The sequence below is a fragment of the Pyrus communis genome, chromosome 5, assembly GCF_041283825.1.
Source record: "Pyrus communis isolate YQ-2024b chromosome 5, ASM4128382v1, whole genome shotgun sequence".
Taxonomy (NCBI): domain Eukaryota; kingdom Viridiplantae; phylum Streptophyta; class Magnoliopsida; order Rosales; family Rosaceae; genus Pyrus; species Pyrus communis.
This window is the reverse complement of record NC_142569.1, coordinates 30118818-30406317: the sequence shown is the minus strand read 5'-3', so window position 1 is coordinate 30406317 and position 287500 is coordinate 30118818. Positions and strand designations below refer to the sequence as shown.

The 287500-nt window shown below is 37.5% G+C and overlaps 20 protein-coding genes, 1 long non-coding RNA gene and 3 pseudogenes across 34 annotated transcripts; 16 read left to right on the top strand and 8 right to left on the bottom strand.

Moving 5' to 3' along the window:
• Positions 1-30723: 30723 nt before the first annotated feature.
• Positions 30724-32714, top strand: LOC137725000 (MADS-box transcription factor 27-like). Its single transcript, XM_088693457.1, has 7 exons — positions 30724-30732; positions 31071-31132; positions 31600-31697; positions 31810-31853; positions 31986-32069; positions 32272-32424; positions 32571-32714. The coding sequence occupies exons 1-7, from the start codon at positions 30724-30726 to the stop codon at positions 32712-32714; spliced, it is 594 nt and encodes a 197-aa protein (XP_088549583.1).
• A 12541-nt stretch (positions 32715-45255) lies between these two features.
• Positions 45256-54433, top strand: LOC137721022 (MADS-box transcription factor 23-like). Its single transcript, XM_068460149.2, has 8 exons — positions 45256-45471; positions 45740-45931; positions 48026-48104; positions 53018-53079; positions 53550-53649; positions 53759-53800; positions 53898-53981; positions 54181-54433. Exons 2-8 carry the CDS (start codon positions 45750-45752, stop codon positions 54322-54324), a joined length of 693 nt encoding a protein of 230 aa, XP_068316250.2. The 5' UTR covers positions 45256-45471; positions 45740-45749; the 3' UTR covers positions 54325-54433.
• Positions 54434-65146: 10713 nt separating this feature from the next.
• On the top strand, positions 65147-69249 carry LOC137725002 (uncharacterized; annotated as a pseudogene). The gene is made up of 5 exons (XR_015962088.1): positions 65147-66049; positions 67530-67616; positions 68397-68654; positions 68766-69051; positions 69136-69249. The product of XR_015962088.1 is annotated as an uncharacterized LOC137725002 (transcript).
• A 10226-nt stretch (positions 69250-79475) lies between these two features.
• Positions 79476-83015, top strand: LOC137725640 (heat shock 70 kDa protein, mitochondrial). The gene is made up of 6 exons (XM_068464395.2): positions 79476-79675; positions 80195-80259; positions 80354-80432; positions 80525-81091; positions 81171-81791; positions 82071-83015. Exons 1-6 carry the CDS (start codon positions 79601-79603, stop codon positions 82692-82694), a joined length of 2031 nt encoding a protein of 676 aa, XP_068320496.2. The 5' UTR covers positions 79476-79600; the 3' UTR covers positions 82695-83015.
• Positions 83016-91931: 8916 nt separating this feature from the next.
• LOC137725952 (uncharacterized) lies at positions 91932-100443 on the top strand. 3 transcript variants are annotated; one of them, XR_011067565.2, is made up of 9 exons: positions 91932-92628; positions 93611-93736; positions 93835-94032; positions 95679-95906; positions 96077-97201; positions 97686-97973; positions 98396-98858; positions 99044-100073; positions 100168-100443. XR_011067565.2 is itself a non-coding variant. In XM_068464799.2 (8 exons), the coding sequence occupies exons 1-8, from the start codon at positions 92089-92091 to the stop codon at positions 99898-99900; spliced, it is 3825 nt and encodes a 1274-aa protein (XP_068320900.2). In that variant the 5' UTR covers positions 91937-92088; the 3' UTR covers positions 99901-100443. The 3 variants fall into 3 exon arrangements, 1 of the variants encoding a protein (XP_068320900.2); XR_015963080.1 differs by having other exon boundaries at positions 91952-92628; positions 100172-100443; XM_068464799.2 differs by having other exon boundaries at positions 91937-92628; positions 99044-100443.
• A 2129-nt stretch (positions 100444-102572) lies between these two features.
• LOC137725430 (transcription factor GTE7) lies at positions 102573-105447 on the bottom strand. The gene is made up of 4 exons (XM_068464103.2): positions 103761-105447; positions 103433-103649; positions 103094-103303; positions 102573-102981 (listed from the first exon to the last, which is right to left on the bottom strand). The coding sequence occupies exons 1-3, from the start codon at positions 105195-105197 to the stop codon at positions 103245-103247; spliced, it is 1713 nt and encodes a 570-aa protein (XP_068320204.2). The 5' UTR covers positions 105198-105447; the 3' UTR covers positions 102573-102981; positions 103094-103244.
• Positions 105448-117854: 12407 nt separating this feature from the next.
• LOC148697120 (uncharacterized) lies at positions 117855-118469 on the top strand. Its single transcript, XM_088693456.1, has one exon. The coding sequence runs from the start codon at positions 117855-117857 to the stop codon at positions 118467-118469; it is 615 nt and encodes a 204-aa protein (XP_088549582.1).
• A 7463-nt stretch (positions 118470-125932) lies between these two features.
• LOC137725620 (DNA-directed RNA polymerase subunit 10-like protein) lies at positions 125933-128309 on the top strand. Its single transcript, XM_068464373.2, has 4 exons — positions 125933-126107; positions 126237-126295; positions 127800-127894; positions 128032-128309. The coding sequence occupies exons 1-4, from the start codon at positions 126072-126074 to the stop codon at positions 128055-128057; spliced, it is 216 nt and encodes a 71-aa protein (XP_068320474.1). The 5' UTR covers positions 125933-126071; the 3' UTR covers positions 128058-128309.
• A 6186-nt stretch (positions 128310-134495) lies between these two features.
• On the bottom strand, positions 134496-136076 carry LOC137725003 (uncharacterized). The gene has a single exon (XM_068463622.2). It carries the CDS (start codon positions 135975-135977, stop codon positions 134589-134591), a length of 1389 nt encoding a protein of 462 aa, XP_068319723.2. The 5' UTR covers positions 135978-136076; the 3' UTR covers positions 134496-134588.
• A 5053-nt stretch (positions 136077-141129) lies between these two features.
• Positions 141130-141816, bottom strand: LOC148697119 (uncharacterized). The gene is made up of 2 exons (XM_088693455.1): positions 141693-141816; positions 141130-141536 (listed from the first exon to the last, which is right to left on the bottom strand). Exons 1-2 carry the CDS (start codon positions 141814-141816, stop codon positions 141130-141132), a joined length of 531 nt encoding a protein of 176 aa, XP_088549581.1.
• A 5186-nt stretch (positions 141817-147002) lies between these two features.
• Positions 147003-154785, top strand: FAAH (fatty acid amide hydrolase). The gene is made up of 20 exons (XM_068463795.2): positions 147003-147585; positions 147709-147818; positions 147950-148010; positions 148134-148324; positions 148399-148528; positions 148633-148710; positions 148788-148935; positions 149291-149403; positions 149495-149570; positions 149964-150035; positions 150236-150287; positions 150686-150766; positions 150842-150925; positions 151048-151151; positions 151380-151472; positions 152206-152274; positions 152907-152971; positions 153273-153334; positions 154166-154261; positions 154395-154785. Exons 1-20 carry the CDS (start codon positions 147507-147509, stop codon positions 154452-154454), a joined length of 1824 nt encoding a protein of 607 aa, XP_068319896.2. The 5' UTR covers positions 147003-147506; the 3' UTR covers positions 154455-154785.
• Positions 154786-155013: 228 nt separating this feature from the next.
• Positions 155014-160730, bottom strand: LOC137725196 (phosphoglycerate mutase-like protein 1). 3 transcript variants are annotated; one of them, XM_068463796.2, is made up of 10 exons: positions 160552-160730; positions 158173-158234; positions 157919-158026; positions 157687-157766; positions 156597-156759; positions 156234-156308; positions 155988-156076; positions 155649-155768; positions 155476-155520; positions 155014-155393 (listed from the first exon to the last, which is right to left on the bottom strand). In XM_068463796.2, the coding sequence occupies exons 2-10, from the start codon at positions 158230-158232 to the stop codon at positions 155276-155278; spliced, it is 858 nt and encodes a 285-aa protein (XP_068319897.2). In that variant the 5' UTR covers positions 158233-158234; positions 160552-160730; the 3' UTR covers positions 155014-155275. The 3 variants fall into 3 exon arrangements, with proteins under 3 accessions (XP_068319897.2, XP_068319898.2, XP_088551019.1); XM_068463797.2 differs by having other exon boundaries at positions 158173-158240; positions 160552-160717; XM_088694893.1 differs by lacking the exon at positions 160552-160730 and adding an exon at positions 158418-158472 and having other exon boundaries at positions 158173-158240.
• Positions 160731-170651: 9921 nt separating this feature from the next.
• On the top strand, positions 170652-172074 carry LOC148697118 (protein trichome birefringence-like 12 pseudogene; annotated as a pseudogene).
• Positions 172075-175826: 3752 nt separating this feature from the next.
• Positions 175827-186684, top strand: LOC148697117 (peptide methionine sulfoxide reductase B2, chloroplastic-like; annotated as a pseudogene).
• On the bottom strand, positions 183079-185117 carry LOC137728233 (uncharacterized). The gene is made up of 2 exons (XM_088694892.1): positions 183753-185117; positions 183079-183426 (listed from the first exon to the last, which is right to left on the bottom strand). Exons 1-2 carry the CDS (start codon positions 184885-184887, stop codon positions 183398-183400), a joined length of 1164 nt encoding a protein of 387 aa, XP_088551018.1. The 5' UTR covers positions 184888-185117; the 3' UTR covers positions 183079-183397.
• Positions 186685-191008: 4324 nt separating the features above from the next.
• Positions 191009-192189, bottom strand: LOC137724560 (L10-interacting MYB domain-containing protein-like). Its single transcript, XM_088693302.1, has 2 exons — positions 191799-192189; positions 191009-191723 (listed from the first exon to the last, which is right to left on the bottom strand). Exons 1-2 carry the CDS (start codon positions 192129-192131, stop codon positions 191148-191150), a joined length of 909 nt encoding a protein of 302 aa, XP_088549428.1. The 5' UTR covers positions 192132-192189; the 3' UTR covers positions 191009-191147.
• Positions 192190-193548: 1359 nt separating this feature from the next.
• LOC148697116 (NAC domain-containing protein 30-like) lies at positions 193549-194343 on the top strand. The gene is made up of 2 exons (XM_088693454.1): positions 193549-193708; positions 194042-194343. Exons 1-2 carry the CDS (start codon positions 193549-193551, stop codon positions 194341-194343), a joined length of 462 nt encoding a protein of 153 aa, XP_088549580.1.
• A 2125-nt stretch (positions 194344-196468) lies between these two features.
• Positions 196469-207971, top strand: LOC137725282 (K(+) efflux antiporter 3, chloroplastic). Of its 2 annotated transcripts, XM_088694890.1 has the most exons (20): positions 196488-196587; positions 196694-196822; positions 197259-197642; positions 197742-197843; positions 198803-198883; positions 199636-199737; positions 200569-200646; positions 201877-201945; positions 202120-202170; positions 202799-202912; positions 202992-203093; positions 203181-203315; positions 203799-203980; positions 204084-204219; positions 204546-204617; positions 204765-204866; positions 205585-205746; positions 206529-206618; positions 206721-206879; positions 207376-207971. In XM_088694890.1, exons 2-20 carry the CDS (start codon positions 196787-196789, stop codon positions 207652-207654), a joined length of 2436 nt encoding a protein of 811 aa, XP_088551016.1. In that variant the 5' UTR covers positions 196488-196587; positions 196694-196786; the 3' UTR covers positions 207655-207971. The 2 variants fall into 2 exon arrangements, with proteins under 2 accessions (XP_068320018.2, XP_088551016.1); XM_068463917.2 differs by having other exon boundaries at positions 196469-196822.
• Positions 207972-219506: 11535 nt separating this feature from the next.
• Positions 219507-223392, top strand: LOC137726416 (putative disease resistance protein RGA3). The gene has a single exon (XM_068465343.2). The coding sequence runs from the start codon at positions 219669-219671 to the stop codon at positions 223197-223199; it is 3531 nt and encodes a 1176-aa protein (XP_068321444.2). The 5' UTR covers positions 219507-219668; the 3' UTR covers positions 223200-223392.
• A 2060-nt stretch (positions 223393-225452) lies between these two features.
• On the bottom strand, positions 225453-232700 carry LOC137720902 (uncharacterized). 6 transcript variants are annotated; one of them, XR_015963077.1, is made up of 12 exons: positions 230698-232700; positions 230472-230599; positions 230358-230382; positions 230159-230209; positions 229679-230018; positions 229459-229534; positions 229128-229222; positions 228798-229035; positions 227441-227551; positions 226929-227037; positions 226006-226111; positions 225453-225640 (listed from the first exon to the last, which is right to left on the bottom strand). It is a non-coding gene; the product is annotated as an uncharacterized LOC137720902 (long non-coding RNA). The 6 variants fall into 6 exon arrangements; XR_015963076.1 differs by having other exon boundaries at positions 226006-227037; positions 229679-229767; positions 229901-230018; XR_015963074.1 differs by having other exon boundaries at positions 226006-227037.
• A 1897-nt stretch (positions 232701-234597) lies between these two features.
• Positions 234598-244538, top strand: LOC137725613 (putative sphingolipid transporter spinster homolog 2). 3 transcript variants are annotated; one of them, XM_068464361.2, is made up of 16 exons: positions 234598-234937; positions 235441-235572; positions 236322-236423; positions 237026-237130; positions 237286-237361; positions 238234-238308; positions 238495-238597; positions 238674-238754; positions 239505-239580; positions 241795-241892; positions 242095-242171; positions 242314-242427; positions 242598-242717; positions 242916-243044; positions 243173-243251; positions 244098-244538. In XM_068464361.2, exons 1-16 carry the CDS (start codon positions 234825-234827, stop codon positions 244232-244234), a joined length of 1617 nt encoding a protein of 538 aa, XP_068320462.2. In that variant the 5' UTR covers positions 234598-234824; the 3' UTR covers positions 244235-244538. The 3 variants fall into 3 exon arrangements, with proteins under 3 accessions (XP_068320462.2, XP_068320464.2, XP_088551015.1); XM_068464363.2 differs by lacking the exon at positions 238234-238308 and having other exon boundaries at positions 234620-234937; XM_088694889.1 differs by lacking the exons at positions 234598-234937; positions 235441-235572 and adding an exon at positions 235681-235747 and having other exon boundaries at positions 235852-236423.
• Positions 244539-247341: 2803 nt separating this feature from the next.
• LOC137726525 (soluble inorganic pyrophosphatase 6, chloroplastic) lies at positions 247342-256633 on the bottom strand. The gene is made up of 6 exons (XM_068465459.2): positions 256200-256633; positions 255574-255734; positions 255123-255223; positions 254840-255021; positions 254452-254550; positions 247342-247672 (listed from the first exon to the last, which is right to left on the bottom strand). The coding sequence occupies exons 1-6, from the start codon at positions 256461-256463 to the stop codon at positions 247580-247582; spliced, it is 900 nt and encodes a 299-aa protein (XP_068321560.2). The 5' UTR covers positions 256464-256633; the 3' UTR covers positions 247342-247579.
• A 264-nt stretch (positions 256634-256897) lies between these two features.
• Positions 256898-259402, top strand: LOC137726896 (uncharacterized). The gene is made up of 3 exons (XM_068465847.2): positions 256898-257291; positions 257961-258120; positions 258913-259402. Exons 1-3 carry the CDS (start codon positions 257106-257108, stop codon positions 259098-259100), a joined length of 534 nt encoding a protein of 177 aa, XP_068321948.2. The 5' UTR covers positions 256898-257105; the 3' UTR covers positions 259101-259402.
• Positions 259403-271899: 12497 nt separating this feature from the next.
• Positions 271900-280444, top strand: LOC137725385 (Ankyrin repeat family protein with DHHC zinc finger domain-containing protein). Its single transcript, XM_068464047.2, has 13 exons — positions 271900-272351; positions 272634-272774; positions 273942-274054; positions 274786-274865; positions 276381-276544; positions 277067-277205; positions 277297-277396; positions 277790-277847; positions 278652-278729; positions 278856-278954; positions 279065-279143; positions 279225-279373; positions 279826-280444. Exons 1-13 carry the CDS (start codon positions 272118-272120, stop codon positions 280009-280011), a joined length of 1620 nt encoding a protein of 539 aa, XP_068320148.2. The 5' UTR covers positions 271900-272117; the 3' UTR covers positions 280012-280444.
• Positions 280445-287500: the final 7056 nt, after the last annotated feature.

Sequence of the window (287500 nt, the reverse complement as noted above, 5' to 3'; positions counted from 1 at the left end):
CTTAGATTCCTAGTATTCATGAAGTTATTTAGATATCTAGTGAGAATGGTGGAGCTACATCTTCTTTAGTGAGTAACTCTGAGAGGTTAAGTTCAAGTCCAGGGTATCTTTAAAGTCAAGATAATGTAATGTAGGGTACATTAGGCTATACTCTTTCCACAACAAATGATACAACTCTTTTGCTTCATGTCTTCAGTCCAGAGTAGCTTCAGGTGATACTTCCATTCTCTCTACCTTTATCTTCATCTGTTACAGAACATACAAACATATTTGGTTCTGTGCATCACAATTCTAGGATTCAAACAAGGTTACAAACAGGTGCAATTTCAAGAAAAAATTATGCAGCCTATTTAGCAACTTTTCCTGAGATTGCTTCTTTAGTTATTTTTGATGATTTCTCGAGTGGTTTCTCATTCTTAGCTGATGTCACTAATATCGAGGAGCCTAAGACTTTTAAAACTGCTAGTGTTAAAACAAGATGGCAAAGAGCCATGCAAGATGAGTTTGATGCCTTAAAAGCACAAGGAACTTGGTGTTTATTTCCTCCTCTTGTTGACAGAAGCATTATTTGAAGCAAATAGGTATACAAGATTAAGAAGAACCTTGATGGATCAATTTCTAGGTATAAAGCAAGGCTAGTTACACAAGGGTATAGCCAAGAGCAAGGCTTGGACTACTCTGAAATGTTTAGTCTTGTGGTGAGACACACCACTATGAGAATGATTCTTGCTTTGGTAGTTCAATTTGGTTAGAATTTGAGGCAGTTAGACATTAAAAATGCCTTCTTACATGGAGACTTAGAAGAAGAAGTTTATATGAAGTAGCCTCAGGGGTTCATTGATTCAAAACATCCAAACTATGTCTGCAAGTTAATCGAGTCCCTTTATGGCCTGAAACAAGCACCAAGAACTTGGAATTCAAAGTTCACTAGTTACCCACCTACTTTGGGATTTGTTACATCATTATCAAATACAAATCTGTTTGTGATGGAAGATAATGGGGATGTTATTATACTCCTATTATATGTTGATGATATAATTATGACTGGTTCCATTGCTTCAAAGATTCAATCAGTGATTACAAGCCTTGCTGCAGTTTTTGATCTTAAAGATACGAGAAAACTCACCTATTTTCTTAGTCTCCATATCCAATACAATCAAGATGGATCTATATTAATCAATCAGTCTAAGTATGCATAGGATTTGTTGAAAAAGGTTGGTATGGAACATTGTAAACCTACATCTGCACCTTCCAAACTTCATACTCAGTTGCTTGTGTCTAAAGGCATAACAATGACAGACCCTACTCTCTATAGAAGCTTGGTGGGTGCTTTACAGTACTTAACGTTCTCTAGGCCTGATATTGCATACTCAGTGAATATGGTGTGTCAGTTCATGATTTGCACTTTCATTTGGTCAAGCGAATTCTAAGGTATTTACAAGGTACTATTACATGTGGTTTGAAATACACAAAGGGTGAAGATATGTCAATCACAACCTATTCAGATTCAGACTGGGCAGCAGACATCAATATTAGGAAGTGAATAACTAGATATGTGGTGTACTTTGGATCAGATCATTACTCAGAGATGTGCATCAATTTCTTCCCTCACCTCCTTATCTTCACTGTGACAACTTGTCAACTCTTGCTATTTGTTCAAATCCTATTTTTCTTTCAAAAATCAAACATCTTGACACTGATTATCACTTTGTAAGGGAGAAAGTACAAAAAGGTGATATGCGTAACTAAAGGACTACATAGTCCTGTATTTGTAAAGCATTGTCACAACTTAAGCTTGGGTTCATAATCTGCAAACTCTAGTACTGTAGTTCAGGGGTTGTTCACTTGCAGAATAACATTGAATAATTGTGTTTTTAGTTCCAAACTCTACTAGTAGTATCCTAGCACAATTTGAGGGGGGCATATTAACCAATTGACACTTGTCAATTGTCTATTGGTTATAATTACCATCACTCAATTAGTTAATACTGTTAGAGAGTAAGTTACAAAGTGTAATACTGTAATAATCCATGTATTGTGGATACTATATAACACATTGTAAGGGCTTGTAATAATTCAAGGTGTGAAATATAAAATGTTCTGAAATTCCTTCCTCTCTCTCTCTGTGTCTGTCTCCCCTTCTTTGTAACTCAATTTCTTAGTGTTACGAATTCTTGCGGTCTCATTTGGTTTTATAAACGAAATGGACCAAAAAAAAAAAAAAAAAAAATTCCAACGGAACCAAACCAACCAGAGCAATTTATATTCAAAAATAAAATCCTAAACTGCTTTACACGCTATGAGCAGAATTGGTTTATACCAAAAGATAGATTAATTAATAACAATTTTGAAAAATTTTAATTAAACTAGCCTAGTCGAAAATGAAACTCAAAAGGTAGATTCAATCAAGCTTGATGATACTAAATCAATAACGTCCTACATCAGATATAAATGTAAAAGGACAAGAAAGAAAACATAAAGGAAGCTCAATTAATCACCTCATGACATTTTAGGTAAGACACAGTGTACTTTCTTTTACAATTATAGCATTACATAATAGGGATCAATCTTATTCATTAAGAGAAGGTTTATAGTATCCCTTTCAGTCCAACATACGTAAAAAACTGTCATGCCCCAAAAACGGGCACATAACATTGCCACGCTCTATCAGTAACGTAATACTATAGTGCTAAAATCTAGCACTACATTCCTAATAGAATGTAAGGCTATTTGAGGGGAAGTAAGATCATTTATTTTTAAGCAGTATGGAAGCGGAAATCATTTTGGTAAAACGAAGAATAAAAGGGTAACTAAATTTGGATAATTTCTTTTTGTCATTAAAGACGAAGTTTACAATTTACAACAAAACCAACTGTTAGGTACGATTTGGAAAGTACAAACCGCTAAGTTTGGCTACAAAAGATTCCTTCAAGATGGTGGGAATCAAGGATATGTACAAAAAAAACCAGTGGAAAGTCAATGAGCGACTGAGAAGTTGACAAGTAACAAATAACGCTTGTCCCGACTTTAGTCCAGATCGTCTATTTGCAGGTGCATCGGTCCTGTAATAAAGTAGGGGTGAGCATCACAAACGTTCATCTCTCCCCCTTAAGAAATCCACCCCAGCTAGGTTTGAAAATAGTACACGACACTACATATACTATAAGAAAATGATTGATGCACAACAAAAGCTTTGTTAGTTTTGAAAATAGATTGTATGCTCACACAATTTCCACTTAAAAGGAAAATAGGGATCCCAATAAATCACTACATGCCGGATGACCGGTCTAATGACCAACTACCCCCTTATCTGGACTAACTCCGAACAAACATACTTATGGTAAGGTGTAGCGAGAGTGTCCTTTAATGCCCTACTCTCAGATATCCTTGTACCTCTCTTAGAAATGTAGCGGTACTAATCCCTTCGTAGTAGCCCCTCTGGGTTTAAGGGATCGAAACCCAAGGCAGTCGTTATACCCTCTTCACTCTCAAGTCATCACTTTAATTTGTAGCATAAAACAACATACATATCATGATATAAAACAAAACCATTTTCCTCCTGCTTCTACCACAACAAAATCTATGTAGCTTTCACATGCATTCATATATTTACATATACATACATGCACAAAATTTCATAACTAGGGTAAGTGAGGATCCCTCTACCAGGTCTCCAAACCAAGCAAGCAATATTCCTCACCAATACCTCGATTAAACGCAAGCATTGCGAGTGGAGTCCCTTGTTCAACAATTACAATAAGTCACTATATGTCCATATATAATGACAAAACTTTATTCCCATAACAACAACTATTTTCACAGTTCAATCTCTCGTATGAAACCAGCGGCTTTGAGGTTTGTTTTCCCATAAATTCAACAAATCTGTCAAGCCAAAACATAATCCATCAATAGTACAACTCACTTCTTTCATACAAACGTCCTTTAAAGACCAAATTTAATGAATTTTGAGTCAAACATCAAATTTCTCTAAATCTCATCCATATGAAACTTGTACAAAATCCCAGAAATCTGACCATATGTAAATCTTTACCTTAATGTCTCAGAAATTGTTGTCCAGTTATCAAATAGGCTTCAAGGCCATCAAATCGTGCAAGAACAAGCTTGAATTGAAAATTTAAACCTAATTAGTCATAAGCCCAATCTGAACAAATTATTCAAACCTAAATAATAATTCCTCAAAATTTACCTTAGAACATTGAGTTTGATTCACTGAACATGTAGGCGGAAACCGTTCCTCAATCAGAATCCCGGATTGAAAGTTACGAATTTCAAAAGATTAATAGAAATTTTCTTCTCTGCAAAGGCTTAACATGCATGCTTGCATGTAACCATGTATCTCACCACATGGTCCAACCCGTGCGCCAGTTGGTAACCAAAACCAAAGGAATGAAGTCCCTATTTATAGGGGAAAAGGCGGCCACCAATGTAATTCGATTGGATGGTGTGACGGCAAGGATAAAACCAATGGAGCTATCTAGTTCTTCAACAAGCTCCTGCTAGGTTTGGGAGAAACTTATTCCATGCATGCAACACGTATTGAAATGGTCTGTAGCTTAGTCATCAACGTGCCATGCAAAGTTGACAACAAGGCTTCTTGATAATTCTTATAAATTAGCAGCATGGTGGAGCTTATCAATATATAACCATGAATAACCTACTAGGTTCTCTTGCGAAAGGTGGCTGTCAAATTGATCTACACGTGGCTAATTCCATCACTTGTGGTTGCCATGTGTCCTTTATTCATTGGTCCAACATGTAAATCACCTTAAAAATTCATTCGAGCTCTGAAAAATAATCCGAAAGATATTACAAACTCGTAATGATGTCCACTTTCATCTTTTTACTTCAAAATAATCTTTGAACTCAAGTAAAATTATCACCCATTTAAAATGAACTATAAATTATAAAATTTAAAAACACTCCAAAATTCATAACAACACTTTCTAAACATTTTAAAATTTCGGGGTCTCACAAAAACACTCACAAGAAGTCCAGCATATAGTTATCAATTTCCAAACAGAACTTTGAATCATGATCAATTCCAAAACTTAAATGTTATGCGTAATGTAAAAACATCATGCTTATAGATGTATGTGCGTAAAATAATTCAGACAATGGCATCCCTATGTCTAGATAAAGGTCATTTTGGGATTGCTTCTGTAGGGAGAACTAACGCTCATAATGTTAAAAGAATCCAACCCCAGCTCATTAAACATCCTACACAAATCTAGAGAATTCTAGCACCAAAGTCGGTGCATCATGCATGCATATCAATATGCTAGACAATTCTAGCATTATTATCTTATTCAGTCGGTTAGGTTTGTTGCAATTACAAAAATCTAGAATCACCACAACTTGTGGCTAAGATGAAAAGAACCTAATGCAACCGACTTAGCAAGTCGCGGCTGTGCTTTTGTATAAGTAGGTGAGGTGCTAAGAAAAGCATGTAAGAAACCAAGTAATCAAGCAAATAGGAAACCAAGAGAGAGCTACGTAAGAGAGTGAGTAGTCTTGTGAAGAGTGTCAGTGGTCTAGTGTATGTCTCTAGAAGTGAGAGAGTGTTATAGCTTCTAAAGTACGTTTTTGAGAGTGTGTTGTAATATTTCATGAGTGTGATACAAGTAATTTGTTTACTTGTTTTGTCTCTCCAACACTTGTGTTAGAGTTAGGTACTCTAATTTTTCTCAACACATAAATGCTTTTTCTAGAAGACAAGTTCAAATGACCCAAAAGCACTACCAGGTTTTTTTGCGAAATGATGATGGTAGCGCTCGTAGTTAGCAGAAAGCACTTTTAGCCGTTCCATAAGCTTTCCCAGACTATAAATGTTAGTACTAACTCCTTTCCACATCGCCACTGATTACTATCTGAATGGATTGTCACTGTATTACTCTAGTCTCTAGCAACATAACCTGATAAGAAAACATAACCATACACAACAAATACATATTCCTAATACAATGCAGCAAAATCTACAAACCCAAAACTTTACAATCGTTTAATCCTAATACGCAGCAGGAAAATATACAAACACAAAACTTTGCACCGTTCAAGTAATAACTCTGAAAAGCTTTAGAAACTCTAATAATCAGTACTAGCCCAAACCCTAAAACATAAACCACAATCCTTGTGGGAAATATAATAATAAATAACTTGCATCCAATTAAATGTGCTATTACTTATTAGAAAATACAAATTCAATACCTTTACACTAATTTCAATCAAATCTAATGCAATGCATCCACCGCACTCTGATCGAACAAAAATCGCTACGCCGAATCATCCGAGCCACAAACCTACTGCCCATGTACAGAAAGAAATGCAAGAAAATACGTAAATATCAAAAACCATCACCAAACTAGAGGAAATACTTTCAGTAGATACACATTACAGGAATACAGTCACTGCACAGACGTGAGTTTACATATATATATATATATATATATATATATCTGTGTGTGTGTGTGTGTGTGTGTGTGTGTGTGTGTGTGTGTTTATCGTCTTCACCTGAGCGTGAAAAGGAAGCCATGGAAAACCCATCGGCGGTTCTGAATTCTTCGATAACGGGAAACCTGTGAATATTAAGAAAGCTTCAATGAATATGTTATTGAGAAATTACACAGAATGTAGAGGAAGAAGCAAGAGAGATCGAAAGAGAGAGAAAGATGTACTGATTCCCTGATTCTTTTATTTTGATTACAATTTCAGTTATATATTCTCACTTTCCTTATTTGCTAATCTTCCACCTCCTTATCTCAACCATAATTCTAACAGCTTTTAACTACTGCTAACAGTTCATCTGTTTAATCTATTGACAAGTGTCATTTAGTTTGACCCAAAATTGGCATTGAGTTTTGAGGAGAATGAGGTGTGACGACCCGTCCCAAATAAATATATATTTTCTCTCCGAATGTGTGAAAATGACGATTATGTCCTCGTTGGCTTGGTGACGTGGACGTATGTATATAGTTTTAAATTATTTTTCCTGCTAACGTGATCAAATTGTACTCGACGACACAGTTAGGGCCGAATCGGGTTCGTAGCAAAAATGTTACTAAGGAATAAGTGAAATTTGGATTGGTTTCTTTTTAGTTGGACTCAATTGTTTGAGCCCTAAACATTGTAGCCCAACTAGGGCTTGAGAGCCTTTTATTTTTGACTTATCCCATAACATACACACACATACACACGTGCCAAACCCTTCCTCCTCTCCTTCTTTCTCGAACATTTTCTCTCGTCCGTACAACCATAGACCAATTGTGCAAAAAACCCTCCAAACCTCACAAATCGACCTTTCTAAGACCATCATCACTCTTCTCTTGACTCCACAAGACTGGTGGTACCATTGGTTTGAAGAAAGGGCGTCGGGAACCCGAGAACTCGCAAGCTCCAGTGGGGAAGAAGTTACTTCGACGTGATCATCGAGATTTTTTATGGTTTTAAGGTCCAAAAAGGGTCCTAACCAACTATATTGGGACCCTAGGTTAGTTTTGAAGTGACTTGGACGTCAGAATAGGCTAGTTCGTAGAGTTGCAGACCTTGTTGGAATTTCGAAGGATTTTCCGACTATTTTTCATCGGTTTTAGGACTTCAAATAGGTAAGATTATGTTCTCCTTGCTGAGAGCTTCAAATCCATATAAGATTTGTGGAATTTGGTTGAAAAATGAATGTGAAAATAAAGTTTTAAATTTTTCCATAATCTGGCGTTGCAGACGGCGGCGGTTACCGTTGAGTCACCGAAGAAGGAAGGGGAATATTGCGTAAACTTTGACGGAAAATACTGATGGCGTCAGGTAATTTTAATGGAATATTCTAGGAATTTGACGAAATATTCCCTAACGCCGTTAGGAATTTGACGAAATATTCCCTAACGTCGTGTCTTGGCTGACGAGTGAGGGCGCATAAGGCACCATAAATTTTTTCTAAAAATATAGGGATGCTCGTGGTGTTGAGTAAGCCACGACAGTATATTCAAACACCCCAATTGAGCAACGTATGAAAAGTTTATGTGCTTAAAATTAACGTTAAATTAGTTGTTTCGCATATAGGTGAGACGTTTCCGCAGGACGAGTGTAGCCAGGCGAGACTCGAGGGTTACGACCCTACTACATACCAGTGAGTGGGCTTTTGGTTTTCTATATATACGTATATATGTTTTCCAATTTCCTATAAATGGTTTTAAATGGATTTACGTTTTTAAATACCATGTCAATTGCATTACATTTTAGTAATGCATTAGTAGATATGCATACTATTGCATGATGCTGCAGACGCCCATGTAAGCTTCAGGTTAGTGCATATTAATGATAGTAATTGCAGTGTGTATGGTTATGTTTAGATGCATTTAGTGCTCATTATCCTGCACCCCGATGTTAGTGCTTCGCCCGAGGCCAGGGCCTAGCCTTCACATGATTGTTCACCTCCCGCACCACACGCTCACCTTGAATCCAAGGCAAGTGCCAGCTTGTCTTACAGACCACATTAGGTGGTTTCGACTCATATGTGACTTGATACTTCGCACAACCTTCACGTGATCGTAGCACTTGAGGGTATTTATTTACACTTAGCCTGTCGAACAGACCACATTAGGTGGTTCTAACTCATGTGCAGGAATTGGTAGATGAGCTATAGGCTTAGCCGTATAGGTCACGTTAGGTGACTCCAGCTGACATATTAGTTTACATTGAATTATTTCACATGGCTTACTTATTTCATTGCTAAGATACTTGACATGGCATATACTTGGTTTTCACTACTCTTGGGCATGATTTCTACATATGTATGTATCACTATTTTCTGGGAAATTATACGGGTTTTACAATGAGGGGTTATTATTTTGGAAAGAGAAATGGTTTTAAAAAGCTTTGTTTTTTGCCCATTCATGTTTTGTGTTTTGGGCCCCTCTAGTTTCTAGTTAGACATTCATGTCGGTGGCTTTTGAGGACTCTGCGGCAGTTTTGACAGACTTCAATTAACGTAGGAACTTTACTTCAAGTCCTGTATAATTAATACTTAGCCTGCTGGATTGCACTTAGGTTACCTATGCTCTGAATATGCGTATCTACAGTTTAAATACCTTTACTCACACATATATTTGTCTAGTGTAAGTTAGCTAGTTTGGTTTTTGTTCACCCACATTTACATAATATTATCACTTCTGTATTGCACACATGGCTAGGTCACCCTCACGTAACGGCCAACATTCCTCAATTCTGGTTAGGGTGTGTCATGAGGGGGTTTATATAGGGGTGTGGCCGGCCCCCTTAGGAGAGGAAGGACCGGCCATTTGGATGATTTTGTGGGTTGGGTTCTTGATTTGTGGTTAATTAGGTAATTAATTAGCTAATTAATATAATAAAAGAGGAATGACTTGGAGGTTACTTTGTGGAGAAGATATGATGAAGATGGATGAAATATGTTATAAATAAATACCTATTTTGGGCATTTTTGACTTGATTGAGGGAGGACTGTCCACTGCTCATGCGTAGGAATTCCAGTGTTCCATGAGGGTAATTTTGTCCTTTTAACCCCAAAATCCACACCTCGCCTCTTGATTATATTTGGCTCCACAAATGCCTCCACACCTGTTAGGCTGCTCGTAGAAAAGGGCAACAGGTGTAGAGATTTTCTTGCTTTGGGAAACATATGATTGTTTCCTATTTTGATGTAGATTCCATCTTTAATAGGAAATTAGATCCTTCTAGGAAAGGGAAATAAATTTCTCTCAAAGCCTATTTAAGTCCACCTTAAGTGGATTATTAAATCAACTTTGGAGAGCGATTTATTCTACCCTACAAAAGAGAGAGAGAGAGAGAGAGAGCTTAGAGGTTATTTGTTCCTTATCCTCTAGCAATCTTGTACATCTTACTCGTGCAAATGATCGTCTTTCGTTGCTTGTTCGTCTTCTCATTGCTTCTAGGTATGAAACAATTAATTTTCTTGTCTTCATAATTTTTGGGAGACTCGAGGCTTGAAATTTGGCTCAACGGGAGTCAAGGAGGCTTGAAAAATGTGGCTGAAAAGGCACGACATAGTGGTTGTCGTGGATTGACCATGGGATGGTGCCTAGGTGCTGCGGTCCTATGTGCCTAGGCCATGAGGAGAAAGGTGGCGTGGGGGCGCTAGCACCCTATTGGCTGGATTAGGCTGTGAGGCCTTTGGGTCGAGAAGAAAAAAGGGAGAAAGGGGAGCTAGCACGGGTTAGGCTCCATGGGCTGCTGATTTCGGGTCGTAGGGTCAGATTTTTTTTTTTTTTTTTTTTTTTAAGCCGTGCTCGGGCCCATGCTTGAGGGAAGAGAGGAGGGCCGCAAAGCTTGGGCCGCCTAGTTGGGCCGAAGGCTGCCCTTCCTTTTTTTTTTTTTTTTTTTTGGGGCCGTGTGGCCTGTTTGTGCCGAGAGTTACTTTTCCCCTGTTTTCTGTGCATCCACATAACGAATCTTCATTGCATCTTTGTAGAATTTCTTTAAGCATGTCTTCCTCGAACTACAAGAATGATGATGGTTTGCCGCCATTGTATCGTCAAGGTGGGTCTTTAAGCAAGGTTGGTTACTTCAAGGTTGCTCACTTCAAATTAGCTCCGATGACTTGTTTAGAGACTTCCTCGAGGAATATTAGCATGCCATTCCGTCAAGAGTGCGTGTGAAGCGTGTTAAGGATGGTAGCAGCTGTGAGCCATATGATGGGGCTCGGAGAGCCATCAAGTTCCACCCCTACTATTTTGTGTTGGGTTTTACTTTTCCTATGCCTCTTTTCTTCCAAGAAGTGCTCTGCTCCATAAGATGTGCCCCCCCCCCAATGTTCTCCGAATGCGGTCCATGTGATGGTGGGATTCCACAATCTAAGCTAATTCTTTGTCTTCCTCTGCTTTTGTAGATTCATAGTTTGGCTCAATTCCTAGGACTTCTCTGAACATGAAGAAAGTGCATGTTGCTCTAGGTATCCTCTTTGAGTACAGTGAATGGCGTTGTCTACTTAGTCCTATTCGTAGGGAAAAAGGTAGGTTGTCCCCGAGAGAAGAGATAAAACGAATCAAGGCGGAGGCGTTGGGTCGTCCTATCATTGTGGTGGAGCCTACTACAAATGAAAGTAGGAAAAAAAAGGCTTTCCCTGTCTACTGAGAATAAGCCAAAGATTTTTTCCGCTGCTCGCGGGGGTTCACCAGCTGCTCAAGAGACGTTTGCTAAAAAGAAGCTGAAGACTTCTGTCACTGCTTGCGAAGATTCACTAGTTGCTCCCAAGCTTGTGATTAACTTGACTTCTTCCAAGGGCGAGAAAGAGAAGGTTGCTAGATCTATATAGGTGGCATCTGCCGTTCTAAAGGCTACTAGTTTGATTGCTGATAAGATTGCATAGCGTAGAAGTTCCTTCGTGCCTTCAGTGCTAAAATTTATGCCAAATTATCTGTCTAAGGCTAAGTCTGGTTTACCTTTAGAGAGGCTTGCTACTATGAAGAGTGACAAGGTACCCATGCCTGCTAAAATGGCGTTAAAACCCATTCCCTCTGCTACTAAGACTAATTCGTCTGCTGAGAAGAAGAACAATACTTGTGCAAACAGTAGTGAGAAATCCACCAAGTCTGTTTCTGGAGAAGTTGTTGAGATTTGTGCACTTTTGAAACCATATCTGCTTGAGGACATGGATGTATGTGCCAAGTTTGTTGATGGCATCAAAGGGGTTGTTGGCCTAAGTTCCTTTGCAAAGCGTACAACTGAGTATAGGAGGACTGCTCTACTGGCCATGATGCAAAAAACGACGATTATGGCAGCCGAGTTAATGCTTCTTGATCAAGAGGATACCAAGGCTGCCAATAAGGTGGCAAGAACTGTGACAGCCAAAGGTTACTCATCAGCCGAGAAAGTCAAGAAATTAGAATCTAAGCTTGCTTCTTTGAAGGGGTCTAATATATATACCCCCCCCCCCCCCCCCGCCCAATTTCTCTGCAGCTTAAGACCGCTCGTCAAGAGATCGTGGTTTTGAAGACTAGGCTTGACGTGATCCAAGTAAAGTATGAAAATGCATAGAAGGAGATCGAGTGTTACATACCTCAGATTCAAAATCTTGAGCATGCCATCTCTGAATTCCGCTATGTTACTTATGCAAATGATGAAAAACTAATCACTTCTTACAACTAAGTGATCTACTACAAGAAGGTTGTTGATAGGGTTAAGGTTCAAGTGTTGGAACTCCAAGGTGCTTTGAAGATCAACGACAATCTGAAGAAAGAAGTGGAGAAGATGCAGCGAGTTCGTGCTTGTTTACTCAAGGAGAATGAGTAGTTGAAGGGTGAGAAGGCTAGGTTCGAGGCTTTGCTTACTCAGAGTCAAGCTGATTTTTACAAGCTAGGTTATGTAGATTATCTCTTTGAGTAGCTGTTTGATTTTGAGTTTTCTAGTAAAGACTTCGAGACCTCCTTTATTTCTTCGGAAGACTTACTCGCCTTACTTTTGAGTCTTCTATTAGTGAAGTAGTCGGAGAGGTTGGTGCCCAGGTTGGGGCAGCTGGGGGTGAAGCACTAGATGGTGCCGCTACTGAGGGTTTTGCAACTGCTGAAGGTGTGGTGACTAAGTAGTCTTCTAAGTAGCCCTTAGGATTTTCTTTGTTTTTCCTTGTTGCTTTTGCTTTACTTTAACTTCTTCGGTCTTTGCTAGTTGTTTATCAATTTTGCTAGAAAATTTAATAAACTTGTTTCCTTCGTTTTTCTCCATCTTTGCTTTTTTTGTTCATGCCCTAACCTTTAGACTTTAGAGACTAGTGGCAGGCGTGTTGTTTTTCTACAAGTAGACAAGCCTACGTAGTCGTAGGTGTTGGTGTAGAACTTTGCATAGTGATAAGGTTGGCAGCTAGATGCCTTACTTACAGAAACAGACAAGTCCACGTAACCACTAGGCTGTTAACCTTGGCTTTCTCTAATTCCATAGGTTGCGTAGCAAGTATCACAACATTTTAGAACTTCGTGTAGGTTGTTCCGCGCTCGGCAGTGGTGAAGCTTATCGACTACGTAGCATGTTAGTAGTGGATAAGGCTTCGTATATGCACACTAGCTTGTTTAACCTTTCACAAGAATGTGCAGTTGTATAAGTCTATCGTGGCTTTACTGCTCGAAGGGCAAGCCGTATGCAGTATTCCGGAAATAGTAGGCTACCTTATTGCACTTGATAGCAGCTTTAAGGTTCCAGGGCAGCCGTCTATAGGTCGTTCTGCGTTCTGCGTTCTATGCCTCTTCCATCTCTAGGGCCACATTCCCCTCGAATTAGGCCAAGAGACCCAAAATCCTTTAGTTAGCTAAGCCTTAAGAAAACCATTGTGGCTGCTTTTAGGAATCCTGGCGCAAGCCATCGTGCATCTAGTTATACTAGAGCAACCCAGCTCATCCATGTCTGGATATTCAGAGTATAGAGTTTATCTTCCCGTTTTAGAAAATAGAACCATGTGGATGTCAAGGAATTAGTTTACCCTCTCGCACTAAAGAGCATGGTTGGTCCTTCGAGGGGTGCAATTCATGTAATGAGTCCCTAAGAAGGGCACGATCTTCTTTTGAAGTGCATGAGAGATAAGTTGTTGTAGACATGTAGTCGAGCCAAGTTGTGAATTACTTCTGAATTCCTTATTGAAAAACGAGTGAAATGAACGAAATACTTGTGGCCATCTGCTTACTATTTTGCTCAATGCTTGGCAGTAGAGTGCTGATGCTTAGCATGATGATGTTGGGAGGAATGATTGCTTCCGAACCAAATGCCAAAGAGAAAAGAGTCTCATCGGTTGCTCGTCTTTTGGTGGTGCAATATGCCCATAGACATCTGGGGAATTCGTCTGGCCATTTTCCTTTCTTGTCAATGAGGGATTTCTTAAAGCAGTCGAGGATCGTTTTGTTGGATGTTTCGGCCTGCCCATTGCCTTAAAGATATCTCATCATCGACATGTGTTGCTTGATACCATACTTTTGGAAGAACTTCGCCAAATCTTTTCCCATGAATTGCGGGCCGTTGTCGATGACAATGGACTGAGGGATGCCAAATTGGCAAATGATGTTCTTTCATATGAAACGCTTTATGTCCATCTGAGTTGTGATTGTTATGGCCTCCGCTTCTACCCATTTGGTGAAGTAATCGATTACAGCGATCATCATGCCTCTACCCCCAATAGCAGGTGGCATAGGTCCTACCAGGTCGATTGTCTATTGCATGAACGACCAATGACTCGTATGTGGGTGTAGTTCGCTAGCAGGCAGCGTTAGTACCGGCTTATAGCGTTGGTAGCAGTGGTACTTTTGTACTAACTCCTTAGCATCTTGGTGCATGGTAAGCCAGTAGTAGGGTAGGTCAGTAGTAGCCTGCATTAATAGCCTTCTACGCTAAAAATCGACCTTCTCAGTGATTTCCACAAACGCCTACGTGGATTGAGCTTAAAACCTTCAAGTTATCAAGAGGCACTAGGCAGGGAAAATGTGGTCTGATGTAGGATTTTCGAATGAGAATGTTGATCCATATGTAGTAGCGTGCTACCTTTATTTGGAGCATTCTAGATTCCAACTTTTTCGTGGGAAGTGCGCTGTTGATCAGGTAGTCTATAATAGAACTTTGCCAGTTAGGAGTTATACTAACCTATGACACCTCTGCTGCCGGCTCTGCCTCTTTGCTTGGCTTGTCTAGATAATCCACCGGAATCGAGCGTTTGACTTGGTGGTTGAGGGCGGAGCCTAAGCCAGCTAGTGCATCCGAGTGTACATTGTTTTCCCAAGGAATTTGAGTGAGAGTGTAAGTCTGAAATACCTTAAGTTGTTTGCGTACCTTCTCTAGGTATTGCGTCATCCTTGGATGTTTTGTCGTGTACCCCTCAGTAGTCTGGCTAGTGATTAGCTGGGAATCGGAATGAATTACAAGCTTATACACCACCACGTCTTTTGCCATTCGGAGGTCTGCTAGTAGGGCCTTATACTCTGCTTCGTTGTTAGATGCTTTGAAGCCTAGAGTGATCGCCTTCTCAAGCATTGAACCGTCTGGGATGGTTCCTGAGCCTTTATAGTTGGATGCGTCGTCGATATGCAAATGCCAGAAGCCTTCGTTGGGGGAAATAGGCGGGCTAAAGTGTGCTCGGCTGCTTTCAGGGTGTCGTTGGGCAGCTCTGTTGAGTCGCGTAGGATAGGCGTGAATTCTGCTATAAAGTCTGCCAAGGCTTGGGCCTTTATCGTCGTGCAGGGTCGGAAAACTAAACTATATTGGCAAATTTTCAACGTCCATTTCATCACTCGTTGATAAGTGTTTGGACCATGTAAGATTGATCGTAGAAGATATTGAGTCATGACAATGACTATATGAGCTTGAAAGTTTGGTCTGAGCTTCCGAGCCGCAACAACTAGCGCAAAAATTAATTTTTCGATCTTTAGATATCTTGTTTCCACATCAAGAAGAGCTTTAGATGTGTAGAATACCGACAGTTGGGCCCTCAGCTCTTCTCGTATGAGGGCAGAGCTCACTACTACTTCTGAGACTGCCAAGTTGATGTATAAGTCATCTGCTACTTCCGGCTTGGATAGTAAATGAGGTGCTGCAAGATACTTCTTCAGGTCTTGGAAAGCTCTTTCGCATTCTGCATCCTATTTATCTCGTTATGCCCTCTTGATGGCCTTGAAAAAGGGCTTGTATCGATCTATGGACTGCAAGAGAAAATGGTTAAGGGCGGCTACTCGTCTAGTCAAGCTTTGGATCTCCTTCAAGGTAGTGGGAGATTTCATCTCTAAGATTGCTCAGATTTGCTTGGGATGTGCTTCGATTCCTCGTTGGGTTTCTAGGTACCCTAAGAATGTGCTTGAAGATACTCCGAATGTGAATTTGGTGGGGTTGAGCTTCATCTTGCATTTTCTAAGAATGTTGAAAGTTTTTGCTAGGTTACCGATGTGGTTTGACTGCTGTTTGGCCTTCACCATGATGTCATTGATATAGACTTCCATGGTTACCTAATTTGCTTCTTGAATATCATGTTTACTAACCTTTGGTAAGTGGCTCCCATGTTCTTGAGGCCAAAAGGCATGCCTTTGTAGCAGTGGTTGCCTCCCTCGATCACAAAAGCGGTTTTCTCCTTGTCGAGTTTGTACATGGCTAGTTGGTTACAGTCGGAGTATGCGTCCAAGATGCTGAGCAACTAGTTCCTAGAAGTTGAATCTACCAATATATAGATCTAGGGAAACGGATAAGGATCTTTTCGGCATGCTTTGTTGAGGTCGGTGTAGTCTACGTAAACCCTTAATTTGTCATTTTCTTTCTTCACGACTAGCACGACGTTGGTAAGCCATGTTGAGTTTTCTACCTTTTCTATGAATCCAGCCTCCAGTAGCTTGTCAATTTCTGCCTCGATTATCACTACTCACTCAGGTGTGAAATGTCTTCTCTTTTGGATCACTGGTTTAGCAGTGGGGTCAACGTGCAGCTTGTGGCAAACTATATCGGGTTCGATGTCAGGCATGTCGGAATGTGACCATGCAAAGACGTCTCAGTTTTCCCTAAAGAAAGCCGTAAGTTCTTCCTTCTCAGTTGTGCTTTAGACGTGAGCTGATTTTAGTCGTCTTTTCCAGCTACTAGAGATTAAGAATGATGTCTTTAGCATCCTCTTTGGGTTTCCATCCTATCTCTTCTGCTTGGGTGCCATCTTTTCGATCCGCTTGCTGTAACTGTTATTTGGTAGCTTCTTCGTTCCTTTGGACCTTGGAAACCTCTACGGGGGTAAAGGTTCTCATTTTTAATTCCTTCAACACTTGCACAGTGCATCGTCAAGATATGGCCTCGTCAGACTTGATCTCTCTGACTCCTCCTTTCGGGATGCGAAATCGGATCTTTTGATACTTGACAAAAGTGACAGCATCTAGCTTGATCAACCAAGGTCTCCCAAGAATCCTATTGTAAGGAGATGGGTTGCTTACGATCGTGAATGTCTGCTTTGAGACAATTGGTGATGTTTTCACATTAAGTGTGATGTGGCCAATGGCAGTCAAGGTGTACCCGTTGAATCCGGTAAGTACCTCTACTTAACGTATGATTGTGTTTTCCATGCCCATTTTCGGAATGACTGAGAGTTAAAGTAGATTTACTGTACTTCCAGTGTCAACCATAGCATGGGCTAGTTGGACAGATACTACTAGTGCGTCGTCGTATGAAAAATTGACGTATTCTGCATCTTGCTCAGTGAAGCCAATGATGAGTCCAGGTTGAGTGTCGACTGCTTAGACTTATGAAACTAGTAGAGCTTGCTAGATTTCTCTCTTTTTGGAGTTATTGGTGGCCCCCAAGTGCTCGGATTCAGTGAAGATGCCATTGATTCGAATCGTCTTGGTTGACGGCTTTTCATCATCGTTTGCGTTCCTTCTAAGCTTCACAACTGGCTTGTCCAAGTATCTATCGACCTTGCCTTCCTTCACGAGCTTCTCCAGGTAGTTCTTCCATGTATAGTAGTCGTCGGTTGTGTGATCGGGACCTCGATGGAATGCGCAGTATTTGGTGTGATCTAACTTGGAAGTATCTCCCTTTGATTGTTTTGGCAACTTCAACCATGGCTCGTTCTTGATGTCGCGAAGGATTTGGTGGATCGGAATTAAGAACTTAGAGTAGTTCTTAGTCGTCAAACCTTCTTTGGTCGTGGGTCGGTCCCTACATTTGGCCTCCTGCCTGCTTTTGCTGGACTGCTTTCCATCCTCCTTCTTTTGAGCCACTGCCAACACTTCTTGAGGCTAGTCAGGTGCCTTGTCTACTCGTTGAGCCTCATCCCAAAGTGCATGTTTCTCTGCTAAAGTGAAAGAGTTTGCTAGAGTTAGTTATTTTTTCATGATCAGCTCTCCGAACAGTGAGTGGTCTGCTGGGAGTCCTTTTTGGAAGGCTGCACTTGCTATCGAGTTGTCACATCTGATGATCTTCACCTTCTCTGCTTTGAACCTCTTCACGTAGTCGCGGAATAACTCCTTTGTGTTTTTCTTCATGTTGAACAAGTGGTAGGATTTTTTCTTGATTAAGTGACAGGATAAGTATTCTTTGGTGAAAACCAAGGAAAGATCATCAAAAATCTAGATGGATCATGGTGGCAAGGTGTGAAACCAATCTTACGCTTTGCACATAAGGGGATCGTTTTTCCGGTAAAGGACCATCGTGCTTTAATAGTGCTTCAAGTGCCTCTTCGGATATCTATCTCCTTTGAAAGATGTGAAATGTGGCATGCTAAACTTACATGGAGGCTCTGTCTGCTCGATGTCGTCCGTGAAGGGTGACCTGTTCATGTTAGTCATGTCCCGTCGTAGTGCTTTATCGGCCACTTCATTGCGTTGGAAATCACGCAATCGCTCGTTTGAAAACCTTTCTACCTCTTCCTGAATTTGCCTTTTTGGGGGTAACGGAGCACTCGGTTGCCCCCATTCTTGACCTGCTGGTCTAGGTTGCTCTTCTACGTGCTCGCCCTGTCCATGACCCAACAACAGTGCATGTGGTCCGTTCCTGGCAGGTGAGAGAATTCTTCACAGGCTTCCGGTCAAACTTGAGCCGAATTGAGTGACTGCTTCTCTCCGTCAGTTGTGTTGCCTGCTCCTATATGATGTGGAAAATGCCCATTGCAGGCCTAGCCGCGAATGAACGCTTCGTCTGGAAGGTTTCTCATATTGGTTATTGGCGTGTGGCCCTAACCGTGAGTGTATACTCGTCCATGGGCCTAGTCGAGTGCACACTCCTCTGCACGCTAAAAAGGGAGTATACGCTATCTCGAGGACCCAATCGGGAATGTACACTGCCCAAACGCTCTGGAAAAGTATTGTTAGCCATTATGATTAGAAAGGCTTAGAATGAATGCGCCTCCTTGAGCAGTGGAAGGGTGGTAGACTCTAGGCACGAGATTTGAGTTGGGAAATGTCAAATCCGCGAATAAGTGTGGTGAAAATGCCCCCAGCTCAATTGTAGGTCCTGAAATTTGAAGCCGGGATGGTTGAACTAATCTTGGGCCGACTTGGGCTGCTTGGGAAATCACGGGAGCAGACTGGGCCATTAGAGTTGGCTACTCAGCGTGTGGCGCATGCAGGTGCGAGGCTTAGGCCCTTGAAGGTTGAAGTGGCACGGCACGAGCCGTGGTTGTAGTGCCATAAACCTTGTCATGGGTAGCCACTGTGGTGGTTGCCACGGTGGTGCGTCATGGGGGTGCCGCTCCACTTATCTCTATGTTGACCTTGTAGATCACAACGGTCTTAATCCTTAAACGTTAGAATTTTCGTTCACTACCATTGTACTTTTCTTTTACGTTTTACCAAAGGATTTTTAGGAATAAAAATTCCTAGAATAAGAACGTACAAAAAATCTACAAAAAGGCAAAGAAACAAGAAACCTTAGATGCGAGAGTCTTCTACGAGTGTGTGACTCAACTCTCAATGAAAGCACCAATTTGTGGATGCAAATTTCTTCCTCCTTGTTCTTGGACAAAATTGCACCTACAAAACAAATAACATCGCATCTTAGGTCAAGGTCAAGAGCCTCACGCGCCCACGATGTATTTGGGTAGGGAGGCGCTTTGGCCGAAGAACCTCCGATGCCAAAGTTAGAATTTTGAGGGAAAAGTATTTGGAGAACTTAGAGAATTGGAATTGAGTTTTGAAGAGAATGAGGGGGTTCATATAGGAGTGTGGCCGGCCCCCTAGGGAGAGGAAGGACCGGCAACTTGGATGATTTTGTGGGTTAGGTTCTTGATTTGTGGTTATTTAGCTAATTAATGGAATAATTAATTAATTAATTAACTAATTAATATAATTAAAGAGGAATGATTTAGGGGTTACCTTGTGGAGAAAATATGATGAGGATGGATGAAATAGGTTATACATAAATACCTATTTTGGGCACTTTTAACTTGATTGAGGGATGATTGTCCACTACTCGCGCGTAGGAATTCCGGTGTTCCTTGAGGGTAATTGTCCTTTTAACCCAAAAATCCACGTGTCACCTCTATTTTTTGCTCCACAATACCCATGTTTATATATACATACACACAATAGTATAATTTATATTTTAATACTTTTACTCCCACAAATTATGGATTTCTATTTAAAATCTCATTAATATAAACAACTATAAATTTCAATTTTTAATTTAAAAAATATAGTAACATACATAGAAATAAAGTGTTACATTAATTTCAAGGTTTTGTCAAAAATTGAAAACTAACAAGGCTTAGGTCAAAGAATATTGAGAGTTAGAGACCGTATCCAAAGTGTGTGTGTGTGTATCTCACACACACACACGCGAGGAGACATCTCTAGATGAATTTCTAACTGAATCGGAAGATATCTAGCAATATCACAATTAGCTGCCCTCTGAAAGAAGCTTCAAAACCCAAATTTCTTTTTATAACTGAGTTTCAGATCGAGCTGCATTTCATCAATTTTGATTTCGCGTCGCTCACCTGTGGCGTGAAGCTCCATGAAATTTGACAAATTGTACGGAATCACATGCAAATCCTGGCATTAATAAGTTGCAAAAACAAGTGTGCGCTCCTCCTCCTTTCGATCCTTGTTAATTGGAATCTAGTTCAAGTGCTATAGAAACCTCTTGAATTGATTAAAAAAAAAAAAAAAAAGAAATTCATCGATCGTATATATACAAAACTCTATGAAATATGGTTGAGTTCAAATTAAAAATAGGGAGTTTTAACGAAATACTCCAGTTACAGTTCACTTTTAACGAAAAACCACAATTTTACTTTTTCCTAGTACTATTCACTACATCTTTATTTGTCATTTTTCATTAAAATTAAAGTTTTTTTGGACTTTTCATTAGTTTTCTTTTAAAAATATAGTTATTGTTTTGTTTGTTTGTGTGTGTGTATAGAGTAGTTTGACTGAAGTGTTCATAGAAGCCAGAAGAAATAATAAATCATATCCCAAGATGTAACAATACATTAGAATATGGTCCGCTCTAGTTCATATCCTCACCGGTGATTTGTACGGATATTTGGTTCTGCGTTATTATACAAAATGGTCCTTAAGATTTGTATGATCAATAGAAATGGTCCTGAGATTGTCCACCATCCATGATTTTGTTCATTCCGTTAAAAATGATTTTGGGCAATTTTCAAAGCTTTGTAACTCAATCGTTTCTTAACCAAATTCGACCCATAATATATCGAAATGAAGATAGGAAAATGTAGAATAAGATTATACCTATTTGGAAGCCCAATCGTTGCCGGAAATGGCCGAAAAATAGCCTAAAATGTGACTGGTCCATGGGAAAACTTGTCGGAAACTGGGTAAACTTTAAACGTTCATGACTTCTTCAATACTCAACCAAGTGATTCAAAAATGAAAATAATAATTCTTGACGAGACGAAGAGAATGGTAACTTTATCAAAGGCTGACTCGCAGTGGTTTGGTCGGACAACGGCTCGAAATTGGCTAACCATTTTCAAGTTAGCCACTTTCGAGCAGTTTTCCAGCCACACCACAGATAAGTAGCAGTAAATAAAGATACTATTCTCTTCGTCTCATTGAGAAGTATGATTTTCGTTTTTAAATCACTCAATTTCATTGAGTATTGAAGAAGTTATGAACGTTTAAAGTTTACCCAGTTTCCGGCGACTTTTTCAGTTTTTCCACGGACCAGTCACCTTTCAGGTTATTTTCCGGCTGTCTCTGTCAATCATTGGGCTTCCAAATAGGTATAATCTTGTTCTACACTATCTTATCTTCATTTTGATATATTATGGGTCGAATTTGGCTAAGAATTGATTGAGTTACAAAGTTTTGAAAATTGCCCAAAGAATTTTTAACGGAATGACCAAAATCATGGATGGTGGACAATCTCAGGGACCATTTCTATTGATTTTCAATCTCAGAGACTATTTTTATTGATCATGCAAATCTCAAGGATCATTTTGTATAATAACCCTTTGGTTCTGAAGGGTGGCGACTTCAGCTCCGCTGCTTGTCGTTCTTACCTGTTCTTAAGTACCGAGTCTATCCTTTGTGCCTATGGTTTGGTCCTGCTTTAGGTGTTCTGGCATTTGGCCAGCGACCTCGATCCTTTTGTATCTTCTACGTGATTTGTAGAAGTCAAATCCTAGGTTTGTAAAACAAATCATTTTTAAACATACTTAAACAAAAGGTCGTGTGTTCTCCCAAAAGTAAAAAAAAATAAAAAAATAAAAAAAACAAAAGGCTGTGTGAACGGGAAATTATATATTACAAAAAGTCTTCACCACTGCCACATATATCAATTTCACATACGTCAGAGTATTTGAACAGTACAGAGACAAAGCGTGAATACTTACGAGAAGATTAATTCTTAATTTGGTTCTATCTTCCTCCTCCTATTATTCTTATATTATAACTTAACTCATGTGCGGTTCAGCCTTTATATGTAAAAATGTGTTAATCAGTATGGCATTAAATAATTCAATTAGAAGTGTATTGAAGCTTGAATCTTACATAAGTTAGTAGTTTTCACGTCTCATTAATACGTTGTACTTATCAACCACTAATATATATGAAATTAATTAACGAAAAATGAAATAATCAACAATGACAACATCCAAACTCACATATGGATGTATACATATAATGTTGTTATAATCTAAACTTATCTCTTTAGAGTCCTACATTATTTTTTTTTCTTTAATAATAATTAAAATAATATAAAAACAGCATGTATCTTCAAATTTACAAGATTCTAAATAAATATTATAAACTCAATTCAAAACATAATTTAGTGTGAATCGGTGATAAGCTAGACAAATCAATTCAAGGGATCATATATATAATCTAACACATCAACATCGGGAACAATAATCATCTAGTTACAATGTCAAATAAATGAAATTACTTATATATGCATCATCACTTAAGAATAGCTAAAAATGATTTCATGCTTAAAATTAGTTGAAACCAACGCTAGCCTTTGCTTGAACTATTATTCAAAAGAAGAAAAAAAGAGTTGAACATAAGAAACCCATATTTACGAGATTCTCTCCCGCTGGTCAACAGACCTTTGTTTGATTCAAAAGACGAAATGTTAGCCTCATAAAGCGAGTAGAGTGGTCTCTACTCTAGCGAGTGGGTGGTGCTGTTAAGCCATTAAACCACTAGGCGGTTTCCCTCCACAGTCCATACCGCGTTTTGTTGTCAAATAAACTGCGTTTCTACTTGTACAGAAATGACTCTGTGCCTTTCCATATAAAGCATTATAATTATAATTATATGTACATACATCTAAGGAAATTAAGGAAAGAGGGGAGCTGCTACTGTTTTCTCTATAGCTTTGTTTCTTCCACGTAAGCTCTCTACAGTTTATTATACACCTTACTTTTTTGAGGAAAAAATCGAAAGGGAAAAATGACTTCTCTTTTGGGATAAATATGATCTTTGTTCTTTTGGAATTTCTTGGTTCTTGTTGACGATTTCCTTCTGCTTCATATTACTGTTATTTTTGGCATATGCTTTTGGTCTTGGTTGCTTTAGGTTTTGATTACCAATTTAGGCAAATTGGACAATTTTCTTGAACATGAGTAACTAATTTCGCTATGTATCTACCGATCTAATAGAGAAGAACATATGGGGAGAGGAAGGATTGTGATTAGAAGGATTGACAATTCGACGAGCAGGCAAGTGACCTTCTCGAAAAGAAGAAATGGGTTGCTTAAGAAGGCTAAGGAGCTATCAATCCTTTGTGATGCTGAGGTTGGATTAATTGTCTTCTCTAGCACTGGCAGGCTTTACGATTATGCTAGCACCAGGTTAGATCTCTTTCTCTCTCTCTCTCTCTCTCTCTCTCTCTCTATCAATGAATCAATCAATCAATCTATATATGTGTGTATATTGCCTGTGAACTTTTTGTTGGGTTGAGGTTGTAGTGGAACTAGAGCTACTTGTTCGATATATATATATAGACACACAATATATATGGTGCATGTTCTAGCAAAAGATTTGATATTGTACTAATTCAGAATACACATATCAGCTATTGAGTCCCATTAATCTTCTTTGGAGCGAAACATTGTTCTCATGTGAAGATTTTTGCTTGCCCGAAGGTGTTATTATTGCATAAAATACTTAACTTTTTTATGAATCTATATATAGCATGTGGAATTAACCGAAGATGTTATTTGGGTATTTGGTTGCCTCCTGTCTTGTGGTCATGGATTGTGTAGAACCTTTCCTTGTCTATATGCATAGAAATTCAGAAGGACATTATACCTGATTAGAAATTGCTTTTAAAAAACTTCCAAACGAAAAAAAAAAAGTTACAGATAAACATATGAATGTTATTAACCTAAGAAAACTATGAAGAACAATGGATTGCAAAATTGATGAGAAGGAAGAAGACGAGAGAGATTCAAAGAGAGAAGAGAAAGAGAAGGAGATTGTATTAATTGCTCTCAGAAAGTATTACAGTGTATATCAAATGAAGGACCTATCACCTCTTATATATCCACAAATGCTAATTACAACAATACCCTTCTAACCACATTAACTAACTCATTCACTAGATGATGCCATATGGCATTTCTGTTATATCAGTTATTACTCCCCCCTCAAACCGAACTTGGAATGTCCAAGTGAAGTTTGAATCAGTCAGGCATTGGAGATTGATCTGAAATAGCAAGAGCAAGATGTCTGCAGTGCTTCACAAACATTGGACTATGCAACACTTTGGTGAATACATCAGCAATCTGATCGTCAATAGGAATACATTGAACAATTAAATCACCCATTTGTATCTTTTCTCTGACAAAATGATAGTTTGTATCAAGGTGCTTAATCTTTGAGTGAAAAACTGGATTCGAGCTTAAAGCTAAAGCACTTAAATTGTCACAGTGAAGTAATGGAGGAACCAAGATTCTCTGGTGCATGTCTTTGAGTAGAGATCGAATCCAGAACAGGTCTGCTGCAGAATGTGCTAGAGCTTTGTATTCAGCCTCTATGGGACTTCGAGAGACTGTTGATTGCTTCTTAGGTTGCCATGAAATTGGATTATCTTCCAAGTAAATAACAAATCCAGTTATTGACCTTCGGGTATTTATGTCTGCTACCCAATCAGAATCTGAATAGGCAATCAAATTGAAATCCAAGCTCTTCTTGTAGTGCAGACCATAATCAATTGTCCATTTCAAGTATCTTAAGATTCTTTTGACAAGTTGCATGTGGAGATCAGTTAGGGAAGTCATAAACTAACAGACCATGTTAACAGCATGAGCAAGATCTGGTTTAGTAAAAGTCAAATACTAGAGAGCCCCTACTAGACTTCGATAATGACTTGGATCAGAGATGGCAGTACCTTCTTGTTCAAGTAGCTGTGCATGTGGCTTTGATGGTGTGGGTGTGGGCTTACATGTCTCCATTACTGCCTTCTTTAGTAGTTATTTTGCATATTTTGATTGATGTATAAACAATAACCCATCATCTTTATGTTGTATGTGCAGTCCCAAAAAAAAAGATAATCTTCTCATATCTTTGAGATCAAAGATTTTTGCCATATCACTTATCACTGCTTGAATCTTTGTAGGATTGGAACCAGTGATTATAATGTCGTCTACACAAAGCAATAGTAGAACAATATCTCCTTCATCTTCTTTAACAAAAAAACTCATATCAGATAGAGAAGTTGTGAATCCAAGAGATGGAAGATAACTTATAAACTTTGAGTTTCAGGCTCTTGGAGCTTGCTTCAAGTCATAGAGAGACTTAATGAGTTTACACACATAACTTGGACAAGAAGAATCCACAAAACCTTGAGGCCGCTACATATAGACTTCCTCCTCGACATCACCATGTAAAAAGGCATTTTTAATGTCCAGTTGTCTCAAATTCCAACCATACTGTGCAGCTAAAGCTAGAATAAGTCGTACCAAAGTATGTCTTGCCATAGGACTGAAAGTCTTTAAGTAATCTAGCCTTTGTTCTTGAGTGTAACCCTAAGCTACCAACCTAGCCTTGTATCTTGATATTGACCCGTCATGAATTTTCTTTATTTTATATACACATTTGCTGCCTACAATAGTATTGTGAGATGGAGGTGGAACTAGAACCCATGTACCTTGAGCCTTTAATGCATTATACTTTTCTTGCATAGCTAGTTGCCATTCAAGTTTACAAGATGCTACCCTAAAATTCTTAGGTTCTTCAACTTCTGTTATATCAGCTACAAATGAAAAACCACCAAAACATGCACCAGTAGTTGTACCAGAATCTGATTCATTAGAACAAGGGTCTAGAAGTTGTAAGGAACTTAACTCAGGTAAATCAGCAAGATAAGCTACATAATTCTTTCGTGAAATGGCACCTGTTTGTAATTTAGTTTGAATCACATGATGTGTTGGTTGTTGCACATGTAACATATGTGTACCAATACTAGAAAAGCTTTCAAAGAAAGGTAATATTACCTGGAGTTGAGTAGTATCGAGGACAGGAAGCAAAGGAGGTGGAGTTGGTGTATCACTAGTAGCAAAGTAAGAAAGATCAGTTGTTGTTGTTGATAAAGCTTCACCAATCTGATTATGTGGAGTATTACTAACATGAGTGCTAGAATTAGAAACTGATGTCCCAACATGATGAATTATAGATAACTGACCATTCTCAGATTGAGTCCTTGTATTACTCATAGGAATAGAAAATGGTATAATCACAAAACTAGGTTGAACTACTACCTTCTCAGAGTCATCACCTCTGTGAAAGAATCCCAATTTTGCAGGAAACATTTATTCTTCAAAAATGACATGCCTTGATATAATACTTCTTAGACTATTGATCATAACATATAATCCCTTTATACCCCATTGCATAACCTAAGAAGATACACATTTTTTACTTAAACTACAGTTTATGATTGTTATAAGGCTTGATCCATGGAAACACAACTGGTCCAAATATTCTCAAAGACTACAACTCATGCACCTTGTTTTATAACAACAAATAAGGAAAACTAAAGGACAAGGTCTTACAAGGCATTTTATTAATCAAGAAGACTGCATGAGCACAAGCAAAATACCAAACTCACTGCTTAAACCAAAAGCATTTAATAAAGTGAGAGCAGTGTCCACATGTCTATGTTTCCTCTCAGAAATACCATTATGTTGAGGTGTGTAAGGACAGGAAATAAACTACATAATACCTTTTGCAGCCAAAAATGATGTAAATCTCTTGCTAGTGTATTCATCTCCACCATCTGTTTGGAATCCTTTAATTGATATCCCAAACTGAGTGTAAATGAAACTATAGAATTTGACAAAAATTGCATACACATCAGATCTGTTGCACATGGGAAATATCCAAGTAAATCTGGTATAGTCATCAATAAACAATACATAGAATCTAAATCCTTCCACAGATTTTACAGGAGTTGAACCCCAAACATCAGTATGAACTTTCTCAAAAGGAACCAAACATTTATCATTTCTAATAGGAAATGGTATCCTAGACATTTTTCCTCTAATACAAGAAATACAAGTAGTACATGTATCATCTAACTTGTGTACAACCTTAGACTGTTGCAACATTGAAGCCATGGTATCATAAGTAGGGTGCCCCAACCTTTGATGCCAAATATTTGACTTCACCACTGTCCCTAAGTAAGCCACTGGATCCTTTGTAACAGACTCTAACCCTCGAGAAGCGTTAACCACTAAAATCTGAAATAGCTCTTCTGGTTTAATCTTTCCGTGATACATCACCTCCCTTGTCTTCTTGTCTTGCACAAAAAATTCACATTCATCACATATAAACCAGCTATTATTATCTGCACATAGTTGTTTCACTGAAATGAGACTTCTTGCAATATTTGGAACATGAAGAACTTTACTGAGAACAAGATAATGATTATCAGTGCGAATTGCAGTGGAACCAATATGTTGAATTGGTAAGCTTGAACCATTACCAAGGGTTATATTATCAAAACCTTGATAAGGAGCCACTTGATTTAATGCAGTTATATTTGCAGTCATATGGTGTGAAGCGCCCGAATCCACAATCCACGAATCCTTAGGAAGAATTTGGGATGTTTGTTGTGCATTCATGGCAAATAAAGATGATGGTGGTGGTTGACCTTGAAATGTATAATTGCCTCTATGAAAGCAATCAAGCGCAGAGTGCGCCCTTTTTCCACATATCTGACATTCTACAATAAAACTAGTTGTTGCATTACTTGTGTTTCTGTGAAAACAGTTTACTGCATTATGTCCCCTTTTATTACAAATCTGACATTCAATGACAACATTTTTTTTTCTTACTTCTGTATTGCCTGATCATGATCCAGTACCATTATGAACTTGTCTTGACCCTGCAGAATTATGAAACCCTCTTCCTCTAAGGTTGTTACCACTTTTATAGTTGTTGCTATTATTCCTGTATTGACCACCATTTCTAGACCTGTAACCCACATTGTAGTTCTGAGACTTGAATCTTGGCTGATGTCCAGAACTAGACTGACCCACAAAACCAGCCATACGAGTGATCTTGATCTTGATGTCCATTTTGATGAGAATTATTAAATGTACCCTGTGGTTGTTGAACAATAGTACCTTATGTAATAGCAAGTATATGATCATGACTTTGAGAATTCGATGAAGATGCACCATTTGAAGATCCATTACCATACATGATAGACCCCAAACTAGTATTCTGGCCAGATTGAGAACCTTGAACAAAAAGAGCAGCCATATTTTGAGATACTAGATTCATTTCTCCTTCAATCTCTTTTTTAGTACCAAGCAATTGTGCACGAAATTCTCTTAAAGTGATTGAAGATTCCTTTGCCAAGATAATAGTTCTAATAACACCATCTTCCTTAGGCAAACCTGCCAACCCAGCAATGATAATGTCATTGTCAGAAACTGTCTCTTCTACAGCCATCAACTGATCTCTAATATGCTTCAATCGCAACAAGTATTTATCAATGTTATCTGTACTTTCTGAATTGTATGCAACTAGGTTTTCAAATGATTAACTCTGGATTTCAAAATATAAGCATAACGTTCAAGAAGATTCAACCATGCTTCAAAAGCAATCCTACATCCTAGGACATATTCCATTGCCTCATCTGTTGGTATAGCAAGCAACAAACTGGTAGTAAACTCTCATTCAAGAAATTCTGCAGTAATCTCCTTGGTAATACCAGTGTTTGCACTCACTGCATACTTGATGGACACCCAATTGTACCATCAAAATGACCAAATAGTTTGTACCCTTTAAGAACCAACTGAAATTGAAATGCCCATTTGGCGAAATTGTCATCTCTGAGTTTTATAGTCAACATACCCAACAAATTCTCAATCTTGAATGAAGAAGACACCATTGAAATATACTCAACCAATCACAAATCGAAGTAACAACACCAAATACGAAGACTGACACACCAAGAACAAATATAATTCTCTCCAAGATTCACAGAGAAACACCCAAACAAGGAGACTGATACTCCAAGAAAAGACACAATTCTTTCCAAGATTCACAGAACAATACTTCTACTTAGGAGAATAACACTCCAAGATCTACATAAAACACTTCGACTCAAGAGAATGACACTCCAAGATTCACATAAAACACTTCGACTCAAGAGAATAACATTCCAAGGTCCACAAAAAGACTAACACTTTCTTCATCAAACCCACAAACTATAAGTCCCATCATATTCACAAATTCTAGAGAATGATACTATAAGAAAAGATACAGAAAGAATGATACTTTCAGAAATCATCATATCACAATTCTATCCAGAAATCAAGAACCCCAAAATCTTTGATTCAAACAAACCATGAAATCAAGAACAAACACACACCACAGCTTCAGAGAATAAGCAGCATACAAAATCGAGAATCGAGAAACAAAAACGAATTAATTGAATCACCAAACAAGCATCACTAGATCGCCAAAACAGCACCGAACTCCAGATGTCCAATCGTCATGCAACCCAGATTCCCAATCTTCGAGCAACATCCAAACCAGCGGAAGACTTCACCAGAATCGAAAATGACGATGAACCAATTTCGGCAATGATACCATATTAACCGAAGAAAACTATAAAGAACAATGGATTGCAGAATTGATAAGAAGGAAGAAGATGAGAGAGATTCAAAGAAAGAAGAGAAAGAGAGAGAGAGATTGTATTAATTGCTCTCAGAAAGTATTACAATGTATATCAAATGAATAACCTATCACCTCTTATATATCCACAAATGCTATATATCCACAAATGCTAATTACAACAATACCCTTCTAACCACATTAACTAACTCATTCACTAGATAATGCCACATGGCATTTCTGTTATATCAATTATTAAATGCTTCTCACATTGTGCTATTGCTGTACATATATATAGGTAGATGCATGCTTCTACTTAATTACTTAGACGTCTTAATTAAATATATATATATATATATATATATATATATGTGTGTGTGTGTGTGCATGGCTGGTAACACATCCTTCAAGTGTGGAGGATAATATGCATGGCTGGTAACACATCCTTCAAGTTTTTCTTTAGTGTGGAGGATAATATGCATGGCTGGTAACACATCCTTCAATTTCAATAAAGGGTAAGTTATCGGTGTTCTTGCTATTTCACAGTAAAATTACGTAGATACCTGCTCTCAACAACTTTGTACCATTAGTAGTAACCAAGTAGCTTAAATAAGTGAAAAGGCAACCTTTAGCGCAGACATAAGATGGACGTTTGGTATCAAACAAGGGATAATAATACTCACGAATGATAAAAGTAAGAGCGCACACTGAAAAATACGAGATATACCTGCGTGGCCCCAAAAACAATTCAAATCTGCCTATATGGGATACACATGCATGGCCATGAGCTACAGAACTTTGAGAATTACCCCAATTTGTCTATATGCATGTTTTTGTTTTTGTGTGTTTGTTCAAAAGCATGCAAGGAGATATATTTCCAAAAAAATATTAAAGATAAAATAAAATATGCATGCTTCGGATTCTTGATATGTGATTTTACAATGGCTAACATTTTCTAGTGCTCCTATAAATGCTCATTTGGTGAATTCATATTTCATGCATGACAACATTTATTGTATTTGTACTTAACAGCTTTGGCAAAGGGAGGTAGCAAGCTTGAGGCAGCAAGTGCGGTACTTGGAAGAATGCCACAGGTACAATCATTGCTTTCTATTGAATCTTCAACATAGCCTAGCAATTTGATTCAAGTACCAAAACATAACAATGCATATTTCATGTTGCTTATTCAAAAGGCTACCAAATTAATCAATGTTCATCCAAATACCAACCCAGAAAACCTTTTCAATAACTGAGGTCCCCAGTGAAGCATAACAACACATTGTCCTAAACCTAAATGATTTGGGTGTTCCCTTCCTCCTTAAGCGATTTTGCCAGAGACCAAGCTTTTACACCAACAAAAATGCAAAATCTGTTCACAATATTATCCTGATACCGTTACCTAAATATTGCTTAAACACCTAAGGTTTTCCCATGAAATGTGAGATAATGATTTATTGGGAAAAACATGGTATCTCATACACCACAAAGTAACATTTAGTAAATATAAACTAGTTTGTGAGAACGATTAGAGTATACCCCACACCTTCTATAAATTATGCAGGCAGTTAATGGGGGAAGAACTTTCTGGTTTAAGTGCCAAAGATCTACAGAATTTGGAAAGCCAGATTGAGATGAGTTTGAAAAGTGTCCGAACAAAAAAGGTATCAAAAGCCTTAGCCTTGATTATAGTCTCAGTTAATAATTTATGCTCTCTTCTTTATATAGCACATACATGGCACTTATTTTGGTTTTATTTTTCCTTCTATTTTGCAAAACCAGATATTTGACGATGAAATAAAAGAATTGAACCAGAAGGTCGCAGTTGATTAATGTTAATTCATTTTATTAGTTTTTTTTTTTTTTTGGGGGGGGGGGGGGGGGGTGTGGTGTGGGGTGGTTTGTGGGGTTAATTATACTTACTAACGTTGTTTTTCACTTTATTTTCAGGCAAATTTCATACATCAAGAGAATATAGAACTGTATAAGAAGCTAGACCTCATAGGTAAAGAGAATGAGGAACTGCAAAAAAAGGTATTGTCCATACATGAAGCTCTAGTTTTCTATTTAACACATATCATAATTCATCAAAAGGGCGAAGAGAAACAACAGGTAAAGGGAAACTGAAAGGAAGCAAATGAGCTTAAAACATAAAGCCATTATGTTAGTTATACTCATCAGCGAACACGAAGATGTCTTCTCTTGCAAACACTAACACAAAATATTCTAATCTCAGGTTTATGAACCAAGGGATATGAATGGGGGAAGCAAAACTTCCCAACCTCCATATAGCATCAGTAATGCATATGATTTGCATGCACCCATCCATCTGCAGCTAAGCCAGCCACAAATTCAAACTCAGCCTGGGCCTCCGCCTCAGAACAACGAAGTACCAGCAAAAGCAATCAAATTAGGGTATCTCTTAAAGACTGTTAACATATTATAGATTCCAATGGACAAAACCCCAAAAACAAATAATAAGAAAAGCTCACTATTTTGATTATGCTATTAACATCTCTTCAAATTCTGCGACAGATTACAACTGCATTAGCAAAGTTGTTTCACAGCTGTGGATGGCTATGTCATAATGCAGAAACTTGCACCACAGTGAAAGCCAATCTGTTAAGAGTGAAATGTCATACTTACAGCAAACGGATCCAACCAACAGCTTTGGCATGAAGTGTTCTGTCAAACAAACTTTAGGATTTCTGTAGTTAGTAGTAAATTTATGCAATAATGGGTAACAATTTTGTGTCTCAGGACCAACTTTTATCTGTATTAAAAATGTGTTGTGACCAATCAGAGAACAATTGTCAATTGTTATACCTAATTTCTGCAACATCCTAATTTTGAGCTGTAAATCACAAAAATTACTGAGAAGTAGAGCACCCAAAACTACATAAAATTGCTCTGCACATTATAGGAGATCTGAGATATCACGATGAGAGTATGTGCACTATGTTCACATTTTATATCACTATCACACAGATAGTACAGATAAACACAAGTAGGCATGGGCAAATGTGTTATTCAGCACAATGCCCAGCACAAATAGTAGACACATTTACTTTGATTTATTAATTGAAAATTAGGCACACAATGAGACAAACCAGAATCTTCGTAATGTTAGTTGCATTAATAGTGCTTGCAGGCATCTATGATGTACTCTGAGATATAGGACAACTCACTACTGTCGTTAAAGCTGCTCAATGTGATTTCAATCCAGAAAGGAAACATCCAAATAGTAGATTTCTGGCTCAATAATTTTTGCCACATTGAAACTATTCCTTATTAGCCACTGCACTTGTCTAGAACAGGCCTCCTGAAAGATTTTATAAGATTTTTTACTAGAAAATCTTCAACTATATCCTCTGTTTATAAAACCAATTTGTGGTTGATATGTATTAACTTTCTGGTTTACTTGTATCATGATAAAAAAAACACAACCAGTACATATTTAATAACTCCGAAGGCAATCAGTAGATGTTTAATAAACTAGAAGGTGATCATGCTAATACTTCAAAAAGTATAACACTCTTCTCAAAATTTACGCCTACTTCCAAGACACTTTTTCGAGGTCCAGAATTTCATGAAGGAATGACACTCACTCCTGCCATTCTATATATGGTATACCTAAAAGATAAAATGAACAAGACAGCGGCAAGCATAAGAAAAGCTCTGTGCTTAATCTTCTAAAAGGTGGCCCAGGATTTTAGTTTCTAGATATGCTATCCAATTTTCTTTACCTCCATTTCTCTTGAAATGTAATGCACATATGCTATCTTGCTTGGTCTGAAGAGTCTTTTGAATATTTTTTTTCTTTTTTTTTTTTGGTTAATAAACTGGGCACTGCACAAGTACAAGGTAAACAATATAAAACTTAGACCCTAGAGCTATGAGTCCTCCAGATACTACCTTGAGCCCTCCAAATACTATGTTCTTGGATTAATGATCAGTTTTCGATAATTTTGAATACCAATATAGAAAGGTGACTTAAATAGTTCATGGGAGAAATTGAGTCATCTGAGAGATATTTTATTCATTATATTCTTTGTTCTTTTATAAATTCAGTTGCTTTAATTTAAATTATTCGATGGTTGGAAAATGAAGGGATATTGAGCAGCATACAAATGAACAATTTGGAGGCATATTGATTCTAACAATTGATTGCAGAGTTTATAAGGTTGAGGGGTAGGTCTGGTTGGGCAGTTCTAGCACAGTTTCCTTACTTTGTGTGTGAAGTACTTCGACGGGAAGTTCCAGCCCATTTTCCTTATTAGGTTGAGGTACTAGATGTAGCTTTTCGACGGGAAAATATGCCAAATATTAAAATAATAAATATTGAGATCCTATTTCTAAACACCTCTTCTTCCAAACTCTAGTCTGTACTTAAAAACGTGAGATCCTATAGCTAATATGCTAATCAGGTATACAGATCCGTATATATACCTACATGTATGCACACGGACGCGCGCACATATATAATGGATAAAATAATATTGTATCATACTGTGCTTTCGTTATTTATATACAGATGCAAAGCTTAGATCTGTATACTTCAGTTTGCCTATATTTCACCACAAACGAACCACAAACCAGGTCACAAATGTTGCGGTTTGTTTAGTTCGGTTCGTGGCTTAATATGCATATATTACCCAATGAAAAATTCATAAAATGTGTTGGGCTTTTAACATGCTGAACAACATAACTTGGTAACACCTCACTCACTGAGAAAGCTAATAAGGTGAGATCTTCTGACAAGAATTCAGAGATTTCTTATTGATAGAGACTTGGATAGGTAGTTAACCAAACTTGGAGTAGAGTTGTTTATAGAAACTAAGAGATGCTCCTCGATCGCCTGACTTTACGAATTCAAAGTTGTTTAACACAAACTGAGAGATGTCACCGATTGTTAATCACAGAGCTATTTAACACAAACTGAGAGATATACTTGAAGAAGTTATGATGATCAGTTGTAACAAAATTAGGGTGGTCAGTTGTATTCTCAAAAGTGAGAAAGTTTTGCGTAGAGCAAAAAATTACGCAGAATATATTTGTGTGTTCAGTTGAAGTTCATGTTGTTGCAGGACCTCACGTCGTACTACCATAGAATCTGACCGGTGGACAAATATTCTAATGCTAGCCGTGTCATATACTGACCTTTTCCCACACGTTGCTATCTGTTAATGTAGGAAGATTGAGAAAGATAGCTAGGGTTTCAAGAATTAGAGAGAAAGAGAGATCGAAGAAGAAGAGTGAGAGAGAAACTTAGAGAGAGAAGTTTTGCATTAATCTGTTATGACTTCATTTCTTACTGTAAAAGCTATTACATTGATGTATATATAGAGAACCAAGTCTCTAGCTAACTAACTAACTTAGGTCTACCATCTTATGACAAGTGGCATGATCCTAACCATTCTTTATACTCTTACATCCCACCGCAAACTCATGTCTTGGAGGAACCAAGCATGAGGTTGAAGCAATGAGAGTGAAATAAAGGAGCACTGAGACCTTTAGTTAGTATATCTGCAAATTATTCCCGAGAAGAAACAAATTGAACCAGTAATGTCTTCTTAGCAACTCGTTCACGGACAAAGTGCACATCGATCTCAATATGTTTTGTACGTTGATGCTGGACAGGGTTAAACGATAATGCAATAGCAAAAAGATTATCATAGAAAAGCACAGGAGCATCACGAGGTTTTAACATGCATGAACTGTAACAATTGCTGAATCTAGTCAAGCTCAGCAGCTGTGGTTTACATAGCTCTATACACAGCCTCTGTAGATGACCTGGAAATCATGTTTTGCTTCTTAAAGGACCATGAAATAGGATTATTGCCTAAAAAGAAAACCATGCCAGTAGTTGACCGTTGATCATTAGGGTCCCCAGCCCAGTTGGCATCACTAAAAGCCTTTAATGACAATTCAACCCAAGTATAAAAAGACCAACTGATAAGGTACCCTTGAAATATCGTAGAATACATTTCACTGTTGTGAAATGAGACACCATTAAAGACTGCAGAAATTGGCAGACTTGATGAACTGAGAAAGCAATATCAGGCCGAGTGAAAGTGAGATACTGTAAAACGGCAATGATGCTTCTGTACACTGTTGGATTGTTGTATGGAATACCATCATCCTTTAATAGTCTACTGTAAGGAAGACAAGGAGTGTCACAGGCCATGCAATCATCATTTCAACCTTTTCCAATAAATCTTGGATATACTTTGACTGTCACAAGAATAAGCCTTGATCAGTTTTGGTAATTTGGATCCCCATAAAGTAATGCAGCTCTCCCAAGTCCTTGATATCAAATTCAGTTGTCAAAGATTGAATGACCTACTGAATAGTTAAAGTAGAATTCCCAGAGATAATAATATCATCCACATATAGTAATAGGATGATAATATCACTTCCAACAATTTTAACAAACAAGGAAGAATCAGAATATGTAGACTGAAATCCCAGAGATGGAAGAAAACCTGTGAACCTCTCATTCCAGGCTCGAGGAGCCTGTTTTAATCCATATAAGGACTTGTGAAGTCTACAAACTAGCTCAGGATGAGAGTGGTCTTCAAAACCTTGAGGTTGAGCCATGTATACCTCTTCATTTAACACTCCATGCAAGAATGCATTCTTTACATCCAACTGCCTCAAGGGCCAATTAAAGTGTGCTACCAAAGCTAGAACTAATCTCACAGTGGTTGGCTTAACCACGGGACTAAAAGTCTCCTCATAATCCAAACTAGGTTCTTGATTAAACCCCTTAGCAACTAAGCGAGCCTTATGTCGAGCAATAAAACCATTGGAGTTCATTTTGAGTTTGAACACCCATTTGTAACCCACCAGATTCTTGTTAGGTGGCAAATGAACTAGACTCTATGTGTGTTGATGGTGAAGTGCATTCAGCTCTTCTTTCATAACATTTAACCAAACTAGGGTTTTCAAAGTAGACTTATAGGTAGCAGGTTCCACTTGAGCTAAATCAACACCACTAGAATCATGAAGCTTGCTGAGTAGTACTTTCTTTTTTATGATCTCAACCTTACTTCTGGTTTGCATAGGATGTAGATTAAGTGGTGTTATAGGCAAGACCACTTGAAGGAGATCCAGACTAAACTTAGGATCCACAGGGAGTAATGGTGAAGAACTTGCAAGTGCAGTAATGGACGGAGATGCAACATTCTCTGGTGATGACAGTGTGTTAGGGAATGGTTCTAATACAGAAGGAGAAGGAATGGATGAAGGAGATAGTGGAACTGATGCTAAAGAGATGACACCATTTAATGACATAGACGGTGATGGTGAGAGTGAGAGTGTAATTGGAGCTGAACTAATGTGTTGTTCATATCAGGTATAGGATATGAAGGTAAAGACTAAGGGGAAAATACCTGAACATGTGTGGATGTAGGTTTCACAGTCAAATGAGGATATGGGAATCTAGACTCATTAAAGACAACATGTTGAGATACATAAGTTCTACCCATTAAGACATCAAAACATATAAAACCCTTGTACTTTGAGGCATACCCAAGGAAAACACATTCTGTGGTTTTAGGGTGTAGCTTTGTTTTGATGTAAGGTATCAATAATGGAAAGCAAGAACAACCAAAAACTCGAAGATGAGTTAAGGTAAGGGGCTCCAAATAGAGCCTCAAAAGGTGAACAATTCTTCAAGATAGGGTTTGGCATACGATTTATAAGATACACAACTACTTGACAAGCAAAAGACTAGAAATGAGAGGGTAATTTGGTAGATTGTAAGAGTGTGACAATGGTTTCAATAATGTGCCTGTGTTTCCTCTCAGCCAAGCAGTTTTGTTCTGGGTATGTGGGCAAGACTTTTGATGTGTAATGCCTTTACTATGAAGGAAATATTGAAGTTTAGCATTGCTATACTCTCCACCACCATCAGTTTGTAATGTTTTGATAGACAACGAGAATTGAGTTTGGACAAAAGAATAAAAACCAACAAAGGTTTCAAAAAAGTCTAACTTGTTGACAAGGGGAAACAACCAACAATATCGAGTGCACTTATCAATAAAAGTCACATAATATTTATAGCCATCAATAGAATTACATGGAGAAGGACCCTAAAGGTCATTGTGTATAGTTGCAAAAGGAATTACAGATTTATGATCACTAGGCTGAAAAGGCAGTTTAGTAAACTTGCCCTCTAAGCAACCATGACATATCAATGGAACATTATCCTTTGTACAAGATATGGAAGACTTATGCAACATTATTTTGGCTATATTATTAGTAGGATGGCCTAACCTACTATGCCAGAGATTAGAACTAACAAGCTGACCAAGAAATGCAAAAGCTTTGGAAATGCCTGGATTGGGTAATGAGTGATGACAGACGGGTGAAGAGATAGGATAGAGTCCGTTACTGCATAGGCCTTTGTATAATATCCTCCCTGTGGCCTTGTCCTGAATCCAGAAACAATACGCATCAAATATTAACCAACAGTTGTTATCAAGACAGATTTTGGGAACGGATAACAAGTTTCTTGAAAGTCTAGGCACATAAAGAACATAATTGAGTTTTATTGGATACAAAGGTGTTTGAATAATGGAGCTACCAATGTGAGATATTTGCAAAACTTCACCATTTGCAATTTGTACAATCTCATTTTTGGGATAAGGAGAAGCCAGTGAGAAGTTACTGAGATCTGCTGTCATATGATTTGTAGCACCCGAGTCAGTGATCCAAATCTGTGGTTGATGATGAGATGTAGAAGCTGGGGATGATTGAGAAATGACTGTGTGCATAGCTTGCATATGAGACTGAGGTGAAAATGTTGGTGTAGAAGGAGCATATGCAGGCGTAGTTGATGTAGAATGATGTAGACCACCAAAATTAGGCCCTTGGTCATTGAAGAAGCAATGCGAGGTAGTGTGATTTGTTTTACCACATATGTTACAACCTTGCCTATCCATTGGTGTTGAGTTACAAAATGGAGTCGTGTGACCAAATGTATTACACAATTGACAAGGAACATGTGGTGTGGTATGAGGACCAAAGTACTGTTGTGGAAAAGGACCAAGAACACCAGGGTTTGAATTAGGAAAAGTAGTGTGAGACTGCTGTCGAGGATTAGGATTAGGATACCTATATCCTTGATTAAATTTGCCTTTGCCCTTCTTGTTGGTAAAAGATCAATACCCTCTTGAATAACCAGAATAACCATTATTAAAACCATTATTGAGACTTGAGAAACCAAGACCTGAACCTCCAGATCGAGGTTGAGCTGGGGGAGATTTAGGACCATAATTGTTAGCAATCATGGCAGTGAGAATCTATGAGTTCACATTGTTATCAACAATCAGCTCCCCAATAAGTAGTTTCACCTTAAACTCCTTGAGGGAAATAACATTTTCATGACCTCTTATAACACTGCGAAAGGTATTATATTCAGGAGGTAAGCCGTTAAGGGCAAGTATAACAATATCCTCATCTACAAAAGTGACCCCAGCAGCAGACAAATAATCCCTAGCTTCCTTAATACGTTGCAGATATTGAGACATCGAATCCGAACCCTTTCAAATAGTCTAAAGATTCGACTTGAGTTGAAATATATTAGTCCAAGAGACAGCCGAAAATTGTTCCTTTAATCGAGTCCACATATCACAGGCACTGGTGCTACCAATGGCACATGAAATCGCTACTGGAGACAAAGTAGCAGTGATCAACTGCATGAAAGCACGATCGTGCATCTTCCAAACAATATAATCTTCATTCTCAGATGGAGAAGAACAATTTGCAGCAGCAAGAGGAACAATTTGCAACAGCAAGACCAGAACTATCAGAATTAGCAGAACCAGTAACATATTGAGGAGGACAAACACGCGATCCAACAACAAAACCCAAAATTTCATGGCCCTCAAGTAACAATTGCATTTGAAATTGCCAATTCAAGTAATTAGAATCATCAAGCTTCACATTCACAGATGTAGAGATTGTAGAAATAAGACTAGTGATCAGAGATTCTAAAATTTGTAATTGCGATGCAGTCACCATAGTTGCAGTAGCAAAATGAGAGGATTTGTAATAGAGGAAAAATTACAAACACCTGGTGTGCACAAGAAGATCAAGAATGGTAGAAATCCGAGAAGTTGCAGATGAAGAAGAGTACCAGAATTCTTAGAGAATTAGCCAGAATCACTGGCAGAGAAGATAAGTAAAAGCAGCCAGAGGATCGGAGATTGCAGCTTGAGCATCAATGGCGAGTGATACCATGTTAATGTAGGAAGATTGAGAAAGATAGCTACAGTTTCAAGAACTAGAAAGAAAGAGAGATCAAAGAAGAAGAGTGAGAGAGAAGTATTGCATTAATCTGTTATGATTTCATTTCTTAATGTAGAAGCTATTACATTGATGTATATATAGAGAACCAAGTCTCTAGCTAACTAACTAACTTAGGTCTACCATCTTATGACAAGTGGCATGATCCTAACCATTCTTTATACTCTTACATCCTCCCGCAAACTCATGTCTTGAAGGAACCAAGCATGAGGTTGAAGCAATGAGAGTGAAATAAAGGAGCATTGAGACCTTTAGTTAGTATATCTACAAATTGTTCCCGAGAGGAAGCAAACTGAACCAGTAGTGTCTTCTTAGCAACTTGTTCATGGACAAAGTGCACATCGATCTCAATATGCTTTGTACGTTGATAAAGGACAGCGTTAAACGACAATGCAATGCAGAAAGATTATCACAGAAAAGCATAGGAGCATCACGAGGTTTAACATGCATGAACTATAACAATTGCTGAATCTAGTCAAGCTCAGCAGCTGTGGTTTACATAGCTCTATACACAGCCTCTGTAGATGACCTGGAAATCATGTTTTGCTTCTTGAAGGACCATGAAATAGGATTATTGCCTAAAAAGAAAACCATGCCAGTAATTGACCGTCGATCATTAGAGTCCCCAGCCCAATCGGCATCACTAAAACCATGCCTTCAGTTGACCGTCTTACACTATCTTCATGCACTTGAAATTATTTCTTTGAGATAATCTTCCACTGTAAGTACAATAATCCTCCACACGGCCATAAGTAACCTTATATTCCAAATAAAAGTTCCCCTTTTGTCCAAATATACCCCATGCAAACCAATTGCGACTTAAATGCAATTCCACGATCACATCGCCATTCATAAATCCAATCCTATCAACAGCTGCCAAGTGACTTTGAGCAAACAAACAACATTCACCAAAATGACAATGATTATAACATGCCACGTGAATCTGTCAACCAAACTGAACTGATCAAATCCACATGTCCACATGCCAAACATCCCAAATCAGTTTCAACTGTGCTGCTTGCTTCCAAGTTGGAGATATAGTTTGTATTCCATTTATCTTGTACAAGAATATGTCAAAGATATTCATTACCAAAAATAATTATTATGATTAAAAATCAAAATATTATCCTTTCATAATAATAAAGTTATCTTGAAAATTCTCTATCCAACAGTTTAGAATTCCACTCACTTCACGGTCTCGATCGCTCGGACCGATGACGCAAAATTAGGTACAAACACATACTCATGCGCATTATGCAGCATGCATCTTCAAAATCCAACTATGCGCGCGCGCACACACATATATATATATACACACACAACAACTAATCTTCAAATTGACTTCAGACTTCCAAAGATTCAGATAATATTGGATGATATATCTGCTAGGTTTTGTTACCATTTGAGCTTGAAGTAGGGATGGGCAATGATTATGGTAAGCGAGTAACCGCGATTATTTATCCATAATTGTTTGAGTTCTTACCTGCATAATCTTTTACCCTTTTTTGCCCCGTTTTCTTTTTCTTAAACAAGTTGAAAGTTTTCAATTTTTCAATTAAATTTTTTATGAATTTGAATTTTTAGCATTCTCTCATCCGACAACGAGTCGCTCCTCAAGTTTTCAATTTTCGTTTTTAAAATTTAGAAATAATATAAATGGTTAAATTGGCACCTGTTTGTACTCGTGAGTATACCCAAATTCACCCATTTATATTTTACGAATAAACGGTTATACCCATAATCTTAACCGTTATGTTTAAATGAGCAAATAACCGTGGTTACCTATATCCGCGGATATTTTGTCCATCCCTAGCTCCAAGTTTTAACTAAATAAAGCCTAATTAAGTAACTATATTTACCAAGCAAACACGCCAATTAGGTAAAAATGAACCGTTAAGTCAAACTCAAATAACCAAAACAACCTATTAAAAATAATAATTTGTAAACCCAAAATGAAAGCAGCTTATTAAAAACAAATAATTCTAAACACAACTTAAACTATATGAATCCATGTGTATGACATATTCACCTTAGTGGATGCCTCCGATTTTACTCGCACTCAATCAAAAGAGCGTGAGACAAACAATTTTTACATATAAATACATGTGCTAGTTTAAGAAAATACATATTCATATATGTTAGAAATTGCTTTCTTTTTTTTATATGTATTTTATACAATAAGAACGTATAATAACTTTTTTGAGAATGATAACAATTCGTAAAGGTATGGGCAATAATTGAACTAGCATGAGGTCATTGGTTGCCCATGACCTCAACTTTTAGTTCCTATGTTTATTTATTTGTGCATTTGTATTTGACCTCTATAAATAGTTATGAAAAACTAAATTACAACTTTCTCATTCTTCTAATTCTATTTTCTTCTATCATCTTTATCTTTCTTTTCTCTTATTTTTGTGTGCAACTCTATTGTGTGCACCAAATGCTCGATAAAATGCCTCGGTTTACAAGTCTTGACAGTCTTAACCATTACTCGACAATTTCTACTGTTGTCGCCGACAAACCTGTATAGATCATAGTAGTAGTTGCCGTACATTGACCTAAACTTTCAGCAAATGTCAATAGCAATTGACAGGTGCCCACTGGGTGCTTGACGAAATGGTCCAATGAAGTTTATTTTTGGTCAGAATTCTAACACATGATTTGAAAATTTTGGCTTCGCCACTATATATGGGATATGACTTAAAGGGATAAAAAGCAGCCAAATAAAGAGGGAAAAAATTAACAAGAAATAAAACGTTGGTAATTTGGTGAATCCCTTTTTTCACTCTTTCACCTCACAAAATCTAAACAAATCCATCTTTCCTTGTTTATCTCCACGATCAAACAAATACAATTGGAATCAATTATCTGAATAATCAAATAATACTTCAACAACATAAATATAATAGTAATAAGTGATTTGATTAATATATTATACCTTTTTTTTAATTCAATATATTGTACCTGAAATGGTAAATAAATTACACACAAAAAAGGGTTTCACCATGGAATCCCTCGTTCATCGATGTGGGTTTCGTACTCTCAAGTTAAAACAAAAATATGAAGTATTTCTCAAATTTGACCATGTTTTACCCTTCTGTTATTTTTTCTTTTCTTTTGTTTATTATATAGATAGATGTATAGATAAATACTTATTCCGCTTTTGAAGGTAAGTTTGACGAAAGTGTTCATAGAAGCCAGAAGAAATAATAAATCAAATCCTAAGATTGTAACAATACATTAGAATATGGTGAAGAAATAATAAATCAAATCCTAAGATTGTAACAATACATTAGAATATGGTCCGCTCTAGTTCATATCCTCTTCATTGATGGCCTCTCATGTCCTCACCGATGATTTGTACGGATATTTGGTTCTTAAGGGTGGCGACTTCAGCTCCGCTGCTTGTCCTTCTTACCTGTTCTTAAGTACCGAGTCTATCCTTTGTGCCCATCGTTTGGTCTTGCTTTAGGGGTTCTGGCATTTGGCCAGTGACCTCGATCCTTTTGTATATTCTACGTGATTTGTAGAAGTCAAATCCTAGATTTGTAAAACAAATCATTTTTAAGCATACTTAAACAAAAGGTAGTGTGAACGAGAAATTATATATTACAAAAAGGCTTCACCACCGCACATATATCAATTTCATAAGGAACAAATAGTACATGAGAGTATTTGAATAGTACAGAGACAAAGTGTGAACACTGACGACAAGATTCTTAATTAGGTTCTATCTCCCCCCTCCTATTATTCTTGTATTATAACTTAACTCATGTGCGATTCAACCTTTATATGTTCAAATGTGTTGGTGAGTATGGCATTAAATAATTCAATTAGAAGCGTATTCAAGCTTGAATCTTACATAAGTTGGTAGTTTTCACGCCTTATTAGTCCATGGTACCTGTCAACCACTAGTATATGTGAAATTAATTAACGAAAAATGAAATAATTAAAAGTGACAACATCTAAACTCACACATGGACGTATACATATAGTGTTGTTATAATCTAAACTAATCTCTTCAAATTCCAACATTATTCTTTTTCTTTAATAATAACTTTAATAATAACTAGAATAATATAAAGACAGGCTGTATCTTCAAATTTGCGAGATTCTATGTGTTTGTGTGTGTATATATATATAATCAAACACATCAACATCGGAAACAATAATCATCTAGTTATAATGTCAGATAAACAAAATTACTTATATACATGCATCATCACTTAAGAATAGCTAAAAATGATTTCATGCTTAAAATAAGTTGATACCAACGCTAGTCTTCGCTTGAACTATCATTCAAAAGAAGAAAAAAAAAAGTTAAACATAAGAAACCCATATGTACATATAGCCTATTAAGCGTGCAAACTTTCTTTAAGTTGGTACATATATAGTAAACATAGAGATCAAAATAAACTTTTCCTTTGCATCTCTATTCAAATCCTCTTTCATTATATGGTTGTCAGTTATCAATCGTCTACATAGAATTCATATAAATCAACAACTGACCAACAACCACACACAAAATCTAAATGAACAAGTCATTACCAATAAAAAGATAAGAAATCCAATCACAACAGTAGAATTAATATTAATTTTAGCAAAATAATTTTCGCACAAAATATTTATTTGTGTTTCTTAAATTTCTTTATGAGATTTTTTTTTTTTTGCCGGAAAGCAGACCAATGAGGATTGAGAAGGCCAAACCTCACTTCCCAAAATGGAAGAGAGCGCCCTTGGTTTCCCAAACAAAACGTGTCAATCATCTATTCTCCTTCTCCATTCTGATCTCCTTTTTGTAACGTGAGCATCTCCTCCGATTCTCTCACGCTGGTCAACAGACCTTTGTTCGATTCAAGTTCAACAGATGAAATGTTGGCCTCACAAAGCGAGTAGAGTGGTCTCTACTCTAGCGAGTGGGTATCGCAGCCATTAAACCACTAGGCGGTTTCCCTCCGCAGTACCACGTTTTGTCATATAAACTGGGTTTCGACTTGTACGGAAAATGACTCTGTGGCTTTCCATAAAGCATTTATAAGTTATAAATATAGGTACATACATCTGAGGAAATTAAGGAAATAGGGGAGCTGCTACTGTTTTCTCTATAGCTTGTTTCTTCCATGTAAGCTCTCTACAGTTTATTATAAACCTTGCTCTTTTGAGGGAAAAATCGAAAGGGAAAAAAGACTTCTCTTTCGGGATAAATATGATCTCTGTTCTTTTGGATTTTTTTGGTTCTAGTTGATGATCTCCTTTTGCTTCATATTACTGTTATTTCAGGCATGCTTTTGGTCTTGTTTGCTTTAGGTTTTGATTACCAATTTAGGCAAATTGGACAATTTTCTTGAACATGAGTAACTAATTTCTCTATTTATCTACCGATCTAATAGAGAAGAAGGTATGGGGAGAGGAAAGATTGTGATTAGAAGGATTGACAATTCGACGAGCAGGCAAGTGACCTTCTCGAAGAGAAGAAATGGGTTGCTTAAGAAGGCTAAGGAGCTATCAATCCTTTGTGATGCTGAGGTTGGATTGATTGTCTTCTCTAGCACCGGCAGGCTTTACGATTATGCCAGCACTAGGTTAGATCTCTCTCTCTCTCTCTCTCTCTCTCTCTCTCAATCTATCTATATATGTGTGTATATTGCCTGTGAACTTTTTGTTGGGTTGAGTTTGCGGTGGAACAAGAGCTACTTGTTCGATATATATATATATATAGACACACAATATATATGCTGCATGTTCTAGCAAAAGATTTGAGGTAGACTTGTTATATTGTATTAATTCAGAAAACACATATCAGCTATTGCGTCCCTTCAATCTTCTTTGGAGCGAAACATTGTTCTCATGTGAAGATTTTTGCTTGCCCGAAGATGTTATTATTGCATAAAATACTTAACTTTTTTATGAATCTATATATAGCATGTGGAATTAACCGAAGATGTTATTGGGGTATTTGGTTGCCTCCTGTCTTGTGGTCATGGATTGTGTAGAAACTTTCCTTGTCTATATGCACAGAAAGACATTATACCTGATAAGAAATTGCTTTTAAAAAACCTCCTAACGAAAAAAAAAGTTACAAATGGACATATATGAATGCTTCTCACGTTGTGCTCTACATATATATATATAGGATTCAACTATGATATATATTGGTAAGAGCTGATTATTTACATATAATGATAAATAGAGACAGAATGGAGCTAATGCATGATCAAAAAGTACATTGAATTTAGTTACGAAGATGGGTTTCTGAGGCATGAATGATGAGAATTTGTAAATAGGTAGATACATGCTTCTCCTTAATTACTTAGACATCTTAATTAAGATATGTGTGTGTGTGTGTGTGTGTGTGTGTGTGTGTGTGTGTGTGTGTGTGTGTGTGTGTGTGTGTGTGTGTGTGTGTGTTGTCTCCTCAATTGCTTTGTTTGTCCACATGAGGACACAGCTCTTAAAAAGACAAAGTTCTTAGACAAAGTTTACTTGATCGTACCTCCTTCAACTGGCATCACCTCCATGTTGCACTTCTTCAAAGTTTGAATGAGAAGTTTGTAGTTAGTTTGACAATTCTCGTTAAAAACAAGTCATCTATGAATATCACATTTCTTTAGGGCCTAAACTGAGGAACAATGTGCAGACTCGAGCTTTAGGAAATGCCCTTTTCTTGGTATATACAAAGGAGGATGCATGATGGGGAAGGCGAAGTTTTTAGATGTTAGAATTCTCTACCTACAAGTTCTCACTCAATTGCATAAGCATATATATATAGGGAGCAGTTCTGTGGCGACATAAAAAAGACATAAATTTTGAGACCGTTAGATTTGTACACTTTTAATGGTTGAATTGTAATCTTATTAGTCCATTAAATTTCTTTTATTCAAATAATTATGGATTGGGTTTTTTACAATTGTCCAAGACATGTTTTCATATTTTGAAAATGCTGCATTATAGCTTCATTATCAGTGGAAGAGAAAATATTGCTCTCAATACAAACCACCATGATATCACTCAACCATTGATCTCTTAAGCAATAGACTTTTCACAATATTTATAGCGACATAGGCTCTCTCCACTGAACCAGTAGCAACGTCATAGAATGAAAGTCAATGTGGGATGGTAGGAGTTTGGGCGTTATGGATTGAGTTTGGTGGGATTGGAATTTGAAAATTGGTTGACTTTGGGCAGGGTCAGCTGACTCCCCCTCCTCACCCAGGATATAGGAAGACTTCCTTTTCTTTTGTTTTTCTTTTTAACCAAGTGCAAGGGAGATTCCAACATGAGGCCTCTTCTATTGTTGGGGAGAAAAATATCTCTAAACCAAAAGCTACTAATTAGTTATGAAGGTGAATGCAAATCAAGGCCAATAGAGATCATCATATAAGCAACTAAAATGACCGAATGACCAAAATATGTAACAACATGAAAAAGCATTGCCAGATTGTTTAGTAATCAAAAGGGACTTGTAGTATTTGCCCCTCCCACCGTATTATCTTTATAGAAAAGCGGGTTTACAAATTTCCACAAGCCCGTTTAAAACAAATGTTAACAAGGATTACAAGTATATCCCCTATATGCTTGATAAACTAACGACCATAACGCTATGAATTTACTAAAAAATATTCACAAGATACCTGATTGTTGCATCTAATTACCATACACTATGAATTTCTTATCAGCATGAAATCAGTTATCGATCGTTTGAACAAACAGAGAGATGAGCACCATCAACTGTTGAATCCTGCTTCAGAACTCAAGGTAACCACTCAACAAAAACAACTCCAGTCTTCTTTATGCTGAATACCTGCAATTATACTGTATGCAGACATTATATATATGATTCTGTCAAATATGATAGGATTTTTACCACCTGTAAAAGTGGGATAAAAACACTTAAAAATACTTGCAAGAATACAAGGTAATCATAGTATAGTCGACTCTAGCAAGGTTGTTCTCTACATGAATTGAATGAATAATTTATGTAAAAATCAAGTCTTAATTAATTATTTGAAAACAAAGTTTGGAAAAGGTTGATTTTATGACCTAAAATATTAAAAATGAATTTAATTAAAAATATTAAAGAAACCGGCAAGAGCAAAAACAACATAAAAGAAAATAGTTTTTGAAAATCAAATTGAGAAAACACTAGGGTTCCGCCATCACCTTAACAGTCCTACATAGTTTTATCAATTACTTATGAATTACACATGCAACTTTGAAGGTTAGGTTTTCCTAATGCATATTCTTGTCATGATATTCAAGCAAGAACGTATATCTAACATGCAATTCGTCTGTGATATTCAGATCAAATATAAACATGCAAGACTTATTAAGTTTTGTGAAAATCCTTTGAAAAACCATGCAACCCCTAAGACGTGATATCCTAAGTGAAATTACTATTATTAACCACAACAAGCAATACTCAATCCTCCGGTGATATTCTAACCGAATTGCATCCAATTAATTATTTAAACATCCTAATAGTAAGTAAGCATTAAGATATATAGACAATTTAAAAACGGTGATTAATAATTCAAAGTATACATAAATATTGTCATAAGCAATTAAATAAAGACTACATAGTCATGCTATGGCTCATGACCTAACCCTAGAAAAATAAATTAGTTACGAATAATCATAAAACAAAAGGAATTTTATTGAAATAGAAAGAGGATAGAAAACACTTTGTAAATAAACTTGAATTGTCAAAAGCCCTCTAAATCAAGTTCTCCAAAATAGTGTGTAGAGAACCCTAATGGCCAAATATCCTTAGTTATACTATTACAAGATAAAATCCTACCTAGAAAAGGTCTTAGAATGAAACTAGAAAACATACTAAAATAATAAACTAGCAAATAAAAGGTTTTCTATTTAAGTCAATTTCGGAATGCAAAGAAAATCAGACTTTGACCGACCACATCAACTCTAATTTGGTCCCAAAAAGTCTCTTTTGAAAGTTGAAGACGTCCCCGACAAATTCTTAGAGGAAACCTTCCTCAAAATATGTCATCTTGACCTTCAAAATACCCAAAATGTCAAAAAACGTCAATCCAGAAAAGATGCACCCTAGGCCTTCTTTTCTTCGCCACGGTCAAACGGCTTAGAGTTAAATTCTGGAATTATGGCACAATCATCATGAAAGACTCACATATCTAGTCTAGAATTCCTTCGTTTGACTAATTTTTTGATCAAAGTAGATTTGCATGTACTACAATTGAAATATATAATGAAACATCAAAATCTCACCAAAACTAAACAAGAATAGGGGAAAATATATAGTATAAAATCGACTTATCAAGTACCCCCAAACTTAGCCTTTAACTTGTCATCAAGCAAATCAAGACTCAAAAGAAAAATAAAATCTAACAAACTAGTAACTTAAACAAAAAATAACTAAGAAACAAAAACTTTTTCCTTCAAGTTGCCAGCCATAGAAAACCTTAAAAATCAGAATGTATTTTCAAAAGTTCCAACTAATCCCAATAGTTTTTGAAAATCAAATTGAGAAAACACTAGGGTTCTACCGTCACTTCAATAGTCCTACATAGTTTTGTCAATTACTTATGAATTACATAGACAACTTTGAAGGTTAGGTTTTCCTAATGCATATTCTCCTATTGATATTCAAGCAAGAACGTATATCTAACATGCAATCCGTTGGTGATACTCAAATCAAATATGAACATACAAAACTCATCATTAAGTTTTGTGAAAACCCTTTGAAAAATCATGCAACCCCTAAGACATGATATTCATCCTAAGTGAAATTACAATTATTAACCACAAGAAGCAATACTCAATCCTCGATGATATTCCAACTGAATTGCATCCATCTACTTATCTAAACATCCTAATAGCATCTAAACATTAAGATAGAGACAGTTTAAACACGGTGATTAATAATTCAAAGTATGCATGAATATTATCATAAGCAATTAAATAAAGACTACATAGTCATGCTAGGCTCGTGGCCTAACCCTAGAAAAAGAAATTAGTTACAAATAATCATATAAAAAAGGAATTTTATTGAAATAGAAAAAGGATAGAAAACACCTTGTAAATAAACTTGAATTGTCAAAAGCCCTCAAAACCGAGTTCTCCAGAATAATGTGTAGAGAACACTAATGGCTAAATAGCGTTATTTATACTATTACAAGATAAAATCCTACCTAGAAAAGGTTTTAGAATAAAACTAGGAAATATAATAAAATAATAAACTAGCAAATAAAAAGGTTTTCTATTTAAAGTCAAATTAGGATTGTAGAGAACATCTAACTTTTGACCGACCATATCAACTCTAATTTGGACCCGGAAGGTCTCTTTTGAAAGATGAAGATGTCCCCACCAAAATATGTCATTTTGACCTTCAAAATACCTAAATTGTCAAAAAAAAGGTCAATCTGGATAATATACGCGCTAGGCCTTCTTTTCTTCGCCACGGTCAAACAGCTTGGAATTAAATGCTAGAATTATGATACAATCTTCATGAAAGACTCACAAATCTACTCGAATTGGAATTACTCCAAAATTCCTTCATTTGGCTACTTTTTGCTCAAAGTTGATTCGCATGTACTATAATTGAAATATATAACAAAACATCAAAATCTCACTAAAACATACCAAGAATAGGAGAAAATATATAGTATAAAATCTACTCATCAAAACACTAAGCAATAAGCCTCTTGGACAATGATACTTTCATATATGTTTATACGCAAGCATACCACTTGTTTAATTACGTAGTTCTATGGTTTTACCTATGTATAGTAACAAACATTAATTAGCAACCATAATCCGTCCCGAGCAATGTTGGATTACATCCTTTCGGAGAGATTATAGAAAAGCAAACATAGAAATAGAGAGAAAGTAGTCTTCCTTAGTAATAGAGAGAAAGTAGTCTTCCTTAGTCACAAATTTAACTGTATGGAAAAGTACATGATAGGATTAGTCTAGATAGTTTGAAATAGCATTATGGACGACGGGCATGCCCCATGTAATGAAAAAACTTTAGCGTAGGATTGCAGTACGAGGGAAGGGAATATTTCAATTTTCATAGTTATTGGTAACATATGGTTTTTGGGAAATGTAAATCAAGACCTCCCGCGAGATTCCTCGAGTGATGGGAAGAAAAATTGAAGAAACAAGTGCAAAATGAAAATCATTGAGCTGAACCCAGATGGCGTGGGCAAGCAATTTTCGTTTGTGAAATCCATGAATAACGATGGAGACAAAAAGGTGGCATAGTTGTATCCTAGGGTTTCAGTAAAATGTGGGAGCTACTAGAGTTTACCAAACAACTTTGCCGTACTTCTGAACAGCTCAATATAGGGTAAATATTGTCGTCATTTTTTCTTTAGTGTGGAAGATAATATGCATGGCAATTAACACATCCTTCAATTTCAATAAGGGGTAAGTTATCGCTAATGTTCTTGCTGTTTCACAATAGAATTACGTAGATACCTGCTCTCGACAACTTTGTACCAATACTAGTCACCGAGTAGCTTAAATAAGTGAAAAGGCAACCTTCAGAGCAGACATAAGATGCACGTTTGGTATCAAACAAGGGATAATAATACTCACGAATGATAAAAGTAAGAGCGCATGATGAAAAAATTGAGATATACCTGCATGGCCCCAAAAACAATTCATATCTGCCTATATGGGATACACTTGCATGGCCATAAGCTAGAGAACTTTGAGAATTAATCCAATCTGTCTATATGCATGTTTTTGTTTGTGTCTGTGTGTTTGAAAGCATTCCATCAAGCGCATGTCTGTGTAAACATGCAAGGAGAAATGTTTCCTAAAAGGGTCATTTTAGTTCTAGTTCCTAATCAATCTAATTATTAGATTGAAACCTTGTTTGTTTAAATATTATGATTGAGGTCCTTAACATTGTTTAATAAATTTAACTCATGTATCTATGCATTTAATGTCCCACAAATTATGAAATTTAAACAAAGTCAAATAATATTTTTAAAATATAATAAATACTTAAAAATAAATATTACAGTAATATTGTTCATCGCAAAATTATAGCAAGAAAATATTGTACCCACATAATTATTAACATATTTAAAAAATAACTATTGATATATTTTAAGACATAAAATAAATACATATAATTAACATGGGTATATTTAGCAAAATTAAAAACGGGTACAAATAAATTTAAAAATATGGGTACAAATACAATAAAACTTTAAAAAATTTGGGCACAAAAAGAAATTAATATATGGGTACAAATTAAAATTGAAAAGAAAATTGGTACAAATTAAAAAAGGGTACAAACTAAAAATAAAAATATATAATAAAAAAATTTAGCCATAAATATAAATATATCAAATGTAACATTTCTAACACTAAATGAATATATTTAGAAATAAAAAAATATATTTTATTATTGAAATAATTAATGACGTTTATTAAAACCTAAGGACCTTGATCAAAAATTGAAAAAGAATAAGGTTTTAATCAATAGAGTAGCAAAAAAGAGATGAGAACCTAATTTCTCATTCCTAAAAATATTACGGATAAAATAAAATATACACGCTTCAGATTCTTGATGTGTGATTGTACAATGGCTAACATTTTCTAGTGCTCCTATAAATGCTCATTTAGTGAGTTCATATTTCATGCATGACAACATTTATTGTATTTGTACTTAATAGTTTTGGCAAAGGGAGGTAGCAAGCTTGAGGCAACAATTGCAGTACTTGGAAGAATGCCACAGGTACAATAATTGCTTTATATTGAATCTTCAACATAGCCTAACAATTTGATTCAAGTACCAAAACATAACAATGCATATTTCATGTTGCTTATTCAAAAGGCTATCAAACTAATCACGGTTCATCCAAATACCAACCCAGAAAACCTTTTCAATAACTGAGGTCCCCAGTGAAGCCTAACAACACATTGTCCTACTCCTAAATGATTTGGGTGTTCCCTATGCTTCCTCCTTAAGCGATTTTGCCAAAGACCAAGCTTTTAAACCAACTAAAATGCAAAATCTCTTCACAATATCCTGATACTGTTACTTAAATATTGCTAAAACACTTGAGGTTTTCCCATGAAATGTGAGATAGTGCTTTATTGGGAAAAACATGGTATCTCATACACCACAAAGTAACATTTAGTAAATATGAATTAGTTTGTGAGAACAATTAGAGTATACCCCCACACCTTCTGTAAATTATGCAGGCAGTTAATGGGGGAAGAGCTTTCTGGTTTGAGTGCCAAAGATCTACAGAATTTAGAATGCCAGCTGGAGATGAGTTTGAAAGGTGTCCGGACAAAAAAGGTATCAAAAGCCTTAGCCCTGATTATAGTCTTAGTTAATAATTTCATGCTCCCTTCTTTATATAGCACATGCATGGCACTCATCTTGGTTTTTTTTTTCTATTCTGCAGATCCAGATATTTGATGATGAAATAAAAGAATTGAACCAGAAGGTAAACTGGCTGAGATTTTCCCCAGTTGATTAATGTTAATTCATTTTATTGGGGGTTAATTGATACTTATTAATGTTGTTTTTTACTTTATTTTTAGGCAAATTTCATACATCAAGAGAATATAGAACTGTATAAGAAGCTCGACCTCATAGGTAAGGAGAATGAGGAACTGCAAAAGAAGGTATTGTTTATACATTAAGCTCTGCTTTTCTATTTAACACATTATAATTCATCAAAAGGGTGGAGAAATGCAATGGTAAAGGGAAAGTGAGAGGAACCAAGTGAGCTTAAAACATAAAACCATTCTGTTAATTATACTCATCAGCGACTGTGAAGATGTCTTCTCTAGCAAACACTAACACAGAATATTTTAATCTCAGGTTTATGAAGCAAGGGATATGATTGGAGGAAACAAAACTTCCCAGCCTCCATATGGCATCAGTAATGCATATGATTTGCATGCACCCATCCATCTGCAGCTAAGCCAGCCACATATTCAAACTCAGCCTGGGCCTCCGCCTTAGAACAATGAAGTACCAGCAAAAGCAATCAAATTAGGGTATCTCCTAAAGACTGTTAACATATTATTTGCATACCATATTCACTCCAAAGGACAAAACCCCAAAAATAAATAGTAAGAAAAACTCACTATTTTGATTATGCTATGAACATCTCTTCAAATTCTGCAACAGATTACAACTGCATTAGCAAAGTTGTTTCACAGTTGTGGATGGCTATGTCATAATGCAGAAACGTGTATCACAGTGAAAGCCAATCTTCTAAGAGTGAAATGTCATAATGCAGAAACTTGCTATCTTCATGCACTTGAAATTATTTCTTTGAGATAATCTTCCACTGTAAGTACAATAATCCTCCACGTGGCCATAAGTAATGCCTTATATTCCAAATAAAAGGCCCCCTTTTGTCCAGATATAACCATGCAAACCAATTGCGACTTAATTGCAATTCCACGATCACATCGCCGTTCATAAATCCAATCCTATCAACAGCTTCCAAGTGAATTTGAGCAAACAAACAACATTCACCAAAATGATAATGATTATAACATGCCACGTGAATCTGTCAACCAAACTGAACTGATCAAATCCATCCCAAATCAGTTTGCTTCCGAGTTGGAGATATAGTTTGTATTCCATTTATCTTGTACAAGAAAATGTCAAAGATATTCATTACCAAAAATAATTATTATGATTAAAAACCATAATCTTATCTTTTCATAATAACAAAGTTATCTTAAAAGCTCTCAATCCAACGGTTTAGAATTCCGCTCATTCTATGGTCTCGGTCGCTCAGGCCGATGATGCAAAATCAGGTACAAACACATACTCATGCGCATTGTGCAGCATACAGCTTCAAAATCCAACTATGCATATATCTACAACTAATCTTCAAAAGATTCAGATAATATTGGATGATATATCTGCTAGGTTTTGTTACCATTTGAACTCGAAGTAGGGATGGGCAACGATTATGGTGGGCGAGTAACCACAGTTATTTATTCATAACTATTTGAGTTCTTATCCGCATAATCGTTTACCCTTTTTTTGCCCATTTTCTTTTTCTTGAACAAGTTGAAAGTTAAAAAATGAATTGTCACCATTTTCTTTCTGATAATTGAAGGCTGTTAATGTTATAAAGTACATTTAACATGCATTTCTCTATTCTAATCCTTTAAGTCCTCACATCACCCTAGAAATTTATATAAAAGTAAACGAACGATATTTTTAGCTATTAACAATGAAGGTAATATAATATATTTTTTAAGTATCACGAAATTAGCTAAACTCGTTGTGAAACTCAACCCGCACAACTTATTTACGAGTAGCAGCAGATCAACAAGAAAGACCAATCCTTTTTGGATATAAACCAATGGCAAGGCAGATCATTCTGGCTTCACTTTTAAGTTTAACATTGCAAATCCTAATCCCAACTTTGGTGGCTGCGGAAAAAATATATGCAAGAAAGAAACCATAGTCTAATTTTTTTTTTTTTTTTTCAGTACATCAATATTTTTATTCTAAGGGAAGAGGGAGTTCAGCTAAACCAAACAATGAACAGCTTAATTTGGTATTGAATTGGCCATTAATGAGATTCGAACCTAAGACCTCTCACTTTCAAATAAAAAGGAATACCACCAGATCATTGTACTGAGTGACAACAGAAGAACTATTAGTTTACGAAGAACTAACTCCACCCACTTTCAAAATTTCCAGGTCCAAACAATTAGAAATTTGTGATGACAAAAACAATTTTTTTTTCTCAATTCTTCCTCTTCCGCGTGCGTCTGGTAAGATTATGCCTTTGAATTTTTAGCATTCTCTCATCCGACAACGCTCCTCAAATTTTCAATTTTTGTTTTTAAAATTTATAAATAATATAAACGGTTATGTATATAACCATTTATTTGTAAATGGTTAAATTTAACGTTACAAATAAATGGTTATTTACATAACTGTAATCGTTAAATTTAAATAAGCGAATAATCGCGGATATTTTGTCCATCCCTCCAAGATTTAACTAAATAAAGCCTAAGTAACTATATTTACCAAGCAACCACGCCAATTAAGTAAAAATGGACTGTTAAGTCAAACTCAAATAACCAAAACAACCTATTAAAAATAATAATTGGTAAACCCAAAACGAAAGCAGCTCATTAAAAACAAATAATTCTAAACACAAACTTAAACTATATGAATCCATGTCTATGACATATTTACCTTAGTGGATGCCTCCGATTTTACTTGCACTCATCAAAAGAGCGTGAGACAAACAACATATAAATACAAGTGCTAGTTTAAGAAATTACATATTCATATATGTTAGAAATTGCTTCTTCTTTTCTTTTCTTTTTTTTATGTATTTTATACAATAAGAACGTATAATGACTTTTTTAGATTGATAATAACAATTCGTAAGGTATGGGCAGGAACTGAACTAGCATGGGGTCATTGGTTGCCCATGACCTCAACTTTTTAGTTCCTATGTATATTTATTTTTGTATTTGTATTTGACCCCTGTAAACAGTTATGACAAATTAAATTACAACTTTCTCATTCTTCTAATTCTATTTTCTTCTATCATCTTTGTCTTTCTTTTCTCTTATTTTTGTTTACGACTCTATTATGTGCACCAAGTGCTTGATAAAATACCTCAATTTACAAGTCTTGATAGTCATAACCATTACTCGACAATTTCTACCACTGTCATCGACACCTGTATAGGTCATAGTAGTAGTCGTCGTACATTGACCTAAACTTTCAACAAATGTCGATAGCAATTGACATGTACCCACTAGGTGATTGACGAAATGGTCCAATGAAGTTCTTTTTTTGTCAAAATCCTGACGCATGATTTGAAAATTTTGGCTTTGCCACTATATATGGGATATGGCTTCATAGCAAAGGGATAAAAATTAGCCAAATAAAGAGGGAAAAAATTAACAAGAAATAAAACGTTGGTAATTTGGTGAATCCCTCTTTTCATTCTTTCACCTCACAAAATCTAAACAACAAATCCATCTTTCCTTGTTTATCTCCACGATCAAACAAATACAATTGGAATCAATCACATGAATAATTGAATAATACTTGAACAACATAAATATAATAATAATAAGTGATTTGATTGTTGCAGTCCTATTGGAATATGAATGTGATTGTGTAAATCCTAACATATCTAAGAATATCTTTTATATTCCCCTTGGTAGTTAATATCCTATTAGAGTTGTAATTCTAAAAGGGTAAGGAATTAACCTTCCCTACTACTATAAATAAATGCACAATGGGATGGAATAACACACACCCACAATTACACATATCTATCTTCTTCTCTCTATGCCGCACCTTCTCTCTCTATATGGCATCCATAATTGTTCAGTAAATTATGCCTACAACACATTATCAACATGCTCTTGACACTACACTAAAGAGAGTTTGATCTTCAATCAGGGGAGTACTACGTTTTAATCATTCTATTTATGATTAATTTATTATTTTATTGAATTGATCTACATGTTATTGATTCAATTTAATTTTTTCTGTGGTGAATGTGATACAATTCATTGGAGATGCAATTCCGGCTTTATGAAAATGATCTTCTACAAATTCAAAGGCTTTTTTTTTTTTTTGCCAATCAGGTATGCTTAAAATAAAGTAAGATATTTGAAACGACCTTGAAGCATGAAAACATTCCCCATGATGCATGAACCCCCTACATTTATATTTACCTTCCGATATATATATATATATATTGTATATGTTTATATATTTGTCAATATGTATATTTGTTTCATGCATCGCACAATTATATTTGCTATGTGGAATATGTGAGTCAATGTATACAAAATATATTAGAAGCATATTTAGGGTTACATAAACCCTAGGGGATTTCAAGAAAAAAACAAACAAAAAAAAAAAGGGAAAATTTGGACATGGTGCGGCACACCCACCGCACCACCCTCGTGGTACAACCTCAGCAACAGCCCTCTGGGCTTTGCTGCAACCACACAGACATCCAGGCCTTCGGCCTGATTGACTGGCATGGGCCTGAAGCCTTCATGGGCCCTGTCTGTCAAAACCAACCCACGACAAGCTTTGCTTGCTAAGTTCTTGTCTAGGCTTGAAGACCTGCTCACTCCAGTGCTAGCCCATATGATTGGGCTTGGTCCCCGCTGCCCAAATATGACGCCAGCCACATGGTCAACCCACAAGCCAGCTTTCGCTGGACCTTGACCCGTACCCCCTTAAAGCCCAAACCAGTAGCTTGGGCTGCTGTTCTTTTCCCCCACCTAGGCCCGTGGCATGCAATCCACTCCTAAGGCCTTTAAGGCCTTGCCTACTTACGGCACCTAGCCCAAATATTTTTGGGGGCTATATTTTCGACCCAATAATATTATTTTAATATTATTTAGCTTTTACAATCGACCCCGTATGGCCCGATTTATTGAATTAATTAAAATTGACATGTAGTTCATTAATCTGATAATGAATCCGAATTTATTGACCTGGAGATCACTTTTGGACATTAACGATTTAATAATTTATTTTTATACTTTGAACCGTTGACATACTTTCATAGTAACGAAGCTCTCACACTTAAGTTCTCGAAGAAACTCAAATCCACTACACTTAGTTGTATATTGCATTCTGTGTTCTTACAGGAACCTCTCTTTTATGAACTCAACATTCATAAACTAAATTAAACCTGTAGTTTCAAATTTAGGGCCTTTAAAATCCGAAGTATTCATAAAACAATACACCTATGAAAACCCGACGTTTTTCATGAAAACCATGTCTTAGAACTCGATTGTTTTAACTTTGATGCTTATGAACGATTTCCCTTATTTGGACGTTTCTAATAGAAACCACTTAATGTGGGGTACAAGACGTGAATCTCCACTTGACTATCAAGAAGCTGAGAAACCATTGAAGCCAACAATGGCAAAGAAGAGCTGAATAAGCCTCCGCCATGATCTTCATTCGAAGACTTGTGCCCGAAGCATTACAAATGGAAAATACCTCCCAAATGAGGATTCCATGGTTCTTTGGCTCGCTTCTATGAGCTGTTTAATCATGAAAGGCATTGCCTGAAGCACACTATGATTACGTCCATGAATGAGTATGATTCTGAAGTTTATAAATCCGATCAAATTTTGACTGGAGAATACTTTTCTCGTCCTTCTATGTTTCTAACTCGCCCCCGAAGCAACAGTGTAGAAAGTGGAAAATTACCAAATTATTGGATCTGATTATTACCACAAACATATAGTATAATCAGGGCCTGCCAAGGTGCGGCATCATGCCTGAAGCGTGATCCTTGGCACCTAAGACCTAAAACTTGAACATATTGTACCTGAAATGGTAGATAAATTACACACAAAAAAGGGTTTCACCATGCAAAATCCCTCGTTCATCGATGTGGGTATTGTACTCTCAACTTAAAACAAAAATGCGAAGTATTTCTCAAATTTGACCATGATTTCCCTTCTGCTATTTTTTTCTTTTCTTTTGTTTATTGTATAAATATTATAGATAAATACTTATTCAGCTTTTGAAGGTAGTTTTTCAGTTGGAGAGGCGGAACTTTCCCGGAAATTGTACGTTATGTGCAGAACGTGTGTTGTGTCATCTTTCTTGTTCTCTCCGCCATTTTATCTCCCAAAATATTCCATAATCTCGCGAGTCTTGACTAAAACAAAAAGGGTCCATAAACAAGCAGATAATACGTTACAATCTTCATTTGGAATTGTTCAACAGCGTGTGCCTGCTCTAAAACTTTCTGGGTCTTCTGTATCCCGCCGTTTTTTAATGGATTATGCTGCCTCTCATTTGGTGCGATGCTGGATTGCTAGCATCCTAATGAGGTAAAAAGTGTTAAGGATACGTATGTACATATAATAGTTAGTTAATATGTAGAGATATAATTCAATATTTGTTAATTTGTTGAGATGTGTAGTTATTTAGTTGGAGAGTGGTTAACAGTGACATGTGTAAATAAGTTATATACATACAACTATCTTGTAATTTTATCAATTGTAATGGAAAGTTATTCTTTTACAAACATGGTATCACTCGTATTTGTCTAACGACTCGATCATCTTTCCTTCGTTGCTACGCTTTTTGCGACTCTTCCTTGCTAAGCTACCATCTCTCTGAAGCTTCTTGCATCTGAAAACCTAATTTCTTCTGTAATTTTCCATGGCGACCTCGGCTTCTCCCTCTTTTGACTCTGGTTCTCACATTCATCATCCTCCGATCATCGATTCCAGCTCTAATTTCTCTAGCACCTCTCACGCTACTTCCATCACGATCCAGAATATTGGATCTCTGGTGCCAATCAAACTGACCACGATGAATTACTTGACCTGGCGTGCCTTATTCACCCCCTTTTTCAATCAGTACAATCTTACAGGCATCGTTGATGGCTCGGTTTCTTCACCACCTCAATTTCTCACTAACGCAATTGGATCTTGCGCTATGAATCCAACATATGTTACCTAGTTTGAGAATGATCAGAATCTTCTCAGTTGGATCAATTCAACACTCTTTGATTCACTAATTCCTTGCACTATTGGAGTCACCTCTTCCCGAGAACTATGGGCAAAACTAGAATCAAGGCTTGCGACTGCTTCTCAATCGCATATTCATAAACTCAGATCTCGTCTTAGAAGTCTGACTAAGGAAGATTCCTTAGCTGCATGATTCCTTCAACAAATTGAAGTGATTGTTGATGTTCTTGCCAATGCCGGAGCTTCGATTACAGACTCCGAGCTAATTTTTGTCGTTCTTTATAGACTTGCACCTGAATATGACTCTTTTGTTGACGCGATTCAGTTTTGCCTGGGTTCCACAATAATTGATGAACTTCATGGCCTTCTTCTTAGTAAGGAGATTCAATTGACAAATTGGAAGAAAACATCTTCATCTTCGCCATTTCAGGCCTTCAATTCCTCTGCTGGTCTTCTTCCTACGCCTCATTCTCAAGCTCTTATGGCGGCTCACGATTTCAATTCTCAAAGCCGCAGTCCCGATCGCACCAATTTTCCAACTCGAGGTTTCGTCCCTAATTCTCAAAATTTTCAAGGTCGCGGTAATTTTCGACCTAAAAAGTTTCAACAAAATTCCAATCGCCAAGGCTATCAAAGGTATAATCACGGTGGTAGCTCCAATTTCTTCTCCTCTGGCAAGAAGATTCCCTGTCAAATTTGTATACAATTTGGTCATGAAGCATTTGCTTATCTTCAGCGAATGAATCCGAATTTTTCTGGTCATTCCTCTCCTTCTGCTATGGTTGCCAATACAGCTTCTTTTTCTCCAACTTGGCCTGTGGACTCTGGTGCCAGCACTCACATGACAAATTCGTATAACAATTTCCAGAATCCAGAACCTTATACAGGCCCTGAGCAAGTTTTTATTGGCGATGGCAAAGGTTTGCCAATTCTTCACTCTGGATCTTCTCAATTACCTACTTCTCATTACAATTTTCAGCTTCAAAATGTGTTACATGTTCCTGCATTGAAACACAATTTGCTTTCTGCCAATCAATTTCTCATTGATAATTGGTGTTCTATGCATCTTTATCCTTTTCACTTCACTATGAAAGATCTTTCTTCACGAATATGCTCTTTAAAGGACCTGTGCAAAATGGTTTCTATCCGTTTCAACCTCTCAACTCTGATTTGGTGGTTAATCCTCATCATGTATTTGCTGCTTCTATCAATGCTTCCAGGGACGTCTGGCATCAACGCTTAGGTCACCCCTCTACTAAGATCCTCCATAAGTTGAAATATGAGTCTTGTATTTCTGTTTCTAGTAATGCTCCTACTACTTTCTGTAATGGTTGTGCATTAAGCAAAAGTTCTAGGCTCCCATTTGTTACTATGCCAAGTCGGACAAGCAAACCTTTAAAACTACTTGACACAGATGTTTAGGGGTCAACTTCTGTATCTTCTGTACTTCATCACAAGTATTATGTCATCTTTGTGGATGATTTTACCAAATATTGTTGGTTCTTTCCTTTGCAGTACAAGTCTAATGTTTTAAGTATCTTTGTGAAGTTCAAAGGTCATGTTGAGAATCTGTTGTGCACAAAAATTATCACTCTACGTTCTGTTTCTGGTGGTGAATATTTGAGTTCTCAGTTTTCTAATTTTCTTGTTGCGCATGGCATTCACCATCAACTAAGTTGTCCTCATACCCCGGAACAAAATGGTTGCTCTGAGCGTAAACATCGCCATTTAGTGGAGACTGCCAGGACATTATTGACTGTTTCTCAAGTTCCTCACATCTATTGGGATCATGCTTTTGCTACTGCAGTTTACTTGATCAATAGAATACCTACTGCATCCAAGGCTTTTCCATGAGAATTTCTATTCAACAGAACCCCTTCTTATCACACATTGAAAATATTTGGTTGTAGCTGCTTCCCTTGGTTGCAGCTTTATTCTACATCAAATTTGGATCCTAAAAGCAAACATTGCACCTTTCTGGGTTACAGTCTCAACCACAAGGGCTATAAATGTCTTGATCTCACCTCCCAACGGATTTATGTCTCCAGGCATGTCATCTTCGAGGAGTCCAGTTTTCCCTTTCACAAGCGGGTCTCTGCAGCATCATTCCCATCATCCACTGTTACTCCCAATCCCTCTATTCCATCTCAATTAACGTTTCCTACCATCACAGTCAACCCACGTCCCTCTCCTCAAGAGCTTCCTCCAGTTTCCTAGCCCCCACAACCACATCCATCTACCATCCCCTCCACCTCTTCTCCCAACAGTGCCTCTCCATCCCCTCCACAACCACATCTATCTTCACATCTTCCCACCAACATTCACCCTATGCAAACCCGATCTAAATCCGGCATTTACAAACCCAAGGCCTTAACTGCAACCAAACATCATCTACCATCTCATCTCTTTCATGACTTTGTTCCTATTACATATCTTCAGGCCTCTAAATATCTTCACTGGGTTAAAGCTATGCAAGGTGAGTTTCTTGCACTGAAACAAACTGGAACCTGGTCTTTGGTTCCTTCATCTCACTCTACCAATGTAGTAGGATGCAAGTGGGTTTTTCAAATCAAAAGAAAACCCGATAGTACCATTGACATGCACAAGGCACGTCTCATTGCAAAAGGTTTTCACCAGCAAGAAGGATTAGACTATACAGAAACCTTTAGTCCAGTTGCTAAACCGATCACCATTCGAATTCTCCTCACTTTGGCAGCTCAAAATGACTGGTTTCTTAATTAACTTGATGTAAGCAATGTCTTCCTGCATGGTAATCTCTCTGAACAGGTGTTTATGCAACAGCCACCTGGTTTTGAAGACTCTACTCATCCTAATCACATATGTCATCTTCACAAGTCTCTCTATGGCCTCAAACAAGCTCCCCGAGCTTGGTATGAAAAACTTCATGGAGCACTAACCTCTTTGGGATTCACTGGTTCTCAATCAAATCACTCTTTATTTGTCAAGACTAATCCAATGGTGTTTATCTTAGTTTATGTTGATGACATCATTGTCACTGGGCCATCTGCTTCAGCCTGTCAACAAGTTATCACTCGACTTAATTATATGTTCCCTATCAAGGATCTCGATGCGTTACACTATTTCCTTGGCATTGAGGTGAAAAGATCCTCCAAGGGTATTTAAATATCCCAAACCAAATACATACTGGATTTGTTGAAGAAAGCTCACATGGATGGGGCCAAACCTTGTGCCACTCCTTTAAGTACATTAAAGATGGATCATACCTCCCCGTTACTGGACAATGTTGCAAACTATTGATCTCTCGTGGGAGCCCTTCAATACTTAACCTGGACCCGGCCTGATCTTTCTTTTGTTGTGAATTTAGTCTGCCAATATATGCATAGTCCCCGTCACTCTCACTTTCAAGCTGTCAAGTGCATATTTCGGTACCTTAAGGGCTCTATTAATCTGGGTTTATGGTTTCTCAAGAGTTCCTTTACTCCAACACTCACAGCATTCTTAGATGCTGATTTGGCAGGTTGTCCTCTTGACTGAAAGTCCACTGGCGGTTTCTGCATTTTTCTTGGCTCTTCTCTTATCAGCTGGATCACCAAAAAGCAACCTACTGTTACTCGTTCCTCCATTGAAGCAGAGTATGAATCTCTTGCCAATATTGCTGCATAAATTACTTGGATATGCAAGCTTTTAGTGGATATTGCTTATAAATCACCTTCTGTTCCACAACTGTGGTGTGATAATATTTCTGCTCTCTCTAGCCAAAAATCCATTGTTCCATGCTCGTACCAAGCATGTTGAGCTTGATTACCATTACATTCAAGATATTTGTATTAGGGCTCTTGCTAAGGACCGATTTCACACTCTCCGACACAAACTCTCTCTTCGAACTCCTCTACTCAGTTTGAGGGGGGATGTTAAGGATACGTATGTACATACAATAGTTAGTTAATACTTAGAGATATAATTCAATATTTGTTAATTTGTTAAGATGTGTAGTTAGTTAGTTGGAGAGTGGTTGACAGTGACATGTGTAGATAAGTTGTATATATACAACTATCTTGTAATTTTATGAATTGTAATGGAAAGTTATTCTTTTCCAAACAAAAAGATTATTCATTTCCCTAATTTTCCATCTGGGTTGTTTGTTTATATTGTTTGGGGTGACTTAAATAATAGTTGTCGTGTATTTTCAATGATTGATGATTTGGGGATGATTTGAATATATGGGTTGTCCAAGTTTGATTAGTAATATTGATTTCTGGTGCTATTGGATCTAAAGAGCATTTCCTGTATTGATTTGACTTGCAACATATTTGCCATTTGTAATATAATTGGAAGCCTACAATGTTTTGTTGGACCTGAAAATGATTGATTAGAGGTTTTATATGATTGGTGGGAATGTGGATTCAGGATTTTTCTGCTTATAATTAACTTTGATATAATTGTGGACTTGTATTGATAGTATTGGGTTGATTATATTGTAAAAGCTATACAATTATAGAGCTACATGAAGAGGAACCCGTCACCAACAAAGAGGCGGAGGAAATGGACAGAGAGCCCTCTGAGGAGGCTCCTCTCCGGGAGCTCCACTCCTACCAGAGTCATTTTGGGGGGATGGTGAGAAAGAAAGCCTATATCTTTGATGGTTCTGGAAAGTTTTACAATAAGGAATGGGATCTGACAGAAGGTAGAAGCAATGAGTTCTGTTGGTACCATGTTGAACTTCCAAAAGGACATCAGAAGCTTTCTCAGTCTACCCAATACCTCATTGGCGTTCTTTGCCCACCCTTGAAACTCCTCTCTTGTCAGCAATAAACAATTTTGTGGGTATGTTGATGGGGCTCTTGTCTTCAGAGTCAACTCTCATGACCCTCCCTCTAGTGATTTCACATTTAGAATTACCGCAAGAATTACTAAGAATTCAGTGATCACTGTAAGTTTGGGCCGCGTTCCCAGATTGGGTTTCTCACCGGTGGGTCAATCTCTTCTCTCAGAGATTCCTAGTGTGGAGAGTCCCTCGTATCATAGAGGAGAGCAGAGGGAAAGGAAAGGGATTGTCATAAGGGTGCATGTTCTTGAGTTCTTATTGACAATGAATCACTCTGAGGAAGACAATAATCTTGTGCCAAAATCTGTCTCAAATCTTGTAGTTCATATTGTTGACACACATGTGGATCACCTCCAAGATGTTGTGACTAAACTTGAGATAGAGTTGGATTCCGTTGAGCTTCAGATGGATAAAGGTGAGTTTCATCTACTATGTTTAAGTACCTCCAATAGATTTCATTTTAACGCATTCTTCTGTCTATTCATTGTTTATCCCAACGCATATTGTTTTTCTAACAAATTTCTAGTCAATTTTGTTACCCAAAAAAAAAAAAATTCTAGTCAATTTTTTTTTTTTCATCTTGTGTGCAAAAAATGTTATAAAACTTACAAGTTTCATATTTCATTCCTCTTATTTCTAATCAGTACTGTTGTTCTCTATTATAAGCAATTCTAATTTCAGTTGATTTGGGATACCTTCAGTAACTGGTGGGACGTACTTCGTTGTTCTTTTAGTTAACTGATGCAATCTTGAACTGCTAAGATATATATATTCCTTAGACACCATTTTAAACTGCTAATGTTTTCAGTAATTGTATTATCTCCCATTTGTAATTAGGACTTTGACTTCGTGTAACAAACCACTGAGGAAAGGTTAAAAAAGAATGGACATTAGGAATTGGTGAAATTCCATATACAATAACTAACACTTCTATCCTTTGTTTTTTTTTTTTTTTTTTTATCTGTTAATGTAGTTGCTTAAAAATGACTGATTAGAATGTATCATAGATTCATACAGTTCATAAAAGAAAAACAACAAAAGAGGGTCATCTTGTGAATATAGCATTTAAGAATAGGAAAACGAACAAACTCAGAAATCTTCAAACAAAAATAACCAAGATAAATAACACTAAGAATTAACATGGTTTGGCTATATGTGCCTTCTTCCACAGAGCTGCAACAACAATCTTCACCATATCAATAATGAGTACAACGGAATAGGATTAAGATTTGACAAAAAACCTGAAAGAACAAGAACAAGAAATACACTCTTGATTTCTTTTCTTTTCTCTCACACACACTTTACCCTTCTCTCACAACTCCTTGGTGGTATACAACAAACGATTTTGCTCCTAATTTAAAATTAGTGCAATAGCCCTTTATTTAAACATAATAAAGGTCGCCTTCAATAAGGATTACTAATCCTAGTTGGAATTTGGTTCCAATTGAGAAACCAACTCCACTTGGAAAGCAACTTCAACTAGGTAAACAATTTAAACTGGCTAAACAACTTCAACCGGGAAAACAACTCCAATTGGAAAACAACTTCAATTAGGTAAACAATTTAATCCTCCAAGACTATAATTCCTAATGAACTTGGGACAACTCATCATGGGCTGGAAAAACCCAACAAGTCAGTCATATATCATCCCATTTCTGTAGTATATCAATATAGCATGATGTTTATAAGTGCCATGCATGTTAACAAAGAGTTTATGATCAAATCCAAATTCCACCAGCATGTAGTACCATGCATATCCTTCAAATAATGTACATAGTTAACGCTATAATAAAATAATAAAATTATATTAAAGAAGCAGACTTCTAAAGTCTTCTATGTATATTTAGAACTTTATTTGATCAAATAATATGCATTGGTGTTCTGATTTGTAACAGGTGGGTTTGCTTTAAAGAAACAAATGTTGGATGACAGGAGATTTCCCAAAATGCATCTAAATCTACAGCGGCTCCTACAGGTAGTTTGTCAATCCATCATTTTCTTAATATGTGGAACAAAGAGGAACCAAGTAAAGCATTATTGCATATTTTGAGAGGTTATTTCTCCTTTACAATGGCAAACAACCCAATCAAAGAAACTAGTGCACTACAAACTTCTTCCATTTGGATGTTTTATGCTCCTAATGTTTTGGGGCATCCCGACAATTATAAACCTGCTAATCTGATGCCCACCCCACTTTATATTGTGCTGGAATGGTATTTCCTACCAATCCATGCCATTCTTCGTAGTATACTGACAAAGTGAGAGGTGTAGCCCCAATAACACTTGTTTTATGTTTGTTGGCTTTTCCTTTTTCTAAAGTATGTATGTCCGTAGTTTGAGTTTTCACCCTATTCGCCAAGGAATATTTTGGTTGCTTCCGATGGGTTGCTTATTAGGACAAGGGTGACTGTATATTGCTCTTTCATTCTTTCACTGGAGCCAATTCCATGAGTTTAAAATGCTTAATTGCACAAAATCGAGTGCAGTGACGTTCTAGGATTCATATAGCTGACCCTGCTTAGTGGGATAAGGCTTTGTTGTTGTTGTTGTTTGATTGTTTTTCCATCAGCAATTTTGGAGACTAGGCCTAATAGCACATAAACATCTTAGTTTGTAGACATGTGTCATATCATACATGCTCCTTGATTGTTTAGAAGAATGTTAACGGGGTAGAAATTGTAACTCCTAACTGATGTAAATTCTCATTCTAGGAATGACCATATGGGATAAACCTTTTTGATTGTCCTTTAAATTTTACTGACCTCATGGGGAGCAACTTTTTCCTTATGTTAGAGAAAGATGTTCCTCAAAGCAATGGTTTTCAAGTGAAGCTATTGCCTCACTTAAAGAGATGATCGGACGGTTAAGGAGGCTAAATTAGAATGTAGGCTTTATAGCAAATCGTGTCACGACAATACAGGCTGGTCTAGACACCTGGCAAGCAGAGCAGATAAACAGGAAATTGTATTATCTCTATTTCCTCTCTATAATATTTCTTCCTTTATCCATCATTACTGGAGGTAAAGTTGTTTGTTAGCATAAATTTTCATTGGCAGGTTTTTGTGAGGCATCCTTATATGTTCCACTGTGAGCACGAAGCATTTGACAACAAACCCTTGTATCCCTTGCAGTGTTTAGCATGAATGTGGGGGCAATTCCATGGACGAGACAAAAAGACCCAACGTCGAAAGATGGTTTCCGTAATGTCATGTTACTATGTGTAGCTATGCTTCTTCTGGCACTTCTCTGCTTCAACTTTCCTGTTCTTTATACCCGAATAGCTGTTTGGCACAGAAGAAGAGTCATGAAGAGGAGCTGGTCCCTCAACAGGAAGTCATTCCTAAAGAGAAACCATGGAATTGGAATTCAAGAAATAAGGGGCTACCTCCGCATTTGAGGAATGCATCTAGATTTACAGTATGTCCTTTCACATTCTTTCTTGTTTTGTATTGCTTTCTAAGTTCATGGGCAATAATATCGTTCTACTTTGCCCTGGATCAGAGATTTTGGTTGAGCACTTACGGACAACTAAGGGAAAAAGGTAGAGGTTTCTCATTGGAGACTAGCCTATTCTTTTGATGGTTTTGTTTCTTTACCTGGTTTATAGTTCCCCCATTTTTTTACCTTGGAGGTCATCTTGTAAAATGTATTCTCTTGTATCATATGTTTAATATTGTTGCAGATGGTTTCTGTACGATGTACACTCAAAAAATTTAACAACTTCTTTTCAACTGTCTCATTATAATAAACAAAATGCTCATTTCAATTACAGTGAGGATCTGGCCTTTTTCTTTCTATTTCCTCCTTTCATTCCTTTTGCTACCTCTTTCCCCATCTATCCTTCCCGTTCTAACCAATCCATTATACCTTATGGGCGTCCATCTTCTTCGACCTCTTTTGATCCAGTCTGTAGTCAGCTTTCAACGCATTTTGATGCATTCCTTCAAGGGGTGTGTAGAGTTTCGAGGGTTACGCCAGCTCAGGTGTTTATAACACCACTTTCTTCGCTCTCTGTGTCTTTGTTGGCAATGTTGTTCGTGGTAATCGCACAGACTTCTTTCAAGTTTGGGCCGAGGCCGGTGCATCGTTCGTGGCTGGGCGATGAGGTATCACTTCATTTCATCTTTGCGGTGCTACTTGGTGGGAGTTGTGGCATCAATTGGGAAATCGAATTCGGTTAATCGAGAAGAACTGTTGCGACGGTGGGAGGAATCTAGAACGTTCTGGTGCTTTGTATCAAACTTTGGGCTCTTGGTTGGGCTTTTTTAAGTTAGCTTGGGTGGCCTTTTTTGTTTTGTTAATATTTTTTTGTAGGCCTTTGTCTTATAAATTACTTTTGCAATAAAATTTCTTCCTTTCTATAGAAAGGATTTATCAAAAAAAAAACTAACTGTTATCAGCTTGATTTCCACTGATGCTTGCTGATTTTTCAACAAATTTTAGATGTTTGTGTCGAACCCCATCTGATCTCCCAACTATCCTCTTGCATGCAAACTAATGAAACCCAAATCAAGAAACAACCATTAAAACCATGTCCCAAATATTTAGTAAGCGAAAAAAAAATTAAACTTTTGTGTTTTCGAAGAAGAGAATTGAATGTATGAAAATAAGTTTTATGGGCAATTCAAAAAGGAAACTATTATTACCACTCCAAAAATCTCATTCTACACTCCTCATAAATATATTTTTCTTTCTAATTATAGACAGTTTGGAGTGCCAAATGGGGTTTTTGGAGTGTTAATATCAATTCCCTTAAAAAAAATGTCATTTTACTTTTCTAAGTGCATTTTTACATTTTTTTTTTTTAATGTCCTTACTTTTTTGCATTGGTAATGGATGAGTTAATGAGACATATTTAAGATGATATTTTTTGGTGTATACTTTCCACATATAATATAGTGTTGATAGATGAAAGTAGGAGGGAGTAAATGTGAAACTTAACCTTTGGCAGGAAGTATTGGAAACTAAAGGTCTTCGCCTAAGTTGGTCAAAAACAAAGTCTATAGAGTGCAAGTTCACTGGGAATAGAGGTCCAAATGAGGGCGAGGGGTGAAGATCAGGAAGTACCAAAAAGTGATCGCTTTCGTTATCTTAGATCTATCCAACAAAAGAATGAACAATTGGGTGAAGATCTTAACCATAGAATACAAGCTGGATGGATGAAGTAGATGAGTGTATTGAGTGTGTTGTGTGACCTATGTATGCCACTAAAACTCAAGAAAAAATTTTATTGGACAACAATAAGACTAGTAATGCTTTTATGGCACAGATGTTGGTTGGTCAAGCATTAAAACGTGCAAAAAAAATGATTGTAATGGAGATGAGAATATTTTGTTGGATGTGTAGACACACAAAAAAATATATGATTAAGAACAAGGATATCTAAGGTAAAGTAGGAGTGGCTACAACTAAAGACAAGATAAGAAAAAAAATTGGTTAAGATGGTTTAAATATGTGAACCGAAGACCTATAGATTTTCGGGTTAGAAAATGCAATTATGAGACATAGGTTGGATGCAAAATGGGCAGAGGAAGACCTAGGAAGAGTTAGAAAGAGACTCTAAGAAAGGACATGGAGTACTTGGAGGTAACAGAATAATTAAAGGTGGTAACCGAGCACAATGACGTTCTAATATTCATACGATCGACACCACTTAGCCAGATAAGACTTTATTATTATTGTTGTTGTTTGGAGTGTATGGAATCTTTTATGGATTGTTAATAATAGCTTTCCATATGTTTTGCAAATCAAAATATCAACAATATGTTGTTGGGTACTCTCCATGTCTATTCAATTTCTTTCATTTTATTTTAATTGCTAATATTTTCTATGTACGTATTTATATGACTACCCAACAAAAAGTAGATGTATTCCTTTTGATTTAGTATACATTTTTTTGCCATTTAGTACTACGGTCTAATGATATTTCTCTTTACTTGTAAATGAGAGGTATTAGATTCAATTCTTGCTAGGCGAATTTGAATCACATTCATGCTAGCCCATTTTGAGGCTAAGCTCAGCCTCCCCTCTTAACATAGATAACATCGTTTGTTAAAAAAAAAAAAAAAAAAAACATATGGAGATTTGTTGACAACAGGTTCATCTTTCAATCCTAATCTATGTGTGCCTACATGGAAAAAGACTTGGGTTGCCCTTGGAGATGTCCCACCAAAAGTAAAGCTCTCCAATTTGCAACGATATTCTGCTTACTAGAGTTAATCTCACTAGAAGACATATCGGGGATGACTACTATGTACAATTTAGATTTCGCATGTGTTCTGAGATGTCGCCTCCCCTTGGTCACCCACCAAAAGGATTGAATTTATAGAATATCGACTACACTCTCTTTTTAGCCTCCGGCCTTAACAACATGAACTTTGACCTCCATCCAAAAGAATAGAATTTACAGTATATCTAACATGCAATCCATTTGAGGGCTAGGAACGTGGTCTTGTGGACAGGGAAGTGTGAGAGACAATGTATTATTGATGAGGTCTATATGTTGGTTGTAGGATTTTATTCAAGCCTCTCACTCCATCGCTGGGCCTAGAAATATCCACAGAGGAAGGGGGGATGCAACCTGCTCGATGAAAGCATTGGCTACCAGAGAATGGGCTGCTTGGCGGTCGAGAGGGTTATACAAAATATCTTAGTTGAGTCTTGTCACGCCTCAATCCCGATATCATCCAATCACCAAGATGTGTATGTGATGGCCGACACCTGAGGGTAACAAAAGCCAATCTAGCATGCTTATGCTAAGAATATGTAAAACATGTATGCAAATTTTTTTTGCGAAATAAAGTAAACATAATTAAAAATGCATAACTTAAACAGAACATTGGTAAGGTACTGATCATTGATAGTTACAACATAAGAAATGCGTGAAATGTTCAAAGCATACAACTAATCAAGATTATCAGCAGAAGGAATATTATAGAAAAAGTGTGGTTACAAAGAAAAGGTCCTACCCAGAGAAAAGGACTCGAAACTACCAGTACGGGAATGCCTCAATGTTAGAATCATACGCCTTGTTTCTAAGTCCTGAAGGGGGTGCCAAAACAAAGGGTGAGTGGACCAGAGTTTAAAATAATAATAAGTAAAACCAATTTTCTTTTTGAACATACTAACCCTCCATTTTGAAAGCACCGTATAATACTACATGGTAGGTTTTTTTTTTAAACTCTAGCATGCCATGAAAACGTTCATAAATAAAATAACCATGTATTTAAATAGTGGCATCATAATCGTCCAAAGGCAAATCCGTAATGTGCTCGTAAATGATAAAGCAGTGTACTTAAAATAGGGGTATCATAGTCGACCAAAGGCAAAACCATCACCTAAGGGTGAAGATGTACGACACTAGGTTACGCTAGTGAAGAAAACATAATACATATTGCACCGACACTAGTCGTGGCTAGTAAAGCTGTCTGACACTGGTTTCTCCAGTGAAGCTGGGAGTATATCATAAATATCCTATACGCGTAACATATCACACTGAATCCATCACTTGAAGGTGAAGTTGTACGACACTAGGTTGCGCCGGTGAAGAAATATGGTAAACCCCATCACCCAAAGGTGAAACTGTATGAAACTGGGTTGCGCTAGTGAAGAAAACATCCTGAAGTACCTCAATAAACGAAAACTGAGTCATATGGTCGTAGACAGGGACATACTCGTGTTGTGTGTATGTGTTGTATGATTACCCACTAAGTAAGCACATAAAACATAAACCACATCTCTCATAACACATCATCGGAGCTCAATCTCGAAACATCATATCATAAGATCTCAATAGTTCTAAGCATCATATCATAAAATCATGAGAGTATTCTAGCTCAAAACATCATCACCATAATCATATTCATAAATATTTCAATAAACGTAAATTCAATAAAGTAGAACATTTTCATAAAGCAATAAATTCAATAATCATAATCGTTTCATAAAACTTATATTCAATAAATCATAAATATTTCATAAATTGTAAATTCAAGAATTCGTAAATGTATCATAAAACCTAAATAATTCATGAAACCATGTTTTTCACGAATGCAAGCCTAGTATTTTAATAAAATCATGCAATTTGAGAAAAGGGCCCACTCACAGATATTTCACCACTGAAAAGCCACTCATGTTAGGGAGGATAGGGTCACCACTAACCAATGCACCTAAGCACATAAAAGAACCATTTAGTAAAACATTACTAAAACGATTGAATTTGGGAAAATGGATGGCGAATTCAGAATCAACGCATCGAAAGTCAACGCAAGGAATATTACAAATCCAATTCAAGGCGGGTCGAGTCAACGGTAAACGGTTCAGGATCCGATTTAGATCCAGGTTTTGGATCATGGGTCGGGTCAACGCAGTTTGAGCTAGCAGGTTGCACAACAACCACCAAATTTTCTGAGTCTCGTTCATCCTCAAATCTCAACTAAAACTAGCAATCCAATATATCAAATTGAAGCCCAAGGAATAAGGAAGATTATTATTCCTATCTCGTGGCCAGAGTTGGCTAGAAAATGGCAGCAACTCACGGCATCCCTTGCCAAAAAACTGGGTTCATTACTCTAGCTATTCATGTGCAATTCTGCCATTCAAAATAAATTAACCTAGATTAAAATCGAACCACAAGGTCGAAAATGAAGTGATTTTAAGTATCCCGAGGCTTACCCTAATCTGGAAGACAAGGAATCTTGCCGGAGTTCCTCCTTTGCGTTGTAGCTTGGTGGTTTGTGCGTCTCCATTCAAGTTCCAAGGATACAGGAGAGGGTTGATGCTTGGTGACATGGTTTTCTGCCATGGAAAAATGGCAATGATTGTGTGGTCTCCTCGGATTTATAGAGGAAAGAGAGAGTTTGGGAGTGAAAAGAGAACGAGAGAGCTAAGGGAGAGAATGAAAGTCACGAAAGGGAGAGAGAAAGCCCACATATGGTGGTGGTGGTTTGCGGTGGTCACCAAAGAGGATGGCGAGTTAGTGGCCTTTTGGGCTTCGGCTCAACAAGGAAAAAGAAGAAGTTCGAGAGAGTGAGAGAGATAGTGAGGGGAGAGAGTTCGAGAAAGTCCAATAGTATTGGGGGAGAGAGAGACACGGGAAAGTGGGGCGCGGGCCCCACGGGCCATAAAAACCCACCAGAAAATTATTAAAATAATACAAATATCCAACCATAATATCTAGAATAGTGAATTAACTACTTTGCCCCTCAACTTCGTAATTCCGTAAAATGTTTATCGTAACTCTGAATTCGCCCACATGTTTGTAGTGACAAATACCACCATAATATACTAAAAGTATGGGTCAAAAGTGTCACTACACGATGGTCAACAAAAGTCAATTATGAAATCCGGTTCCTAGATTTCACTATTGCAAACTACGTATTTGTATTAAGGGGATTTTATATTATTTTTGGGAATTTAAATTAAATTTAGATTTTAATTAAACTAATTACGAAGTTTGAATTTTGGTCAATAACCATTAAAAATTTGTGGACTTACGGGGTCACCCTAAGTATAATTGGATTGAGCTCGACTCTAAGAACATGTAGGCGAAAACTATTCGTGAATCGGAGTTGAAACAAAGGAATTAGAGACATTTTAATTGTTATTAAAAAAAAAAGGAGAAAAAAGACTGGAGGTTGCCAAATAGCAGCAGGAGAGAGAGGGAAAATGAGAAAAACGGGAGAGAAGAAGGGGGAGAGTGCCTAATCAGAAGGAAAGGAAAAAAGGGAGGAAAATGAGGGAAATGAGGGAAGAGAGAATGTGGGGAACTCGAACCCCCCTTCGGTCTATTTCCCTTTTTCAACCCAACCAGACCAAGTCCTATTCATCACCTCCGATGATTTTTCATCGGTTTTTCCAGCGAACCACGTTATCTAACCACCTAGAAAATATTCCGCAACCTTCCCTCTACCAATCTCACCCAAAATTTGACAAAATTTGGCTCAAGTTCACAAAGAACCGCACAGGTGGGTATGGTGGTACCACGCTAGCGATCGGGCATTTTCGAATGCAATCACATCGATCTCTACCACCATTAGACTCTCCTTGAGGCCAGGAACAAAGCCCAAACAACCTTGGAGGCGGCGGAGCACCGGAGAAGTCGAATCGAAGCCACCCATTTCTAGGGTTTCCGGTTGGTTCATGGCAATTTGAGGCTTCTCCCAGGCAAATTGTGCTTACTCACAGGTATGAAACTTGCTCCACTTATCAAGATCTACATTTTTGTGAAATTTGGTAATTTTTTAAAATAGTTGAATTTTCTAACGAGTCGGGGCGGCCAGCGGCGCATGGGCCGAGACCCTACTTGACCATCCTAGGCTAATTTTGATTCCCTTATTCCATATTTGACATCCATTTAGTGAAATTTTGATGTTTTAATATAGTTTCGTAGTTGGCCACCACGGGGTCATTATAGGAATTGACAATCCGACCGTTGGATTGGCACCAAACTTAAATATGTAATAGTATGTAATATTTGAGGACCATAGGAACTGATGGATTGGGAATCCGACATATGGATCTTCCCAAATTGAAATTCTAAATTTGTAAAATCAAACGTTGATGGCAACCTAATTCTAGCAATTGGCAGAGATCCGACTGTTGGATCATTCTAAAATTTTAGAATATTATTCTAGAAGAATAATGAGACCCTTGGGAAATTATGGATCGGAAATCTATGGGCGGATGTTTCAGATTGACTTGTATAGGGTTGTGGACCCCACAATTGACAGAGACTTGACTTTTGGTCAATATGTTATAAGTTGATCTTAAATATTAAAATTAGTATTACTAGAGACCGTGTAGGGCTTAGTGGGCCTATATTGGTTAGTAAGTTATCCAAGATAATATATACATTGGTTTGTGTATGGGACGTCATATTGTGATATATATATATATATATATATATATATATATATGTGTGTGTGTGTGTGTGTGTGTGTGTATGTATTTATCTTATTAATAATGTGAATGATAAGTATGATAAATGTTATGACAATGTGATCCTAGAATCCTATGGAAGTATTCTGTGGAACTTATATGTTTGTGTGACATATTAGTGGTGGCTATGACAAGTTAATGGTGTAGGTGACTATGTTGTAACTCATAAGGGTTAAGTTGTGGGTAGGTTGTGTGTTGAAATTACTGCACCATGTAGCAGTGGTACATGGATGGTCCTGCTTGGTATATTCGCGTTGGGGGACCATACGCATTCTAGGAGTGATCATGCTTGGTATATCCGTGTTGGGTGAACAATGCCTATGTTATTAGACTATGCATATGGTTCTGCTTGGTATATCCGCGTTGGGGGACCATACGCATTCCAGGAGTGATCATGTTTGGTATATCCGTGTTGGTTGATCACTACATAGAGTTATAGTATACAATCTTACTTCGTATATCCACGTTGCGGGATTGTTAGGGGTGATCATGCTTGGTATATCTGCGTTGGGTGATCACAGCCTATGTTATTAGACTATGCATATGGTTTTGTTTGGTATATCTGTGTAGGGGGACCATATGCATTTTAGGAGTGATCATGCTTGGTATATCCGCATTGGGTGATCACTGCCTATGTTATTAGACTACGCATATGGTTCTGCTTGGTATATCCGCATTAGGGGACCATACGCATTCTAAGAGTGATCATGCTTAGTATATCCTCATTGGTTGATCACTACGTAGAGTTATAGGATCCAGTCCTGCTTGGTATATCTGCATGGGGGGACTGTTGGGGGCGATCATGTTTGGTATATCCGCGTTGGGTGATCACTGCCTATATTATTAGACTATGCATATGGTTCTGCTTGGTATATCTGCGTAAGGGGACCATACGCATTCTAGGAGTGATCATGCTTGGTATATCCACGTAGAGCTATAGGATACAGTTCTGCTTGGTATATCCGTGTTAGGGGTGATCATGGTTAGTATATCCGCGTTGGGTGATCACTGGCTATGTTATTAGACTATGCCTATGGTTTTGCTTGGTATATCCGCGTTGGGGGACCATACACATACTAGGAGTGATGAGGATTGGTTGTACTTGGAACATTTCGGTAAGTAACATATTTTAGTTGGATTCCATTGAGTGGTCTGAAATCCTTGTTCTTGCTCATTTTCATAAGGTTAGTATGACCCTAGATTCGAGTGAATGGGAGTAACCATAGTAGAGCTTGTGAATATAAATGGAATTCACCGTGTTATTGCTTATAATCCAAGTGGGGATTTATGTAGAATTCTTTAATTAAATTCGTGAAATGATATGTTATTTCATTGATTAATTAATGTAGTTAGACGTTAATATTCTGCATCTTTGATTTATGGATTTGATTTATTGAGGTGATTGTGGAGTGTTGTTGGATATGATTGTTATTATTATGAATAGATTAGCAGATTAATGTGGCATGAGAATAATATTGTGCTTCATTGGTTCTTTGATGTGTTATATGTTGTGGATTGAGGTATCATGATGAAAACATAGTGATTTATATGATAGATGGAAAGGAAATCTTGAATGTCATGTGGGTTTGTTATGTAGCTCTAGACCTAGTAATCTCAGGCTTGTCAAGTTCTAATAAATGATTGAGAAATGCTATGCTTTTCTGCTTGAACGTATTGTGATAAACACCGGAGTGTAGTGAAAGGATGAACTACAAATGGCTTGATCCCTATTTAGGGTACGTAGGCCATCTAACGGGGAGGTTAGATGTAGCCATAAAGTATATGCAAAATTATTACGCAGTTGGATCTCGAGTTGTGTTTTGCCCATATCCTAGAGGCAGGGTATGATAGAGATACGGGTATTTGGTGACATCACATATCGATCCTGGACGTATGTCGGGATCAAGGCATGACATCAACACTCTTGCTTCTAAGGCATTTCGATCATTTCACACTTTTAATATTAAAATCTGTAAAATTAGGGACGGGTCCTAACAAGTCTGATTCACTTCAGATCATTACGACTTTGAAGTAACAATTCACCAACTTTCCTCAATTAGAGTCTACTATTGTTGCTTTTAAAAATAAAAATAAAAAAATTATTCACTGAAGCTTTATGATTTGGAATGTTATTATCGTAAAGACATGTCATATCTTGAGAACAAGTGCAGTACAAAAATGAACACCGTAGTGGGACGTAAACTTGTCTTAATAAAAAAAAAAAAATTCAAGTTCTTGATTGAATTGTATTTTTAAGTTTCATTTAATATTGGTTGATCATGTTATGTGCATTCGTTCAATTGTATATTTACTTGCATAATAATTCTTGAACTTTCTACATGATTTATATAACAATGGAACCCTAATTTTTCGAACAATTACACAAAATTCATTTGGACTATGAAGAATAAGATTCTAATTTAAATGCGAAGCACACTAATGTCAACTAAGTTGGTTGGAAATCTAAAAGCACATCTAGTTGGAAAATCCGGATTGCAGGTCCAGAAAGCTTCCTTTTCCCATTCCCACTAAAGTATGCAGTCACATGACCAAAGGCAAAGTCGGATCAGACTTCCTCCTTGGCCACGTAAGCAACCATTTTTCTTTTTTTTCTTTGTTTTTTTCTAGTACATTAAGATTTTTACATTAAAAAATAGTAATTTAGTAAAATTATCTAATGAATAATTTAATTTGATTTCAAATTCGTCATTTACAAAATTTCAATAAAAAACCACTCTCCTTCAACTAAAAAGAAATAACACGTAGTACTGGATGGCACACGTAGCAAACATATTAACCAAATCACTTAACCGAGTCATTTCGCCAATAAAAACCACAAATGACAAAAACGCCTCAACGGCACCGTTTCATGTAAGTTGAGGATCCAGAACCTTCCACACGCATCCTCCGCTCATTTTCCGCCTCATAAAGCAACACTCGCTTCCCAACAAAATCCTTAAACCCTAACTCAAAACCCTCTCTCGTGTTTTATCGACCTCTCCATCTCTCTCTCTTGTTCTAGCCAGCCATGGCCACTGCCGCCTTGCTCCGCTCGATGCGCCGACGTGATGTCGCATCGTCTCCTCTCTGCGCCTACCGATCCGTACGTCTCTTTACATTTTCTTAGATTCCTTTTTTAAGTTACCAATTCGATCATATCTATGTTTGATCTTTTTTTTGGCTGGAATATTTGAGATTTTCAGCTTCACGTATAATTTCTTGATTTGATGGTGTGTTTGTTTGTTGTAATTCGATAGAATTGAACGAGTAAAAGATTTATAATTCAATATCTGATCTTGTGGGGCTTCTGATGTATTATTTTGTCGGTTTGATTGGGTAATGATAGTTACCTATTCCTAATCTGTTATATACGGCGGTGGCGTATTGTCGTTTTTGTTGTTAATTCAGATTACAATCGTTTGATAGAGCTTTGTGTTTTTTTCTTTTATCTTGCATAAACTACTGCAATTCCCCTGTTGCAGTTTGCCTTTTTATTCTGATTATTGGAGCTAATTGATGAAATGGGTTGGATTAGGAAGCTTAGTTATAAATATAGATGATTTGAAGTTCGGTTTAATAGTTCTATATCGCGGTGGTTAGTTACGTATATATGTTTTTGCAGTTGAACAGCGCATCTATGTCATCCCATCTTGCTCAAAAATGGGCAAGCTTGGCAAGACCTTTCAGGTATTTTGGTCATTCCCTAGTTCATTACATTACTAGTCATTTTGTTTTCGTACTTTGGATTTTGTTTTTAATTGTATCTTTGTAATATGAATAGTTCCAAACCTGCTGGAAATGATGTTATTGGCATTGACTTGGGTACAACCAACTCATGCGTGGCCGTGATGGAAGGAAAGGTATGGGTTTTTTACAAGTTCCTTTTTAATGTTACTATTTTTTAAACTTTTTGCGCACGTGGTTTATGTCTGATTGTGTGAAATTGTTATAGAACCCTAAAGTGATTGAGAATTCCGAAGGAGCTCGAACCACACCATCAGTAGTTGCTTTCAACCAGAAAGGAGAACTATTGGTTGGTACTCCAGCAAAACGTCAAGCTGTTACCAACCCCACAAACACAGTTTTTGGAACCAAGCGTCTGATTGGTAGACGCTTTGAGGATCCTCAAACTCAAAAAGAAATGAAGATGGTTCCATACAAGATAGTAAAGGCTCCAAATGGAGATGCTTGGGTTGAAGTCAACGGACAGAAGTACTCCCCAAGCCAAATTGGAGCCTTTGTTCTAACAAAGATGAAAGAGACTGCAGAGGCTTACCTTGGAAAGAGTGTCTCAAAAGCTGTGATTACAGTTCCAGCTTATTTCAATGATGCACAGAGACAAGCAACCAAGGATGCTGGCAGAATTGCAGGTCTAGATGTGCAGAGAATCATCAATGAGCCAACTGCTGCTGCACTTTCTTATGGAATGAACAACAAGGAAGGGCTCATAGCAGTGTTTGATCTTGGTGGGGGAACATTTGATGTATCCATTCTCGAGATATCCAATGGTGTTTTTGAGGTTTGCTACTCCCATTAACTTGAATCTTTTTATTTTCCTTCATTTTGGACAATATTGTCAACAACTTTGTCTTATCTAGGTGAAAGCAACAAATGGCGACACATTCTTGGGAGGAGAGGATTTTGACAATGCTTTGTTGGACTTCTTGGTGAGTGAATTCAAGAGGACGGAGGGTATTGATTTGTCAAAGGATAGGCTCGCCTTGCAGAGGCTTAGGGAGGCAGCTGAGAAGGCTAAGATTGAACTTTCATCAACATCTCAAACTGAGATAAACCTTCCCTTCATCACAGCTGATTCTTCGGGTGCTAAACATCTGAACATCACATTGACTAGATCCAAATTTGAAAGTCTGGTCAATCACTTGATTGAGAGGACAAAGGCCCCGTGTAAGAACTGTTTGAAGGACGCTAATACATCCATTAAGGATGTGGATGAGGTTCTGCTTGTTGGAGGGATGACTCGTGTTCCCAAAGTGCAAGAGGTCGTTACAGAAATATTTGGAAAGAGCCCAAGCAAAGGAGTGAACCCTGATGAGGCTGTTGCTATGGGAGCTGCCATCCAAGGCGGTATCCTTCGTGGTGATGTTAAGGAGTTGCTTCTTTTGGATGTTACTCCTTTATCACTAGGTATTGAAACATTAGGTGGAATATTCACCAGGCTGATCAGTCGCAACACAACAATTCCAACCAAGAAGAGTCAGGTCAGTCGTTAGAGCCAGACATATTTCAGATTACATTGACTAGGTGCGTTGTGTCAAAGGGCAATTTTTGGAGGAAGCATTTTATTTGTTAATATCTTCTAGTTAGAGTTAATTGCATCTTTTCTAATTAGAATTAATACGGCTGGATTGGTGTCATGTGTTTTAACCTTGTCTCCGTCGGCCTTGGAGTTTCATCTGACTAAATATTATGGCCAAGTGTTGGATTCTTTCCTTTTGTTGTGCATCTTGTGTTCCTAATTTGTATTTGTATCATTGCAGGTGTTTTCTACTGCAGCTGACAACCAAACCCAAGTGGGTATCAAGGTGCTACAAGGAGAGCGTGAGATGGCTTCTGACAACAAGATGCTGGGAGAGTTTGAACTCGTAGGAATTCCTCCAGCACCAAGAGGCCTGCCTCAGATTGAAGTCACCTTTGATATTGATGCCAACGGTATTGTCACTGTTTCTGCCAAGGACAAGGCCACCAACAAAGAGCAGCAGATTACTATCCGCTCATCTGGGGGCCTTAGCGACGAGGAGATTGAAAAGATGGTGAAGGAAGCGGAGCTGCATGCTCAGAAGGATCAGGAGAGGAAAGCATTGATTGACGTCAGAAATAGTGCAGATACAACCATCTACAGTATTGAGAAGAGCTTGAACGAGTATCGTGACAAGGTTCCAAGTGAAGTTGCCAAAGAAATTGAGGATGCGGTAGCAGATTTGAGGAAGGCAATGGGAGAGGACAATGCCGATGAAATCAAGGCCAAGCTTGAAGCTGCAAACAAAGCTGTTTCTAAGATTGGGGAACACATGTCAAAGGGTTCTGGTGGCGACTCTTCTGGTGGATCACAGGGTGGAGGAGACCAAGCTCCTGAGGCAGATTACGAAGAAGTGAAGAAGTGAGGTGGCTGAAGCTGGTAACTTGGCATTTTACTTACGAGTGGTTTCTGATTCACTGTCGAGGAAGTAGTTCTTGAATTTTTACAGGCTCGTAAGACGTCATTTATGTGGGTTTTTTGTATCTAATTGCTGGGAGTTTTAAAATGTAATAGGATAGCCATAATCTAGTTTGCCCGTAAGTAGGCTTATTAATTGAGATTTTCTTGCAGTCGGTGACTCAGTCGGCGGATTTTTCTTCTGGCAAGTTATGCCTAGTTTTGTCCGGACTTATCACCGTTCATTGTATTTTGAATGAAGAAATAGATTCAGAATGCTTGCTCGGTCTGTTTAAGGGTTATCTGCATAGGATGTGTTCTATCAGTGTCAATAACAGCTTATATTTAATATCGTTCTTGGGTTGGATTATTGTCAAAGACGAATTTGAATCATATTATTGATATTTTAATGAGAGGCTTCGCTCACGCTTCTACCCTGTAATGTATACCATATTGTTTGTGAAGCTAATTAGTAGAAGTCTACTCTCCCCGTTTGTGAGAGGTTTACCCTCCTCTGGGGTTTGTCTCCGGTTGTGAGAATTTTAACAGCTTCAGTTTGTCACCCCGTCTTCCGTCTTGTCCTCTCCCTTCTTCAGTTTCTCTCTACAATTACCGTTTTGACAGTTGGCGGGCTGGGACTCCTCTTTTTACTTTCTGCGTTCTTTTTCACACCCGAGTCCATCCATTTTTCCATCACGAACCTCCAGATCAGTCCATGTCAATTGTTTTCTTTCCCACCCTTGTCCCTTAACCAAAAATTACATCTTACAGCTTTGGACAATCTCGATCAATGAAACTTGAGATTTGATTTGGCTGTGGATATACTTTGCCATTTTTGGGTTGATTTGGCTGTGCCTTGGCCTTTGCGGATCCACTTTGAATTTGGTGGCTCCACGGCGGCTATTTTGGTGGTTCTTGGCCAGGCTTCAGTCTCTTCCTTAGTGCTCGGATTTCAGGCGGCAGCGTTAGTAGGGTGAGCACAAGTTCCCAGTGTTCTTTGTGTTTTGTTTTTTCAGTTGTGCGCTCCAGTTTTTGTATTATGAGATATTTTTCAATGTAACCGGTACACATGGTAGTACACCACATGTTATTATACTAATGGTGGCATATGTATGTTAAAAAGTTAATCATTTAAAAAATAAAATTTCTTACCATTTATATAAAAACACGTGATGTATCACCCGTATTTCAGCCACGATAAAAAATTTCTCCTGTATTAGGCTCTGACTTTTGTTTGTAAGGATTCATTTTTATGCCTTGTGCTTGCATTTGTATTTAGGCCTCATTTTTTGCAATCTTGCTCTGTTGGTAATGAATTCACATGTGCCCAACAAAAAAAATAACAGCTTATATTTTAGAAAAAAATTTGAGATGTGAGCTTTATGTGATAACAAATTATGGTATTCATTGGGGGTATGACTCTAAACACCCACCAATGTTCTAAAAGGCTATGATTAGGCAGTTGGTCATCGTCGTAATTAATTCTTATGCTTTTAAAAAATAACAACGAGCATCTAGACTAGTCTAGGTGCCCACCTAGCCTCCTAAACTCGTCTAAGTGCCACCTATCCGCTAGTTGGACATATGTTGGTGGTGGTTTAGTGACATTTTTTTGTTATTATTTTCATTTAAGGAATGGCTTAGAGTCGCCACTCTCAATTTGCATTTTGCATTTTTTATGTTTTCAATAAATTGTAAAAGACTTGGATACTTTGATTAACATTTAATATACGCTTGTTCTCCATTTTTCAATATGTACTAATATTTAGTAATTTATATAATTTATTTTGTAATTTGTGTTTTTTTTTAATGTAATTATATATATTTTTAAGTATAAGTCTACTAAAAGGGAAAAAAAAATCACCTAGCCTTGCCTAGTTCCAAAGGGCTTGGCATGTGACAACCCTTCCCCAATTTTACATTTTTATAAATTTTTAATGAGTGAATTCACGAAAATGCCCCTAGAGGCGAGGGTGTCGATTTTCATTGACCATCGTATTGGGAGATGTAGGAAACATTCTTTTAGTGCTTCCTCATAGTGCTCGTCACTACAAACACGTGAGCATAAACGGAACGTAATTTGGAGCTTTAGCGAAGGAGTTATTAACGTTTAAAGTTGGGGGCATTTTAGTAAATTTAACCTTCCCTCTAGAAGGCTCTAGATTTTCTGGAGCAATCTGATTGAGCCACGTGGATGGTTGTGATGAAGAGTGGAGAAGAGGAAGGGAGAGAGGGACGGATGAGAGGAGGAAGAAAAGAGAGATAGGGGAAAGATTTGCCCAATCAAGAAAGGAGAACAGGGAGGGAAAAGAAGAGGATGGACTAATCAGAAGGGGGAAAGGAAGGAAAGGAGAGAGAAGGAGGAACCGGCCAAACACGTCACCCTTCTACCCGCGATCAAACCCTGCGAAATCCATGATTCCCGACGCCTTTCACAACGATTTTTTTGGCGAATTGAAGCTACTCACCCCTTGGAATCAACCTAGCATCCTACCCTATTAAATTTCCACTCAAAAACCAACGGAAATTGGCCTAGAAATTGTGCAGACCGCACGGTGGGTGCAATGGGTCTCATGGCGGCCATCTGCCATTCCTAAAGCAAACTCCATCAACCACCACCCCTATTAGACTCTTATTGAGCCCAGGAACAAACCCCAAACAACCTTGGAGGCGGCGGAGCACCAGAGAAGTCGAATCGAATGCCATCTTTTTTAGGGTTTCTGGCAAGTTCAAGATGAATTGGAGCTTTTCCCGTCCAAATCGGCCCCAGCCACATGTATAAAACTTACTCTACTCATTGAGATCTTCATTTCTATCAAATTTGGTAATTTTTGGAAATAGTTGATTTTTCCGGCGAGTCGGGGTTGCCGGCCGCCGCGTGGACTAAGATCCCACCTGACCATCCTAGGCTAATTTGATGCCTCGATTCCATAATTGACATCAGTTTAGTGAAATCCTAATGTTTTAATATGAATAGACGATCCGACCATTGGATCGACACCAAACTTTAATATGTGATAGTAAGTAATATTTGTAGACATTAGGAACTTATGGATTGGGAATCCAACATACGGATCTTCCCGAATTGAATTTCTAATGTTTAGTATTTTGTTCTAGAAGCATAGTATGGACATTGGGAAGTTATAGATCGGAAATCCATGGACGGATGTTCTAGATTGACTAATGCAGGGTTGTGGATCTCACTTTCGATATAGACGACTTTTGGATAATATGCTACGAATTGATCTTAAATATTAAAATCAGTATTACTAGAGACTATGTAGGGCTTAGTGAGCCTATATTGATTAATGAGTTGTCTTAGATAATATATACATCGGTTGACTTTTAGGGTTAACTGTTGAATTTTTGTAAAACTTGACACGGACCCTTCTTACCGTATTTTGAAGTGCTGATTCTGAATCTGTCATCCGTTTTCCGAAATTCGACCATTTTAGGATAGTTCCTTTTATTAGCCGTACTTTGTACAAAAATGCGTAATTTCATTAGCACGTTATATTTACCTAAATGGTTTCGTTTCTAGGTGAAATGCATTGCAAGGACTCTCGATGCTACGAGGCGGGTTTGACTCGGCGACATGATGTGTGAGTGGGTCTTTTCTTTCTATACATACATACATATATATATATATATAGGTTAGTTTCCATATATACAAGCATTAATAAATTCTTTATGTGATTGCCATGATTAAATTAATGTTTATAAGACATACCTCATTGTTGGGAAATGATGAAATAATCCTACGGGATGCACAGGTAAGCTTACTATAAAGAGATGCCTTGATTATATTTATGGTCATGAAAAGTACGATATTGATTAGAATTGTTGAATGGTTGTGGCATGACTATATTGATGTTATCTGTTCATCGTTTGCTGCATTAGCATCGGTACTCGCCTAGGCCTGGGCCAGTCTTTCACGTGTATGTGCACTTCGCACTGTACGCTTACTTTGGATCCATTGTAGATGCCAGTCCTGTCGTACAGGTTGCCATAGGCAACTCCGACTCATATAGGCTACGTATAGCGCCAGTCTTCACATGATTGTAATACTAGAGCATATATTATTATTACACCAAGTCCTGTTCATGTCAAAATACCTCTGCATGAACTCGTGTGTCAACATGTGGAGATGAGCACTCGATATGATATGTTGCTTATGTGAGATTTTGTGATTATGGATGTCATGCCCTTATTTATGAGATATTGTGCCGTAATGAATTCTTGAGATTTTGCAGGCTGCGATAAGTATTTTCTTACTATACGTAGTATGTATATTTTGGAAACTATACTGGTTTTACAGCGAGGGATTATTATGTTTTCGAAAAGGTTTTTACAAATATTTGTCTCTAGGCCCACTCACCCTTGTTTTTCACCCCTCCAGGTTTTATTGCTAAGCTTACATGTCAACGAGGATTCTTGGTGTAGACGATTACCTTCGATGGTATAATTCTCACCTTATCTTACTGTACTATACTTATGCTTTGACATCACGTGTGAAATGGGTTTATTCCCGCTCATCGCGCACTCTATTACTTATGCACTTTTAGGTTTAGGTTTATACACATTTTCCAGATCACTACACTTTATGGCTTTGTCACCTTCCAGGTGTCGGACAGCACAGCTCAGTTTGGAGTCCAAGTGGACATTCCAAGTATTGCGAGCAGATATTTGAATGATCGAGTTTACAATATAGAAAATTTTATAATATTGTTGATATTACCCGAGAGGGTAGTGCGTGAGCACGACCGAGACTTTGATTAGACAATGTATGTGTATTTTCCAATGAGGGGCAAGATGGTAATATTGCACCCTCGGGAATTATTTGCTTGCTTATCGTGACAACAGTGAGTTGTCGGTACTGCGGGTTGCAGACCATAATGTCAATAACTTATTCGTTGAACTCGTTAAGCAAGTAGACATTTTGGTCCATCTACGTTACTATTTTTATTTATTTATATGTCTAGTTATTTATTTATCATTTGGGCTTAACCCAATGATACTACACGCTTATTCTCGGAGTACATTACGCTACGCATTCGTAGGTGAAATTTTTCCTATGTTCAGTTTGGATTTCAGTACAACTAATTTTAATTTTTTTCATGATATTATATATGTACTTTTGACGACTTGTTATTATATATCATTTTGACTTGATGTTTTCGTAAAGAATTTTATATTATAGTATTGTGTTGGAGAAGGAAAGTAGGAGTTTGGGGGCCTAAAAGAGGAATCACGGCACTTTGTTCGCGACGGAATGGCATTCTCTTTTATGCAACCACTCTAACTTGATATCTTTTTTATATATTTATTTTCCTACTGTCTTTTCACTACTTTTGTATAACAAGTGATTTCAAATTTCAGGGACGACATTTTTTTTAAGGTGGGTAGATTGTGACAACCCGTCCCTAATTTTACGTTTATATAAATTTTAAATGTGTGAATTGACGAAAATGCCCCTATAGGCGAGGGCGTTGATTTTCGTTGACGAGCGTATTGGGAGATGTAGGAAACATTCATTTAGCGTATCCTCATAGTGCTCGCCACTACGAAAGCATGAGCGTAAACGGAACATAATTTGGAGTTTTAATGAAGTAATTATTAACGTTTAAAGTCGGTGGCATTTTAGTAAATTTAACCTTCACTCTAGAAGGCTCCAGATTTTCTGGAGCAATTTGATTGAGCCACGTAGACGGTTGTGATGAAGAGTGGAGAAGAGGAAGGGAGAAAGGGATGGTTGAGATGAGGAAGAGAAGAGAGATGGGGGAAAGGATTGCCCAATCAAGAAAAGAGAACAGGGAGAGAAATGAGGAGGATGGATCAATTAGAATGGGGAAATGAGGGAAAGTAGAAAGAAGGAGGAACTGGCCAAACACGTCCCCCTTCGACCCGCGATCAAACATGGCGGAATTCATGATTCCCAACGCCTTTCACAACAATTTTTATGGTGAATTGAAGCTGCTCACCCCTTGGAATTGACCTAGCATCCTATCCTTTCCTATTTCCACTCAAAAACCAACGGAAATTGGCCTGGAAATTATGAAGACCGCACAGTGGGTACGACGGGTCTCATGGCAGCGATCTGCCATTCCTTAAGCAAACTCCATCAACCACCACCCCTATTAGACTCTCCTTGAGCCCAGAAACAAACCCCAAATAACCTTGGAGGCGGTGGAGCATCAGAAAAATCAAATCGAAGGCCACCATTTTTAGGGTTTCCAGCAGGTTCGAGACGAATTGGAGCTTTTTCAGGCCAAATTGGCCTTAGCCACAGATATAAAACTTGCTCTACTCATTGAGATCTTCATTTCTGTCAAATTTGGTAATTTTTGGAAATAGTTGATTTTTCCGGCAAGGCCGCGTGCGGCAGCGCGTGGACCAAGATCCCACCTGACCATCCTAGGCTAATTTGATGCCCCGATTCCATAATTGACATCCGTTTAGTGAAATCCTAATGTTTTAATATAGTTTTGTAATGGACCACCTAGTTGGCCGCCACTTGGTTATTATATGAATGGATGATCTGATCGTTGGATCGGCATCAAACTTTAATATGTGATAGTACATAATATTTGTGGACATTATGAAGTTACGAATTGGGAATCCGACATACGGATCTTCCCGAATTGAATTTCTAAAGTTTGTAAAATCCAAAGTTGACCGCCACTTGAATTTGCGATTGGCGGAAATCCAACCATTGGATCGTAAAGAAGTTTTAATATGTTGTTCTAGAAGCCTAGTGTGGACATTGGGAAGTTACTGATCAAAAATCCATGGGCAGATGTTCCAGATTGACTTATGTAGGGTTGTGGACCTCACCTTCGATAGAGACTTGACTTTTGGACAATATGCTAGGAATTGATCTTAAATATTCAAATCATAATTACTAGAGACTATGTAGGGCTTAGTGGCCCTATAATGATTAGTGAGTTGTCCCAGATAACATATACATTGGTTGACTTTTAGGGTTAACCGTTGACTTTTTGTAAAACTTGACGGGGACCCTCCTTAGCATATTTCGATGCGTTGATTCTGAATCCGCTGTCCGTTTTTCGAAATTCTACCATTTTAGGATAGTTCTTTTATTAGCAGTACTTTGTACAAAAACAAGTAATTTCATTAGCACGTTATATTTACCTAAATGGTTTCGTTTCTAGGCGAAATGCATTGCAAGGACTCTCAATGCTACAAGGCGGGTTCGACTCAGTGACATGATCTGTGAGTGGGTCTTTCTTTACACACACACACACACACACACACACACACATATATATATATATATATATATATATATCGGTTAGTTTCGATAAATACAAGCATTAATAAATTCTTTATGCGATTACCATGATTAAATTAATGTTTATAAGAAATACCTTATTGTTGGGAAATGATGAAATAATCCTATGGGATGCACAGGTAAGCTTACTATAAGGAGATGCCTTGATTATATTTATGGTCATGAATAGTACGATATTGATTAGAATTGTTGAATGGATGTGGCATGACTATATTAATGTTATCTGCTCATCGTTTGCTACACTGGTGTTGGTACTCGCCCGGGCCAGGGCTAGTCTTTCACGTGTATGTGCACATCGCACCATACGCTCACTCTGGATCCATTGTAGGTGCTAGTCCTGTCGTACAGGTTGCAATAGGCAACTCCGACTCGTATCTGCTGCGCATAGTGCCAGTCTTCACATGATTGTAGTACTATAGTGTATATTATTATTACACCCAGTCATGTTCATGTCAGAATACCTCTGCATGAACTCGTGTGTCAGCATGTGTCAATGAGCACCCGATATGATATGTTGCTTATGTGACATTTTGTGATTATGGATGTCATGCCCTTATTTACGAGATATTGTGCCGTAATGAATTCTTAAGATTTTGCAGGCTATGGTAAGTATTTTCTTACTATACGTAGTATGTATATTTTGGAAACTATACTGATTTTACAGCGAGGGGTTATTATGTTTTGGAAAAGGTATTTACAAATATTTGTTTCTAGGCCCACTCACCCTTGTTTTTTGCCCCTCCAGGTTTTATTGCTGAGCTTACATGTCGACAAGGATTTTTGGCAAATCTTGGTGTAGACGATTACCTTCGATGGTATACTTCTCATCATATCTTACTGTACTGTACTTATGCTCTGACATCACATGTGAAATGAGTTTATACTCGCTCATCGCGCACTCTATTACTTAGGTACTTTTAGGTTTAGGTTTATACACATTCTCCACATCACTACACTTTATGGCTTTGACACCTTCTAGGTGTCGGCCATCACAGCTCGATTCAGAGTCCAAATGGACATTTCGGATCGGGGTGTGTCATGGCCTCTACTCGACATCCGTCTAAGGTCTAACACTTCTAGAATTCTGGCATTCGCTATTCATTCAAGAATGAAGGAGAAGGATTTCAGCCAAATGAATCGTTTTCTTTCTCTTTTAAGTACTTGCAGAAGAATTTTGTAATGAGATTTGAATGTTGCTGATAAAACTTGCCTTGAAGGTATCCTATCTCAATATATACCCACGTTTTATTTTATTTATCTATCATTATTGAAAATTCAACCCAATTTATTGAAATTTCTCTTTACACCCAACTAATTAAGTCAATTAATTATTTAAAAAACAAAAAAAAAACACAAATGTCAAACACAAAGGTTTTCTTCAAGGTGATGTAGTCATTGTACACATATGGATTGTTGGATTTTCAACATAACAAAAAATAAAAATAAAATACCAAATAATTCTAAAAAAAATTCAAATGTTTTTAACAACATATTTAAAACTAGACGCACTTAAGAAACTTAAAAAGTTCAACCATCTTCTTCATTTGCCTTTATCTTTAATTAATTATGCTTCTTTGTAATGTTGTGTTTTATTTTGTAATTACAATTAAATTATCGGAATTTAACACGGAGTTTTATTATCAAAATATAAATATTAAGTACGCAAGTGGCTCTTTACTACAGTAATAGAAATGAGTTAAGCCTTTGTATAACGACGTGAGTATAAACTCCGTTCGTGATTAAACTAATAATATTTATCGTTTGACAAAAAAAAAAAGAGCAATTTTATTGTTTTTGCCCTCCAATTGCCATTGCCCCACGTAACATGTCAGCCGTCAAGATCTATCGTGTGGCTCTTCTTAAAAACGCATCTAGCCCACAAAAATGACCTTCGTACTATAGAAGCAGCGCCTCTTCTGTCCAACCTAAACCCCCAAACCTAAACCCTTCTTCTTCTTTGGTTCTTCCCTTCCCATCAGCCTCTTTCTTTCATTCTCCCATTGCCTCCCATATTTCCACAATCCTAAGCTCCGATTGAATTTTGATTCATATGGGCAGTAAAAAGAGAAGCTCCACTTCCATGGAAGCTGCGACTGATGCTGTCGCTAACGATGGCGGCTTCAGTAATCTGAAGAAATCGAAGAAGGGCAAAACAAAGCAGGAGACAACAGAAGCTTCTGCCCCTTCTTCTTCTACCGCTCCCACCGCCGTCAAACCCATGGAGAGACAAAAGAAAAGGAAAGCTTTGGACAAAGTGAGGCGCCTCCACACTGCGGAGACCAAACCCAAAGAACCCAAAACAATGGAGGTGCCCGCTTCGTCTTCAACGAGCGGGGTTCTTCCGGAGTTCCATGTGGGTGTGTTTAAGGACTTGGCTTCGGCTGATGGGTCTCTTAGAGAAACCGCGGCGGAGGCTTTGGCTATGGAGTTGGTGGCCGTACAGAGAGCTTATGATGGCCTTGAGAATAAGGAGTTGATTGAAGGTGGAGTGAAGTTGGATGCCGAGAAGGATGATGGGTTGAATGATTGTGCGCCTTCCTTGAGATATGCTGTGCGGAGACTCATTCGCGGCGTTTCTTCATCAAGAGAGGTTTTCATTTTCCACCATTACTTTGTCTTACTTGATATGTGAATGTGGCATGGTATTCGTGTATTCGAATTTTTTTGTGTCATGGTTATGGTTTTAAGTTTGGGCTCTCTTGAGTTGTATGCTCCTTGATTTAATTGTTGTTGCTTTTAAGAGTGTAATGTGGGACACATTTGTATTCAAGTCTTGGAAGTATTTAGTCTTTAAGGAATCTAAGCTTTTGGAGCTTTGGTATATTTACATTAGTCATTGGTTGACCTTTGTAATAGGCTGTGGTTTATTATCTGATTTAATGCTCTCTCGATGCAAACTGTTTCTTTCTTTTGAAGCCTTCGTTCTTCAACTTATTTAGTTGAATTGCTTTCTTAAGTGAAGTTCATTATTATATCTCACTAAATGCAACCAGAAGCATTTTTGTTTTTCTGTCCTGAATCTCATCCAAGTTCAATATTGAAAGCTTCCAATTGCATGCAAGAGGCTTGGTTTAGGGGGATAAAGGATGTTTTGTAATTCATTTATGTACCTATAAAATGTGCAATAAAGTTTTGGAGACGCATATGTTAATGCGTTGAGTTCAATTTTGTGGGTTGTTGTAGTGCTTTTTTGTTAAAATCTATGCATGGTAATTTTCTATTAAATCTGTCAGTTCTGCAGATTATTATAATAAGTTACTAGTTTGAACCATTTCATGGTCAGAGACTGTATTTGAAAGTTTGAAAAATTTTGATATGTCAGTTGTGGCATGGCAATTTAGAATGTGCTCAACATCTTAATGAAATTCTACTTACATTAATAAGTTTTGTTAAATATTTTTCATTGAGAATTTGGCATGAGTTAATGTGTTCTGATATTAACTTGAAAACCTTCGAATATCACACAAATACATGTATTTAACAGTTTGATCTTGCCGAAATAAATTTGAGAAGCTAATGTAGTTCAACTTGTGTGGCTAACTTTTGTTATATGTACTATATTTCTTTTCCAGTGTGCAAGACAAGGGTTTGCATTAGGTTTAACTATTTTAGTAAGTACGATCCCCAGCATCAAGGTGAACTCATTGTTGAAACTTATTGTTGATTTCTTAGAGGTCTCTTCATCGATGAAGGGTCAGGTAGGCAAAACCTTTGCTTTATATTTCAAAGAATTCTTTGATTCAATTGCTGTATTTTCCCTAGAAAGTTTAGTTATTGCTTCCTCGTTGCATTGCAGGAACAAAGGGATCATCTTTTGGGTCGCTTATTTGCTTATGGTGCTATTGCCCGATCAGGAAGACTAGCTGAGGAGTGGGTTTCTGATAGAAACACTCCTCTCATAAAGGAATTCACTAGTCTTCTCATTGCCCTTGCATCAAAGAAGCGATACTTGCAAGAGCCTGTTGTTTCGGTTATTGTAGACTTGATCGAGAAGGTAAATTTTCCTGATCAACGAAATATTGCCTTGCATGTGGATGATATATAATCTTTATGCCTGGTCAATAACGATGATGATTTCAGCGATCTATGCCACAAAATTCAGTTCCAATCAAATGTTTGCAACATGATTGTTAAGTTTTTTTTTTCTTTTTTCAACTCATTGAATAAACAGAAATATTTAGACTGGCTGTATAAACTTAGCATGTTATGTCATTGGACTGTGTGTTATTTATTCATCAGCTCCTAAACCTGACTTTGTTGATCGAGTTACAACACCATGCAAATGGTCTTTTGAGTCTTAAATTTTTGTTGAATATAATTTTGGGTTTTGTTTAATTGTTTGTGTAAGAAAGTAGTCAACATTTGTTAGTGGTGAATCCCTGAAATGATTTTCTTAGCACTGGCCAAATTACCAACCAATCCATGAATTTAGTTGATCTGCAGGTAACTTTTCATCAATTATTCGGATTTTATTTATCAGCACAGACTAGGTAGCTTTAAAATTTGCCAAAATTCTCGACCTTGTCTTAGCTTTCCAATTGTTTATGCCTCTGTAGTACAGTAGGCTGGGCTTTTATTAAATTGTTCTATCCTAGATGTAAATGTACAATAAATTCAAATGGCCCTTGATTTGGTCATGCAGTTGCCGAAGCTTTTCATGCAGATTAATTTCTCTGCATTTCGTCAAGTGCCATCTCATTAAGGGACATGCCACTGTTTATAGCTTGTTGTCCTGTTTAAGGGACATGCCATAGTTCATATTCAATTTATTTTAGAAGACAGAAAAAGCAAGTAAAACTTGTGTCTTTTTATTTCTTTTCAGCATTGCTTTCATTTAGTGAAGATCATCCTGTTAAGTTTATTTCACTCACAATTGCGGACTTTATATGTTAGTTGCATTATTCTATAATGTATTCTACATTATTTTATTGAATATCCACAATAGATAAATCAACTGTAAAAATAAATATGGTGTCTGTGATTATGTGTTTCTAAATACAGCCTTCCTTTGTGCAAATTTTGTAAGACAATTTCGTACCTAAATTTTGTACTTTACTATAAATCATGCTTTGGTGTATAAGAACTGGTTAACATTGTAGCCTTTAGACAGCATCTGTAGGCTGCAGCGGTGGTTTCAACTGGTGTGGTTCTATGCTTTGAAGTCTACATTTTACAGCTTGATTGAGGATCTCTTTTCTTTGTCTTCTAACAGGACTTTCATGCTTGTAGTTCTAGTCAAGTTCAAGTGGTTAAATGATATAGAACTAGAAGGAAAAGAAAAGCATTTTTCATTCAAATATATTATCAGACCAGGCTATAACAGTTAGTCCCAGTTCCTTGGTAAGAATCCAGCCCGAAATTGAAGGGGTGGGATATAGAGAGAGAGTTTAAGTCTTTGTATTCTACACTTTAGTGAATGGTTCTTGTACGTACATTTTGCCATCATTTTGAGGGGTTGAAGCGTTTCCCCTTCTAGAATGTGTCCTTCTATGTGCAGAGACAGGGCTGTTGCTTCTGTTTCCACTGCTTTGTTTTAGCTCCTTGTTTTTTTTTAACCCGATTTTTTTTTATTGTGAATACATAAGTCCTTGCCATCATCATGTCCTAATACATTTACTTCTGTGTATTCTATATTTGCAGTTGCACTCAGAAGCTTTGCTGAATCACATTCTAGAGGCCCCAGGACTTATTCAGTGGTTTGAAGGAGCTATTCAAATTGGAAATCCTGATGCATTGCTTTTGGCTCTGAAAATCAGAGAAAAAACTCTTATTGAAAGTTCAAGTTTTGGGAACCTTTTGCCAGTTCCATTCAGCCCTGACAAACTGTTTTCTGCTGACCATCTGTCTTCTCTTGCTAACTGCTTGAAGGTAGTGTGGGTTTGTGTTTCTGTGTGCCAAATGTGTGGGTTTGTGTTGGTGTGTTCCATTTATGTGTGGGTGTGCATATTTTTCTGCATGATGGACATTTCTTTATGGAGGAAAATATTACTATTAACAAAACCATTCCTGAACTTTTTGGTTTGTGTGGAATATTACAGGAATCCACCTTTTGTCAGCCTCGTGTTCACAATGTGTGGCCTGTTCTGGTATACATGCTTTTACCTGATAGAGTTTTGCAGGCTGAAGATGCAATTTCTGTTTCAAATTCCTTGAAGAGGCCCAAAAAGAATCGCAAGTCTAGCTCTTCTGATGAAGAAATTGCTAAGAACTTCCAGTGCTTCTGTGAGGTGATCATTGAGGGATCGCTTCTAACATCATCTCATGACCGCAAACACTTGGCCTTCGATGTTCTGCTTCTTCTTCTACCAAAGTTGCCTGCATCTTTTATTTCAATTACTCTGTCATACAAGATTGTTCAGTGCATGATTGATATACTTTCTACAAAGGATTCTTGGCTCTATAAAGTTGTGCAACATTTTCTTAAAACTTTAACTGATTGGGTTGGGGATGATGATGTGAGAAGGGTTTCTGTCATTGTGGGTCTACAGAAACATAGCAACGGAAAATTTGATGGCATTACACGAACAAAAACAGTTAAGGATTTGATGTCAGATTTCAGAACAGAATCTGGTTGCATGCTGTTCATTCAGAACCTGTTGAACATGTTTCTGGATGAAAAGCATGCTACTGAGGAGCCTTCAGATCAGAGTCAAACGACAGATGACAATTCAGATATAGGTTCTGTTGAAGACAAGGAATCTGTTGGAACCATGGGAAATTCTGATTTTTTGAAAACATGGATTGTGGAATCCCTCCCCAGTATATTGAAAAATTTGAAACTGGATCCTGAGGCAAAATTTAGGGTCCAAAAAGGAATTTTGAAGTTTCTAGCAGTTCAGGGTTTGTTCACCGCATCTCTTGGGTCTGAAGTAACATCCCTTGAATTACAAGAGACATTTAGGTGGCCAAAAACTGCCATCTCAAGTGCCCTTTGCAGGATGTGTATTGAGCAGCTCCAGTTACTGTTTGCAAACTCTCAGAAAGGAGAGGGGTCACGTCCCTTGCTAAATTGCGTAGAGCAAAGTGACCTTGGCTCATACTTTATGCGGTTCCTTAGCACTTTGTGCAGTATTCCTTCCGTCTCATATTTTCGGCCTTTGGAAACCGAGGAAGAAAACACTTTGAAAAAATTGCAAGCAATGGAAACTTCACTCTCAAAAGAGGTACTTTCTTTGGCCGTTTTCAGTTCCATGTAATTATTTGTCAGGTACTTTCTCAGAAGAGGTACTTCACTCCACATAATTATGCATCTGATCAACCTAAATTTCTTTTGATTTCAAGTTGAGTTTCAAATTTTAGATTGGAAAAAGTTGGATATGACCCCCAATATGTCATAAAACATGGAATCAGTGAGATTTTTAAAATTAGGGGATGGTGTTTCTGATGCGTTATTTCCTAGTAAAGGCCTCTTTTTTTGTTGTTTTCATCCGACTCAAGATAGGTTTAATTCTATTGATGCCTTATTCGGGGGTCTTGTAAATGGTGTGGTCTTACCTTCTAGGCCATCTTCGGCAGAACTACTTTGAACTCAAGTTTAAGATGCATGCTTGTTAATTAATTCTATTTTAGTCCTTCAGTTTCTTTGTTGTACTGTCCTTTCCATGTTTTTTGGCATGACATGAAGCTTCTTGAATGCTTCAATTGCAGGAAAGGAATTGTCAGCTTACTAGTGATGCAAATAGGTTGCATGCACTAAGATACTTACTCATCCAGCTCCTTTTGCAAATGCTCCTTCGACCAAAGGAATACTTAGAAGCAGTCTCTGAGCTTATGATATGTTGTATGAAAGCTTTTCCTGTTGCTGATCTTCTTGATGCCCCTGGAGAAGATGACTTGGACGATGAGGGTGCACCTGCCATGATGGATGTTCTTGTGGATACATTGCTTTCTTTGCTGCCAGAGTCATCAGCTCCCATGCGAACTGCAATTGAGCAGGTGTGATGGATGTTCTTGTGGATACTTGAATTATCTTACATATATGCTATGTTGGAATGTTAGGAATTTATTTGATATTACAATGTTTTGATTTTTATTTATGTAGTCAGACAATTTATCTCTGAATGATAATCATGTGCTTTCACTGATACTTTACTGGAATTGTTCTTTTTAATTCTGTAATTTGATTAGTTGGGCTGTTTAATTCTCTCTTCTGATGCTAGACTAGTATATTTTGTGCTGGAGGTACATTATTAGATACCAAATTGATGAACTAGAATACTGCAGTGCATATATGTTTAGAAATCTTCCTGTGTATGTGTGTACTTGTGTGTGTATGTGTGCCTCTGTGCGTGCACGCGTGTGGGGATGTTTTAAGCAAAACCTAAAAAGACTAATTATCTGGAGTCCATGTCTTGTAGGTTTTTAAATGCTTCTGTGATGATATCACGGATGATGGTCTGTTGCGGATGATGAGGGTCATCCGGAAGAATTTGAAACCTGCTAGACATCAAGATGCTGATAGTGATGACATTTTTGATGATGAAGAAGATGATGAAGATTTTCTTAAAATTGAAGAAGATGAGGGAATTGACAAGGCTGAGACAGGTGAAACAGGTGACAGTGATGAGCAGCCAGATGACTCTGAGGCCGACTCTGAGGCTGCTGATGCGGTTGAGGCAGTTGGCAAAGAAAATCCTGAAGCTTCTGATGATTCTGATGGAGGAATGGATGATGATGCAATGTTTCGAATGGATACTTATCTTACCCAGATCTTCAAAGAGCGAAAGAATCTAGCTGGGGGTGACACTGCACATCACCAACTCATGCTGTTTAAGCTTCGTGTTCTTTCATTGCTAGAAATTTACCTACATGAAAATCCAGGCAAGTGTGTTTTATTCAAATTACTTGAAATACGGAAATGGCTTACAACATGTTTTGCAAGCACGAATTAAAAAAGATATTTTTTTCATTTAAATTTAGCTCGTTGGGTTATGTGTTTTATAATGAAATTGGGATTTATAGATCTGATATCTGTATTTGTGCACCTGGTTGACTCAATTAAACAGGCAAGCCGCAGGTTTTGTTGGTGTACTCAAACTTAGCTCGGGCATTTATTGAACCACCCAGTGCAGAAAGTAGTGAACAGCTAGGACAGCGTGTATGGGGGATACTGCAAAAGAAAATTTTTAAAGCAAAGGACTATCCGAAGGGTGAAGATGTGCAATTATCTACTTTAGAATCTTTGCTGCAAAAGAATCTGAAGTTGGCCTCAAAACCTATTAAGAGAAAGAAATCCGCAACCAACCTGTCCAAGAAGAAACAGTCAGCTTCGTGGAACCGACACAAAATGATTACTAGCCTTGCACAGAGCTCCACTTTCTGGATTCTGAAGATCGTTGAAGCAAGAAATTTTCCAGAGTCTGAGCTGCAGAGGATTTTTGATGTTTTCCAGGGAGTTCTAGTGGAGTATTTCAATAGTAAAAAGTCTCAAATCAAATCTGGATTTTTGAAAGAAATATTTAGAAGAAGGCCATGGGTAGGGCACCATCTGTTTGGCTTCCTGTTGGAGAAATGTGGCACTTCAAAGTCAGATTTTCGGCGAGTGGAAGCACTTGATTTGGTGAGTGAAATATTGAAGTCCCTGGGCTCCACTGATGGAAGTAGCCAGGAAGCGCTGAAGAATATCATGAAAAGCCATCTGCCGAAACTCTGTCGTCTGATAGAACACTTGCTGACAAATATATCAGAAAAACAGTCGAGGCAAGCTGAAGCGCGGAAGTTTTGTAGCAGGATCCTTCAGATGATAACAACCCTTAAGCTGACGAAGTCTTTCCTTAAAAATTTATCCCCAGATGCTCATGCCAAGTGTGAATCACAACTCAGTGCACAATTTATTAAAATGAAGACAGTACCACATGAGTGAAACTTGCTGAGCTCATGAAGGAATTATGTTTCGTATTTATGTTAAGGGAAGCTTCTTTCAGTCCCCAAACAACAATACTCAGAAGCAGTTTGTGGTAATACCAATCACCATTTTTGACTTTTGGAACAAGATTGAGCTGATACTTGCTCTTCGACGCCAGTTTCTTGAGGCAGGTACGTGTTATAACTTGAAGGAACTTTCCGTCGGTCAAACATTTTTGAGTTTGTGATTTCATTTGGCAGTTATTTATATGAGTAGTTTTTTCAGACAGGAAGAGTTTAGGGGGTAGCAGGAAAGTACGTACTTGGAACAAGGTTTCACTTATTTTCAATCGAAGAACTTGCGGTGCTAGAATTCCCGGACATCTCTTGTATTGTACTTGATTCATAATTTGTTTTTTCAAGTGTATGCTGCATGAGGTGGTGGGCTGATTGGTCTGTTTTGTGCACGCGTTTCGAGTATTGACGCTTTCTGTTTTGGGATCAGCATTTTGAATTTGAACACACTATCAAATGACAGATTGGGACCATTTGCAAAAGCAAACAGGATTTTGACATTTCGAAATGTTTAAAATTCTTTTTCCTCTGTTCCCTGGAACAGCAGATGGAGACACCTTTTTCCCAAGTCCGAAAATGACCTGAAATTGAGGTCAACAACAGCATAAAACTGAACGAACAAGACTTGGTGGTACTACTGTTTTGAGTTTCCGATGTGTTAGGAATCTTATCATCTTGCTTGGTTTCGTAATTTCATTACGAGATATTGCTAGAATTAGTCGCTCATGAGCCCGTGGAAACAAAAGCAGGTGGATCCCTTTGTTTTGGATCTCAGTACAGGGGGTTCCGATTTTGATTTGTGAAAAAACAATGAAAATAATAATAATAATAATATTAAGGCATTAATTTGGGGACCATGAGGATGCACAAGTATAAATAGCGAGTCACACGTTTATATGGGATCAAACCAAACCCATTCCAGCCGTAGAGAATACACATTTTCAGTTTTCAATTTAACTTTGTTGGGGATTAGAATTTGGAATATCAATTTTGATTGAAGCAGGCAGGCAGCCGTTTTCTATTTTATTAGGGCAGGCAGCAGATGCACAGCCACATCTTACCTTTTTTCAGAAAATGATACTCTTTTTAATTTCTCACACTTATTTAATCATGTGTGTTACTTTTATTTTGATATATATTCAATCCGATGATAAAAAATGATATAATATTCAATCCAACGATAAAAAATGAAGGCGCAAGTTTGCTGATAGTCAGCTAGTCTTAGTGGCAATGGAGGAGGAGTAGCAGAACACATGCTCTAAGACCAGTTCCACCGTGGGCTATTGCACAGTGGACTGGCGTTGGAACAGGGCCATATAGCCCGAGGGACTTGGTCCAACGTGTGCTAGCGATGGAGCCTGAGCAGGCCTGAGGGAGAGGCCCATAACGAGCTGCTAGCCTGAGAGACCGAAGGCAACGTGACGTGGGCTGACATCAGGGCGACGTCTGTCACAATATAAAATTAATAAAAATATATAATATTAATAAATAAATAATAAGAAAAATTAAAAAAAATTGTAAAACCCAACAGGCTTCAAACTCAACGGCTCTTGCTGGAGTTCGTCGCCGAGGCTGATGAACACCCACAAACAAATGGTAGAGATCCAGTGCCTCCTTCGCCACAGCTATCGCCACACCCCACACTGCCTTCACCCCCACGCACTCGCGATCCCCTTCCTTCCATTGGCGCGCCCAGATCGCACGATTTGGGATTTCTTTTTGAGAGAGAGAGAGAGGGGAAGATCAGGACCGTTGATGGAGGCTAGGGTGGGTGGGATGGTGAAGATGGAGGAAGAGAGGCGAGGAGGGTTTGGGTGTGTTGGGGGGGACACGGGTTAAAAATCTGGGTGTGGGTGTTTATTTTGGTTTCTTGTTTTTTGTTTTTTGTTTTTTTTTAATATTTAATTAATTAATTTTTTAATAGAAAGTGGTACAACGAGACCGATTAAAAATTATATTCGAAATTATAAATAAAATTATTTTTTATTATTTAAAAAAAAAACTAATATTTTATTATCTATTGCTAGGGCTATTTAGTGTAAAGATGAAGATGCAAAAGACAATTACTATTCATTAAAGACAATTACTTTTCACTGAAAGGATAGCCCTGTGGGGGCCCTTAAGACACCTGGGTAGATAGCCCTATAGGGCCTTAGACACGGTAGAACTGCTCTAAAGAGATACAAAGGCTGGCAACTTATCATGCCTCCTCGACTGCAAATAATACTTCGTCATTTTTATTTAATCATATATTATATATCCAACGCATACCTAAATTGATATTTAATTACCTCACCACCCATCACGGGTTGATTATTATAGAAAGAATTTCTAACCTAACTTGCAAATTTGATTTGGGATGATAACGAGAGCAGAACATGGGCCCTCGAGACTCCGATACCGTTAAGGATAAAAAGTTTCAACCCTCCCTCTTCCATAGAGAGTAGAATCTCTTTGTTTGGAGAGGAGGTAACGGCCACTTCTTTTCTGGCTCTACTTAACCAAATCAAATGATCCCATCCCTGCCTTAATTCCGTGCTTAAATTAATTAATCAAAATCAAAGCAAAAAAGATGAAAAAAGGAGTAGAGAGGCAGGAGGAGGCACAACATGAGCATAATGTAAATGGGGAAAATTATGTACTCACTCTGTAAAATATTGTGTACAAATCTCTCTCTCTCTAATCTCTCTCTTCCCACTACTAACCCCCATTCCTCTTTCCTTCTTTCTTTCCACTACTCGTAAGTTTCCCTACAATTTTTACCACCTCTCTCTCTCTCTCTCTCTCTCTAACCCACCTACAACAAATTTTTTCTTCACATTTCTTCACATTTCTTTGTTTTTACACCTCCAAGCAAAACTACCAATTCCCACTACTACTACTTCTACCAAATTCCCCAACAACTGCAATGCATGCAGCAGCCACCACCACCACCACCGCCACCGCCACCAGCCGACCATCACACAAGAAGTAGCTCACACATCTAACTTCTGCTCAGTAGTTCCGATTCCGACAACTCCCGATCCTGCTCGCATCAACACAGTCAGCAATACAATTCAGCTCACGTTTCACAAACCATAATCAGCAGCAGCAGCAACATCATAATATCGTAAAGAAGCAATTACAGCAAACCTTACCTCAACAAAGCAATCGACCCATACAGTTAAAGGCCCTCCTTCCCACATGGAAAGCATGCTCTTTAGCCAGCTTGCTTCCTTCCCACATGGATCTTTTCTTCCATGTCTGTCTTCCAATCTAATGCAATTCTAATGCAATTGAATGCACAGACTAGGATTGAACGTTATCGTCATCTGAGTCACTCCCTGAAGAACTACCAGAATCTGAATCTGCAAACATCCCACCCCGCAAGACATTTAAGCTCTCTCTCTCTTTGTTTTGTTTTTTCATTCTAATTCAGAAACAGTAAAACTTCATTTACACCAAATCTAAATCCATATTTCAGTTTTGGGTTATACCGCTTGATGAGGAGGAGCCACTGCTCGAACTACCAGAGCTGCTTGAACTGTCACTACTTGCATGGCCACCTACATCTTTCTCAATCTCCACTGGTGGGAAGCTGCTCATTGGCATGTCATCGCCAATGTCCACATCTTCATCTCCTGCTTCACCTTTTTTCGACCTCTTTGGCTCTGCTGTTGCTGCTACTTCAACTTTCTCACTCGCAGCTTGATCCTAAAACAGCAAAAAAATCACAATTCCAGTAAGCAAACATTGTGCAAGCAAAATCATAGTATAAACACAATGCCATTCTAAAGAAACTTCAAAACTCAATCAGGCACTTACCCCGTGGCCTCTGTTTGAAGCAATGTTGCTATTGCTGTTGCTGTTGGTGTTGCCCATCAATGCTTGCCGCTTTATCTTGCTAACCATCTTCTTCCAATTCGTCACAAGCCGATCAAGCTCCCAAAGGGTCTCCGTATCGACAGCCTCAATGTCAAGCTCAATCTCATCCCCATCCTGCTTCAAATGCCCATTCCTCTTCCTTATAATCTGCACAACCTGCTCCATCTTCTCCTGAGGCAAACTCTGCAACCCAATTCCCAACTTTTGCTTCTCCTCCATACTCATATCCCTCTTGTTTGGGTCCTTCGCCTTTGGCTTCGGCTGCTTCAATGGCTTCACTCCAGACCCCTTCAACTGTGAGTTCGTCCTCACAGGAGAAGATTGCGCCAATGCTGGATTTGACAACGGGTTTGATGAGCTCACAGGAGCTGGAACGGGAGATGATCGGACTGGCGGAGGCCGAACCGGCTCAGGTTTCTTGTCGATCCGAACAGGCGTCTCCCTCCTCGAAACCCTCTCGGGCTCAACATGGTTCCAGGAACTCGCCTGCAATTCCTCATCAGAACCCTTTTCGGACCGGAATTCATCTCCGTGTTTGTCAATCAGAGGCTGAAACAACTCCTCGAACCTCGAACGAAGCTGATTGGCATAATTATACACCTCGTGGCCTTGGGGATTGTACCGCATGGCATTCTCGAAAGTCAATCGTACATCAGCTGCGAAATCAGAAGGCGTTGAATAGAGACCTTTGGCAAGATTGGTTTTGACAGTGCCGAGATCCATCGGCTTCTTGATGATGTCGTAGTAATCATGAAGGCCCAACGTAACTACATCAACCGGCCTGTTGAAGATCCAGGCGTACTTCTGCTTCATCAGCTTGGATAAAACCTGCCCACAATTCTTCATAGAATCCCCGTTTTCCAAATGCGACCTCTTGGAATTCGAACTCGATTCCTTGCCGTGAGCGATCGGCAAGGACCGTTTTGACCCAGCCATCTTCTTATTGCCGATCGGCTTCTTGTGAGCCGACTTAGGGTTGAAGTCGCCGGCTTCAATTTGATTCTTGAGAACGCGAATCTGGTCGAGCTCATAGAGGAGGCGGTTCTTGAGCTCAACCAGCTCTTTTCTCGAATAGCTCGCGATGTTGAAGCTGACGTATTGGGACTGAACGGGATTGACGTCGTTCGTGTTCGATCGCCGATGGTGGTTGATCGACGAAGCGTCGTCTGATGCAGTCTGAGTGACGGCCGGCGACTCATCGTTAAAATCGGAATGATGAACTTGGAATTGTCGCTTTTTAGGGTTAGGGTTACGGTGAGTGTTTGAAGAAGAAAAGGGAACTTTCCCCATGAATCCTCCTCGGGCTCCGGCTCCTCCACCTCTGGGTTGCTGCGGCCAATTGGGTTCGTTCCGGTTCGCTAAGACGGCGGACGCCATAGCTGTACGGTGTTCGAAGCTTCGCCCTCGGCTAGGGTTCCAGTTGAGCTCCGGCTAGGGATTCTCAATGCAGGTGAAGGACGAGGCACCATGAATCGGCCCCGACGTGACCCACACGCGCCTCAAAGAAATTGGCAGAGAGAGAGAGGGACGAAGAAGTTTTTGCGTAGAGAGGTTAGGGTATGTGGGATTTTACCCTTAATCTGAGCGAGGAACGAGAGGAGGACCAGGCCGCTTCTTAAAGGCGGCCAGATCTACCCGAGGACGTTTCGGGCACCTTTATGACCGTCGATTGGGCCAGGACCGTTGATCCGACGGTAGAACATGAATTCCTTGCTGCCCGTGGAACTGACCGCGTGTTCTGGCAGGGACGGTAGGGATGGAAAAGGCGAGTGCACGTGGCCGAATGTGGACCGTTGGATTTCCAGCAAGGGTTTCCTCGAGGCGGGATCTGTAATTTGGAGTTTGATTTGGGAGTGAATTTGGAATGAATGTTTCGTGCATTTAGGGCTTTTCCAAAGTGAAGCGTGGGGTCCACATCCGATGACGTGGACTGGGCTGGGTCATGTGGGACTGTGCGTTCCGCCGTAAACGAGAAGTTAAGCACACGCGCAGTGAGGGGGCAGTGATCCCGTGCGAAACTCCCTTTGGTTTTCAAGGGCACTATGGTAAATGCAAACAAGATACGGGGTTACGAAAAACGACAATTTATATCCAGCCTCGTAGCGACACCTGAAACGACAAGAGTTTCACGCTCAGAAAAAATTTAAAACAATAATAAAAGAACACCTGCACTTTAATTTTTTTTTCTTTTTTAAAAGAAATTCCTCAAAATATAAGCCCTCTTATTAAACCTGACATTCGTGTCGTGTTTCTCGTTAACTTAACGGGTTATATTGTGTAATAGTCATTAAAGTAAACGGATAATATAACCCAATCCGAAATCAACCAATTAATATTATCTGGTAACATGACCCAACCCGTTATCCGTTAAGAAAAATATATTTTAAATCAATAAAAATGAAAATGAAAAACATAATTTGACCCAAAAAAATGTAAAACATAATACTAAATTAGTATATATATACTAAATTTCGGAGTTGACCCCTTTATGAAAGTTGTAAAACTTTTCATTACGAGTGATTACATTTTTCACACTTCTACAATAATTTTTATTAATTTTGCACTCAAATAAAAAATATTGTTCATGAGATTTGGAGGGTTTTAAAAATCTAAACGACCATGTAACCATCGTCTAAATGTTGAGGATGCAATTATAAATGTTTATTATACTTTCACATCTTTCAAACTTATACATTAATGATTATCAATTTTGTTTATTTTGAACTCCTTAAAAATACTATTCATGAGAGTTTGTATGGTTTTAAAAATTCAAATGATCATATACCCATTCTCAAAGCGTAAAGGATGCGACTACGAGCGTTTTTATATTTTTTCATATTTTTAGCACATGTAAATTAATTATTATAATTTTTTTTATGTGTTTGGTATTTTTAAATTACTTGATATTTTTATTTTTAATGTGTTTTATTGTCACATCCCGACCCGGGGTCCATCACATCCCGGGCCCGCTCCACCACCGTAACACGATATTGTCCGCTTTGGGCCCCGACCACGCCCTCATAGTTTTATTTCTGGGAACTCACACGAGAACTTCCCAGTGGGTCACCCATCATGAGAATGCTCTCGCGCACTACTCGCTTAACTTCGGAGTTCCCATGGAACCCGAAGCCAGTGAGCTCCCAAAATGTCTCGTGCTAAGTAGGGATGAGAATATACATATAAGGATCACTTCCCTAGGAGATGTGGGATGTTACAATCCACCTCCCTTAAGGGCCTGATGTCCTCATCCGCGCACCACGCCCAGGGTTAGGCTCTGATACCAAATTGTCACATCCCCGCCTGGGGTCCACCACATCCTGGGCCCGCTCCACCACCGTAGCACGATATTGTCCGCTTTGGACCCCGACGACGCCCTCACGATTTTGTTTATGGGAACTCACACGAGAACTTCCCAATGGGTCACCCATCATGGGAGTGCTCTCGCGCGTTACTCGCTTAACTTCGGAGTTCCTATGGAACCCGAATCCAGTGAGCTCCCAAAAGGCCTCGTGCAAGGTAGAGATAGGAATATACATATAAGGATCACTCCTCTAGGCGATGTGGGATGTTACATTTATGATTTTTAATCTCAATATTTGCCTATAATATACTATAAAAATAAATAAATAAATAAAACTTAAATTTTAAAATTTATATAGAATAATAATTAATAAACAATATATACATATTCATTATATAAATTGCATTTTATAGTAAGTTGTTTTTTAGTGGTTTAAAAAATTAAAATCATCAAAATAACTTTTTTCTTATTGTGTCGAAACAGGTTACCTGCGTGTCACTCTCGTGTAACCTGTTAAGGATCTGTTATTAACGGGTTATTATCGTGTGACCTGATAATGATCCGATTAGTTATCGTGCTGACCCGAAACCATTATTTTCGTGTCGTTTACGACAATGTTAACAAATCGTGTAAGAAATTGTCATGTCTACCTTTTATGATCTTGTGCGCGTTAGTGTATGGTTGAACAATATGGCCCGCATGTCTAGAGAAATGAGTCAGATTAATTAATTTGGATAATTGTAATTGGAAGAGCAGGTTTGGTTGTTTTTTATTTATTTTATTTATTTTTATTTTAGTACAACGATATATTTTAAAATAAGAGAATGGAATGTTTCGCTTAAGTCACACAATAGGCAACCTAATTTAGTATCAAATTTGTCATTCACAAGATTCAAACCTAAGACTTCTCAGTTACAAATAAAGAAGAATAACACCAGACCATAGTATTAAGTGGCGGTTCGATTGTTAATTATGGTAAAATAGTTGTATTGATATGTTTGTATTTATTCATAAAAATAAAATATTAAGATTCTTAGAACTGCATCATTTAGCAACATGATTTTGGACAAAAAGAGAGGGAGTATGATTCTCTCCCCTTCTACTCATTATCCCCTTCTCTTTCATTCCGTTCACTCCTATTTAAACAGTCACGATAAAGTCACATCACCATCTTATTTGAAATTTTTATATATAAAATAAATAAATTAAAAAAAAGACAAAAAAGACAAAAAAAAAAAAAAAAAAAAGCGAGAGGAGAGAATGGAAGGGGATGATAATAAGAGGGGAGAGAATTCTACTCCAAAAGCGAGTGGTCTGTTTAAGGAAAGAGAAATGCTAAGAAGATTCTTTTAAAGTGTGACTCACCATGGGGTTTTCATCACCTTATGTTTTGACATAATGTTTTATAATGTTGACACGTAAATTGTGAAAAAAACATGAAGTGACAGAGAGTTCATACAAAATCTCACTGTTAAGAGAACCTTTGGGTGTTGAATTTGGAAATTGGATTTGAGAGTTGAAATGATGGAAATTGGATTTGAGTGTTGAATTTATATTTCCACGATGCTTATTTGATAATTTATAGAAACAATATTGTTAGTGAGACACCTAATTCATATAAGATGGATTAATGAACCTTTGAACTGGTAATTACGTAAGATCTACACAATTTCCCAGCAGCCATGCCAAGTCATGAGAGAAAGAGAACCTTGTGATTTTTCAAAATTTATAGTTTTTCAAATTAATTTTTTATTAATTAAGATATAAAATTGAAAATAAGAAATTGTACTAATGCAACAATGCTTAACACTTGGCAAGTTGTAAACGATGTGATATTGCAACTCAGCATGATTTAGTGACAAGTTAAGTCACACACAAGGTTTTTTTCCAATGCGAAAGTGAATAGAGATAAACAAATCCCAATAATTAATATCTCATTATATAGTGAAGTGTTTTAATCAGTGTGTTTGGATCGAGAAAATAAATTTGTAAAATGTAATAACTGCATTCAATCCGTCCCCTACTCATTCCAAAAACGAAGCATCTGCTTGAAATGACATAGCTTCGACCCATTAATCTTGCAATGTGACTTTTAAAATATGTTCGAAAGTGTTGACTAGTAGGCTCAAAATAATCTTGCCCAGTGTGATTTCTACTACACTAAGTAAAAGGTACTCCAGTAGCATTTAAAGAAATCAAATGTCCATCTCTTAAAAAATTTGTAAAATTTGTCATGTACATATTCAGATTTCTATCCCCTTCCACTTTCTCATCCATATTAACAATACTTTAAAGTCTCCTATGCAATTAAGTCCTAAACACTCACATTTTTTTTTCCCATACAAACTGAATCAGATATCGGAGATCTATTGGCCAAACCAAACCCCCCCCCCCCCAAAACCTCGTGGGTGCATGAGGATTTGATTCGTAGAGATTGAAGACGACATATTTTTGCTACTACAATCCTACTATAGATTTAAGTAAAAACTATGTTAATCAATAATTTAGCTTCTAAATGCTATTAATTCACACTAAATTACATCTTGATCTCGGTCTCCTAATTATTTGATCATCAAATCATATGTAATTAGAAGTAGTTCAAGCATTCCTAGCACAAAACCAAAATGGTGAAAATAATTTAGAGATGGCTAATACATAAAGATGCAGCAAATTATTTATATAATATAAAGTTTGGTTAGGGAAAATGGCTATACATATGTATGCATCGATCATATCGAAACCTAAATATATTCTTCAGATTGTACATAAACACATAGCAAATAATATGATTATCACCAGCAAAAGAAGGATCGATCACTAGCTTAACCAAGCGACTTTTTCCATCAGTCTATGGGGGTTTTTCTCTCTGGTTGTGAGAGTTTTAACAGCTTCAGTTTCTCCCCCTCTCTTCCTTCTTCCTCCTCTCCCTTCATCAGTCTTTCCCTCCGATTACCGTTTTGAGAGTCGACGGCCGGGGAATTTCCTTTTTACTTTATGCGTTTCTTTCTCATCCTAGTCCCCATCTTGCAATCCATTTCCCTCAAGCCTAGACCTTCCATATTTCCACCACCAACCTGTAGATCCGACCATTTCCATCATTTTCTTCCTACCATCTTCATTTTCCCTTAACCAAACATCAAATCTTAAAGTTTTTGGGCTGCTTCTATTTGATGGGGATTAAGATTTTATCAGATGTTTTTACTTTTGAGCCTACTGTTTTTATGTCTTCTTGTATCTATTTATTGCTGGTGTCGTTCTCCAACCTTACCACATTTGTGGATTTCACATCTACGGTGGTGGATTTAGTTCAAGGGTCATGTTTCACCCATCTTTGATCGATTGAGGATGATGCTGGTTGCTAGCTCCTGTTGGATGCTACAACACCATCATCTCAAGATCTACTGTCGAGGCTTCAGTCTCCTCTTTGATGCTCGGGCCTCTGCTGGCGGCAACAACATGAAGGTTGCAGAAGATGTTAAGGTTTCTTTGTCTTTTGGTTTTTTATTTTTTCTGTTATGGGCTCCAATGTCTAAATTGGGCTCTTACTTTTGCCATTTGGATCCCATCTGGATTCAAATTGTAAGGATCCTCACATCTTAGTCATTTATCATATATCATGCAGTCAGAAATTATTTATCTTTCTTTATTTAAAATTAAATACAAATAATACCTGATGAAAATTGATCGCACGATGCATGATAAACGACTAGGATATGAGGATCCCTAGGATCCCCACAAAAAGGATCCGAAGAGGATCTTTTTCCCTTACTTCTGTTTATATGGAGGGTCCAATCCAATGTCTTGTGCTTACTTTTGTATTTGGACCTTCTTTGCTGTAATTTTTCTTTGTTGGTAATAAAGTTACCTTTGACCACTAAAAAAAAAAAAAAAACAAGGATCGATCAACTAACACGGAAATAATCATATAGTTTGGTAGTTTTTTTTTTTCTTTTTTATGTACGAACAATATTATTTACTATGATACCCCGTCGTAAAATTGTTGTATTTGTTAAATTATCGAATGTATGAAATTACCAAATTGCTCTTGAGGCATGAACGTTGACTTTCGTTGACCGTCTCAACGTAACGCGTATGACTAATTTTCTTAGTTTATTCTTATTGTACTCATCGCCATGTACGCGTGGGTATAAACGGATTCAAATTTGGACTTGTAACGAAGATTTTATGTTAAGAAACGTCGAATGTTTTTCAAATATTTCATGTTTCGTCTTTAGCGACCTCAATGTGTGAGCCACTGGGGCCCATAATGGATTCTTGTCCCCTAATCCCCTTCCTTTCCCCCCTGTGACCCTCTCTTCCATCTTCCCTTTATTATTTTCTAAAAAATATCTTTCTTTTTAAGCTCTCTCTCTCGGCCCTCTCCTTTCTCTCTTAAACCAACCCTCCCCAAGGGCACAAGCACATAACAACAAACAACAATAACCATGACTACACCACCACTGTCCCTTGTAGTTCATGTGAGTTCTTGAACCAGAAAAGAAAAGAAAAATCATTTGAAAACCCTTCCCCAAGCTACATTGTGCAAGGAACTTCTCCGACGAATTCTCGCCATTTCCGGCGAAGGTAAGCCTCAAATTTGATCCCTATCATTGTAGATCATGTCTAGGTTCACGATTAGTAAATTTTTTGGTGGTTTTGGTGGTGTAGAAGCAGGGAAAGGCTCAAAGAAAGTCACTGTGCAAATCTGGAATTTTCCAAACTGTAGTCATTTGGCCATTTTCTAGCCATTTTTCCAGCTAACTCCAGCCACCACTTGGTCCCAACTTGGTATGAATCTCTTCTCCACATTCCTAACTACATTTTATCTTTTCAATCACTTGATTTGGACTTGTATCAAGCTTGGAATGGGCTCTTGAACTTGGAGATTCCCAAATTTTCGAAGGTGGTGCGTGGGTGCATGTGGAGGGCTACCATGGCCGGCACGTGGAGTACAATCATCTTCGTTGGAGGTATTATGCTCCGCCGTCCATGGCGGTGCTGACGAATTTTCCAGCATGTGCAGTGGCCCATGGCGGCGAGTGGGGGAACTCAAGGTTCCCCTTAGGTTTGTCGACGTCATGAATCCGATTACGATGTCTGTTTTTCCAAATTCAATCGTTTTAGTATAGTTTTATTAATTGGTCCCTTTATGTGCTTAGGTGCGTTTGTTAGTGGCGTTTCTATCCAGCCTAGTTCGAACGGTTGTTCGACGACAGAGTATTTGTGAGTGGACCCCTTCCAAAATGAATGATTTAATTACTAGAAGTGCATACATGAAAAGCATGATTTTATGACTACGTTTTTTGAAACGTTTATGAGTAAATCGGAATTACACTTTATGAAATATCATGCTTTATCGAATTTACGTTATTGAGATACTAATGAATGTGATTTATGATATGATGCTTGAGCTATTTGAGCTCCGATGAGATATATTTTGGAAAGATTATGTTCATGATTTTATGTGTTTACTTAGTGGATATTCATACATATGTGCCTTCAGGCCGGCGATGTAGTGCCTTCAGGCAAATGATATACATGCCTTCGGGCGGAAGATATTTATATATGCCTTCGGGCAATTGTGATACCACTACTAAGCTCACCTTATAAAATATATGTTTTTTGAAGGTTTTATAACATGCTAGGGTTTTTGGAAAACCTATTACTTATTTGCTATATGAGTTTTTCTAAAATTGGGGGTTAGTACGTTTGAAGAGTAATTGTTTTAGTATTACTTATATATAAACTTGGTCTACTCATGTTTTGTTTTGCGCCCCCCCTCAGGACCTAGGAATGAGGCATACGACCTGAGCTACGAGGCATTCCCATATCAGTGAATTTGTGTCCTCCTCTCTGCATAGGACATGTCTTGTAATCGCACTTTCTAATATTCCTTCTACTTGTATTTCGAATTAGTAGTATGCTTTGAACATGTCATGCACTATCACTTTTAATTTGTTGGCAGTTAAATATTATATTTTATTAAGGTTTGTACTTGACTACTTTATTGCGTTTTACATGTTTTACATGTTTTATTATATGCATGTTTTACATGTTCTCGGCATATGCATTCATGAAATGGCTTGCGTCACCCTCGGGTGTCATCTAGCACGTAGCCATCCCGTTGTTCTTCAGACACCGGGATCAAGGCGTGTCATTTACACTAAGGGGGTTGGAGAGTGGGTTAAGCCTCACAATAGACTATCAATAATGTGGTTCAAATTCGCCTTTAGTGAGAATTGAACCTAAGACTTTTCACTTACAAGTAAAGAGAAATATCACTAGACCGTAATATTAAGTGACATATATAGTTTGGTAGTTAGAAAAGAATAAAATAACAAGTAAAATACGCACGTACTTACCTTGAAGATGTGGACAAGGGTAACCATACCTATGCTCATTCATCTCTAACACAACACAATGATCGAGTGCCACTCAATACTACGATGTGGTGGTATTCTTCTTCACTTATAAGTGAGAGGTCTTGGGTTCAAATCTCATGTATAGTGAATTCGACATCAAATTAGATTACCCATTGTGCAGCTTAGCCTAACTCTTTCTTCCCTTAGTGTAAAATATATCGTTTTACTATAAAAAATAAAAAATAAATTAAAAAAAAACACAATGATCGAGTGAAAACACCAGATCGAAGAAACACTAACTACATATATTTTGATAAGTTTATATAAATATGGTTAAGGTACTCAATTTACGTCTGTGACGACCCGTCCTGAATAAATATATATTTTCTCCCCGAATGTGTGAAAATGACAATTATGCCCTCGTTGGCTTGGTGACGTGGATGTACATATATAGTTTTAAATTATTTTTCCTGCTGATGTGATCAAATTGTACTCGACGCCACGAGAGCGTTGACGAGAGTTAGGGCCGAATTGGGTTCGTAGCGAAAATGTTAGTAAGGAATAAGTGAAGTTTGGGTTGGTTTATTTTTAGTTGGACTCAATTGTTTGAGCCCTAAACATTGTAGCCCATCTAGGGCTTGAGACCCTTTTATTTCTAACCTATCCCGTGACATACACATGTGCCAAACCCTTCCCCATCTCCTTCTTTCTCGAACCTTTTTTCTCATCCTTACAACCGTAGACCAATTGTGCAGAAAACCCTCCAAACCTCATGGATCGACCTTTCTAAGACCATCATCACTCTTCTCTTGACTTCACAAGACTGGTGGTACGAATGGTTTGAAGAAAGGACGTCGAGAACTCGAGAACTCGATAGCTCCGGTGGGATAGAAGTTACTTCGACGTGATCATTGAGATTTTTCAAGGTTTTAAGGTCCAACAAGGGTCTTAACCAATTTATTGGGACCCTAGGTTAGTTTTGAATTGACTTGGATGTCGGAATAGGCTAGTTTGTAGAGTTGCAGACCTTGCCGGAATTTTGAAGGATTTTCCGACTACTTTTCATCTGTTTTAGGACTTCAAATAGGTAAGGTTATGTTCTCCTTGTTGAGAGCTTCAAGTTCATATAATATTGGTGGAATTTGGTTGAAAAATGAATGAGAAAATGAAGTTTTAAAATTTTTCAGATTCTGGCATTGCAGACGGCGGTCGGCGGTGGTTCCATGCAAGTCACCGGAAAATGAAGGGGAATATTCCGTCAACCTTGACGGAATATACTCACGGCATCAGGTAATTTTAACGGAATATTCCCTAACGTCGTTAGGGATTCTGTCAGCGTGCTAGGCACGTGTATGTGCGTGTGGTCGTGCCTTGGGCAGCGTGTGAGACACCAGAAATATTTTCTAAAAATATGGGGATGCTCGTGGTGTTAAGTTGGCCACGATGGTATATTCAAACACCTCAATTGAGCAACATATGAGAAGTTATTACACAGTTTCGGTTATGTGCTTAAAATTAACGTTAAATTAGTTGTTTCACATACAGATGAGACGTTTCTGGAGGACGTGCGTAGCCAGGCGAGACTCGGGGGTGACGACCTTGCTACATACTAGTGAGTGGGCTTTTGGTTTTCTATATATACGTGTATATATATGTTTTCCATTTTTCCAGGAATGGTTTTAAATGGATTTACGTTTTTAAATGCCATGTCAATTGCATTACATTTTAGTATATGCATTAGTATAGATATGAATATTATTGCATGATGCTGCGAACACCCAGGTAAGCTTCAGGTGAGTGCATATTGATGATAGTAATTGCAGTGTGTAATGTTATGTTTAGATGCATTTACTGTTCATTATCCAGCACCTCGGTGTTAGTGCTCCGCCCGAGGCCAGGGTCTACCCTTCATGTGATTGTTCACCTCCCGCACCACACGCTCACCTTGGATCCAAGACAGGTGCCAGCCTGTCGTACAGACCACTTTAGGTGGTTCCAACTCGTAGGTGACTTGAAATACTTTGCACATCCTTCACGTGATCGTAGCACTTGAGCGTATCTATTTACACCCAGCCTGTCGTGCAGACCACATTAGGTGGTTCCGACTCGTGTGCAGGAATTGGTATATGAGCTATAGGCTCAGCCATACAGGTCACGTTAGGTGACTCCGGCTAACATATTAGTTTACATTGAATTATTTCACATGGTTTACTTATTTCATTGCTGAGATACTTGACATGGCATATACTTGGTTTTCACTAGTCCTGAGCATGATTTCTATATACGTATGTATTACTAATTTTTGGGAAATTATACGGGTTTTACGGTGAGGGGTTATTATTTTTGGAAAGAGAAATGGTTTTAAAAAGCTTTGTTTTTGCCCACTCATGTTTTCTGTTTTACGCCCCTCCAAGTTCTAGTTAGTCATTCATGTTGGTGGCTTACGAGGACTCTACAACAGTTCTGACAGACTTCAATTAATGTAGGAACTTTATTTCATAACCTGTGTAATTAATACTTGGCTTGCTTGATTGCACTTAGGTTACCTATGCTCTGAATATGTGTATTTACACTTTAAATACCTTCACTCGCACTTATATATTTGTCTAGTGTAAGTTAGCTAGTTTGGTTTTTGTTCAACCACATTTACATTATACTATCACTTCCGCATTGTGCACATGGCCACGTGACGGCCAACATGCCTTGATTTCGGTTGGGGTGTGTCAGTTTGGTATCAAAGCCAGGTTTGGCAGTCCTGTATATTTTGTGGGTATTCTACTCATTTTGAATGTCTTATGTCAGAACCATGCCGCCACGTAGAGAGCCACATACTTCATCTGAGTCTAATTTTCCAGATATTACCTAACTTGGTGAAGCCATAATTAATGCCATTCAGTCCACACTTCGCCCTCCCTAGAGAACTCCCTTGGAGACTGTATATAACTTAAAGTTGAATAATTTTGTTGGTACTGAAGAGCCCAAGGGAGCTGAGCGTTGGCTCAATCATGTCGAGAAAATCTATCGGGTGATGCAGCGACAAAAGAATTTCCCTGAGGATAGATGGGTCGAGATGACTACTTGGTTTTTGGGTGAGGAGGCTGCATCCTAGTAGAGACAGGAATCTTTTTAGTTGTCACCAGAAGAAGTTGCAGATTGTGAGGTTTTTAAGCATCTATTCCATAAGAGATTTGTACCTCCAGAGTATTTGGATCGTAAGAAGGAAGAATTCTCGTGTTTGAAACAAGGCAAAATGTCAGCTAATGAGTAGTATAGAAAGTTTACTAATTTGTCCCAATATTGTCCAGAGATTGCTGAAAATCCTGCTGGAATGCTTCAACGATTTAAGTGGGGTACTAGAAAGAAGTGGCGTTCTATGGCTACTACGACTTCCTACTCTACATATCAGGAGTTTTATGAAGTTTTACTTCGAGTTGAAGACTCTGAGAATGCTCTAGATGGTAGTGAAGAGGAAGAAGAAAAAGATAATAACCAGAAGAAAAATAATAATAAAGATAAAGGACAATCATCACAGAGACCTCGCAAGACGCAGTGTTTTAAAAGAAGTGGTACTAGTTCTGGTTCTTCTAGTAGGGGCTCGAGTTCCACTGCGCTGCGAAGGCACGGCTGTTCAGGAGGTTCTCACTTCTAGAGACAAAGAGATTTTAGTGGTTCTGGTGGTCCATTCTATCGTAGATGTAATAATCAACATTTTGGGGATTGTAAACAAGGCAACAAATGATGTTTTGTTTGTGGTCAGATGGGACACCGAGCTAATCAGTGCCCTCAGAGCCAGCATAAGCCCCAACCACCTGCCTTGCCACTACTAGTTCCTATTCAGCAAGTGCTAGGGCCTAGTGGTTATATCCCGACGGGTTATGAGGGCGCATATCATTATCAGGAATATATAGCCCCATATTCTGGAGGACCGTATCAGTACTCACACGATTTGTATCACCAGGGTGGTTACGCTCAATACCCAGGAGGTTACACGCCATATCCACCATATCCAGGTGGTAGATCACAGTGGTATCCAGGAAGGCAGTCCCAGAACATTAAGGTTGCTTCTAGCAGTGCATGAGGCAGCCTAATCAGCCTGGTCAGGACGTGGTTTGCAGGGACGTGGAAATCAAGCTAACAGAGGTCATGGAGGACGGCAGCAGCCATAGGGCCATGTTCACCGCATTATTCTGCATGATGCGCAGAGTAATCCTGATTTTATTATTATGGGTACGTTGAATATTCTTGGCCATTTTGCTAGAGTATGAATTAATTCTGGTGCCACTCACTTTGTTATTTCTCATATGTTTACTCAGAAGACGAAACCCTACCCTTTACCTCTTGGTTATGAATTAGAGTTTTTTATGCCTAGGGATGAGACATGTTAGCTGGGCATATCAAGGATGTCCTGTTCTGGTGGAGGACATTGTTATGCCAACTAATCTAGTTCCATTAGATATTGTTGATTTCGATGTTATTCCGGGCATGGATTGGTTACATTACAATCATGCCAAATTGGATTGTTACGAGAAGACAATCGCTTTCCATCGGCCGGGCTTGCCTGTGGTTACCTTTGTGGGTGTGCGTAGTGGACTGAAACACGGCGTTATTTCTGCCGTGAAAGCTAGACGGCTATTGAGGAAAGGTTGTCAGGGTTATTTGGCTCACGTGGTATTGAATGAGGATACTTCTATCCGTGTGGAGGGTGTTCGGGTAGTTAGGCACTTCTCTGATGTTTTCCCTGATGATTTACTTGGATTACCACTAGATAGAGAAATAGAGTTCACTATTGATTTACTTCCAACTACAGATCCTATTTCCTTAACTCCTTATCGAATGGCTCCTGCTGAGTTGGGGGAATTGAAAACACAGTTGCAGGAATTGGTTGATAAGGGTTTCATTCAGCCTAGTACTTCACCTTGGGGAGCTCCAGTTTTATTTGTACGAAAGAATGACAGGACTTTAAGGCTGTGTATCGATTATCGATAGCTGTATCGGGTAACGGTTAAAAACCGTTATCCGTTGCCACGTATAGATGATTTATTTGATCAACTTCGAGGTACATGCATGTTCTCCAAAATTGATTTGAGGTCTGGTATTATCAATCAAAGATTAGAAGTGAAGATTTCCCTAAGACGGCTTTTAGGACTCGATATGGTCATTAGGAATTCCTCGTCATGCCATTCGGGTTAACAAATGCAACTGCAGCTTTTATGGATTTGATGAATCGAGTATTTAAGCCATACCTCGACAAGTTCGTTATTGTCTTTATTGATGATATTTTGGTGTATTCTAAGTCTAAGGCAGAGTATACTCGAGATCTCATTCTAGTTTTGAAGAAATTGAGGGAACATCAAGTATATGCTAAGTTTAGTAAATGCCAGTTTTGGTTAGATCAAGTGGCATTTTTAGGGCACGTAATATCAGCTCAGGGTATTCAGGTGGACCCACAAAAAATAGCTACAGTTGAAAATTGGAAGCAGCCACTAACCGTCATCAAGGTACCGAGTTTTCTCGGGTTGCCAGGTTATTACCGACGGTTTGTTAAAGATTTTTCAACCATAGCTTTACCACTGACGAGGTTGACTAGAAAAGATGTTAAATTTGAGTGGGATGATGATTGTGAGCGGAGCTTCCAGCAGCTAAATTATTATCTCACTCATGCACCTGTTTTGGCACTTCCAAACGATTGTGGTAATTTTGAGATTTATATTAATGCTTCCTTACATGACTTAGGCTGCGTATTAATGCAACATGGTTGGGTGATTGCATATGCTTCGCAATAGTTGAAGCCACACAAGATGAATTACCCTACCTATGTTCTTGAGCTAGCAGCCATTATTTTCGCCCTGAAAATTTGGAGGCATTATCTTTACTAATTAATAAAACACTCATTGTCAACCAAAATCCTATGAAATTACCAGTTTAACCCTCTAATTAAAACAGAACATGAATAAGAAATATGGGATATAAATGTAATTTCACACAACCAAATTTTACTTTTTTTCACAGATCATAAAAGCCTTAAGTATATTTTCACCCCTGAAGGATTTTAACCTTCAACAGCAGAGGTGGATAAAACTACTCAGTAATTATGATTGCATAATTGAGTATCACACTGGTTGTGTGAACACAGTGGTAGACGCACTTAGCAGAAAATCATGTGCCAGACTTAATGTTTTGCATGCTAGCCACATTCCTCTCCTCACAGAATTGAGCTCCACTAGAGTGAATTAGGGGTAGAAGGTCAAGAAGAAGCTTTACTTGCTAGTTTCTAGGTCAGACCGATTTTGATAAATCGCGTGCTTGAAGCTCAAGCAGAGGATCTAGAGTCTCAGGAATTATCAGAGGCAGTGTTATGAGGGAAAAAGAAAGATCTCGAAATCCGGGAATCTAATGGCATGCTTATGCAAGGAAGTTGGATGTACGTGCCGAATATTGCAGAACTAAAGAAAGATGTACTCGATGAGGCGTATATATCGGCCTATGCGATGCATCCTGGAAGTACCAAGATGTATCACACTAATCGACCTTTCTACTACTGGCCTGGCATGAAAATAAAGATTGCTGAATATGTGAGTCGATGTGTAATTTGTCAGCAAGTCAAAGCTGAGAAGAAGAAGCCTTTTGGATTAATGCAGCCACTTCCCGTCCCCCAGGTGGAAATGGGAAAATATTACCATGGATTTCATGTACATGTTTCCTCGTACGTGAAATGGTTATGATGGCATCTAGGTGATAATGGATCGGCTTACTAAGTCAACACACTTTATACTAGTTCGAGAGAACTATTCTTTAAGCCGATTAGCTGAGCTATATATATATATATATATATAAGAGATTGTTAAGTACCATGGGGTTCCAATTAGTATTATTTCTGATCGGGATCCTAGGTTTACTTTTAAGTTTTAGGTGGCTTTCCAAGAAGCTTTTAGTTCAAGATTACTTTATAGTACGACGTACCATCCACAGACAGACGGACAATCTGTGAGAACTATCCAGACACTAGAAGATATGCTGAGATCTTCGGTACTGCAGTTTGGCGATGCTTGGCATAAGCGTTTGGATTTGATGGAGTTTGCCTACAATAATAGTTACCATTCTAGTATCGGTATGTCACCTTTCAAGGCACTTTATGGTAAATCCTGTCGTACTCCTCTATGTTGGTCAGAAGTTGGTGAAAGGGTGTTAGTAGGCCCTGAAATTGTTGATGAGACTACGCAAAATATTGAAGTAATTAAAGCTAACCTGAAAGCGGCCCAAGATCGACTGAAAAGCCTTACTGATAAACACGCCACTGATAAGGTGTGTAAAGTTGGAGATTGGGTATTGCTGAAGCTATCTTCATGGAAGGACGTAGTACGGTAAGTCCTCACTACATTGGACCGTACCAGATCACCGAGCGAGTCAGTGAAGTCGCCTACAGACTTGAGTTACCTCCAGAACTATCAAGAGTGCACGACGTTTTTCATGTCTCTATGCTTCATCATTATGTCTTTAATCCATCACACATGATACCTCCTCATCCATTAGAAATTAATCCAGAATTGACATACGACGAGGAGCTAGTGATGATTTTAGACTAGAAGAATAAGGTTTTTAAGAACAAGACTATTCGCACGGTGAAAGTTTTGTGGAGGAACCATTCAGTGGAGGAAGCCACTTGAGAGACGGAGGATCGTATGCAAGATTTATATCCACGCCTATTTTATGGATATTAATATGTCGTTATGCTAGTGTACAGAAATTTCAAGGACGAAATTTTCTTAAAAGGGGTAGGTTGTGACGACCCATCTCGAATAAATATATATTTTCACCCCAAATGTGTGAAAATGACGATTATGCCCTCGTTGGCTTAGTGACGTGGATGTACATATATAGTTTTAAATTATTTTTCCTGCTAATGTGATCAAATTGTACTTGATGCCAAGAGAGTGTTGACGCGAGTTAGGGCCAAATCGGGTTCGTAGCGAAAATGTTACTAAGGAATAAGTGAAATTTGGGTTGGTTTCTTTTGAGTTGGACTCAATTGTTTGAGCCCTAAACATTGTAGCCCAACTAGGGCTTGAGACCCTTTTATTTCTGACATATCCTATGACATACACACACATACACACGTGCCAAACCCTTCCCCTTCTCCTTCTTTCTCGAACCCTCTCTTTCGTTCGTTCAACCGTAGACCAATTGTGCAGAAAATCCTCCAAACCTCACAGATCGACCTTTCTAAGACCATCATCACTCTTCTCTTGACTTCACAAGACTGGTGGTATCATTGGTTTAAAGAAATGACGTCGAGAACCCGAGAACTCGCTAGCTCCGGTGGGGTAGAAGTTACTCTGACGTGATCGTTGAGATTTTCAAGGTTTTAAGGTCCAAAAAAGGTCCTAACCAACTATATTGGGACCCTAGGTTAGTTTTGAAGTGACTTGGACATCGGAATAAGCTAGTTCGCAAAGTTGCAGACCTTGTCAGAATTTCGAAGGATTTTCCGACTACTTTTCGTCAGTTTTAGGACTTCAAATAGGTAAGGTTATGTTCTCCTTGTTGAGAGCTTCAAGTCCGTATAAGATTTGTGGAATTTGATTGAAAAATGAATGAGAAAATGAAGTTTTAAATTTTTCCAGAATCTGATGTTGCAAACGACAACTGGCGACGGTTCCCGATGAGTCACTGGAGAAGGAAGGGGAATATTCTGTTAACCTTGACGGAATATATTGACGGCGTCAGGTAATTTTAATGGAATATTCCCTAATGCCATTAGGGATTCCGTCAGCGTGCCAGACACATGTCTACGCGTGTGACCGTGCCTTGGCCAGCTCGTGAGACACCAGAAATTTTTTCTAAAAATATAGGGATGCTCTTGGTGTTGAGTTGGCCACGATGGTATATTCAAACACCCCAATGGAGCAACATATGAGAAGTTATTACACGGTTTTGGTTATATGCTTAAAATTAACGTTAAATTAGTTGTTTCGCATATAGATGAGACGTTTCCGGAGGATGAGAGTAACCAGGCAAGACTCGAGGGTTACGACCCTGCTACATACCAGTGAGTAGGCTTTTGGTTTTCTATATATACGTATATATATGTTTTCCATTTTCCCAAGAATTGTTTTAAATGGATTTATGTTTTTAAATGCCATGTCAATTGCATTACATTTTAGTATATGCATTAGTATAGATATGCATATTATTGCATGACACTGCAGACGCCTAGGTAAGCTTCAGGTGAGTGCATATTGATGATAGTAATTGCAGTGTGTATGGTTATGTTTAGATGCATTTAGGCCTCGTTTGGCACACCGTATAAGACACCGGATTGTACTATATAATATGAAATAGGTGTTTGGTGAGTTTTGGACTAAATAAGCACCGGATTATTAATCCGACCCCACCATTTTTTATACCCCTTACGCCCGCTTGCTTATCCCGTCCAATACCTTGGTATTATTTAGTCGGGTTCATGAACTTCACGCTAAAGCAAAAATAACTGCTCCAACCATCTTGCCATCTGCTTCTACACATGAATTCCTTCTCAACTAAGGTATTCCTTCTTTCCCTCTTTCTCCATCCCTACCTCTGATTAGCATCAAGCAGATTTTGAACGGAAAACCAGAGGTGGCAGATCGAATCCAAGTCACGCCGTTCCCGTTGTGAAGAGACATTATTTGAGTTTTTCGTTTAATTGTTATTTGATTTTGATGATGTTCGGTGATTAAACTCAAAACTGGAAAAAGATTTCATCTGGGTTTTGGTTTCAATGGATTAAAAACTCAAAACTGGGTTTTTTTATTTTACCTGCGTTTTTGGTTGCAGTGACTCCCTTGAAAAGCATGGACATGGACTTTTTGCTTGCTGGGTGAGCAAGCTCCGATCAATAATTTGGAGATTTGCTTCTGGAAATTTGATTGGTTGGCGGATGAAAGAAAAGGAAGACGATGATGGTGACGAAAGAATTGATGGTTTTTTTTTTTTTTTTTTTTTTTTTTTTTTTTGGATTGTGAAATTTTATTTTTAAAAACAAATTTGTAATTTTTTTTTTTTGAATTATCAATTTAAAAATATTATTAACAAGTACCAAACATAAAAAAAGTACCAAACACAGTATAAATAATACAGTTATTAGTCCGACATTCACCAAACGACCGACTAATTTAGTCTGTACTATCCGATGACTATTTATCCTATCCGACTGAAATAGTCAGTATAGTCTGAGCTGCCAAACGAGGCCTTAGTGCTCATTATCCTGCACCCCGGTGTTAGTACTCCGCCCGAGGCCAAGGCCTAGCCTTCACATGATCGTTCACGTCTCGCACCACACGCTCACCTTAGATCCAAGGCAGGTGCCAGCCTATCGTACATACCACATTAGGTGGTTTCCACTTGTAGGTGACTTGCGATACTTCGCACAGCCTTCACGTAATCATAGCACTTGAGCGTATCTATTTACACCCAGCCTGTCGTACATACCACATTAGGTGGTTCCGACTCGTGTGCAGGAATTGGTAGATGAGCTATAGGCTCAGCCGTACAGGTCACATTAGTTGACTCTGGCTAACACATCAGTTTACATTGAATTATTTCACTTGGCTTACTTATTTCATTGCTGAGATACTTGACAAGGCATATATTTGGTTTCCACTACTCTTGAGCATGATTTCTACATACGTATGTATTACTATTTTTTGGGAAATTATAGGGGTTTTACGGTGAGGGGTTACTATTTTTGGAAAGAGAAATGGTTTTAAAAAGCTTTGTTTTTGCCCACTCACGTTTTCTGTTTTGCACCCCTTCAGGTTCTAGTTAGTCGTTCGTGTTGGTGGCTTATGAGGATTCTACGGCGGTTTTGACGGACTTCAATTAATGTAGGAACTTTATTTCATAAAGTATAATTAATACTTAGCCTGCTGGACTGCACTTAGGTTACCTATGCTCTAAATATGTGTATTTTAACTTTAAATACCTTCATTCGCACTTATATATTTTTCTAGTGTAAGTTAGCTAGTTTGATTTTTGTTAGCCCACATTTACATAATACTATCACTTCCGCATTGCGCACATGGCTACGTCACCCTCACGTGACGCCCAGCATGCCTTGATTTCGATCGGGGTGTGTCAATGTCTGTATATGTATATATGCATGAAGAAAAGATGAATGGAGAATATATTTTTATCTACTTTTTTTGTTCGAAGTTTGGCTGTGACATCCCACATCGCCTAGGGGAGTGATCCTTATATGTATATTCACATCTCTACCTAGCACGAGGCATTTTGGGAGCTCGCTGGCTTCGGGTTCCATGGGAACTCGGAAGTTAAGCAACTAACGAGCGAGAGTACTTCCAGGATGGGTGACCCATCAGGAAGTTCTCGTGTGAGTTCCCAAAAATAAAACCGTGAGGGCGTGGTCGGTGCCCAAAGCAGACACTATCGTGCTACGATGGAGTCGGGCCTGGGAAGTGGTCCCTCCCGGGCCAGGATGTGACAATTGGTATCAGAGCCTAACCCTGGTCGCGTGTGTGCCAACGAGGATATCGGGCCCCTAAGGGGGGTGGATTGTGACATCCCACATCACCCAGGGGAATGATCCTTATATGTATATTCCCATCTCTACCTAGCACGAGGCCTTTTGGGAGTTCACTGGCTTCGGGTTCCATGGGAACTCCGAAGTTAAGCAAGTAGCGCGCGAGAGCACTCCCAGGATGGGTGACCCATCGAGAAGTTCTCGTGTGAGTTCCCAAAAACAAAACCGTGAAGGCGTGGTCAGGGCCCAAAGCGGACAATATTGTGCTACGGTGGAGTCGGGCCCGGGAAGCCGTCCCGCCCGGGCCGGGATGTGACATTGGCTTCCTTCGAGGATGTGGCGGTGCGGTAGGTTGCTTTATGCTGCTTGAGATTAGGATTTTTTGTTATTTGTTTTTGCTGCCTATGACCTAAGTTTGTATGGGTCTCCCGTTGTATCTTAGGTGGAAGCTATCATTTTGCTTAGGTCTTTTGCTTTATATGTTGTTGTTTAGTTGGCTCCTTTTGGGCCCTTTTTTTTTTTTTTTTTTTTTTTTTTCTGTTGTTGTGCTTGTATTTAGGTTATGAGATGCCTTTTGGTCTCTATCTTCCTTGTACTAGTTTTTACAATGAAAGTAATGTTTTTTTGGACAAGTTAATGGAAGTAATTTGCTGTCACTTAATACTACGATCTAGTGATATTCATCTTCACTTATAAGCGAGAGGTCTAAGGTTCGATTTTAGCCAAAGTCGAAATTGAATCACATTATTACTAGCATATTGTGAGGCTAAGCCACTCATTCTCACTTAGTGTCGATAATATTGTTAAAAAAAATGAAAGTAATTTGTTTTGGAAAAAAAAAAAAAAATTCAACTTTTTAATTTCTGGGTTGAAACTTGAAACTTGAGAAGGGAAACTTAATAACAATAGCCCACCTGTAAAAGCCTATTATATCAACCAAAAACCCTAAACCTCTCGCGCACCCGCACTCAGGCACTCTCTCCTCCCCTTCTCTGTGTCTCTCTTTCCCCCGTGGTTGTCGAAGACTGAGAAACATTCGGACACGCGAAGCAGAGTTAGGGTAAATCAAAATGATCATCCCAGTGCGCTGTTTCACCTGCGGCAAGGTACCCCCAACTCGCCCTTAACCTAACCCTAGGCCTAGGGTTTTCTGTTCCTCTAATTTCATTCAGCGTTTCGATAGGGTTGAATTTGGGGATGATTGAATAATTGGTGGTTTATATGTTTAATTTTAGGTTATCGGAAACAAGTGGGATACGTATCTCGACCTGCTGCAGGCCGATTACACTGAAGGGTGAGTTGGTCAATTTTCAGGTGTTTTCCTCCGATTTTTAAAATTCAATAATATCAAAGATTCTTACTTTGTTTGTGGTAATGGTGGAGAACGTGCATAAAGTTTACGGTCGTTCCATGTTGTGAATTGCACAATATAATGTCAAAAACCAGTTCTGTAATGCCTGGCATAAGCATAACCTAGGATTTAATTGGGTTGATTATGAGGGGCTTATGATGATATGTATGTTGTACGATTGGCGGAAAAAGACATTCTAAAATAAGCTTAATAATGACATGGATACGAGGTTTTTCGATGACCAATGCTAGTTTTTCAGTTCTTAGTAATCAGTTGGGTGTAGTTTATAGATCCTTGAATGGTGCATTACCTGTTTCCATTATTTTTATTATTGCATCTGCGTGCATAATAAAGTAGGCCCTATAATGACAAGGATAAGAGGTTTTTCAACGAGCAATGCTCATTTTTCAGTTTTGATTGAGTAATCAGTCGTGTAGTTTATAGATCCTTGAACGGTGCTGTTTCCCTTATTTTTACTGTTTCATCTGTGTGCATAATAAAATAGGCCTTGTAATGACATGGATATTGGATAAGAGGTTTCCCGATGGGCAATGCTCATTTTTCAGTTTTGACAGACTAATTAGTTGGGTGTAGTTTATCGATCCTTGAGTGGTGCATTATCTGTTCCCATTATTTTTCCTGTTGCATCTGTGTGCATAATAAAGTAGGCCTTGTTATGACATGGATAAGAGGTTTCTCGACGGGAAATGCTCATTTTTCAGTTTTGACAGACTAATCAGTTGGGTGTAGTTTATAGATCCTTGAACAGTGTGTAAACTGTTTCCAATATTTTTACTGTTGCATCTGCGTGGGTAATAAAATAGGCCTTGTAATGACATGGATAAGAGGTTTCTCGACAGGCCATGCTCATTTTTCAGTTTTGACAGACTAATCAGTTAAGTGTAGTTTATTGATCCTTGAATGGTGCATATCTGTTTCCAACAATTTTACCGTTGCATCTGCATGCATAATAAAATAGGCTTTATAATGACATGGATAAGAGGCTTCTAGATGAGGAGCAGTGCTCGTTTTTCAGTTTTACAGAGTAATCAGTTGGGTGTAATTTATAAATCTTTGAACGGTGAATCTGTTTCCGTTATTTGTACTGTTGCATCTGCATGCATAATAAAATAGGCTTTTAAATGACATGGGTACGAGGTTTCTCGATGGGCAGTGCTCATTTTTCAGTTTTTACAGAGTAATCATTTGGGTGTAGTTTATAGATTCTTGAATGATGCATAATATGTTTCCAATATTTTTTCTTTTGAATCTGTGTGCATACAGATATGTGTACATATTGGAGTTTAACGTGCAGACAAATAGCTATGAGTAATTTTAAAAGTGTACTCTTCCCTGGTTGTAGACAGCCAGGCTGAAGTGTAGGAATAAAGCTATCAGTTTGTCCTGGAAGAAAATTTACTTACTGGTTTGAATCTTCTGGATACAGAGATGCACTTGATGCATTGGGTCTGGTCCGCTACTGTTGCCGGCGTATGCTTATGACTCACGTTGATCTTATCGAGAAGCTTCTCAACTACAATAGTAATCTCTCACGCACACTCTCTCCCTCTCTATCTCTCTCTCCCTCCCTCCCTCTCTCTCTGCACATGCACAAAATCTACTACAAAGGTGTCCAATAAATTCATGTACTGACACAGTGACACTACGTTTTGTTACAGCTTTGGAGAAGTCTGACGCCAGTTGAGGAAGCTTGGTGTAACAAGTGCCAGATGCTCGTTTGATGTGACCTTTGTCGTGTCTTTGTGTGGTAAATGTTCCGTGCTGTTTTGTCTGGATCATGATCGATCCTTATTACCATACTTGGAAACTTGGAATGGCTAATAGGATTATCTCTATGTAGGGAGATACTTATGCATGCACTTGAGGTGTTTATGTTGCTGCACTAGTTTATGAACTTATTAAATAGAATGAAAGACTGAATGCTTCTAACAAACAATAGTGTTATTGTTAGCATTGCTTGATCTAAAATGATTATGGTATGCGTACATTTGTCTTGCTATAACTTTGTTGTGGTTTTTTCGTCATGCTACTATAGATGCAGGATTTCTATGTTTAGGTTCCAGGAACATGATTTGAATTGCTCTTAGTCACAGGGGATAGGTTTTAGAAAAATGGTGGAATGTTGGGGAAAGAAACAGGCCAGGAACACGGTTGTACCTGATATCTTGTTGTTTTTCTCCACCTCCTTGATTCATTCTCTCCTTAACTCATTCTCTCCTTCTCATTCTTAGAAAGGATGAGGTGTCACTAGGGCATTAGGTGTTGACACCGAGAAACAGTTCTCGTGTTTATTCTTCTCTCCTTTTTCAATGCTCTTTTGGCTACGTGATATATGTTTTCTTCTGAGAAATTTAAATGTTCTTTTTGCGATTTCTTACCTGTTAGAATTACAGTTATCGTTACTGGCACACCGGAATGGTCATCTAGTATTCGCGCTCTCATATTTTTTTACACCAGGTAGAGCAGGATTAGTTTGAAGTGCAGATAGCAGCTTCCTACGTTATTCGATTTTTTTTCTTGTGGCTGAATATATCGAAATCATCATAAGTAAATTTAACTCCCAACTCTGACCGACCTTAGATTTGAGTGAATCCTTTAAACTATAAATCATTAATTATGCTGTGTTTTTATGTTTGTCTTTCTTTCTGTGTTTTGAAACTCTCCCAGTTTTCGGATGAACAACTTCCATTTGGTTGCAACTTACATTGTCAGTGGCAGTGTTAGGATTTCAATTAACACGGTTACAAAGGCAACCATTGTCATTAGAAATTAGATTAGTACTAATCTATTCCAAACGAGGACCATATTTGTCGTAGGATAGTTAATTATAGAATTGTAAGCAGGTGGATTAGTCACTTAATTAAGCCATGAAGGTGATGGTATGTATGCTATTGAATGATCTGGTTGATAACGTTTCATGATTTACCCCAATCACATTTTGGTTGTTTGCACCGGGCGGGTTGTATTGACGAAACATCTTTCATATAGGGTGGTGATATCAACGTGCCTCTTTTTATCTTCCCCAAAGTTCTAATTTTAGGCTGTCAAATCAAATAAATTGGAATTGAAGGGGATCATATGACAAAAATTAACAGCACAAATTAGTGTGTAGATAGCATCACCCGTCATATTTTACTTACTGACATGTAAGAGAAGTTGGGGGCATTATGGCTATTCCATGTTGCTACAATTATGGTTTTTTATGTCAATTGGTTTGGCTTGTTCATTCAATGTCTCAATGATACTGAACTTCAGAAAATGCATCTCCCTGACATGCTTATTTGTAAGGAAATTATGGGAACGAGGGTCATCACTTTTCAACTCGAATTATGGTTAAGCTCGTGAAGAATAAACTTGCATGGCGGAAGTTATAGTTTAACCGTTAAAAGGATCACAAATGGTCACTCACTCACTGATAGGACTTTATAACATAAGTTGGTTTGTTTTTTTTTTATTACATCGATATATTTATACTATGGGCAGCCTAATTTGGTATCGAATTTGTCATCCACGAGATTCGAACCTAAAATCTCTCACTTTCAAATGAAAAGGAATACCATCAGACTGTGGTACTGAATGGCATAATACAAGTTGTTTTAGAGAAGCTCTCGGTTTTATATCGATAAAGGTGATTACATATTAAAATATAAATAGTCCTAGCAACCCCGGGATGAGAAAGGAAAATAAAAGGGGAAATTACAAAAGTAATCTTAATACGTTAAAAATGGTTGTCCTACTAAACATCATCAAAACGCCAAAAGTCTACCTTAGTGTTGTGGTGAAGCGACAACTTGAATTCACCACCTCATTTTCATTGCGGAAATTTATTATTGTTAGGAATTAAGCACCAATAACAGTTGAAGAAATTGTATATAAAATAATAACAACTCTTTTGAATTATGCGCTTGCATTTTATGATTTTATTGAAACACTTTATAGTATAAGAAGCTTCTACGTACAATAAAATATTTTTACCATAAGTTCGAAATTCTGTAGATTGACTTCGAAATGTTTTGAGGAAGAATTCTTATACAATTTTGAATAGTCGAGCATTGTTTTATTAGTAATAATGCAACATAGAAATAGCGAATCAAACTTTGAAAAGGAAATACTAATGAACGACAAACTATCACTAACATGTTAAGAGCAAAAAAAAACCTAACCCTAATATGTAGCTGCAGCCAATTGGTCTAAACAATAAAGTTTTCCATGGCCTTGTTTAAAATAAAAAAAAAGAAAAAGAAAAAAGAATATATATATCTATCTATCTATTACTACTATTAAGAAAACCCTCATTGTCAACTTTGTTCTTATTTTGCCCTCACTTTTGATACACATTATTGACAAAATGAGGGAAAAATAGTAATTTGCACCTTTTGACAAAATGACAATCATATCTCTATTTTTTATATTTTACCCTCTTTTTTTTAGATAATGACAATCATATTTTTTTTCAATTTGACCCTCTTTTTTGTACTTATTTTTCCAATTTTACCCTTACTTTGATTCATAATATTTACATAATGAGGACAAAACAGTAATTATGTAATATTAAAAAAAATGCACTTATTAAGAGAAATTGTTCACACACACACAAAGTTTGTGCTCTCTGCTAGTCTATTCTATTAAGACAAGAGCCCTTGTCAACATTTTCCCCATATCTTTCAATTTTACCCTTACTTTTGAATACACAATATTGACATGAAGAGGGTAAAATAGTAATTATGTACCTTTTGACAAAATAACAATCATATCCTTATTTTTCCTATTTTACCCTTATTTTTGATACACAATATTTAAATAAGGAGGACAAAAAACATAATATTAAGATCAAATATGCGCTTATTAAAAGAAATTGTCCCACCATCATTTTTTCATACTCTTTTTAAAATTTTAAAAACTAATCACCTTCCTTAATTAAAAAAAACAAAAAACAAAATGAAATTATTCACATACATAGAGTGTGTGCTCATTGGTTAGTGTGTGTATCAACCAATCGTATCAATCGTATCAATCGTATCAATGGACATTATGATGATGGACAAAGTTACTAGGAAAATAAGATAAGAAAGGGACTCCTCATGCAATGATGCATCCTTAACTTATGCTTGAATTCAGATAAAGTTGCCATGTGTCAACTGCCAAATGCTTAGTGGGAAGAAATTTTTCAATCTGCCGATAATACGGCTCAGTACATTAAGTGTAATCCATGTTCGGTATACTAAGTGTAATAATACAATTAGTTGGAAATTAAAAAAAAAAAATTCCAACCAATTGTATTATTACACTTGATGTACGGGCCGTGTTCTCAACACACTGAAAAAACTCTCCTAATGGGATTATCATTACTTGTTGATAGTTATTATTCATGTTTGATTCATGCTAAAATCATCGCATGCCTGTCTCTTCGTGGAAATTCGAACTCTTGTATATATTTATTGGGTCATGAATGGGCATCTTTCGTTAGGACAAATACACGTTATTTGCAAATCAACAAAGTGTTTTTTTTTTTTTTTTTGGCAGCAGAAAATACATAATTTGTTGTTTTTTTTTTTTTTTTATTCAAAGTAATATCTTGTTTAAAGGGTTTACTTCAAAAAAAACAAAGAAGATAAGAAGAATTCCTGTATTCCTAAGTTTTTTTGGCCTTTTTGCTAAGTCTTTTTGGCCTTTTTGCTCTCTCCCAAGCCTCCTTACTTTCCCTTTCCAAACAATAACTCTAATTGATCTGCAAATCTTAGTCGCTGGTCCTTTCCTTTAGCTTTGGGGCAATGGCAGTCTCTCCCCCTCCTTGTAACCTCTCTATCTCCCTATCCTCTCCACCCCTTCCTTTTGTTCCAACCACTCATTTGCAACCTTTCCTCTCTTATTCCCTTTCTCTCTGGTGTTCTTTTCCCTTTCTCTCTTGTCTTTGTGTTGTGCAACACCTCTTCACCCCTCACCATTTTGTGGACTACCAATTTTCATGGCTTTGCTGCAGCCTTTGCCCTAAAAGTTGAGATCTACTGTCTCAGGGCCAATTCCCTTGATTTAGGGCAAGATAAGCGGGTTTGGTTGGTTTATTGGTTGTTGGTGGGTCAAGTCTGTTAGAGAATATGATTCAACATAGATCATATGACAAATAATATACAACTAATTTATGGGAGTTTCCATCCTAATATCACTAAGGCCTTTTGTGATAAACCCAACACCTAGTAATAGGTGATTAAGGCCTGATTTGGTACTGAGGTGATTCTGAAAAAAGTTGGTATCAAAAAAAGCTAGGAGCTGTTTTTGTATTTGGTAAACATTCAGCTTCAACTTTTTTTCACAGTTTTGGGTGAAAAAAAAGCCAAAAACAAGAAGCTGCAAAACCCAGCTTTGAAAAATCGGTTTTTTTTCACATATGTTTTACATAAAAGTTTACCAAACACTATAATACTACTTTTTTTTTTTTTTTTCAAAAGCACTTTTACAAAAAAGTTTACCAAACACTCTACTGCTTTATTTCACAGCTGCTTATTCTCACAGCACAGCAAAAGTAGCTTTTTTCAAAGCACAACAATACCAAACCAGCCCTAAGTTAGGACAATATTGGGGGTGGACTTGCATGAGCCTATAAAGTTTGTCATGGTAATAGAGCATGCTATTCTTTTCAACATGTCTCGAATTTGCCTTCTTGAGCTGGGTTCTCGAAAAGTTGTGCTAGCTTCAGCTTAAGGCTATTAAATGAATGGGCCCTTGGAAAGTTGTGTTGGCTCTAGTCTTTAAATGATGACCGGGCTTTCGAAAAGTTGCGTTAGCTCTAGTATGATGACTTGACTAGTTCCCAGTGTGGGAATTGGTTTCCCTTGCGATCTTGTGTGAGGCCACCCGGGCATGTTGAAGAATAGGATCTCACATCAGTCATAAAATGAAATAATGTACAATTAATATATGGGAGTTTATACTCATAATATCACCGAGGTCTTTTGTGATAGAACACAACATCTAGTAATAAGTGATTAAGTTGGAACAACATCAGTGATATTGGTGGTGGATCAACATGGGCCTATAAAGTCACCAAGATCTTTGCTCTATGGCTTGATTTTCATGGATGTGTGGCTCCTTTTGACTAAATTTTCTCTGGGCAGATTTTTGGTGAACTTGCCTTGCTTGACTCGCAGCAGCGACAAGTTCTACTCAAAGATGTAAAGTTGCGAGTGGAGATGAGCCAATCGATAGAGCCAAGCCAACCAAAAAGATTTCATTTCACGGATTTGTGTAGGTTTGTTTGTCCCACACCTAGCGGGTAATGTCTAGCCTAGCGGGTGATGTGGCCCCAATTATGATCGATGATTTGATGTGGCCACACTTGTGAGTTATGGCTTGAGTGACCTCGCTTGTCAACAATGGTTTTATGTGATCTCACTTGTTTAATGGTAACATTTTGTATATACGTGTGCTCTAGTATATGATTGTTACATCTTTCGTCTTTGTAGTATATTTGTACTGGCTGTGCTTATTCTAATGTGTGTGCACTTGTGTAGCCAATTAGGAGATTATTATTAATGCTTGTTTTTGCGAATTATATCCAGATCAAAGATTTGGCACCGGAGATTGTACCCATTTGACAATTCTTGTAATTGTTATGGTTTAGTAATAGAAAATTGCTATCGTTTCTTGCCATAAAAAAAAAAAAAAAGGAAAAGAAGAAGAAACTCTTAACAATAATATCGTTTGTTCAAAAAAAAAAAAAAAAAGGCTATCATTTTGTTTCAAAAAATTAATAAAACTAAAAACTTAATAATTAAAGAGAGTTTAGCATTATATTTTCGCTTCTCAAATTTTCAAGATTGTAAATAATAGACTAGAGAGAGCTACAAAGTTGAAAAGGAACATGATCAATAACATTTTTCTACTAACTTCATTACCAAAGTTTTCATTGTCTCAAAAAAGAAAAAAGCTGTAATTTTCATAAACATGAGTACTTCGAATTCAAATTACTAACTAAAAATTAGACACGTAATAGTTTTTTTTTGTCAAAATTCGAAGATATCTCGAGTTCAAATTCTTTGAATTCAAAAGTAAACTTCTAAAGCTAATTACTGGCAACAAGACTTAAACAAACACACAAAGCATAAGGCCATTAATCTCTCTCTAGTAAAGCAAGAAATTAACTTTCAAATTTATGTCGTCATATATAATATCAAGATGATATTGTATATAATAAAAGAAGCTTCTAAATAATTAATAATCACACTGAAGCTTGAGGGAGCTTTGAACCCACCACCTTACCCTCCTGACCCAACGCGCCAGCCGCTCGCATTTCTCCGCCCACCGCTGCGGGGCCCACGGCTTGATACGCCTGCTGCTGTTGCTGCACAACCCCTCCCGGCGCACTATAGTATACCTGCCTCCCCGTCGTGCTATCGTACGCCACCTGTGCATACGGTGTTGTGTCGGCGTACGTCGCCACGTATTTTGGCGGCTGTGGTGGGAGAGTACTCGGCTGCTGCTGCTGCAGTTGTGGCACTACATTGTACCTCGGCGGCTGTTCCCGGTAAATTTCAGACCCCACTCGCTGCTGCACGTGATAGTACTCTTGACCCGGTGGCCCGTTTACCGGTCGTACCATCGGTGGCTGTGCGTGGTACACTGCCCCGCCTCCTGGAGCGGATGTAAACATGTACATCGGCTGTTCCGGAGCTCCTATCCCCGGAAACCCCCCGCTAGTAATCTCCGGCCAGTAGCCAGCTGGCGGCGCAGCCGTCACCGGAGGAGCCTTCTCCGGCATCTTCTGTACGTAATAATCTCCAGAGCCGCTATAGCCTCCAACGAGATTGTCGTCGTTCTTTCTCCCGTACATAGCTTGCTGATCTTGTTCTCCGATTTGTAGCCTCTGCAATTGCCTTTGGAACTCCACCGGACTCACCACCGGATCCGATCCGATAACCCGTTCTGTGTGGCCCGATCTGACAAAGTCAGGCGGCGGCGCAACTTGTTCCGGTATCGGCGCTGGAGGAGGAGGAGGCGCCACGGCAGCAGGGACGACACCCTTTTCCATGCCGCAGAGAAATTCCACATTATTTTGGACCGGAGGCTTGGAATTTAGGTAGGGCGCCTGGGTGGGACCCGAATTAAGAGCCTCGACGAACCGATCCTTATTGGACCTTCCATCATCCGACCCGAATCCACCGTTGGGGCTCGCATTAAAGAGGAACAATCTCATGCGGGCGGGCCTAGTGGAAGCCCGGTAGAGGCGATCGTACTCGTGCATCATGTGCTCCAAGTCGTCGTCGTTGGTAACGGAGATCAAGGCGTCGAGGTCTTCGCCGGGGAGTTGGTACTTGAACGACACGTCGTACTCGGAGAGGGAGGAGAGCTTGGAAATGATGGCGGCGAACTTGATGTTGCGATCGACGGAGAAAATCTTGGTCTCACCGCCGACGTAGCAGAGCTGGTTGTCGTGCGGGCGAGGGAGGATCTTTCCGCCGTAGCTGCACATGAACTTGGCCTTGTAGCTTTGGGTCTGAGAATTGGCTGCGTCGACCTCCCATGGCGGAGTGTTCTCGAAATCGATATCTCGGGACCGTGGGGACGAGTTACCGGACTCGGGATAGGAGTTGTATGAGTAGTTTTCCATTGTTATGGCGATAAGAGCTTGGGCCGCTAGAGAGGAGAGAGAGAGAGAGTGGGAGAGAGGTCACTTGGTTTCTGAGTCCATGAGGAGAAAGGGCCAGGGAGGTTGGAGACGACTTAGTAGATTTTTCCTTTTTTTTTTCTTTTTTTTTTTTGTTTTTTTGTAAATAAAGAGACTTGCGTAAACTAATGAATAATAATGTTAGTAGATTAAACTAAAGAGTTGATTGTAGCTATAGTCTTTTAACTTTAACTCAATTGGAGCAATGATTTATCAACTAAAAATCAATTATTATTGGTCCCTTAACTTATCAAAACGTGTAGCTATGGTCCCTTAACTAAAAATTCATTACCATTTGTCCCTCAACTTTAATTCAACTAGAGAAATGATCCATTAACTTTAACATAATTGTAGCAATGGTCCTTCTAACATAACTCGTTTTGACAAAATTTTTGACGTAGTTGACAAAAAGGACCATAATTACACACTTTGATGAGTTGAGAGACCCTAATTATATAAATGATTATTCCAACGTAACTTATTTTGACAAAATTGATGAAAAAGACTATAGCAACACATTTTGATAAGTTGAGGGATCAATGGTAATAGATTTTTAGTTGAGGGACCATTGCTCCAATTTGATTAAAGTTGAGGGACCATTGCTACAATTTACTCTAAACTAAACTGTCATTTGTAAATTAAATGACATGTTATTAATAATAAGAAATACACATGTTGATCAATACTTAAATAATAATTCAACGCCGCCACTTAATACTACAGTCTAGTAGTATTCATCTTCACTTATTAGTGAGAGGTTTTAGGTTTGAGTCTCGTCAAAGACGAAATAAAACCACATTGTTGCTAGACTATTGTGAGGCTTAGCTTTCCACCCATTAGTATTGATAAGATCATTTGATCCAAAAAATATATATATATATATATATTAATAATAATAATTCATCACCACCATCATGTCTTTTAATATATAAAATTTAATCTTTCTAACTTGTCCAATAAAAATATTACAATAGTATTAATCTTGTAATACTATGTAATGATCTGACAGTCGCACGCTTAGGAGGAAAATTATTTGGAGTGCGGTGGTTGCAAGACTTATGAGGTTGGGGGTGGGGCCACTCAGCGTGGAGTTGGGAAGCCGAGATAGAGAAGGGATAGGAGGGTGATGGGTTGACTGGGATTGGATTAATAAATTTGCATATGCCAATTGAAGTGAAGTGAACCAGCAAAAACAAAAGAAACCACGACTGATTCTAAGCATTTTGTATCGCAGGTTGTTCTGAAATTTATTTTAATTTGTGCTTAGTTTATCTCATCTCTGTCTTTTATGTCTCGTTTTTCTCTAAATATCGATCCTTATTGTGAATCCTCAACCATTTACTATTGTTGTTCATTTCATCGGATGTCTCATCCGAAGGCGCAGGGGTTGGTAACATTTGAAGTGCAATTTGCACTATTTGGTAGGATTATGAGAATGCTCTTAGCACGGGCAGCTTGCCTACTCCTATTTTTCGTTCATCCTTTTAGTTCTTTGGCCCTTCTTCCAGGTGGTGGCTACGGATTTGCGGTGGTGGTGCGGCTGATTTGGTGGAGGTGTTTGCTTTACATTTTCATGTCTAAGTTTATCAGTTTATAAGTTGTTATAGGTTGCTCACTTTGGGCCTATTTCATTATAAATTTCTTTTGTGGAGCGGGCTTTTACTTGGCTATCTTGGATTCTCTCTTTTAGCTCTTCTTACCTTATATTAACTTTTTCTTTCCATAAATTTTACTTTGATTGAAAAAAAAACCTCCGGTGATCGTTGGAGTAGGTTTAAAGTCATACTCAACGTACCCCAATTTATAAAGCAGGTGAAATCCAAAATTCAATTAAAAAATATGGTCTAAAAACGTAATGTGGCTAGCATTTTTCTTATTTAAATGTTGTTTTGTCAATTGTTGTTAAGCATAATTGGTTTAGTAATTACTTGGTACCAAATATGTCGAATGTTTTGGGAAGCGATTCCTACACAGTTTTTATTCTTCTATATACTTAATAATTTTAACTTTTAAATTAATGAAATTGAAAGAATGAGGAAAAATGTGTGCTGAAACCATTTTTCAATTTTGATATGATTAAACGTAAACCATATATGTTGCAAAATTGTCAATAGCAACCACACATGTATAATATGGGTGTCTCAATGTGAGACGGTACAATTTAGAAGAGGCATGACAATGATATGCTTTCAATTATTTTGTGTGCGTGTCCAAAATATGGGAAATTATGTCGACAAAGGTACTACAATCTCCCACGCAAACGCAACTCTTGGACGTGACCGCTATATAAACAAGCTTCCAAAATTCAAATTTTCATCACAATCTCCAACCATGTCTCGTTTCTCTCTATAAATCGTTCCTTACCGTGAATCCTCAACCATCTACCCTTGCTACTCATTTCATTGGATACCTCCTTCAAAGGCGCACTTTGGTGGTTGGTAGCATTTGAATTGCAATTTGCCCTATTTAATAGGATTATGAGAGTGCTCTCAACGCGAGTAGCTTGCGTACTCCCATTTTTCATTCATCCTTTTAGTTCTTTGGCCCTTCTTCCAGGTGGTGGCTACGACTAATTTGGTGGAGGTGCCTGCTTTACATTTTCATGTCTAAGTTTTTCTGTTTATACGTTGCTATGGGTTGCTCAGTTTGGACCTATTTCATTGTAAATTTCTTTTGTGGAACAGACTTTTACTTGGCTATCTTGGACTCTCTTTTTGAGTTCTCCTTACCTTATACTAGCTTTTTCTTTCAATAAATTTTACTTTGATTGATACAAATAAAAAAACCTCCAGTGATTATTGGGAAGCGAAAAAATAATATTTTAACGAAAAATCATATTTTTACATTAAAAGTCGATCTTGGTATTATTCACATTACCCTTTATTTTATCTTTATCGTTAAAACTCAAAGTTTTTAAACCATTTTTATTAATTTTCCTTAAAAAATATGGTTTAAAAACGTAGTGTCGCTAACATTTTTCTTATTTAAATATTGTTTTGTCAATTGTTGTTCAAGCATAATCGGTTTAGTAATTATTTGGTACCAAATATGTCGAATGCTTTGGGAAGCGATTCCTACACAGTTTTTATTCTTCTATATACTTAATAATTTCAACTTTTAAATTGATGAAACTGAAAGGAATTCAAGAATAAAAATACACAGGAGTTTGTAGAATGAGAAAAAATATGTGCTGAAATCATTTTTTAATTTTGATCCAATTAAAGGTAAACCATATATGTTGCAAAATTGTCAATAGCAACCACACATGTATATTATGGGTGTATCAATGTGAGACGGTAAAATTTAGAAGAGGCATAGTAATGATATGCTTTCAATTATTTTGTGTGTGTCCAAAATATGGGAAATTATGTCGACAAAGGTACTACAATCTCCCACGCAAAAGCAACTCTTGGACGTGACCACTATATTCATAAAAAACAAGCTTCCAAAATTCAAAATTTCATCACAATCTCCGACCATGTGGAGCCATGTTATGGAACATTTTTTTTTTTTTTTTTCAATTCAAAAGTGTTAGTAATAGCTTTCGAAATAATTAACCTTAGTTGCTTCATGTTCAGATTCATAACTATATTGGTATAAGTTATATGAAGATGTATGAAAAATGAGAACAAAAGACAACCGCTCAAGTCAGCTGGCAGATTTGACAGCTTTTTGGTACGAAGTTTCAAGCACATGAATGTCCTAGCGTCAACTCCAAACCACATGTTGATCATTAATATGGAAAAAAAAAAAAAAAAAAAAAGTCTATGCAGGGGTATAAGTACCGTTAGGCTCAGCCCTCGGGTAAAGTATTTTTCAACCACAATTTAATGATCGTAAGCGCTCGAAACACGTCGACCTATGAAATCATGCAATTAGCTCTATGTAAATGTTACTTCCTATTCACGTGTAGGATGAATAATGGAGAAATAGCTTATAGATCGTATCTACGTGTTTGTCCTGTTGAATGATAGGATAGAGGGAAATAGCTTTTGGGTCATACTCAATCTATATTCATATTCTTCCCATTCATTATGCATACGCTGTATTACTATACTAGCTACTTCAGAATCTATCTCACGTGTTAACTAAGGACCATAAAACATACAGTAAAAGGACCTACGTACATATATGTGTGTTTTTTTGGGTCAAATTTTTCTGAATGCTAAGTATTTAGCCTCAAAAGTCTCCAGTCAGAAAGTAGAAAAACTTTGAAAGTTGTGAGAGAAGTTCCAAATCTTCTTTCATTTGAAATTCTCTCTTTCACACACGCACATAATGCGAGCGTATCTAGTCCTATCGAGAAACATACTATCGTAAATCACAACAAGTGGTCCAATGATAAGGGTGTGGACTGCGGTTCTCCAATAAACAAAAAAATGCGGGAGGTTCCGAGTTCGATATTTCGAGCTGGTGAGTCTACTTGACTTTGGTCATGAGCATAGTGAAATCCCTTATAGTCTCTTTGAACCCGAAATAAGTAAATAATCGTAATTTGACACCAGTTATTCATCTTTTTTTAAAGGAAAAAAAGAAGAAAATACTATCGTACACCTTCAGTAATATGAGAAAAGAGAGAGAAATTAGAAGTGCACGTTCACTATATGTAAGTTTTAATAAGTCCTAATATATGTCTAAATTTAGCGCGCCAGGTCAACCCGACATTTAGGGTCAAGTCCATTCAAGAAGAAAAAGGCCGGCCAATTCTTATCTTAGTTTGCCAAGATTTCAAAGTGGGACAAGTGGAAGGAAATTTCTTTCAAACACAATTATTTATTTATAGAAAAAGACTTCATTAAAGAGAAAAGCCAATAGGCTAACTAATTTGGGTGCAATTAAACAGGAAGGCCTGACGGGCTTTCAAAGGAAGAGTTATATCCCAAACATGAAAATCAGTGACCGAATAACCCACACTAGTTATAGCATTTACCAGAAAATTGGCTTCCCTAAAGACATGCTTCCAGCAAATATCCTCAAAAGACCCAGCAAGCCAGCGAATATCCTCGAGGATGAACTTCAATCTCCAAGGGGGATTATAGGCTCCACTGATAGATTCAATCACCAGCTTTGAATCACCCTCCACCACAATGTGAGCCTAGCCTTTGGCCTTAGCCATCCACAGGTCATCCCACAACACTAGGCATTCTGCAACCGAAATAGTATTTTGACCAGTACATCTAGTCCCCGCAACAATAGATTCTCCTTTCTCATTTCTAATCACAAACCCAGCAGCTGCACCTTGAATCACCACTAAGCCATCGAAGTTAAGTTTAACAAAACCAGCATTCACAGGAGACCACCGGATAGAAGATGGCGGGGAGGACCTACTACCAGTGCAAACCACATGATTTATACCATTGGCATCTATGAACTCCTTTCCGAGATTGAGGGCAGACTTAACGATCGATGTAGGGTTTGGAACTTTATTTTGGAATACCACTAGATTCCTCTCCTTCCAAATTTGCCAGCAAACTAGTAAAACTTTACTAAGATCACACAAACCTACATCATTCTTAACAGTTAATTCATTGAGCCAATCATTAAAAGGGAGAGATTGATTTAATCTTATGTTGTTAGAGATAGCTTGACAATTCCAAACTAGCCTCGTAAAATTACAATTTATAAATAAGTGAGATCTGTTCTCATCCTCTAAATTACACATAGGGCAGGTGGACGGGATATTATTGACATGTCTTGATAATCTGTCTCTTGTATGAAGCCTTCCAATTATGAGAAGCCAACTAAAAATTGCAACTTTATTAGGGAGTTTAAGCTTCCACATTTTCTTAAGAAGCTCTCTTAATTCTCATTGTTATTATCGCTATTTTGTATCCAAGTTGCCGACTTAACTGAGAACTTACCATTAGCATTAGGCCCCCATTTGCATTACTACAAATTTTATTCACAATGTCTTCATCAACTAGCGATCGAAGATGCTCTCTATCCCATTGTACATTAATAATGAATTGACTCACTTTTACGTTCAGATTGATATCATTAAGACTAGGAGAAATAAAGTTGGATAGTGGGAAAGGAAAAACCCAGTTATGGGTCCAGAAGAGGATACTCTCCTCTCTCTTCAAATATTTATTCTTAACAATTTGTACCCACCAATTTTGGTTATCCTTAGGACTTTCCAAGCCAAGTTTTGCTAAACAAGCATTATTAAAGTGATCACTTTTCCTAATACCCAATCCCCCATTTTCCTTAGAGCTGCAAACTCTATCTCAAGCCACAAGGACAAGTTTGCAATCTTTTCCCCAAAAAAAATTTCCTACTTTCTCTATCGATAGTCTTTGTGATTTTCTCAGGACACTTAAAACAAACACATGGTATGATTGAGGACACATATGAGGTTAGCCCTAATGAGAGTTAGTCTTCCAGCTTTAGAAAGGGAATTTGCCTTCCAACCAACTAGTTTATTTTTTATCTTGATAATTAGTTCCTTTGCATTAGTTTGATCATTCCAGAAAATATATTGTGTATGCCTAGATACCTACCAATGGTGGTTTTATGTTGGATAGCAAGAATATTAACAATATCAATTTCAGATATGGTTAGGAGTGTTACTTCCAAATACTTTGTGTGCAAGTATCAGGCTATCACCAATGGAGCATGGGAAACCAAAAAAAAAAAATCTTAAAATTTGGGCCCAAAACCTCTATGAGAGGTGTATTTTAAGGTGGAATATTTGGGATTTTGGGTTTGAGGGTGGAAATTTGGGATTGTTTTCCCACTCCAGATGGGTAAGATTGCAAGTGTGCTTGGGGGGGGGGGGGGGGGGGGGGGGGGGGGGGGCACGTGAGACCAATAGCAGCAGGCCAACCCATGTGAAGACAACCCACGTGGGCTTGTTAGCTGACTGGAAGATAGCGATTTGTTGGGGTGACTACACCAGCATCATGGTTTCTACAATGCAGATTGGCGTGTCGTTGCCATCTAATGGTCATCGCGTCTCCTGGGTTTTGAATCCAGCGTTGCGCACTCCAACGACTCAAATCCATTTAATCAATTTTAATAGTAATAAAAAAAATCCAACGGCTCAAATTTAAATTCAACTGTCAAAATAATATTATTAATTAATCCAAATCAGATATGATACCAAACTCTATAAATACACATCCATTTGTTCGCTAATCCATACAAAAATTCAATTTTCTCAACAATTTTTTTGTTCAGAATTTGAATTTTTATTTACATAAAAAATGTTCACAAAAATAAAGCAAGATAGATTATAGAAAAACTAATTCCAAAATTATTAGCACAAAAAAAAAATCAACAAAATACAAAAGTTTAACAAAATAATAAAGTTGGTTGGGAATTCTATGTCCCTTACCATTGGAGGAAAAAGACGCCTAACCTCGTACATATAGATAAATAGTGGAAAATACGGGACTAAATGTAAGATCCCACATTGCCCATGGGAGTGATCCTTATATGTATATTCTCATCCCTACCTAGCACAAGACCTTTTGGGAGCTCACTGGCTTCGGGTTCCATGGGAACTCTGAAGTTAAGCGAGTAGCGCGTGAGAGCACTCCCATGATGGGTGACCCATTGAGAAGTTCTCGTGTGAGTTCCTAGAAACAAAATCGTGAGGGCGTGGTCAGGGCCCAAAGCGGATAATATCGTGCTACGGTGGTGGAGCGGACCCAGGATGTGACACTAAATATTGGAATTTTAGCCTTTTAGGTTAGAAATAGCCTAATTAAAAGGGATAAGTTGGTATAAATAAGAATAAAGTGGTACAAAAGAGTACAATTACATACAATGTTACCTCAAGTAATAATTCAACTAATTCAAATGGTTTAAACAAACTTAAGAAATTTTAAAATAGAATTAGGATTTAAGTTAAGTAGATCTACCTAGAACCTCAATGGTGTTGAATACAAACAAACTCTTTGATGATTTCTACAAAATATCATAGTACAAGGCGCATCACACAAACAGTATTTAATAAAGTAAATTTATGGGCCATTTGATAACTATTTTTTTTAATTATTAATTATTAATTTTTATTTTATTGAAAGTATAAAACTTGTCTGATAACTATTTTTAGTTTTTAGAAGAAAAAAGAAACTAGAAACTAAAAACTAAAAGTTAAATTTTGAAATAACACATCCCGACCCGGATTGTCTACTAGGACTTCAAATCGAGTTGTGTTGGCCGACACCTGGAAGGTGACGAAGCTATAAAGTATAGTGATGTGGAATATGTGAATAAATTTAAACCTAAAAGTGCCTAAATACGAGAGTGCGCTGTGAGCGGAAATGAACCCATTTCACATGTGACGTAAGAGCATAAGTAAAGTACAATAGAGTGGATTGAAAATCATACCTTCGAAGGTAATCTCCAATACCAACATTTGCCACAAATCCTCGTTGATACGAAAACTCTACTATTAGAACCTGGAGGGATAAAAAACAAGAGTGAGTAGGCCTGAAAATAACGCTTTAATAAAGACCTTCTAAACGTTATAATCCCTCGCTGTAATACTTGTATAGTTTCCAGGAAATCATAATACGTATAAGTATGAAATCAAATGTAAATCAATAGTAAATCCAGGAATATTTCAAATCACTACATATCAGCAGCAGTATATAAAAAATCAGATGCTCATCAATCTATGATAACACACGAGTCAAAGTTGCCCAACGCAACATGTAAAACTCATAAATCAATCTATGATAACACATGAGTTGGAGTTATCTAATGCAACCTGTATGACTCATAGGCAACTTGTATGACAGTGTCAGAGTTGCCTAGTATTGCAACCTGTACGACAATGTCGGAGTTGCCTAGCATTGCAACCTGTACGACAATGTCGGAGTTGCCTATTATTGCAACCTGTATGACAGTGTCGAAGTTGCCTATCGCAACTTGTACTACAATGTCGAAGTTGTCTATTATTACAACCTGTACGACAGTGTCGAAGTTGCCTATCGCAACCTATACGACAGTGTCGAAGTTGCATAAAATATAAATACAGTCAAGCCATAACTCAATCATTTCAAATAACACCAAAAACTCACCTGAACTTACATGCGCGTCCCGCGTTCACCTTAGCACCTCCAAGCATTCACAACAATTATATGCAGGTAATATGCATATGGATATGCCATGATGCAATCTAAAACTTAACCATATCATAGTATTTTAAAATATATATTAACATGGCATAAAACGCATAAATCAATTTTAAAAGCATTTGTGGAACTATCAATCATATATATACTATAAAAAGGAAAAGACCCACTCATCTGAGGTTCGCACCACGATTCCCTAGAACGAATATCGAGACGTCACGAATGATCATCACCTAGAACAAATATTCAATCACGTCTCAGAACTCCTATCAATAAAACACGTAACTTACATAAAACACATCCCAAGGACGTTCTAGAATGATTTGAGACCCATTGACCAAAAGTCAACACTGTTGGTCAAAGATCAACGTTAGGGTCCACAACCTTAAGTAACTTGATCCGAAAGATCCGTACCTAGTATTTCCGATCCGTAACTTCCAAAGATCCACATTATGCTTGTAGAACAACATACTAAAGTTTCGAAACGATCCAACGGTCGGATTTCCGCTAATTGCTAAAATTAAGTGGTAGTTAATGTTTTATTTTACGAACTTACAAATTTGATTCGGAAAGATCCATACGTCGGATTCCCGATCCGTAAGTTCCTATGGTTTTCAAATATACGTACTATAAGGTACTAATGTTTGGTAGTGATCCAACGATCGGATCGTCAATTCATGCAAAGACTGCGTGATGACCAACTAGGTGGTCAACTACAAAACTACATTAAAACATCGTAATTTCACTAAACAGATGTCAAATATAGAATTGGAGCATCCAAATTAGCTAAACATGGTTAGATGGGGTCTCGGCCCACGCGCCGCCGCACGCGGTGGTTGGTCGCCACTGTTCGCCGGAAAAATTCTACTATTTCTAAAAATTCTCAAATTTCACAGAAATGAAGATCTCAAAGAGAGGAACAACTTTCATACCGGCCACGAAGTCCAAAAGTGGACGGAAGATGGTCAATTTTTCCCACAAAGAAGGCGAGTGTCTAAAGCTTCCCGGCGTCGATTCGTTGTCTACAGTGGTCCAACGGGGTCAAGGTTGGTTGGGATTTTTTCCTGGGATGATGGGCTACAAAGCCCAAGTGGTGTCATCGGCCATCGCCCTGCCGATTGGCTGGAAAATTGAAAAGAGTGGCTGGAGCACTGTTGATTTTTGTCAACTTTCGTGGCCTCAAATCGCCACATACTGTGTAATCAAGGTGGTTCTTGAGTGGGTTTTGTAGAGGGGAATGAGAGCTTTAAGATGGTGGTGGTGGCGTCGAAAAACTCCACCGGAGTTGGCTGAAATCGGCCTTGGAAAATGGGAGGTTGAACTAGGTTGTGTGGTGTGCACGGGTTGAACTAGGTTGCTTAAAATCTGATTGGTTTCTTTCCCCACAAGATGGGAGTTCAATTTATTTCTAGCTAAACTTTAAATAATCAATTTCAAATGTCCGTAACTATAACGTTATAATCCGAACTCGCAAACGGCTTTTGCCTTTGCGTTCATGGCAATGATTACTACGCAAATACTCCAAAAGAATGACTCATACATCTCTCTAAACAATGGCCAACGGAAGTCAAAATCATTTCCTATCGGGCATTTTCGTCAATTCACGCTTTTAAAATTTATAAAATGTAAAATTAGGGACGGATTATCACATGAAAACTCAAGAAAGCTAAACTTTTAATTTAGGGATTGTGCTATATGTGAGTAATAGATTGTACCATTGAGTTTGGGAAGTTAAACTAACTCAAACTTAAGTAAATTGAACTACAACAACAACATGACACTTGCATGAAAGTTGTTACATGTGTTCAAAGTATAACAGAGCAACACGAATCACTTTGAAACGATTTAGACTTTGAAAGTATCATGCTCGAGGTTCAGAAACGAGCTTTTCAAATTGAAACTTGGTAATTGATTTTTAAGAGAAAGAATATGGTTTGGATATTACGTCAACTGGCAATCATACTATAGAATTGTAGAACAATGAAAATCCAATTTGAATGTCTTGAAAAATGCTTCAAAACATTGTTAAGCTTGGTCCATACAATATTATTTCTTGAGTTGGACTTTTTTTGATTGATCGAACAATTTCAAACAATATTCTAAAATATTACTTTTTCTTGTTCGAATTGGTCTCTCAGAATTTTAAATGTATTTACTGGTTTTTGCGTACAATTCAATGCAGCAAGAGAAAAAGGGGTTATAATTTAGATGACCGAGTCATGCATTACCTCATTTACAATATCAGGGACGGCAGCACAAATTCAAAATCTAAAAAGTAGCTCGCTCTCTCTGTCTCCCAACCACCTTCACCGTCTCTCTCTCTACCACTGCTCAGACTAGTCCAAATTTGTTTGACTTTCTGCCGAACTTGTTCCTGCCGGTAAAAATGGGGAAGAGGCGGGTGATGGTGGCCGCCGAGGACGTCGACTTGTCCGCCGTCAAATACGAGCAAGAAGAAATCAAGGGTCAGTCAGCCAATAGCAATACACGCACTCATATTATCATATCAAATTATGAATTTATAGATGAATTCTTTGATTGTTGTTGAGTTTGATGATTTGGGTTTTGTTGGGTTTTTGGATTGGCAGCTCCACATTTGACTGGCTTGATTTTCAAGCTGTCTGTGAGGATTGTTGAGGCCCCCATCGTAGGTTCTTTCATAGTCTCAGCTATGAAGAAGCAGAACAAGATCACTCAGGTCTTTCAAAATTCTGTGTTGCTTTCTTTTTTAGTAATTCAATTACTTGTTGAAATGTTCTACTGTGTTCGAGATTTTCGATTCGAATTAGAAGAGGCTGAAAATAAATTATCTGTTATTGCAATCCACAGTTGTTGAGGAATACACTGATACCAGAGGGACCCATGTTCAAACCTGAATTTCCCCCTCAAGGTTTTTTGGGTTTGATTTTTATTAATTTGGGTCTCAAAAGGTTTTATCTTTTGTTGTACTCCATTGTTTTAATGGAATTGGATGTAAGGATCACTGACCTGGTGAATGTGATGTGAAAATTAGAACTAGAAGCCGCGGTGGTTGTTCTTGATGAAGATGGAAAACCAGAAGACAGAGTTGAAGTGGCTTTGAAATGCCTTCCACAGTATGATCCTGCTAGCTGCTGGAATGGGAATTCAATTCAATCTTTTCGGTACTGGAAGATACGTGATTATGCTTATGCTTATCGTTCCAAGCTTGCAACCCCATCAATGGTAAGTTGATACTATCTTATGACTCGGTTCACCTCAAATTGATTTTTTTTATGAGTTTATTTTCTTATTCACAGGTCGCGGAGCATATAATTTCAGTTATAGATGAATTCAGTAATAAGAAACCGCCACAACCTCTGTTGATTACTTTCAACCCTGAAGATGTCAGGAGCCAAGCTGCAGCTTCGACAAAGAGGTTTGAGGAAGGTATTAATAGAAGGATAATTGACTGTAATGATTGTCTTGGCTATTAACCTATGGTAGAGTGTCCCAGTAGTAAGCTTTGATGCCCTTTTGTTTTGGTTGTGTAGGGAATCCCTTATCTATCTTAGACGGGATTTTTGTGGCAATCAAGGATGATATAGACTGCTGTCCCCATCCATCTAAGGGTAAATAATCGTCACCATTGGTTTAGAATATACGTTAAACATTTGACCCTACTTAACTAATCACTCTATGGTGACAGGTGGAACAACATGGATACATGAGGTTCGCACTGTCAAGAAGGATGCAGTTTGTGTTTCGAGATTACGTAGTTGTGGTGTGATTTTCATTGGGAAGGCAAATATGCATGAGTTGGGCATGGGTACAACCGGAAATAATTCGAACTATGGGTAAACAATCCTTTCTCAGCAACCATGTGATGGATTTTGTATGTGCAGTGTTTTTCATAGACACAATGCGTCTAACATGTCAAAGTCATAGTTGTACAATTTGATCCTTTGATTTAAATACGGTGCATTTTTCCTGTGTGCTTAGGTTTAAACCGTAAACTTGATAACCTCAAACGCTCAAGTTGTTAGGATGTGGGTCAACTACCACTCTTGTACTGTGACAAAACTTTATGCAGTATTTTTTTCCTATGTGAGAGATACATACAAGTAGAGTTTCTTTTGTTACACAATTAGCATGGTTTTCTCACTTGAGTCTTATATTACTGATTTTTTTTCCCCAATTTTGTTTCATTAGAACAACAAGAAATCCCCATGCACCAGAAAGGTATACTGGTGGATCTTCCTCGGGCCCTGCAGCACTTGTAGCTTCTGGACTGTGCTCTGCAGCGCTTGGAACTGATGGTGGAGGTTGTGCAAAAAATAGTTATGAAAGGCTTAATATTGTTTCTTACTTTCCTTTATACTAATTTGGGATGCTTAAATCAATGTAAAAGGGCAGGTTCAGTCCGTATTCCTTCTTCTCTGTGTGGTGTAGTGGGCTTGAAGACAACATATGGACGGACAGATATAGGAGGGTGAGTTGGTACTTTGAAAAGGGGATCCTTTTCTTTCTAGGACCTACCACATTACTCTCAGTTTTTTAGAGAACTATATTAAAAGCATATAAATCATCTAAATAGGAAAAACAGCTTTGACTGTAGATTTTTCTCATGTAACACAAAATTTATTAATGGACAATATTGTTTCATGTTTTAGTTTTAATATATGCTTGCTTTCTCTCTCTCTCTCTCTCTAACTTTTATAGGATGGCTTATACGTTTAACCCTATCGAAGGAGTATGATAATTGATAACTCATAAAATTTTGACACATGCAATCATGTAGACAAGCAACAAGCATCAGACTGGGATATTGTGACATGTGCTTCATGCCAAATTGATTTACTGTTTGTGCACTTTTACATCACAGATCATTATGTGAGGATGGGACTGTGGAAATTATTGGACCAATTGCTTCTACAGTGGAGGATGTCATGTTAGTGTAAGTAACTCATACTTGTGAACATGTATTCCATTACTTTTGCTGGTGTTTGCTTCCATCCTTCTCAGGATGTGCCATGTGACTCATGTGTGATCAACTTTTCCTACTTAAACCTAATTATTTTCAGTCTTATGTTTGGTGCATTGGCCAAAGACCTCCAGTATTTCTAATGTTTTCTGACCAAAATAATAATTTATCAGGTACTCGGCAATTTTGGGCACCTCTCTTGCAGATAGAATTAGTTTGAAACCGGTAAGCGTTTATTACTGGCTTAAATGGTACACCAAAGTAGATTCATAATTCCCCTTTACTCTTATTCTATTTTCCTTCTTAAGTCATTTGAACAGAGACCTCGTTCTTGACTGGTAAGGGGAAGTCTATTTCCTGGAAGAAAGAAACTTAGTGCATGTAATATAATAAGATTGTTTTTTGATAGTGGATTAAAAAAATGTAATATCTTCTCGGTAGTTAAATTTTAAATGTAGTTATAAATTAATTTATTGCTGAGATGATTTGTTCAGTGTGCGTGTGAAATGGTAAGACGGGTGTTTGTTTCATTCAATTTTACAAGCAGTTTTACATATATAAGGTGTGAACCCTCTTAGTTTCTTCCATATCTGACACCAGTTTCTGTTCACTATTTTTTGTAGTCCCCACCTTCTGTGCCAAATTTGTCATTGTATGACAGTTTGAATACTCTGGGATCCTTGCGACTGGGGAAGTATACAGCGGTAATTACCCTTTCTATGGTCATTTCAATTAGATGTTACATGACTTCTTATGAATATACAAACGTTCTCCTGCAGTGGTTTAATGACGTACATTCGACTGATATCTCTGATATGTGTGAGGATGTTCTTAGTCTTCTATCGAAAACCCATGGTTGTGAAGTAAGTCATCATCATTGTCATGCACTTTGTATCTTTTTGAAACTCATTCTTGTTTCTTAAGTTGAGGAATAACTTCTTTGATGTTAGCTGAGACTCTGCATGTCCATGTCCATTTATCGTAGATGGTGGAGATTGTTGTACCTGAGCTCCATGAAATGCGTACTGCTCATCTCGTTTCAATTGGATCTGAGTTTCTCAATGCAATAAATCCATATTGTGAGGATGGGTATGTTTCTGTTTGGGTTATCTATAATGGCAGGGGTAGGAATATACTTTTAGGTTTTTACTATTGAAAAAACAAAACCAGAGACTTTATTTATAGAAAATTCAAGAAATGGTGTGAGGTTGGCATATGAAAGAATGTTCCTGTTCCTTTTATGATCCTAATTCTTTCAGTTTTCATTTATATCTGATGTTATTTTTATTGATTTTTTTTTTCTCTCTTTGTCTGTAGATATGGTGCAAAATTGTCATATGACTCACGCACTAGTGTGGCTCTTTTCCGATCATTTTCTGCGTCAGATTATATTGCTGCCCAATGTCTTAGGTGAGGCAAACTAATTATCGGAAAACAATTATATGGCTGAATTTTTTAATACCTTTTGCGGCACAATGGAGTGGGAAATTTCTTTTGGGATGTTTGGTAATGTCATAGATGTGTTTAAGTTCATCGTTATAGTGCAAGCTTCTAGGAACCATACAAGCATCCTATATCAATTGAAAACTGACTAAAGTGACTAAATATTTTTATGATATTTCATTAAGATTCTTTTTATTCCTGAGGAATTGGAATCGTTTTTTCTTTATAGGGACATGTTAGGTTCTGAAGCTTGTCAATATTGGTTTCTGTCATGCTCCCAATCCCAAATTTCAAGTGTTACCGTAATATTTATTTGGAGGATTCTCAAAAAAATGCTCCAGTGCCTATTAAACTGTCGTTAGTTTCCAATTCTTTGTAACCTGAAATTTGGCACATAGATTGTGATCATTGTTAAAAGAAGTGATTCATGGATCATTACATTAATAACTTTTCTCTCATATTGAATTGCATTGTATTTAGAAATACTTGGTTTATCTCATTTGGAATGGCATGGTATGCAAATGTTTCAAAGATCTCTGAAAATATACAGTAACTTCGTATGACAGGGTCATTAGTGCATTATTTTTTTAAGGGAACACGTAAATTTGGTGGATGAGATATTGACAAATATGTTTCCTTGTGAATCTGTAATCTTAAAATTTTCCATATGTATGCTTTAGTTTCGCTTAATTTATTTCAGGAGAAGGATTATGTACCATCATATGGAGATCTTCAAGAAGGTTGATGTCATAGTGACCCCCACAACAGGGTATGTAAAGCCTAACTGATAACAGAAGTAATGGGTGTGCACCTGTCTGCTCCTTATATGTAGTCTTATAAAATATATATAGCTAAACTAGATGGTGTTACCGTCTCGGTCCCTAAAATGTTTCTCTTGTTTATTTATAGAAACATTGGTGAGCAAGACCTGTTAATTATTTATTATATGTACTGTGAATTTTTCTTGTCGTTGAATACAGTCACCGTGACATGTTATTTCCATTTCCTGGGCCTCTTTTGTTTACTTTTCTTAGATGTACCGTTTCAGAGTTATTGAAACAGATAAAGTTAAAAAAACTCGAAATACCTAATGAATTTTATACAAACTCTCTGGGAAAATTTTACAATGCCACTTTCAATTTGGGAAACATCTTCTGTTGAAAACTCTGCAAAACAGGTCTTAGTTATATTTTTGTGTGTTTGAAGATAGATGTCATCACTAGTCAGTGGTCTTACTCATTTTCCACCTCTATAAGTAGCGCGTTTTTTTGTTTTTCGAGTGTGGGTACCTTTGTCATGAATGACCACAATTTAAATCATGCATTTTTTGCTTTGGTAGAAACTCAGAATTGAACTGATATGCACACTTTTTCCCTTCTCTAATTATTTTGTGCAAAACAGCATGACAGCACCTATAATTCCACCAGCTGCTCTTAAAGATGGGGAGACGGATATGCGGGTCACAGGTCAGCTGTTCTACAATCTGAATTGAAGCTTGAGAAGATAATTATTTTTGTTCTTTAATTTCTCTCTCTGGAAAATTTTATAGCAATCTCCTGATGAATGTCAAAATCATTGAATTTAAAGTGGTTGTTAGCCACACTGAGAATTTAGTATTACTTCGTTGTCGTTGGAAGAACTTGAAATGTGGTATTCTTGAAGTTTTTATCTCACACTCAAAAGACACTAGTGAACGAGAAAAAGAAATGTAATCCAGTTTTTGCAATCTTTCATACTTGCATTGATGCATGGCTTCCTTGGTTTCAGGTTATCTCATGCGGTTTGTCATTGCGGGAAATCTTCTTGGGCTTCCTGCTATTTCTGTACCAGTGAGTAACTTTCTTTTTTCTTGGATTCATATTTCAAGCGCCCTAATTTGGTTATGGTTACTCTGGTAGAACAATTGTCCACTATATACTGTTGTGCTTTTGTTCGACAAATTATTCAAAGTACTCTAATGCTTGCATCAGACACAATACTTCTTAAAACCTCCAGTTTTGAGGCCATCTAATACTAACTTCATGGAATGGAAGCCATACTTTTGCAATTGCAAGTAATTATATCTTTGAAGTATCAATGGCAGATTTCTTTTAGCTGTAACTCAAGGGACCTTTTTGTTTTTGAGTTTTTTTCAGCGACGTTCTACTTTTCTGTACTTGATTATGTCATGTTGTTACTCTCAAGCCTTCACCTATTTAGGTCAAAGGCGAAGCAAGATATTTCAAATGTTATTACGACCTGGTTTGGTACTGAGGTGATTCTGAAAAAAGCTGGGATCAAAAAAAGCTGGGAGCTGTTTTTGTGTTTGGTAAACACTCAGCTTCAGCTTTTTTTCACAGTTTTGGATGAAAAAAAGCCAAAAACAAGAAGCTGCAAAACCTAGCTTTGGAAAAACTGGTTTTTTTTCACATCTGTTTTACATAAAAGTTTACCAAACACTCTAATACTGCTTTTTTTTTTCAAAAGCACTTTTACAAAAAAGTTTACCAAACATTCTGCTGCTTTATTTCACAGCTGCTTATTCTCACAGCACAACAGAAGTAGTTTTTTTTCAAAGCACAGCAATACCAAACCAGCACGACCTTCCTCATGTCAACTGTTTTTTTTCCCTCTCTTTTTGGCTGACTTTCTACTTTTCTGTACTTGTTTACCATGTGCAGGTTGGCTACGACAAGCAAGGACTTCCAATCGGTTTGCAACTGATTGGCCGCCCATGGGGTGAATCTTCAATTTTGCGTTTGGCTTCTGCAATAGAGGTATCAACTTTTCAACTCTCAGTGAATGAAGAACAATTATATGATAGTGCTTCAAGTGTTTGGGCACTCCGCAAACCCGTTGGTAGAAGTAAAGAACAGTTTGAAACTAAAGCATTCTTATGATGTTTTTCAGGAACTCTGTGCCAAGTCTAAGAAGAGGCCTGTACAATATTTTGATGTTCTGAAGTCTTAACTGAACAGCTTCTCGTGCTGGCTGAATTCACGTTTGGAAGACTAAAAATTATCAATATCCTATAATAATCGCTCCACAACATTTTCGTTCAACATGATACGTTGCTAAACGTTATTTAGTTTTAGGTTCTGTTGGTCTGCCGTTGCAGTGTCTAATAACGCAACCATCACCTGCGTCGGACGCATCTACAATCTCTCACTCAAATTGTCTTACCAAATGCCTCTACTCTTTTGTATGTCATTTGTCATGACCTATGAGCATGCTTGTAAGTTTTATTACTGAGGATGGAGAATTACAAGCTGATTGGTGGATGATTGGGGTTTAAACAAAATTGATCCTGTATTTCGTTTAACCTATACTCGAAAGTCGAAAATCAAACCTAGAATCTTAACCTCCATACTATCTAATTCTCTACCGATTCGCCAAGCTCCCGACTACAAACTACCAACAGGTTCAGCTGTTTGTTTGCTGGACACCCGGTACCAACGTCTGAAATTGAAACAGGTCATTCACTACTGTCGACTGTTAAGCAACAAGGCCGAAAAACGCAAACAAAACATTGCAACCAGAATTACTCTTTTGTCTATAAAATGAGCAAATGCTCATAGTTCAAGGACTAAAACGCCGATGCCCGACCACAGGACACTGTTGTTTGTACTTGAAATAACCATTTACCATCATCAACCATACAGGTCTCATACAAAGCATCCCTGTGCTGTGATCTTTTTCATGGACAAACCAGACACTACCATTTTATGCAAGCACAATATCCGAATTTGTTCACAGCTTGTAGCATCTTCCTTTCTTTAGTGCAATTTACACTAAGTTCGGACGTTTTCTTTCCCACGGTACTTCTCATCAGCAACATCACTAGGGAGATCCGGCCCCGAAGGAATCTTTCCTGTATAATCAGTTGTTGATGAATCGGCCCCTGCCATACTGGAGAACGAACAGAAATCGTAAGAATCCTAATCAAACAGAAGGAATCCCTTTCGTAACTAACGAAAAATCACACGCTCACCTTCTGTCAACAATGATCATGGAGCGAAGCTCGCAATTTGAAAAGCTGCAATGACATAAAAGAATAAGAGTGTTAGCCTGATAACTCGGAAAACAAATGCCTAACAAGTTTGTTAACTTTAGTACTATTGAAACATCTACTAAGCTTGTGATCCTTGTAAAGAGTGCACTTACGGTTTGGACATTTCTTTTTTCATCGAAGGATGACAATCATTTCCTAGTGCGTTTAGCGTGTGAGACAAGAACCCGTTATGAGTAACAATCGCTATGTCTTTCTCTTTCCTTGTCCACAACCTGTGAAGTGACAAGAAGAAGGCACCAAACCCGTATAAGTTTGATCATAAAAGAAAACGAATAATAAAAATGTATCGATCTTATGGAGGATGAGAGCATCAAAAGGGCTGGTAAGCTTTAAAACTCGAAAGTTTATGAAACGACAAAAGATAGCAACACCAATGGAGCATGTGCTCCAGATGATAGCTTCTTGCTTCTGATGGTTACAAGATAAGCTACCAGTTCATGAATTCCAATCCCCTAGCTGCAACTTCCTCTGTCGTCTCCCTCACATCGGCCTTCCACAATATATCCTTATCAGTTTCTATCTGTAAAAACTAAAGATATTAGCATATAACAATAAAAAAATTGAAAAATATTGTATAACAATCCAAATGTAAAGCCACCAAAAGATGAAAAGCACCATAAAGTAACTTAAAACCACTAATTCCTCCCCCAGTAATTGTTAGCTATCCAACTACTTGCCAGCGAAAAATCAACCGCAGGAAATAGCAACTGATAGTCGCTGATGTTCCTCCTGTTATCACAGGGATGAACGCCCTGCAATCAGAAAATTCTGACATTATAAAATACTTGGCAAAGACAAGCCAAGTTAAGCGACGCTACACCACAAAAATGTAACTATCAAGGGACAAATCAAATAACCAAACTTGCCTAAGAAAACTTGGCTTTCTTCCATAGATATTGAAGATATACACTAGGTTAATAATGTTGAACAATTGAGGTTAAACTTGACCCACATTAAGTTGCATAGGATTCACTCACGTCCAGTTCCAATGAAAAATAAAATCAAAGAAGTCAAAATAATTTGGTTCTTAACTGACATACCAAATGTTCTCGACAAACCTCTACTGCAATGATTGGTGGACAGTTGAGACTTGAAATTGATGGGCGTTCACTATTTCCTGCATTTGCCACCATTAGAGGCAGTACGTCCGTTCTATCCTTGTAACCCTCGCCTCCAAATACTCCGACAGCCGTTTGCAGAGTCCTAATCAGTCAAACCAACTTTAATTACAGCTTAACAGAATCTAAAAATGGAAATGTTTCTCCAGGGAGGAAGAATCTTCATGAACAGATTATGCAAGTTCATCAATTGTAACTTGGCTATTGCATTAACAACGAAATTTCCCGAAAAACGAAGCTTAATTACAAAGAAACAAGTGTAATATACTTCTTTTCTTTTCAGTATCTTGGAAGAAGAAGATGATTTAAGATTTGGCTCAAATCCTATCATCTCTTCAACATAAAATAACAAAGAAAAGGTTCCGTTTGCGTAACCTCTACAACTCTAAGTACTAGTTATCATGTACTCTGTGAATTCCGAATCATAAATAAAACAAGTTATTTTCATACTTCTGTCATCTTGTAACTAGAACTCTGGGAGTTGCCATCACTGACTACCAGTATTCATGTCAGAAAGAATATAATACCCATGTCCAGGAATCATACACCAAAAATTTCTCTGAAAAGAAATAGATATGTTAGACAACTCCGAAATTGTTTCTCTATGCTAACCAAAAACCTAATAAACAAAAAATCTCTTGACAGAAAATTACAGTTTAATTTCCAAATGACCCCCCAAATTACCATATTTTCAACTCCAAAAACATAGTGTTAAGACCAAGATTCTTGAATACAAGTACAACCCAACCTTTTTGTTTCGTCTCTCCTCTCAAGCTCCCATATACACACAAGTTAGTCCAACTAACCAGATTATGCCTTTACTGTTTTTCAATTTTTTTTTCCATGAGAAAGATTCACGAAATCGATCCTTTTCTACAGTTATTTGTTTGTTGCACTCAACCTTTCAAGCGGAAAATATTTCAACAAAATATAGAGAGATTAATAAAAAGCATTATCCATGAAAGAAAAAGACAGAGAGGTAGGCTAGATTCCAGAATTATGGCATAATTACCTTAGCAAAGGAGATGTAATGACTAACTCAATCCTCTTGGAAAGCCCACATTCATGAACATGCTTACGCAAATTATCAACCTGCCACCACAGTAAGAAAACAATTCATAAATTATCTTTGATGACAATGTCTTTTACTTGTAGAAGGAAAATATTCGTTACAGGCTTCGTAGTTCTCAAAGTTTTCGTAACATAGTATCTGTATAAGAAAAAGTTGTTGATTTTCTTCCCACCTGCTGCCAGCCTAATGGAGTAAGGCATGCATCAAAATATTCAGGTTTCATGTATGCTTCGTAGTTCTTAGCTCCCTCTACATTGTGGATTCCTTGTCCATGCCTCACCTGGATGAACAGATTTGTAAAATCATGTTTCGCGAGCAAAAAGACAAGAACGAAGACAATCTTGAATGTCCCTCAAACCAAAGAAAAGTACAGCTTCAAAACAGCTACAAACTGTATGCAAATCCAAATTCAAAGTCGGTACCAACCAGGTGAAGAGTTTTGCATCGGTGCAGCGGAAACAAACTTGGACCAGAACCATTATCCATATCTGCAGCTTAACCAGTAAAAGTTACTTTAACATTAGAACAGAATGAGAGTACAATCAAAATGAGGACTTCAATCCAGTATTTGTGAAAATTATAGACATAAGTATACAGCCGCAGTTCAAGAATTTGAAGCTTGGCAACGATGAAAATAGCATGTTAAAGAAGAAATTCATGTGCATCAGTACCTCTGGCCCATGAGAAGTCCAACCATGTTGATGCACAAAATCGGCGAGGACTTTGGTACAACAGAAAGTGTGAAGTTTGTGACCTTCGCTAGGTTGCTCTGGTCATTAGTGTGGATAAGTATGTAAATGAATAGAGATAGGGAAGCAAATAACACAAGATGTATCGTGGTTCACCTCAAGTTGAGGTTACGTCCACACTGGTGTTGATTCTATTTCACCATGTAAATGAATGTTGAATATACATGGAGGCTATCGAGGCAGTGTTTGCTCTCTTTGCTATTCTGTTTGCCCCCCTCTAGTGAGTGCGAGGGAGCCCTTTTATAGAATAAGGGTTTCCTCTCTTCTTACATGAATCATGGGCTAAGTAATGAAGCCCAAATACTGAGGCCCAATATATGGTACAACAGGAGTCCCCCAGGTCTTCAGTCAAGAGAGTCTTTTGGCTGGAGACTTCAAATTCAATCCATGTGTGGGCCGAAGTGACTAGATGTCGTCTAGAACTAGTACTCGACATGAAACGGTGATTAACGTAAAGCAATACTCAGCTAAAAGTAGCACACGTTGCGAGGCTGCTCGGCTAGAGGCAATACTCGTGGCGAGGCGGTTGCTCAGCTGGAGGCAGTGCTCGTTGCGAGGCGGCTCGGCTTGTCGCGTTCTTCATTGCGAGTATGCACTCGACGTCAGCGTGAGCTCATTATGAGTTAACTCTTAACCTAGCGAAGGTCACAAATTTCACACTTTCTGTTGTACCAAAGTCCTCGCCGATTTTGTGCATCGACAAACCACAAAGTTAATAGATCTTACAATCAGCCAGTACTACAGTATAAATTTTAGTAACACGGCATGTTACTGTTTCAAAATCATCATTTGTTGCAGTTCCCGATGAGGTACTTCTTATAAGCTCATGAAAGGTCCCTCCTTCCATCAATGTGGGACTCATTCCCAACACGACAAGTCCCTCCTCCCATCAATGTGCCCATCAATGTGGGACTAATTCTCAACACGCCCCCTCATGTGAGGCGAATTTTCGAGCCTAACAAGTGGACAATACAACGGGGTGATGTGGAGCACATGTGGCTGTTTGGCTTCACACGTGGGACAACCTGCTCTGATAGCATGAAGAAAGTTGAGGTTCCACCATAAAACCAATTGGCAATATGGGAAATAGCTCAACTACTTATAAGCTCATGCAAGGTCCCTCCTCCCATCAATGTGGGACTCATTCTCAACAACACCCAAATCTCCGAGAACCATCTCTTTTCAAATTCATCGTTTGCTTATAGTGAAGACTTCGGGGAAAAAATTGTAGTTACTAGGATGCATTCATGACTTGACATATTCTTCCTAGGAGTAAATTACCTACAACAGAAGCCTGTCACAGTACAAGCAGAGTCTATGGAAGCGAAGTGCTATACAACAGTGTATTGTTAAGAATCAGTTATTAGCACCAACCAAAGTGCATTTTATCAGATATCATGATTCATGAACTAGTTCTGTACATTTTCAAGCATTGGGTGATATCACCATCCAAAGCGCAAACCATAAACTATCATCGACAACTCAATCCACTGACAAACGCAGATGTTTATGCGAAAAACTTTGAAACTGTAATTTTGTCTGCCTCTATAGTGATTGGGTTAAAAATAATTGAACATAAAACAAATGAGAATGGACCTCTGGAAGCAAAAGCAATCCGTGTCCCTCAGTTGCTTAAACAATCGTGAGCACTGGATTTCAACCAGAAAAAAGAAAAAAAGAAGGCAAATTTAAGAGTTTAACCCAGTCACTTAAAAACAAAAAAGTGATCAGCATTCCCCAACGAGATGATCCAAAACCAAAATCATTCATGCAGTTTGATTGGAGCATTATAATACATAAAATGATAACACACTTGATGATGTAATTCTAATAAAGCCAGGATCTTACCATCCAAATTCACAAATCAAAGATACCAAACGACCATCTAAGATGCTATTATCCAAATCATATTATATATCCAAAAATGCAGGAAGTAAGAAATCTGAGATATTAAAACAAACCCATGTTGAAGAATTCACCAAAAATAAACTGCAAGTTAAGGAATTGGAAATATAAACTAAGAATATGAGCATAGATTGGAGATGGAAGAGTTTACCAGGGCAGGGACAGACACAGAATATACGCAAACTGCAAAGGGATGGTGATATCCGGGCGGTGGGGGAAGAGAGGAATGTTAAAGAGGAGGAGCTGTGATGGTGATATCTCTACTCCAAGTGAGAGACTGACTGACTGACCGTCTGGACCTCCCAATTTTTTGGTTTGACTTTTATGCATGTTTTCGTCTCTCGTGTAGATTGTGTGGACCATAAAACTGGAGGCTATTGTTTTTTTTTTTTTTTTTTTTTTTCTTTTTTCTTTTTGTATTTACGACGAGGCTTTCCGAAACACAAAATTATTCTTATCTGCTTCATAAATCTTAAATTGGTCATTTATCAGGTAATATGATCTGACCCGTTACCTATTAAGAAAAATATATTTTAAATCAATAAAAATGAAAATGAAAAACATAATTTGACCCAAAAAAATGCAAAACATAATACTAAATTTCGGAGTGGACCCCTTCATGAAAGTTGTAAAACTTGTCATTACGAGTGATTACATTTTTCACACTTCTACAATAATTATTATTAATTTTGCACTCAAATAAAAACCTCCGTTCATGAGATTTGGAGGGTTTTAAAAATATAAATGACCATGTAACCATCGTCTAAGTGTTCAGGATGCAATTATGAACGTTTATTATGCTTTCACATCTTTCAAACTTATACATTAATGATTATGAATTTTATTTATTTTGAACTCCCTTAAAAATACCATTCATGAGAGTTTGTATGGTTTTAAAAATTCAAACGATCATATACCCATCCTCAAAGCATAGAGGATGCGACTACGAGCGTTTGCATATTTTTTCACATTTTTCGCACATGTAAATTAATTATTATAATTTTTTTAATGTGTTTGGTATTTTGAAATTACTTGATATTTTTATTTTTAATGTGTTTTATGATTTTTAATCTCAATCTTTGCCTATAATATCCTATAAAAATAAATAAATAAATAAAACTTAAATTTTAAAATTTATATACAATAATAATTAATAAACAATATATACATATTCATTATATCTATTGGATTTTATAGTAAGTTTTTTTAGTAGTTTCAAAAACTAAAATCATCAAAATAACTTTTTCCTTATTGTGTTGAAATAGGATACTCGCGTGTCACTCTCGTGTAAACCTGTTAAGGACCCGTTATTAACAGGTTATTATTGTGTGACCCGATAATGACCTGATTAGTTATCGTGTTGACCCGAAACTTGTTATTTTCGTGTTGTTTACGTGTCGTGTTAATGGGTCGTGTAAGAAATTGCCAGGTCTATATATGCATGCACACATACATTAAATATAACATTATTGGTACATTATGTATCTTAACTTGTGTACGTTATGTATTTGGTACGTTACGTATCTTCACTTGGGTTCGTATTAGTATTTTAGTACACTAAAAGACTAATTGTGGTACATTATGTATTTTTTTATTTGATATATATCAAGCTACTTGTACGTTTTATTATCCTAATTTTGATATGTACAAAGCTAATAGTACGGATGTGTAACCCTAAGAATGGATATAACTTTTTCATATATAAAGAAATGTTCTGTTTTTCTACATTTAAGTAGGTCTATAGAGACGCCTTTGCACAAATGCGCTCTTTTGAAAGCCAATCTCTGTGGCAAGAACCTTTCCTCACCCAGAAGCCTTCAATAAAGGCCACTTGAGAAGCCTTGTTGTTGTTGTTATTATTTTTTTATTTTTAACAAATGAGTATTATCTACAGGAGGGGTGAGCTTAGTCTTACGATGAATTAACAATAATGTTGTTCAAACTCGTTTTTGGCGAGAATCAAACCTAAGACCTCTCTTACAAATGAAGAGTACTAAATGACTAGAAGCCTTGTTGTTGTATCTTTTTTTTTTTTTCACTTCTTCTTCTCAAAAATAGAAACAAAGACAAGGGGTGGGGAAAAAAAAAGGAATATTCCAATCCGAACCGAAAAAATACCAAACCGAAACTTCCGAAAATTTCAGTACCCAATACCGAACCGATCTTGAACTTTCGGTATGAGAATCAGTCTCACATTTTCATTATTTCGGTAATCTCGAACCGAACCGAAATAAAAAATATATATTATTTAATTTTAAATATATATTTGGAATTGTAACAGTCGTCGAATTTGGTTGATGTTGAATACAAATCAAACCCTCAGAAACTCTGTCACTTTCTCTCTCCGTCTCTCGACTTGACCTCACCTCACCACCCTCCTCGCCGATTTCTCTCTCCGTCTTCGAATCCGGCCACACCCACATCACACAAGTGACTCACCTCTCTCTCGACTGACCTATCACCTCTCTAATCTTTCTTTCTCGACTTCTCATCCCTCAAACCCTCACTGTTTAGGAGCCTTCCTTCACGGCACAGAGGCAAAGCCACGGCCACCAGCACCGCTTACCTCTCTGATCTTTCTCTCTTGACTTTTTCATCCAAATTCCAGTGCACTGTGCACTGATTCTCCCCCAAATCAAGTAAATTTTGGAATTAATTTAGGGTTTGAATTCTAGATTAGGGTTTGTGAAAATTAGCACTTGGAACTAATATGGAGGTAGAAGATATGTAATGGCTGTTTTCATAAGAAATAAAGTAATTTCCATTGGTTGTTGCCTCGAACATTTACACTTCATTCTTATTGTCTTTCATTTTGAATTTGTCACAAATTTGCTAGACGTTAGAGCTCATAAATAATCATTCTACCGTTCTTATAGGCCTTAACTTTAGCAAAGAAAGCATTGTTGGTTGAATGTTTTTCTCAACTAGTTTCTGGGGTCTTTAACATTGCCTCTGAGGATTTAGAGGTAAGCATTTTGCATTGCTTTATTAGTGGTGTTGTTGTTTTCAACTTTTCATATGTTGGTCTAGAAAGAATATGCAATTTCCTAGTCTTTTATGTTATTATAATTGCTTTGGCACTAACATGATGATGTTGTATAACAGTGGATGTCCACTCAAATAATTAAATAATGGGCAAGTTGCCCTTCCACTATCTGCTGAAGCTTGCTTCATACGACTCCTGCTTTCTATATAAATACAACACCCCACACAACACAAATGAGATAGATAGAAGCCACAAGGCTCACAGAAGAGGAAGAGAGAAAAGAAAAGAAAAGGAAGAGAGATATGAATGAGAGGAGAAGAAGAGGAAGATAGATATGAATGAGAGGAGAAGAAGAGAGGGGATAATAGAGAGTTATTTTGTACTCTTATTATTCTAAATTATAATGGAAGCACCACTGCTGCTCCAAGAACGTACTCCAATCATACTGACTGTAGAGGAATCTCGTAAATTTTGTGTCTTGTTTCTTTTATTCCACTGCACTTATCATCGATTTTACAACACATTATCAGCACGAGAAGCTCGTGTCAGTGGAAAACACAACTTCCTGCGCCACCTACGACGACTCATTTTTCAAATCCCCAATCAAGTGGGAGGCCATGGGGCTTCTTATGTTCAATCTATGTTCAAAGGAGAGAAGCTTCAATTTCCACTCGTGAGACTGAGCGAGACAAGGAAGCGCAATACGACTCTTCATGATGAAGCGCCTTAACGCATCCTGGCACTTGTTTCTCAACACCGTATTTCTCGACAACTTGTATTTGTAAATAAAAAAGACTACTCATTCTGTCTAGTAATTCCTTATGGCATTAGGGACCTTCTTTCAGGTCAATTTCATGTTTTTTGGTACTCGGGAAATTTCTGGCTTCGGTGCATCACTGGATGGAGCTACTAATTCTCAGTCTCCAAATTTTCACCACCCTCAGGAAGGTCAGCTGCAAGCACAGAACTACGGAGGTGTAGGGGCAGCGATGAACCAAGCTCCAAGTCAAGGTTCTGAGCATGAGTAGATTGGGTGGTGCAGTTGTTGTTGTTGATATGTCCTCTGAGGACACCACGGAACAAGGAAGGCGAGACTGATGAGAAACAAAGAAAGTGCTCAACTTTCTAAGCAGAGGAAGAATAAGTATTATGTGGAGGAGATGGAGGATAAGGCAAAAGCAATGGGACCTTTTGAAAACATAAAATAAATAAAAGCTGGTGCTTTAGCACCATATGAAAAAAAAAAAAAAAAAAAAAAAAAGGTATAAAGCAAAGGAATTGTACAACATGTGAGAAAAGGTTTTGAAACTTGGTGCCGACAGAAAAAAAATTTAATTAACATATAAAAAGGACAAAAGGAAGTGAAAAAAATAATAATAAAAGGTTATGATACTTTTTATGTGAATGGTGTTGGTTTAAAACACTTTCACAAGTTCTATTTACTTTAAAACAATTTATTTATCATGGACGGTTTTACTGCCTACTGCTTTAAGTTTTGATTTATGTGAATAGTGCTGAATTAAAGCTCTTGTCACAAGCTTTATTTACTTAAATGCAATTTATTTACTATGGCTGGAATTACCGTCTATTGCTTTAATTTATTTATTGTACTTATCTTTTGATACGATGAGTATATATATGACTCGAAGTTCCTTGACCAAATCAGAACCTGCAGTTTCTTGATCCTCATCATATAAAAATGATTGGACCTGAAGTTCCATCATACAAAAAGATCGGGCATGAAGTCCCTTCATCCTCAAGATCAGGATATGAAATTCCTTGATGAGTACAGTAAGTTTGAAGTGCCGCAGTGCCGTAACTTAATTGTAATAAAAGCCATAAGAGTCTCAGTTTACAGACTATTAAATAAGGACCAGAAGTTCCTTATATCCATACTCAAAATGGTTTAGCAGAAATATTTATTAAGCGGATGAATTTGATTACCTGCGCTCTGCTCATGAAAATGAAATTGCCAAGTTTCTACATAGAGACATGTCATTTTACATGATGTAATATTAATTCGGTTGAGACCTGTTGCCAACCATCAATATTTCTCAGTACAACTCGTGTTTGGGCATTAGCCAAACATTACACATTTACGAGTTTTTGGTTGTATTATCTTTGTACCTATTGCACTGCCACAACGTACTGAAGTGAGGCATCATCGCGAATTGGGCATTGACATTGGACACCATCTATCATTCAATATTTGGAACCCTTGACTGAGGATATGTTTACCGCGTGGTTTGCAGATTGTCATTTTGATAAAACAATTTCCCCGCCGTTAGGGGGAGAAAATAACTTCATTCTAGAAGAACGATGAGAAAATATCATTCCAGAAGAATGATGAGAAAAGACCATTCCAGAAGAACGTGTCTTATTTTGATTCACGAAGCGATCGATGAGAAAATGAAGTAAGAATAATTGAATGATACCACGAAAGTGATGAAATCACATATACTTGCTGCAAATATGCCTACAAGAATTGATGTTCCTGTTGGACAAAATAATGATGCAGTAAATGATTTATCTGTTGCACGCCTGAAGCGTGGCAGACCCTCAGACTTAAAATGTTCAGTCCTTCAAAAGAAGAAAAATATGACACTACTGAACTATTGCATTCCCGACGCATAACTACAACATGCCAGAAGCATGATAGTCGCTGCATGGATACACGTCCCAGAAAAGACAATCCGTGGACATGGGAATGTTGATGTTTCATGCATGAAGCATGATAGACATATTGGTTCCAATGACTTAACTCCTGGAAAAGGAGATTACAATCCAAGCTCTATAACGCTCAAGAGGGGGTTATGATTCGCATTCTCTAGACTGCGACTATCCTGGAAGAGATAGTGTAATGCCTTGAAGAGGCAATGGATATCCAAAAAAATGAAAAATTTTTATGCATGCGCATACACTTGAGAATATGGGATCACAGATTGATGATAACCAATGGTAATTTTAGTTTTTACAAGTAGCTACTAAATTCATCAATGAACTGTGTTGATATTGAGTCCCGTTCTTTTTCCGTCAACAAAATTATTGGCCAAAATGGAGAAAGGCAATTCCATTACAATTTTGTAAGAACGTGGAAAAATGAACCTATATACTTGAATACAATACAAATAGCCAAAAGATGTTGAACCTAGAAGGTTACATAAGGGCATTTGTAATACCGTGAAATACACTCACATGATATGACACAAGGTTGTAAAGGAGTTCATATGAATGGAGAATTATATACAAAGGGTTGTACGTCGCCCACATCATATTTCCACAAGTAAATCCCTTAAGTATACATGGGTGAAAATTGCTCTGTATAAATTCTGAAGGAAAATGTGTCATGAAGTGTAGAAAATCCCTGAAGGATTCATATTGCTTGAAGAAAGCCCTAAAGGGTAAAGCGTAAAAAAATGTACTCAATACCAATAAATGGTAAAAATTGCCTTAGTGAGTACTTTCATTATGATATTGTTGCAACATACTAAAATCTCTTGCAATAGTTGATGATATTAAATTGAAACTCCCGAAGAGTCTAGAAAGAGTATAAAGTGTTGAGAGAAATATTGTCTCGAACTGCAGATCGAACAATATGCCAACATGAATCTTATCCATGATGTTTATGATATTAAAAAATCGTATGGATTGAAGATTATGAGTTGAATACTCAAATGATGTAGACACTAAGAATGATCATTTATCTTCGTGAGGGTAAAGATAAATTGATATTTGGTCCAGAAGTACCACATCTTAGTGAAGTATATGCTTTATTGTATTTGGAACAATACATTGAATGAAATAAAGCTTATATATTGATATCTTCGAGAAATTACAGACATATACATACACATGAGTTAAAACAAACAAACAGGATGGAGCCTTCACAAAGGTTGCTCATGTGAAGCCTCAATACTTGGCAATACCCCAGAAAGGAGAGGCACTGGAAATTGATCATGTGGCACCCCAGTACTCGGCAAAACACCAGAAGGGGAAGGCATCAATTGCCTTTGGAATCTAGCCACGAATCTTTGGTGATCATTTTGAATCCGACTTTTGGATTCTTGAAGCTGGTCAAGCTTTCTTTTCATGCTCGTCAAGTAATTATTTGCAAGCACATGTAACACTCTATTCTTGTGCTTGAGCCCTTCAATATCTTGTTTAAGACTTGCCACCTCAACCATCAATGATTCAACTTGGTAAGTTCGAGCAAGTAGGCGTTAGACCATATTGGAAACAGAGCCTGCACACTGAACACTGAGAGCCAAGGACTCTAGAACGGCTGACTCATTAGACCGTTTTGAAAGGATTCTGTTATCTTTTGGAGTGAGAAGATTCCTAGCTACCACTAGCAGTAATGTTATTCTTTATCACATAGTCCTCAACCGTAAAAGGACCATTAGAAGATAAGGACGGGCGCTATATATTATCCTGACGTTGTTCGTCTATATCATTCCTAAGACTCAAATCTAAGCAAATGTTAGATGGGCAAGCTATTTTCAGAAATGATGAAGGAAAAAATAAGGTCAAATAAAATCTCAGAAGTGCAAGAAGGGGAAAATTTTTACAGGCAGCAACTTTCTAAGCATACTCTTGAACACAATTGATGTCTGTATAAAAGAAGAGGCAACAAAACCACTTGTTTAGAGATCAAAGAGGCATCGCTCTCCGAATTTCAAAAGCCAGATTTTCCTGAATAAAGTTCGTTGGCATTTTTCAGAAGCAATCTCAGCTTTTCGGATATCGCGTGCAACTTTGTCAAAGATCTCTGACAAAGTTGAAAACGCGTAAATCTTACTGTTCTAATTACACCACAGTTGCTGACAAGAGTAAATTCATAGCACCACTACTTACTATTGAAAAATCTCTATATATGTCGACCTTTGTTCTCCATAACAAGGCAGACTTGCAAGAATACCTAACTCTTCCTCATCTCCGAGAATGCATCTTCAACAAAGCATCTCGAAATACCCAGTTTTCTTCCTTTTCGAGAATACCTCTTCAAAACCAGTCACACCAGAGCAAGATTATCTCATATCATCAAGAACGAGAGCAATAGTATCTCATATCATGCAATCTCCATGTCCTTTCCTTTGTCCTTGTTCTTACCTGCAAAGATAAAGATAAAGAAAGCAATATGTCAGAACTTCCACTCAAACTTTCGGTAAGGAACCGACTGCTTGGAACCTTTCATGATTGCTTACCTAGAATTGCTTTCGAGTACTCATCTTCAACTGTTGATGGAGCTGGGTCTTAAGTCATCAACACTGCAGAATAATTGGCCCGTTGTTGGCTCTTTACACTGAAGCTGCCACGCATGGATGAGTTACCAAGAAGTGAATGACCATTCAAATGCAAGGTTTGTATTCCACTCCTGCATCAGTGAACAAATACTACAAGAGAATATGACACACATGCATGGGGGAAAACTAGGGAAAATACCACTTCTGCAAGGGGAACAGATAAGGCAAGTGAAAATGATACATTGAAGCATGTGGAGACAAACGCAACAAACACGTGCTGATTCATCCCCGAGAAAGATCACTTGCCACATAAAGCTCCTCATGGTCCAATTTCATTCAAGATAGAGCCTAGATGACCCTTGAAGAAATCACAAGTCCGATTCAAGATCAAGTGTCCACCACCCTTGAATCAAATTTAGCTCCAAATAAAAGTAGTAAATTCAGACCTTTGGAGGAAGTCTAGCAGAAGGCCCTCCAACCCAGTTCAAGAACAAGCATGTGGAAAGTTAACAACAAGTAAAACACCTCTTTTGGCAACTCTTCTCGCTAAGAGACTGAAGCAGAATGATCAACTATCAGCCTAAATGATTTGAAATCAGGGGGAGATACTCATCAGGGGGAGCATCCAAAAACAGATCAAGATTTTAACGAGTCACCGGAAAACTTGTGGCCATCCAAGGGGGAATGTTGTATAACAGTGGATGTCCATTCAAATAATTAAATAATGGGCAAGTTGCCCTTCCACTGTCTGCTGAAGCTTGCTTCATACGACTCCTGCTTTCTATATAAATACAACACCCCACACAACACAAATGAGATAGATAGAAGCCACAAGGCTCACAGAAGAGGAAGAGAGAAAAGAAAAGAAGAGGAAAAGAGATATGAATGAGAGGAGAAGAAGAGGAAGACAGAAAAAAAAGGAAGAGGAGATGGGATAATAGAGAGAGAGTTATTTTGTACTCTTATTATTCTAAATTATAATGGACGCACCATTGTTGCTTCGATGACGTACTCTAGTCACACTGACTGTAGAGAAACCTCATAAATTTTGTGTCTTATTTCTTTTGTTCCACTGCACACATCATCGATTTTACAACAAATGAGTCTTTTTAAGAACATTATCAAGCATGGATCTTTGATTTAGTGAGTGGAAACCATAATGGTTCATTTACCTTGATTTATGGTTGCTTTTAATCTTTGTAATGGACTTGAGATATAATATTTCTGTTTCTGGTGTATTCCTTCTCCACTGCTTGATGCATCTTATTCATTTTGTGTTTAATAAAAAAGTTTGATTCTTTTCAAAACCTTCAAGATTTTGAACTTGGTAGCATTGTTTAAGAGCTTAATCAACCCTTGTTAATGTTGATGGAAATTGGAAACATAATGATCTATTATGGAAGTATTCTTTTACTAAACTGTTTGACACATAAAAATGCTCTCTTCTCACAATCACATCTTTTGTTCTCTTAATAGAATGTATGGCAACATAAGCATTTTATGTTAAGAAACTATATATGAATCAAAACTATCGATGAAGTTAAGTCTTATCTGAATGTGTATTACAACTTCAATAGGGCAACATATAAATTTGACAAAAACACAGTACACATGATCAAGTTTGCTACATAAACAAAAGATACGATAAAATTAGCTTAACGTCGATTGGGAAATGATTGCACATATTGGTATATATGAAGTTAAAGGCTCAAAATAAATTGCATTAGTGGCTCAAAATAGATTGCACAAACGCACATATGACATATTTGTATGTATGACAGATTGGTATTAATGAAATTGGGTTGACAATTTCAATATAAAAGGCTAAATTTTAGCCCATAAGCCCAATATGTCAAGTTTTAGCCCAATAGCCCAAAAGCCCAAAACTATTTCAGGATTCCTAATATGTCCTAAAATCCCGAAACTATTTCTGGATTCTCGAAATTTGGGATTTCCGAAAATTTAGTTTGAGATCGGTCTTGAAATTAGGATTCCCAAAAACTTTGTTTTGGGAATCGAGACATGGTTTTTCGGTTTGGTTTCCCGTACCGAACCAACTTTACAACAGACAAATGCTTGTCCATAATAGGATCCAAGCTCCTCTCTCCCCTCTTCCCATGGCTCATTCTACTAACCCTATTCCTCATTTTCCTCTACTCCTATTCCTCCCCTTCCACACACCCTTTCTACCAACCTTTATCTCCAAAAGAATCCCCATTTTCCCCTTCTGCAATTTCTTCAAAGGCCATTGAGTCCACGACCCCAACCGCAAACCCATGTATGATGAGACCTACTTAGGAACTGCCTGGGGAACAAGAGGGAAAACATGGGAATCATTAACTCTTGGAAATGGGTCCCTCAAGATGCGTTTTGCATCAGATCAACCCGACTCGATTTCTGGGTCGAATGAGGAACATGAATGCTGGGTTCGTCAGGGACTCACTGAATGAGAATTTTTTGGTGTCGTTTCTATGCATTCTGAAAGTGGCTGATGTAGGTGCTAAGAAGTGGAAGAGGAAAAGGGTTTGGAGATGAGCTTATTTTCCTAACGTCAATTTTACGGTAAGGTATCATCGGGCAGTGCTGCTCACCAAATATGAGTAAGATTTCATGAGATTGTTTTGTTTTTGCTATTTTGTTTGATTTATGAGCATGCATTACGCCCTGCATTTATCTTTTTAACTTTCTACGATTGTGAAATTTGATTGGATTGTGAATTTGTTATTGTAAACCAGATTGATGATTGGTCTAGTCTATGAGAAGAATGCAACTTTTGTGTTACATTACACATTTTTGGACATTTGTTGGCACTGTCATTAAGAGTTGTCGGGATATAACTGTGAGCTACTTAATTTTGTATGTGGAACACATGCCAATGAAGTCATTGGAACTTTGATTTATTCTTGCTTAAGGGGAACCGGTGGTAGTTTTAGTATTTCCCTAAACTGGAATTTAATCTGGAATACTGTTAACTGTCTCTTTTTTCTGAGTTTCATTTTCATGCAAGTGAGTTATGAAAATGGAAACCTTACATGCTCATAGTTGATTAAATCAAGGTGGTAGCCAAAACAGGTGGCATGTGGGGATCAAGATGGATTGAAGGGAATGTATTGAGTAGATGTTGATATTCCAGCCAATGATTGGGCCAACATTTCTGATTTTTGTGATGTCCTAGTTTTCAATACAGGGCACTGGTATTACTTTTCTCTTTCTGCTAAATCACCAAAGCTGTTGATTAACGAATTGATTGATTTATTTCTATCTTTTTTAAAGTTGTGGCATGTCTGAAGAGTTTTGACAATAAGGGTCTTAAGATCTAATTTCCCTAATGTCATGTTTTGTATGGTCCTCTTTAGTAGTCTGTTTCATTGATGAAATGGCCCATTCGGTCCCTAATCATCAATGTGATTTTATTGATTAATCAATGACCGGAAAAGTTTGTGAACATGGAGATAAATTAATTTCTTTTTTTAACACACACACACACACGGATAGAAAGAAGGGTTACAGTCTGGTTTTTGAAAGTAACAGAAATAATTAAAAGTAATTGAAAAACTTTTAAAAAGCAAATCATAAAGCTCACTCTACAAGTATCCGACATTAATCCTTATTGGTGTACGTGGGAAGCATTTCCTCTATCGCCCTGAAAGGACATCATATGGATTAAAAGGGTCGATCACCCTAAATTTACGATTCATTTGATATGGAACACACTAGTGTTACACTTAAATCTCTTGTTGAGTTTGTTACTTTGGTATGGCATGTCATTAGTTTGTTACATGTCTGGCCTCTGTTATCAGTTCATATTCTGCAGAAACCAGCTACTAAAGAATTTGTGCTTAACTAGGTGGAATACTAATAAATTTCCAAAAGAAAGTCCTCTAACTTTTTATCGTGCGAGCAAACCAATTCTACAGCCCATTGATATGCCAGATAGATTTAAAGTTTTAAAGTTGTTCTTGAGAATAACTGAGTGAGTTCAGAGCAGGTGCCCATCCAACGATTTGGTTGGGACAAAAGGATGTTGTTTTAGTATGGGCCAGAATTGCATACACTGGTGCTTACTTGGTGTACCGGATACATGGGTTGACATATTATTAGAATTGATTCACGTTGGGTTGGAGATAAGATGGTGAACAACACTAGGTACATCGATGAATGGAAATTGCATACAAGGATGACTCTTGTAGAAGCCGAGTTGAGCAGAATCATCATATTCTTTTTGTAACACAAGGCAGGCCAAGATAAAGTTAGGCATTGGGCGCATACAATCGCGTCGCAAGTTTAATTGGAAATTTGTTGACATCGTTTGATGGAGGACGGCAGCTATTTGTTTTCTTTGCTGTGAAGGAGAATGACAGGGTACATATTCAACTGAAGCATAACAAAATCAGACCACGAAGAAAAAAATTGTAACAAGTGAGTAGCATTATAATTCATCATTTTTTATTGAAATTATTTACGGAGTCAAAAAAGGTAATTCCTAAATAGATCATGGTTTTCTCGGTCCTCTAGGTTAAAACAGAATTGTGAAGCATTCAGGATGGCGTTTATGCATGTAATTTAAACTTTGCGTTGCTTAAAATGCTTGTTTTTAAACAGTAGCTTTTACACCCAATTGTATAGGTATTCAAACTTTCGATCTTTTTCAGTTTGTGAGGAGATGTGAGAGTTGGTGTCATACAAGTCCAATGAATTTAACAGGGCTAGGACCAGGGCCACAAGTAATATTAGCATGTGGGCTTTGGCCCAAAACTCAGTGTTGTCTACTTCCGAGTTCTCAACATTAAAAACATCAAGCAGCCTAAATTCCTCTGAAAATGGCGTTGGGAATCCATCTTCTTTCCCTACAACGGCCCCACCAATCTCCAAACTTCCACACCAACAATGGACCCCTATCTCTGGATTCATTCCACCTTGGCTCGAATCTTTTCTTCCAAAAACGATGTATCAGCTACAATGGATTCCATCAAGCTTCAAAATCAGTCATGCCCTACTTTCTCACTTCTAGCCTCATTTTTACTTTTGATACTTGGATTCAGCGAAAGAAAACTAAAACGAAGGGTTAGATTGCAACATTTGTTTCTACTGTTTCAACATCTCCACCAGAGACAATTGACACTGTGATATTGAAGACAAACACTTTTCAACCTCTGAAGCCCTGATCATCTCTATATATGCTCTAAACTTCAACATTTGTTGGCTAGCAACGCACCTTCAACATTTGTTGGCTAACAAGAAGTGATGAACGGTGATTATTTCTTCATGTGGGTCATCCACTTTTATAACATATTTTTAATTATTAGGGGTATAAAAACAGTGTAAAAACGTTTGGTGAATTTTAATATAAAAGTTATATAATTGTATATAATGAAAAAAATGGCATGGTAATGGGGCAGTGACAATGACAGCGGTGGCAAGAACAAAGATGGTGATTATGGTGGTGGCGGTGGTAATGGTAGCAATAGTGATGGGGTATGGTTGTGTGCCAATAAAAGAGTGTGGTGGTTGGGTTGTAGTGGTTACAGTGATGGTAAGGCCAGTGACAACGATGGTGGTGTACTGGTGTTTATGGTTATGGTGGCCGTGGTGATGATTGTGGTATGTATAAAGAAGGATAATATAGGGTTTTTAGAGTGTTAAAACTTCGAACTCGGAAGAAGTGAACTTTGGAAAGAGAACCTGCTTGACGTTGTTGACTGAAAACACCTTTTTTTTCTTCTTCTTTTTGGATATACCATATATGGGCTTATAAACATAATTTGGTACCCCAATCAAATTTGGGCCCTAGACAAGTGCCCTATTAGTATTGGGTTAGGGCCAACCCTGTTTACTAAAGTAACAAAAATCAATCATGCCTATGTATCATGGTGTGGGACCGATTTCTCTCCCACATAACAATTAACAATTTAATTCACTAACGTTGTGAATTGACAATTGATGATTGAATTTTTTTTTTTTATTGAACAAACAACATTATGTACATTAAGGGGGAGATGGTGAGTTTAGCCTCACAATGAGCTAGCAATAATATGGTTCAAATTCGCCTTTGGCAAGAATCGAACCTAAGACCTCTCACTTAAAAGTGAAGAGGAATACCGCTAGATCGTAGTATTAAGTGACAATGATTGAATTTCTTGTTTTTTGGTCAAACATTATAAAATTTATTAATAAAGAAGGCTAGCACAAGAGAAGGCTAGCAAAAAAGAAAGGCAGCCCAAAACAAACAAGTAAAAGCACAATCCAACATAATAGAAAATCCAATAAATAGAAAAAGAAAGATCACAGGCTCAAAAAAGGGAAAACTTTAATTGAAACCCTAGATCTGAAAAAAGAAAAATGCCGCTTCCTCTAAGCTAGTTGTAGCACCTTCATAACGCCAACATCGTCAAGAAGACGAACCAAGGAACCAAACGGATGAACGAAAAATACGGTGGCCAAGCCACCCGCATAGTGAGCACTCCCATAATCTTACCAAATAGTGCAAAAAGCACTTTAAAAGCCACCGAACACTGAAGCACTTTTCTAAAGGAGAAACTTGGAAGAGCCATATGATAGAATGAGGAACCAAGGTTGATGATAGAGGATTCGTGAAGAGGAACAACAACTGGGGAGGAAAGATGCATAATAAGCTGAGATAAACTCATAGCAAAATTGAGACAAGAGCTTAAAAGAAAATGAGACAAAAGCTCAGAGCACAACACCAAAGGATAACAGATATTACTGAAGACAAGGGAAAGAAAGAAAGCATAAAAAAAAAAAACAAAAACAAAAACAAAAACAAAAGGAAGGGATAGACCAGAACGGAGGGAAATAAGGGGTTTGAGGGAAGGGGTTAGTGGGCTAGAAGGGAGCAGGAAAAAGAAAAAGATAGGAGGTTACTTGCTGAACCTAACCAAAGAGGAATGAGTTGGCGAAGAGCAGTTGGCTTTTGGGGGGAGGGGGGTTGTGCAAGAAAATGGGAGTAACCAAGGTTGGTTTTGATGTTTAGGTTGGTACTTTGGTAGGCTCCACACTATCTCACGACTCATCTAAGTTCTTGATTGAATTTATTGTTTAAATCATTAAAGAAGCTATCTGACCACCAACCACTATATCATTTGATTTAAAAAATTGCAGTTAAGCAAATAATAAAATCATAGGCCCCCCTAAAACAGGGTGCATATTCTATTACAGTTGAACTAGTTCTATCTTGAAATGGGCTTGCACGTTCTGAGGTCATTTCCCCTTTCTTCCTCTAAGACCAAAATCTTCAATAGTACCACCATTACACCCACTCTCTGCAACCTCCTTGGCCCTCCAAACCCTAAACCCAGTTCTCTCTTCCGAACCTATTTCACAACTTTACCCCCAAAACACATCACAAATGTCATACCCTCTGTTGGGTTTGCTGGGTCTATTGGGTCTTTGTATCGCAGTAAGCGGAGCTTTCGAGGTGGGGTAGTTGTAGCCATGGCTGCACCTAGGTCGACCCAGAAATCTGAGAATAAGTGGCGGACTATGCTTTCTCCCAAACGGTTTTAGATTCTGAGGTAGAGAGGCATAGAGTATGTTACGATTATAATAGTGGTTAGAATAATAGTGGAATATTATTTAGCTAAATGTTGTTATTGTTAGTGGTCAGCTAGCACTATGAGAATGATGGTTCTATAAGAACCAATTGTGGCATTATTCTGCCAACGGAATTGAATTAGAAAACAATATTACAAAAAATACTCATTTCTCTTTCTCTTTCTATTTCCCTTTCCCACATCACCGCCATTGCTATCTGCTACTAGTAGGTTGAGATAGGGAATTTGGGAGTTGTGCCTTAACATTTGGTATCATCTTCTCGATCCTGAGTCTCCCTCTTGTATGCCCCACCATACCACCAATTCTATAATGTTTACTGTCAAATCGCGCCACTCTGCCGTGAAAGCTAATCTGGAAGCCATTCCTCAGCTGATCCAAACTTCCACTGCCACTTCGGACGCCAGATTCATCGCCCTCAAAACGAAGTTCGCCCTTCTCCTGAAGCATCTCCATCGTGACCCTAGCTTTCAAGGCGGTGCCAAATCCACTGATTCCTCCTTTAATTATGATGGATAATGGCGATTTTTGCTATCTCGACACTCATCGGTTTCAACGCCGTGATTTTTTTGAATGAAGTGGGTTCACTCCTCGCCCGCGGTGGCCGCATCGTTTGGATTTTCCTCGTTTCTCTGACGGCGATGATCTCTTAACTTGGATCTATAAAGGTCGAACAATATTTTGCTTACTACCACACTTTGGAGAATCAGAATATGCTGACTACCTCGTTCCACCTTCCCTTACTCGGTCGCGGCCTCAAACCTTTCTTTATAAGAAACTCACTCCCAATAAGGTTCAACGAAAGAAGGACAAAGACGAGTGTTGGTTATGTGACGAAAAGTGGGTTCGCGGATTGAAGTGTGTATTCAATGGAAATTGATAAGTTGGAGGCATCAAATTTGAGTCTTTAGCAACTCATTGAGCTGTAAGGTGTGCTCGAGTAGTTTGAAGAGGTCTTTAGGACTCCTACTACCTTGCCACCTCCACGGGCTCATGATCACCAGATTCCATTGCTTCCTGGTTCCAAGCCTTTGAGTATTCGACCATACCATTATGGTCCTATGCAAAAGACTAAGATTGAACGAGCTGTGCAGGAACTTTTGGATGCTGGATTCATCCAGCGAAGTCATTTCCCCTTTTCATTTCCAGTTTTCTTGGTCAAGAAGAAGGAAGGCACTTGGAGGCTTTGCATGGACTATCATAAATTAACAACATCACCTTAAGGATAAATATCATATTCCATTAGTGGATGATTTGTGAGATGAATTGCATGGCGCTCAGTATTTTTCTAATCTTGATCTTAGGTCTGGATATTACCAGATCCGTATACATCCCTTAGATGTGGACAAGACTGCATTCCGAACTTACCAAGGGCATTATGAGTTCTTAGTAATGCCCTTTGGTTTTACAAATGCCTTTACCACTTTCCAAGCCCTTATGAATGACATTTTTAAGCCATACCTCCGGAAGTTCATATTAGTGTTCTTTGACGACATTTTGGTGTACAACAAGACCTAGGAGGACTAGCTTTCACACCTACACCAAACTTTGGAGTTATTACAGAAACACCAATTGGCAGTGAAGAAATCAAAATGCTCTTTTGGTCAATCACAGGTGGAATATTTGGGGCACATCGTATTTTTTGATGGGGTGGATGCGGATCCTACTAAGATTCAAGCAATTATGGATTGGCCAATACCAAAAAATGTCAAAGAGTTGAAGGGAAGGAGTGTCAACCCTTGTACCAACTAACTAAAAATGATGGATTCAATTGGTCCCTTGAAGCCACAGCAGCTTTCCAAGCACTAAAAAGAACAATGACTTCTCCACAGCTATTAGCCTTACCCAATTTCTCTATTCCCTTCACTTTGGAGTGTGATGCATTGGGAAATGGAATAGGGGCTATGTTGCAACAGAATGGCAAACCTATAGCTTTTACGAGTCAAGCGTTGAGACCACGGAATCAAGCATTGTGTACAAACGAAAAAGAGTTGATTGCCATTGTTAGTGCTGTCAAAAAATGCAAAATTACCTTCAAGGGCACCACTTCATCATAAAGACAAATCATAGCAGCTTGAAATACTTTATGAGTCAAAGAACTAATACCTTATTCCAACATAAATGGGTGGCCAAATTGTTGGGATTCGATTACGAGATACAATATAGGCAAGGCAATGACAACATACTGGCTGATGCCTTATCTCGAGTAGCTGGATCGTCTCAATTACAAGAGGAACCTCTTCGTGACTTATTAGAGTGCAAAGCTATAACATACCCCTACTTCGGGTGGCTAGATGAACTTCGAAGAGGATTAAAACAAGATAGTTGGATCCAAAGCAAGGTGCATGAGGTGTTAGGATATTCTTAAGCTGCTGCAATTGACCCCAATCTATCTAAGTACCATTTAGACAATGGTTTTCTCAAATACAAGGGTCGAATCGTGCTTAGCCCAGATTCGAGTTGGAGAATGAAGGTCTTTGAGGAACATCACTCTTCTCCAAGTGCAGGCCATGAAGGGGTTCTAAAGACTTATCAAAGATTAAAGAGGGGCTTTTATTGGGTAGGGATGAGGAAAAATCTCAGGTCATGGGTGGCTGAATGTCGGGAATGCCAGCAAAATAAGAACGAAACCATCTCCCCTCCCAGATTGCTACAACCTCTGCCTTACACATGTATGGAAGGACATTAGCATGGATTTCATCACTGGTTTGCCTTTATGCAAAGGCAAGTCAGTAATCCTAGTAGTAGTAGACAGGTTGTCCAAGTATGCTTATTTCATTCCCTTAGCACATCCATGTACAACAAGCATGGTAGCTCAGGAGTTTGTTGATAATGTGTTTAAACACCATAGGATGCCTTCTACCATTGTGAGTGACCGAGACACCATTTTTATGAGTGGTTTTTGGAAAGAATTTTTTAAATTGCAAGGTTCCAAGTTATGTATAAGCTCGGGTTACCATCCACAGAGTGATGGCCAGACTGAGGTGGTGAATCGGTGCCTGGAACATACTTGCAATGCTTCACTAGTTGTCAACCTAAAAAGTGGCTCCACTGGCTTCCATGAGCAAAATGGAGCTATAACACTTGCTACCTTTCAAAATTCACCCCTTTCGAAGTGGTCTATGGTTATCCACCACCACACATCGCATCTTATGAGCTTGGCACCACTAAGTTGGATATCGTGGAGCAAGGGCTGCTAGCTAAGGACAAACTCTTAGCAATGCTCAGGACCAATTTGTAGGTAGCTCAGAATTGGATGAAAACACAAGCTGATAAACATTGGAGTGAAAGGGTTTTTAAAGGAAGGAGATTTGGTGTATTTGAAATTGATTCCCTATTAATTGCAATCCTTGGCATCTCATGCTTACCATAAGCTTCATCCCAGGTACTATGGTCCGTATGAGGTTTCGGAAAAGATTGGGAAGGTTGCCTGCCAGTTGAAACCACTTGAGGATTCAAAAATTCATCCAGTCTTTCATGTTAGTTGCTTGAAGAAGCACTTGGGAGACAGTCACTGCAACTACATTCTTGCCTACTGTCACTAATGATGGGTTGCTACCACTCGAACCACTTAAGGTTCTACAAAGAAGGGTCTACAAGAAGGGCAAAGCTGCTGGAGTTTAGTTGTTAATCTAGTGGAAGGACAACAAAGAGGACGAAGTTACATGGGAGGATTATGATGAGTTTGCTGCCAGATTTCCTGAGTTTAGTGAGGACAAGGTTTATTTTGTAAGGGAGGGGTAGTGTTACGATTATAAAAGTGGTTAGAATAATAGTGGAATATTATTTAGCTAAATGTTGTTATTGTTAGTGGCCAATTGGCACTGTGAAAAGGATGGTTGTATAAGAACCAATTGTGGCGTTGTTCTGCCAACGAAATTGAATTAGAAAACAATATTACAAAAAATACTCCTCTCTCTCTCTCTCTCTCTCTCTCTCTCTCTCTCTCTCTCCGTCCCACTTCACTGCCATTGCTCTCTGCTACTAGCAGGTTGAGATAGGGAATTTGGGAGTTGTGCCTTAACAGAGTAAGATGCACTTTTGCAGTTGTTAGTTTAGTTGCTTATTTATTTTGATTTAGACTTGCAGTATATTAATCATTGTTCTTCATCTCCTTATCCATCATATCTAATCTGGAGATTACATAAATACTAGTATAGAAATTATAGCTTTAATTTGTGATGTATATTTTCATATGTGCATTGTACAATGGTTCGGGTATATATGAGGAAGGAGACTAAGAAAAAACAAAAAAAAAACATTCCCCTTAAAACAAGGAATAAAACAAGGAGTAAAACATGGAGTAAAACAAGGAATAAAACATTCCTTAAATCAAGGAATAAAACATTCCTTAAATCAAGGAACTTATTATTTTCAACACTCCCCCTCAAGCTGGATCGAGGAGGTTCACTGAGCCAAGCTTGCCCAATAACCGATGAAACTGAGATGATGCTAGTGCCTTTGTAAAAAGATCTGCTAGTTGATCATGGCTTCGTGTGAACATGGTCCGGATGATTTGCGTTTGAACTTGAGCTCTGATGAAATGACAATCCACTTCAATATGTTTGGTTCTTTCATGGAACACAGGATTGGCAGCAATGTGCATGGCTGCCTGATTATCACACATAAGCGTCATAGGGGTAGAACTAGGAAACCCTAAGTCTGAAAGAAGCCCTTTAAGCCAAATGAGTTCACAAGCAGTGGCTGCCATGGCTCGATATTCAGCCTCTGCGCTGGAACGAGCAATTACCTGTTGCTTCTTACTCTTCCATGTGACAAGGTTTCCACCAACAAATGTACAATAGCCTGTGATTGATTTCCTATCAATTGCATTACCTGCCTAGTCTGCATCTGTGTAGCCACTAATGACAGTGGACTGATTGTTATGCATTGTAATTCCTTGCCCAATTGAACCCTTAAGATAACGAAGGATTCTCTTAACAAGGTTAAGGTGATCAACAGTGGGAGAGTGCATGAACTGACTAGCCAAGCTCACTGCATATGTGATATCTGGACGAGTGATAGTAAGGTATATGAGCTTGCCTACTAATCGTTGATAGTAGCTTACATCATGCATGGCTTCTCCATCTATGCTGAGCTTCAGTTTACAATCAACGGGAGTGATAGCAGGCTTGCAGTCAAGCATTTTTGCTTCTTGAAGGAGGTCCAATACATATTTCCGTTGATGTAGAAACAGTCCTTTTGAAGATGTTGCCATTTCGATCCCCAAAAAATACTTTAACCTTCCCAAATCTTTGATAGCGAAAACTTGATGTAGTGAGAGTTTTAGTGCCTCAATCTCCACGGTATTATCTCCAGTGATGATAAGATCATCAACATAGATGAGGACCACCAACTTCCCCCTGGTGCCAGTTCTTACAAATAGCGAAGAATCAGCATTACTTCGCATGAATCCAGCCTTTTCCATAACAGAACTGAGCTTGGCATACCAAGCTCTTGGTGATTGTTTCAATCCGTATATTGCCTTGTGCAATTTACAAACCATGTTGCCTTTAATACCATCATAGCCTGGAGGAGGTTGCATATACACTTCTTCCTGCAGCTCGCCGTGAAGGAAAGCATTCTTCACGTCCATTTGGTAGAGTGACCACCCACAATTGATTGCAACTGACAGTAAAACCCTGACTGAGTTCATCTTGGCCACCGGTGCAAATGTTTCCTTATAATCTACACCAAAGGTTTGGGTGAAACCTCGAGCAACAAGTCTAGCCTTGTGTCTCTCGATAGATCCATCAGCTTTGAATTTAGTCTTGTAAATCCAACGACTTCCAACAGCCTTCTTTCCTGGTGGTAGTTGAACTAGGCTCCAGGTGCAATTCTCTTCCAGTGCACGAAGCTCTTCTTTCATGGCTTGGTTCCATTGTGGGAGAAGTAATGCTTCTTGAAAGCTTCTTGGTTCATAGTGCTTATCAATTTCACTGAGAAATGTAGCATGAGATGTTGAGAACTTACTAAAGCTGATACATTCATTGATTGGATGTCGTGAGGCATATGTAACATAGTCCTGCAACCTGACTGGAGGTTTTCTGATTCGAGGAGGATTTCTTTTAATCACCTGAGACTCTGTAGAGGGCGGAGAATGATCAGAGTAGAACTCGTCTTCACTCTCACTGGTAGTAATTTGGTCAGTTTGAACTTCTTCACAATCTAGACTTACAATGACTGATCTATTTTCCAACATCGGATAATTAAAGTTTTGAGGGAGTGGGAACATGTCAACTAAATCCTCCCCCTGACTTGTAAAATAGGGATAGTCTTCTTCGAACTTCACATCTCTTGAAACTGTGCACTTCTTAGTGACTGGATTGAAGCACTTGTATCCCTTTTGAGTGGTCGAGTATCCCATAAACACACACTTGGTTGCCCTGGCATCTAGTTTGTCACGGTTCAAGGTTTGGATGTGAACAAAACATACACAACCAAACACCTTGAGATGTGTCAAATCTATTTTCCTCCCCTTAAGAACTTCATATGGAGATTTAAACCCTAGCACACGACTTGGAAGTCGATTGATGAGATAAGTGGCAGTAAGGATGGCAAACGACCAAAATTTCTTTGGAACGTGCATGTGAATCATGAGAGCACGAGTTTTTTCCAAGAGATCTCTATTTTTCCTCTCGGCTACTCCATTTTGTTGGGGAGTCCCCACACAGCTGGTTTGATGTATGATACCCTGAGAACTTATGTATTGAAGCATGTTGTTGGATAGAAATTCAGTGCCATTATCTGACCTTAAAACCTTAATGTTTGATTGAAATTGCGTTTTAACATGCATGTGAAAGTCTTTGAAAATGGTAGGGACTTCACTTTTTGATTTCATAAGATATAGAAAACTTGTTCGAGAGAAATCATCAACAAATAGAACAAAATATTTAAAACCTTCCATTGATTCAGTTGCAGGTCCCCATACATCGGTGTGTACCATTTCAAAAGGTTTACTTGTCCTAGACATTGAATTACCAAAAGGTAGCCTAGTAAACTTAGAAAATTGACAAGTATCACAAGTAGGATAAGGGTTACAAAAAATTGGAAACAGTTTCGACAAGACAAGTTCAGAGGGGTGAGCTAATCTCATATGCCAAAGTTGATTTTCATCTATGGACTTTGATTGAGCTTGAAGAGCCTGAGTGAAACATGCATTCTTGCACAGGTAGTAAAGTCCATTTATGAAGACCCCTTCACCAATCATCTTCATGGTGAGAACATCCTGAAACATCACTTTATTTGGTGAGAAAATAGCACGGCAGTTTAGGGTGTTGGTGATCTTTCCAATTGACAAAAGTTGGAAGGGAAAGGTTGGTACATAGAGGGCAGTGGAAGGTGTTTTTTGAGAGAGTAAGTTTATTTCTCCTTTTCCCAAAACTAAGACATTTTTTCCATTTGCAACAGACACATGTGAGGGGCTTGAAAATTTTTTAAAATGATGTAAATTTGTAACTTTGTTTGTCATATGATCTGTGGCGCCTGAATCAATTATCCAACAATCAGTTTCAGTACTAGTTAATAGGGCAGTAGTAAAGGCTTTGAGTATACCTGATGCTTCTCCCTTTGGAACTTTCTCATTTCCAGCAAGAAATCCGGCAAATTGTCCCAACATAGCTGTGTGACTACCCTCTTCATTGCCTTGACCATGTGTGCCTCCTCCGTGTCCCTTACTTTGTAGGTAAGCTGCAAATTCATTGATCAATGACAATGGATTGGCAGTGAACTCCATGGATCCTTGTGAGATAGTAGGAGCGTGAGCATTAGCAAGTTTTGCCTTGAAATGAGGTTGAAAATGTTGTGAGGACCTTGGTATCATCCTTCCATCTTTGCTAAACTTAGGCTTGAGTTCAGGATGAAGTTCCCAACACTTGTCTTCCTCATGACCAACACCATTGCAATATTTGCATTTTAGATGTGTGTTTCTTCCCTTGTATACCTTGGCTTCTGAGTTCTTGTAATTTGATGCATATGCCCGAGTCTCCGTTAATCTAGGATTGGGATCAACATTCATAACCTTCTTCCTTGCTTCTTCTCGTTGGATAGTTGCACAAACATTGTTGAAGGTAGGCAGGTCTTGACTCATCAAGATGTGACTCCTTAGGTCCTCGTACTCAGAACTCATACTCCCTAACAGCTGATAAATTTTGTCTTCCTCAGCTCGTTTTAGGAGAATGGTAGGATCTGTGGTATGAGGGAGATATACATCCAACTCATTCCACATGGCTTTGAGACTCCCAAGGTGTTGAACAAATGCTTTCCCTTCTTGTTGAGCACTGGCAATGTCCTTCTTTAATTGGAAGACCCGTGCATAGTTGTTTTGATTTCCATACATATCCTGCAAAGCTTTCCAAAGATCATGGGCGGAATTGGAGTAGCTAAAAATTTCAGCAACATGTTTCTCCATGGTGTTGAGCAGCAAGGACATGACAAGTTGATCTTTGCAGAGCCATGCATTGTATGTAGAGGAAGAACGATCTGGAGCTTCCACGCTTCCATTTACAAACCCTAGCTTCCCTTTGCCTCCGAGAGCTAGGGAAACAGCTCGAGACCAAGGAAGATAATTGAACTCGTTCAAGAGAACTGAACATAAACGTTGATTGGTGTTAACCTCAACGTCTGAGGAGTTTGGAGAGAGATTGTGCCGGGTTTCCTTATCATGGTTGACAGAACTTTCTTCAGTCATGACTTAGACCTTGAAAGAAAGAAAAATTCGCAGCAGCAAGAATGGCAGAGACAGGTTACAAATGAACCTGCTCTGATACCATATAGAAATTATAGCTTTAATTTGTGATGTATATTTTCATATGTGCATTGTACAATGGTTCGGGTATATATGAGGAAGGAGACTAAGAAAAAACAAAAAAAAAACATTCCCCTTAAAACAAGGAATAAAACAAGGAGTAAAACATGGAGTAAAACAAGGAATAAAGCATTCCTTAAATCAAGGAATAAAACATTCCTTAAATCAAGGAACTTATTATTTTCAACAACTAGCTTGGGTCTATGGAATTCTAAATGAAGTTTATCATGTCTAGTATAACAAAGACAGCTGCTTTTCACGAAATGAGCAAGTTCCGGTTTTTATCTAAATATAAGTGGCGAAAACAAGCATCATTAGGGTTGTTGTACCTCTGTCATATAAAATGTTATAAACATTGGCATGTTGATTGCCATGACCGCGACTTACTCGGGGAAAGTGGTTAATATGAGATGAGAGAGATGATATGAGTGGTATCCAAAAACCAAATAATTCAGATTCGGTACTGAAATGGGCGCAAAAAGGTCCATGCTCATACTGTATGACTGAGACTAAACTTGAATGTGATCCTACTGTAGACATTTCTCTCCTTCGGATCGATTAATATAGACTGAAGACACCAAACATTAAGCATTATACAAGTGGAGTTGCAATAGGGGATGCTGCTATATTTAAATTGCAACGGTTATATCTGTACACTTGCATAAAGATTTCAAGTATTAATCTGTGAGCAAATAGACCCACAATTTGTCGATCCCTCTTGAAATTTTAGGAAATGTGATATGTAAACACAAGAGTGAAGACTGACTTGTGATCTGAACATTATTTGGTGCTATAAAGGTATCCGGGCACAGGAGAATATGACAAGTTCTCTGAGGAGGGAATCTATACCAGTGCAGGATGCGGGACTCCTCTCTACAGATCCACAACCAAATTTAACTCGGGTTGTGGCTGGCCAGCTTTTTATGAGGGTCTTCCTGGGGCGATAAATTTTAACGTGAGTAAGCTTCCTTGCGTTAATCCTTATTTTTTTTGTTTCTTAATCTTAAATTAATTCAAGCTATCAGTTTTATTGTTAATGAAATTCTTATGCTATCAGCCAGACCCAGATGGAATGAGGACTGAAATATTATATGTGCGGCTTGTGGTGGACACCTGGGTCATGTATTCAAAGGAGAAGGTTTTCGAACACCCACAAATGAACGCCATTGCGTTAATAGTATTTCACTCAAGTTTGTCCCTCCCAGTGTTGAGAGAACTTGCCCCACTAACCTGGACAGAAGGAATACTGCACGTGGGTACAATATTCCTTGTCAGCAGACTACCACATGGTTACAGCTCATGTGCTCTGATGTGTTACAGCATGGGCAGCTGTGTACGCCACCTTTACAACATTTGTTTATTGCATGCGTGTGTGTAGCTTGTATATAAAACAACCAACTGCCATTACAGCAGTGATATGAATAACACAACCAAATATTAAACTTAATACCCAGTTCTAATTCATCTCATTGAAGCTCCTTGCATGTTACATTTCAATATCGTAAGTTACTGTCAGTAAAGTGGTTGTTATGTAAAGAATAAAGATTGATGGTGAAGCTTTTTGTGCTAATGTTGTCTCTCTTCTTTTTGTATGCTTTAGCTAACATAATTTCACCAAATGGGTCTTCTTTCGCTCCCATTCCTCCAGCTATCGCAGCTTATGTTCCGTCTGAGTTCTGATGTATAGGAATGGACTCATGTATCGTAGTTATGCTTTGCATTCTTGCTTTAACGGAAGATTTGTGCAAAAGGGTAACATGGTTTTGTTCGTTTGTCGTGGGGAAACCCTTATATGATGTCTATTGAGTAAAAAGAAAATCTCGTGTGCGTCCTCATTGTAAAGACTTCAGCCGCTGGTCTGGTTTATTGTTGTGAGAGGGTTGAAGTGATATACATACATTATGTGCGTGAATTTCTTTACGGACTGATAGCACGGTTGAATGGTTTTGTGCGTTAGAACTTGAAAGGATTTTGTAGAAAAACAATCTTCGGAATCAGGGTACACGAACTTGAACTAATAAGACATTAGCTAATAGCTAGTTAAGGTTTGATTTACAACTAAGACATGGATTAAGGACAACACTGCACAGCGAGCTTCTGTATTTTACCTTGAATGCTATTGCTATTTGCTAATGACAGATTCCTCAAGTTTCTACTTTCTAGATGGATAAGAGCATCTCCAGTGAGGGGTTCTATATGTAGCCGAAAAAGTGGTGAATATAACCCATTTTAGAGTTGCGAGAAATCTTTGAAGCTTTATAAAAAAAATCTCTCACAATGAAGGGTCATTTCTTTCGGGCTCTAACTCCAACCCTAGCCTATAACCTACTTCCCCACCCCCCCCCCACCCCCCCCCCCCCCCCACCCCCCCCCCCCCCCCCCCACACACACACACACACAAAAAACCCAACCCAACCCAACCCAATTTTAAAATTAGACCTAAAACCTAAAATCTAAAACAAAACTAGAAATAGCCTAGGATTTAGCCCAGAAAATGGTGTGGGCTGCGGGACCCCACTCACGTGGGCATGTTCTTCAGGATTCAGGATTTATTGAATTCAACGGCTGAGATCGAATATAATTAAATCTAACAATAACAAAAAAGATCTAAAAGCCCAAATTTAAATCCAATGGTTAAAATAATTAAAAAAATTATTTAACTCAAAATTCACCCAAATTTAGTGATTTTTCAATATTTATCGGAATCTAATTATTTTTAGGTTAAAATGTTCATAAAATTAAATTATGATAGTGTACATAATTAAAAAAAATTACTTAAAAGAAAAAATTAGCCTAAATTTATTTTTTAATAATCTCGGGCTAAAAAATTTAGGTCATAAGGGCTAGGGCATAAAAACTATTTCTAGATTTTATGGGCTAAAAATTTTAGGTTTTAGGTTAAGGGTTGGCGATGGTCTAAGGGGCTATAAATATTTATTTATGTAGTAATTTGATTATTTGACCATTTTTTTTTGTGTGTTAACTTTTCTTAAGTAGACTTTTAGACGTGTTATCTTTTTTTTTTAATTTTTTTAATTTAAGAACCTTTCAACCTAAGAAGTTCAAATTATGATAGTTAGATTTCATCACTTATAAACTGTTTGTTGGATTAGATTCTCTTATCTCAATCTCATCCGTTAAAAGATATAAACCCTCACTTTGCGCTCAGAAATAATTTTATTTTTAGGTACAGCACAACAATTTACCTAGCACCAATTAGTAAATTAGTATCATACAATTTTCAAAAAAATTATTTGAAAATTTCACACAACAATGCTCAGGAACGTTAAATCAATTTGAAATTTTAATTCTTATGGAATTTAAAACAACCATTAATTAGCTAAATTGCAATAAATTACAAACACAACCAAATATTTCATCATATAACAAGGGGCATTTTAGGTTTAAAAATTTGTAATCTAAGTCATAAAGCAAATTTAATGAACATTTTTTTTTTTGTTAAAACCCAATAAACGAGTTTAAGTTAGGAAAAAAATATATATGATGTGTTAAAGTTTTAAGGGGGAAATTTAAATTTTTAGACTAATAAAAATGAGCCTTTTTAGTAGAATAGCTTATATCATTTTATGTCTTAAGCGTTAAACATACAAAGAAAATGTAGGAGGATCTTTGGAAAAAAAATATGTAAGAAAAAGGAATTAAAAAAAATAGTAAAATGAGAGTATAAGCGTATTCGCAAATGAAGGGAGAGTGACTCACATAGATTTCTACTTTTCTTGTGGGACCCACTGTTTTCTGGGGCTGCATGTAGCTCAATTTTATGCTACCCAAAAAAGAAAGTTGCTAGCCCAAATGGTGGATCTAACCCAATTTTCCGGCTCATTGGGGATGAAAATTCTCATAAGACTTTAAATATAGTAGCCTCATGAAGAATAAAACCTACATTGGGAATGCTCTAATTGAGGATGATGCCTTCTTTTGCTTGGTTTTGTGTAGACATTTTTTTTCGTATACAGTTTCAAGTAGGTTTCCCAAGATGAGAAACCCAAAAAAATTAACAAGAAGTCATAATTGTACTACGAGAACCCAAGAAAGAAGAGTTGTTATTAGCACTTTGAAAAAAGTTATATGCACTCTAACCTCACTCATTGATCCCAATACCCGGTGATAAAGTTTGACAGCCGCTTCAAAAATGGGGAGGCTTTAAGGGCTGGTTTGGTATTGCTGTGCTTTGAAAAAAAGCTGCTGTGAGAATAAGTGGCTGTGCTGTGAGAATAAGCGGCTGTGAAATAAAGCTAGCAAAGTGTTTGGTAAACTTTTTTGTAAAAGTGCTTTTGGAAACAAAAAGCAGTATCATAGTGTTTGGTAAACTTTTTTGTAAAACAGCTGTGACTGTGTGAAATGACCAAAAAGGGTATATTACTAGATGTGCTATTAATTTAATTTTCTTAACAAATAAAAGTGAATTACTAAATATATTTTATTTTTAGAAGAAAAATATTTATAAACTTTATCTTAAATATTAATTAGTATAACAAACAACTTTAATAGAAATATTTTAGAGTAAATAGCTAGGATTCATTAGTACAACATTGTTAATGTACTTGAAAGTAGTCTAATTAGATGCATTCATCAAACTTGTTGCTATTCTATTTCTTAATGCCTCTATCTCATGTGATCCTTCAACTTGATAATTTTGATATTCATCATCATCATCATCACTACTATCGCTTTCTTCACAAAAGTCCCTGGGGTCATCAAAATGACGATCACGTTCAGAATACCTCCGTATGTAGTTATGAAGAGCCATTGTAGCAATGACAATCTTCACTTGCTTATTGAACGGGTAATTAGGCATATCCCTTAAAATTGCCCATCTTTTCTTCCATACCCCAAAAGTTCGTTCAATGATGCTCCTAAGAGAAGAATGTCTGTGGTTGAATACCTCTATGTGACCCGTTGGTTCGGCACCCCTACGAAAGTCCGGGAGGTGATATCTTTCACCTTTATATGGTCCCAAATAACCTCTCATTTGTGGGTACCCCGCATCTACCAAGTAATATTTTCCTGACAATTGAAAATTTGTTTTGTATTGTAATAATTATACAAAGCAAGTATGTAAAATGTTATAATAAGAGTATGAAGATTACCATTTGGAGGCTCAGAAAAGTTTAAATTTGGATTCCGTAGCACGGATAGAAAAACCCTTGTATCATGTGCAGTGCCTTCCCATCCGGCACAAGCAAATGTGAATTGCATGTCAAAATTACATGCAGCCATAACATTTTGAGTCGGTATTCCTTTCCTACCAATGTATGGAACTTGATCCGGAGGTGGTATTGAAGCCTCAACATGCACTCCATCTATGGCACCAATACAATCCTAAAAATAATAATATAAAAGAAAATCGTCAACCTACACTTATAGTTTGCAAATAAGTTAGAATACGAGTCAAATTTTACCTTAAAATAAGGCATGTATCTTGTATCTCTCCTTATTTCTGGGGGAATGCCACGAAACTCCGAATCCATTGGTTTGATAATATCTATTGCCATCTTACATACGATATCCAACATAGCACCAAAATATCTACTAACAGTCTCACCAGAATGTTGAAATCTCTCTTGAGCTAATCTATTTTTTACACCATGTCCCAACATATGCAAGAACATTCCTAATATTTCAGTTGCATTCATTTTCCTTGAACCTTTCAATCCATAATTAGTTTGCAAGTCATTGGATAACCTATAAAAGACATCTTTGTTCATCCTAAACATTCTATAGCATCGCACGTCATTTCCTTGCAGTACTTCCATCAACCAAATATTACCTGTATGGGAAGAATTCATACATGGAGTTTTGTGGACATATTTTAAATAATATGTTTCAACAGCTCTCGCTACAGCGCATATAATTAGACCATCCTCCAACTCCTCAACATCATCATCAGAAGTGTTCATATTGAATATACCTGTAACCTAACACATAATTCAACATTCCACAAGTCATAATCCAACAATCACTAAGAAGTCATAATCCGACATTCAAGAACAAGTCAATCCAACGTTTAACAAGAAATCATAATCCAACATTCAATAAACACAAAATACAAGCCACATTCAACACATAGTCTTAATGCAAAGTACAAACTACACAAAGTTCTAATTCATAGTTATAGCTTCTTATTGTTCTTTGTTGAACATATATTTCAACCAAGTGAGCTGAACTTCAGGATCTTGTATCGTAGTAAACACCTCTCGCTTCTCTGCAGAACAAAATAAACATGTAGCAAACAACCATAACTCGCTAGGTGGCTCACAACCAGGCAATTGTGCAACAACCGCTAACACTTCCGGAATACTACTACCTATATGCAGCGACCTCATCAATGAGTTTGCAGAACTCCTAGTTTCATAAGCTTCAACAAGACGGTCAATTTGACCACAAAGTTTTGCAGCACCTCCAATTTTTTTCCCCTTCTTATCAACCTTCTTCTTATGCAATTCTCCTTGGTTAGCCGCTCTTTTTTTTCCCTTCCTACTTGCTTGCCTTAGATCCTGCATAGTCTCAGTTTCTTCCTCCTCATATGAATCAATTTGTCCTACAGATTCCTCTCTTGACTCTGGTGGTAGTACTCCAGATGAAGGTGCCCAGGCATGTTCACCGGTAGCAATTGTACTCAAGAACATCCTATCTAACTTGTCCTCCATCTCAGGACTAATGCCTTTTTTTCGCAATTTTCCATATTCTTTGTTTATCTACAAGTAAGAAAGAATATGGTTAATACATATTGCATGATATCATAATACATATTAAAAGATAAATACACAAACCTGAATTTTATTGTTCCACCACTCCTCAGAGGCATCAACGGTACCCTTGCTTGAATTCCACCCTAAGCCAGTTTCTTTACCAACTAATTCTTTCCACAACTTCCACTCATTTTTAAGTGCATCCCACTTATTTTTCAGTTGCTTTTTTTCATAATCATGCCCTGTCTCTGCCTTGAAGTTAGCTCTAATATTTGCATATCCTTCTTTGTCAAAGTGAGTGCCCGGACGATGTCCGGCCTCAACCTCCTTGATGCAAAGATCACAAAATATTGATATATTGTGCGCATTCCATGTAGCTACAGGATTTGACGAAGATGCCCCCTTCTTTGCCATCGATACCAACTACTGATTTGTATATATACATATATATATATATTAAAACACGAACAAATGATATTGTAATATAACCAAGAAATAACCGATAAATGATTCACATACAACTACAAATACATTACATCACAAATTGGGTTCACAGTTTGTATATATACATACATATAAATACACACATATATATATAAATATATCAAGAAATAACCAATAAATATCTTCTTATCTTGGATCCTATTTATTTGTATTTAGATTGGAATTTTGTCAATGTCAAGTTTAACTCTTGTTTACTTTTCATCACAAAATTCTAATTCTTATTTATAATTGGTAAAAAGAAAGGGCTCACGTATGGAACACTTCTTTTTATCCTTGCCTTGTTGGTAGCAATATTTATGACGATGAGCTTACTAGCGTTTGTGTCATCCATCTACATTTACGGTTAATTAAAAATTAACATTTTGTGTTATGGATGATCCATCGATCGATCGATCAATGATTTGTTTGTACTATATAGATCGAATTGACAATCTCACGGTAATTAATGAAAATCTTAGATTGGTCTTAATTGATTAGTTTTGATTGTGTAGCTATGTCCTGGGTATGAAATGAAATGCTCAAAGGAATTTAATTCGCACCACTGTTACTACCAGTAGACATTGATCGAGCAGGAGGTAGGAAGCAGGGAGTGCACTGCACTCAAATATAACATGCTTGTGCCAGCAAAGTCAAGCTTTTCGGCCAACTTTTGTGTTCGATATACTTTTGCCTAATTACTCCATGCAACTAATGAAAACAAATTACTTGAGCTTAATTATAAGATAATCCTATGTTTTAATGTTAGTGTGTGGTGGTTTCCAATCCACTACTAGTCTGTCATGATTTCTTTTTCCGCAGTCATTTAGCTAAAAACACATGCAGGACCACTCACAGCTCCCACAAAGTGAAATCGCCATCATTACTAGCTAACAATTTAGCTCCTATAGAATAGGTTCTATAAAACTTATAGAATTCCTTCTTCAGTATCTCTCCAAATTAAGAGTAAATTGTTTGGTTGTCTTCTCTTTGATGTTAGACCTACGCCAATTACAAGAAGCTTGCGGCTATATGTTTGAGTAAGGAATTTATAAGTCCTAAGAAATTGAAACTAAGTTATAAAGAAAGGGACTACAAAATGTTAGATATATAGAAGATTAGGAATGACAACCATGACTGTTACATAGGCAATACGTTTGTGAGAAAAAAATGGATCACATGACTCTTTTTATTTCACATGATGGATGAATATACATGACTACAACAAGATTGGTAGTACTCTCTCTATAAACACTCATGCACATATATAGCTGGTCAAAAGTATAATAATTACTCTTCCTCATACTTCCTTGCCTGATATGCAGGTGCGTCTACATACTGAACATTAGTAATGGAGATAGAATCTTGTGTTCCACCAGGCTTCAGATTTCACCCGACAGAAGAAGAACTTGTGGGTTACTACCTGAAAAGAAAGATCAACTCACTACATATTGACCTAGATGTCATCGTTGACATTGACCTATACAAAATCGAACCATGGGACATACAACGTACTTAGAACCAACTTAATTTTAACATTTGCAGCTTGACTTCGAAATGGCATAAATAGATATGGTCCTAAGGGCGTTTTTGTGTTCATACTATATTTATATTTACAAATTTTGGATATGGCAACGTGTAGAAAGAAAACAACATTGGAAAAATGCGCGGATGCTTGTTGGTAGCAAAATCAAAACAAAACAGATAGAAACAACATAAACACAAATGCTACTCTCTGTCATCACTCATCAATGGCTAAACAAAAGAGTTTTTATTGACATCTCATAAGATTATGAGCATATTCAGTCATTCTGAGAACTATGTATATGTATTGTGTGGTACAGCGAGATGCAGGTTAGGTTACAGTGAACAGAACGAGTGGTACTTCTTCAGTCACAAAGACAAGAAGTACCCGACTGGAACGCGGACAAATAGAGCCACAGCTGCTGGATTCTGGAAGGCAACAGGAAGAGACAAGGCAGTGCTTTCAAAGGACAACATTATAGGAATGAGGAAGACCCTGGTGTTCTACAAGGGACGGGCACCTAACGGCAACAAAACCGACTGGATCATACATGAATATCGACTCCAAACTTCTGAACATGCACCCCCTCAGGCAAGTTCTTCAACATCGTCTATCCATTAACTTGTTATTTAATTTTCCTCAATTGATCCCAGCATTTGACAATACTCATTAATAATTCTCTGAAAACTTTATTGTTAAAGAGAAATGCCGTCATTACACGTGAATGAGAGTGTGAGTGGTGTGTGTGTTTTATTGGTCAATAATAGACAACCAATGAACCCCAAAAGATTAAACTGTTAATTAATGAGCTAACAATGCATTAGCTAACAAGTCAGAATGTGTGAGGCCTTGTGATCATACTTTTAACAGTATGACCATACTTTTAACAGTAATAGCATTAGCTGAAACGTTACCAGGTTAGATTAAATCCGTTCCTTTCTTGTTTTCATGTTTTTTTTTTCCAATTAGCATTATGTTGTTCACTTTGTTTATTACAATCTGATTGCACCAAAAGACAGCCTTCAGGAGTGCACAAACTACTGAAAGTAGGAAACTCTTCTCAGAATTTAGACCGTACCACAAAAAAGATAATGCAGACAGCATGAGAACACACTGAGAAAAACCAGAAACCAAGCAATCATGGAACAATGGACAGAAACACATCAAATATCACAAAGAATTAACACATGTCTTACAATCTCCGCCAAAGAAAAAAAGGGCTAATAATGTTTCAGTTATTAGTGAAAGGGAAAATACAATGGCATAATGTAAAAAAAAATTCAGCTTTCCAGCAAAAACCAAAGAGAGTAATAATAAAATTTATTATAACTTGTGCTATTATATTATATCAAGGAAAACAAACCAGAATTTTGGAGAATATAAACCCTCTGACTTCTTGGCTGCGATCTTCAATCCTGCGATCTTCTAATGTGTCACCTGCAACATAAACCCGGAACTTCTGAGGAATATTTTGACCCAAAAAACACATGACAAATCAGAAGCACATGACAAATCGAGAGCACAGTTCACAGATTAGAAGCAGAGCAAAGCAAATTATCCCTGACATATACCCAAATCAGAAGCAGACCTTCTTCAAAGCAAATTAGCCCTGACATATACCCAAATCAGAATCAGAAGCAGACCTTTTTTGTTTCCTCCACAAACCCTAATTTTTTCCCCAATTAATTTTTTCCCAATTAATTTTTTCCACAAACCATATCACCCTTCCCCAATTAATTTTTCCCCACCCTCCATCCCCAATTGTTTTTCCCGACACCCATTCCCTCATCCCTTTGCTCTTCCCACCCCTCTTTCCCTAATCTCCCCATCCCTAATTTGAAAAATCCAAACAAATAAATGAGAAGCTTACCTGGAGAAACCTGGAGAACGAGAACGAGTTCGCTAGTTTTTGAAACGACGGAACGAGAGAACGAGAGAACGAGAGAGAGCCTGAGGTTCGGGTTAGCGAGAGAGCTCTGAGGTGAAGGGAAAGTTCTGGAGGAAAGGCGTGCGAGAGAGTTCTGGAGGAAAGGCGAGAGCGTCGGTGAAGGGAAAGCCGAGGGCAATTTTGGGTTATGGTATATTTCATTAAACCTGGACACTGTTCACCCGTGTGTGGGTGAAAATAAGCTGCTTTTGGAAGCTACAAATTGCAGCTTCTTGTCATCTCTTGGTTTTGGGCTTTTTTTCACCCTCAACTTTGAAAAAAAGCTGATTTTTAAAGTTTACCAAACACCAAAAATTTTCATAGCTTTTTTTCATAGTAGCTTTTTTTTTAAGCACCTCAATCCCAAACAGGCCCTAAGCACACCCGATGGGAGCAGAAACACCGTGAATCTTGAGGTGCCCTACTACACTACTTTGAGAGCATATTCACTTATCACGTATGAAAATATGAACGGTACCATTAATTTTAGATACAAAACTTGAAAAATGAAAGTTGAAAGTATCCTGTTAACATAGGAAGTTGTTTATTCCATACCCAATCGTTCACATCCTCGCCGGGTGCAATCCCTTATTCCTTCGTATTTCCATAGGTAAAGCCAAGCCAATTTCACCAACGAAAAAGAAAACGTGCACAAACATTGGTGGTGATTACCGTGATTCTATCTTTTCTGCCTTATCTGCTAAAAGTTGTGTCAGATAATTACAAGTGGCAAGGTCTTTGCAGCCTATGGTAAATCGCCAGGTGGACAGACGCGGTATACGGAAAAATCATATCGGCTTTTGTCATTTAGTTGACGTTGAAACCCCTTTCTCGTTGCTCCAACGCCTGCCTCAGCCTGCCTTTCCTCCACAAACTGTCGAGTTGTCGACAGACGCAGTCGCATGCAATCCAAGCTTACCGGATTAAATCTCTCTCGTGTGCATTTTTCGTCCTCATCTTTTGTTTCTCGCTCTCTTTCTTTCTCATCTTTTACTCGGAAGGGTCAAATGACTTAGCTCTCTGTGTTTTCCTCAATATTTGCAGAAGTAAATTGTGGGTTTTGTAAGAAAAGCAAAATAAATTGGGGGTTTTTCTTTTCTTCAATGTGGGTTTTCTTCTGTCATCAGCCTCAGCACTATGTTGAAGTCGGTGGCTTATTTCGAAAGCTCTAAGGTAAATTGGCCCCTACCTCTTTTCCTTTTCTGTATATTTTCATGCCTACCAAATGATGAACTGAAAAGATGTTGTCTTTCTTTTGGTGACCATCACCATCAGTAGGGAACAGCTTAAAACAGATTGGAGTTTTTTTTTATAGAAGTATTCTGGCTCATCTAATCTGCGATGAAATGATGACTAATTTGTCAAATAATTCAAACTGTCATCTATGTGCTCAAATTTTTGCCAATTTTGCCCTAATATTATTATGTCAAGTTTTCAATCCTCCGCAGGAAACCAGAACATGTAATCAGCCAAAGTTTCGGAATTTTTGTTTAAAATCGAAAGCCATTAAGTTTTCCATTCTTCTTTGCTCCTGCATTTTAATAGTAGAGTAAGCTAGTTAAATTTTTTAAGTTAATCTAGCCTATATCTTGTCTTCTCTTCCTTGCAGGGATACAACACTATCAAACAAAAGAGCCCATCTATGGCCTGCTCTCTATCCATATCACGGCTTTCTGGGCGTTCTTTTATTCCGTATTCCAGTAACCATCAAGTGCATCCATTATCATATGCCACTAATTATAACACAAGGCATCCCCCTTTTGCTGCAAGAAACTTTGTGGGAAATCCTTTACTAGCTTCCTCTGTCTGCGGATGGAGGGGACTTTATTTCTCAAACCACAGACCAGTCTATTCAAAAAGATTGCGAACGCATGCAGGACTTGATGTTGCGAGTGCTGTTGATGTCATTAATGACTTGGGATTTGATACTTTGACGTTCTTAGCTGTTACTGTCATTATCGTTCCTGCATTCAAGATCATTAAAGCTAGCCCTGTAAGACTATTGTTGGATCGTACCTATATTATTGTTACTTTTCTAAATTTACATGAAATCTCTTCTTAGATGAAATACAGTATACCCTATGGTTTTCAGATACTTGGTTTCTTTTTTGCGGGGATAGTACTCAATCAATTTGGCTTGATTCGGAATCTTACAGATGTGAAAGTTTTGTCTGAATGGGGGATTCTTTTCTTGGTAAGCATTCTTTGTTGATGTGTACTGTCGGAAAAGTTAATAATATCTGGCCTTCTATTCTTATGCTGTACCTGTACCATGTCTATGAATACTGCAAATTCATCACCTTGCTTTGTGAACCTGTGATAGTCCTTGGTGTTAGCTTGATATACATTATTGGTATATTTTCTGTCATATTCAACAACTGTCGTCTATGAGATTTGACTCAAGACCAAAGTGGAGACTAAATGCCATTATTCAAATGGTCATTGCCAATATACGTAGTTGTGTATTCCCCAACAACTTAACCTTTTGGGGTTCAATAGTTGTCTAACATGATATCATACCCTTGATCACATGAGGTCATGCCTAGAACCTCCTACTGGCATTCACCATCTTTTGCTGGTTAGGGAGGTGCTGGTGAGGAGGGAGTGTGTTGGCTCGATATGCATGCTTGGATCATTCTCTAACTTAAGTTTTTGAGGTCTAGTGGTTGCCTAACACTTGAGATAAGCCAAAAATTTCTTTTTCCATTACAAAGACAGAACATTTTCCTTTTCCTTAGGGCCACCCTTATGTACTTCATAGAAGGAATGAAAATAATTTATTCTCGTGTGTACTTTTGATGCTCAAACATAAGTACATCCATCTTAAAAAAAAATTTCTATTGGTTAATTACCGGATTTACCTAACTGTGACACTAAGAGGAAGAAGGATGATAAATATTTAGGGTTCACTGGCTGGACATATTGAGGATTATGGACAGGGAAAATACCTGGGAAGGTGTTTGGATGAAGTGTCCTCTGCTTTGCATAGTCTTCTTCGACGCTTGTGCCATTTTTCTTTCTGCAATTTGCATTCTCCCAAAAGTTAAAAGAATATGATTTTCTAAAGAAGCTTATATTCCTCTCATGGTGATATGTTGGTGCATACCTTTTACACTCTTTTCGTTTTGTTTGACTGTTATGTTTCCCTTTCAGCTGTTTGAGATGGGCTTGGAGCTTTCATTTTCGCGTCTAAAGGCTCTTGCAAAATATGCCTTCGGAATGGGATTAACTCAGGTAATTTGTAGACAAAAAGCAATACTTGGTGTTTCTAGTATCTATTGAGGATAATAATGAAGTTCAAACTGGAGTAGTTTGTCATCAGATATATATTTCATACAACTGAAAATTGTACTTTTTGAGGTTATTTCAGATTTCATGGTTAAGGCACCCAAAAAAAGAAAGAAAAAGATGATTCTTCATAAGGAATGGAATAACATAGGAATTGAGTTGCTAATAAGAAGCAGGAAGAAATGGACGTTGCATTTCAATGTTTTGTTTGCTTAACAAATTAATTGCATGGAACCAAATAATTTAATTATATTTTTATATATCTCATTTTTGTGAAAAGTTATTTATATAAACAAATTACTTTTCAGTAACAAATATCATTTTTTAGATCTCTCTCTCTCTCTCTCTGATCAATAAGCGTTGATAAATTATAATTAAAGTAAGTTCTGAACTTCTTATTGAATAGGCATAGGGGCATTTGCATTGCTTAAGGGCTAAGGTTCTTGCAACACCTTTGTTGTGGGAGAATTTCATGAAAGGTTATTTTCGTCGAGCTGGAAGTGTACTTAGTGCTGTTAATATATAATTTTAAACACCTTCGAATAGTACAATTGTCATTACGTAGTCCTATAATTGCTCTTTGCGCTGATCTTTTATGCTAAGCTTCTGTTTGCAGTTTATGAATGCTGCACAAATTGCGTGGAAAAACACAAATAATGCTGCTTGAAATTTTGACCTTTTTTTTTCCCCTCTTGAAGGTCATATTATCTACTCTTGCTTTCACAGCCTTCGAACTTCCACCTAATGGTGCTGTTGGAACCCAAATTTTGACGTTCCTCTTTAACTCAAGGCCTGATTTGGTGAGAGCTCTGTTCCGTAGAACACTTTTAGCATTTGTTTCATCTATATGTAACACGATATCACCATTCATCTGCTCTTGTTATGTTTTGAATCTTTTGACTTAGTTACTTGTTTGATTCCACTTTATATAGTTTTCAGGCTTGCATCCACATTTGGTGCAGTGTTTACAGTTTTCTTCTATAATTCTCTTCTTTTGATTTCAACTTATGCGAACCATACTTTCTAACTTGATTACGATTTGAGCTAATGGGCATGGTTACTAAGCTAGTGGCTAGTTGCACATATCAGGTCTTATATTATTCTTATCTGTCCTTTGTATCCATAAATTCAGGATGGTATTACTTCTATGTTCTTTGTTTTATATCTTATTGGTCTTTGGTTCATTGGAAGGGTTCAAGCTTATTCGTAATCCATTACCCCACCCTCCCTCACAACTAACCTGAGGAGTATAATTTTGTTTTTAGCCCAAGTGTCCTTTATACATTGAAGGGGTTCAAGCTCTGAACCCATCCTAATCCTAACCCATTACTCCACCCTCCCTCACATCTTGGGCTAACTCTACGAGTATAATTTAGTTTTCGTAAAGATTTGACAACTAATTTAGTTATAGTGGAAATCCAATTTTCTTTATTATCTTTATCCAAGTGCTTGTCCTGGTAAAATATTCAAGTATGATATATTTGTTTCGTTAAGTTAGTAAGCCTTCTTGATGTTTAAAATCACTATTGGTTTGTCTTTCAGTGTCACCAACTGGAGTGTGATACAGACAGACCTCTGTCCTTATCCAAGCCATTTTAAAATTTTATTTTATGTTCTTCCTTTCGTAATAGGTCAACATCAGAAGCATTGATGAAGCCGTAGTGATTGGTGCTGCTCTCTCTCTGTCTTCTTCAGCTTTTGTACTTCAGGTAATTTAAATAGGGAACTGCAGAATTTTTCAAATGAAGAAATCTGTTTCATTTAGCTGCTATTAATGATTGGTGCTAGAAAATGGTTAGTTATATTCGAGAAAAAAAGTGATCATTTTCTTTCTCTCTTCCCCCTTGCTAAGCTAAAGTCACGTGCTTTATATATTTCATTTTCTTTTCCTATTCTTTTGCTTTCTAAGTTTTAGTAAGAACGCTTTGATGATAGTTTACTTCTTACCAGGGGTAATAGGCAATCTATATAGTTGCAGATCGCACCATGACATTTCAGTTGTTAGGTTAAAGTTAAACTGACCAGAAACTTGGCTGTGCTGGCTTTAAACTTAGAAGTCCTTTTCACAGTTAAGGATGCTTTGTTGTCAAGCTTTAAAACCATGCTGTTAAGCTAGTTACTCAAAATCTCAATCACCATACATATTGTATGAACTATGAAATGTAGTACTTGTATGCTGTCTATTACATATCTTCTTTATAACAAATGTTTTCACATATTTAAATCGAAGCTGAACATTAACCTAAAAAGGAGATTAACTGGTTTTGATGAATTGTCATAGACACCTGAACGTTAACAATATAAAATAGTTGTCTAAGGAAGTGTAGGAAGAGTTTTCTGTTTTATTGTTGGTATTAATGGTGCTTGTATGACTTGACTATAGCACCTCACCAGCAAATAAAGCATAATAATTTAGTAAGAATTGACAATAAGTATGCATGTGTGTATCATCCGCTTACGAGCATATCATATCTTTTATCCAAATTTTGGTCCCTTGAATGGGTATAATCCATGTAACACGTTTATTTTTTCTTTAACTAGTGTATCTGAGTCTTTGACCCGACTAATCACTAGGCCCCCCGCCTGACCCCACAACATTTGGGGAGCGAGAAACTGTAGTATTTGCTAGGTGGTACCATGGGAGAGAGTTGAACCCCAGACCACTTGGGAGCAAACCAAGGACCTGACCGCTAGACCAACAACTCTTAAGTTAATCCATGTAACACATTTAAGATCCTAGTTTGGGGAATTCAGTGTCTTAGATGGTTTTGACAGTATCCATTGTTTCAATTTCATTAACTTTTTACCTTTACAAGTTCTAAAATGGACAACAATGCAGAATGTCTACTTTATTCCTCGTACCAAAAAAATTTCTGTTAATTTATATGTAATAGATTAATGACCATTTAATATCGCTGCTTACATAGAATAATGTATAGCTACTTGCAGAGAAAGGTGAACTCCCTACAAGATTTGGGTCCGCAACTCTAGGGATACTTCTTCTACAGGTTCTATTCCAAGCCACGCTGGTTTGTTTTGATTTGTTGAATTGAATGGAATAAGCAATGGTGTTGCAGTTTCTTTTACTTCCCATTCTGGATTTTGATAAGATCGCCATGCAAAATATACAACAAGAGTATGATGTCAATAACTTTTGGCCCCCCACTACTTGATATTTGCAGGACATAGCAGTTGTACCTCTCTTAGTCATACTTCCAGTGCTGGAAAGTCAGGTATACGAGAAATTCAACTAATATTTTTCAACGGTTGTAGTTGAATGTACAATTTTGTTGATGTCATTAGGATTACTGAATATTGATGGTAGAACATAAAATCATTGTCTCCTATATATAATAATAAAAAAAGAATTAATCGTATGGCTGTGAGTACTGGGTGGTAGTAGACCACTGTTTATCTCATTATGTGATCTGTGCAATGTCTTTTGTGAAGAGTGTGGAGCATGGAAGAAAGAAATTCCAGTGAAAACCCAACGTAAAGCTCAAACTGATTTGGAAATTTTCAATTCTAATTTCTAGGTCCGATCCAAAATATATCATCAGTGAAGGATACTTAATACTGGAAAATATCACTCTATATTTGTAGGGATTTTTATTTTTGGATGAAGCTTCTAGCCTTCTATTATATTAAATTATTAATACAGGAAACCTGTTTTTATTATCAACGCCTTCATGTTTTGAGGGAATTTTATTTTATCATCCATCCCTGATTTGTGTCGTCACTTTTTACACCTTTTATCTTGACTATGATGTTTTATTTCTTTTCGTTTTCTTTTTAAACTTTTTACCTGCTTTCAGATACTAGTCACTTATTCAGCATTCCTTCATTTTTATTTTTCTTCAGAACCTAGCAGAGGAAAGTATATGGCCAACGCTTCTGAAGGAAAGTCTAAAAGCCTTAGGTGGACTTGGTATTCTTTCTCTTGGAGGAAAATTCCTTCTTAGACGAGTTTTTGAGGTGGGCATGGCAAACAGAACAGCTTAAACTCTTTTTGTATATTTTGTTTCTGGCCACTAAATTAAGTTTGTAAAATCAGTTTGTGGCAGAAGCAAGGAGCTCTGAGGCTTTTGTTGCACTTTGCTTATTGACAGTTGCGGGGACCTCACTTCTCACCCAGAAGTTGGGTTTCAGTGATACGGTTTGACATTCCTTCTCATAGATGGAGAATATCTGAGATTATCACGTCCTCTATCCATGTAATAGTTGAGTTTCACTGTATATGCAGCTTGGAGCTTTTTTGGCTGGAGCACTGTTAGCGGAAACAAATTTCCGGACACAAATTGAAGCTGATATAAGGCCATTTCGAGGCTTACTTCTTGGATTATTTTTTGTAACTACAGGGACATCCATTGACATGCCGGTACAGAAGTACTGTTTAGTTTCAAATATCAATTTATGTTTCCGGATTCAAGCTTGTTTTCTAAACTTTTCTTCTCTGAACGCAATTTTTGGAAACTTGTTTGGCTGCCTGCTTGTTTTCACACGGTTCTCTTTGTTTAATGTTTCGGTGACAGAATACTGTTAGTGAACCCAGGCACCAAATAATTTATTTTTTGTATGAAAAAATTTAACTTGGTTATGACTATGCATTTTATTCTGTTTCCTTTAACTGTTTTATTGATCTGGTAAGTGGTCCTAATGTCTTGAAAAATAAACCAATAAAGATGAAATTTAAGGTCCTTATTTCTTTGGCCTATGTGACGTGAACTTATCTCTCTGTGTTCGGTTCTCATATAAAACATTTACAGATGCACCAATAATAGAAAAAGCAGAATAATCATTAATCATCCATAATTTAGCCTGCCTTTTCTCTTACACAAGTCATATTTTCTTTTATATGCAGCTTCTGTTCCGAGAGTGGCCGAATGTGCTTACACTCTTGGCAGGTTTGATTGTCATCAAGACACTGATAATAACAGCTATAGGCCCTCGTGTTGGACTTACCTTACAGGAAAGTGTAAGAATAGGGCTGCTTCTATCTCAGGGAGGCGAGTTTGGATTTGTTGTTTTTTCGCTTGCAAATAGGTGAGTTATAGACTCATAACTCGTTATATCAAACAGAAAATAGTATGACTTAACATTTCAGCATTTCTATCTGTTTAAATAACTTCCTGCGTTGTCGAAACAGGCTTGGTGTGCTGCCACTCGAGCTTAACAAGTTGCTTATAATTGTTGTTGTCTTGTCAATGGCATTGACCCCATTGCTTAATGAAGCTGGAAGAAGGGCTGCTGAATTGATTGATGACAAATTTGGTGCCGAGGATGTGAGTTCCTACATCATGTAGGAATTGATTGATGAAAAGTCTGGCATTGATGTGTCTGGATTGATTTTATATGCATCAACCTTTTAAGTTACAGCTCAAGGCTATAACATTTATCATTTAACGTTTTATCAGAAACTGAACGTAATCATTTGAATGTTCTTCACTCTAATCAATTTTTTTTTTCTACTTTTCTTTTTAATAATTTATTTATGATAAATCATCAAGTAGTATAACCATCCAGTGTTTTCTAAATTAGTTTTTGATTTATAATACTCCCATATCTTTGATTTCAGTTTAGTGCCTGAATTTTAAACAAATTTGTACAGAAAGCTGCTGAGGTGGTGAACTTTGATTCAAGTGAACCTGTTGTTATTCTTGGATTTGGACAAATGGGCCAGGTAAGTTTAACTTATGTTGTTCTGCAGTATTATAATTGCAAGTGAGCTGCGGGTCTCAGATCCAATTGTAATTGCTCTCTCTCTTTCTCTCTCTCTCTCTCTCTCTCTCTCTCTCTCTCTCTCTCTCTCTCTCTCTCTCATGTCCAGGTCCTTGCCAATTTCTTGTCCACTCCATTGGCATCTGGGATAGATAGCGATAATCTGGGATTGCCGTTTGTAGCTTTTGATATGGATCCTTCTGTGGTGAAGGTCAATGAATTTTCTTTTTGTTGCTTTCTATGTTAAAAAGGATTTTATATGAATGACTACTAGCTCAGTCCGAAATATTTGGACTTCTTGTTTAGTCTGAAATAGTTGATAACTTGTAATAAAGCAGGTGAAATCTTCTTAATTGCCATAATTAATTGAGGAAGTCTGGATTTAACAATTACAACAGAAGTGAATTTTGAATTGTCAGTTATAAAGTACCATATAATTTTACACACCATTAGAATGAAATGATTGCCACCCACCAAATTGGTTTTTGTATAGTTGTAATATTTTCTGATAGCATGAAAACACTAAGGATCTCATCACCAATGCAGTAATCTTGATATCATAAACGTTATATTTAACAAGCCTCAAGAGCTAAACTATGGTAGAAACACCTAATCTAGATATCATATGCTGTTTGGGGACTCTAATTGCATAATTGCATTAGAAGCTGGGAATCAGTGATGAAAGAGTGAAATATGCTTAATATGCAGATTGGAATTTGCTACCCAGATAAAGTTTATTATTGTTTCCATTTAATTCTCCTTAAACCTTATTAGTTTTGTTTTTGACACTTGGAGGAAGTTTGACATCTTTAACAAATGAAAAATCTATATATTTATTGCAGTTCTATATTATTATTTTTTAAAAGTATGTTAAAGATAAATTGATACTTGGTGATGACATTAAATTCCTTTCACCATTCCATTTACAGGCGTCCAGGAAACTTGGTTTTCCAATTCTGTATGGGGATGGATCACGTCCAGCAGTTTTGCAATCTGCTGGCATCTCTTCCCCCAAAGCCGTCATGGTTTTGTACACTGCAAGGAGTAGAACTACTGAGGCCGTTCAAAGGCTTCGACTTGCTTTCCCAGCGGTAATGCGCTCGCTCTCTCTCTTGTCAATCCATTATAAGAACATAGGATGCAATCACGCTAAGTAGACAGAAACTTTATTTGGGTTCACTAGAAACCACAGCAAAGGGAAAAAATTTGTTCTCAGGAGCTTGTGAAGTTTCAGTACCTGTCATAGAAACATTGTCCCTCATTAAACATGTTTTGTCATGTCATCCAATCTTGGGCTAAAAGCACAAGTTTCAAATTTGCTATTGCTGCATGAATTATCCTTGTTTTGGATTTCGACTCAATGTAGGACATTCAGTGGTTTTCAACCCATTTTTATATGAAGCCTGAAACTGTTTTTGTTTTCATCTTCTTTATACGGTTTTCCACTGACTTTGTTACATTTCTGTGTGCACGCGAGTGGGGATGGGGTTCTCATATGCATTATCTTCATTCCAGCTTTTCTAAATTCATCTGGACCCTGACGTGGTTTAGTTTACAGCTTAGAATCATAGAAGTTCAAGAGTAAGAAATATTACTTATTTATACACACAGAGTGACATCGTACAATTTGTGCCTCAAAGGAGTTTCCCATTGAACTCTGATTTGAAGGGCATTGTAGAAACCTTTAAATTTGATATTGACATCCAATTCAATTTGAGAGTCCCTGTCTTTTTTGGCTATACATTGATCTCACCAGCTCAAGTAGTACGAAGGCTAAATTCCTGCCAATATCATTTCCTGTCTATCGGATTTTAAACCCTTTTGTATACTTCTCCACTGTGGTCTGAATATGGTAAGAATTCTGTATCGGCAGATCCCTATTTATGCCCGAGCTCTGGATCTCAAGCACCTTTTAGAACTGAAGAAATCAGGTGCAACAGATGCTATCCTGGAAAGTGCAGAGGTATCAAGTTAACTCATTGTTATTGTTTGTGTTATTGAATACATTAACTAGCAAGTCTTTTTATTACAACTTGACACCTAATTAATATTTTAATTCTTGCAGACGAGTTTGCAGCTGGGCTCCAAGCTTTTGAAAGGGTTTGGAGTTAGGTCTGATGACGTGAACTTTCTTCGTCAACTCACTCGGGATTCTATGGAGCTGCAAGCTCAAGGAGTGAGCAAGACTGATGAGAAAGAACTTAATGATCTGCAGCCTATGCAGGTACTTGCAAATATCCTACACTGAAACTGATTTAGACTTGATTTACAGCATTGTGGCCACGCCATGCATTTTAATTGGTTGATAATTTTTTATTCCTGTTTCAAGTTAAGATGTTTGTGGTAATTTGATCTTTCAAGAATGACACTGGCATTTAAAATGGACACGATGGTTTGTCGAACCAAAGATACCTCAAACATTATGAGAAAGTTATAGTATTCAGTTTCGCTGAGGCATTTTTCTGAGTTTGATAGGGTTCCTGAACTAATGTAAACTGTCCATTTGCTTCTGCTAACATGCATTCCTCCTCCCCTCCCCACCTCCTCCCATTTTCATTGTTTCTTATATAATCATGCGACCTTGGATAATTTCGTGACATTTTGAAGATGCAAAATTTATAGCAACATCAAGTTGAGCTACTAGAATTATTATGTAAAGCTTATTGATGCAATGCAGTAGAATGATCTATGTATAATAATGAATGGGTTTGGTTGACAAGGTGAGAGTTGCGGACTTAATTGATGACGCTGTACCCCTTTCGCCAACTCCATCAGAAGACAAATCATGGGGGTTAAAGGAAGAAGATGCTTCTGATAGCTTGACATTTGAGGGGGATGTGGATGCAGCAAAGCATGACAGTGAGCTCCACCAGTCAGAGCATACAGAAGAAAATGAAGAAGTTTCACACCGTGGCTTTGATACAGAGAATGGTTTTGCAATGAAATCACAAGACGTTGAGGGATCTACCTCTTCCGTAACAAAAAAGGATGACCTGTAAGAAAGGCGGGAAAATAGTTTATAAGCTTGATTTTCGGTCCAGTGAAATCATAATTCCTTGATGAAGGTGTCGAAAACTAGTCTGTTTTGCTTGAGACTAGCAATGCGCACTGGAACAAACTAAACTCTTCGATACCAATATTCTTTGTTTCAGGAAACAGAGCGAGGAGTGATAATCCTTTTTATCAAACCACATGCTTGTATATTTTTTTCAATTCTTTGTTTCCTGAAAATGACGACCCCATTTAGTGCGGGTAAGGCTTTGTTGTTGTTTCCTGACAATGCTTGAGAAATATAAGATAGAATGCTTTAGTTTTAGTGGTCTTTTCTTTTGTTCCTATGTCTTAAACCATGTGGTTTTTACTTCCACCAAACCAAAAACAAAGGTGCACTTGGGAAAAAAAAAATGAAAAAAAAAAAAAAGAGAAATGATATACCCACGCTATACAGCTTCATACACACTAGTGGTTAATCTTGTTCAATCTCATCATTTGGTTTATTCAATCTAACGGTCATAATTAAAGAAGGGTGTGTGGACAATTAAAAATGGTGTGCATGAGACTTACATGCAACATTATAAATCTGACGGTCCCAAAAAGTTCTTTCCTATCCACCCACAAAATTGAAAGAAAAAGGAGAATTTTCTAAGCATTTCCCATGAAGGGGAGTGTTGGAATTAAGTAGAATTTGGTTTTGATCGGATACTTGAGAAGGAAGAAACCAACTGTCAGTTTGAATTAAGTCTCCAATTGCTAGTTTTTAGTTTGCTGCTTTGTAGTTAAGGTAATCTCCATCCGAAGGGTCCAAAGGGCTAGAGGGCCGAAAATAGCCCGAAAACCGTCCCCAACCGAGGGCTAGGCTAGAGGGCTCATGGGCCCCACGGAATCTGAAAGGGCCAAAGGGCCGACCTGCTGGCCTAATCCAACTAGCTAGCCAGCCCCGAGCTGGGCCAGAAATTCTAGCATTCCTGTCAGATATAACCGACAGGAAAATATTCTTGTCGGTTATATCTGACAGGAATTCTAGGCCAATTTTCAAATGCAACGACTAGCTGACGTCAGCTAGCCGTTATTTTTGAATTTTTTTTTTTTACACAATTTTTTCCCATAACTTCTATTTTACAAAATTTATCTTATATTTTTTCTAAATTATATATTTTTTTTCCTATAACTTCTATTTTACAAAATTTGTTTCATATTTTTTTTAAATTCTATTTTTTTCCTATAACGTTTATTTTACAAAATTTGTTTCATATAGTTTTTAAATTCTATTTTTTTCTTATAACTTCCTAAGCTATTATACAACATTAAATTAAGTAACATGGCGTCACTTAGCCGTTGGATTTGAAATTAAGTAACATAACTTCTATTTTTTTCACTTTTGTTTTATGCTGACATCTCTTAGCCGTTGGATTTGAATTTAAGCTGTAGTTTTTAAATAATAAATTATGTTTGGCCCTATGACCCTTTGGCCCTCGGTTGGAGACGGTTTTTTTGTGACAGGGCTAAAACGAGCCCTATGGTCCTTTGGCCCTCGGTTGGAGATGGAGGCAAATATGACCTTGTACTGTTCATTAAAATATTAATATCTTGGAGGGCCAGAGGGCTAAAACGAGCCATGCCAGTCTTCGGTTGGAGATGGCCTAAGTGAATGCTTAGTCTCATACGACAAGCGTATGCTTCAGATTACTGTTTTAAATCACAGGCCTTATATTGCTTAGTCTAGTGAAGGACACATATTAGGTCATCTTCAACCGAATAAGATATGTTTAGCCCTGTCCATATTATAGCCCTGTAAAAAATTATTTTTTAATGAACAGTACCAGACCATATTTATATACTATCTCCAACCGAAGGGGGCCTAATTATTTTAAGTTTGTTCTTTAATTTAATTGGTTAATTGAATTAAACTACCATATTAAAATAAAAATTTTGAACATATTTGAAGTGTCGCTTGTCGTTAAATATTGTTTTAAGTTTCATGTTGTTTAAGTTTCATTGATCACATTAGACTCTTGGTCAAACTCCAAGAGACCTTTGCTCTGCTCCCCAGATTAGACTCATGGTCAAACTATAAGACCCTTGCTGAAAAAGAATCTGATTAATTTAACACAGCAATCCAACAAGAACAAGTAATTTCCTTCCTTTTCTTAACTTTGAATTTCCATATCTTCCAACAAATTAAAACGGTCCATCTCTAGGTTTTATAGTTTTTTTTGTTGCGCATCTATCGTATTCACTTTATTTGATCATTTTAAGATTTTCATAACTATTATTTTAATTTACATTTTTTTTTCACTAAATGTTATTCCTAAACGTGGACCTATTGATCCTACTTGATCGGATTAGTGGTGTTCACTTCAAAGCGTCACTGGATTATATTCATACACATGTAAATAAGTTAGTACAACACAACTCATTGAAGGGAATTAGCAAAAGAAAAGAAAAGTAAGTTAGTACAACACGACAAGTTTTATTTACTGTAATTAGCAAAAGAAAAGAAAAACAAGTCAACTTCAACATCTTATTAAGATTTGATTATTGCATTACTATGAGATGTCCAAAGACTTCCATGCCCTTTCTTGGGTTGAACTGACACAACCGACAACTTCCGTCTTTACCCCTATAATTATTTTGTTACGTATTTTGTATTCTACTTGAATTTTCACTTTCGCCCCTATAATTATTTTGTGACATACTTTGTTCAAATCCGTCAACCATGACACAATTTTGAATTAAAAACTTGTTGAACTTCAAATCCGTCAACTAAGTTGATTTTTTCCATCCACTTTTGAAAAGAAAATGTAGAAATTCAAAATGAAATTGTAGAAAAGGTAAGAAGTTACGGAAAGATGCATGGTAAAAATTTACGAGTGGTATAACTGGTAGGGTACCTTTTGTCGGACAGAGACGGTTGGGTCCTTTTGCAGCTGCTGAGGCCAAAAAAGGGGCTGGGTACCAAGCCAACTTTGACCAACCCGGTAGTCCTTCGGTCATGTTTTGGATTGTGGGTTTCACTAATTTTTGGTCCAGTTATCGGTTGAAATGGATTTTGTCTAAATCAGGTCATATTTTAGCTCTATAGCCCTTTAGTTATTTCCATTAGAGATGGTCTTAGGATAAGCTTGTATGAGGATATCTAATGTTAGGGGGGCCATGTTTAGCCCTCGTCCAGATTATACCCATGCAAGAAATTATTTTTTAATGAACAGTGTCAGACCATATTTATATACCATCTTTAACCAAGCCGGCCAAAGAGCTATAGGCTAAAATATAGCCCATTTTGACACAAAACCCATCTCCAACCGATGGGGACTATTTTTTAGCCCCCTCAATAATTTATTATTTTAAGTTTGTTCTTGAATTTATTGGTTAATTGAATTATATAATCTCAATAATTTTTCGGATATGATTTCGAGTGACACGTATCGCTAAATGTTGTTTAAGTTTCCTGTTATTAAATATTTTAATTTTACTTGCATGTTAACAACTTAGACATTAATTCAAAGATCACAATTTAATTGAATTACAACATCTTACATTTTAAAACCACAACAACTTAGATATTAAAAATTACAACAAATTCAGAGTTTAAAGAGTGTGAAGAATTGAAATAAAATGAGGTAAGATAGTATGGAAGGGGAAAAGTACCAAGAGAAATTGTGTCGAAATAGCTTAGGTATTTATAGAAAAAAAAAAAAAAAGAATTTTTAATTTTTTTTTTTTTTTAATTTTGTCCTAAAAAAAATCAAAATCTAATGACTAGCTAACGTTAGTTAGCTAGTGGGCTGTGACAGATTGGGCCCCTCAAATCGGGCTGGCTGGCTGGCTTCCTTTGGCCAGCCCACAAGCCTTGTGGCTATTTTATGGCCCAGTGGGTCTTGCAAGCCTTTTGACCCTGCTCTCGGTTGGAGACGGATTTGTGTCAAAACGGGTTATATTTTGGCCTATGGCCTTTTAGTCGGGTCAGTTGGAGATGGCCTAAATGAAATATTTGTGCTATGCTGCTACAATTAGCACTACATATTCCTCTGAAATTCTCTTGTTCTTGTTCCTTTCAATCCCAGAAATACATCACACAAAATATAAATCAAACACTCAAAGAATTTATCAAATATTGTTCTGAAAATTCTATGTTAGCAGAGCCATACTTTTGCCAGAGCTGACTATCACAAGCACCTTTTCGTAGTGAATGGTGCGACAAAATCAATTATGCTGGGATGTGCATGAATGTTATTTTCATAACTATTTTGACCTGACACCTTCATCGATATTGAAATTACTTGGTGCATTGTAGACAAGCTTAGCTGTTTTTTTTTTTTTTTTTTTTTTTGGTTGAAACATGGATTCATAGAAGAAACCCAGGGCACAAGGCCAAAAGAACACTGAAAGCCAATCGGCTAACCTAGAGGCCAGAAGAAAAAGATAAACAAGACACATAAGACGCCTCCAAGAAGGAAACCAGCGTCAACCTGTCTACCCACGCAAAAAAACCCCCCAACCCCTACATTGGAGGACACAGAAGACCATCATTGTTCAAAATCCCCACGAGAGAAGAGATGAAGGTCTCACAACACAACCGAAGCCACACATCTCCGGTGGCAAGTTCCTTGCGACAAAGTTAACCGCCTTATTTTGTAATTGTGGAATCCATGAGCAGGAGCATGATTGAAAGGTCTTCCCCACCTCCTTTACAAGGCTAAGGATAGGAAGGAGATCCCAATCACAACTCAAAGAGGGAGAGTTGAGAGATTGAATAATAACTTGCTCATCTGCCTCAATCACCACTTCATGTAATTGAAGGTTCTTTGCAAGTAAGCATCCTTCTAGTACTACTAAAGCCTCCGCCATCGCTGCATTTACCGCATGAATCCTCATGCAACGCACTGCCCGACAGACCGAGGAACAATCCCTGACAACTGCCCCGATGGAACCGCATAGAGAATCCCTCTTCCAGCAAGTAGCAACGTTAATCTTGATCTTGTTAACTAAGGGAGGAGACTTTAGAAGGACGAGGCAAACCTGGTAAGGGAAAGCTCTTGGTAAAGGCCGACATACGAAGAGGGGTAAAGGCCATAACAAAGGAATCCAAAGCAGTGGCAATAACCCGAATAGTTCTATAGAGAGAAATGTTGGTCGTATTGAAAACTGCATCACATCGGGCTCTCCAGATAAACCAACAAGTAAACGCCAAGAGTGAAATAACACGGTCCATGTCTTACTTTCTCCCCTGAACTGAATTGACAACTGAGCAAAACAATCTGCCAAAGTGGTGATAGAACTCCGATTAATTTGAAGGCGCAAAGGGCCCTCATACCACACTTGTGAAGCCCACGGGCAGAGAAAAATGATATGCTCAATGGTCTCATCATGTTCAACGCATATGAGGCACAAGGGGGATGAAGCACATCGTCGTCGAAAGAGATTGAACTTGGTTGTGCAAGCGTCACAGAAACCCCTCCAAAGGAAACTGCTTTGGGGGAGGGGGGGCTTTACATCTCCGAATCCAGTCCCACACCCGAGGGTCAATGGTACGAGATGAGGTAGGGCGATCATGTCTAAGTGGGGGATGATTGTTATAGCACCAACAGTGATTGGACTTCATCGAATAGGAGCCATTCCTCTCAAAATGCCAGATTAGCTTATCAGGAATCGTATACGGCTCGGCATGGATATTTAAAATGGCAACACGGTCCGCCTCCGAAATATAGTAAAAAACAGGAGCAAGATCTCAATTCCTCGATACAGGATCAAAGAACTCAGCCACTTTTGACTCCGTGCAGATATCTGAATGTAAGGGAGGGGAAGGGTGTCCCACAAGGATGCTTGGGACCCAATTATCCGTCTAGAATCTAACTTCGTGCCCACCCAAAATTTTCTATCTAGCTCCCATGAGGATGAGTTCTCTCCCTTCTAGCCCAAGCCCAAGAGGTCCTTCCACCTTTCTTAGCCTCCAGAAAAGAGACATTAGGAAAATAACGCTCATTTAAGACTCGAGCCCACAAGGAATCGTGAATCAACCGTCAACATTGTTTTGCTAGCAAGGCAATGTTAAAATCTTTGAAGTTTTGGAACCCTATTCCTCCATCCGGCTTAGGGCGACCCATGTCCGTCCATTTTATCCAATGTATCCCCCGATCTTTGTATGTGTTGAATTTTGATGTATATTTACTTGATCTCAACAATTACAAGATGAAACATATATATAGGGAAGAAAAAGATCATAAGCCTAATTTTGCCTAACTTACCTAACTTGCTTGACTAACCTAACTTACCTAACTTTGAACAAGAAAATTGACTAGCCTAACATTATTCCAACATTTTTATTTCCTGCATTTTAACAGTATGCCCCCGCCCACCAAAACCTCGCCACCACCGCATCAATTTCATTGCACACCTTGTCCGGCAATCGAAAAACACACATTGGATACATAGGTATTGCTGCAAGCTCAAGAAGGTACTCCAGAAAGTCGAGAATGAAATTCGACCATATGAATCCACTGAATGTACGTGCAAACATCTTGTTAGCTTAAACTGTTATATATTTACATGAGATAATTTGTAGAAAAAATGTTTTGGGAGGATCTAGAGGGAGATAATTGTTTGCACAATTTGTTTAAATTATAGATAGATATAGAGCTTCTAGTTTAATGGTGACCCATTATCCAAGAAAGGACCAATTGATCTTTCTGAATCCAGTCTTCATATTCAGGATTGATAGTAGTAAGGTTGCCAGCATCATCCTTGAGAAAGGGGGCAGGCCATTCTGAAGACCATCAATAAAATGCTTCAGGCGGCAACTCTTGAGACCGGGTACAATTTGAGCAAGCCAAAGAGGGTAAGACATTGGGGAAGGTGGAAGAATCGGTGGAAGAGGAGCGTTGGTAGTAGCATCAATGAGAGCAGAGAAGAATTGGACGATGAGTCAAGTGCTTTGATGCCATGGAAGATTAAGCACTGCGGAAAAGAACGTCAAGAGGACACAGGTTTTCGGTTGAATTTTGGATAATTTACATTGATCTCAGTACATAGAATTTATACAGTTTTACAGAGGCTTTACAAGGGTTGACAATTTGCACAAGGAAAGATTCGACAAATCAGTATTTACATAAAGTGACGCTTGATAAGGCAAATGAATGTGATCATCAAACCATCTTTTAGACAGATGATTTCGTGCTCTGCATCTTGTCTATCAAGGGTATAGTCACCAAGGCCCGGTTGATTTGGTGGGTGATATTGGATTGGAGTGGGTAGATTCAATATACATTGAAGTAAGAAAAGGATGTCAACTTCCAATTCTTATCCTTCCACCTTGATACGATTTTTTTTTTTTTTTTACGAAAAAAAGATTTTTTATTGTAAAGAAATAATAAAAATACAAGAGCGGACATGAAGTTCGCAAAAGCACAAACAAAACAGAATATATAGCAACATCACCGTGACGCTTAGAAACTATGAAAACAACACAAAACTAACTAATAACTGCATTCTAGCTACACAAAATTTCTAAAATAGACAATTCTCTAAATTATGTAGTAACCGATGCCCACGTAAATGATCATAACTGAATTTGTCCCAAAGATCCTCCGTTTTATTGACTTTGTAGTCTTCAAAATTCAGTTTGTTTCGTTCTATCCAAATGATCCAAAAGATAGCTGAAACTATACATTCTCACTTAATTTTCTTCTCATTTTCTGATAATTTATGTTTCTCTACCATAAAAGAATAACAATGTCAATGTTTCTCTACCATAAGAGAATAACAATGTTTGAGTAAAACCCAACTGATATCTTAGTAGGAATGAAAGGGAGAAGTTTCGGAAATTACTAATCCATATTTGATGCAGCCCAGCTACCCAAGACAATTAGACCTGGTTTGGTACTGAGGTGATTCTGAAAAAAGCTGCTATAAAAAAAAGCTGGGAGCTGTTTTTGTGTTTGGTAAACACTCAGCTTCAGCTTTTTTTCACATTTTTGGATGAAAAAAAGCCAAAAACAAGAAGCTGCAAAACCCAGCTTTGAAAAACCGGCTTTTTTCACATCTGTTTTACATAAAAGTTTACCAAACACTCTAATACTGCTTTTTTTTTCTTTTCAAAAGCACTTTTACAAAAAAGTTTACCAAACACTATGCTACTTTATTTCACAGCTGCTTATTTTCACAGCACAACAGAAGCAGCTTTTTTTCAAAGCACAGCAATACCAAACCAGCCCAAATATGGTCTACTATTAAACATGTTGTTGGTGGTTTTTCATTTTTCAAAGCCATTTTTAATTAGATGTCTAGAAACTATAAGCTTTGTTATTAAATATTTATCCTATTAATGTATTGTAATCTTCCTATTTAAAGGGCTTCATATATAAGATTAAGTAGTCAATTGAGTGAATTATAGTTAATCCAAGAAGAGAGTGAGTTTTCTCCTTCACAAACCAAGTGTTAGACTTGGTCGTGTTGAGTGAATCACGATTATCAATGTGAATGATTCCATTGTCTCTGGTTGAGTGGTTTTCAAGCTCTATCCTCGGAGCAACCCCGAGTGAATCTGTTGCTCCTGGTTGAGTGATTCGTAGGTCTCTATCCCCCGTTTCCTTAAGACTCCCTTGGTCCTCTACTGCGTCAAGTGGTATCAAAGTAGGTTTTCCGCTATTCGTCGTCCCGTAGCGACAATCGCCTTTTTGATTCGTACTGTAGTAGCCCTTTGGTTGGGTATTGGAGGTGCTCAACCTACAGGAACTGTTCATGATATTTCAACAAGGGCAGGGGTTTTTACGAAACTTCGCCCTAGTCAACAAATAAAATTCAATTAATGAAATAAATTTAAAAAATGGATGATTTGTATGTAGCCTTGTATAACCTTTTTGTTTCTTTGCTATTACCTCTTTTGTTCTATTTATATCATACTAAATTTATTATTGTTACTATAGAAGAGTGTCTTTTATAACAACAAAAAATATCGTATGTGAGAGTTTTCATCCGTTTGAATATGAAATGGTTGAAAAGATTAGATTGGTTGATTGGAACTCCGCACCAATTTATGATGAGTACGTAGATGATGACGACTTTACAATTTATGTGGGAAGCCAAGAGTCTTCTCGGAAGCCTTGAGGTGACCATTTTTCACTTCGTTATGCACCTCAAAGCTACCATGATTGTGATGTTTATGATGTTGCCAAGTAGTTGGATGGAGTGATTAATCAAGGACCCCATTTGAAGTGGAGTATGTTTTGTGGGTTTAATATCTTTAACAACCCTGAATTTCCTTTTGGTATGGATGCTGGGATAGATTTGAAATGTCATCCAAAAGATCGAGGAAAAAAGAACGATTCGACCTCGAGGACGAGTTCTTTCCGAGGAGAGGGGTATGATGCAGCCCAAGACAACTAATATGGTCTATGTATTAAACATGTTGTTAGTGGCTTTTCATCTTTCAAAGCCATGTTTTAATTAGATGTCTAGAAATATAAGTTTTAGTATTAAATATTAGTATTAAATATGAGAAGTATTATTGGCACTCCAAAAATCTCATTCTACACTCCTCGTACGTGTATTTTTCTTTCCAAATATAGAAAGTTTGGAGTGTAGAATGAGATTTTTGAAGTGCCAATAACAATTCCCTGAAATATTTATCTTATCAATGTATTGTAATCTCTCTATTTAAAGGGCTCCATATGTAAGATTAAGTAGCCAATTAGCGAATTAAAAAAAAGTGATCCAAGAAGAGAGTGATTTTCTCTTTCCTAAACAAGCATTTGGCTTGATCGTGTCAAGCAAATCTACGATTAGCGACGCGAGTGATTCTGTTGCTCCTGTTGAATGATTCCCGGGTATCTAGCCCCATCGTCCCCAGAGACTCCTTGGTCTATCCTACGTCAATATTCTTCTTTGTTTTCCTAGTCGATCATGGTGTTTTCTAAGGCTCTAATCAATAAAAAGGGGACCCAATATTTGAGTGCAAGAAAGAAAAAAAAGAACAGAGTTGGAACCGAGTGCTAGTGAGAAGGGAGCGGATGTGGGTGGGGGAAGTCGAGGGGAAAATGATAAAACTTGGGTTTAGGCTAGATTGACTAGGATTATAAAAACTAATTTAGATTCATTGCTGCAACAGGTACTCATCGCTGCAATTTGTAAGTGTGTTTCTAGGAAAGCTTACAAAAATCTGAAAACGCGTTTGCCAGAGACTATTACAGGTTGGAAGAATACGCTGTACGCCAATGGAACAATTCAAAAGCATGATTTGGAAAGCTTTGAGCAGGAAATACACTCAAAAAGAAGACCAACATGGGGTCAGCAACAACACTTTCAACCTCTAAAGTGAGGTTTTTTAAATCATATTCTTTTTCATGACATCACACTATTCCACTTAACTCGTAATATTCATACGACCTCACTTAAAAAGTATGTTATTCTATCATCTCATATATATTTTTAAGTTAACAACCTAATTCTGTTATATTTATTTTATGAAAAGAATGAAGTTGCATGATTTTTCATGCAATTTTCAATTGTGCAGCAACGTGTGGTTTGAAATTTTTGATTACTCATTAAGGGCTCGTTAATTTGGTGGGTGATATTGGATTGGAGTGGGTAAATAGTAACAAACTAGATTCAATGTGCATTGAAGTAAGAAAAGGATATTAACTTCCAATTCTTATCCTTCCACCTTGGAAGGAAATTTTCTTTTTTTTCTTTTTTTTTTTTTTTTTTTTTTAGAAGAAGCAAATTTGTAGTGCAAAGAAACAATAAAATTACAAGTCCTCTAACCAATAACAGGGACACTTTTTTCTTTTTTATTTATCTATTTTATTGTTCAGAAATAAACAATTGTATTAAGACCAACACCAACCCTTGAAGTAAGTTCTAAATTTTCCCTTCTATTCCCCCTCTATTTTTCTCCAATCCGTGTTCTAAAATTGGATTAAGTATTAGAACCTAAAAAAAAACTCAAATTCCCCTTAAGATTTAGCCCAAAAAACTTAGTGGAGCCCAAAGAATATGGCCCACCCACATGGGACTATCTACCCTGATGTCTGATGGGTAACTGAGCCCAACGGTCCACATTCAAACTTTTTTTTTAGTTTTATATTTATACATTTATTGAATTCAATGGTTGAGATCGAATATAATCAAATCTAACTGTAAAAAAAAAACCTAAATACTCAAATTTAAATCCAACGGGCTAAAATAATTTTAAAAAAAATTATGTAACTCAAAATTCACCCAAAAACTCTATAAATACCTATGTATTTGTTCAAACATCCACACAAAACTCATTTTTCTCCTACAATTCTTCCAATTTTTCTTTCTATCATCTTCCAAAACCATTTCTTCCCATTTACAATTCTTCCAATCTCTATCATGTGTCTCATATTCTTCCATAGTGCTTCATGAGTTTCATGTGTCGATTTAGTAATTTTTCAATATTTATCGGAATTTAAATATTTTTAGGACAAAAAGTTCATAAAATTAATTTAAAATAGCCTAAATATATATATATATATATATATATATATATATTTTTTTTAAATTAGCCTAAATTTATTCTTTAATAATCTAGGGCTAAAATTTTAGGTCAGAAAGATTATAGCAAAAAAGTTGTTTATGTGGTAAAACCTAAATTTTTTGAGCTAAAAATGTTAGGTTTTACTCTAAGAGTTGGAGATAGTCCTCTTCTCGACCAATTAGTAAAAAGAAGGGACCCAATATTTGAGTGGAAAAAGAAAAAAAAAATCAGAAGAGTTTAAACCGACAACCGAGTACTAGTGAGAAAGGAGCTGATGTGGGTGGTGGGGAAGTCAAGGGGAGAATGGTCCAAAGATAGGAACACACATCTACCTCACTAGCCACCAATGAATTAGCAATAATGCTATCCTTGCTAAACATGCCAAAGTTGTATGCTAGTTTTGACTTTTGAGATTTTTAGTTGAAACTTGAGGTTGAAGTTATCAAATTGTTCGGTTTGACATCGTTTCTCATCTGATCCTCGTTTTGGCTTAGCTGGTTTTCTTTGCCCCTGGATATGGATGCCACTGTAGGCATCATTTTGTCCCCAGCTCTGCAGGTTCTTTTTGACAGACTGGCATCCCCAGTCCTACAAGGGCTTGCTGATATCCTGGGTTTCAATTTTGACATCTTCCAAAGTTTGCAGCATGCACTGGTGCGGGCTCAAGCTACTCTTGAAGATGCAGAAGTGCAACAATTCACCAACAAAACTGTCAGACTCTGGCTGGCTGATCTCAAGAATACAGTTTGTGATGCTGAGGATCTTCTCGACGTCTTTACTGTTAAACAAACTGCCATGATTGACCAAGACTTTGGTAAGCAGACAGTAGAAAGCTATACAGTTCTTACCGATAAAGTCAGGAAAATACTCCAGAAGCTAGAAGTGATTGTAGCTGAAGGATCTTCTAAGTTGAAGATTAGAGAGCCTACTCAGCCAAGGTCAGATCGACAATCGGACAAAAGGGAGACTAGCTCTTTCATCGACTCAAGGATATATGGAAGAGATGATGACAAAGAGACGTTAGTCCAACTGTTGATGTCTTCTTATATTGTTTACCATGAGGGATATACATATGCATCGTGTATTCCCATCATCGGTATTGGAGGAATTGGTAAGACCACTCTTGCTCAATTAGCATACAATGATAAGGTGATTATTCAACACTTTGATGTTAAGATGTGGATTTTTGTCTCTTCTGATTTCAATGTCAAGAAGATCATGAAGACAATTATTGCGTCTATAACGAATGATGAATGCAAGTTGTCGGAGATTGAACTACTTCAGTCTCGAATTTGGCAATTATTGCAGAACAAAAGATATCTTATCGTTTTGGATGATGTTTGGACTGAAGACCAGGATGATTGGGACAAACTAAGACCCTTGTTTAGAGAGGGTGTTGATGGATGCAAAATCATTGTCACTACCCGCAGTAAAAAGATCCCATTCATGATGGACTTCCCAAATTCCCCAATGTATTTGAGTGGTTTGACGGATGATGACTGTTGGGCTTTGTTCAAGCAACGCGCTTTTGGACGAGGAGAAGAAGAGAATTATCCGAACCTTTCGCTGATTGGGAAACAGATTGTCAGAAAATGTGGAGGTGTGCCATTAGCAGCAAAAAGTTTGGGAAGTTCAATGCGCTTGAAAAGAGACGAAAAGCAATGGTTGTCTATGCGAGATTGCGAACTTTGGAAATTAGATGAAAAGCAGCATAAAGTTTTGCCCGCCCTCATGCTGAGCTATCATCATCTACCATCACATCTCAGAGAATGCTTTTCGTTTTGCTCAATTTTTCCAAAAAATTATGAATTCAAGAAGGAGAAATTAATTCATATGTGGATGGCATCAAGCTTAATTCTACAAGATGGGAGCCGGCGGCCAGAGGACATTGCTGATGAATACTTTGCCGGTTTGTTGTGGTTGTCTTTCTTTCAAGAAGTAAAGGGTGATGGTGGGGCCTTAGTTGGATACAAGATGAATGATGTTATTCATGATCTTGCACAATATGTAGCAGGAAACGAATCTTTGATGCTTGAACATAGTGCAGCACAAATTCGCCATGCATCTGTTATTTACCAGTACAAGGCAATTGGAATTCCAAAGGACCTACTTGAAGCAAAACATTTACGAACTCTCTTATTGATTGGGGAATCCGGCTTGTTAAATAACAGAAGTAAAATGTTTTCAAGTTTTGGGTACTTACGTCTACTAGACCTGAGCAGTTGTGGTGTTTCTGATTTGCCAGAATCATTAGGTGGCTTGATATGCTTGAGGTATCTTGACCTATCATACACACCTATTTTTGAGTTACCTCACAGCACAAGGAATCTCTGCTCTTTGCAGACTTTGAACCTATTTGGTTGTCGGAATCTTATACGGTTGCCAAGCTTGGTAAAGATGATCAGCCTAAGACATCTCAATCTAATTGGATGTGTAAGTTTGGCTTCCATGCCTCTTGAGATTGGAAAATTACGGAAACTTCAAACACTGCCATTGTTTGTGGTTAACAGGATTCCAATGGCCCTTGGTGCGCTGAAACGTTTAAATCTTTATGGAAAGTTGAATGTTACCCGCTTGGAGAATGCAAGATATGGAGCCGATGCAGAGTCAGCTGGATTGAAGTTGAAAGAAAATCTTGAGTCATTAGGGTTATATTGGGGACCATGTAGTGGATTTGAAGACAGTCAAGAATCATTTGGGAAATCTGAAGCCCGACATGAAGAATTTTCTTTCGGATATCAGACCATGACAGGACAACGTGACACTGTGGAAAAAATTCTTGAAGGCCTGGAACCTCACCAAAATCTGAAAAAGCTGATTATAAATGGCTACCCAGGAATCAGATTTCCTCAGTGGGCTCTCCCAAATCTTGTTGCCATCAATTTCACCAACTGTACAAATTGTGAGCATCTTCCTGCCCTTGGGAATCTTCTGCTACTCAAGACTCTTTCTCTGCATAGAATGCATGGTGTGAAGAGAATTGGTGTAGAGTTATATGGTGATGGTATGGACGTATGGTTTCCATCACTCGAAGAACTATTAATAAGTGATTTTCCCAACTTGGAAGAGTGGTCAAATGCAAATGGTGGAAGTGCATTCTCTAGATTGAAGAAATTAACTGTCAAAAGGTGTCCCAAGTTAGCACATATGCCATTACCTCAGTTCCTTGAGCATTTGGAGCTACGGGACTGTAATCCAACGATGACGTCCATATCAAGTTTAAGTTTGCTTTCTGTGCTTGTTCTAGAAAAAATTCCAAACTTGTTCTCTTTGCCAGAAGGGCTCTTTGCATCAGCTAGTCTGTCTTCTTTAAAGATCTTATCGTGCCCCAAGCTTCGTTCAGTGCCTTTGGAGATTGGAACCCTCACTGCTTTGAAATCACTGACCATTAGTTGGTGTGATGAGTTGTCCTATCTGCCACAGAGTTTGCAGAACCTCAAGAGTCTGGAGTCACTGGAGATTAGTGACTGTCATAGTCTAATATCCATGCCAAATGGTGGAATTGCAAGTCTAAGTTCTCTTCGAACTTTGTCCATTGAGAACTGCAGCAATCTGACTTTTTTGTCATCGAGTTTGGAGCATCTCAAATTTCTCGAGCACTTGACAATAATGTATTGTCCAAAGCTTGGTTCTTTTCCAGAGGGCGTGCAACACCTCTCTTCACTTCGAAGTTTCACTATCTTGAACTGTCCTTGGTTTGATACTCTACCTATTGGATTAATGAATCTTCAAACGCTGCACTGCTTGGAAATTAGTAGCTGCCCTAACCTAGATGCTTTGCCAGACTGGTTGGAGAATCTTGCTTCACTTAGATCACTAACCATATCAGACTGTCCTAATTCAAGAGTTCTGCCACCAGGCCTCAAGTATCTCAAAGAACTCCAACACCTCTCCATTCAAGAATGTCCCGAGCTAGAGGAAAGATGTAAACAAGGTAGTGGTGAGGACTGGTTGAAAATAGCTCATGTCCCACACAAGTACATTGGCTCACCTGATCAAGCCATGCAGTCTGACAAAGCAAGCACATCCAGCAGCTCTTCTTTTTGAACATCTGTGCAGTAAACAAAACTTGTGTTTCATCATCATCAATGTGCTATCATCGTTATAATCGTCATTCCTCCCGGTGGGATAAGGCTCTGTTGTTATTGTTGTTGTTGTTGTTGTTGTGTTTGTTTCCCGTACGTTTTTGTTTATATGGATGAAGTTGTCAACAGGGAATAAGAACTTTCTTGTTTATCAACTTGCTACTTTGTTGAAATTGTCGCCATTTTACATTTCATGTTGAGGGTTTAAACCTCGTTTGGAGTATCCGATAGGCATTAACCTTCAAACTAGAAACTAAACTTGAAACTTTGCACCTAAATGGAATTAGGTAAATTAAAGGATGTTGCTCTTAGTTAATTACACTTTGTTGCATAAGGTAAATTTTGCTAAGATACAATCAGTGTTTATTATGATCTAGTACAACCTAAAATTATGATTACAGAAAACTTACAAAATTAAACACCAAATTGATGTAATTTCAAATTTAAGCCTCGTTTAATATATGAAGATGACTATTCGCTATATTGAAGACAGTCTGAAGGGAGAAATGCATACAACTTTCCTATTTTGTCTAAGTTTAATATTACTCATTATGAAAAGTTGTCTCTTTTAATTCTGCCATTCTTGTGGTGACTATTCTATATGCGTATCCTTTGATTTGGACAAAATATAAAAATTATCATCGATCATTTTCCTCCTTCAAAAATGCCTTCAATGTAATGAATAGTTCTATCCAAACTAGTTCTCCCTATCGAATGAGGCATAAAGTCCTAAAAACCTAGCATAAAACATTAACGGAAATAAAATAAAATTACTTAGGGTACACGCAAAAACAAAAAGAATTTTCCCTGGATTTTCTATTTATTTACAGGGTAAAAAGTTGCAAAAGGAAACTGACCTTTGCTTTTACAGAGGGTGCAACCTTTTTTTTTCTTTTCCCTATAACATCTTTCTTTTGGTTTTTACTCAAATTTTCATCAAAGTTTGGAAAGACATTGGTATCCAGAAATTCTACAATTGAAACTTAAAGATAATATTCTCAAACGCTTTTTTCTTCGCCTTCTTTTCTCAAGAAGAAGAAGAAGATGGTTTCATGGTTTGAGAGAACCAGTGAAATTTTCCAGGTCTTTATATCCGAAAGGAAAAAAATGAGGAAGCAAGAAAGAAAGAGAGATAAAAAAAATACTAATTTAAATCTATTTTTATTTATTTATAATTATATTTGGTAGTTGGAGTTGGGATCAGGATCCTTTTTGGATCTAAGGATTCTGAGCCTAGGAATTAATTGATCCGGTTCGTTGAAATTTGATTCAACAGTTATAATTATTATAACTTTTAGTGGGATCCCCTGTTTATAGCTGTTGGATTAAATTTCAATGGGTCAGATCAATTGATCCCTAGGCTCAGGATCCTTAGATCCGGAGAGGATTTGGATCCTTGGAGTTGGACCCAAATAACTGTTAAAAAAATTAGAGATTTTTTAGCATACTGTGAACGGATAATAATAGGGAGACTAAATTTATAAATCACATGATATGGTTATTGATGATTAGATTATTACTTAAGCATTGATTAATGTAATTATTTTCTATTGGTGACATTAAGATTTAAAATTTTGATCTCCCTAGCATTACCAACCATGAACGGATTTCACTCGTCTAACTGCTTGTACTTTTTTTGAATGGATTTCAAGAAGTCATTTGCCATTGATGTCTCTGGAAAATCATCACGCACCACGTCGATCATTGATCTCTTAATAATCATCAAGCAAATTCTGTTGGACCTTTCCCATTTCTCATGCTTGGATTTCTGGCTTGTTGTGCTTCCATCAATGGGCACCGATGGTTCCTCAGTTCTCAATGCTAGATCCTAGTCCATCACACCAAGCACTATCTCCAAATCTTGCTTCCACTTTTTATAATTAAGTCCAGTTACGGGTTCCACCGTATTCAGGCTCATGGAATTGAGGTTCATCACTGAATACACAACATGCAAAAAACTTTAATCTTTATGCCCCAATACCTTATGTCACAAGTCTCTACATTTTTGAATCGAAGAGAACTCGTGAACCTTTTTCTTAATCATAATACTATCATAGTTTTGTTTGAATTTCTATGGTCATATCAACATGCCTTTGCGGTTAGTAAACACGAGAAAATATGCCCGCGCGTTGCTGCGGGACTTGAACGCACTCACCTTAACTGCATGAATAAGATACATTTAACCTGAATAAATTAAGACACATGCACCATGCACTCATCTCAGAGAGATAAACAACGATATCAAAAACGGAGAGGCAATGTCACATTGTTTTGCATGATCTTTACACACACACGTACCCTAAAAGTAAGAGTGTAAAATCTATGCTAAAATAAACAACCAAGTATGAGCAGGACCTCGTAAAAAGTAGGTGATCATATGTGTTCTTCAACTATCTGTCGAACCTGCAATCAACGAAAGTGATCCACCGTAAAAAACATGGTTAACCACCATGTATTGAAGCTATATATAATCATCGAAGAAAAACCTTTTACATCCAGCACAAAGCAAACTATAATCGAAAATGCAGATAAATAAATAGGAAAAAAAAAATAGTCGAAATTTCTTTTATGTCTAGCAATGGAACCATTAGAGATTGTGTAGAAACAATGCAGTAAACACCACCAGAGAATGGGGATAAACAGAATAGTAATACACACATACCTATCAAGATAGTAAAACGAAAACAACTAAACATTTAAATTCAAAGGTCCATCGGAACATGCTAAAAGTAAAACTAAATTGCATAGCGATTGGCATCTAGATTTACCTTTAAATTGGCATGTGATATGTCATTAATAAAAGCCCTGAATTCTTGGTTCACTGCTAAATTGGTAGGAGCTTTTGCTTTATCCATCAGAACCTTAAAACAAAACCTGTAATAGTATGATAAGCGATGAAGATCTGGTAAGTTTATTAGACATTGTTTCAAATACAAATTGTGACTCGTGGGAAAAAAAAAGAGAAACAATCAAATATCATATTATATTCCGACAATACTCTGAGATGGTATGAAGTCACCTCATCTAATTTTATGACAAATGGGTGAGACTCGTTAAAGAAACTCAATAATGGGTAGAATGTCTAAATCTATCTGATGAAAGAAGTGATAACGTTGTAGTTATTTTATCAGGAGACGTTAAAACCATGAATCAAGAGGATTATAGACCAGGGATTTCAAATATTTCAATTATAAGAAAACTTGTTTGCAATACTGAGAAAAAACTTATTATTGTTGATAAAAAAATGCACACGACACCAATGGATTATGCCATAAAAATAACACCATGAAAAATCCAGAGACCAAAATCCCGGGCGGCAGAATTTATCCACATCAAAGGACGCACAATCTTGGTTTAAAAAACCAATCAAATTTAAATTCTAACACCATACGATCAAATGTTAATCAAACACACAATCTCAGAAAGCCGAAACCATGTTAAGCAAATGAAACAGAAAGCAAAGAGTGAAGATGTAAGCATTGATAAGAATATGAAAAGTGGCAGCACTGATATCATGCACAGATAGGACAACGAAATATTGGAACCAGCAGCTACAATTAGAACCAAGAAGGAAAAGGATTGATAAAATAAATAAATAAGAAATAGGACAGAGGCACAAACCAACGACATGAGCTCAATTTTTTCACCATGAATTTTGCATGGCCTGAAATCAAGAAAATGACGTGTTTACCGGGATTTTGAAGTGTACGCCCGCAGTCCGAATGACAGCGATCATCCCTCTTTTGATCGTCTAGAACCGACCCGGGACTCTCATACGAAATCCAAAAAGGCAGCATTATCTGGAAAGAACATGCGAAGCCGTCAACAACAACAAAGTAAATCTATAGTTCCATAGACGCAAACAAAATAACACTACGGCATGATATTTGATTAAGATCCGTCCCTACCAGTTTGATGGCAAAAACACACACCTCTCCCATGTGGGAATGAACCTAACGATTTAACGAAAAGAAGACGAAAACCCAAGCGGGAATGAACCTAACCACACTGCATGCATTCACATACACTGCCCCAATTTAAGATTCGGTTTTTGTCCAATCTATGTATATGCTTAGATACATCTGAGAATTTGCTTTGCAACAGTTGCTACTCTCATCGTCTTTTGAGAGAGATAGATACAAGGGTAAAGATTACAATGGGGAATAGTTAAGAATCCCTCTAAAATACTAAAGAAAAACATACCTAGAACGGAGTAAACAACTGTTTGTCTCCATAGCAGTTTCTCAGAGCATTTATGCTGTCAGAAAGATAGTGCTCCACTCCAGAAGGATGGACAAATGTACTAGATGGAGACTGACCCAAAGAAAACATAATTAAAAGTTAGCATCTGATGAACAATTAAGGTGATGCAAAAGGGTAACACGCGATGTGAAATTATTATACCAAAATAGCCAAGGTCTGTTAATCTAATCACCAATTAAAATAAAACAGAAATTAAGCACAAATATCAAAATTAAAAGGAAGGAAGAATACGAAACCTTGTCCATAGAACGTTTGTGAGAATGAATCACACAACAATCAAGGGTGGACAAATCACAAAAGTGACAATTAAAGGGGACCTAACGGACACCCCCATCTCTCTCTCTCTGCAATCGCAGAAATCCCAAGGGTTTGAGGAAACAAATGGAGAACGAAATGCTTTTTATGTTCCCTTTACCCTCGCAGAAAATCCTCCCATCTCTCTCTTACCCTTGTCCCATCTCTCTGTCTGCAAATCGCATAAAAGAAACCCTAAACAAATCCCTGAAATCCCTCGCCTAAATCCTCCCACATTTCTCTCGAACACTCCCTATCTCTCTCTCTCTCTCTCTCTCTGCAAAACCTAAACCAGATCTCCTAAACCGTTGGTGCCGCCGCACATTGTTATCAATTGTGGGTTTATCAAATCCTTCATGGCTTAGACTGCATGAAGAATTAGAAACTAAAAGATGAATATACGCTGTAAATCATCATATAAATGTAATTGCATTAAAAAAAAAAAGAAGGGAATAAAAAAAATTGAATTCTATTTCATCAGCATGTAACTGCACGAAAAGTTACAATTGAATGCAGACTCAACATGTTTTTGGCTTTCAACATTTTAGCTTCAGGACTTAGCTACTTCAACAACAATGAATAGAGAAAATCAAGTTCCACAACTTACGAAAACAAAGTGGCAACTGAGAGATCGTTTGAGGGATTTGAGATTGAGCTTCTTCCATAAACAACATACCTAGAACTCCCCAAGTTTTCAAATGGAAATTAAACATTTAAAATTTTATAGCTTATAGTAATTTAACAAATTCTTTATTAGTGGAGTAAATAATTTGTAACCACCTATTTCCTGGTAGGAAAAATAAAAAATTCAATTTTCAAAAAGAAATGTAGTTTTTAGTTCAATTTCCACAGCCATAATAATTTATGCGGACTAAAATTAAGATTAACCAATACATCAAATCAACTGCAACTAAACAACTTATAGTAATTTAACCTGTGTTTGTGGATATGAGAGAGAAAGAGAGAGAGAGAGAGAGAGAGAGTTATCTATTATAAAGCCAACCTTCTTTGAATTCACTTCTTGGTCCTCTTGTGGCTTATTACCAAAACTCTCCACTGCATTTGCAGTAATGCCCTCTTCCGTAAGTAAAAGGTACAAAAATATCAATTATTTAATGGTAGATATGTACTTTAGACTTTTGAAGATCCAATTCATCCTGCATCTTCTCACACTCATCTTCATGCTGAAGCCGTAAACCTGTCAGCTCAGCTTCATGTTCGCTCCTCATTGAAGTTGTTTTCTATGAAAATGATAAACTGGTTTGTAACGTAAGCATATAACACTCTAGTTAAATAAGCAGTTCCAACTTAATTCAAAGATATTTATTTGAACCTCTCTCAATTCGTTTTCAGCTTGCAGTTAGATATGCTTTAGCTCTTCACTGTGTTCAGATTTTAGACTGAGTATCACGTTCCTGGTGCTCCAACCTATAAAAATACAAAAAATCTTTTACGAAATTCCGAAACAACCAATATGATTAAAAGCCTACATACAGTTTGCTTAATTAACAAATAATGCAGGGCAATTTTCATTTCCAACCAACTGTACGGACACAAAGATGTCTGCTTTAACTATCGCTCTATTGAACAGTAAAAAACCCAAAAACTTTGAACTAATTCAAAATAAAAAAAATTGCGTAAATTTAACATCATGCTATATGTACCTTCACAGATTTTCGAACTCGTAGAGTCATTGGTGAGTTGACTCGGCCTTCGTGCCTGTGTGTAGACTCGTCATCCCTGCGAATTGCAAAGCTAGAGTCACCAAATCAATAGGCACAAATATATATGGGAAGAGGCATAAGCTGAAACATGTGCAACATAGATATATTAAATAAACGCGAAAACAACCATTAATACACCTGCAAGCAAGAAACTACTCACGGTTTCCTAGATGGACCAACAACCAAAGCGTTTTGAGCTCCACCCATCTACATTTCCTTGGAATCTTCATGACACACATGATATTACAACTAACAAAATAGCTTAAGCATGTTACAGTGGCAATATAGAATACCCAGATAGACTTAACTTCCACAAAACAATAAGCTATAACTTCCCTACTTCTAACTGCTTATTAGAAATTTCAATTAGAACAAATAATACCTGTAAAGGCAAGGGCATCAGAAAGTCATTCAGAACCACTTCCTGGTGCACCAGACTCAGCCCGGCGAGGCAGTTTTTGGCTAGCTTTGGGTTGAATTCCTACATACTCCATGCTTATCTAATAATTCAAATCAAAATTTTCATTCGAACACAACATTCTTCAAATCAATAACTTCACAAAGGTTATAATTAAAAAAACAAAAAAAAAAAAAAAAACAAAAAAACAAAAACAAAACAAAACAAAACAAAAACACTAACAATTTCAAATCTATAATTTCAGTAACCTTGTGGCTCATGCGAAGTGTTTTACTGCAAAGAAAAAACAAAGAGTGAGCACAATTAACGCACAAATTTTCAAACAAAAAAATGACATTCAACTCAATAATTTCACAAAGCTTATAGTTCACAAAAAACAAAAGAAAAACACTAACAATTTCAACTTTATAATTTCACTAACCTTGTGGCTCATGCGAAGTCTTTTACTGCAAGAAAAAAAAAGAAGTGAGCAACAATTAAAACACAAATTTTCAAACCAAAAAAAAACTACATTCAACTCAATAATTTCACGAACCCCAAAAATTACAGAAAGTATAGGCAACGACAGTATCTCTCAGGGTCGGGAGGAGGGAGTTCGCCATATGCGGGGGAGAAGAGATCGAGGGATCGTTTGAGACTGAGCTTCTTCCGTAAACAATATACCTAGAATTCCCCAAGTTTTCAAATGGAAATTAAACATTTACATAGCTTAATAAAAAGCCAAAATATAAAAAATTAATCAAAAGGTTGAGAGAACTCACATCCCAGTAATGCTCATTGTTGATATTAACACCACTGATTTGTGGAATTCCCACGCCCAACTCCATGACCTCTGTCTCTGCCATCCCTCTCTCCCTCACAACCATGCCCACTTTCGATCCACCCCTCAATCCCGACACCAACCATTGATTTGAGGAGGAAAAATCAATCCAACCCCCCTTTTTGCAAGCCTCACTCCTCCCTCTCCCTTCCGTTCCCTGCCAATCCACGCCCATCTCCCTCGTTGTTGCTCTGCAACCCACGTTTTTTTGGCAGACCTGCCTCTCCCTTCCTCTCCCTGACATTCCACACCCTCCTCCGCTTCTCTGTCTGTAACTAATCCAGCCCCATTCCACAAACCCAGCCCAAGCCTTACCCCCACTTAGGCCCCCTCACTTTCTCGAAACCAACTCTCAAACCCTAGAACGCAGAACTCTCACTCTCTCGCAACCCACTCTGAGTGACACGGATGCAATAACCCTCGCCCTCTCTCCCGCCGTCGCATAACCCCAAAATCGCGCACTCCCTGTCTCTCTCTTTCTCTTCCCAAATCGAGCATCACCACTCAATCCCCTCTCTTTCTCTCCCTCGAATCGTACACCCCTCGTGACTCTGTCTGCCTGCAAGCTGCATGCCTTCCTCTCACCAATCCCTATCTCTCTCCCCTCCCTCCCTCTCTCTATCTCTCTTCTCTCTCTGCTCGCTTGCTCGCTCGCTCTCTCTCTCACTATCGATGACATGCTCTCACCGAGTCCCACTGCAGCTCAGAAAGACAGGAAATGAAAGTCCCTAACCCACCTAATATGTTCGAAACCCTACAGACTAAAACGACCATCGCACCCCTGCCTTTCCACGATTATCAACACGCGGCATGAAGATCAGCGACAAAGAGAGCCAGTGGCAACCTCGTAAATAAAATGAAATTCGGACCAAAACACTGTTCGTTTCTACAGTGCAATTTCGCCTCCTTCTTTAGACTAAAGTAATGGTTGGATTCTAACAAGAATGTATAAAACATTATGCCACTTGAAAACCAAAAAATATGAATGTAATTTTCTTTAGATAAGTATCGGTCATGTTTCCAACATTCAGCGCAAGTACTGGTGTTCGGTTCTTTGTACAACATATGAGCAAGAAGAGCTTTAGCTAATACATGCCCATAATTTATTTCTTTATGGACTGGAACCAGTTCGTATTCTGCAAAAGAAAGAAGACAATTTCTTGTGCTTTTCACATAGGGTTAAAGATAACCACTAACCTTGTGAAGCTATTGCAGCAGAAAAACTAGAGCTCTTCTACACTTAACACTAGTGTATGCAATTAACAAACAATGGGGCTTGAAACCTGTACTTGACAATTTATCGAACACTATGAAGACTATTGAAAAACGAGACTCGAATTGCCAAAATCGGTGTCCAAAAAGCCGAGATCGCCGCCATGCACCACCATACGACCCCACCTGTGGGTGGTTAAGGTGGTGGCCGAAAAAAGGAATACTCCATTGCTGGAAAAAATATTTTGCTACCGTAAGTGGAATATTCCGTAATCGGACGAAATATTCTGGTAAAACAAACAATATAGTAATAGAATATTCAGGTCAGATCGGGTTGTCTGTCTGTACTGGGTCGTCGAGTTGCTGCTGTGCAAGCTGGGATCCTCACCGGATTCTAGGTATTTTCTCCGGAAAACCTAGAGACTTCTCCTCTTCGACCATTTCTTAACCATTTTTCACGTGGTATATACCAAAATGAAGTTTGGAATTAGAGTGACAAGATTACACCTAACCTGAGGCCAAAATGTGGCCAAAGATTGCCTGAAAACGGCCTGGAAGTTGTAGCCCGAATGAGGTTCTAGACTCTTTGGATCTACCACATCAATCCTCACGTGCAATACATGAAACATAACCTACTCAACATAAGGAAGAGAATGGTGGGGGCCACGTGACTTACCTCTGCCAGAAACGACGGGATTCTCACCGAAAAGCTACCCCGCATCGTAGTCTTCGAGTCGGCATCTCGAGTTTGAATTATAGAAAAAACAGAGGTCATGGATGTTTCCGTTCTACTTGTGTTCACACGTTTATGTCACCGAGTGCTACAAGAATATTCTAATTTGATAGGTCATAGGTGTAACAACAAAAATGTCGATCGAAGTCAACACTTTCCTCTTCTAACCGGTCATTTTCCACCTTTGGAAATAAAAATAATAATAACTTACATAATGGGTCATAGCTAGGGATGGGTAGCAGTTACAGCGGACGGGTAACCGTAATTATTTACTTATACCCGTTTATGCTTATATTGGCATAACCGTTTACTTATTGAGTAATTGTTTAACCGTTTATAAACGGTTAACCATATCCATAACCGCATACCCATTTAACCGTAACTGTTTACCAGTTTCTTAACCTGTTCATCCCTTTTTTTTTAACCATTTACCTTTTTTTTTTCACCCGTCTCTATTTTTTTTAACAACTTAAAAAATAAAAAATTGTCATAAATTTCTTTTTCTGACAATTAAATATCATTATAGGTACATTTAGCATTTATTTCGGTATTTTAATCTTTTAAGTTCTCATACCATTTCAATAATCATAAAACTTTTAAAAACTCAACGTAGTCATTATCTTGAATGCTAGATAATTCAAAGCTCCAAAATATTTCAAAACAAAACCTTCAAACACTTTAATGCTCTAGATTTTTTTTTTAAAAAAATTCTTTACATATATTAAAGTAAATGGATATCCGTTATAACCACGGGTAATACCCATAACAACTCATTTAAATTTTACAAGTAAACGGTTATACCTCGTTTATTTATCTAAACAGTTACTCATAACCGTAAAATTGACGAGTAACTGCAGTTACTCATACTCGTGAGTATTTTGCCCATCCCACCACTACTACTAAGACCACCAACTACCATATCATCCATCACCCCCGTCCAATGACCATCACCACCTTCACTGTTGTGACCACCACCTTCACCCTTGTGACCACCACCACAAAGTCCATCACCATCAATCACCACGTCCCACCACCATCATAACATTTTCCACCCCATTACCCCCGCCACCATGACCATCACCACCTTTACCTTTACGACCACTATCACAACCACCAGCACCACCATCTCCACCCCATTACCTCACCACCACTCCAACTACCATTACTACCAATGCCATGCTCATGTCAACCACCACCCCTAAGTTAGTAGACCCCATATTTTTGCTAGAGCCCAGTATCACGGGCACCTTTAGTAGTGATTGGTGCAACAAAATCAATTCTGCTAGGAGATGCGGATATAAAATAATTGATTTTCATGCCGAACTACATGAGCGCAGAAATACTTAGGCCATCTTTTAAATAGATGAGAAACACAACTTAACCAAGCAACTACACACAGAGAATCCAAAACCCCACAAACAACATATGATTCCAAAATCCAGATAATTACTCCGACTTTATTTTGTTTTATTTCTCTGGGAAGGAGATACTAGTGGGGAGAAGGTTTTATATCCAAAATGGTCCCTAAAGATTATGTCATCTTACTTTGGTCTTTGTGGGTTAAAATAAATAAAAGTGGTTACTGAGATTGTTCACCATCAATCATTTTGGTTGTTCTATAAAAAAAAATTGTTAAATTAAAGATATTTTTGTTAAACCACCAGTTCAAGGCAAGAAGTTGATTTGACAAAAATACATTCAATTTAACAGAGATTTCTCATAGAATGGTCAAAATAATTGACCGTGAATAATATCAAGGACCACTACTTTTAATTTTAAATAACAGGGATCAAAGTAAAGATATAACAATTTCAAAAATCAATTTGGCTAAACAGTGGTGAAGAGAATAATAATTTTTGGAAACATTGATGAAACTTTGTCAAACTCAAACTCCAAAAGCGGTCAAACATTAAAGTTCGTGGAGCTTTACTGTAAAACTAGCAAGAAACGAAGCCATCGCGGAGGAGGGAGTAGGGTTGAAAGACGCACACATCCCCCACACAACTACCATTCCAAGTTCCAACTTTCAACTCAGAAAAAATAAAACCAATTACATTACTTTTTAACTAAAGATAATTTTTACCAGATTAAAGAATATTAAAAGTATATTTTACTCCACCTCTATGGCTCAAAAGGCAACAAAGTCTTCCGAAGAAGCCAAGCCCCGTCTGGCGGAGACAGCCATGGTTATTGCTTCAACAGCAGCTCCCGCTCCTTCCTGGTTCACGCCCAAGAGGTTATTGATTCTCTTACAGTTTTGTGTTGTTTTTTTCTTTTTTTGGGTTCTGTTCTGGGGTCTCTGTTTGGTTTCTGAGAAAATATGGAAATCAAGAGAAAGTCTTGACCTTTTTATATCTTTTTGGATTTTTGATTGTTTTTGTTGCTTGGGTCTGGAAAATACACGGTATTTGTATGTGGGTTTCAGAAATTTTGGTGATTTACTGGAAATTCGGTTTTTCTCCATTGTGGGCATTAATGCTTTTTCTGTGAAAATTATGGATGGAAGGGGAAAATTGTGAGAATTGTTGGATGCTTAATGAGTTAAACTAGTTTGAAATTGAAAGGATGAGGTGATGTATCATGTAAATGAATGCTGTGGAGTTAGAATATATTTATAATTTTAAGCTTTCAGCTGGGTTGAGTCAAATGTCATATGAAGGTTTTGCAAGACTTTTGAACCACTTTAGTATCTCTTTTTTTGTTCGGTGCGTAATAAATGTCTTTCTGCTGTGATTGCAGGTTACTTGTTATCTTTTGCTTGATTAACTTGATAAATTATGTGGACCGAGGAACAATAGCAAGCAATGGTGTCAATGGGAGCCGCACAACATGTACAGATAGTGGTATATGCACGGCTGGTACCGGGATACAGTAAGATTCTAAGAACTATCTGATGGTTTCCTTATTTCTCTGGTTTTCATATTTGGTTGTCTTTATGCATTGCTTGATTTACTTGAATGTGCTGAGTTTTCAGGTTTTGCCTGTAATCATGTTCTAAGTGCTACGGTACAGAAACGTTATTGAGATTTCTGAAATAAACAAGTGTGTATCCGTATCAATTTGTTATTGATATAAAAAATGTCATTTGGTTTTCTAAGAGCACTGTATTTGAGAAGTTGCGCAAAATTGTTCTCCGATTAATATACTTAGCTATGGTGTGTGAAACATACCACCAACTACAGTCTGCATCAGTATTGAGACTTTGAGGTCGAGGCAGTTGTGGATTGTCTGCATTTTATCCATTTTTAATCAATTTCTCTTCTTTTTACTACACGGTGCTTGCAACATGCAGTCTTTTGAGATAAGTATCTTCCTTTCTAATATAATATTTGCTTAATCCTTCTCACAAGTTCCTTGGGTATACAATTTGCATAGAAATGCTTTCGAACAATTGTTTGAAAAGCTTTGTCCAGGTCACCTTTTATACTTCATTTACATTCTATGCCATTGTTTTTGTTATTTTTAAGCTACTCATGGGCATTTCCTTTTCTTGTATGTGTCCTGCATGTGATAATTGTTTTCCATTTTCTTTTTCCTCTTTTCTAATAACTGTTTTACTTTCCATAGAAATAGAAATCATCCTTGACTGTACTAATATCCTTAATTTGTTTTGTTTGTAGGGGGGAGTTTCACTTGAACAACTTTCAAGATGGAGTTCTATCATCAGCTTTTATGGTTGGACTTCTTATTGCTTCTCCTGTATTTGCATCATTAGCAAAGAGGTAACAGTCACCTGTTAGTATAGACCATACATCAAACAACAGTCATACATTTATGTCTGTCTATGAAGACAATTTTGTTGTGCGCACTCGCGCGCACGCGCACACACCCCTTTATGTGCGCATCTATGAATAATTGGATACACACATATAGATAAGCTTCAAGTGCAAACACTCTACATGCAGACTTGTTTCATTTGAAAATCAGGCTGGTTTTCGCCCCATTCTTCTGACAAGTGGGTTTAAATTTTAGCACTCGGGCTTTGGGTTTATGCAGTCAATGTATTAAAAGGCAAAGGCGTCCCATGGATAGCCCCCCCAGGCGTGAGGCAAGCCTCACGGTACCTAACATTTTAGTATATGTTATATAATCATTATATTTATAAAATAGAATACTTTGTAAAACAAATAATTATAACTAAATCAAAGATAATAATTATATTTAGTTTTAAAAGACTCGCCTCGGGGCACACACTATCTTATAAGAAGTGGACTATATGTGTGTGTGTGTGTGTGTGTATTTGTCTCTGTGTGTGTGCGCGTGCAGATATGTATAAATTCAGAAGCATTTGGATTTCTTATTTATGCAATTTAAAATTTTTCAGTGTAAGTCCCTTTAGGCTCATTGGAGTTGGATTATCAGTTTGGACCTTTGCGATAGTTGGTTGTGCTTGTTCATTGGGTTTCTGGTCCATTACTATTTTCCGCATGTAAGTAACTTATATCCTTCTTGTTTTATTGATATACCTTTTCCCCAGTTTGTTGCTCCTTGATGGCTCATTTTTGAGCAGTCCCGTAATGTGGGTTATTGTTTGATCATGTTTGTTTGTTTTGCTTGTTTTAATTCCTTTTCTGTTCTCTAAAGGCTAGTTGGTGTTGGTGAAGCTTCTTTTATTAGTCTTGCAGCTCCATTCATTGACGATAATGCCCCAGCTGCTCAGGTATGGTATCTTTTGTTTCACGGCTGCCTAACATTTTAAATTTGTTGGTTTCATTATGTTTTTCATTCCAAAAGAAAGACGGTGGGATATACTTTTGAAGATTTTGAACCTTATTAAAAAAAGTAAATAACTCGAAAGAAAAAAACTACATTACCTTAAGATAAGTAGTTATCTCAATTTTATACAACAACAACAACAAAGCGTTTTCCCACTAAGTGGGGTCGGCTGTATGAATCCTATAATGCCATTGCGCTCGGTTTTGTGTCACATCTTTCGTAAGATCCAAGTACTCTTAAGTGTTTACTTAGAGTCTCTTCCAAAGTCTTCCTAGGTCTTCCTCTACCCCTTCGGCTTTGAACCTCTGTCCCATAATCGCATCTTCTAACCAGAGTGTCAGTAAGCCTTCGTTTCACATGTAGTTATCTCAATTTTATAACTAAAGAAAATATATAAGCAAAATATTGTGATCAAACCCATTTAAAATATGGCATCTAACGGATTATAAAAGTTCAAGTTGTACTTTATTTCGAGTTGTAGTTTTCCTGTTTTTTTTCTTTTCTTTCCCTATATAAAGCCACTGTAACGTAACTTGGTCGCTGCCTCATTCTTAGAATGCCATGTGTTATCATTCTGCAGTAGTGTGCCATAGAATGTGTATGATTCCCTGTTGACTTTTTCTAAAAGAAAACCTACTACTAAGATTTTGATATGTTCTTAGTAGTAGGTTTTCTTTTAACACCGACCACCTGTCCAATCATGTAGATATTCTTTTTGATGTTGTATACACCTCATTGCTTTTTTTTTTTTATTATTTAAAATCATATATATTTTTAGATTTGCTGTCAGGTGATTTATGCTGTCTATTATTTCAGAAAACTGCATGGCTTGCTATATTCTACATGTGCATACCAAGTGGATATGCACTTGGCTATGTTTATGGTGGGGTGGTAAGTTATCCTTAATTGCAACGTGGGTTAGTTTCATGGGATATATGGTGTCTTGACCCAAATAAAATTTTCTAGATAGAACTCTTTATATAAAAAGTGCATGTTTGTTTACAGTTTGAGGGTCCTCACATGTTTCCACGAATCACATTGATCCTTTTTTGGTTGTCTGTTGTTTATATTACATAGGTTGGAAGTCACACCAATTGGCGTTATGCATTTGTGGGGGAAGCAATCCTTATGCTACCATTTGCTATTCTAGGATTTGTTATGAAGCCTTTGCAGCTGAAAGGTCTGATTTGAGGCATCAATCCATTTTTCTTCCACCACATTTCTAAGGGTCGTTGCTAAGCAATTTGTGATTACAGGTTTTTTTCATCCTGAATCAAAAAAAGCAGTTACAGCAGTGGAAACGGCTGTTGAAGAAGTTCAAGGTGCTGATACTTATGGTAATGTGGAAGCTGTATCTACAGATAATGGACCTTTATAAAAACAAACCCATGTCCTCTCTCTGAGTAGCTGCAGAATAGCTTATGATTAATTGGAACCTCTCTAATGGGCTATGTGGATGTGAAGCATTCATCTATAAATAACTTTGTGATTTAGGATTTTACCGTCAGTTTATACTGCATAACTGCATTCTTTAGGAGTTCTATTAATTTATATGATAACTTTTCTCAGATTTTCCTTTTGGGATAAAAACTAAGTTGAGTTGAGTTGACATGGAAATTTATGTTAGGATACGTCCATCCAATAAACTTTTATGAAAAATCTCTAAATCCCCTATCCTGTAAGAGGAGTTGCTTCACTAGTAGGTTTCCTCATTTCCTTAAGTTTTCAGGTAGTGAAAGCTCATGATTCTGAATAAATTCTGAACATTGTGCTATGCATTACAAAGTAATGATGCTATGTGTCACGTTAGTTAGCGGTGCTCTTTGGTATAATAACAAATTTTTGAACCATAAATTCTTACGATGTGAAGGTGTAAAATATGTAATTTAAAACTTCTGTTATGTTAGTTAATTGCCTTTTCCTTTGTTTCTGCCTCTCTTTCTTGAAACAGAAAGTACTGCTGATTATGTTTTATTAACTTTTTATTTTTATCAGGATAGTGAAAGTTTCTGTTCTGTTAACTGTATTATAGTTACTCTTTTCCTTTGACATTGCTAATTTTGTTTTGAAACTCTGCACAAATTCAGGTATTTCGAATGGTAAAGATGCTTCCTATTCGATGAAGAAAGATATGAGAAATTCCACCTTACAAAAATCTTCCAAGTGAGTCACTCATCCTTGAGCTCATATGTATGTAATAGATTTCTTAGTTCTACAATCAAAGGTCTTGCAAAATATTAGACAAATACGAAATCATTAAGACATCTAGTTGTAGCAAAAAATTAGATGAAAACAGTGTTTCATCAAAACACTAAAAACTACACAATTTGGATTCTTGAAATACAATCTGGAGTGGGCCTACAACGGGTGTCCCTCAATTGAAGCTACCTCTGTGTAATATAATATCTAAAATTTGTATGTTTTTGTATATACCTAGACACACAGCCACCACCTTGATGGGGATAAGCTTTTGGCTTTTTAGCCAAAATGGTCCCTGAGATTTGAAATCAATACAAGTGGTCCCTAAGATTGTCCACCATCAATCATTTTGGTTCTTCCATGAATAGCTACGAAGCATAGACATGCCAGCTTAAGAGCGTATCCCATATCAGATACGGTTTGGGATACGATATGCGCCCAATACGTGCCGACACGCTCCGGATACGTATCTGAACGTACCCGTTGACCAATGGACATTTGGATACGTCGTCGATACGCTTTTGATAAGCGAATCCGACTTTTTGGATACGCAACGATATAACCCATCTAGTTGTGAGCGGCTCAGCATCAAATGATCTAACCGGGGGGGGGGGGGGGGGGGGGGGCGGGTTCAGAGGAGGGAGGGAGAGCTCTGTGTAGAAGAGTGTCGAAACGGCGAGATCTGCAATTGGAAAGAAGGTGACGGCGGCATATTCTATTGTGCTAGGTACTTAGGGTATTTTTTGAAGTCACGTGACATTTTCTTTTCAAACCAGGGTTTCTGTTTTATGAGAAAATAATGCCATATATATTTATATTTATATTACAAAATAATGCATATTTTTTAGCATCCATGCCGTATATATTTATATACAATTATTAATATATTAATATATTTATTAATATATATTAATGCATATTTTTAATTAACGTATCCATGCCGTATTGTATCCTAATATTTAGAAAATAGCCGTATCACCGTATTCGTATCCGTATCCATGCTACGTAGATGAATAGTTATGTTAAATAAAGATTAAAGGGACAAAATTACCCTCAATTTAATAAACAATAGGTCAAAATGATTTGACAAAATTTGAGGGTATTTTTGTCATTTTATCCTTATTTAATGGAGATTTTTCATGGAATGACCAAAATAATTGATGGTAGACAAACTCGGGGACCACTTCTATCGATTTCAAAATCTTAGGGACCAAAATGAGGAGTTATGCAAATCTCAAGGACCATGTGAGAATTAACTAAGTTTACAAGTTCTTGAATTTTGGTTAGCTTTGCTCAACTTGAAACAATATTCCAGCTATCATAAATACAGTCCTTTTTTTTTTCTTAAGGGATAAGAAACACGAAATTTATTAGAGAAAATGCAAGGAATACAAGAAACGTGGACTCGGAGTCCAAGAAACACTGTTCCAGTTAACTAAAAGACACTCCTTTTTTTAAGGGATAAGAAACACAGGATTTGTTAGAGAAAACAAAAGGATCCAAGAAACATGGTCATGCATTCCATGAAACACCTAAAAGAAACTTAAAAAATACTCCATAAACTTCATTCTCTATTTGAGTTTCTGTATCGTTTTAAGTGGTCAATTATTTCCATGCTCACCCTGTTCATTCGGAGACAATAGTTGAATTACATAAGGAACGTAGAAATTTGGAAAGAATTAAAAGGGTATTAATGAAATATCGTTTAAATGGAACATTTACATATCAAACTGAATATGTTGGACGTTAATTGGCCTCGAATCAGTAACGAGGTGGACTTTTAAGTGAATCATTTATGAGAATTGGAAAGATTAATTGTAAGCTGGACCAGCCTATGAAGCTGGTGTAACTTGCTCAGGTGTGTTTTAATGTTGACCACCGTTTTTTCCTCCTAATATATCCTTGAGGGTAAATTGAGCTTCTTGTTTAAATGGTATGCGCATATTTATCATATTAATAGTCTCCATTATAAGTTAATAGTCTCCATTATAAGTGTCAAATAAAGCAACTGTGAGAGGTCTCATTAGGCATTGCAAGGAATAGGACAAATAGGTGGTTTCGTATGATGAATTATATGTGGGTTCCACTTGCATGAGCATGACAGTAAAGCATTACACGCCAAACTATTGTTTCGTTTAACTTTCTATGTTGTGTCATGTGCTATTTATTTTATGGCAGGTCAAAGGTTGCATCAAACATAAAGAATCAAATATCAAGGTTTTTGAATGATATGAAGGTGCTGTTGGTGGATGAGGTTTATGTTGTGAATGTTCTAGGTACTTACCTTTTTCTTTCCCCACCTGCTTTACCTACCAGGGTTTGTATATGGATTTCTTTGGTTCATGGTTGTTTCTTTATATGGTTCTTTCACTGGCTAGTTTCCTGAGAACTCATTCAGTGGTTTACTATTTTAGTCGTCATGCCCTTCATCTTTCTCTATATACTAATTCCCTGTAAATGTGAAATTTTCATTCTTAGGTTACATAGCATACAACTTTGTCATAGGTGCATACTCATATTGGGGACCTAAGGCGGGATATAATATATATCATATGGTAAGCATTTTACTTTGATTGTATAGATTTGTATCATTCAATAATTTTTTCCTTTCTAATTCTGTGTAGTCAAAGTTGATGTTAAGTAGTTAGGAGATAGCTCCATGGTAAAACCTGCTTTAAATTCATGCTCTTTTGGCAGAATGATGCAGATACGATATTTGGAGGTATTACAATCATGTCCGGAATATTGGGCACACTAGCGGGAGGCTTTCTTCTGGATTATATGACTAACACTATCTCTAATGCTTTTAAGGTAATCTAGAATATTTTCCTTGATACCATTATTTAACAAATCTATAAAATGAAAGTTGTTTATATGCAATATTGCCGTTTGTCTATGGATACCTTGTGTATTCATTGTCCAATCATCATGTTCGTTTTTGTTTCTTTGCCTTTGTCTCTAAGTACTATACTCTATTGCAGCTTCTTTCAGCGGTAACGTTAATTGGTGGTGCCTTTTGCTTCGGTGCCTTTTGCTTCAAGAATATGTATGTTTTCCTAGCTCTTTTCGGAATCGGTGAACTACTTGTCTTTGCAACTCAGGTACATTCCCATTTAATGAAATTTTCTCCATTTATTTTTTAGGTTTTGTTCAATTTGCCTATGCTGCCGAACACTGAAATACTTTGTATGGCTCAAAAAGTAGATAATTACAATATCACACTGTTTGCATGATAGATATTTAGTGCCAGACCTATGGAATATTCACTCCTCTTGGTCTTCCATGTTGCCCTTTTGCAGGGTCCTGTAAATTACATTTGTCTCCACTGTGTTAAGCCTAGTATGAGGCCGCTGTCTATGGCTATTTCTACTGTTTCAATTCATCTCTTCGGTGATGTACCTTCCGCACCTCTTGTTGGAGTTCTCCAGGTTTGCCTTCCTTTTTATTTCATTATATGTTGTTTAACTTGCAAATGGTCTCATAAAAATCCTTAGTTGCACATTCTAACTGAGTATTCTTCTTTCTTTTGGCTTTGGATTGATTTTTTACTGTGCAGGATGCCATTAACAACTGGAGGAAGACTGCTCTTATTCTAACAGCTGTTTTCTTTCCATCAGCTCTAATATGGTTTATAGGTAAGATTCTTGTAGTTACCCCGATATTTTACCGTGGAACTTCTGAATTTGACGACTTGTCAGGAATTTTAATAAGTGCATGGATATTTGAGTAATTCCCAAATAGATGTCACGTCAGTAAAACTGGAAAAGGAAAATTTTCTGCAAGTACCCGGTACACAAGCCGGTACTCCACGTGTCACAATACAAGTGGAGTGACACTGAAAAATATATCCTCTCTCCACTTGTATTATGACATGTGAATTACTGGCTTGTGGAGTGGTTCGATATTTTACCGTGGAACTTCTGAATTTGATGACTTGTCTGGAATTTTAATAAGTGCATGGATATTTGAGTAAGGGGAAGTGTTATTGGCACTCCAAAAATCTCATTATACACTCCTCACAAGTGTATTTTTCTTTCCTAATATAGAAAGTTTGGAGTGTAGAATGAAATTTTTGGAGTGCTAATAACAATTCCCTTTGAGTAATTCCCAAATAGATGTGACGTCAGTAAAACTAGAAAAGGAAAATTTCTGCAAGTACCCAGTGCACAAGCCGGTAGTCCATGGGTCACAATACAAGTGGAGTGACGCCGAAAAATATATCCTCTTTCCACTTGTATATGACATGTGAATTACCAACTTGTGTACTGGGTACTTGAAAAAATCCCTCTTGGAAAAAGGCAAGTGTTGTTTCTTTTCTTTGCCCAATAGTGTTCTTTTCATACATACACTCTATACTATGATCAATACTCGGTGTGAATTTGATGAAGTTGATTGGAATATTGACTATCATTATTACATTTAATGGACCGAAATCGAGATCAGCCCTTAGATTTGTAATTCTCGTTTGGCCACCGTCACAGGAATCTTTCTGCACAGCGTGGATAGATTTAACGAGGAAAGTGAGCATCAGATCACCACCAAAACCGAAAGGTCAAGCACAACGCCATTGCTTGAAGGGAAGAAGATGGAAACAACTGAATCTGTTGCTGAACCATAAGACAAGATACTTTTCTTTTATCTTTCGTTGCAACCAGTCACATATCCAGGCCTTGTTTAGTAGGTTGTTTTAGTTCTGTACATACGGTCTCAAGTGCAGTAATTTTCTTTTAAAAGTTCTACCTTCCAATGCATGTGTTCATATTTGTTCTTCATTTTAAGGTTGTACAAAAATGCATGTTAATAACCCGACCATTTTCTTGCCTTTGGCATGTATTTTGAATTCGACAATTTGAACTCTAAACAATCTCTTGTCCATTTATTATCTTATAAGTAAATAACCTTCGGCCTTGTTTGGTGTCTAAGACTGAATTGTATTGGATTGAATTGCTCAATGGATTCAACTTGCATTGAAAATTTGATGTAACTTGCAAACTTTGTTCAAGTTGGAAGGAAGAAAGTGTATTAAGCCATGAAGGAACTTCTCTCTCAATCCGACTACTTTTATGGGGATTGGAAGAATAAGTTCTTTTAACGTTCAAAATTGAGAGGTCCATAACGACCAATATCGTCAACCCTTGATGGACTTGGACTAAAGGTTTAGATTATTGACTATAAGATTTAAGCGGTTCATCATCAAAACTAGTTTATGTCCACTGTAGTATATGTGGGGTGAATAATACAAAGTGCTCAACGAGATTTTTTTTTTTCTTTTGTGATTCCGACCGCATATAAGAGGCACTCATCCCTCTTATATAGGCCCCAAAAGTCTTGGGCTCACCGCTTTAGCATTAAATGAATACATGTGTAGACATAGCTTGTTGCCTACTCCTTCCGTACTCAATCGACACGTGGAGTTGCCTTTGCTCAGGGTTAGTTGAAAGGCTTCATGGGCCAACACGTATTGAGTGCTTTGCTCGGCCCTAAGGGGTTGAGGAAGCATTGTCCAACTTAGTGTGACAACCTTTATGTCACTTCACAGGCCTCTTCTCTTGTTGATGGCCAACATATGGTCCAGAGTTGATGTTTGAGTAGGCATATCTCTAGAGTTTTGTGTTGTAAAGTTGTTAATTTGCCGATAGTCTTTAAGTGTCCGGCAAGTACTTTTTGAATAGGTGCTCATTTTCTTTGTGAATAGTAAACCAATATCGGTGGGCGGTTGTCTGTAGCGGTTGCCGTCAATCCTTGTGATGCTCAGTCGTCTGGTTTCACTGTGTTAGCTCACAAGCCCAATTCTTTGATTTTCTTTTCTTTTCATGTGCCTTCTACAAGCCCACCTTGGTGGGGTAGGATGAGACCTATATATTTTGAGAACATTGATATTTTTACTTTAAGAGAAACGAAAGTTTGGCTAAGCAATATAGTGAGCAACCTAATTTAGTATTGAATTCACTATCAATGAAATTTGAGCCCAAAACCTCTCACTTCCAAATGGCACATCTATATATATTTTAAAGATTTAAAAGGACCCTACATTAACAAGTTCCTTCACAGCTAATTCTTTATTCAACATATAATTCAATTCCTTTTTGCCTTGGTTAAGGCCCGCCCTGTGTCATGACCATGTTCAAACGTCGCTCCAACGCAATGATAGAATAACAATTTTTTTTTTTTTTTTTAAGGGACGTTGGGGTAGGGATGGGCAAAATACCCCAGTTATGGGTAACTGCGGTTACCCACCTATTTAAATTTCACGGTTACGGTTATGGGTAACCATTTAGATAAATAAACCGTTTACCTGTGAAATTTAAATAGGTGGTTATGGGTATTAACCGCGGTTATAAACGGGTAACCGTTTACCAATTTATTTTATATATGTAAAATTAACATAAACCATATTCTCTATTGGACAAAACTTAGATCAATGCTATTGACTATAGTGCATGGTTTATATAGCTAATTATAATATAATGTAGCTCATTATATATATTATGTTAATACTTTACATTATGGGTTAAATAACCCAAGAATAGTGTCTTTTAAACAGTTTTCTAAACCCAAGAATACTTGGCAAATATTATAAGAAAAACTAATGAAATTGGTTTGAAAGCTTTGAGTTTTAATGATAACGACAAAATAAAGGGTAAAGTGAATAGTATCAGGTTTGACTTTTTAGTGTAAAAATGTGGTTTTTCGTTAAAGTGAACAGTACGAGAGTTTTTCGTTAAAGTTCTCAATATTATATTACCTTCATTGGTAACAGTTAAAAATATCGTCCCTAAATTATTATTTCAATTATTGGAATGACATAAGGACTTAAAAAATTAAAATACGGAAATGTATGATAAATGTACCTATAATGGTGTTTAATTATCCAAAAAAAAAAAGAAAATTATGACAAATTTTTTTTTTTTTTTAATTTTCAAGTTGTTAAAAAACATGAAGACGGGTGAAAAATGGGTAATGGTAAAAAAAAAATGGAACTTTAATGAAAAACTTCTGATACTGTTCATTTTAACAAAAAAAATCATATTTTTACACTAAAAAGTCAATCCCAATACTATTTCTTTTAGTCTTTATTTTGTCATTATCGTTAAAACTCAAAGTTTTCAAGTCATTTTCATTAGTTTTCCTTTAAAAAAAAAAAAAAGATAAATAGGTTAAAAAGGTAAATGGGTATTAAACGGTTACAGTTAAATGAGTATGCGATTATGGATATGATTAACCGTTTATAAACGGTTATGGGTATAACTGTTTAGGCAATTATCCAACAGTTAAACGGTTATGCGGGTATGAGCATAAACAGTTATGAGTAAATAACCAAGTACCCGCCCATCATAACCGTTGCCTATTCCTATGCGGGGTACACAATTTCCCTAAAAATCAGTTGGTTAGAATTTCATGAATAACAAATTAGACACTAATTTATTTTTAAACTCTGAGTGTAAATATATAATTCTATTTAAAATACAACAAAAAACTAGTTGGCTTAATATGTAGCTTTGCCGCGAGTAAACGTAAACCCGAATTTCACTTTTTGATAGGCAGTTGATTTCACACTTTTTTTTCGTTTCACACCCTTCTTTGTGTGTTATCCACTCGTTTTTACCTTTTTCATACTACTCAATTTCAGGCCGTCAGATTCTCAATATCAGGCCCTCAGATCGAATTAATTGAAGATGATCAAATAACAAAAATTAACAAGGGGTGTGTGAACTGCACCGTCTCTAATCAAACGAAAACAACGAACATAATTTACCTGAAAAAATCAAGTCCTTTAGTAACATCGCGCGGTCATCTCCACCTTCACTAAATTTGTCACGTGTTAAAAAACTCACTTGCGAAAGCATTCAGGGCATCATCTCTAATGAATAACATCACCGGTTCGTCAAAAGGAATTATCTCTAATGAATCACCAGGAACTCAAAATATATTTAAGCGCATGGAGTTCCAAGTCTACTGATATCTATGCAAGTGAGAGGTCTCCAGCAGGAATTGATCTCTTGACAAGCTTTGCCCAAGATTCATTGGTTTCGGTTATGACCTTAAGAGCATAATCCTGTTCATCATATGAATTGCTTCTATAATTAGATATAAAAAAAAGGTCTCGCGCGCGCGCACAGAGGTCGTATAATTCATATGTAATGTTCTGCAGATTGTGGTATTGTAATTATTCTATGCTTATACAGGAAAAGCAAGAGAAGAAGGTGAAGTGTGACAATTAGTGTGTGCTACTGTGTAGTGGACAGTACCAAATCACCACCAGAAAAGAATTTCCAGCAACAAGGATAATCAACAACCAATACGCACGAAGTTAGAACATCGATAATTAAGTTCTAGAGGTGACGGACCCGGGAGAGAAGTCTATATTCAGAAATTTCTGAATTTGCTGCATAACACTATGCACAAAGCCTCTTAAAAGAGTAATTCATAGACTTAAAACTCGAATCATAGCCCTTGATTTCTTAATAAATAATCACGTAATCCTATCCATAAAAAAGAAGAAGCAAAAGATAGAGAAAAAGCAAAAGTATCAAATTTGAATGTTAATAGTTGAGTTCCAAGGCATAGAGACCCAATAGAAACCATAAATCTGATTGTTTGTGATAAGTTGATAAAAGCTGCATGCAAATACTTTAGACTCACACAACTGTCAGATGATTGATTAAAAAGACAAGGAGTTTACCAAATAAAACATGAAATTCAAACAAAACAAATAAAAAAACAACAACTAAAACGCTAAACTAACTAGAACCCGAGCCAAGTTAGCTATTTATGATGGCAGGTATATGTTCCTGCAAGCCGTGACCACTAACTAATTTCATAACGATGCATGAATTGAGACTTGTAATTACTGTCGAGCTAAGGTAGATCATGAATCGTGTTTCGACTGCCTTCATGTTGTAGGACATCAATTTGTTTAAAGCATGCCCTATTCCTGAATATTGAGTCCATACTACGTATCAAACGTATCAAGATTAGAAATAAATAAACTGCAAAGAAAACTGGTATGTCTGTTAGTTTTTGGCTCGTCAATTTGTGTCCTTTTCTGTTTAGGATTGTTTTAGGGAAAGGGTGCACCAATTCTTCTCCTAAAAGGGCTAGGAAAGAATCTTAGTTTCCTTATTCAATGTAGATTAGAAATCCTAGAAGTCTATTTGGAATTGGAAAGGAAGTCTAAATTCCTATTCCACTTAGAATAGGAATTATAATCTGTAAAGGACATGTAAGCCAACCCTATATCTATAAATAGGGTGCGGCAAGGCTGATTTTCAGCAGAGAGAAAACAGCCAAACAGCAGAGAGGTTTGAGATTAGTTCTAGGGTTTGCATAAGTTCTGTAATCTCTATTATTAATCAAAGAAGAGGTGATTTCTCTACCTAGGGAAATCACAACTGGACGTAGGCATAAGTTCTGCCGAACCAGTATAATTCTTGTGTGTTTCTAAGTTTTCTATATTTGCTAGTTTAGTCTATTGTCGTTGGTTACATCAAAGAACAAGGTCCAGTGAAAGGGGTTTTTTCAACAATTGGTATCAAGAGCTAGGATCAAGGTGTTCTACGATGTTAAAAGGGAAGATGAATGCGGATCAAGGACCTGCGTTAAAACCCTTTGACGGCAAGGATGACTTCACGGACTGGCAAAGGATGATGAAGAACGTACTGATACAGCAAGATTTGGATGATGCACTTGATGGTAAGAAGCCGGAAAGCATGACAGAAGCAGCATGGAATAAGGTTCTCAAGAAGGCCAAGAGTTCCATCGAGATCCATCTCACAAGATCAGTTCGGTCACACATCACCGAAAAGATGTCTGCCCAGGAAGCATGGGAAAAATTGGAGAATGTTTATATGGGAAAAACCGTGTCCAATAAACTTTTTCTAAAGGATGAACTATTCGGGCTTCGACTAGAAGAAGGAGGTGATATTGAAGATCACGTATGCAGGTTCCAGAATTGCATAGCTAATCTTCAGAAAGTCGAAGAAACTTACAAAGATGATGATATGGCTATCATCCTGCTAAGGTCTCTACCTTCGTCTTTCAAGCACTTTCGAACAACTCTAATGTTTGGAAAAGAGTCCTTGAAGCTTGAAGACGTAATTCAAGCTCTTCAGTCATATGCTAAACTAGATGATATAACTGAAAGCTCTCAAGGCCTTTATGCCAAAGGCAAGGAGAGGGGGCGGGAAAAGACAAGAGAAGAGAAAACTGGCAACAGAGGTAGGTCAAAATCCAAGAAGAAAAAGGAAAAGAAGGAAGGTTGCTTCGAATGTGGTTCAGCCGATCATTGGAAGAGGAACTGCAAGATTTGGAAAGAAAAGAAAGCCAAGATGGAAGGAAGCTCAGGTTCCGCTAGTGCAGTCACCGAACATGAGAGTGACGGGGAACTTCTTTCGGTAACATCGGGCTCCAAGGCTTTCAATTGGATTTTGGATACTGGATGCACGTTTCATATGTGTGCAGTAAAAGAATGGTTCGATACTTTCAAAGAAGTCAGCAGCGGGGAAGTCTTAATGGGGGATGATTCTTCATGTCCTGTAAGAGGAATCGGCACTGTTCGAATCAGAATGTTCGATGGGATGATACGAGCTTTAGGGAACGTCAGGTATGTCCCTAGACTAAGAAAGAATTTGATTTCCTTGGGTACTTTAGATGAGGCCGGTTATGGGTACAAGTCTAAAAAAGGAAGACTCAGGGTAACCAAAGGATCGCTAGTGGTAATGCAGGGTGACCTACAACCCAATAAGTTGTACAAGTTAATTGGGACCACTATAGTCGGGGGAGCAGCTGTTTCTGTAAATCAAAGTATAGAAGACAAGACTGAACTATGGCATCATAGGCTCGGGCACATAAGCCAGAAGGGATTGCAAGAATTACACAAGCAAGGCCTGTTGGAAGGCGTGTCAGCTTGCAAACTGGACTTTTGTGAATACTGTGTTCTTGGGAAGCAAAGAAAGGTATCATTCGCAAGTAGCAGTGCAGATAGCCGAAGTAAGGAGCAACTCAGCTATATTCACTCAGATGTTTGGGGTCCTGCTCCAACTAAATCAAATGGTGGAGCCAGGTATTTTGTTACTTTCATGGATGATTTTTCTAGGAAGGTTTGGATTTATTTCATGAAGCAGAAATCCGAGGTTTTTGCAAAGTTCAAGGAATGGAAAACAGAAACCGAGAATCAAACTGGAAGAAAGATCAAGTATCTGAGAAGTGACAATGGAGGTGAATATACAAGTAATGAGTTCACCGATTACTGCAAGCAGGAAGGCATCATAAGGCACTTCACAGTAAAGAAGAATCCCCAACAAAATGGAGCTGCTGAGAGGATGAACCGAACTCTCATGGAGAGAGAAAGGAGCATGCGATTTCATGCAGGATTGCCTGATAGTTTTTGGGCAGAGGCTGTTAATCATGCAAGTTATTTGATTAACAGATCACCATCTACAGTTCTCGGTTTTAAGAGTGCAGAAGAGGTATGGTCTGAGAAGTCGGTGGATTATTCCAAGCTCAGGGTGTTCGGCTGTAGTGCTTATGCACATATTCCAAGTGATGAAAGGTCCAAGCTCAAACCGAAGTCTATACATTGCATATTCCTAGGTTTTGAGAAAGGAGTGAAGGGTTTCAAGCTTTGGGATTTCAACAACAGGAAAAAGGTTGTCAGTCGAGATGTTGTCTTTGATGAGACAACCATGCCTCTGAATAAAGTCGAGAGCAGTAGGGAGAAGAAGGATGATGCTGGAATTGAAGCAACAAAGATTCCGTTAATCAGTTTAGATGAAGAAGAAGCTCAGGTGGAGCAAATTGAGCAAGAGGCCGAATCTGATGGTTTTGAGGAAGAAGAAGAGCATCAGCATCATTCACCAGTTAGGAATCAGGTGGAGCAAGAAACAGGACAGATTGAAGGTACTCCAATCCGCCAGATATCCCAAAGGAGTCAAACTCCACCCAACAATCCACCTGCATTCCAAAGATGCATAGCACTGGACAAACCTAAGCGGAACAAGAAGAAACTTGACAGGTTTGGGTTTGACCAAAACGAAGTTAATTATGCTCTTAACATTAGTCAAGGAGATCCGACTACTTATCGAGAAGCTATAGCAAGTGATGAGCGAGATAGTTGGATAAGTGCTATGACAGAGGAAATGGAGTCTCTTTACAAGAACTCTGTTTGGGAGTTGGTTCCTAAACCCAAAGACAGAAAGCTAGTTGGATGCAAGTGGGTATTTAGGAAAAAGGAAGGACTACATGAACAAGATGCCGTGAGATTCAAGGCAAGGCTCGTGGCTAAGGGGTACTCACAAAAGGAAGGGGTGGATTATGATGAGATCTTTTCACCTGTAGTCAAGCATACTTCTATCCGATTGCTTTTAGCAATGGCAGCTCAGCATGACATGGAGATTGAGCAGATGGATGTGAAGACAGCGTTTCTTCATGGGGATTTAGAGGAGACGATATTCATGGCTCAACCAGAAGGGTTTGTTGAATATGGGAAAGAAAACCTAGTATGTCAGCTAAGGAAGTCCCTGTATGGCCTGAAACAGTCTCCAAGACAGTGGTACAAGAGGTTTGATTCATTCATGCTGAAAATTAATTTTAGAAGGTGTTTGTATGACTGTTGTGTGTACTATCATGTGTTCCAAGATGGGATGATCATATTGCTATTGCTATATGTGGATGACATGTTAATTGTTTGTCAAGACAAGTCTAGAATTCAAGACTTGAAAAGGATGTTGAGCGAGGAGTTCGACATGAAGGATCTAGGTGCCGCACAGAAGATCCTTGGCATGGAAATTCAGAGAGATAGGACCGCTGGGAGGATTTGGATATCACAAGCCAAGTATATTCAGAAGGTTCTTGAGAAGTTCAACATGCAAGAAGCAAAGGCAGTTTCGACTCCTTTGGCAGCTCACTTCAGGTTAAGTGGACAACAGTGTCCTACATCCGAGGAAGAGCAACAAGAAATGAAGAAGGTGCCTTATGCTAATGCCGTGGGCTGCCTCATGTATGCAATGGTATGCACACGTCCTGACATAGCTCAAGCAATCAGTGTCGTTTCCAGATACATGGCAAATCCAGGAAAGCAACATTGGGATGTAGTCAAGTGGATTTTGCGTTATTTGAAGGGTTCTTGGCGACAAAGGATTATGTTTGAGAAGCAAAAGGAAAATGCAGGGGTGTTAGGATATGTGGATGCCGATTATGCAGGGGACTTGGACAAGAGAAGGTCAACTTCTGGTTATGTGTTTACATGCACAAGAGGACCAATCAGTTGGAGGGCACTACTGCAACCAATTACGGCTTTATCGACCACAGAGGCAGAGTATATTGCATTGGCCGAAGCTGGAAAGGAAGCAATTTGGCTTAGTGGCTTGGTAAGTCAAATGGGAATCACTCAAGATTGTGTGAAGCTTAAGTGTGATAGTCAAAGTGCCATTCACTTGGCAAAGAATCAGGTTTTTTCTGGAAGATCAAAGCACATTGAAGCAAGATATCACAGAATCAGAGATTGGGTGGAGTCTAAGGAAATTTGGATTGAAAAGGTTCATACGGATGACAATGCCGCAGATTTCCTTACAAAGATAGTGCCGGCCAAGAAGTTCAAGCATTGTTTGAACTTGATCAATCTCGTTGATTGATTAAAGTGGAGCACCTCCTCACCTGAGGTGCAATGAGGCAAGAAGGAGGTTGCCAAGGTGAAGACTCTTGAAGTTTGTCCAGAGCTACTTCAAGAAGGTTCAAAGATACTCTGGGGTGCAAACGATCAAGACTTGGTTTGACTCACCAAGGTGGAGATTGTTAGTTTTTGGCTCGTCAATTTGTGTCCTTTTCTGTTTAGGATTGTTTTAGGGAAAGGGTGCACCAATTCTTCTCCTAAAAGGGCTAGGAAAGAATCTTAGTTTCCTTATTCAATGTAGATTAGAAATCCTAGAAGTCTATTTGGAATTGGAAAGGAAGTCTAAATTCCTATTCCACTTAGAATAGGAATTATAATCTGTAAAGGACATGTAAGCCAACCCTATATCTATAAATAGGGTGCGGCAAGGCTGATTTTCAGCAGAGAGAAAACAGCCAAACAGCAGAGAGGTTTGAGATTAGTTCTAGGGTTTGCATAAGTTCTGTAATCTCTATTATTAATCAAAGAAGAGGTGATTTCTCTACCTAGGGAAATCACAACTGGACGTAGGCATAAGTTCTGCCGAACCAGTATAATTCTTGTGTGTTTCTAAGTTTTCTATATTTGCTAGTTTAGTCTATTGTCGTTGGTTACATCAAAGAACAAGGTCCAGTGAAAGGGGTTTTTTCAACAATGTCACCCTTAACCTTAAACCCTTCCACCCCACACCCCCCCCCCCCCCCCCCCCCCCAAAATACCACTGCCTGGTTTTGAAGCACTCTTTATACACTCAAGTCCGATGACCATAAAGAGACATTCTTACATGAATTATGCGTTTAAGTATGCAATTATTGAACACTTTCAAATCAGAAAATCACATTTGACTTGGACGAATGCATTTTCTAAACCCATCAGTATGTGTACTAGAACAAATAATTGGGCTATAAAACAGGAGTAATACTTTGATGACCTTCACCCTTCCCCCTAAACTAATTTTGTAATCAGATCTTGTCATGTCTCCTTGCAACACTGGCACTTTGCAAGGAGCACTATGCTCCTAGGCCAGAGTGCCATCGAAAGCTGGTGACTGAATCAATAAAGGAATGAATAATGGGAAGAAGAAAAAGGAAACACTCCATAAAATTGAAAAAAAAAAAGGAAAAAAACCAATAGAGTAATAAAAAAGGATTCACAGATACCAATTGAAAAGGCCACTGTAAAATTACCTTGTTGGCTGCTTTGTTGCCAAGACCAAACTTGTTAGCAGGCTTTCCATCAGGTATCTTGTAGTCTCTAAACCAGTCCCTTATTGCAGTGAGAGTCCCCTGAAGTAAACCATATGATTAAGCCTCAAAAAGCTTAGTACTTAGTTGATCTAATTTATGAAGGTAGATAAATTGTAACTAAACAGTAATGTATATCATAACCATCCACTTTGCTCAAAAGAGTTTAGGTAGACTTTATCCATTTTTCGTACAGTAATCATATCATGTAACAGCAATAAATTTAAAAACTGAAAACATCTATATTTAGATACATTAATTACGGTGGCAATGGTTGGTGAGTGCATAATTACAGAAATCTGATAGTGGTTGGTTAAAATGCAGTACATACCGGGAAATGCTTCTCAACATCATCAATGTCATTAACGAGAGAAGCCCTTGGATCATCCAATGAAATTGCAACAATTTTCCAGTCAAGTTCCCCTTCATCGATCATAGCTAAAGCAGCCAATGGCTTTACTTTGAGAATCTCACCAATCTTTCTCCGACTATCACCTATCTCAACAACATCAACTAAAAGTTGTTGAAAATACAAGAGCTTTAGTTTTCCTTCTAAAGTTGGTACTTCCCTCGGGCAAAAGTTGGCAACATAAAAGACAGACAAGTGAGCAGACCTGGATCATTATCCCCAAATGCTCCTTCAACTTCATTGTTAGCAAGAGATGGGTCTTCCCATGTTTGTGGAAGCAACCCATAATTCCAATTAATATTGTAGCTGAGAAGGATAGGTAACATAAGATAACTTACATTTACACTAAAGGGCGGGGAACATATAAGATAACTTTAATGATTTGTAGGACAAACAACTGAACTTAAATATCAAACTCTTGCCATAGTGTTACTCATATGTGCATGTGCTTCTCTGCATGCATCTATCACCCAGGAAAAAAAAAATCGTGCACCTAAGAAACTAAACAAATAAAGATAATCAGCACCAACAGTGGCGTACATATATTCATGGTGCACCCTTAGCCAAAAATTACACTGATTCAGGTAACATATAAAGCACCAAGACAAGGACAAACACTGTAATATAACCTTAAGAAAAGTAAAATTAGACCTTACGGATAGTAACGAAGTTTTCCCTTCTTTGTATCCTGCTTTATTGGGGTGTGTGGCTCATCAGTAGCAACCTCCATCTTTGCACTCGATTCTTTGGGTATTTCAACCACAAAGTTGAATGCACCGTCACCCACTTGCAAAGGTATATCATGCCAAGGAGAAACCTAAGTATAAACCAACACGTTGTTATAGCAGATTGAAACAAAAATGAACTAATTGGCGTGTGGAAACCCAACCATGTCTCCAACAACCCAGCATTTTGAATCTTCTTTTAGAATTGCATATAAACATTTTCTCTTTTGAACACAAGTTCGAAGTACGGATACTCAGAGTTGTTGTTCTATTTCCCCACTGAAAACAAATCGACACAATCCCGAAAACTCAATCAAATTTGAAACAGAGAGACCTCAATGAAGCAAATGATATATGCCATCAACTCACACATTTCCCTGCCCATCAGAAGCTGCCATATAATAACCAAAACATTTTATGTGTACAAGAAATATACGAATTCCTGAATTATAACCCCATTTGATACATTTATAGGAAGCTTTCACATTATCCAGTTTGTCCTGCATTTTCTCAGAATCCAAACAAACAACACAACAGAAAATGGAAAGACCATAGACCTTTTGACCGGAACGGTCGACGAAGAAAAGGCGGTAATCTAGTGTTTCGGGCTGGCCTTCCTCCTTGATCTGAACCTCGGGATTGTAGATAGCTGTGCAATTGAAGGGCCTCCTGGAAGAAGACGACAACGACAGCGACGCTGCTCTTCTTCTGGTGAAGCAAAGGCTGGTAGTGCTGTAGGGACTCAGCTTCATGGGGAACGACGTCGTCTTGGAGATCAAGCAGGAAGTATTGGCGGCGGTCAGCACTCTTGCGGTGGCCATGGCTCCCTGACTGGTGAAGGGACGAGTGGCAGTTTGTTAGTGGTAAGCTTTGATTGGCTCCTGTCGCTGAGCGTGCGCTCCAATTTTATAGGGAAGAAAGGACTTCAAATCTTCTGTCCCCGTTTCCTCGAAATTTTTTTCATTTAATCCCAGCACACGAGTAATACTGTGGGTGGGTGGTGGAAAATTTTAACAGTTAAGTTATTAGTTTATTAATAAATATATTTTATTATTTGTATAACGATATATGATATATTATTTTATGTTCTGATCACGTTAAAAAATCTCTTCGTTTCCTCTATCTCTCCTCTGTACCTTGCTATTTTGTTGCCACCTGTCCATTCACTTAATAAATTGCGAAATTGAAACCTATCAATGCGAGGCCGTTGTGTTCTGATTACGTTAAAAAATCTCTTCGTTTCCTCTCTCTCCTCTGTACCTTGCTAATTTGTTGCCACCTGTACATTCACTTAATAAATTGCGAAATTGAAACCTGTCAATGCGAGGCCGTTTTGATAAAAGCAAAACCCACCACAATTCCCCGCCCCGTTCCTCCCTCTTCCTCCCTCCTCCTACCGCCCGCCGCCCGAACACACCACCGTAAGAAACCCTGGCTGCAGTGCAGACCTCTCTCTCTGTCTAATGCAACTCCGCCAGTCCAAAGTGAGAAACGCTAACGGCGCCACAGAAATGAAGGTCAGGGTGGTGTGTCGGAAAGTGTGTGATTACATTCGTTATGATCTGAAAGAGATTGCATTCCCATCTTCGCTGCCGGACCCTCCTCATATAAAGAAGCGTCGTAAGCTCACCTGGCATGAGCGGTTCTTGGTATGCCCTTTTCATTCATTTTCATTACACATATCGATATAGGCTATGTAGTTAATCATGCTCATATCCGATTCATGTAACTCACTCATGGATCATGGAAGTAATTACAAGTACTGGATTGTTAAATTGCTTTTTGCAAGTTGATATGGGGAGTTATTTTGACCTTTCAGATATCAGAAAATACATTTCCTAACAATTGTCTGAAATGGCCCTTCATGTAGAAGTACTATTGAGGTAACGGATAGGTGCTTTCCAGGAAACACTTGGGTTATTAGTAAAATCTTTTTATGTGCTTAATTGCTTTTGGTAAAAGTACTAATCATAGAAGTGCTATTGAGCAGAAGCGTTTGTGTGTTTATCGAACGTGGTGGGTGTAACCATTTGTTCTTTCTTTGGCGTGTTCTGATATGAATTTTGATTATAAGGTCAATTGTTCAACCATAGATGCTTTAAAATTCAAGCTTCTGAGTATCAAAGTTGATTTTGTTTCTGATAATTTAAGCTAGTAATAATATTTGGCTGTTTCTGATAAGTTTATGTCTTGTTTTCATTGAATGTTGACTATGCTTTCATGCTTAGAATATGTTAAAGCTTATTAGTACATTTACGCGTGTGGTGTTAACGTGAAGGATGGTAATTTATAGTATTATACCTTCTATTGGCTGTCAGGTGTTGAAGGAGGCTTCTAGGCTTTATGCCGCCAGCTGGGTGCGGGATGTTGGTCCTGAACTGCGACCTAATGATTATAAGAATGAAGAGAGTGAAGATAGACCTGGTGGAGCACAAAGAACGGCTAAGGGGAAAGAACCCTCAACATTAGAGGATCTTGGTAAGTAATCTATACATTATGCTGCCACATCAATTAGTGTCGCCATTTTAACATAACTTAAGTGGAAAGCCTGCTTGTTCTATACAGTGTATGCATGCATATGACTATGAAGATAATGATCGATGCCCGATAAATCTTTGTTTTTTGTTCTTTGATTTGGTTTGCATTAGTGTCCTGCAACGTTCTTACTTCGGAGGCTAGCATAAATAAATAATAATCAGTGAATCCTGCTACTTGATCATTAGATTCTGTCAAATGTTTTACATGCATCAAATCTGCTTGAAGGACAATATGTTAAAAAGTCACTTTTTTAATAGTGATTTAGTAGTTGTTTGTTCAAAAAGAAAAAATAGTGATTTAATAGTTGTCTGTATATCCAAACCGCTTAAAAAAAAACTTCTACATATGCTTTTTTGTAAGGCAGTTCTTTCTGGCTGGTTTTGTGTGTGGGTTCACTTTAATTTGTCGATTGCCTGTGTCTCTAAATTTCTGTATAAAATTTGGGTTATGATTGTGTGACTGTTACCAATCTGTTGCGACAAAACTCATAGGCCTAGCTCTCTCTTCCCTGCGTTGTTTTCTTTTTCTGTCGTAATAAGCTTTTCTCATTTCAGCGCTCCCTTCTCTAACAGCATAAAAAAGCTATTAGAAATGAAAAAACTTTCAACACCTGCCAACTTTTTATGAATACTTATTTTCAGTTGCTTCCTTGAAATCTATAAACTTTTCAGTTAAAATGGTTTGAGATCTGATTATGTTTAATGCTTTTTCTCTGGAAATAAAAACAAATAGCTGTGGCCGCAAGAGGAGGAATGGAGATGCTAAAGCCTGCTCTACAGCGCGTGTACATGACAAGAGCTTCTGCATATCGGGATGCTCTTCAAAGTTTTATACATGGGTACCAAGAAGGCATCCAGCAGGTCATGGAGAAAAAGGCAAAAGATTCTAAATCTCAACAAGAAAGTGATAAATCTACTTAACAGCTCTTGTTACGCTTCATAGTTGTTTCTGCACTTACTGACATTCTTCCGAAGTTATGGGGTCATTTTGCTGAGTTCCTTCGACATGGTTCTTTCAAGCGGCTTGTTATCTGTGTCGATTACAAGTTCTCGAGCTCTACTTTTAGCTCAGTTTTAAGGACACCTGCCATGGTTTTTCATTTGAGAACTTGAAAGCAAGTTTAAGAAATGTGAATATTATGTAAATCTGCAATAATTTTTTTCCCTGTTTTGAGACTGATAAAAAATCTGCTTTATTGGAGTAATTAATTTTTACCTTGCCACTTGGGGTAATGAATTTTTACTTGTGGTATATTATTTTCTTGAAAATAAAAGAAGTAGGAACTAGGGGTGGGTTTGCAGGTATTTGGACCTGTGGATTCGGATCATATTATCCGGTCTGATGTAAACTATCCGGTTCTTATTTTTATTTTCAAAACGGTCCTAGTTGGATTCGGTTTGTGAAAAAACTGGTTCAAAATCGAGTTCATATTTCTTATGTGCTAGTAATCGGGCTGAGATCGTATAAAGGTTGTCTTAGCACTTGTTATTTAATTAGTTGTCTACAATGAATCTCATGATCCATAATTCCATTTCTATCTGATCCTAAGAAAAAGTAAAACAAACTTTGTTAATATTGGTTTTGTTATACATAATTCTTTCATAACGGAAACACATAGAGATTGAGATTGGTTTATATTGGTGTTTTGTTACAGGACATATGATTGAAAACATATCCGTTCAACTTGTAGGAACTAGATCGTAATGAACGAAACCAAAGGAGCCAGTGCCCCTGATAAAAATACATAAAACTTGTGAATAGTATATTTCTCCCAATTCATTAGCCTTTTGATACAATCAAATAGAAAGCCCCAAGGGCGCATATTACTATGTAAGTGAATAAATCCTCCTCTATTCATGATTTGAGGACTCATTTCCCTTCTTCAAACATTACATGGTGCCCCGTGCCCCGTGTGATATAGGCATTTCTCTTAGGAGTGAGTATAAAACCCGATAAACAGGTAAAATTGAATTGAATCAACGTGCACTGCCTAGCTTGGTTTGGTTTTCAACTAAAACTTACTCTCTGATGTCAAATTGTCACAATTCTTTGAAGACGATTACATATGATTAAACTCTTTTAGCTTTTGTCAAATTATCATAAAATTGTTCAACTTTATTCGTTGTAATGAGAGAATATTCGGTAGTGCTGCTTTACCAGGACTTTTCTCACAAAGAGGGGCATAAATGTGGGGTCGTTTGGGATCAAATATAGACAGTCTCATAATTTTATGAGATGTGTCACACATATGACTTAGGGTGTTCTTGTCCAAACATTTTTCAATAAAAGTTCACAATGTATACCAAAATGTTATAATATCGCCTTAACATGACTTGGTAATTTTTTTTAGATTATATTAATTTAAGATAAGATCCACAATACAAGTGATAATAGAAAGGCCACATTTTATGACTCACATTTAAACCATCCATCTAATACGAGCAAGTCCACCTCCCAATTGCTTGGCAATTGGGTGATCAAATCCCCCAAAACGCACAAAATCTCTATACTCCAAGCCCAACCAATTGGGCTACAGTGAAAATGACGCAGGCTAAAGGAGTGTGATGCCATGGTGACATCAGCCACGTTATATATATATATATATATATATTTTTTTTTTTCTTTTTTTTTTTCTTTTTTTCTTTTTTTCTTTTTTTCTTTTTGCGCCAAGCATGTGGGCTTCTTCATGCTTGCGTGAGCACGAGTGGTTCGACATGATGCAAGCGGCGGGGCTTGAGCTGCAGGCTTCAAGGATTGCTACAAATCTAGATCGTTGGATTTCCCAAATTCAATTGTCCGTGTTAATCCAGATTTAAAAAAAAAATTATGAAAAAGACTAGTTATCCATGTGGCACAATCTGAACTATTGGATTGCAAAAAGAATGTCATCCAACGGTCCATATTTGTGAAATCCTGTCCCGAAATTTAGTGTATTTTATTCTTAGTTGTGGTGAAATTATCAAAATACCCTTGAGATGCCACGTAGGCCCTCCACATGGACCTCAATCTTCTTTTCACTTTTCCATTCTTATGTTATTATTTTCGAGTAATGCTCGTTTTTACAGAAACATGCCCGCAGACGGAACTTAATTCGGAGTTATAATGAACAAGTTACGTTCAAAATTGTATAGAAATACATAAAACAAATTCCAAACTTGGAATTTTCTACTTGTGCATTGTGCACCACTGCATGGGTTCTTTTGGGAGGATTTAGATCCTCTTCGGAGCTTAAGGAGAGGATCCTCTTGACCAACATATGTGAGCCGTTGGATTTTATCCAATGACTACAAACAGGGGTTCCCTTTAAAGTTATAATAATTATAGCTGTTGGATGAAAATCGAACGGCCCACGTGTGTTGGTCAGGAGGATATTCTCCTTGGGCTTCAGAGAGGATCCAAATCCCTTTTGGGACACTGAAATCTGCCTTGTGCAGAGATTTTGCTTGCATGTACTAACTGATGCAAGCAACAATTAAAACACACACCACTTTTCCTCTTACCTTCTTTTTTATTGTGAACTTTAACGAAAAGCTCCAGGTACTGTTCATTTTGACAAAAAACCACATTTTTATACTAAAAAATCAATCTTGGCACTATTCCCTTTATCCTTTATTTTGTCTTTATCATTAAAACTCAAAGTTTTCAAACTCATTTTATTAGTTTTCCTTTTTTTTTTAGCCGTTCACACACTCTCTCTCTCCATACCTACACACTCAATCATCAATTCTCATCATCACTCACATATCACCATCATTTTCTTTTTTAAAACCGGTTCTCTCTCTCTCTCTCTCTCTTCCCTACTCTCTCCTTTAGCTCTAATCATTCTCTCCATTTCGGTGCACATCAAAACACCACCATAACTACCTCCAAAAATTCTCAAAGCATCACCATCTCCACCATCTCCTCCAAGCTTCATCTAACGCCACCAGAAAACTCTCAAAACACCAAGGAAACTCGTTCAAAATCTTGTGGCCGTGACTAACCTCCAAAAATTCCCTACTCTCTCCGTCTTGGTAAGCTTCAATTCTTTCTCAAGGTTTGCTTCAAGTTCTAGTGAGGTTTCATGCATGCATGCATGTTTCAATGAACACATAGACAATTTCCTAACCCACCATGATTTCCGGCGAGTTGTAGGATTTTTCCAAGCTAAACCCGACCGCACCTTGTTGGGTTGGTCAAGTTTGAAGGTGTAGGATGACTCTCCACAACCCCTAGGCCAAAGGTTTGAGCTTGCATGCCCAAATCCACTTCGAAATCGACAAAAACGGAGAACTTCAACTCTGGCCGTCACATTCAGGCCATTTTCCGGCCAAACCACCATGATTTAGCTGTCGAGAAAGGTACCATTCTCTTCATCTCGTTGAAAAGTATGATTTTCATTTTTGAATCACTCAATTTCGTTGAGTATGGAAAAAGTTATAAACGTTTAAAGTTCACCCACTTTCCCACGACCTCCGAGGCTTTCGAGCCATTTTTCGACCAAACCACAGTGAGTTGGGCATTGAGGAGTGTCAATCTGTTCTTCTTGTCCTAAGGTATGATTTTCGTTTTTGAATCACTCAATTTTGTTGAGTATTGATAAAGTTATAGACGTTTAAAGTTTTCCATTTTTCCAACTAATTCCTTAGTTTTCCCCCGGACCAGTCGGCTTTTGGGCTATTTTAGGCCAATTCGAGCCACTTTTTGAACTCCAACAGTTATAATCTTGTTCTACACTTTTCTAGCTTCGTTTTGGTATATTATGGGCAAATTTTGGTTGAGAAATACTGTTATGATCATTTAAAGTTTCCTGGCCAAATTGTCAATTCCAGCGGTTGCAGCGGCAACCAGCCGGAGAAGAAAAAAAGAGTGCCCAAACCGGATCCAAGAACCGGCCCAAGCCCACAACCCATTAACCCTAACCTAGATCCGCCCCTGTACCAAAAAAAAAAAAAAAGGGCCTAAGCCCATACCCAGCCCAAACCTTTGGGCCTTCATTTCCAACCCAGGTCTATTTCAGATATTTAGAGGGAATATTTCCTTGGAATATTCTGTTAACCTTCGAGTTAACTTTAACAGAATATTCCATTAAGGTTAACTTTTGACCATTAGTTGACTTATTCGAAATTTTCTCGAAAACCTTCCTAGGTTAATTTCGACATCCCGAGTCCACTTTTGACATCCATTTAGAAAAATTTTGAAGTTTTAATATAGTCTTAGTTGACTTTTAGGTTGACCGTTGACTTTTTACAAAATTTGCCCGGGCCTCTTCTTAGTGTATTTCAACTAGCTGATTTTGAATCCGTCGTCCATTTTTTCAAATTAAATCATTTTAGTTGACTTTTACTGACAAGACCTAATATTATGCTTAGGTGCAATTACCATCAAAGACTTTAGCTTTCCTAGCTCAAACGGTTGCGACATGTATGTACCTGTGAGTGGGTCTTTTGTTTTTACATGTATATATATATATATATGTGTGTGTGTGTGTGTGTGTGTGTATATATATATATATGATTTTCCCAACAACTGCTTTTATATATTATGATGTGACATGTCATTTTTAGCTTTACAAATAGACTTTTTGTACATTTTATGTTTTTAATATTATTTGTAAGCATAAACTTGTGGCATGACATCCTTGTGTTTTATCTGCTCATTATTACATGTTTGCATGGTGTCTCTTAGTTATTTGTATTGTCCTGGGCCAAGGACTAGCTTCACCTGTAGTTCACATGTACCGTTTACATTCAGTTTGGATCCAGAGTTAGGTGCCAGCCTGTCCTTTTGTGTGGTGTTTTGGACTCGTGTGTGACGAGACTAGCGCAGCTTACGTGATGTAGTACTAGAATGTAATACCTACACCTAGCCTGTTCTGTTATTTGAATATCTCTGCAGTGGACTTATGTGCCTACATAAATTAACGAGCATTGAATTCTTATAATAACGAGTTGAGATTTAATGTTGAGATACTTGTTGTTGTACCTTACATCTTGACTCACTTCTGCTGCAGGGTACCTACTACATACTATTATTATAATATTTTTAGGAAACCATATACTTGTTTTATAGTGAGGGATTACACTTTTCGAAACTGTTTTACCAAATTTTATTTTCAGGCCTACTCACCCTTATTTTTCACCCCTCCAGGATTTTTAGTGTCAGAGGTTTCGTGACAACGAGGATTATTGGTAAAAGCTGTTATGTATGAGACTCCTCATTTCGGTATAAATGTCATTTCTCTTCTTTTACTGCAATTTATCTATGTTCTGACATCGCTTGTGTGATATAGGTTCAATCCCGCTCATATGCCCACTCTAGATTAATCATTTTTAGGTTTCAATTTATTCACATTTTCCACATCACTACACTTTATGGCTTCGTTACCTTCCAAGTGTCGGCTAGCACATCATGATTTGGGTGTCTAGGGGGACATTCCAGGTTGGGATGTGTTAGTTTGGTATTAGAGCATAGGTTAGGCAGTATCGCTATCATCACACATGTGATGTAAGCATTTCGGTTCTTGAATTCTAATGTCATAATTATGCCACCTTGTCGAACACGAAATATGCCAACTTTTCATGACTTTTGAGCAACTTGGAATGACTATCGCTGATACTTTTCTACGACTTACTGACCTTCTAGAAGAATGCTTTGGCAACCATCACTAGAGTTTATGTGAAGAACCTCTTTGCCAAAGAAAAACCCAAAATGGAGACATTTTGCTGACCCTAAAGCAGGGTAATCGTATCGATAATTGTGTACCATCGAAATTTATCGATTAAACATAACTACAATCCAACCATCATCATTAACCCTTCTTTGTTGGAAAATTGCAAGCGTTTTTATCTTTAGCAATCTTTATTTTTTGTGCCACCTCCCAAAATTACCTCGAGGTTTTGCTTCACCTCGAAGTTTCGAAAATGTCTCGAATGACTATATTAGTGCTGATGTGGTTGCACTTAATGGAAAAACACCTAAGGGATAGTCACATGTGGTCCTTGACAACGTCAATCTTTCAAACATAGCAGTTATGATTGCGGATCTTCAAGAGAAAAATCGAATTTCGATAAATTCCATTATGAGGTAAAGTTAACCACAATTCCCATTCTCAGGCTTATGGAAGTTTCACAAACACTCGTTTCCATAATTACATACCAAAAACAATAGTCAGTGTTCCCAAAAGTGAAAAAATCACCTCACAGGAGCAGCCTTCCTAGAAAATCTTACTTACTCTTCCGATCATGCCATAGGTAGTAGCCAACCTAGATGACGCTAATTGTCACCAGAACGAGATTGTCTTGTTTCCGGGAGTTGTGAACCAATATCCAGGTGGTATGGTTTCTTTATATTGAAAATACGATGCGGTATATGGATATAATACCATTGACATCGGTTCACTATCCCATGGAGACAGACATTACTAGAATACCATAGAAATGTTAGGTAGCAGCACAACCGACATACACATTTATCAAGACAATTAGTAACACACCCTGACCGAAATCAAGGCATGTTGGCCGTCACGTGGCAGTGACGTAACCATGTGCACAGTGCGGAAGCGATAAGGAAATAGAGAAATATGAGAAGATAAAAAAAACCAACTACCAAAGTACGAGCGCGAAATTAAGTGTGAAATACACAACGAGAGCATAAGTAGCCTAATTTCAATCCAACCAGAAGTACTAATTAAATAACACTCAAAGATAATCCTACATTGGTAGTCTGTCAGAACTGCCTTGAAGCCCTCGCAAGCCAGCAACGAGAATTCCTACCTAGAACCCAGAGGGGCGCAAAAAAAAAGTGTAAGTGGGCAAAAACAAAGCTTTTCCAAATCATTTCATTTCTCAAAAGTTCTAACCCCTCGCCGTAAAACCTGTATAACTTGCCCAGAAAATAGAATATATAAACATATATCAAATCAGGCTCGAAAGCATAAAGCATCAATATTATGCCATGCCAAATGTCTCAGTATAAAACATGTAATCCAGGTGCTAAATCACAATAAAAATGCTAAATCAGTCGGAGTAATCTAACGTGACTTATACGGCAGAATCTAGAGCTCATCCATCTAGCCGGAGTCACCTCATGTGACTTGTACGGCTCAATCCATAACTCAACAATATATATATCTCATCAACAATATGCCTGCACACGAGTCGGAACCACCTAAAGTGGTCTGTACGACAAGCAGGGTGTAAATAAATACGTTCTAGTGCTACGATCACGTGAAGGCTGTGAGAAGTATCGCAAGTCACCTACAAGTCGGAACCACCTAAAGTGGTCTGTACGACAGGCTGACACTTGCCTTGGATCCAAGGTGAGCGTGAGTGATGCGAGAGGTGAACGATCACGTGAAGGCTAGGCCCTCAACTCTGGCGGAGCACTAACACGAGGGTGCAAGTTACTGAGCTCTCTAAACATCTCACATAATCCTCAATTTACATAAACATTCGATAACTCACCTGGTACTTACCTGAGCGTCCACAACGTCAACCATAAATATGTGCAACTTCTAATGCATGTATAAACTATATGAATACTTGGCATGGTACTTCAAAACATACTTTCATTTAAAAATGATTTTCTGGGAAAAATCAAGTATATAGATATATACTGAAAACCAAAAGCCCACTCACTGATATGTTGAAGGGTCATAGCCCCCGAGCCTCGATTGATTACACTCATCCTCAGGATAGGTCTCACCTATATGCAAACAACTATATAAACATCAATTTAATGCACATAAACAAAAGTAGGTAATAATTTCTCATACAATGCTCAAATAGGGTGTTTGAATATATCACCATGATCTACACAACCTTAGGAACATCCCCATATTTTTAGAAAAAATTTCGGATCACCCACGCGCCGGCCAAGGCACGGCCAGACGCACCCCCACGCGCGGCTATGTGCCTGGCATGCCTAATGGAAAAGTTAACGCCGTAAGGAATATTCCGTTAAAACTAACTTGACGCCGTTAGCTACCATTAGGAATATTCCTTCAACTTTGATGGAATATTCTCTTTAGGAATATTCTCTTTTCTTCTCTGGTGAACCACCAACTGTCGTCGGAAACTGGAAAAATATTCAAAGTTTCATATCTCACTTGATTTTCAACCAAAATTCATGAAATTTTCACCAAAATGAAGCTTAGGATGAGAAGAACACATTCTTACCAATTTCAAGCCCTAAAATCCATGGGATCTCGCAGGAGAACCCTCGATAATCTGGCCAAAATTTTAAACTCACCAACTCGACTTCCTGACGTCCAAAACACCTCGTTTTTCTTCTCCGAGCTTCGTGAGAGTTTTCTAAAGCTTCCTATAAGCTTAGAATCTTCCAAAAAACTTCACATTTATGTGTGCATGAACAATACCTCAAATTGGAGGTTATGGTTCTCGGGTTTTCAGACGGTTTCACGTCCTAAAAATGGTATAGATGAGATCGTATGGTCACAAGGAATACGAATATGACATCAAAAACCTCGATCCGTGAAGAAAAATGGCTGATTTGGGTGATGTCCATACGACTTGTATGGAAATGCAGAAAAATCCGAGACGGAGGAGAGAGAAAGAGTCAATAGGAGTGAAAGAGAGGGTGTGATTGTGTGGTCCAAATTTGGGCATCCAATCACAACAAACAAAACCATACAACCACACAAAATGTCCAAGGGTAATTTTGTCTTTTCACACCTGCGATAAATGTTTCGGGACGGGCTGTCACAATTAGAGCCAACGGAACCACAATCATAGAAACTTAGCAAGCCATGTAGGAGAAAAGCAAACCCATAGTCATGACAACGACATTAACCACTAGTCAGTTATATTATCCTTGTTTGTTCAAATACCTCAACCACATGGTACCTCAGTCGAGTAGAATCCCATTGCCACAAGGCAAGTCTATTATGTCATGTGTGAGCGCAGTGATTGCACTGTTTCCATTAACAATTCGGTAACGCCAGTTAATCTTAGTTTATTGGATATTGTAGAATTTCAAGTAATCCAAGAGATGGATCGACTGCATTATTATTATTCTTTTGGTGGAGCATCAACTGAAAGTAGTCATTTTTCGACAACCTGTCATCGCTACGATCAGCCTTACTGGCAAACATGAGAAACTGAAGCACAAATTAATCCCCGCCGTAAAGGCGATATTTATTGAGAAAAGTTGTGAAGGCTTATTAGCACATGTTGTAGAAGAAGATGGCAATCCGGTACAGCTAGAAATGTGAACCTAGTCAAACTAAATTCTTGACGTCATTCCTAAATATCTACCTGTGATACCACTAGATTGAGGTGTGTGAGGCACCATTGATTTACGTCCAAGTATAACACCTATTTTCATTGAACCTTCATCATAGAGACCTCTGCTTCCATTCATGAAGATCAAAGGCCAAACCTTAAGATTATACATTGTTTACTAGCAATTCAATTGGGTGACGATTAGAAATCATTAATCGAATTGATGGTCTCTCCGAACAACTCTGTAAAACCTGAGTTTTTTGAGGTTGATCTGAACTTTGGTTGCAACCAGCTGAAGATCAGAAATGACGATGTTCCTAAGACTACGTTCAGGACTCAACATGTTCATTATGACATCCTTGTGATGTCAAACGGGTTGCCGAATGCTCCAATATCGTTCATGAACCTGACGGATCGTACATTTCGCCCATGTCCCGAGAGATTTGTCATAACCTTATCGACAACTTCTTTGTTTACTCCAATAATGAAGTCAAACTTCCTATACGCCGATGATTTGATCTGAGCAATTTCAAAGCGAATTAGCTTTACACTAAATTCCCTAAATGCCAGTTTTCGTTTAGATCATGTGCCTTTTTGGATACGTGACCTTAGCACACAACATTCTTGTCAATCCCCAAAACATTGTAGTTGAAGAAAAATTGGAAACCCTACAAGGTTTTGCGAAATATGAGGTATCCTTGGTCTCGTCGATTACCATTGACATTTTGTGCTAACGTTATCCACCTTAGCCTTATTCCTTACAAGTTGACCAAGAAAGAAGTAAGTTTTATTTGAGATGTGAATGTGTTTAAGTTTCTGACAATGGAGATGTTGTCTCTTTCCGATTATTATTCTTACATTTTTCATTGACACCAATAATTTCGAAATCTATAGTGATACTTCACTGAATGATCTGGCTACATGCTGATGCAGCATGGTAGGTCAACCACTTATGCATTCCGAAAGCTGGAGCCACATGAAGTGAACTTTCTTACTTACAACTTAGAGTTGACAATTGCTACCTTTAGACTAAAAGCTTGATGGCCGTTTCTCTATAGAGAAACATGCCAAATCTGCATTGACCTCCTTAAACCCCTCAAGTACATCTTCATTTGGAAGGAGCTTGATTGCAGATAGCGGCGATGGAAAACGTCTACAATTGCACCATCGTGTACGACCTCGGTTGTGTAAACGCAGTTGCTAACAACCTCAACAGATAAAGACATGGATGACTTAGTCGTTAAATCTTATTTCAGTTACAACTCAAGCGTATTGATGTGACGTTACTTACAGATCATCAAGAAACCTTGTTAACTAATTTTCAAGTCCAACACTTCCACTTTTGACTTGGGATGAAAAAGGAGATTGCTTAGTTATTAAGAAAATACCTAATTTGTCAGCATGTCAAAGCAGAAAGAAAGAAATCGTTCGAGTTGTTACAGTCATTCCTTATATCCGGATGGATATGAGAGAATATCACCGTGGACTTCTTGTATGAATAGCCTCGTACAAGTGGAGACTATGATGATATTTCGGTGATTGATGACTGACTTACTAGGGTGCCCATCTTCTGTTGGTCCACGAAGACACCTTCTAGACCATTTAGCAGAATCTCGTCCCATAATGGTTGACTAAATGGAAATCCTATGTGGATTTCATACGTGGACATCTGAGTCCTTATTACTCTTTGTTCATTTTCACGTCTTTCTAGGTAGTACTTGTTCTTACGAACACGTGAGCACGAACGAGGCTTAAATTGGACGATTTATGCATATTTCCAATGAGGGGCAAAATAATAATTTTGCACCCTTGGGATTCCATTACTTGTTTATCAAGACAACAATCGGTTGTTGATATTGCAAGCTGCAGACTGTAATATCGATAACTTATTTGTTGGGTTCGTTAAACAAGTGGGCAAGTAGGTCAATCTCTGGTAGTATTTTATTAATTAGGCCTCATGCCTAATTAATTATTGTTTGGGCTTGACCCACACACACACACACACACACACACACACCTACTCTCGTAGTGCTCGCCATTACGACACACACACACACCTACTCTCGTAGTGCTCGTCATTACGATCGTGTGGACACAAGCGATATAGAATTCGAAGATACCACTATGTTGAGGATGCTTCATGGGAAACAGAGAAACGTATTAGAGACTTGTATCCATATTTCTTCCTTGATTAAATTATGTTGCTTCTAATTTCAAGGACAAAATTTTCTTAAGGGGGTAGATTGTGACATTCCGTCCTGAAATTTATTGTATTTATTCTTAGTAGTGGTGAAATTATCAAAATGCCGTTGAGATGCCACGTAGGCCTTCCACGTGGACCTCAATCTTCATTTCACTTTTCCACTCTTATGTTATTATTTTTAAGTAGTACTCATTTTTACTGTCACGTGGCCGCAGACAGATTTCAATTCGGAGTTATAACGAACAAATTATGTTCAAAACTGTATAAAAAAACTTGACACGTTCAAAACTAGGAATTTTCTCCTTGCACAACGTGCACCACTTCATGGGTTCTTTTTTTTTTTTGGAAACCACTGCATGGGTTTTTTTGGGACATTGAAATCTGCCTTGAGCACAGATATTGCTTGCATGTACTGACTGATTCAAGTGGCAATAAAAATTTAAAAAATTATTTTGTTGGGTTTTAAAAATCCCTTGTTGTGTCCCATCAACTCATACACCCCACTTTTCCTCTTACCTTTTTTTTTTTTTTTTTTAGGAGGATTCTCTATCCTCTTAATCCCTGTACCCTTTCATGCCCTTCTGTTTGAACAGTTACGGTTAAGCTACGTCAACATCTTATATTAATTTTTTTATAGAGATAATAAGACAAAAAATAATGTGTAAGAGAAGGAAATGAATAATGATGAGAATAGAAGGTTAGATAATTCTTCTCTTTTTTTAAGCTGGTCACACACACACTCTCTCTCTTTCCTTCTCTCTCTCCATACCTACACATTCAATCATCACTCACATCACCGTCTTTTTCTTTGTCATTTTTATTAAAATTTAAAGGTTTTTTATTAAAATTTATTTTTTTATTAAATAAAGTTATAACATAAATTTTAGTTAAAATAAACTTAGTTCAAATTATTTTTATAAAGTTTCCTTAATTAAAAATCACAAGATAAAAATTAATATTACTAGCATATAGATACATACAAAGTGTTTGAGAAAATTCTTTATTTTGGTTTTTGAAATAGAAGGAGAGAGAGAGGAAGAGAGTGATAGAGAATGTGGGAATGAGAAGGTTTTTTTTTTAATTTTTTTTTTATAATTAATTTTTTTTAATTAGAGATATGTTAAGATTACACGTAGGTGAGACTTTGAAAAAAAAAAAAAGCAAAATTTAGTTGTGTGAAATTACATTTCTGCTCTATATTTCTTATTCATCTTCTATTTTAATTAGAGATTTAAACTGGTAATTTCATAAAATTTTAGTTGATAATAAGTGTTTTATTAATTAGTAGATCTTATGTTGGAGATCTCCGTCGTGAGTCATGACTCTTTGTGATGCAATTTTGCAACCAAACCTCTGTCACCGAGTCACCATTACTACAGGGGCAAAGAAAGTAGAATAACCCAATTCAAAATCAAGGGAAGAAATACCCATTTCACTCGAGAAACCCTATCCTTTCAAATTCTCCATTACAGTGATTGATTACTCTCCCTAATGCTTTTAGCTCTGTAGCAATGGCTTATTCAGAGATAGAGGTGGTGTCTTCGGACTCAAAAACCCAGGAAAACCCTGCCGAGGTTCCCGTGTTCGACGTTTTCTCTGCTTCTGCTTATGGCGATTTTCAGAAACTCAGAAAGTTCGTCGAGCAAGACGGTGCCTCTCTCTCCAAGCCAGACGTCCATGGCTACTACGCCCTCCATTGGGCTGCTCTCAATAACTTCCCCGATATTTCCCACTACATAATTCAGGTATCTATGCCCTAAACCTTTTCTATTTCTGTGAATTAGCTTGTTTTCTGTGGTGGGTTTATACAGATTGAGCTGTGTCTGTGGTGGGTTTGTGAGGAAAGGTTGAGTTTTGCAGTTGGGTTTGTGTGGAAATTTTGAATTTTGTGTGTGTGTGTGTGAGGGGGTGGTTGAACAGTTGCAGTGGGTTTGTTTGCTGTTGAAGAAGCATATGTCTGTTTTTATTTTGTTGTGGTGAGGTTGGCTTGTTTGGTATTAATGTACTTGGTATTGATGTGTTCAAAGCATGGTGGAGATGTCAATGCGACTGAGAATGTACAGCAGACAGCATTGCATTGGGCAGCCGTGAAGGGTGCAATTGCGGTGGCGGATGTGCTCTTGCAGAATGGAGCTAGGGTTGAGGCAGCTGATGTACATGGCTACCGGGTAATTGTCTCATTCCTCTCTCTTTTTAATGCAGTTTATTTCCAATATCCTTAATTTTCTCGGTTGAGTTTGTCCATTTTGAAATAAAAAAAAAAAATTATATTTCATAAACTAGGTATTTGATTCAGAATTAGGATTCAATGATTTGTTGATGCATACAATTTTTGTGATACTAATGATGAAGACCAACGGTCCCGTTTCCTTAAAAGTAGTTCCCCAGAGTTTTGCCCTGATCTTGTATATCTGTTTTATGGGACATGTATGTTCTGTTGATCTTCCTAATTTTATTCATTCTTGTATCTGTTTATGTGTTGCTGATGTTCTTTCTCTTCCAAAACTATTGTTTGAGTTCATTGAGATTGAGATCATTTTCAGACACTAGTGGACCTTTAAAGCCTTAATTCCACGGTCCACCATTGTCTTTGGGTGGAGATGAAGAATTGAGAGTGGAGAGTTGGCGTGGTTTGGGAGCTGGATGAGATTCCAGAGGTGAGGGAGCAAGCGTGTTATTCATGGGTCACAAGTAGTTTTCAGTAGTTTCACTTCCATTAAGTATCCAACTGCTGAATCCAATGACCAAAAATGAAGCCCAGTTTTCAATACCAGCTGCATACGTACTATGATGAAGTACATATGTACAAACTTTCTTTGGTGCGGTGCATTGCGGATTACCAGTTTTGGCACTGCAGCTTGTCTGTGATGTGTTGCCATACTTTATTGCAATGTTCTCTAATCTGAAAACAAAGAAAAGTTTATGTTGCAGTTAATCTGGACCAAACATTTTGGTGTGAACCACACTGATCTATGGTCCAGAATCAGCAAGATTAAGCACCTTAGGTTTCCAGAGTTCCTAGCAGGAGAACTTTCTGTATACATGCTTACCCAGATACATATGTTCTTAGCATTGCTTGTAATAACTAATAACTAATGTAGGAACTTTTACTGCCTTACTGCCACTGGTGATTATCATGTGTAGCATTATTTCTTTTATAAAGTGATTATTATATTTATAGTCATATTGTTTTAGGTAGATTTATATGCAGTGTGAATTTAATTTTGATTGGGTGATGTATACTTTAAAATTAGCTGTTAGTCCTATATTTTGATGCAATCAAAGGATGCTTGTTGCCACTAGATTTTTCTCAACATTTGTTTAATCTACTGCAGGCAGTTCACGTTGCTGCCCAATATGGGCAAACATCTTTTCTGAATCACATTGTTGCAAGATATCATGCTGATTTTGATGCACCTGATAATGAGGGGAGGAGTCCTCTTCATTGGTATGTTGAAAGGCTATACTATGACATATTGACATGGTTTATGTGTTCATAGATATTCTGTGACATTGGCATCGTGCTTTTTCACTTTCTCCATCACAACATGGGCTGTCATGGATTAAATCTATTCATATCCACGTTGTTTTGTGCACACATGTAAAGAATGAGTGAATAAAAGATTGAAGTAGTTATTATTGCTTTTACGGAAAATGGAAATAGCTAATTGATCCCTACCTTCTAACTGTGTGACCTCTTGTGGAGGTATTCAGATTGGTATTGGAACCATGGAAGGACTCTTGGTGTCTGGTAAGGACTTGTGGGGGTGCAATACCAGTCTGTACCCCTCCACAAAGCTTTCATTATCAGATGTGGTTCATTATGTACATCTATATATAGCACCGGAATTAATTCTTTCTAGATTTGGTTTGTTCATAATACTAGCATCCAACTTCTTCGCCTTTTTGTTAATATTTTTAGTATGCATGTAATACCTTGACTTGTCTAGATTGTCTTTTCTAATTATTTGATTGGTCTATTTTGGTCATCTGTATTTTTTGGCTGAGCCTTTAATTGGCCAAAGGGCTTCATCTGATTGGCAAAACAAGTTTTTCCTGATTTGAGGTCATTGATCAAATTAAGATGTTCTGTGCAGCAGTCTTATGTATGTGGAAACAGGAAGTTTTTGTTGTGACGTCTACAGGAAAATTATTTTAATTAATTATATTTTCAACCAGGGCCGCATATAAAGGTTTTGCAGATACAGTTAGATTACTTCTGTTTAGAGATGCATGCCAAGGGAGGCAAGATAAAGAAGGTACACTAAATATGCACTATTCACCCAAATATGTTGTGTTCTGGTTATTTTAAGAGTACAATTAAACTCTTCAAAAAAAAAAAAAAAAAAAAAAAAGAGTACAATTAAATTTAGGGTGCCTTTATTGGCACCCAACTTTAAGTTAAGTCCACCCAAATTAATAAGTTTAACCTATCTTCTTTAAGAACTTACAAACATTTAACATTCCAAAGCTATTGCAACAACTCACCCATCTCCACACCCACCACAACAGAAGTGAACTCAGACACCAAAAAGGCTTGTCTTTCCACCCATTCAATGAAGAATTCTCATCTCCACTACACTCATTTTTTCCACGTGTTGATGCTTGATCGCCCAAATTTCTGTGCCATAAAGCACTGTTGGCCTTATTACAGTCTTATTAAATTTTCCCTTGAGCTTTATTGGTATATGACGGTCGTACAACACACCTGATGCACTCTTCTACTTCATCCATCCAACTTGTATTCTATGGTTGAGATCTCCATCCAATTCTCCGTTCTTTTGCAACATAGATCGAAGATAAAGAAAGCTTGCATTCTTTAGTACTTCCTGATCTGTAGTCCTCACCCCTATCTCATTTGGACCCTCATTCTCACTAAACTTGCGAAAAGCATACACCAAGGGATATCATCTTGAATATGTCCCGTTAACTCATCCATTACCAATGCAAAATGGTAACGACTTAAAGCTGAGGTTTGGTGTAACCTTATGGTTCGGCCCTGGTTGCCTGGATATTTGGATTCATGTTCGGTGGCTTGGGTCGGTCAGAATTTTATGCATCAATTCCTTCAATTTTGACCCTCATGCTGCAGAAAATCAAGCGAACAACACCTTTACCAAAAAAAAAAATCAACAATACAAAAATATTTCCAAGGCTTTCTATCTTCTTCATGTAAAGCTTTGATGTCGGCTTAAATCATGCAAGTAAAAAGCTGGCTGAAATGGTTTATCAAGGAATTTAGAGTTCTTACTCCGCCAACGCTCGAGAAGCACAACCACTTGCTAATTTCTGTTTTAATAATGTTAACTAGAATACCTTCTCAATTATCTCAGAAGTGTTCGATATGGGTGAGAGGACAAAACAGATAATTATTCATTCATCTGTGTTGTGCTTGAGTGCTTTCAAACTCCAATTTTGGGGTCGAGAAAGTGATAATGATTTATGTCCTTTGTGGTCATTTCATAAGAGTAAAATTGGAAGTATACTTTTTTAAATTAATTGGGTGAACTTAACTAAAAATTGGGTGCCAATAAAGGCACCCTTAAACTTATACATCAGCCGTTTATGTAATATGTCAAACCTAGCCTAAGTAGAAGAGAGTGATTAAACATGTTTCGCGATGGGTATCAAATAATGCAATACAGGACAGCTATGACCTTAGTCTGTAAATAATACTCTTTTATATTGAAGAAGATGAATTTCAATCATGCTTATTTCTTCTTTTTGGTGCTCTGCTTTGTGGTCTGATGATTTGAGTATACCATTTGTATTAGGTTGTACCCCTTTGCACTGGGCAGCCTTAAGTGGGAACGTGGAGGCTTGCACAGTGCTTGTCTATGCTGGCACTAAGCAGGAATTAACGGTGAAAGACAATGCTGGTTTTACTCCCGTTCAGATTGCTTCTGATAAAGGTCATCAGCGTGTCGCTCTTTTCCTTGTACGTAACTTTATATCTGTAGCACTTCTGGTAGCTTTCTCATCACCAAATCTAACGGGACTTGAAATGCAGATATGGGAATATGAGGTTGAGTTTGGGTGGGGGTTTTGATATAGGACCATATTTTGCAATGGTTGCATAACTTGTGGGTTCTTCTCATAGATTTGGCGTTTGTTATTATTCACATTTTCTTTTCTTTGTTGAGAATTCAGTGTCAAGTATAGTATATATACTAGGTAAACAAATTGGGTAGTGTTTCTCATGTACTTTCCATAACTTACATACATGCCTCGCCAAACATGAATTTGTTTTCTCTTTTCTGGAAGACTTGCAGGAGTTATTGTAAATATAGATGTCGTATCATATGTATCCTTATGTATATCCTTCGATTCTTCTCATGAGAAAAGTATATGTGAAGGGGGAAATTATATTCTACAATGTTCTGTTAACTATTAATTGAATAGGAATGTTTATAATATTATCATGTTAGTTAGAAAAAGAGTAATTTTGTATCTTGTGCAGGCTAACCAGCGGCGGGCTCATAGCAACTACTGGAGAGACAAATTTTGCAGTGGAAAGATGGCGGATATTGGTTACGCACCTGTCTTGTTGTGTATAATAGTCTTTCAGACAGTTCTCTTTATGAATTCAGTCCTTGCAGGTAGTAGAGCTTGTTCCAGTTTTCCCTTGGATTTCAGATAGATTTTCATTTGCTAGTCATTCCTCACTGACTTCATACTTACCCATGTTAGCTCCTAATCTGACAAAGGTTACTGCTGCTGTCGGTCTCTGGGGATGGACTGCCATTTCATTAGCAGTGGGTTCCTTGATTATGTTCTACAGGTGCAGCAGGTAATCCTTTTTCTAGAATCTAAAATTAAACTCAAATTATTATTATTATTATTATTATTTTTTTCTTTTTTATCTTCTCCAGATCTCTGAAATGGGTATTTTGCATTAGTTTCAGTAAGAAAATTTGAATGTGCCTTGATACTTGAACTTCTGGTTTGGACAATTTAGTAGTCACTTAGCACTGAGGGTTTGTTTTTTCCACAGCCACCAGATAACCCCACCCATTCCTTTTTTGGAGGAACCTAATATGTCTGATACATCGTCAAGAGACATTACTAGCCTGGCAAATTTATACTTTAATAGTAGATGTGCTTTGTACATCTACCACAAATCTTCTGTTGTAGTTTGTTATTATGATGTCATTAAACAATTATCTACCACATTTGCTTGCAGTAAAGATCCAGGTTACATCAAAAGAGCAGGGGATTTAAGCAATCCTATAAATACAGAGGTATGCAATGTTTCCGTTTAGTCTTTATCATTTCTACGTTCAATATAAGTAGTTTTCTGATTAACCGTAACAATTTATATGTACATACATATATACACGTATATATATATATATTTTTTATTTTTTATTTTTATTTTTTATTTTTTATTTTTTATTTTCCTGAAGCCATCAATTTCTGTAAAACAGAAGGTGGTAGGCATGAAACTTAATTCGAACTTAGTTTGGTTGAAAGTTTAAATCTCATCTGATGGAAAAATGTTTTTATCTTTAGTGACAGCATCGCATGTGCATAGGTAAAAAAAAAAAAAATCATGTATCATAAAATTTGGAAGAAACGAAACTGAGTGAGGTCCAAAATCGAGGAATTGTCATGTAAAGAAAACTCTACATCCTCCCCATCAAAATTTTCATAGATCCTTATTTTTGTTTCCAAGCACACCACTGAAAACTTAGCAATCGTTCTGCAACTACAGAAGACTTTCATCTTCTTCCCCAAACTCAAAGATCAACTATTCTGATGGAACAAAAGAACCCTTGATTTTGGAATTATGCATGAAAAGTCAAGTCTCCCTCGGCAATATTTATGTGACCAGTTAATAAAGGGGACCCATCTAATGCAATTGAAAAATAGATGATGTGACAATACATGCTCGAGTATTAAACCTGCATATTATGCGTGCATATGTGGTAAAAACATATGTACTCTCTACATGGTGGTGCTCAGAAATGCAGTTCCAGATGGGATATTGTTGACTTGTAAACTTGTGTAACCGAGCTTACTAACAGTGCACCAACATTTTTCAGGATCCTTTGTTGAACGTTGATTTGAACAATTCTGCTGTATGGATGGGAAATTGGTCTCAACTTTGTCCCACTTGCAAGGTTAACTTGATGACCTATTTTCTTTCAAAGAGCTAAGTAGAATAGTATTTTGGGATATCTTTATGGTACATATAATTTTTGTAGATTTGATTAATGTCATGGATTTCTGACATTCTTTTGTGTCAGATAATTAGACCTGTTCGCTCTAAACACTGCCCCTCATGTAACCGGTGCGTAGAACAGTTTGACCATCATTGTCCATGGATATCTAATTGTGTTGGAAAGGTAAGTAGTGCTAACTTCGTCACAGTCCAAGTCAATGTAACTTTGGTATGAATACATGAGGTCACAGTTGTTTCCACCAGCTTCACTATCTCTTAATTTTCTTCTTGCAGAGAAACAAGCGAGATTTCTTTATACTTATCTGCCTGGGAACTTTGACGTCACTCATTTCTACTGCTGTTGCAGTTCAAAGTATGTGGGTAGCAGAAATTATGAACTTTGTGATGAACTTCATTTTTTTACTAGATGACAGCTGTCTTTTCATGATGACAGGGATTTGGGGTGCATTGCCAGGATTGCGAACAGAGGAATCATGGATTCGTCGTGTGCTAGTTCAGTATCCTAGTATTGTTGCTTTTCTGTTTGTGGACGTAATTATTTTGATTGCTGTTACAACCCTGACAATGGCACAGGCAACTCAGGTAATTGATGGAACCCTCACTACATAAATTTTAGCTTTAGTTAGCAAAGACAAAACATGTGTTCCTCCGAAAAAGTGAAAACTACATTTTTCAGTTGCATTCGAGGATTAGCCAGCCCATACGGTCATTGATTTGGAATATGATTTATCTTTTATTTACCTCCTTTTCCTTCTTTCTTGAGATTTTTTCTTTGGGGCTAGATAAATAGCGATTGAAGAACCTGTTAAATAATGGGAAAAAAATGTGGGAGCAGAGATAGCTATTGATAAGAAAGTTATGCCGCTTTTCGCATCCTGTAAGAGAATACTGACAAAAGAAACGAAATTGCTGATGTGGATTAATTAATGAATTGGATGTTGCAAAATTTGTTTCTCTTTTTTTATTTTATTTTATTTATAGTTAAAGTTCATTTTCTTTAATATACTGATGATGTTGTTGCATCTCTGAAACAGATAGCTCGAAATATCACCACCAACGAATTGGCGAATGCTATTCGTTATGGGTATCTTCGGGGTCCAGATGGGCGGTTCCGAAACCCATATAACCATGGGTGCAGGAAAAATTGTTCTGATTTTCTCATTCAGGGCCACACAGATGATGAAATGGCTTGGCCTCCATTGCAGCAGGTTGCCAGTTAGAACATTATTTGGTCCTCTCCGTTGTCCAGGCCATGGATGATGCCGAGGACCGTTGTCCCTGGCCATGGATGATGCTTGGCATCTCACGGTCGACCTGTAGTTGCTTGTACTGTTTGCCACCGTAGCTAGGTTACCCAGTTCTCATACACGAGACCCTGTGTACAATTGTAACAATAAAATCCAAAAGAAATGAAAGCTTTTTTGGTGCGATTGTGTGCCGAGACAGATTGACATGGTTATGTTCCGAGATGGATCGTCTTTCTCCTCAGCTTCAGATTATTATTGGTGTGGAATTCGGGAACAAGTACAATTAATATAATTCATTCAAGTTTGTGAGAAGTCGATATCAAGGGAGAGTTTCCTCCTCCTGAAATCATGAGATAAATGTTGAACGTTATGCGTTATTTGATAGAAAACACTGCATCTGATTACACTTTCTGGTGTTTTTGTGTTTAGGCTTACGTGAGATTGTATTTGCACAAAGTGGGGTTGTTTTTTTTTAGGAAAACTAATGAAAATGGTTTAAAAACTTGGAGTTTTAACGATAAGGACAAAATAAAGGGTAAAGTGAAAAGTATCAATATTGATTTTATAGTGTAAAAATATGGTTTTTCGTTAAAGTAAACAGTATCGGGAGTTTTTCATTTAAGTTCCCTCTTTTTTTTCATAGACGATATTGTAATTTATGCTGAATTCATCCGAAATTTGGTAAGAGGGATTTAAACTTGGGTCAAGAGCGATGATCACACTGCTTTAGCCGACTTGGCTAAGTTCATATCTAACATTGGCCGGTTTTGTGGTAAAACATACAATAACCTATCAAATCTTACGTGCTTTTTAATGTGTTTCCTTTGTAAACGGTTTTGTATTTCAAAAGTACAGATAATTTTTCTGTGGTTAAACACTTGGAAAACAAGAAAAGAAGACACAAAGTTATCACTAGTACTATTGTGTAGTGGCATTCATTTTCACTAGTATGTGCATGTAAGGTTTTTGGTTTAACTCATGTGAATGACGAGTTTGAACCATGTTGACACATTGTACATTTCAAATTGTAGAACCAACTAATTCCGAACGGTCATTTTAAATTAATTAATTCCAGCTTCAGTACTCAGTAGATAGGGCAAGTTAACTCAATTACAAATAGGTTAACCTGACGTGGAAATATATACATGGTTTTCTTAATTACGAATATCTTTGTAGGGCTCACTCTGCAATGTATTTTTCATAAACGGGTAATTCAGTTTTTAAGTTCCTCCTCAAAGATCATTGTTAAAAGAAGTCACTCAATTTCAAAATTGCTAACCACTCAATTAAATGGTACTTATTTTAGTATATCTTGATTTGTACATCGTGTTTGCCTATTTTGATTTATATACAACGAGCATACATAATAATTAGTCAAGTGACAGGTACAAAAATATGAACTATCTAGAGGACATAATAACTTTATAGTCATATAATTATCTAACCTATGTACTTAAGAGCAATGGCGAAGCCATGTGAGTGGCCCTCGTTGGAAAAAACAAGCCAGGAGCGCTCGTTCAGCCCTTTCCTTCGTCGGAAAACTTGACTGGTTTCACCCCCTCCTTGTTCCGGTGGTCTGGTTTTGCTGCTGTGCAGTAGAGATGAATCCTTTAAAAAAAATAAAAATAAATAAATACATCTAAGCCAAAACGACGCCGTTTTAAGTCTAGTAAAAAAAAAAAAAAAAAAACGGTGCCGTTTTGTATAAGTTTGAAAAAGAAAAACAAAATATGGGGGGACCACATGTCCCCCGTTCTCTCCTCTCAGACCCATGTCCCCCTTTTCTTTTTCAACTTTGCCAATCAGAGAACAAAGCTTGCCCCCCAAATTCCCAGCAGCACGGCAACTTGCTAGCCAACGGACGGAAAACCAGCCATTCTCCAGGCTCCAGCTGCTGCCAACCACTCTAGTCAGTCTCCAGCCACTCTCCAGCTACAGCTTGCAGCCTTCAAACCCATTCTTTAGGTAAATTTTTTAATTCCTAAATTTATAATCCCTAACCCTAATTAATTATTTTATACGAATGAGTTTTAATTGGTATAGAAGAATATGGTAATGCACTAATATGGTTATTGGTTATTTGTCACATCCCAGCCCGAGCCCCTACCACATTCTGGACTCGACTCCACGCACAATATTGTCTGTTTTGGGCCCCTACCACACCCTCACATTTTTGTTTCTGGGAACTCACACGAGAACTTCCCAGTGGGTCACCCATCCTTGGATTGCTCTCGCGCGAACTCGCTTATCTTCGGAGTTCCTACGGAACCTGAGGCCAATGACCTCCCAAAAGGCCTCGTGCTAGGTAGAGATGAGAATATACATATAAGACTTACAGGATCCACTCTCATGGGCGATGTGAGATGTTACATTATTGATTATTGATTACTGATATGAAGTTATGAAATTATTTTTTAGGGTGAAAATTAAAATTTGAATTCTTGATTATTGATTAATTAATTGAATTATTCCATAATGTATACAATTATTCTTATTCATATGATTAATTGAATTGAATTTTTATTTATTGAATAATTTGTATGCTTATTGTTATTGGTATTGATTAATTGAATTGTTGGTTGGATTAGTTATTATGCATATTAAAGGTAATTTGTTTGTATTGATAAATTATGGAAATATATTACTATATAAAAAGATTTGGTTATTGCGATTCTTTTGAACCTTGCACTCTTTTAGCTTTCATCTCTTAGTGTCAGTGTTGGTCCAGTAACTTCGCCCCTCTCCTCGTCAATTCCTAGCTTCGCCACTGTCAGTCCCTTTTGTGTAAATTTTATCGTCTGTTTGTAACTAGATTGAAAGACGATAAAACCGTTGCATTGTAAATTATCGTCTTGCAGGACAGCTATGTCTATGTACATTCAGTTGACAATAACTATTCTTGAAAATTTGTGTCAGTGAGTTTATGTCCGCTAGGTTGGCCATTTCCTCTCAGCTCACAAGCGGTTTGACGTTGCTGTCCTCTTCCATCAGGATGATTCATTGGACGATTGATCAATTGAACCTCCTTCATGTGAGTACGGAATATATAAAGTTTGCCAGAGTTTGAAAATTGAAGTGCTTTAACTTCGGATTATAGATTGTTGAATTCTGGAAGATGGACGCCTACCGAACTACAAGCACAAGAGTAGGGGCGAAATTCTTTCTTTAGGACATTGTGTTTATGCAAGCCTCAATCTCCAAGTTTGTCAATTATTCTAACTTTCTCTCTAGTTGTTTATATTAATCTCATATAACTGATGTTGTGAATTTCTTTATGATTATTATTATTGGATTTCTTTTATATTTCTCATAAAGAACCTTTTTACCTCTATGGAACAATTAGAAATATGAATGTGCGTGCGCAATTTATGTGACAGATTTTTGAAAAGTTTGATTACTTGATATGTATAAATCTGATATTGAAAGTGCAGTGCCGCTGCCTTATACTGCACATTCTTGGTGAATGATTATTCTGTCCATTCGTGTGTGCGTGCGTGCGTGTGTGTGTGTATTTATTTATTTAACATGGCATGAGGTTGTTATAATTGCAATTTGTCCAGTCTAATGCAATAGGTAATGTATCTTTTGCGAACGTTGCTGTGATTGTTCTTATTTCTGAAAGCATGCTTGAAGCGGTGCATGCGGTTAGTTTACTAAAATACTTACTGCCATGTTATTTATTTAATTATATGAATGCTTTGTTGACCGACGTTAATAGTTGTGCCATTTAGACTCACATTTAGATTGACATGGACGATGCATGCCTTGATTTGGTTGTTGCATTCATGTGTGAAGAGCCCTGGGATTGATTCATTGAGTGTTCTTTAAAATACATGTGGTATACGTAGAACCCGGTAACAACTGACCAATTGAAGATTCTAGAAAAAGAGCAACGGTGAGACCGCAGCTTCCATGCTTGACGGTTTAATATCCATTTGAGTCAAGGATCTTGGAGCATATAGAACCATGTGGAGGTTAACCTTGGGTCATTTAGAGCCGTGTGGCGGTTAAGTTGCAAAAGGATGCAACTATTTGACAAATCGATGGTTTCATAATGTGGTGGAACAGAAAACTGGAATATGCCATGTGGGATTCAAAGAAAAAGCATGCCATTTGAAGTGCTTTTGACAGTGAAAGGCTATGACCTTTCCAACTAGTCATTGACGTATTCAAATGTTCATGGGCTGGTACGTAAACTTCTCCATACCGACTGGATGTATTATCATATAGTGATAATAATGTTGCAAAATCATTTATATGCTTTCTTTGAAGTGATATATTTATCAATTTCAAGAGGCCCAAGATGATATTGAGTGTCTTTTAAAGTGATATTAATATAAAGAAATAATCATGAAAGTGTGGGGGTCTTTCAGAAAGACAAGACCATACTGAAAATGTGAAAGACATTTCGCAGGTTTGAATTCGACATAATGATGCTTATTAAGTAAGCATATGAATGGACATGGCCATTGGGTCATGCATGTTAGTCATAGTAAGGAAAGAATGAAAGCCAAGAAGTGATTTTCTCATATTTTCTACTGAGGCATGAAGGCCTAAAAGATAGAGTCTATCTTAGTTGTTCCTTACTTCTTAAAGTGGAAAATGTGATCGATTTAATGATAGCATTAAAGAAACTACAATTATGAAAGAATTGTGGGGGTTGGTTAAAAGTAAATTGCTAATCTAATGACATTTAAGATGTCATCTCTTGTAATGAGTAATTGTTTAAGGTATGGCAAGGCTAGAGATCTTCTTACAAATACCTTAAATGTGGGGGAGTTTACCCAAGTGCTTATTGTTAGCAAATTACTTACTAATTAAGTCCTAATATAAATTTTGACGACTTGACATTTCAAACAATGTCAAACAACTACTCTTGTATGAAATATAATTTCATAAGATGGATTGTGCACACCATTAATGATAGTGAGCCTAGTGGTGGATCCAAATATTAAAGGTTAGACTATAGAGTAAGTTGATCATCGAGGGGAATGAGGCTAAAGCCAACATAACTAATGAATCAGCCGAGCGGAAACCTAACTTAGTTGATTGGAGATCCCATGGTCTAAGTTCAATATGCAAACTGGTTGGGCATGATTCAAAGAAGTTAACACACTTTATACCTCATTCCTATGGTGGAAGAAGTGTGTTGTTTGCAGAAGTTTTAGGATGTATATTTATACTTAATGACAGTGATATCTTATAAATAAGAGGAATAGAGTAGACTATTTGTCACGCCCCGATCCCGACATATGTCCAGGATCGACACGTGACGTCATCCAAATACTTGTATAATATGGCAATCACAATTCGAGAATCAATTTGCAAAGAAATCTTTCGTTTACCTTATGGCTGCATCTAACCTCTTCGTTAGACTGCCTACGTACCCTCAAATAGGGATCAAGCCATTTGTAGTTCATTTCCACAAACCAGACATTTATTCTACTAAGTTCAAGCAGAGAAGTATAGCATTCCTCAATCATTTATTATAACCTAACAACATGTAATTCCTGGACTCAGGCTACATAACCAACCCCCATGAAAACATGATTTCTCTCCCATCCAACATATAAATCATTATGTTTCATCATGATATCACAATTCACAACATACATCATATTTAAGAACCGATGAAACACAAAACCATTCTCTAGCCGCATTAATTAATTAATTTGATCAAAGTAATAACAATCATTCCCATATCTTCTAAATTCATACCTTATGAAATCATAATCGAATCATGAAAAATCCCGAAGGAGTCACTCAGACGTCCAACATCTTTTCTAACTCAATTCACAAGACTCTCGAAACCATTGACACAAAAAAAAAAAAAAAAAAAAAAAATATATATATATATAACTAAGGCTAGAGTTACATAGTTAGGCCAAACCTACTTCTCCAAACAATGGGATTTTAGGCCACTCCACGAAATTCAACAATCTTGGGTTCCAAACCACTCAACGGAACCAAACCAAATATGATCACCTAAAAATGTACCATGTACAATCAATCATCATCACCTCTAGTATGCGTATGGTCCCCCATCGCGGATATACAAAGCAAGACCATCCATGTACCACAACTACGTGGTGCAATCTCATCATCACACATTAAACATAATTATACGCATACCTGCTATTGATTTCACATATCAACCATCATCCAACTATATGGAACACAACACAAGGAATTCCCTTAATTACTAATTCTACTAAAAATCTAATAAAGTACCCAACTCATCTCCTGACTTCCATCTTCATCTCATGCTAGGTAGTAATGCCAAGTTCACATAGGTATTCAGTTGACAAGCATATCCAAATAATTATCAAACAATATTTAGATCCCATAATTGTCATAACATTCATCATAATTATCATTCACGTTATTAAAAAGTTAATCAAACATATATATATCACAACATCAATACACAAGCCAAATCATAGTTAATTAGCATAGGTCTATGGCTAAATATATAAAATTCACATTTCAATAGAAATCATAATTATAATACCAATTCATATTCGCAAATAATACTAATATAAGAAATTAAGATAATAACCATATCACATATGTTAAAGTTGGGTGACGTTCCAACGGTCGTATCGTCGATTCACACTTTTACCAATTAACGTATCGTAGAGAATTTAATTTAGGTTCCAACCATCAACTTATGTCATAAAATTACCAAAACTAAGCTCAAGACATCTAATTTAGCCTAAGAGTGACATCGACGGCCCCCCTGGCCACGCGCTGCCACGGGTGGCGGTCGGCAGCCCCGACTCGCAGGAAAATAAGGGCTTTTCATGGACATCAAGATCCCCCAAAACGGAGTTTGAATGAAGGAGATATGGCCGGGTCAAAATTGGAGTTTCGCGGGTCAAAAATGACCCAACTGGGATCTCTCTCCTTCCCCCTCCTTGCCCTCCTCTGATTGGGCTGTTTCCCCTTCCATAAAATCTGATTGGTTCCCTTTTTTCCCTTCCCTTTAACCCACATGTGGGAATTAAATAATTCCCACAATCTATAGTTCACAATTTCAAACGTCTGTAACTATACCGTTATAATTCGAACTTACAAACGGCTTTCGCCTATGCGTTTGTGGGTTCGAGATCTATTCGAAAACGTTACTTGTGACTTCAAAAGGTCCACGAGTAAATAATAATTTTCCAAACTTCACTCTTCGTAACTAGTTTAATTCACTCTTCGTAACTAGTTTAATTGAAGTCTAGTTTCAAATAATTAGTATACTTTCTCGAAAAATAATATAAAATCTCAATAATACAAATACGTAGATTATAACAGTGTAATTCGAGAACGGGATTTCACACTATTCTTAATCAGTGGTCACCTATGTGAGAGTAGAAGTGGGTCGCTTTTATGAGTATGAGATGGCTAAATTCTCTAAAGCTCTCATGAATCCGGGATTTGTTGAGGACCAAAATGAACACAACCGTATGAACTG

What these genes read in the sequence shown, in the direction of transcription:
- LOC137725000 (XM_088693457.1), top strand. An exon ending in ATGAGGAACTGCAAAAAAAG is followed by an intron (nt 32,070 to 32,271) that starts GTATTGTCCATA and finishes TTCTAATCTCAG; the next exon opens with GTTTATGAACCAAGGGATAT. An exon ending in CTCCGCCTCAGAACAACGAA is followed by an intron (nt 32,425 to 32,570) that starts GTACCAGCAAAA and finishes ATTCTGCGACAG; the next exon opens with ATTACAACTGCATTAGCAAA.
- LOC137721022 (XM_068460149.2), top strand. Translation starts at nt 45,750, where the DNA reads ATGGGGAGAGGAAAGATTGTGATTAGAAGGATTGACAATTCGACGAGC. An exon ending in TACGATTATGCCAGCACTAG is followed by an intron (nt 45,932 to 48,025) that starts GTTAGATCTCTC and finishes ATTTCTTATCAG; the next exon opens with CATGAAATCAGTTATCGATC. An exon ending in TACTTGGAAGAATGCCACAG is followed by an intron (nt 53,080 to 53,549) that starts GTACAATAATTG and finishes TAAATTATGCAG; the next exon opens with GCAGTTAATGGGGGAAGAGC.
- LOC137725640 (XM_068464395.2), top strand. Translation starts at nt 79,601, where the DNA reads ATGGCCACTGCCGCCTTGCTCCGCTCGATGCGCCGACGTGATGTCGCA. An exon ending in CTCTCTGCGCCTACCGATCC is followed by an intron (nt 79,676 to 80,194) that starts GTACGTCTCTTT and finishes ATGTTTTTGCAG; the next exon opens with TTGAACAGCGCATCTATGTC. An exon ending in TGGCCGTGATGGAAGGAAAG is followed by an intron (nt 80,433 to 80,524) that starts GTATGGGTTTTT and finishes AAATTGTTATAG; the next exon opens with AACCCTAAAGTGATTGAGAA.
- LOC137725952 (XM_068464799.2), top strand. Translation starts at nt 92,089, where the DNA reads ATGGGCAGTAAAAAGAGAAGCTCCACTTCCATGGAAGCTGCGACTGAT. An exon ending in TTGTAGACTTGATCGAGAAG is followed by an intron (nt 94,033 to 95,678) that starts GTAAATTTTCCT and finishes CTATATTTGCAG; the next exon opens with TTGCACTCAGAAGCTTTGCT. An exon ending in TGCGAACTGCAATTGAGCAG is followed by an intron (nt 97,974 to 98,395) that starts GTGTGATGGATG and finishes CATGTCTTGTAG; the next exon opens with GTTTTTAAATGCTTCTGTGA.
- LOC137725430 (XM_068464103.2), bottom strand. Translation starts at nt 105,197, where the DNA reads ATGGCGTCCGCCGTCTTAGCGAACCGGAACGAACCCAATTGGCCGCAG. An exon ending in CTTCAAACAGAGGCCACGGG is followed by an intron (nt 103,650 to 103,760) that starts GTAAGTGCCTGA and finishes TTGCTGTTTTAG; the next exon opens with GATCAAGCTGCGAGTGAGAA. An exon ending in TGGCTCCTCCTCATCAAGCG is followed by an intron (nt 103,304 to 103,432) that starts GTATAACCCAAA and finishes GGATGTTTGCAG; the next exon opens with ATTCAGATTCTGGTAGTTCT.
- LOC148697120 (XM_088693456.1), top strand. Translation starts at nt 117,855, where the DNA reads ATGAGACATGTTAGCTGGGCATATCAAGGATGTCCTGTTCTGGTGGAG.
- LOC137725620 (XM_068464373.2), top strand. Translation starts at nt 126,072, where the DNA reads ATGATCATCCCAGTGCGCTGTTTCACCTGCGGCAAG. An exon ending in CAGGCCGATTACACTGAAGG is followed by an intron (nt 126,296 to 127,799) that starts GTGAGTTGGTCA and finishes TTCTGGATACAG; the next exon opens with AGATGCACTTGATGCATTGG. An exon ending in GAAGCTTCTCAACTACAATA is followed by an intron (nt 127,895 to 128,031) that starts GTAATCTCTCAC and finishes GTTTTGTTACAG; the next exon opens with CTTTGGAGAAGTCTGACGCC.
- LOC137725003 (XM_068463622.2), bottom strand. Translation starts at nt 135,977, where the DNA reads ATGGAAAACTACTCATACAACTCCTATCCCGAGTCCGGTAACTCGTCC.
- LOC148697119 (XM_088693455.1), bottom strand. Translation starts at nt 141,816, where the DNA reads ATGTGGAAGCTTAAACTCCCTAATAAAGTTGCAATTTTTAGTTGGCTT. An exon ending in CCCGTCCACCTGCCCTATGT is followed by an intron (nt 141,537 to 141,692) that starts GTAATTTAGAGG and finishes AGAATGATGTAG; the next exon opens with GTTTGTGTGATCTTAGTAAA.
- FAAH (XM_068463795.2), top strand. Translation starts at nt 147,507, where the DNA reads ATGGGGAAGAGGCGGGTGATGGTGGCCGCCGAGGACGTCGACTTGTCC. An exon ending in GGAAATAATTCGAACTATGG is followed by an intron (nt 148,936 to 149,290) that starts GTAAACAATCCT and finishes TTGTTTCATTAG; the next exon opens with AACAACAAGAAATCCCCATG. An exon ending in ATAGTGACCCCCACAACAGG is followed by an intron (nt 152,275 to 152,906) that starts GTATGTAAAGCC and finishes TGTGCAAAACAG; the next exon opens with CATGACAGCACCTATAATTC.
- LOC137725196 (XM_068463796.2), bottom strand. Translation starts at nt 158,232, where the DNA reads ATGGATAATGGTTCTGGTCCAAGTTTGTTTCCGCTGCACCGATGCAAA. An exon ending in GATGCAAAACTCTTCACCTG is followed by an intron (nt 158,027 to 158,172) that starts GTTGGTACCGAC and finishes CTGTTCATCCAG; the next exon opens with GTGAGGCATGGACAAGGAAT. An exon ending in GGATTGGAATTCATGAACTG is followed by an intron (nt 155,769 to 155,987) that starts GTAGCTTATCTT and finishes GTCACTTCACAG; the next exon opens with GTTGTGGACAAGGAAAGAGA.
- LOC137728233 (XM_088694892.1), bottom strand. Translation starts at nt 184,887, where the DNA reads ATGACTGAAGAAAGTTCTGTCAACCATGATAAGGAAACCCGGCACAAT. An exon ending in TCCAAAGGGAGAAGCATCAG is followed by an intron (nt 183,427 to 183,752) that starts GTATACTCAAAG and finishes GTGATGTTTCAG; the next exon opens with GATGTTCTCACCATGAAGAT.
- LOC137724560 (XM_088693302.1), bottom strand. Translation starts at nt 192,131, where the DNA reads ATGGCAAAGAAGGGGGCATCTTCGTCAAATCCTGTAGCTACATGGAAT. An exon ending in GGTGGAACAATAAAATTCAG is followed by an intron (nt 191,724 to 191,798) that starts GTTTGTGTATTT and finishes TCTTACTTGTAG; the next exon opens with ATAAACAAAGAATATGGAAA.
- LOC148697116 (XM_088693454.1), top strand. Translation starts at nt 193,549, where the DNA reads ATGGAGATAGAATCTTGTGTTCCACCAGGCTTCAGATTTCACCCGACA. An exon ending in CGAACCATGGGACATACAAC is followed by an intron (nt 193,709 to 194,041) that starts GTACTTAGAACC and finishes TGTGTGGTACAG; the next exon opens with CGAGATGCAGGTTAGGTTAC.
- LOC137725282 (XM_068463917.2), top strand. Translation starts at nt 196,787, where the DNA reads ATGTTGAAGTCGGTGGCTTATTTCGAAAGCTCTAAG. An exon ending in AATGGGGGATTCTTTTCTTG is followed by an intron (nt 197,844 to 198,802) that starts GTAAGCATTCTT and finishes TTTCCCTTTCAG; the next exon opens with CTGTTTGAGATGGGCTTGGA. An exon ending in CTTCAGCTTTTGTACTTCAG is followed by an intron (nt 200,647 to 201,876) that starts GTAATTTAAATA and finishes AATAATGTATAG; the next exon opens with CTACTTGCAGAGAAAGGTGA.
- LOC137726416 (XM_068465343.2), top strand. Translation starts at nt 219,669, where the DNA reads ATGGATGCCACTGTAGGCATCATTTTGTCCCCAGCTCTGCAGGTTCTT.
- LOC137725613 (XM_068464361.2), top strand. Translation starts at nt 234,825, where the DNA reads ATGGCTCAAAAGGCAACAAAGTCTTCCGAAGAAGCCAAGCCCCGTCTG. An exon ending in TCAAGGTGCTGATACTTATG is followed by an intron (nt 238,755 to 239,504) that starts GTAATGTGGAAG and finishes GCACAAATTCAG; the next exon opens with GTATTTCGAATGGTAAAGAT. An exon ending in TTATGTTGTGAATGTTCTAG is followed by an intron (nt 241,893 to 242,094) that starts GTACTTACCTTT and finishes TTTCATTCTTAG; the next exon opens with GTTACATAGCATACAACTTT.
- LOC137726525 (XM_068465459.2), bottom strand. Translation starts at nt 256,463, where the DNA reads ATGGCCACCGCAAGAGTGCTGACCGCCGCCAATACTTCCTGCTTGATC. An exon ending in TCGACCGTTCCGGTCAAAAG is followed by an intron (nt 255,735 to 256,199) that starts GTCTATGGTCTT and finishes GTTTATACTTAG; the next exon opens with GTTTCTCCTTGGCATGATAT. An exon ending in GGAAAACTTCGTTACTATCC is followed by an intron (nt 255,224 to 255,573) that starts GTAAGGTCTAAT and finishes TATCCTTCTCAG; the next exon opens with CTACAATATTAATTGGAATT.
- LOC137726896 (XM_068465847.2), top strand. Translation starts at nt 257,106, where the DNA reads ATGCAACTCCGCCAGTCCAAAGTGAGAAACGCTAACGGCGCCACAGAA. An exon ending in CCTGGCATGAGCGGTTCTTG is followed by an intron (nt 257,292 to 257,960) that starts GTATGCCCTTTT and finishes ATTGGCTGTCAG; the next exon opens with GTGTTGAAGGAGGCTTCTAG. An exon ending in CTCAACATTAGAGGATCTTG is followed by an intron (nt 258,121 to 258,912) that starts GTAAGTAATCTA and finishes AAAAACAAATAG; the next exon opens with CTGTGGCCGCAAGAGGAGGA.
- LOC137725385 (XM_068464047.2), top strand. Translation starts at nt 272,118, where the DNA reads ATGGCTTATTCAGAGATAGAGGTGGTGTCTTCGGACTCAAAAACCCAG. An exon ending in GGGAGGAGTCCTCTTCATTG is followed by an intron (nt 274,055 to 274,785) that starts GTATGTTGAAAG and finishes ATTTTCAACCAG; the next exon opens with GGCCGCATATAAAGGTTTTG. An exon ending in TATGAATTCAGTCCTTGCAG is followed by an intron (nt 277,206 to 277,296) that starts GTAGTAGAGCTT and finishes TACCCATGTTAG; the next exon opens with CTCCTAATCTGACAAAGGTT.